Below are 242,955 nucleotides of genomic sequence, written 5' to 3' on the forward strand. Positions count from 1 at the left end.
TATTATATGCTTGATTTTATATACATGGAGTCGCAATCTTGAATTTTTTATACGGTTCATTTTAACTTGGAAAAGTCTTTGGCCAAAGTGTTGTCAAGTTAAAATAGTATAAAAAATTGTAAAGGGGTGGAAAGCCCAACTTAAATTACTAGCAAAGAAAACTCGATTCAACGTTTAGTACGACGCTAAATCTTGAATTCAATGAGGATCCAACTTTACTTAGTAATTTGGAGCACTAAATTAGCAAATCATCCCGAGGTTAGTGTCTAATATTGCAATGAAGGAGGTTGAAAATTTATTTCTTAATAGACTTTTGGAGGATGCTCATATTGCAAGAGTGATATTACATAAAGTCTACCTATATGAGTAAGAAGTTTGGCCGCTTCACCAAGTTAGGGGCTTAACTTGGAAAACTCATGAATGGATATGGACACCATGGCGTCAAAGGTGTAGAGGGTTAAAGGAATTTTTGTTAGTACTTTGTGTGTATTGTATCTTCGATAATTCGTAGTGATTGTTTGATTCAAAGCTTAGCTCTATCATAACAATTGGAGTTATCGTAAAGTATACATATACTAAGTAGGAATTAATCTTTGACATTTCTATTTATGCACAAGTATGTTGTTTTGTGAATAATTTTGTGCAAATCGTTAGCCATTTATATTATATAAATGGAGGAGGATTGTTGGAAACTTTTACATAAATGGACTTAAGTGTACAAGGCAATGAAACAACATTGGATACCTTGTGTTCTGTGATGCTCTTAGTTGATTTATGAGGGATGTTACTAGTCATTGATTTAGCATTAATCTTGATGGTTAAGTGTAGTATGTTACATGAGGTTTAATACTCATTAACATCTAATGAATTAGATTTTAATGAGTCTTCAATGGTGTTCTCATCACTCCTTTACAACTAATGGCATCCTAGGTTTGATGGCTATAAATAGGCCATTGTAGTTCACTTGTGAAAGAGATAGAAAAAAGTGTTAAGTGTTCTCTCCTCTAAAACACTTGCTTGCTCTTTGAATTTCTAGCTAATTTTCAATAGAGTGTAAATCACAATCCAAAACACAAAGTCCTTTAGAATTCACTTTGATTGATCATATAAGTGAATTACAACTCCATTGTATCTCATTAGTTATTTCGTGGTAACCCGGTGATCCTAGTGGGGCGAAATTAAACTAATAGGAAAGCGTAGATTCCGTTCCTTGGAGTGATATATCCGGTTCTCTCATTGATCACACCTAACAATTCCTAGATTTGCTTTTTTTTTTCTTTTGACTAGTTGACAGTACTTAGAAAAGTTGTAATCTTCTATTTGCTATATAATATCCAAAGGATGATAATAGGAATGTTGTTTAGTTTCCTACTCTCAATCAGTCACTTGCTCTAGGTTTTAGGTACTATGGACTTATGGAGTCTTATACAGAGTTTATAGCTCGGGGAGAAAGTCACTTGTATGAGTCATTGTATGAATTGTACCATAATTTTAAGGTAATGAAGTCCCTTATTAGTAGGGAGAAATTCAGAGATCCCTCTTGCAAGTAGTGAAAATTGATCGTAGGGTCTTTGGGGTCACAAGTGATGTCAACATCACTAGGTTATTACCTATTACTTTATTAATTGTATCATATGTGGTATAAGTAACTGGGATCATATTGCTTAAGTTGTATGATGTATTACTCTTCTTTGTTATAAGTAATATTGGTTTGGTGGGTTTTACTCTAGAAAGGGCTTTTTCACATTCAACATTGTTTGACCTATTTTCATTGATTTAATCTCGAGTATTGTTGTTGTTCCCATCATATGATGGTTGATCGACGTATGGAAGAATTTTCCCTCTTAACAACCACCTATTAATCTATTTCACCAAGGATGTCTTGACCTAGTGGTTAAGATTGAGGTGCTGTGAACGATAGGTCACATGTTCGAATCCCCCCTCCCCTTCTTTGTACTTTGTACTGCCTTCGTGGCTCATATGAATAAAAAAAAAACTATTAATCTATTTCCATATATAACCACTATTAACTAAATATATTAACATCTATTAGAATATTTATAGGTTTATAAAGTAATCATAGTCCAAACTGTGAGAGGTGTTGGATATGTATCATAAGTCTAACATCGAAGAGATAAAAAGAATTTGCCTAGTTTATAAGAGTTCACCAACTATATTAGTATGAGACATTTTGGGAAGGAGCCAAAAAAACAGATCCGTGCGGACTAGGCCCAAAGCGGACAATATCATACTAATTGTGGAGTTGTATGTGGACTTGTGGACCCTACAAATGGTATCAGAGTTGACGGTTCAGCTAGGAGAACGTGCATACAATGGTGGAGCCCATGATTGCTGGAGCACGCAGGTGCAAAGCGGTGGAGCGGAAACATGTCGGTTGCAGTCACAGCTTGGAGTCATAGTGCATGAGATCTAAGGAGATGTGAGAGTCTCTAAGGTTTTTTTTTGAGAAGGAGTCTAAAAACAAATCCATGTGAGTTAAGCCAAAAGCGGACAATATTATACTAATGGTGGAGTTGTAGGTGAACTCGTGGGCCTACAACAAGAAATCTAAATAAAATTTTTGTTTACAAAATTTCATAAAATATTGTACATTATCAGAAATACTTCAGTCTAATTATTCTCCAAAAATATTCACAATTAATTAGTTTGATATGATATTTTACAGTGGCAGTCTGGCAGAGTGAGAGAGTGGTATGATCGAATTGAAGTGCATGCCCGGCCCAACAGTCCAACACACCTCTTTTCGTGATAAATGCATATCTCCTTTCCGAAAGCACTACTAATGGTATTTAGAAGTAGAGAGTCAGCAAGCATGTCAAAAGTTGATTCCTATAATCTCCACAACTCCTTCGGTGGGAATGTGGGATTTGGATTATCAATTATGTGGAAGGGAAAGCACCAACTAGCATATTAATTCAACTTTAAATTGGATAGAGAAATGGTGTGCTTTCACAAATCACTATTTTATCAAAAGCATCCACCTTGTTTTCCTATTTGCCCACCTCATCCATCTCTACTACACCATTCTTCTCTCGCTAATTTGGAGATATGTATTTATTTTTTTTTCTTTTTTACAACGAAAAAATTTACATTAATTAAATATGAAATTAGACATTATAGATAGTACATCCATTCTAAAACCAAAGAAATAAAACTGAGCATTACATGTTCTTATATAACAAGTACAATAATGTAAATAACTTAGAGTTGAATAAAACGGCTCGATGGAGGTCTCTGAGGTTGGATAACTGTATTAAGCTCTTTTGCTGGTGGATGGCGGCGCTGAAAACCTGATGAAAGGATCCGAAGGGGTGGACTGAGTTCACAAACGGGGTAACACAAAAACAACGAGAAATAGGAACTTGCAACATGATCAAGTCATGTTCCTTTGTGACTCAATAACATATTGAATGAGTATTTCAAGCTTCTTCGTTGGGGAGAAACTCAAATGAGTTGACGCGCTATAAACCAATTAACAAATTGGGGAGCCGCCTCCAGATATCTTTTTGTCAAGGTAATGATTGATAAGGTTATTACCAAGCGAGATTGATATCTAACCATTGTTAGATCTCGAACAATCATTCGATCTTCAAAATCGGAGGAAACAAACCCCAACCATGAAACCTCTTGCCAAGCAAACCCGAACCAATCACACAAACATGACCCAACATCTTGAAGACACGGACTACCTCCAACAAGTAACAAAAGTATCAAGCAGATTGAGAAAACAAACAACAAACTCATATGAACACAACCAAGAACTAAACAACAGAACGCATGCGGAGAAATAACCAACTAGGGCCAACACTCGGGCGGCAGCAACGATAATAACGCGAACAGGGTACAAGGAAGGGGAAGCTGACGAACGCGAACGGGGGACATGAAAGGGGAGGCCCACAACTACCGTAACACTAAACAGGGGAGTGGGGAGGGGAAGTCCAAAATGACCGCAACTAACACTAAATAGGGGAGGGGAGACCCACAACTACCGTAACACTAAACAGGGGAAGGGGGATGGGAGGCCCACAACTACCACAACTAACACTAAACAGGGGAGGAGGAGGGGGGGAGATGGGGAGGGGGGAGGGGAAGCCCAAAATGACTGCAACTCACTAAACAGGGGAGGGGGATAGGAGGGCCACAACAACAATACTAAACAGGGAAGGGAGGAGGGGAAGCCCAAAACAAGACCGACTCAACTACTTGACGCGAGGACGGGGACTAGGGACGACGAAACATAGGGAAGGGGGTGGGTGAACGACGAGAACAGGGGAAATGATGAAAATGTGGGGAAGGAGAAACGCTTCCAACAGGAGGGCGAGGGGGAAAAGAAACTAGCGGCTAAATGGGGAGCTAGGCTCGCCGGCGACGAGGTTGTGATGCTTGCCCCCATCGAGCCTAGAAAGGTGATATGTATTTATCAAGAGTGTGTTTTCTTTATCTCAAAAATAATGTTTCAAAAGAAGGAAGTCCAAACAAGTTTTGATGTATTATGGTAACTAATTATGTTAGTTTTAATATGTTCAAATTTATAATAATTTTTCTTTACCAGAATTTCGCTAAAGCTAAACTTATGCAACTTATTAGAAATTACTAAAACTTCTTTAAACCTATTACTAAAGAATTAATCTTAAAGAAGTTTTTATAATTCATGAATAAACTTTAGGATCGGCTCGACCAAGTAAAAAAAGATGGTCTAGACTCGGTGCAACTCGTAGGTCGTTCCTAGTTAGCTCTGGATTATTGATGTCATTTTTACTTTTAATCAATTGTAAAACGATAGTAAATTATTAAATCAGAACTGGAAGTTTGGACTTTTTCAACGAGGTTAGTGATTTACCGAAACTATAAACCTATAAGTAAATTTATTTTTTACAACTTTGTAACCTGTCAAAAACTCAAAATATTATAAAACAACATATATAAAAGGACAGGTCATTTAGGCAGTTTCACAGGGTTGATCTGGGGTTCAGTACAAAAAGAATATAATCGGGAGGTTTACTTTAGAAGATGGGTCATATCTAGATGATAAGGTGGCAGAGGTGTCTTTATATGAAGCAAGAGGGTATTTCACTTTCTCTCTAGAGGTGAGAGGTGAATGCCCTATTGGGGAAGAAAGTCAATCTAAGCAATATGAGTTACCCATGGATACCAGTTTATAGCAAAGTTGCCTATTTTACAGAGAAGAGAAGAGGTAAGGAAATTCTTTTTGGGAAATATATATATGTTGATTCGTTGGATTCATATTTTAAAATTGAATTTTTTATAAAAGTGTAAAAGCCGACAAAGAAAATCACGCGGTCTAGCCGAAAATCAAAATTTCAAAAAAATCGTACAAGAAAACTGTTTATTTTTTCGGTCTGCACCTTAGGTTCGCCTTGGACCTTAGGATCGAAAAAATAGGTCGGCTTGCCCTTAGCCCTCTAGAATACTAATAATCTTATTTGGTTTAATCCCTCTGCCTTTTCTACTAAGCTATCTCATATTACTAGAGATTGCGGGTAATTATCTAATTAATTTTTTCTGCATCTGATATATTTCTTATGTTCGATATATATTTCCCCAATCCTCCCCCATGCAGATCAAGTTTATGGAAAGAGTAATGGGTCGGAATGGCTTGGCCCAGTGTTATATTTACTTGTGATCCATAATCGGGAGTTCCATCACCTCAGCCCAATGCTTTGTGGAGAGGCCCAGGCCAGTGTGTCGGAGAATGACCCTTCAACGATAAGAAATAAAGTGTTGAAGATAGGCTAGTCGTTGAGAAAGTTTTTCTTGGATTATTCGTGAGTTTGGGGTTTACTGGCTTTAGTGTTGGACTTGATATTGGAAATAACAACACAAATATGGTAAATATATTTTGAAAAAAAATTCAAATTTTTTGTTTCTATCATACTTTTTTTATTTTAAAATAAGTGAAACATTTCTCTCTTTTAATTATTTGAGAGTTTTTTTTAAAAATATATTACTCATTTCAGAACAAAGGAAATAAATAATTAAACCTCATTACACCTCAACATGGTCTATCCCACCCATATATATTTACTCATTTCTCTTTCTAATAAATCAAGAAGGATATTGAAAAATTGTTGGAACACTAAAAAGTACTCCCTCTGTATTTTTTTATCTTTCCTACTTTGACTTTGCACGTTTGCCAATGCACTTATTCTACGTTAAATATCTTTCATTACATATTAGTAAAAATTATAATAATTGAATATTAATAAAGTACTCATTGAGACGAATCAAACAAGACCCCACATGACTATATTTTTTCTTATATATCGAGAAAAATCTAAAAGATTCTCTCTACTTGTGAATAGTGTCAAGATTCTAAGTGAGAAAGATAAAAAAATACAGAGGGAGTACTGTATATGTACAACAATGAAAAAGTAAGGCAGGTGAGTGTAAATGACTAAATAAGTGTGACTTTCATTGTCAAAATTGGATGAATTAAAATAAGTACTCCCTCCGTTTCAAAATACTTTTTAAATTTTTTTTATTTGTTCTAAAAATACTCTCTACACTTCTATTTTGGAATTATCCACTATTATTTTAATCATTCTACCTTTTAGCTATTGACCCACACTATCACTCCTCCAAATAAAATAATACCACTCTTATTACCTATCGACTCTAACCATGGCTCACATTATCTCTCCTTAAAATAAATTAATACTACCTCTGTTTTTATTTAGTTGCAACATTCACCTTTTTGCACAAACTTTAAAAAATGAGAAAAGAGAGTATAATTGACCCAATTGCCCCTGTTACTAGTATTGTAATTAAATGGGGAAAGAGTAGATGAAGTAAGGGTAATATAGTCAAATTATCCCAAAAGCTTTCCTAAATATGGAAATGTTACAACTAATAAAAAACACCTAAAAGTATAAATTGTTGCAAGTAAATAAAAACAGAGGTAGTACTACTTTTACTAACTACTAACTCATTTTACATCTACTTTTCAATAAAATAACAATTGATAATCAAACAACAACTTATTATCTAAAACTAAGTGCCTTGATAAGTGTCAAGAGTATTATGGGATGGAGAGAGTAGTAATTCTTTTCAAAATGACTGAAAGATAAAAGTAAGTAAATCTTTGAAAGACGAATGGGGGTATTGTTGAGTAAAAATTTGTGAACTTTTTTTGTCCGAAATTCCAAATCTTATAAGCACTTCCTAAAATTCTCTTTAACTCACATCTAATAATAATAAAAAAAAGATAATTGAACTTACAATAACACAAAAGAAATAACACTTTAGTAGAAATAAAAATTATAATTGAAAGATTATCTAGTTGCATTGCAGTTGAAAATGAAAAAAAAAGATAATTATAATTTCCTTACTTTTGAATTCTCACTTTGGACTTTTAGAGTGGAAATGCTAAACAGTCCAAAATTTCTACAAAAATTAAGATTTTTTTTTATAAACATTATACATTATACTTCTTTTGTTTTAAAATAAGTGCAACATTTTCCATTTATGAAAATATCATAATAAATGCAACATAGCTCAAAATGAAAAGTTTTTACCCTTTTATTTACATAAATGCCATTACTTATTTTTCCTAACAACTTAATATGCTAAAATATTTTTGAAATGGATTGGACTCATCGAACTCCAAAACGATGAGTGCAAATCCAATTCGAAAATATCTAGACTCGAAACTTTAAATATAAATCTTGTTCGACAAGTTTGAACTAGAATATATTGTACTTTGGACTTTTCGCAGTCTACTTACATCCCTACATTGAGCTATTATACATAAAAAAAAATCCTATTCCATTTTGTTAACAAATCGATGATTTCTCTACCAAGCAGGACCCTTGTCCCTTGCCCCCTTGGGTCTAATGGTATGACTTCTTAATTCACACATGGACGACCAAGGTTCAAATTTTGGTGGAAACAAAATTTCAATATTGTTGGAAGGAGGAAGTTTGGGGATTGTTGGACCTTTAGGTGAGTGGCTTCGTGCGAGGGCAGTCTAGAGGAAATTCATCTTACTACGGATTTTCGAAAAAGCAAAAAAGAATCGATGATTTCTTAAAAAAACAAAAAAAGAAAAGAAAAAACAACTCGATGATATGAGTTGCCTTGACGGTTTGATCACACCATGTTGTGTCTTTGTTGTTGTTTGCACTATTCCACTTGAACAGATCTCACCGCAGAAATAGGCCAAAACTGTCACCCATCCACGGCTCCACCCCTTCAAAATTCTCCCTCTCTCTCTCCTCTGACTTTACACCAAAATGACCACCAACGACCAAGACTTCCAATTTGAAGAAGCAACAATCACAACCATTCATCAAGCCTTCTCCCAAAACACCTTGACCTGTACACAACTCGTTGACTACTACCTCAATCGAATCGAAACCTTAAACCCTATCCTACGCGCTGTCGTCGAGGTTAACCCTGACGCGCGTGCTCTAGCTAAACTCGCAGACGATGAACGAGACAATGCGCGTGGAAATGGCGCTGAATTAGGCGCGTTGCATGGAGTTCCAGTGTTGGTGAAGGATACTATTGGAACTAAAGATAAGATGGGTACTACTGCTGGTTCCTACGCGCTGGTGGGGTCAGTGGTGGCGCGTGATGCTACGGTTGTGGAGAAGTTGAGAAAATCTGGGGCAATTTTATTAGGGAAGGCAAGTTTGTCAGAGTGGTATAAAATAAGGTCCATTGATCATCTTCCTAATGGTTGGTGTGCTAGAGCTGGTCAAGGAGTGGTTAGTTTACTTCTCCTTTTCCAAACATTTCACTTTTTAATCTGATTCACCAATCATATTTAACTCTTAATATACTTTAAGGTGTTGTTTAGTTGACATTATTTAGCATAAGAAGTTGGAATTTGTAAGAATTGGAATTTCTTGGTGTTGTTTGATCGATAAATTTATGGGAAATAGAATCTCTTAGGAAATTTCACTTCCCCCAAAATGGAGGAAATTATTTACCTAGAGGGACCTAGATAAGTAAAACTTTCCGTGAAACTTTCACTTCCCATGAATCACTAAACAACATTTAGCAATTCCTAGAAAATATAATTACATGGGAAAAAAAATTTCAAGGAAGTTATCCCCTCCGTCTCAAAATATAGTTCTCATTTCCCTTTTTTTACGGTAATTTATGCAAGTAGAATGTAGGAGAGATAGTGAAGATTTTTTGTTTATTTAAATAAATGTTGTATGGAAAAAAATGATTTTACGAAAGAAAATGGAGAATAATTGGTGGAAGAGCATTAATTGTAATATTTTGATTGAATAAACAAAGGGAAAAACAAAATTCAAGAAGCAAATAAATAATGGGACACATTTTTTCCAAACAAATTACGGAAAAATGTGGAACTAAATATGAAAACAAAAACTATATTTTGGGACACCCAAAATGAAAATGGGAACTATATTTTGAAATGGAGGGAGTAGTTGACATCTGTGATGATAAATTCATTAGTCGTAAGGCTATAAATCATGCATCAATTAATGATCCTATATAAGAACGCTAACGAGCCAAACCAAGCTTATGTTTAAGCTTGAATTGTGTCTCGAGCTTTATATAGCTTAAAGGTTCAAGTTCAACTTACTTCAAGATTTCACCTGTTTGGAAATTATAATTAAGTTAATACATTTTAGACTTTAGTAAGTTTTTGTTGTTTCTTTTAAGCATATGGAGCATATTTTTACTATTAATTTCAAGGTAAAAATATTGGCCAATATTCCCGAATTTCTCTAGTTAAAGATAGATGTTCTGATTCTCGAATAATGAATAATTGGAGTTAAACTCGAATAGTTCTCGAGCTGCTTAGTGCTTAGGTTCATTATTAGCACCCAATTCTATACATGAAGAATGACCAAGAATGATTATGAAACATAGTGAAGAAATTCATAAACTGAATTTCATATTTTGCGGAAATGTAAAATACAGAAGAGAGAAATGTAGAGAGAGAAGGAGAGAAGAATTTTATTAATGTGTTTTGTAAGTAAGTGAATGAATACTTATACACATCAATATCAGCTTATATACAAGTAGCTGAATCTCTAAGCTATAGAATTAACTATATGCTTATACAAGATAGTTGTTATAACTAACTGTATGCTGAGCTGGCAGTTAGTTACAAACAGAATAACTAACTTTCTGATATCTTCAACAGCCCCCTCAAGCTAGGGAGGATCAGGATTAAACCTAGCTTGGAGCTCAGTTTGATATGTTGAGGAGAAGAAAGGGCTTTAGTGAATAAATCTGCAATCTGCTTTGTGTGGAATGTAAGAGAGTTCCAACAAGCCTTCCATCACCTTTTCTCGAGTGAAATGGCAATCTAATTCGATGTGTTTAGTTCTTTAATGCAGAACTGGATTCTTGCCAATATGTATAGCTGATTGGTTATCACATAGAAGCTTTACAGGTTGTAAATTAGAACACCAAACTCTTGTAAAAGCCTGACCAACCAAGTCACTTCTGCAGCAGCAGCTCGCAGCTGCATAGCTCGATATTCAGCTTCTGAGCTAGATTTAGACACAGTTGCTTGCTTTTTAGACTTCCAAAGAAACTGGAGAATTGCCTAGGAGCATAACATAACCAGTGACTGATCTTCTTGTGTTTGGACAGGAAGCCAATCTGAATCTGAATATGCCTTCAGTGTTAACTGATTACTAGCATTGAGCTGATTCCTTGTCCAACTGTCCAGCTAAGTACCTAGAACATGTATTAAAGCATCAAAATGCTGAGTTCTAGTGGTGCATATACTGGCTTAGAGTTTGTACTGCATAGGAAAGGTCAGTCTAGTATGAGTGAGGAAATTCAATTTCCCTACTGACTCCTATACAATGCTGGATCAGAATAGAACTCTCCTGAATCTGAGGTTAGCTTGAGATTAGCTGGAAGAGGAGCCTTAGCAATCTTTGACAAATCTAACCCACTTGAGAGCAATAACTCCTTGGTGAACTTCTTTTGTGTCATAATGAGCCCTTGGTGAACATGACTGATTTCCATTCCTAGGAAGTAATGTAGTTGTCCCAAGTCTTTGATACTAAAGACTTTATGAAGATGAGCTTTGAGATCTTGAATGGCTGAATCATCATTGCCTGTCAAGATGATATCATCTACATAGATGGCTGCAATCAACACTGATGTTTCACTTCTTTTAATGAACAAAGAATAATCATTTAATGACTGCACAAATCCTTGTTGTATCAATTCAGATGTAAGCTTTGCAAACCACTGTCTTGAAGCTTGCTTCAAGCCATAAAGAGATTTCTTTAACTTGCATACAAGATTTTGTGGGTTAGGCAGTCCTTCAGGCATCTTCATAATATCTCTTCAGTCAAATCCCCATGCAAAAATGCATTATTAATGTCTAGTTGAAACAGGTTCCACCTTTTACTTGCAGCAAGGGCTAAGAGACATCTCACAGTGGACATTTTCACCACTGGTGAGAATGTTTCTTCAAAATCTATCCCATATTGTTGTGTGTAACCCTTAGCAACCAGCCTTGCTTTGAGTCTTTCCAGGCTTCCATCAGCTTTAAGCTTGACCTTGAACACCCATTTACACCCTATGGCCTTTTTAGCAGGAGGAAGGGTAGTTAATTCCCAAGTACCATTAGTTTCCAGGGCATCAATTTCCTTTTTCATGGCTGTTACCCACCCTTCATGTTGGGAAGCTTCTAAATAGCTATTGGGTTCTGTAAGAGATGATGTTTGGGCTATGAGAGATTGAGAAGATGAAGGAAGATCTTGAAACTGAACTATGTTACACCAGTGAGAAGAGATACTGGTGGCAGCAACATAGTCATTTAGCCAAACAGGTGGTATATGATGTCTGGTAGAATGTCTGATAGGTGGTATTTGTGGTGGTACATTAAGAGTATTAGAAGATGAGGAAGAAAAAGAAGAAGAATCAGGATTGGATGTAGTAGATATATCAATCAAGAAGGGTTCAGGGAGATCATAAGAAAAAGCTGAATCTGGGATAGTATTTATAGGTAAGAAAATAGGTGAAGGATTAGGAGTGGAGTAATGGTAGGGAAGATGCTTCTCATGAAACTGAACATCTCTAGTAACAAAAACTCTTTTGGTTATAAGATCCATGACCTTATAAGCCTTCTGATCAGGAGGGTAACCAATCAAAATACAAGAAGTAGCTCTAGGATCCATCTTACTTCTGTTCACCTTCAATGTAGAAACAAAACACAAACAACCAAATACTCTTAAGTAGGATAGATCAGGTTTGTGGCCATAAATGGTTTCATAAGGAGAAGAAAAATTTATAGCACTGAGAGGCATCCTATTAATCAAATGTGTAGCTGTTAACAAACATTCACCCCAAAGATTAGGAGGAATATGGGATTGAAAATATAGAGCTCTTCCTGTTTCTAGAAGGTGTCTATGCTTTCTCTCCACAACACCATTTTGTTGTGGAGTATCTGGACAAGATCTCTGATGTTGAATACCATGCTGCTGATAAACACTCATAATAGCTCCTTCACAAAACTCTTTTGCATTATCAGATCTTATGCATTTGATGTGAGCATGAAATTGTGTTTGAAGATAAACAATAAAATGCTCAAGTATCTTAACTGCATCAGATTTATGCTTCATGAGAAAAATCCATGTAAACCTTGAAAAATCATCCACAACTGTAAGGAATTGATTGAATCCATCATGTGTACAAACCTTAAAAGGCCCCCAAGTATCTATATGAAGTAACTCAAAGCAAGCAGATGTGTAAGTAACACTAACAGGAAAAGGAACTCTAGTTTGCTTTGCCTTAGGACAAACTTGGCAAAGAAAATCACAAGACTCATTACAAGATATCCCTTCAACAACATGATGCATTTTATTATATGGCATATGACCTAGTCTGAGATGCCAGAGCTTCATAGCTTCCATACCAGCAACACAAGCTGTGTTATTAACATTCAAGGATTTCTTCAAAACCACAAATCCATCACTAGCAGCATATAATCCAGAGTCCAGCTCACCAAGAACCAGGGAACTGTTCTGAGAATGTTCCTGAAGGATGCACTTTTCACTTGTAAACACTATATCACAATTAAGATCTTTGCATAACTTGTGAGTGCTTATCAAATTGAAAGTAAAATCAGGAACATGGAGAACATTTTTAAGCTCAACACCATTTTGAAACTTCACATTGCCAACATGTTGCACTACAACATGTTTTCCATCAGCAATAGTAATAGTATTCTGAGTTTTATTGAACTGATCATATGACTCAAACATATCTAAATCAGAACAGATATGGTCAGTTGCTCCACTGTCAATTATCCACTTTGAACTAAGAGAGGAAATTAAACAAGTACCTGCTACATATGCAGAAGGTGAGTTAGAATGCACAAGATTCTGTGCATTCTGATTAGTGGTACTGTTGTTGGAAGAATCTTGTACCATCTGTACAAGTTTATGATATTGTTCTGAAGTGAGTTCAGCAGGTGTCTCATTGGAACCATTATCATCATCATCTCCATATACAATTGCTGCAATTCTTTTGCCTTTTCCTCCTTTGAAGGCTGAAGGATGACCATGAAGCTTATAACACCTATCAACAGTGTGTCCAGTCATCTTGCAATGATCACAAAATAAACTTCTTCTTGGATTATAAAAACTTCCATTGTATCCACCCTACTACCAGTATTACCAGAATTTCTATTCCAAGAATTAGGACCAGGAGGTTTATATACAGCATCTGGAGTCAACCTTCCTATCTTCAGCTGCAAATGCCATGACATGTGTCTCACTAGAAGTAGCAATACTTCTTTGCTTTTCTTCTTGAATTAATAACCGATATGCCATTGATACATTAGGTAGGGGCTGCATCATTAAGATGTTAGATCGGATATTGGCATACTTTGTATTCAGCTTCATCAACAACTGAACTAAGCGTTCTTCTTGCTGTTGCTTAACAATTCTTTGTGTAAGATTGCATGTACAGCCAGTACATGTACACACAGGTATTGGATTTATACCACTGAGTTGATCCCATAATGCTTTAATTTCTGTAAAAAATTCTGCCACAGCAATATTTCCTTGGGATAACTCATGTAGAGTTTGTTGTATAGAGTACAACTGTGCTCCTGAATTCTGAGAATACCTTTCTTCAAGATCCTTCCATATATCTCTAGCACTAGTGAAGTAGATCACACTCCTGGCTATAGTGGTGTCTAAAGAATGCAGAATGTAAGATGTAATCATGGCATTACATCTCTCCCAAGCAGCACAAGCAGGATCAGTAATTGGAGGTTTAGGAAGGGATCCATCAATGAATGAGATTTTATTTTTACAAGACAAAGCAATCATAATGCCTCTTTGCCATTCTGTGAAGTTGTCTCCATTGAATTTTACAGAAACGAGAGAATTGGCTGGATTCTCTGATGGATGAATGAAATAAACACTAGAAGGATTTTGTGTGAGAGGAATTTCAGTTGATGATTCAGGCATTTTGATAAAGAAATCAAGATTAAGATGCAGCAAAATTTGCACAAGAAACACTTTCTGAACTGATTACAAAGTGTTGAAAGAGAGGAAAATTCAATAGAATCAACTAGAGAATATCAATTTTGAAAAGAATGTCAAGTAATTTTCAATGAATCACAGAATTACAAACAACGAAACAAAGATTCTGGAAATCTAAAAAATTCAGATCAAACCTCAAATATTCAACTGATGATCTGAAAAATTTCTTCAAAGAATTCAAATCAATGAAGTTATGCAGAAAAAGAAACACGAAATCAGCAAGAAGAATCGCTCCCTTGCTCTGATACCATGAAGAAATTCATAAACTGAATTTCATATTTTGCGGAAATGTAAAATACAGAAGAGAGAAATGTAGAGAGAGAAGGAGAGTAGAATTTTATTAATGTGTTTTGTAAGTAAGTGAATGAATACTTATACACATCAATATCAGCTTATATACAAGTAGCTGAATCTCTAAGCTATAGAATTAACTATATGCTTATACAAGATAGTTAGTTATAACTAACTGTATGCTGAGCTGGCAGTTAGTTACAAACAGAATAACTAACTTTCTGATATCTTCAACACATAGAATTGTGCTAAAAGTAGGTCTGTAGGTGTGAGTATTGGCGGGTCTTTGGTAATCATTTGTTGTCTTCATCAGTTGAGCCCTTTATTTCGATGAAGAGATAGAGTTGTATGTAGCGTACATAATGTAGTTCAAGATGTCCCATCTTACATGTTAATTGCATAGAGAGGAAAATGTGAGGATCTAAAATTACAATCCGGTGTAGATGAAATTTAAAAATGATGTTAAGTTGATGAATATGGTAGTGATTTATGAAGTTATATGTGAAGGCAGATGACCGAAATTAGAGCTTGGTTAATCTGGTGTAGTCAGTTGAGTGTATATATCTTATATACTCCTATAATTCTGTTCTGTATAGTTATCATTTATATTCTCAAAGTATTGATCTCAATTCATGTAGAACCCATATGTAAAATCTGCTGATCCCTGTGGCTCAAGCAGTGGTTCAGCAATATCTGTAGCAGCGAACCTAGTGGCCGTATCACTTGGCACTGATACTCACAGCTCCATCATCTGCCCTTCTGATCATAATTCTGCTGTGGGCCTAAGGCCAACAGTCGGACTTGTTAGCCGAGCTGGTGTCATTCCCATTTCTTCCCGCCAAGACACTGTTGGGTAAGTAGCATTGAAACATCTGACAATAATCTAATTCTATCATCAGAGTAATATCACTTATGATGTGAATTTGCAGGCCTATATGTAGAACTGTTTCTGATTGTGTATATGTTCTGGATGCGATTGCTGGTCCAGATCCTAGAGATGAGGAAGCAACAACAAAATCTTCGAAATATATACCTCGAGGAGGATATAAACAATTCCTTAAAGTGGATGGAGTAAGAGGAAAGAGATTAGGCATTGTTAGACATCCGTTTGTTACCTCCTTACATGAATCCACTGTGGCTCAATCTTTTGAACATCACCTCGAAACCTTAAGGTAAAAGTGAAAGATATAAAACCCACTTTGGAAGAATCAGTCTCTATGAAAAAAGAGTTCGACTATTTGGCTGAATTTTAGTCCCGTAAGTCTAGTGGGGAATTCTTGTAAGAACTCTCATATATCTTGTGAAGCCACTAAAGTTTAGCCAAATAATGTTTCCTGAAATAAATATTTTCTTCTGCACTATCAAAATCATGTGCTTCAGTTGTAGTAAAACATATGATGGATTTGCAGGGAAAGAGGAGCAACATTAGTGGACAGCCTTGAGATATCACACATTGCTGAGATCCTTAATCCTCATGATAGTGGTGAAATAACAGCAATGATTGCTGATTTCAAGCACGCGATATCTAAATACCTCAACGAGCTTGAATCATCTCCTGTGAGGTCCCTAGCAGAGATAATTGCCTTCAATGAGAAAAATCCTGAACTGGTAATATGAGTGTTTGATTTCAGTTTTCTGTAGACAACGTGCACATAATTAGTTTAACTGTCTGAGACAACCTTGTGTAATACAGGAAAAGACTAATGAGTTCGGGCAAGATGGATTTGTAGAGGCAGAAAATATGCATGGAAATGGAGAGGAAATAGCTAAGATAATTGAGCATCTTGAACAGCTATGCAAGGAAGGTTTCGAGAAATTGATGAAAGAGAATGAATTAGACGCGATGGTGACTCCCGGGACAAAGGCTATCCCTGTGATGGCAATCGGAGGGTATCCTGGGATTACTATTCCTGCTGGTTATGATGAACATGGAATTCCATTTGGAATGTTATTCTCAGGATTGAAGGGAACTGAACCAAAGCTCATTGAAATTGGTTATGCGTTTGAACAAGCTACTTTGGCTAGGAAGCCACCCTTGTTTGACTCACCTGAATGGCATGAAGATTTGCACATACCATGATTCTTAATGTGGTAGTTGAAACATGTAGAAGAGAACAAGTTTGTTCTCACTTTCCACACTTTTATCATCTCATTAGAAGAAAGATCATCGTTTTCATTTTGTATTTTCTTCCTGTTTTTTTTAGTGTATGGTAATTGAGTATTTGTGGCAAAAAGGCTGAGTTATTTAGCATTGTTAGATACTCCCCGCCCCCAATTTGATTTTACTTACAACATTCTAATTTCACACTTTCCAATCATCTATAAATAAAAATGATGAAAAGATATGTTGAAACATAGATTGAGATTATAATTAGAGATCGCAATGGGTAGGATCTGGACAGGGTCCTCTAGGATCCAGATCCAGATTCATTTTATAGGCAAGGATCCAGATTCTATCCGGATTCATTGGATAATGAGAATGAGGATCCAGATCTACATCCATATGGACCCTAAGGATCCGAGTCCTAAACGGATCGAAAATGGATCTTTGCCTATTTTGTTCAAATTACCCTAATTTTTACAATAATTAAAGATTTTAAACAATAGAGTCATCTAATATCAACTAAAAATTATATTTAATTTCAGAAAAATAACAATTGCAACCATCTACAACTATTTAATTATCAAACTGTAGATTAATCAACTATTTATGAAAGATTAACAGTTATCAACCGATTTTTCGAACTCAACAATCCAGTAAATTCGTACATTAATTTGAAATTCAAGCAAAAATCTGTTATTACATGTAATAACAACTAATATTATAATATTATTATAAAAACGAGTAAACGGATCTGGATAATAATTAAGGACCCGGTTCAGATCCATTTTTTCAAGGGGATCCAGATCCTACCCGGATCCATAGGGTCCAAAATTTTAGGATCCAGATCCGTAGAAAATGGATCTGGATCCACGGATCCGAGTAGGGTCCATTACCCACTGCCATCTCTAATTATAACAACATATTTATCTTTTTTTTATATTAACAAACAATAGTATACTGTCAAAGTTAGTCAATAAATAATGCATAAATTTTGATGAAAACTTTTGAGTGTATATATATATATATATATATATACCGAGTTCATATGAGACTGAATACTTATATGAGAAATAAGAATGAATTTTATGCACTATAACTCTTATGGATAAGTGATATAACTCTAATGAAAAAGTGATGTCACTCCAAAAAAAGAATACTTGAAAAACAAAATTTTAAAAAAAATTTTTGGGCTCAAATTTTTTTAGGAGGGTATAACTCTAATGAACCAGTGTTGTAACTCTAATCCCATCGTGTGGTTGAGATTCATTCTCATTTCTCATGTAAGGAGCATTCTCATGTGATCTTGCCCCTATATATATATATATTTATTGTAATTAGAAGTAATTATGTTTTTTAAGTTGACATATATACAAATTGGACTCCTAATATATTAAGTGACCTATCAAGTAAATGAGTAATATATTAATATATCCTTGTGTTACAAGTTATATTACCTATTAAGTTTCCGTTTACCATAATAGTGATAACAAAATATCAAATCAACTTTGTTGCATTATAAAAACTTCTAATGGGCCTGCAAAATAAAAACACAGTTTTACCTATCTCAAAAAGAAATTTGAGAAAAATATATTGTAGTTGATTTCAATCATTTATCAGTAGTCTTTATGACTTGAAAAATGATATTACAAATTTTGTCGTCTCGAATCAACTATTTGAATGAACGATCCATTATATGATACGAGTTTATGCAGCAGATAACTATTTGTCTTAAATATATAGAGACTTATAAACTTATTAGACGTGATTTATTTAATACAAAAAGTTACCCTTTAGACCTGAGTAATCTTTTATCATAAATATGTCTCTTTTACTTATATACAAACGACTCATTTAAGGTAAACAAATTTTTTTTGTTTAAAAATGACTTATTTTGACTTAAAAGATGGCCCATTTTGCGAAAAATGAACGATATAACAATTAATCTATTATGAACCCGATACTAAATACTAATTGAAAGTTATGAAGTTCACGTGTAATCTAAATGTATACGTTGATATGGAGATATGCAATTCAATTAATTTCATTAAAAAATAATAAACGAATTATACGCAATGATCCGGGGCTTCGTCCGGAGAAACAACTAGTTCTTTATTCATAACTCAAAAGGATTATGACATTATGTCTAGCATTATTCTTCAGAAATTCTGAAACTTATGTTGGTGAAACTATAATGTACACAAAGAAGCAAAGGAAGAAACTATTACTCCTAAAATATACCAACGAGCCATAGTAATCAAATTTATTCACTTCTGTTCTTTTGATACTTAGACTTTGCACACATATTAAATACTTCACTATCAACTTTCTACAAGCATGTGTTTTGGGCTTGATACCTCGCAAGTTTTCGCCTAACATTGTTACTTAGACGATTCGGCCCAGGTTTGCCCATCTCTTACTGGAACCGTAGGTTGATATCTAAATCCAAAATCGCCTATTCTAACTGTCCTTTCTCCAAATAATGGCTTTACACTTTATTTGATAGTTTTGCTTTAACCAACTAAGATACTTGACATCTGCTATCTAATTATTATTATGTGATTACTTCTATTATTAACATCTCTATCAAGTGTGTATTATAGCCTTTAAAAATAGCTCGGTTCCTCACTTTTCACTCTAGTCCACCGAAATGCTTTGAAAAGGTCTCCCGTGGCTTCAACATTTATCCCAAGAGGTTTCCTTCCTGACCACTGGAAAGGACATAGAATCGTGTATACTATGGACTTTAAAATCGGCTATTTGTTATTTCTAAACCTTTTCTGAACCTTATAATGTTGTCCTTACGAGACCTTCACAAGGGCATGGGATGACTCTCGGGTGGTCGGAAACTCTATACAAATTGACTTAAAATCGGTTGTATACCTTATCTTATACTTCCTCTGTTCTATAAGTGACATTTCTCTCAAAAAGCTCTCACATAAAAGAGAGAAATGTCTCGCTTATATAACAACACATGAAGTATCTTTTTTCTGATAAAATAGAATGTTATGTGGATATACTTTCTAAATAGATTTATAATATAAATATTTTTCGTAACACAGTGAGGACTATCATTAGTTTGTACAACTATAAATCTTGATAGATGGAAATCACTCCGATTATGGAGTTTCACTAAATCAAACATTTTGGTTAACCTTGAAAAGGCTCCAAAGATCACCTCCATTATTCACCACCATATGCCCATTCTTAATCATGGTTATGATTTTAAATGGTCTTTTATGACCCTAAAATGCATCACATGTGGACTTAACCCAACCCCCAGAATGTAGGAAGGGTGACTTATAGACTTAAAATTCGTCAATTTTTGGCTTTAAATTTGGACTTTTCTTAACCTGGAAACTTTTTTTTTATCAAGGATATTACCATGGGCCTCGGGATTAAAATGTTATACCACTTGTTTATGATGGATAACATCCAAGTAAACGCGAATTTCCGTTTTGCGTCTTCACGCCCGATCGGGCGAGACGATGTTTCTCGTTCTCAAAGTTTTTCGCTCTCGGGCCCGATCGGGCGGCCTCCGACCGACCCGATCGGGCGAACGTTCTTTTACGCGGATTTTGGTTTCCGCGGTCTGTGGGACATCTTTTTTTTATTCTTTTATATAAATACCCCACCCCAAAAACCAAGACTCATTATTCTATTCTAAAATAAAACCTTAAACACAAACCTACCCTATTGTCTACAAGATTTGAGCACTTCTTGAGAAATATCAATCTTTGATCGAGGCGGGTGCACGGAATCAGAGATAGTTGTGTGAACCTTGAGGAAAAAACGCCATCGTGAATCCGCATCGGTGGTGGCAAATTCATTTCTAAGACAATCGCCATCATACCACTCGGTCCTCATAAAGTAATTAAATAATCCAAATGGAACAACATGATTCAATTATTATCTGATACCAACATAAATTTAATCCCTCATGTGAATTAATAAATAAAGGTCTCAAATCTCATGTGCTTGCATCAATCATCCATACAAATATAATATAATTATCATAATCAACATGTTTCGCACAACGGCATAAAACATGCAAATTTAATTGAATATAAATCACGTATGAACTAAAAAATATAGTTCCATATACATGATACATCATAAATCCCCCTTATTCTCTTTTCTCCTCATTTCCCTTTCTACTTCCTCACTTGATCATTGATTGATCATAGTGACATGCATTTTGCTAGATTTTCGATCTGTTTTAATCGAATTTCTAGTACATATGCTTTCACCATGTTTTCTCGTGTTTTCATTGCAGGTATAACCCTTTTCGGGGCCGAGTAATGCGAGATATGGCTTAAGCGGACGAGCTAGAGAAACCGAGGGAGCTTGAGGTGCGCTTGGATACATCCGTACACAATGGTGCACCCGCACATACAAGTGGTGCGCCCGCACTTCAGCAGTTTCAGAGAAAAAAAAGACAGACCACATTGGTGCACCCGCACCACATTGGTGCTCCCGTACCCTTACGAAGGTGCGCCCGCATCATTTGACGAGAGATGCAAAGTTTGAGGCAGATGAGTTAGGTGCGCCTGCACCTGATATTGGTGCGCCTGCACCTGATATTAGAGTAGATGGTGTAACCTATAAACATTGTGCTTATGTGACAATGTACGGGATAATTCTCCAATGGTTTCTTAACTATGTGTATGGGTAAAACGTTAATTTAATCTTATCTTGCTCCCTTCAAACAAATTAAAAAATAAAGTAAGAGGTAATTTACCATGCTCTCTTAGAATCAACGAAGATCCGAAAACAAAAGGGGGAAAAGAAAGGGGTCCGGGAAACGACAACGTCTCGTAGAGGTTGAGGAGGCAGCACGGTGGCGGCGACGTTTGTCAGAACTTAGAGCTCCGGCAGCAGCAAAAGTATTAGGAGGAGTAGCAAGGCACAACCAAGCAGAGGAGGCGCAAAGGATAAGAAAAGCAGCAAGAAAGATGAGAGAGAAAGGCAGGAGGTTGTGGCGGTTTGACGCGATAGGACTGGTGGTTTGAGCGAGTGCAACAGTGACGCAACGAGTATGAGCAGGGGTAAGGGAGGTCGCGTCGAGTGTGAGAAAAGGAGGAGAGAATCAAGGTGTTGCATGGAGCTGTATTGATGGAGAATGCAGCGCTGGAGGGGAGCTTTAGTGGTGGTGCGTCGGCGGTGCCCCTGTGGTGGTCTTGGTGATTTTGAGTAGACAAAGCTCTAAATGTTGTTGACTTTTGGTTGATTTTACGGTTTTTTCACCAAGTACCCCCGAGTTTTCAAAAAATTCACGTGGTACTTCCAACTTTTAAAAATACACGAGGTACCCCTAAGTTTAAATAATAATTCATGTGGTACCCTCAATGACTAACGACGTTAACCGTCATTAGTGATTAACCCTAATTTTCTATTTTAAATCCTAATTAACCCTATAACCCTAACATTAATTCTAATCCCTACCTCTAACCCTAATCCTAACCCACCACCCCTCCCCCACCCTCCCATCATGCCTGCCACCCCCACCTTAGCAACGAACCTCCCTCTCCCTCACCCCCCGCAGCCCCCACCCCCTCAGCCCCCGCAGCACGATTTCCCCTTCCCCTCCCTCATCGAAAATCAAAATTGAGCCTATAATTAGGTGAGGAAGGTGCCCAGAACCATGAGGTGCAGCAGCAGCAAGGACGACGAGGTAGGGGAGGCAGGCGTGAAGGAAGGAGGAGCGCTAGGGAAGGGGAAATCGAGTTGCGGGGGTGGGGGCTACGGGGGGTAGGGGAGGGGGAGGTTGCTGGGGTGGGGGATGTCAGGGGTGTTGGGAAAGTGGGTGGTAGGGTGGTGGGTTAGGGTTTGGATTAGGATTAGGATTAAGGTTAGCATTATAGGGTTAATTAGGGTTCAAAATAGAAAATTAGGGTTATTATTTGAGGGTAGCACATGAATTATTATTAAACTTAGGGGTACCCCGTGTATTTTGAAAAGTTGGGGGGTACCACGTGAATTTTTTGAAAACTTGGGAGTACGTGGTGAAAAAACCGGGGAGTACGTGGTGAAAAAACCGTTGATTTTAATGTTCAATTCATGGCTATTAATTTTATAGATGGGTTTAGGAGACAAAATGAAGGTGGCTTGAATGAGGATTGGTGGTTGTGTGCACCTTGGGAAGCAAGGTTAGAAGACAAGGAAGAAGAGAGCGAAGAAGAAGGCGGGCGGGCGGGTGGGTGGGTGGGGTGGAGGAGGGGGGAAGGGGTGCTGGTCGGGTTGTCGAGGGAGTTGAGTGCCGAACCAACATTCTTCATCCTTCTTTCTTTCATATTTTCTTGTTCTTATTTGCTTTTGGTGATTATATGTCAAACTTTGACCCATTAACAAGGGTTAGGTTTCGCTAGGTTTGGGCTTCAAACATCACCATTAGAGCTAGAAATCTTTAACTCAAAGATCACCATTGTGCTCGGGCATTGCTCCGAGTTGGTATTGTTTTCCGAACTTGATATGTATTTTTCCGATTTTCATTAAAATATATTAACGAAAACTCAACATTTAAAAGGTACAAATATAATAATGTGAATACTTAAAGCATGATTAAAAGTTGGTTGAAATGGTAATTGTGTCATGTATAATTACAAGAGGTTGCGAGTTCAAATCTTGTTCCAAGCTATTGTCACACCCATTTTTAATATATTTGTATAGATTTTTTGTTGTCTCTCACCATGTAGAGTTGAAATAGCAGAATGTTACAAAAGTTTATTATATGTAATATGATAATAGAGGGTCTTAAGTAGCTAAGGTCACTTTCTAGAATTTTGCAAAGATAATTTTAAACTTGACCACTCAACTTATTTTAATTTTCTTTTACAAAATGTGACAAATATTCAAGATATTCATGTAACTAAGTATTTCTCAAATATAGAGTAACATTTAACTATTTTACTACATAAGCTACAAGTTTGTTTTACCAAGAGAAGAAAGTCTGGTCAACATAATCGGCAAAGTAGTCAAGACTCAAGAGACATAAAATCAAGAGGAAATAAAGATTCTGTATTTTTCTGTGCACTCAAGGAAAGCTATCAGCTGAAAGAAATGCACATAAAACTAATAATCTTGCAAAAACATTTCATCTAATCCCATTTTACATTTTGATCTAAAGTATCACATTAATAAAAAAAAACCGAAGTATCACAAAGAAATAAAATAGCATAACAGTACAAAATAATAATAATACAAGTCGATCAGTTAAAATGAAAATTAGAAGAAAAAAAATGTTACGAGTTGTATTGAGTATGCCTTGCCCTAGCTACTCTCCTTTGAGAAAATGAAGTATATTTGTGATTTGATTAGCTCTAATTGGTCTTATAGACTCTATGGGAGTATTGCCAAAGAACTTTCTTATGCATCAAAAATAAATTAAAACAAAAGAAATCAAATAAAAAAAGGAAAAGAAAAATGCCCTCGATCTCTTTTTTTCTGGGCATCATCATCATCAAGTATATGAACCCCACCAACCTATGTGGATAACAAAAATAATCCACCTTTTTCTTTTTGGGTTGTTTTTTTATGATCAGTAAAATGAATTTATGTTAGAGCTGAAAATATTTAAGGGTATCATATTATAGTATAAGTAGTAAGTGTGAAGCTTCTTCTTGATCATAAGATCAATCTTCCAATGGTAGATTTATAGAAGTTCCTTGGGTAGAGCAAAGATCAAATATATCTTCAAACATTACTGCTCCTTTCATATATTCCTTGAATTTGTCACACCCCAAAGTTTCTTGATGATGATTTATAGGCTTCAATATTGTTGTCTCTGATAAATTCATTTGAGGGAAATCATCCATTGCCAATGGTGGCAAATTAAAGCAATTATTTGCCATTTGCATATCCTGGAAAAATGAGGAAAAAAAAAATTACTTTTCACAATAATAAGCATAAAATGAAGGGGATAAATTTATTATGGATCCTATTGAATTTCATTCAGAGGACGAAGCTTATAAAGATCGTATTGATTCTTATCAAATAAATACGGGTTTAACTGAAGCTGTTCAAACAGGTATAGGTCAACTAAACGGTATTCCTGTAGCAATTGGGGTTACAAATTTTCAGTTTATGGGAGATGGTATGGGATCTGTAATAGGGGAAAAAATCACCCGGATGATAAAACTTCTTATTATATATGCATCCTCACCCTAGTAGTTGATAGTGCGATTTGGTATACATGATTAACACAGGGATACAAAGAATGCATATATGGTGTTTAAATCACTAAGGTTGTCACGAGGTTTTAGTGTGTCAATACATATACGAGGTTAATTGACAAGTCTAATAATGCTTATATGATTTTACTCGATCATGATCGATGTCACACCATCATTTGATTGTGTAATGCATGACGTAGAAAATAAGTTGCTTTATAATTTATTATAATGTATGGTGTTTATTGTTAACCATAAGATAATAATTTAAACTATATACTAGCTAATGATGTCGTTTCTTATAAAGAATTATAATACTCATATATTTTAGTTTAATTAATATGATGTAGACAACCACTATAAAATCAATATGGGCACATAATATTTTCTACAACTATTGTAAAGTCTATGTATACAACTAAATTTTTTTGTACCAATGAAAAATAATAGAAGTATATTTATTTTTCAGATATCCCTAAAGCCTTACGGCCCGTTTTTCCATAAGTTATATGATAGTTGAATTATTACCATGTGATGCAATAGTTATGTGACAAATATGCTATTTTAAAATAAAATGTACTAATATATTAGTAAAATGGGGCCTATAAGGCTATAATGATAAAAGTGTCAAAGAAGGTATAGTACCAAATGTTTGGAAAGAAAAGAGGAAGATTTAACATCAAAACTATCTATTGTAGTTTTTTTTTTTTTTTTTTTGAGAAATGAGGAAAATGAGGGAGAAAAGTAGTAAAGATCTTTGTAGTGCAGTCAAAAGAAGTCATGGAAGTTGGTGAAGAAAGCTAAGTAGATGATATCTCCACTCTCCAGTCATATAACACAGTCAGTCCAAGCTAAGCTAATTTAAGCTAAGTGATGATAATTTAGAAGCAAATGAAGTAACTTTATGTAAAGAAGGAGGGACCCACCGAACCAGGGGAAGAACTAAGAACTATTAAGAAGTAAGTAGTAGCTTAAATCACTTGGGAACGAACCCTTTCTTACTTTTGTCTTTTTGGATCAAAAGAGATACTCAAAGGCCTTATCTTTGTTGGACCATTTCCAGACTATGAGAAACTTGTTCATCTACTTTACTTTTCATGCTAGCTATGTGAACAAATCATTAGTTTCTCTTGCAAATATACCTTTTCTCTGTTTTTTTTTTCCTTTTTTTTATTTTATAAAATAATTATTATAATGTAATGCTCATTGAGAATTTGAAATAAAATAAAGAATATGAGTTTATTTCCTTGGATGAATACATTTATTTCTTAAATATTTTTCAGGAACAGATAAAGTAAAAGGTGAAAATGTTGTTCATCTTTTAATTATCCTCATGGATGGCAAAATAGATAATAAATAAATATAAAAATTATGAAATATAGGAAGCATATATTTATACATAACATTACTAATATATTGAACAATACTTACTACATTATGTAATTAATTCTCTTTTAAAACATCTAAGCCTTTGATTTTGTGCAGGACCGTCTCATAAAATTAGGGGACCTGTGCTAAAATAAATTATAAAGATTTTTTTTTTAGTGAATGGGAAGAAACGGAAGAGTTATAAATGAGGTTTTTTTTTGAGAATAGGAGGAGAAGAAGAAAAATACCAAATAGAAATTAATCTCTTTAAATTTGTATCCAACATTACACTTGATAAAATTGGAAAAGAATAGTTTGTAATTAGATTTAGTTTTAAAAAAAAAAAACTAGAATTGGACTCTTATATTTTGGCCCTTATCGTGTGCACATGGCCTTAGCCGCCTCTTATTTTATGATGTATTTGAAGTAGGGTTCCATAATTTTTCTAAAATGACTGTTATTCCATTTTAGTATTTTGTTCGACATTATTTCATGAGGATATATATTACTGTTTCCTAGAGTTAAAAAAAAGAAACTTTGGAAGGTAAAAAATCTCTTGAATAAATTAGACGATACGAAAAACTACTTTCTTCATCAAAGAACACAAAATAAAGAACAAAGTAATACTTAGGGCCGCAATATCAAAGTAGATACTAACATGCTTAAAGCTTGAAAATATATGAGTTGAAATTTGACCTCATGGTTCCTAAAGCTATACAGTAATAATATGCATAAATACTCAAGTTTTAATACTTTGTAACTTTGTTATATAATCTTTCTAACCTTTTTATTAAAAAAATTACCTGGTAAAGATTTGATGAGTAATCAAAGCCAAATGGGTAGAAATTTGCTGAACTGTTAGCTTCATCTGCGGTAAATAATGGAGCTTGTAAATCATGATCAGTACTTAGTGCACTTCCTGTAGGTGTACCTTCTTGATTAGTGAGTTCTGAAGAAGCTTCTGAAGGAAACTTAGTAAATCCATCATGATTATCATGTTGTAACAAGTGTTCTTGATTTTGATTAACTTCCCTAATTCTTTGAGTTATTTCAATGCCGTTTGTTTGATCATATCCTTGTAGATCATCGTCTGCGCAATCATTATCTGGGATAACAAGATCTCCCATGGCTTCTTTTGTCCTTGGATTATTTTGGATTGTTTTCTTGAAAACTCGGCATAATGCATAAGATTCCTATATATCGAAAATCATTAGAAATATCATTAATTAACGGGTTGCGTAAGGGTCTGTTCTCTTCGGCATAAAATAGCTGAACTGAATTAAATTGAACTGAACTGAAATGTATAGTGATATGTGAGAGTAAAAGTATTGTCCAGAGCTGAATTGAACTGAATTGAACTGAACTGAAAATAAGTTGGGGAGAACATATCCTAAATCACATGTTATGAGTTAGATATACTCTCTCTGTAATTATTTTTCTAGAGATACGGTTTACATGGTCAAAGTTAGAAAATGTTGGCCAAATTTTATAATATATAAGAAAAACAAAAATTATTAAAAGAGACGGTCTAATTTTAATATAAAAGTAAAACTATTAACTAAATGGATTAAATTAGTCATTGAAAGAAATTAACCTGCTCATTATTGGACTAATCCTCTTTTTAATATCATTGTCTAATTTTAATTTAAAAGTAGGCGTCTCTTACAAGACAAACTCAAAAAAAAAATATAATCATTTATGATTTATCAGTTCGTTTCAGTATATATATTTTAAATATTAAATTTCATGAATACAATTAAAAATCAAGATATTCCTCGCTCCATGGTTATAGTTACACGAGATACTGTAAAAAACATATATGAAAAGGTCCATGGAGTCATGGAGAATACCATACATATTACATATAGTATGTAAAATGATGTATTATAAGATGTTCATATAATCTTCATTCTTCCAGAAAAAAGCTTGAGATGGAAAAAAAAATGTCCCTGAACTAAAAAGAGATATATATGTATTCCATCTCGTGTAGAAGGTGACATTTTTTTTTTGAAATAATGACTCATTTTCCCGTGCATGTTACAGTTTAGAGGACAATCTTCTCTTTATAAATTGAGCTTAATAAAAAGAAAAGATAATGCAGACAATTGTATTTGTATTCTAATATGGAATAAAAAGAAGTTTTTAAAATCTGATATCATGATTTTAATAGTATTATTTTAAGCTGGGGGTGAAAGGGTTTTTTGAAATTAGTCAAATTGATGTAATGTAACGTTGCATGAAAAGAAGGGTTTAAGAAAAAAGAAGATTAAGAATGATAATTTAAGAATGATAAAATGCAAATGGATCTAGGTTATGACGCGGTAATAGTAGAAAAAGAGTGATCGAGATGATGATTGCATGATTGTGTCGACTACGTTTGCTGGATCTCATGCACATAATCATGATTTTCTAAAGAATCTTGTCATGCAACGTTCCTTTCTTTTCTTTTCTGTTTGATTCCTTTTCTTTTAAATCTTCTCCTCGTGATTCTCAAACTACAAACCCTAGACTAGCTCGATCGAATTTCTCCCCTTATACTCCTGTTTTTTCACCCCTAGCTACTTTCTCTCTGTCTTTTTTTTAGCTACAAAATCATGATTTTTATTAAAATTTTCATAGTAAAGTATTTAATATCATATTTCTCTCCGTTTTTTATATATTTCCTTTACTCCTTTTTCAAAGTGTTTTGATCACACTGCAATCTAAAAAGAATCTTATACACTGCAATTTATAATATCCAGAGCGGTGCTTCTAGTTTGTTGTGACTTGTACGTAGTGCAAGCGTCAGGCTAGAAGCACCATTTTAAATACTCTCGATTACACTATATATCATATAAAGGAGAAATTGTTGCTAGGTATTCTATCTAATAATGTAGTAGTTTATAGATCAATAAGTAAAGTAGGGTGATGAAGGTATAGAGTACCTTAAGTGAAGGAGTAGAGCCAGAAAGAGACTCAAGGAGCCTATATTCATGCATAACCCAGTTAGTCCTAAGACCATGAGGAGCTCTTCCTTTGTAATACACCAACGTCTTCTTCATCCCGACCGCGGTTTTCTGTGAATGCACCGGTCTATCCTTCCCTGTAGCCTTCCAATAGCCTGCCCTTGTCGCTCGGTTTGTCCTTGATCCATTGGGATACTTCCTGTCCCTTGGACTAAAGAAGTACCACTCCAAGTCCTTTCCCGGCAAATATGACTTATCTGCATTTTATTCATATACAACAATAACCATATTTTTATTTACAAATGCTCTTCAATAAATCAATCCGTACAGACTAAATTCATGTAAATGATGTAATAGTAAAAGAAAGATCCAAATAAACAAGAAAGTTAAAAAAAAGAATCACAAGAGTACATAATTTAGTCTAAGCTACCCTACAAATTGAAATAAATTAAAAGTGTATGTTCGATTTCAATACAAAGGAATTATATAGTTGTGACTTCAATAGTCTGAAGTACATCATCAACATCATGACAACCGTTTTCAAATGAAAAGAGAATTTAAATTATAGACATATCTCATAAAAAATCAAACAAAATTCTAAAACAAGCTTGATAAATGCTAGTCCATATATAAAATTGAATTCATTAATATAAACCAACTTTTTTCTTTCATGAAACTCATTAGCTCTTTTAGTTTCAATTGATGTTACTCACTAATAACAATAATTTAATTTCATAATTGAATATTTGAAGTGGATGTCAATTAGCTTAGTTAAAGTCTTGATTAGACAGTAGTAGTACTCAAGACGACCTGGGATCAAATCTGGTTTACATTATTTACTCTTGTGACTATCACTACACCCAAAAACACTGAATATTTGAAAAACATGTTTGCATCCATAAATTAATACTTCATTACTTCTGTTTAAATGTAGTTGTCACATATATAATAGAGATAGATTAGATAATTCTATCAACATAACAATTGATTCCAAACAAAACAAAGAAATAATTTTGTAAACATACCCGGTAAATCCCAAGGTTCGCACTTGTAAAGATCGATTTCAGGGATGATTTCGAGCTCGATTTTACGACCAGTGATCTTCCTATCAAGGTAGTAAGCAACCAACTCTTCATCAGTAGGGTGGAACCTAAAACCTGGTGGTAGACTCACGGGTGCCATAGGAAAGTGATTAAGATGAAAGTGAAGGTTTTTGAGAGAATTGATGATCTGATGATGAATAATAGTATGTGTAGTAATGAAGAAGTTTATATGTTTTCTTCTTTTTTCCTTTTTTAGGAAAGGAAGAGTTGAACAGGAGAACTTAGGAGAGAGAACAAGGACAAGACAAGCTTCTAACAGATTGGAACTGAAATATATAGAAGCTACTGTTGGGATCGTAACTAAAGTGATGTTTTGAGGGTATTTTTTGAGATTATTACAAACTTTGCTATTAAAATTATTAATCTATAACATCTTCTCTGTCCTTTGTATATGCTTTTGCGGCCTTTGCCTTTGCTTTTTTTTTTTCTCTTTTTTTGCTCATCTGTGTAAATTGTTTGTGTACCAAAGTGAAAAGAATGACAACCACTTGAGAGAGAGAGAAAGAGAGAGAAGAGAGGTGTGCAAGCCAAGACAAAACTCTAAGTGAGAAAAATCCAAAAGGGTATGATCAATAAAGATGTATGGATAAAACATGGATCAATCTAACAAGATAGTAGGCTCCAATACTGATGTACTTTTGAACGATTTGGCCCCCCTCTCTCATTGAGAAAACCATCCAGGTTTATTTAGTGGAAAACTAAGAGATCTTTTTCTACCATTTCATTAGAAGTATACATGATGAGTGATAGGCGTGTCGCGCACCTAACAAAAATAAATAACCTAACTAATCCTCCTAACTATGTAGTAGGGTAAGTCAGAGTCGATCCCACAGAGAGAAAGTTGTTCTATGATTAGCCCTTAAATAATGGTAAGACTAAGGGAGATTAATATCAAGAATAATGGTGGAATTAAACTATACTAATCAATATAAAAATAAAAGACTCTACAGTTAAGTATCCCCACTAGCACGAAATAATACAAAATAATTTCTACCCCAAACTAATAAATTAAATGTTCACAAGGAAAAGTACACCCTATAAAGTACCATAAACCTCTCCCGAGTATCTATGGCTTCTCTAATATGCATTCAAGCCTACTCCCGTGGAATCATGCAAATTAAAGACATTAAACACGGCACTTCAACTTCCTAACAATCCATTCTACCTACTCCCGTGGAGAACTTCATGCCCTTAATTGAAATACTCAAATCCGTCAAAATCCAACTCCCGTTGTGATCAAGACAATGGAATCATAACAATACTAGTTATCCCTAATCTAGTATTGGAATATGCACAATCAATTAAGCAAGAACAATTAACAATTAATATGAGAATTTAAAGAAACAATCATGAATTAAATCATACTAGGGTTCAACTTAACCATAGATAAAAGAAACTACTCTATCACGAAATAAATAATGAAATCTAAAACTATAAAAGAAAGCATAATTAAAGAAATCAATGAAAGAAACTAATAGAACTCATGAATTAATGAAAAATAATAAAAGAGTTCGTATTGTGTCGGACTCGTCCGACACAATATTCTCGTCGGACGACTTCACTTGAGTTTCATGTAGTCTTCATTTTTTTTCAGGTAGTCTTCATTTTTTTTTAGGTAGTCTTCATTTTTTTCCAGTTAGTCTTAATTTGTTTTCAGTTAGTCTTCATTTTTTTCAGTTAGTCTAAATGAAAGTAAGTTACCTCCAAATGAAAGTAACTTAGGTCTAAATGTAGGTCTAAATGAAAGTAACTTACCTCTAAATGAAAGTAACTTACCTCTAAATGAAAGTAACTTAGGTCTAACTGAAAGTAAGTTAGGTCTAACTGAAAGTAACTTGGGTCTAACTGAAAGTAACTTGGGTCTAAATGAAAGTAACTTGGGTCTAAATGAAAGTAACTTACCTCTAAATGAAAGTAACTTACCTCTAAATGAAATTTTCATCATATCCATTTTTTTGCTGCTGCTTCTCCTCTTCTATCAAGACGACTAACAGATCTTCTATCAAGTTCGGGTCGCCAAGGACCACCACCTCCGATGGTAGAGAGCAGTTCAAGTTCATTGGAAAGACTCCTTGCTGGGTATAATAGTAGCACTAATTACCCTTTCAGAACTGCTGCTGCTTCTCCTTGCTGGGAACAGCTTGTTATCACCTCATACTACTACTAATGTTGTTGGGAATCATTTCCAAGATTTCACGGGGTCATCGGGAGTGATCCGATGTTCGTGTTTGAGTCGTCGATGCGAGCAGTGGCAGTGGTGGCGATAGTTGGAGAGGTGGAATAGGAGGAGGAACCAGAAGGATAGTTGCGGGTTGTTGTTGTCCGACCGAAAGTTTCGGTCGGACCGTCTGATACAATACTTTCACATAATAAAAACTAGGGTTTACACTAAAAACTAGAGAGAAAGAGAGGAGAGAAAACTAAACCCTAAAACCTAAAAAAGAAAATAACGTGAGAAGGAGGAGGAGAGAGAAAAAGAATGAAAACCTCTCTAAATAAATATTCAATCACCTAATATGACTTGGAAAGTAATTTACAAGATAAGGAAAGTCTTAAATAAATCATTAATAGGCGGATTAGTGATCCGCGCGTACATGTGGCAGATTCCAGCAGAAACAGTGCAATCTTCCGAAAGACATAACTCCTTGACTAGAAGTCTCCTCGGGGCGTGCCACCTATCGTTGGAAAGATATTCAAGTCTAGTTTCCAAATCTGATGAAATTACTCGATTTTAAGAAGCAGATCAAAAGTTATGATCAGAAGAGTAGACATGACTCCTTTTTCACATTTCTTCCAATGATTTTCCGCTTCGTTTTCGCTCAAATTCGTACTATAAAATATCTATGACGATCCTTATGCATTGTAGCTTCCTTCCAAGTGCTCCTAATCCTCAAGCTTAATTAATCATACTCCAAATATATCCTCAATGCCTGAAATTCATCAAAAACAAGAAAACATACCGAATAGGAGTAGAAAAATATAACTTAAGAATATAATGCATCAATGAACCTAAATATGAAACTAAATGCTCTAAAATGCAACATAAATGCAACTAAAAACTATATATAAATATGACTTATCAATGAGTTTATTATGTATATGGTACATATAATACTATTTTTTTTTACTAATTGCTTATTTATAAAAGATCAGGCCAAATGAGCAAATGAGTAGAATGGATGAGCTCAAATAATGAATGTATGAATCTATGAGTAATAAAAAAAATTGTCTTGCGTGTATCATGTGTATGGCCTTACACCCAGGTGAAGAATGATTGATTTACTAGTTTAAAGGGGTGAATTGCACTTTTACCTTATTTAGAACAATTTTTTTTATTGTTTCGAAAATAAAATGAAAATGTACTTTAAAGAAAGTGCAAGGGATATTGTTTGCATGATAAACTTCCATGGTCCAAGTAGAAAGGAAAAACAAAACATAGTATTTTATACTTTATTCCTTCTCGTTGATATTTAGTGTTTTATACGTCACAATAAAACGTGTAGTCATGCGAAATTTTGTTAGTTTTGTTTCAGCATGACCTTTTAGAAATTTTAATTTCTAATGATATGTAATTAAGTATATTAATAATCAAGATGTATGTTGGAGGTTGCAAAGACAAGCAAGATAAAAGAAAATGCATAAAGGAGCGAGGTTCATATACCCTTATAGTTGCACATCTAGTTCCACTCAATTCTTTTTGGGTATATGAGCAAAGTTATGACACCTTTTCTCTCAGAGACATATAATTAAAAGAACAACAAATTTATATAACGAAGGTTTTGTTGAAACATCCACGTCAATCGAGGCAGTAGAACTGTTGTGGGATTTTTTGATAGAAGATCCACTACTCGATTAACTTCCCAAAAAATATATGGTGTAGAATCTATACTGACGAAGCAGTTGCCGAATGTCATCAATGATGATTTGGATGGTCCAAGGGCAAGCATAATGTTGTTGCAGAATTCTTATAACTATTTGGTTATCTCCTCCAATATATAGATCTTTAATATAATAATGCTGATAAATGGCAAGATAAATCCACTTCTCAACTCCCAAGCTTCAGCAACGAGAGCTGAGGTTTGGCTAAAACGTTTATCTTTTGTGGCCACAATAAGGCCAACTGAGTTGCGAATGGCTACACTAGCAGGCAGCAGCGGCTGAGGAGCGAATAAGTGGATCATTGAAGTTTAGCGCTTGAAGTAACGGAAGGATCGAGGAGGCTGCCAACTAACTACAATGGAAGTATGGAACCTGCAACAAGTGAAGAGATCAAAAAGAAAAACCCATCAGAGTTCAAGTAGTCCATTTCAAATACAGATTTTAGGCTCTGTAGTAAATACGATTTAAATTAAGCATATTTTCACAAAGACAAATGAATTGCATTCGTTCCAAATACTATGCCAAATTTGTAACAAAACAATTGTAAGACCTGGCGGTAGGGATAGAGATATGTTAGGCATTGTACAAGATCTTAAGGCAATATATGACGGATTTTAGGTCGTATAGAATTTGATTTCAATATTGAAAAATTAGAGGACATGTTAAAAATAAATGACTAAGAGTCTCATTATCATATTTACAATGGGGGCAGACAACGTCATTAGTGATTTGACAGTAGGCTAAATTTAATTTCAATGGAAGACCATTTTGTAGACATTGTGTAATCTCCTGTAATTTTATGAATTTTATAAATGCATTTTAATATATATTATATATTTTTTAATATTTAAATGATTTATTTTTTAAAAGGTTGACTATTTTGAAAGTCAAAAAAATTATTTAATAATTTTAATTAAGTAAGCAATTATTTTATTTAGTTATACTTTGATAATTATTTAAATAGCTTAAAACATCTTTAGTAAAAAGGATTTTAAATTGGGTCAGAGGAACCCAACTATGCAAAACACCCAACCATTAAATATTATAAAAGCCCAAACACAATTTTCTAATCCTAAAAAGGGATATATAACTATATAAACCCAAAATAACGCCATACTCTTCCCCACTTATTTTCTCTCTCTTTCTCCTCCTCTTTCTTTCGGCCTCCAACCCGCCGACCACCGCCGCTCGCCGCCCCTTGTGCTGTTGTGTTTCTCCCTCTTCTCCTTTCTTTTTAGGGTTTTATGAGTTGGAAAATCATAGTATTATATTATAGTTTATAAAATTGAGTACTCTTATGATTATGATTGTGTTTAAGAATATTTTAAAGGGTTTTAAATACATTATAAGTTGCTGGAATTTTTTATTAGCATGCTTATTATGATGGAGTTTTACTGTCAAAGTATAGGTTTTTGAGGGTTTTTAATGACTATTATGCTAGAACTATATTAGGAAGTATTAATAGTTAAAGTTTTAATGATAAGAAATAAAGGTTGTCGTAAACACTTTTAAATAGGGTTTAAAGTATTTTTAAGTTGCTTGAAATTTATTAGAATATTGATTGGTGGTTATGCTGATATTTGATAGGCAGAAAATTCTTTTTATGCGACTTTTAAGCTTGTTAAGGTGGCCTCGAATTTTGTCTACACTAGGTACATACATACCTATTACTTCTACTCGTGACAAAAGATCAACCCCAAACAATACATTCTTTTGCATTACCAAATAACATGGGACATCACATGCGCACAACAACTAGTAAAACCTCCAAGCAAGTACTTCCTCCGTTCCATAATAAGTGAAACACTTCTCTCTTTTATGTGAGAGCTTTTTTAGAGAAGTGTTTCACTTATTATGGAACGGAGGAAGTATATGTTTTGGCAACATTTAGAGACTTCGCTTAATATCTTTCAGAATTAATCACCTTTTCTTAAATGGATTCAAAGTTCTCGCTTAACCCTAGGTTCATCAAACCCGATTTGGATTTCAATATCAAAATTGATGAGATTGGAATTGTGAACTATTAGTTCGAGGTAAAACAATGTACATGACAATTTAGACTTACTATTATTTTTTTTGCTTCTTTCCAAGCTATATGGACATACATATATGATATAATTTCGGGAAAAAAAAAATACATATATGATATAATGGGCAAATTTTTCAAATTAAATGAGACAATCTTATCAAAGATTGTATTATCATTTATTTATGTAAAATGGTATACTTTTTTATTTACGCTATTTTTTAAGTGACTTGTTTAGTTTATAGAGTAAGATAAGAATGTCTTTTTTAGACCAACTACATAGTGTATTTGCAATGTGAGAAAGGACTAGACATGCTTTTAACGAGTAGCTAGCTATTTGATGTGGGGAAAGTCACTACTTAAATCAGTTAATTATTCAAATAAAAAAAGCTATCAACGACTATTACGTGTAAATTCAAAATGATTAGTAAGCCATGACCCACAAAGACCTATACAATTTAAGCTCTAAATTTGGTAAGAATGGGAAAACATCTTTTTGAACGAATAGTGTTGCTTTTAAGTTGGCAGGAGACTGTTCAAAATCTTAATATATATAGGTTTATAGAGAAGTGATAAACAACTATCTAATAGATGTTTACAAACATCTATCAGGAATAAATTTGTCAATGTATATGGGAACATGTTGTCAGTCAAATAAAAAAGTGATCTCGAAAATTGCAAACAGTCAAACAAAAAAGTGATCTCGAAAATTGCGAGCTGGAAAATAGTGTTCATGCTACTACAACTAGTGTTCGTGTAACTACAAATAGTGTTTATGCAACTAACAAATAGTTCATGAAATATAAATAGTGTTTTATTCCTCTTCTATTTCTTGGGACCCACATCACCACCTTTTCAGCCTTTTATTATTTATCATTCCCTGATCTATCAGATAGATGTTTATCATTTCTCTAGGTTTATATGCCTAATAGTCTATGACAATCACTCTTATGGTGAGAATCATTTTTTTATGCTTATTTTACGAACTTTTTACTCATTTTAGATTGGATTGGTTTGGATTTGGATTGGAAAAGAAAAATCAATCCAAATTTTATTTGGATCGGATTGAATTAGGCCTAAAGCCAAACTGTACACCGAACTTTTATCCCTACTAGTTTACATATAGGAAAAGATTAACAAAAATAGGAAAATGATAAATACAATCCTAAGGGCTACACTTAAGAATCTAAAAGTGGAAATTCTAAATAATATTTAAACATTAATTACATTGATTGACGCGTGATTGTGACATAAATTCACAACTTAATATCATTTTAGGAAATGTATTTAATGATTATATACGCGGTAAGGGTTGTATGTATCATTACCCTTTTTTATTAAAAAAATCCACTGATTCCTTCTAATCCATATCCTCCAACCTTCACTAGTAGAAAAAGGACGATTTGCGTCCCCTGATTTGCGTCGCACTGACACGGAAGTGACGCAAAAAACCTATTTGCGTCGCACATGAAGAAGAGTGCGACGCACATCATGTGTAAACTAGCACCAGGATAAGCTATCTGCATCGCATCGACCAAAAGTGCGTTGCAAAAGCTCAATGTGTGTCGGACCACGTGGCCCATACGACGCAAATGAATTTCCCTATCTGCGTCGCATCGTATTTGAGTGCGTTGCAAAAGACCAAATTGCGTCGGACATCATGGCCCATCCAACACACATTTGCGGCCCAACCAAATTCAGCCCACCGCGCCCCTTAACATATCCCTTAACCTAACTCATCTCTCTCAATTTCTCACTCCTCTATACGCCGCTTCAGTACTCCTCTCAAATTCCCACTCTCTCTCACTCTATGCGCTGCTAAGCTGCTTCACTCCTCTCAAATTCTCCAACCTAAATTCTCCCTCCCTGAACCCTCCCTCAACCCTCCCTACCTTCAGCGAATTCCAACAAACAAATCAAAGTACAATCTTTCAAATTCAGCGAATACCTGGGAAACGAACGAATTCCAACGAACGCTTCACAACTCTCAAATTCTCCCCCTTTGCGAACGAACGAACGAATCATTTCCCAGGTATGATTCAACGTGAACGAACGAATCAGATTTGTTTCCCAGGTATGGTTCAACGCGAACGAACAAATCAAAGTACAATCTTGTTTGCCAGGTATGATTCAACGCGAATATTTGATTTTCTACTTTAGTTTTCAGATCTGAAAATTCGTTTTTTATTTTCAGATCTGAAAAATAAAAACTTAGTTCATGCAGATGAAAAATAAAATTTTAATCATTTCGTTTTTATTTTTATTTTTTGTATCTAATTTTTTTTGTTTATTTTTTTGGCATTTTATGTTTTATTTTCAGATCTGGAATTTGTCCTCGAAGTTGTCTCCCACAAACACATCGAAAAACGTCGCCATTACCATCTTCCTTTATTAGATTCAGTTTTAGTTTTACATTTTTATTACATATTTATAATGTAATTTGTTTTGTATATATTGTATATATTTTTTTACATTTATTTGTATTTAATATTTACATATTAATGCAAAGATTTGTTTGTATATAATATTTACATATCAATGCAAAAATATTGCGATTTTAAGTCATATTGTGGGAATATTATTTGTTTTGGAATCTTGTCTTGATTTACCAGAATGGTGAATGAAAATATACAATATGTGAGTTTGAGAGAGAGAAAAAAAAAAAGCTGAAAATGAAAAAAAAAATGCAAATTCAGTAATTTGCGTCGCACCTATTGCCACATGCGCCGCAAATTACTGACTGCTGGGCATTTGAGAATTTGTGCGTAACTTTGGCCTGATTTGCGTCGCACATCGCTGAAGGTGCGACACACAGCCTGATTTGCGTCGCACCCAGTGCTATGTGCGACGCAAATTCCCCTTCTACCTGGTGTTGGGGAGAGTCATCTGCGTCGCACCATATATTACGTGCGACGCAAATAGGTAAAGGATCTGCGTCGTTTTCGCATACGACGCAGATCAATTTAAGGTCATTTGCGTCGAGACCTATGTCGTCGGACCCAAGTCCGACGCAAATAGGCGTCTCAGGTCCGACGCAAATCGACATTTCTCTACTAGTGCTTGTATTCACTAATATCGCATTTATTTGTCTTAATTAATTTTACTCGAATTATTTTCTTAAAGCGAGCATAATAGAGCTTGTATTTATCTTTTTACAATTCGATCATAATTTCATCAAAGCAAGACACAAGGTGTTACATTTAGTTAGTCTTACTTAAAGTTTAGATGAAGTTCAATAAGAAATAATTTCAATTGAAACTTAACTAAATGAATTGTGACATATTTTACATAAGACAAATGGGGTAATTATTAAATTTTATTTAGTCTTGTCAATGCCAACTAGTAGTAATTTACTTGAAACATGCTACTCAATATTTAGGATGAATATCGTTTACTTCACTGATGAAGTGAAAGAATAATGAGGTACGAAGAAATCAGAGTAGTTGGCTATCTCATTAACATTTGTAAACCAAAATCAGGGATCAAATCTCATAAAGCTTATTCTGAAAGGGATATTCAATTCAAAGCTTATCCCCCTTTTTTTTTTTTTTTTGAATCGGATAGTCCTTCCTGATAGAAGTTTTTGACAGGTGCATGCGAAATATTAATGGATCAATTTTGTAATTTATGAATTTTCATTGATTAGAATAATTTGTTACAAACTTGGGGGAGATACATATGATATGTGATATGCAAGGTTTCATAAGAGAACTCTTGCTTATGAATGTGGGAGGAAGTACATAATATATGACTCCACACTCCTACGTACAATGCCAACACATATTTATAGGAATGATATATCTTAATCTACAATATTCTACACTAATCTTATATGATCTAATCATATATGATGCTAGATTATTCTAGATTCTTCATTCCTAGATTTTTCTATAATATGCCTTAGTTACAATAAATATTTTTTTTAAATAACTCTAGAATTCATCTTGATTTTCACACTAGATTTTTCTAGATTACTATTTCTAACACTCCCCCTTAATCTTGAAAAATCTGACTTTCATACTTGTAAATAATTTTGCTCAACTACCCCATAATTGTTTCCTTGTTGGGTCCTCCTTTAATGTCCTCTTTGAATTTGCAAAGCTCAAAAGTTGCGCACTTATTTGGTGTTCTTGATGTCCTTGTGACCTTGTTAATGCTCCCCGACCTTTATCTTCTTGTTTACTCCTCCATTTTTGCTTCCCTTGTATTCTTTGTGTATTTTTTATTTACTTGATTCATTTTTGGTGACCTCCATGCTCATTGTTTCCTTCCATTTTCAGCATTTTGATTGTTGATCCGACTTATGAGGTCTTCTTGCCTCAGTATATATGCATTTTGGATCTTTGTCAATCACATGCACTGTTGTTGGGTCTATTGCCCATATTGTGCTTGGGTCTTTCCCAGCTTATTGTATTATGGTCTAATGCCCTTTTATGCTTGAGTCTCTTTGCCCGACACATATTTGGGGTCTTTTTCTTTGCCCCTTGATGAATCAGGTTGACATTTTTTTCCAGTCACCCTTGAATGCATATGGCTAGCTTGTACTTGCCACCCATATGCTTGTATTGTTGTGGCTTTGTTTAGCCAACAACTTAATTTGGTTGGCATTTTAGCCACCATATGTATGTGCATATGAAATGTATAATTACATATTGAATAATGAAACATGCATATGCATGGAGTAATGATGAAAGAAACATGCATGATTTGGGAAGCATGCATATAATGACTTACCGTATTTTTGATGAAAAGTTGGAGGAGACAAAATCTTCCTGCTCTGATACCATGATAGAAGTTTTTGGCATGCGCATGCTGAAGGTTAATGGTCCAATTTTGTAATTTATGATTTTTTATTGATTGGAATAATTTGTTACAAACTTGGGGGAGATACATATGATATGTGATATACAAGGTTCCATAAAAGAACTCTTGCTTATGAATGTGGGAGAAAGTACATAATATGACTCCACACTACTACGTACAATGCTAACACATATTTCTAGGAATGATATATCTTAATCTACAATATTCTACGCTAAATTTATATGATCTAATAATTGAAGGTTACAAGTTATAACTTTATACATCACAAAATAACAAAAAAGATAAAATGATTTATTTACACCTAAATCTTTCAACTAATGCTTTCGAGAGGTCGAAAATTAGCCGTCAGACTTTCGCAAATTATAAGCATTCAGGGGCGGATCCAGCATTCTTAATTTGGTGGGGCACTGTTTTTGAGAACCATCTAAAATTTTGTCATTTTGACGCTCCTTTCATTTTTAACCAATAAAAATAACATTCATGTTTTCACATCTCCAGCCTGCACCTTTAACCATTAATATTAATTATTTGTACAAAAATTTATACAAAGTAATATATATATCTAATGTCATATATTGAGACAAATCCGACGCATCTCAGATAACAGTATTTGTTTCTATATAGAGTACTACTATTATTTCAAAAATCATTACTAAGAGAAAATACTCCATTTAAATAGCTTACAAAACCAAATATTGTAATTTTTTGTAAAAGAAGCGATACTTTTTTAAAAAAAAATTCATAGTTACAAATTTTGAATTTGATATAAAATTATAAAAGATGACAACTTTGACCATAGTGAAGTGAAAGAAAAAAACTAAAACTAAAAAAAGGAAAAAGAGAAGAATTCATGATGCAACATCTAAAAAATGAAAAGACAAACAATTAAAGAAGTTGCTGCTAGAATACAAATTCGAACACAGGACTTGAGTAACATAATTACTTTACCCAAACGCATCAACCACTGGAGCAGAGCTCAATTTGTAATAAAAAAGGACGCGAAATTTACTTTATCCAGAAATACGGTCAGACTTAGAAAAACAAAATTTTGATATTTTTGGTAGGGCAATGCCACCTAGGTCCTCACATAGATCCGCCTCTGTAAGCATTTCAACCCCTTTACATTGTATTGGTTTTTTTCCTTATAGTGATGTATTATCTCTTTTCATCCATAAGTATGAGTGTATGAGTAGACGTTATTTATGAGTAGGGAGCAGCTTAAGTCATTAATTCATAAGAGCAATGTTTTATAATCTAAACTCTCACAGTTTATTAGTTTGACATTTGTAAATTAGGTGTTTGTGTGTAGGAGAGAACTATAAAAAGAACCCTAAAATATTACACCTAACAAGATTCAAATCTGATACTTCTAAGTTCTAAGGTAAAAGTCTACTTGATAAGTAACCAAGAAGTAGATGGCTCGTGGCCGTAACACTGTAATTGTTGTTAGTTAAGTATAGGATATGTACATTGCTTTGTAAGATAGTTTCTGATCATGAGAGACAACTATTGCATTGGGAATGTTAAAACACTACTACTAAGATAGTAAGATATAGTAGATATGTATCAAAAATAATTGCTAGTATCTTGCCAGATCTTTGAACTTTATAGTAATAATCTTCCTAAAGAGAACTTTAGTTCTTTGTTGTTATGAAGTTTGTGATGCATGGCAATATGATATTAGTAAATGTGAATATACAGTTGTAAGAAACATATATAGACTAACAAGGTTGTTAATATTCAATTTAGTACTTGACCAAACTTTTAGGAACAAAATTAGAGATGAGGAGCATATATAACATGCCAGCCCAATAGTATTTACTTTGGCTTTTGTAGATTCTAATTATAGAGAGAGAAAGAGAGAGAAGAGAGAGAATGAGCCAAGAAGGGGTGGCATTGGGTGTGAAAACCCATAGGGAGGATAAGAAGGTTCCCTGCTTTTGTCTGCTCTCATACTAACAACAATTGGTGGGCCCCTTTAAAAGTTATTTATGTGGGCCACTCAACCGTCCTATTCCCTACAACACGCAATTCTAGGATAATCCTTTTAATTACTATAATCTCATAATCACGTTATATAGATTACAATCATATATTACATCCATTTTAATAATCTTACTATATGGTCTTGGAAGTATGAACTATGATAGAGTAGAGATGAAGTTCTTAATCTGTGTGACAAGGTGTGAAATTATTAATAGTATATCTATATGGTGACGTTATCATAGGACGACATAGATGAACATTAGCTGAAAAATCTTGTGATCTGATAATAGTATATGTTGTCTTGTTTTAGAAGTGCAGCTTTCTTTAGGGTAAAGAACTGATCATCTCAATCTCTCTGGTCCTAGATCCGCAGTTCTTATTTCTTAATTAAAGCACTCTCTTTAGTTATCTTATAGAAATTAAAGCATTCTTGTAATTAGTTGTTATGGCGGTTGTGTTATTACTTGTTACCTAGCTATAAGCTTACTAGCTAGTGGTATAGACTTTACTTTTGAAAGTTGGCTCATTTTTATGGAATGTTAGTATGGCACAAGGTTCCTTCATATTCACGGTGCTCAATCGTGTCTATAGTTGAGGGCAATGTGCATTATGTGTTTCGGTTACGAAATGGTGTTAGACCTAAGAGAAGTCCGTCAGTGACTTAGGGTTGTCAAGGAATAGTGAATTGCAAAATAACAAACATGAGATACCCTGGGGGGGCGAGGAAATCCCCTCCGACGCTCAAGTCAGCAAATGTCCAATAAGGATTAGAGAGAGAAAGTTAGAGAAAGAGATAGAGAGAGAGAAATACTACTTTTAGTATGTGCAAAAATAATACTATTGGGCTATTTATAAAAGTACCATTCATCTGACAGGATGAGTAATCCTTTCACACGTGTATGACTGCGATGAATCTGTCAGGAGGGAAGATTCCCCTATTTTGTCCTATTCGATGGCTGTGAAGGCCGTCTCGGCCCGGCCCGTTACCAAGGAAGACTTGCTCTGTTCTGATAAGTTCGCGTCCTAAGGCTTCTCTTATCAGACTCTATGGCATGTCCGACAGTAGACTTGGGTGTCACCCATACATTATGAGTTTATGATCAGCATAAGGTATTAATGCATTTACCGCTGATGACGGTGGTGTAGGTATGTGTGTGTGTGCGCATACGTGTATGTGTGTGTTTTCAAATTATGAAAATGCATTCAGGCTGTAGCAATGCTTATAGAAACTTGGGGAAATTTTGCCCTAATTAAATTAGGTCTTCTCGACTCGAATTCAAGTCAATTGGAGTCTACTAAATTTCTAGATAATTTGGTGATTTTTTAAAAGACAAAAAGTACAGTAAGAAAAAAGTAGATTAGCGTGGTCAATATATAATTAGGGTTATATATTCTCCTTACCATACTGTACTCTCATTTATGTAAAAAGAAAAAAGTTTCCTATAAGTCCAATTAATTAATTATAATGAATTCACATTAGTGAAATTTAGATAATAAAACACACCATAATGAAAGAAAGAAACTTGCTTAATATAGTAAGTTAAGTCTATTTCCATTAAGAAAATAGTTGATCGATACGACCGATTTAGCTTGTCGATTCTGTCGGTCTAACCCTAACTCCTTATATTATTGGCATGATCAACTACTACCTTATGCGCCCTCTGTCACAAGCGTTGAGACGCAAATAATCCTCATTATTAAAACAAATTTTGAGTCCATAAGTCGAAAATATATGAGAGATGAGATCAGCTGCGAATGGAAGGAGTATTAACGATCTTTTACATTTCTTGAAATGAGCAAAGCAGTCATATGTCATAGCCGCAAAAGATTGCTTTGAAACGCCCCTAAAACATGGCTTTTTAGTAAGTTTTACCATTCCATTGCAAAATGATAGGTTGACCACCTCAGTAAAAAGTTACTTACAACGTTGCTTTGAGAGTTTGAGTTGAATGATGATAAAAGTTGAATTTTGAAATGAGTGCAGTTGAATAGTTGATGCTAACAATCTTCTTATGAATATGAGCTTTATATCTTTCTTTGCCTGAAAAAAAAAATGAACATGAAGTATGACTAATGCAATATACTGAGCAACGCAACTCTACACGGTATTTTGATTTAGTGACTAGCTTAGTTTCTTTCAATGACTAGTTTAATTCATTTAGTGACTAGCTTAGTTTCTTTCAATGACTAGTTTAATTCATTTACTTTTAACTGCGTATTTACGTTTTTTTTATACGTAAGGATGGAAAAAAATTATTAGAAGCCCCTGCTCACGAGGGGAATTCCTAATGATACATTTATAGGATGGAATTTAAATTTGAGATATTATAAAGAATAACATCAAAAGTAGAGTTAATTAGATGTCCTATGTTAGCAATTTAATCCGCAACTGTATTTGCTTGTATATTGATCGATGCTCTAATTGGTGAAGGAGTTGAGGAGGATACGGATGTTTTTTCAAATATTGGCAATTTGCCAGGGGGAAGATGTCTTTGATTGCATTGATTACTAGGAGGTTGTCGCCTTCAATAACGAGGTGTTGGATGCCTTCGTTGATTGTCAAACGGATGCCATGATGTAGGGCAACAACTTCTGCTACGAAAACTTTAGTTGAACCTATGTTGAAAGCTCGGGACTTGATGACATCTCGAATAGAGTTGCGAATGATAACACCTGCTACTACTGAAGAAGCACAAACCGACACATTAGAAATTGAGTTTATAGAGGTTTTCAGGGGGGGCTTTCCAAGCCACTACTTGTGAGTATAATTGGTTGAGTGGGAGTGGGTGCCTTAAAGGGGGTACAAATTTCATGAAGGGGTCAATATTGGTTCGAGAGACCATTATGTATACAGAAACGGGTTCTATGCAAGAGTAGGTATTAAAGCTTCCATTATTGAAGATTACGTCATTTCTTTCTTTCCACGGGCACTCCAGAGCATGATCAAGATAAATTTATGTATGGAGCGTAAATTGGGTAGAAACTAGTTTTTAGGCACGGGCTATGTCCCGGGTAATTAAAATTTTCATTTACTAATATTTTACTATAAAACTATTACACCAAACATTACTTGGTTTAGTGGTTAAGACGTTAATATAGTAACTTGAAGTTATTAGATCAAATCTTATACCATTCAATTTCTAATTTTTTTTTATATGTGGAGTATATGAAGTAAACACTCTAAGGGATAGCGTCGGGTGTCATAGTTCCTTTTTAAGGAATGCCTTTTAATATATTAGTATAGATAGATGAGCAAGTGTAGTAACTTATAAATACACAACTCATACTAGAAATAGGAGGATAAAGTAGTTGGCAAGCTCTCCGACTTCCAAGCGTGAGGCCAAAGGTCAAATCTCATCAACCTCATTCTAGCTAGCTAGAAACGATTTTCTCTTGTTCTCCCTTCCTGAAATAGGCTTCTACTTATCAAGAAAAAAAAAGTACACAAGTGATCATACTCCTAGTGATGTGTTTTTGATGATTTTACAATTGGTACTCTTTCAATTTATTTTCTCTAAATATTTGTAGTTATCATATTGAGCATCCTCATTATATTTGAAATGGTTTTTTCACCATATACCTCTTACAATTTTTTTTTTTTGCACCAAATACCCTTGCAAGTTTCGAAACTCACCAAATGCTCTCCACTTTTCAAAAAATACACCCACTCGTCCTTAATGACTAACATCGTTAATCTCTGTTAGTCATTAAGCCTTAATCCCTCCCTAGCCCTAATTAAATCACTAAATCCCTCTATTCTTAATTCCTAATTGACCCGAACCACCCAATCACTACCCTCCACATACTGCTACCCCTTCCCCCACCTCCCCACACAACCCACTCCCCACCACCCTTTTCCTCCACCCCCGCAGCCCCCCTTCGCACCACTCCTTCGAATCCCGCAGCCCCTCCTTGCACCCCTTCAAATCCTGCAGCCCTCCACCTGTTTCCAATCCCGTTAATCAATCGTGCTCAGATCTAGCATAGTTTTTTCGAACCAAGAATTGGAATTTTGAATCAAGCTCAGATCTAACATAGGTTTTCCAAAAAGGGGGTGGGGGAGGGGATGCGGGATTCAAAGGGGTAAGGGAGGGGGTTGTGGGCTGGGGGTGATGGCAGGGGAGCTATGGGCTGGGGTCAGGTGGTGATGGTTGGGTGGTTAGGGTTAGGTTATTAGTTTAGGGGTTAGAATTAGGGTTAGAGAGGGTCAGGGATTAGGGGAGTTGATAAGGATTAGAAGGTGTAATTAGGGATTAATGACTAACGGTATTAGAATTTCATTAGTCATAAGGGTAGTTTGATGTATTTTTTAAAATTTCGAGGGTATATGGTGAATTTGAAAACTCACGAGTTTATATGGTGCAAAACAATTTGTCAGGGGTATATGGTTAAAAACCCGTATTTGAAAATTGCTTTGTATAACGATTGTGTAACAGTGTTTTTTCTCCTTTTCTTTCTCTTTCAAATATGGTACTTTTTGAAAATTCCATACTATTAAGAGTATAACTCACATGTGAGTTAGAAGATAGTTGTTCCACATTGAAGAATCAAAGAGAGAGAATAACTGATTAACATATAGATTGATGAGTTACTCACCTATCACCAATTGGTTTTAGGATGGAACCCTACCAACCTTGTATGTGGTCACTCTCCTTCCGGTGTGGGCTTGTGTATAGGCCCAATGAAGTTTATCATGGTATCAGAGTAGACGATCATGTCCCATTATGAAATGCAAGATGAAAGATATTGAAGATCTGTTTAGGGAAAGTAATAAGCATAACAAAAGTATTATCCATATTGTAAGATTAAAGTGGCTCACATGTGAGGGGAGTGTCATGAGTATAGTTTGATTTCTTGTTTAATATTACGCTCTTATCTTTGTGGTGTATATTCTTATGATATGCCTTTTTCATACTTGTAGCATCTGCATGACCTTGTTTCAAGAGTTTATATCAGTGTTTTTGAGTAAGAAGTCAAATTTTCGGCAAAATAGAAAAAATATAGAAGAAAATAGTTATAATTCAAAGGTGGTGTTGCTCATTGCATACAAGTCATACTTGGTGCCTATTACTAGGGCTAGCTTTGTCATATTAAAATGACAGAGATTTCTCGGCTTCGACGGCGGAATTTTGAGCCATGGATGTCATTTATGACATGCATTGCTCTCAGGCCAGTAGTTAGTGATGTTTTGATAATTAGTCAGAACGAAGTTGGTGGTGCTCCTTACACCCAAGCCATACTTGGTAGTATTGATGCTAATATTTTGCCAAAAAAAAGGGTACATAATCTAGTTTTGTGCATAGGATTTTATTTCGAATTCTGAGTATGTAAAAGAAAAAGTGTAGCCAACCTAAAGAAACAAACTAATAAAATAACTCTAATTTTTTGAGCTGAACCGAACTGACATTATATTTAAGAGAATCTGAGCTAAATCAAGAAGCATAACCAACTTAAAAGAACGAAGGGAGTACCTAAAAGTTGTTGTATGTGAAATATTATACTTGATATGACTTAGGTAAGTAGATTATATTAGTGTATGGATCACTGGTCCATGATATAATCTCTGAGCCTCATCAAGGGACAAGGAGCGTTCGTTGGATAGTGTTTGTGAAGTAGATGACTGATGAGAAGCGTGTAAATGGCATATGCGTTGGAATAAAGAGGATTGCGCGTATTTTATTAACGTAAAAAATTGTACTACAATATTCTTCGAAGAATACGAGTCATAAATCAATACATACGACCGACATTTATACAACGTAAGCCTTAATTAAAGACTGTCTTAAAGTGAAATAGTTAGCTACTATAGAAACACGTAGGGTACGTATCGTCTTCCTTTTTCTTTCCTCAGTAAATTGTAATGATGTCTGAATGGTACGTAGGAGCAGGGACTCCATTTTTATACTTCCCACTTTTGCAATTGTGGCTCGTGTTCAAACTCTAAAATCCTTGATTACTTAATACATGTAAATTATGTAATTATGTGAATATGTATTTAATCCTGTTCTCTTAATTTAATTTGGCCCACATAAAGTGGTCAGTTTAGTGTTTGAATGGGGGCCCAATGACTATAATCGCGTTATTCTATAGATTCGGCTGAAAAAGAATTTTCTTTTTTCTTTTCTTCTTTTTTATAGCACAAGGATGATTATAGTAGGAGAAACTAGAAAGTTTATACTACATGTATCATACACTACATAATTCATATGCCTGCTAAAAAAATACTACATATACTCTCCATGAGAATCATGATTGACCTAGTAGTTATTAGTACTTTTTGCACGCTATACATACTTGTCCGGTTAACTTTTTTGATTTTCTCAATTAGTTATTAGTATTATAAAAAAATTGATTTGTAAATATATTTATAATGATTATTAATTTTTTCACTATATTTTTCTTAAATTAATGCTTCATTGGTTTTTTTAGTTATTTATTCATCATTATTCAAACATATTATCGAGAGAAAGAAATATACAATAGAAGAAAGTTTGTGCTCAAATAAAGTGGAAAAATTTGTGTATCGGGTTCAATCGTCGAAAAGAGTTTGATTTACATAATAGAGATTACTGAAGAATAATCAACATTTAGGTTTTGAAATATTATGAGTATAATTATTAATATGAAATTCAAATTTTTATTTTTTCTTCTAATTGTGTCAATCAAGTTATATTGTCATTTTAATTTTTTAGTAGAGTTTTTCACACATAGGTAAGAAGAGGAAATTATTCTCCTTAATTTAATATTTAATTGAAATTTCAAATTCAATTTCGTTATTAACTTGTTCAATATATATGACAAGTAGGAGGAAAAAAAATTATTTAATATATTTGACAATTTAAATTCATGATTAAGGGTATATTAAACTTTTTAAGAGGGGACATCATCTTCCTCCCCACTTCACTTATATAATAGAGATAATACCTTTTTTTCATTTTTATGATACGTGTTCGATTTTCACCCCTTTTAAGAAGGATTCTCCCCCCCCCCCCTCCTTGTAAGGGAATTTTTCTTACCTTTTAAAAGTTTGATTTCGGTTATGTTTCAATGAATACATTACACTCTTTCTCCGTCCTCAAAATAATTTCCTATTTCTCCTTTTTGACGTTTGTCAATGCACGTGTTCCATCATTAATATCTTTGATTACATATTAGTTAAAATTATAAAAGCTTGATTTTCGTAATGTATTCATTGAGATGAATCAAATAAACAAGCTACATGATTATGTTTTTTCTTATATATTGGAAAAAAATTAGAAAATTATTTTTATTTGTAAGAAGTGCCAAGATTAGAAGTGAGAAATCCCTTGGGGGACTGAGGAAGTATATCAGTTCTTTTTAGAAAGTTGAATATATCTTACAAGTGGGGGGATTATTTGAGGAGATCTCACTTTGCAAGAGGTAAGAATTGAACTCTTATCACATGAGTAAGAAGGAGAGCCTCTAGCCAACTAGACCAATTTTAATTTTTAAGGGAGTATATATCATATATGTCCTCTATATCCTAGGATAATTTTAAGGATAAGATGTGTTTAAGAATTTTATGGTAAAACAATCATTTATATATTATTTTGTTGTTTTATATTAAATCATATACTTCATATATGTTATTAACATGATCTTTAATTCTTACTAAAGATAAAAGAATAGTTTTATAAACTAAAAATAATCATTTTATATGAAAAATAAAAAAAATAAAATAATTAATAAAAAGGTGTCATTGACCTATATATTGAGCCTAAATTGAACCGTGATCGGCTCATCCCGAAACTACACTTGACCCGCACTCAATTTGAACCATATCTGCGGAATTCGAAACCTACCCCACCCGACCTGTTGAATAGGTCTAGCTATGAGCCAACAACTATAAAAAAAGGTAAAACAAAAACACTAAAGTTTCGTTTGATTCAACTTATTTTGACTTATCTGAAATTATTTTATCTTATCTAAATTGATTTTATCTGAATTTATCTTATCTTAGTGTATCTGAAGTTCTGAACTTGTCTTATTTTATCTTATTAAAACTTTTTTTAAAAAATAAGTTAAAGTAAGTTGAACAAAACATTAGCGGTAGTACCTAATTTTGCTGAACTCTCTAACTGTGAGTTCAAAAAAGCGAACATGTATATGTAGCCATATATATTTGAGCGAATCTAAGTATCTAACAATTTACCAAGTAAAGTTTGGCCTACTAGTAAAGATTTGGTCTTATGAATTCAGCGTCATGGGATCACACCCCACTAGGAATTGTTTGGGGATAATGTTTCCCTTATCATCCCCTCATCCATATAAGGAGTTTGACCTGCAAACCTGGCTGGTTATACCTGCAAGATGTGTCAATTCAGTTGGATCATTCTAACAAAAAAAAAAAAAAACGGAGGAAGTATCTTACAAATTAGGTGGTGAATTGTTATATTTTTGTAATCATGGTCTCATACTGTCAAAGTAGTGTCAATCAGACAATCAGGTCACAAATATGACCAGTGACTAGGTATTATCCTCTCACATTCTCACTTGCTCATCTCACAAGTGTTTGGTGAGTAAGTTCATGATTGATAAATAATGTTGAATATAGATTGTATAGCAATCAAATGCACAAAAGCAAACCAATTAATACCAGAAAATAAAAGCATACAATATTATCAGCCATGTATATAGACACATACAAGAAACTGATGCTGCCGCCTAAAATCAAATCTCTACGCCATAAATTATTACAGAAAGTCTCGATATATAGTATGAAAGAAACGTACTATATGAGAGTACTAACGTATATATACGAATAAATAATACTTCACTAATAGCATGTTAAATATATCATCCTAAAAACATATCACCCTAAAATGATGATCATTTGCAAGATTGAAATTTGCAGGGAACATGACCATATCCAGTATTAGCCCTCTTGTACCTCAAGGCAGTAAGAAGAACGTTACGATTCGAGCCCGTTAACGCGGTGTTGAAGCTATGGAGGACCTCAAGCGCATTGTAAGGGAAATGGAAGCTGTTGTAGGAGTTAAGAAGTGCAGTTACACCTTCCCTTAAAAGGGTTTTGTAAGGATCACCCTTACCTTCAAGTCCTTTCCTTAATGTTAAGTCAGTTCCATATTTCTGTGCTGCTAAGGGACCGAATACTAGCCCTACTGGCATCTGTGGGTTCACTGCTCTCCAGTAACATTTGTATTGTGGCATCGTCCAGTATCTGCTCAATTCAAATTAAACTCAATCAGTAGCTTCGGAAATGTTCGGTATTACTGTAGTTTTCTGTTTTTTGGTTTTTTGATTTTCCAAGTCATATGATATATGTTCTATAATGAATTAAAAAATTAGTCAAATTTATTGGGAACATGATAATTTTGAAAACTGACAACTAAAAAGTGAAAATCACTTTTTCTGGTTTTCTGTTTTTGGTTTTTAGTTTTCAAAAAAAGAAAACTGAAAACAAAAAACGATAACGAACAAGTCCTTCGATTTTGGTTTTGGTTACCTTTAGAGTGTAGCTTGGTAAGTATCATAGATAAACTGTAAGAGGATGAAATTGACTTAAATTTAGGGCATGTTCTATTCGACATAAAACAACTAAACTGAATTGAATTGAATGTAATAAATATAATTATTGAATGTAATAAATATATAAATATAATGATAAGTAATAATAATAATAGTATTTTGGATATTTTTAAATGATAGTTATAAATAAATAATATTAATAATCATAAATTAATAATAATAATGATAATTAATAATAATTATTTTATATTATTTGTATTAATATATTAATACTTGATGATGATTATGTAATAACAATAATATCTAAGAAGTAAATTAATATTACTATTTTAATAATTATATTTAATAATATAATAATATTTAGTAATAAAAATAATGATTGGATCGGACCACGAAAATTACATCATAAACCGTTTTGACGCGATTTGATTAGTTTATGGGCAAAAAAACATGGATTTATTTGTGTTTTGACCTAAACGATGTTCCTTCTAATAATAATAGTAATAATAATGAGTACTATCTAAGGGTCTGTTCTACCCAACTTACTACACTTAATTTACACAAAAGTTTTGAAAATCATTCAAAGATTACCAATAAGAATTTAATGAGATGATCTGTTTAAAGGAAATGATGAAAATGAATGACCTATAGGCTATAAGTGAGGTAAATATAAGATCTAAAATGACAAACTTACTCGTGTGAGCATGCCGAATCTTGTAAGAAGGGCGCTGGTGGCATTGGTGTCAATGGAGGTATCCGAGGCATAGGTGGAAGCTTAAAAGTCGGAGTCGGACCTTTAGGCGGGGCCGAGGGAGACACCGGAGTGATAGGAGTACCAGAACCTATAGGGGGTGGCAATGTGACGGGACTAGGAGGTGCCGAAAATGTAGGGGGTGGCAATGAGACGGGACTAGGAGGTGACGAAGATGTAGGGGGTGGCAATGAGACGGGACTAGGAGGTGCTGAAGATGTTGAACAATAAGACATAGGTTGAGCAGGTTGTGAAATCAAAGGATCAACTGTAAACATTTCCATATCAAACATGCTAAACATTAGCCTAACTGATTTGGCTGGGCCTGGAGCAACCCCACACTTATCTGAGTCCGGCCCAATAGTATTATTGGGTGAAATTTGGGTAAAACAGCTACTTAAATCAGGGGTGCCATCAAAAGTTATGCCATAGTTGCCTAACATGTTTGTGGTATCTTCTCCAACCACTGTCATTTGTCCATCAGTCCCTGGACATACCATTGTCACCTTCATCCCTACAATTAATTGGAAAATATTTTAAGATTATTCAAGTGTAATATATGTAGGTGTTAGATAGTAATCCCTCTGTCTCAAAATATAGTTCTCATTCCCTTTTTTCACGGTAATTTATGCAAGTATAATATAGGAAGGATAGTAAAGATTTTTTGTTTATTTAAATAAATGTTGTATGGGAAAAGATGATTTTAGGAGAGGGATTGGCGAATAATTGGTGAAAGAGCATTAATCGTAACATTTTGGTTGAATAAACAAAGGAAAAACAAAATTCAAGAAGCAAATAAATAAAGGGACATGGTTTTTCTAGACAAATTACGAAAAAATGTTGAACTAAATATGAAAATGGAAACTATATTTTGGGACACCCAAAATAGAAATGAATGAATAATGATTGTACACAAAACTAAAATCGCTCAACTAAAAAAATACGGAGGAAGTATTATAATTTAGGTGAAGATAATGGACATTACTTGGCATTGATTGGTATCAATCAGAACAAAGACTATATATGAGTACAGAGCCCAATTATAATTAAACAAAGAGTAAGTTTGGAATGAGAAAATTAGTCAATGTGACTATGATTCATGATTTCTTCAACTTTCAGATCTACAGTCAATATTCTCTAAATGTTGTACAATGTATATATTTTGAGTATGGAAATGAAATTTTTGATCTAGAAAAAATTAAATGTAATACTCCAATTAAAATTCTTTTGTGGAGATCGGAAAAACATTATATATCTATCATTAGTGGTTGACATTTTCTTACTTTCAATTCCTATAATAAAACCAGAGTTATTATTTTGTAGGGAAACACTTCAACAATGTATAGTACCAAAGGATCATTTCCCTATCACCAAGATGTTAATGATCTCTACCTGCTACTAAAGTATTTTTGGTCGTAACAAATCACAAGAAATATCATAAATGTAAATAAATCTTAACTCTTATACATCATCCAAAACCTGTCATATACAAATGTACCTAATTGTATTCAAATTTTACTATAATTTCATGATTAACAGATTTGGAGAACATACTCACTAGCGAACAAGAGACAAAATTAAGCGTTGATCTCACTGCAAATGACTTAGCCTCACTCTAAGGGATCGTTTGGTTCATTACTATAATATTCACTAAACTAGCTAGTCAATATTCACATTATCATAATATTAAGAATTTTTACCTGATAGAGGATAATCAAAGATGGACACTTGGCCATCTTTACATTGGTCACAGAAAACAGTGCCAGTCACCATTGCATTACCTTGCACTCCATGAATTTCCGTAGCAACAAAGACAAAAACAACAAGCAGAAAGTTTAACAACTTGTTCATTGATAAGTTGAAACTACCACCTGTAACTTTGGGATTGGAGTACTAGACCTTAAAAATTTGGAAGTATGAAACTAGGAAATCAAAATTAGATGTGTGAAGTAGGAAAAAGGTTGAGTGATGTTTATATATGAGTAATTTCACATGAAGTAATTAATATTAGTAAGATACAGGCATACAGCACCAACTCTCAACCGTTAACATTTATGAAATGTTTGAAAATTAACAGTTACTACAAACGTTCATATTGTACTTTTTATTTTGGTTTGGTCTATGTAACATTTAAGAATATATGGTGCTTTTCACATTAGGTCCAACTTTGTGCATGGATGGGTAATGGGTTGGGTTCCAACTAAAAGCTAAGGCTCTTACTGTTGGTATTACAGGCTACAGCAACCAAATCATATACTCCATTTATCAATCACTGCTAAATTTAGTTATTAGAACTTAAAAGTGGAATAATATGGGTACTAATTTTTACTTTAATTTGTTACAAATTACCACTCAAAATGCTGGTGATGATTCCTCATAAGTCATAGATACACCAGGTCATATAAGTTATTTAAGGTCTTGTAAAGGACCAAATTATGCCAGGGCTGTAGATGGAAAAGTTTTATAAACGCGTAAGCTTTGTAGTGGCAAATAATTATTGTACTAATTAGATTGTAGATTGAATATTTCTTATTGTTTCGACTTTCGGGTGAAAAACTTGTGAGATGGGGGACTATTCAAGACTGATGGTCGAAGAATCAGGGTGACCAGATGTTCAAAGAGTTCTGCGAGATCTGCAAAGACCAGGGTTAGACTATCCCGAGGTGTTTTCGGGATTGTCTCTTCGACGCTCTAGCCAGTGAATGAATTAAATTAGCAGTTAATGATGAGTGGTTGATCTGGAATTGCGTACCTCAATAAATGGGAAATTGTCCCTATTTATAGGCATTGGGATGTGTGAAAGACATCTGCTAGGCTGAACCAAGGTTTGGCTTGGGCCAGAGCCTGCGGACTGGATGACCCTTTTGAGCATAGGGGGACAATTTTGTAATTTCATTATGGACTTGGGGCTCAGTGATATATTGGCCCAAACACCTGTATTAGTACATATTTAATAAATAATTTATTTTCAAAAGGTATTTTTTAAAACTTTTCCAATATAATACCTCAATCATTAGAATTTATTAGATATAAATTCTACTATATGAAACACTATTTTCATTTTCAATAAAATTTTAACTTGGTCAAACTTCGAAAACACCATTTAAAAGCATACTTGTCTAACAGACCCCTAATAAAATCTATATGAAGTAAGAGGGATTCTTAAGAGTTAAAACTAGAGATCTAATAGAATATAATTAAAATATAATAGGATAGAATTATATTTTGTGATGGCATGTCACAAAAACATGGTGTTGATTGTGATGAAACTTTTAGTACTGTTGTTCGTCCGGCCACTATTCGCACAGTTTTGGGATTGGCCATGGCTCCACAGTGGTCTATTCATCAGCTTGATGTTAAGAATGCATTCTTACATGGTGATCTGCAGGAAACAGTATTTATGCATCAACCTCCAGGTTTTGCTGACAAACGATTTCCTCATTATGTTTGTCGCTTGCAAGGCTTTAATTTGTATGGCCTTCAACAAACACCCCGTGCTTGGTATCAACGTTTTGCTAATTTTTTCCTGCATATTGGTTTTGTTTGTTAAAAGTGACACATCCTTGTTCACTTACAAGCAAGGTCATGACATGGCCTATCTTTTATTATACGTTGATGATATATTCTATGCGCTTCCTCTGATTCTCTACGAGATCGTCTGATTAGTACTCTTAAAACAGAGTTTCCCATGTCTGACTTGGGCCCACTTAGCTATTTCTTGGGAATCTCTATTACTCGTACTCCTTCATACATGCTTTTATCTCGACAGAAATATGCACAAGAAATATTGGAGCGTGCAAGCATGGGATCTTGTAAGCCTGTAGCGACTCTTATCCACACGAATGCTAAACTTAGTGCTAACTCGGGTCCTCCTGTTTTTGATCCTACTCACTATCGCAGTTTAGCCGGTGCCTTACAGTATCTTACATTTACTCGTCCTGATATTGCTTATGCAGTTTAGCAGGTTTGCCTCTTCATGTATGATCTGAGGGAATCACATTATAATGTTTTGAGACGATTCCTGTGCTATCTTCAGGGTATCATTGATCATGGGTTACATTTATATCCTACTACTCACTTGTGCCTGATCACTTATGATGCAGATTGGGATGGTTGTCCTAACAGTCACTACAAGAAAAGGGCCAGTCAACGACAGCTTAAAGCCGTCGCTGATTCTTCAAAAGCCGTCGCTAATATAAATACCGACGGCCAACGGTCGCTATCCAACTGACGTTGCAGTTTTGGTCGTTGAATTAGCAAATAGCGACCGTTTGGCCGTCGTTGATGGATCAGCGACGGTGTTCAACGACTGATTGGCTAGCCGTCGTTAAGAATTTAGCACCTACGGTTTGGAGCCGTCGGTGTATCAACGACGGTGTGGGACCGTCGGTGAGTAGACGACGTTTTGAAGCTGTCGTTGTTTCACCGACGGCTCTGAACCGTCGCTAACATCCTCAAGCCGTCGTTGCTTTGTTCTTTTTTGGCAGTCATTGCTCTCTTGTTCAACGACTGCTAAGCCGTCGTTGGTTCAAGTTTAGCCGTCGTGATTTTATTAATTATATTAAATAATTTAATAACGTTTCCAAAATTATACTCAAACCTGTACTGCACGCCAACATCGACATATACTACATTAAACATGTTCCTGCGTCGCCTCCATCGCATTATATATTTTAAACTAAAGAAATATGCAAATTAAAAATGAAATAGATTAGATTTATGTACACAAAATACATCCCAATGTCGGGAAAATTAGACACTAAATGTCTATAATTAAACAAACTACCTTAATACGCAAAATAAATCCCGGTGTCAGGAAATCGAGTAAAAGTGGAGTTCCAAAAAAATATACCGAGACACCTAAAAACAAAACTAGACATATGCCGATAAATATAGACACTAAGTGCATATATAAAATTAGACTAATTATGAACAAAATCTAAGTTAGTAATCTAGCTAGTTGTCAAAACCTAACAAACTACACTGTAGCTGGTGTCTGTGTAGCATTAGTGCCGCCACCACCAAACCCCGGGTCATCCTCTGGTCTGCGTTGTGGAGAGGGTCCTGTGTTGCAACCTGAGAACAAGTGACCAAAATTAGTCATGTTCCGCATCATTTCCTGCACGAGGGCCCGGTTTGACTCTTCCAGACGTGCTGCAACCTTTGCCTCCACTTCTACCATCCGTGCAGCGACCTTGGCCTCCACCTGCGCCTCTAGCTGAGAAAAAATCGATGGCTCATATGGTTGTGAAGAGCCAACTCCTCCTCGCCCAGATGAAGAGTTGTAATACAAATGATCTCCCTGACCTAACCCCTGCACTTTTCCTCTGTTCCTCCCACAACTGTCTCCCAATACAACAAATCAGGGTTTGGTTGTGACCCTTGAGTGCTACAATCATCCAGCTTCTTGTTGTACGTTCCTGCATTTGGTTAAATAATATACTCTTATGCACGCATATTCAAACAATATGGTCTAAAATGAGCAAAAACAACCTAAGTATATATAGCTATATTTGGTTCTAACTTGCCTATATTTTGTTATTTCATTAAAAACTACAACCTAACACATTTAATCAAGTATATATATATGTTTGAGGTGTTTATGATTCAAACTAAGTTAAAACTACTCAAGTTCATTCATTTTCAAGCAATAGGGCCTAAAATGAGCTAAATACCTATATTTGGTTCTAACTTGCCTATATTTTGTTATTTCAATAAAAACTACAACCTAACACATTTAATAAGTATATATATGATGTTTGAGGTGTTTATGATTCAAACTAAGTTAAAACTACTCAATTCATTCATTTTCAAGCAATAGGGCCTAAAATGAGCTAAATGACCTATATTTGGTTCTAACTTGCCTATATTTTGTATTTCAATAAAACTACAACTAACACATTTAACTAAGTATATATAGGATGTTTGAGGTGTTTATGATTCAAACTAATTAAAACTACTCAATTCATTCATTTTCGAGCAATAGGGCCTAAAATGAGCTAAATGACCTATATTTGGTTCTAACTTGCCTATATTTTGTAATTTCAATCAAAACTACAACCTAACACATTGAACTAAGTATATATATGATTTTTGAGGTGTTTATGATTCAAACTAACTTAAAACTACTCAAATTCATTCATTTTCAAGCAATAGGGCCTAAAATGAGCTAAATGCCTATATTTGGTTCTAACTTGCCTATATTTTGTATTTCAATAAAACTACAATCTAACACATTTAACTAAGTATATATAGGATGTTTGAGGTGTTTATGATTCAAACTAATTAAAACTACTCAATTCATTCATTTTCAAGCAATAGGGCCTAAAATGAGCTAAATGCCTATATTTGGTTCTAACTTGCCTATATTTTGTAATTTCAATAAAACTACAATCTAACACATTTAACTAAGTATATATAGGATGTTTGAGGTGTTTATGATTCAAACTAAACTAAAACTACTCAATTCATTCATTTTCAAGCAATAGGGCCTAAAATGAGCTAAATGCCTATATTTGGTCTAACTTGCCTATATTTTGTATTTCAATCAAACTACAATCTAACACATTTAACTAAGTATATATAGGATGTTTGAGGTGTTTATGATTCAAACTAACTTAAAACTACTCAACTTCATTCATTTTCAAGCAATAGGGCCTAAAATGAGCTAAATGGCCTATATTTGGTTCTAACTTGCCTATATTTTGTAATTTCAATCAAAACTACAACCTAACACATTTAATCAAGTATATATATGATGTTTGAGGTGTTTATGATTCAAACTAAGTTAAAACTACTCAACTTCATTCATTTTCAAGCAATAGGGCCTAAAATGAGCTAAATGCCTATATTTGGTTCTAACTTGCCTATATTTTGTAATTTCAATCAAAACTACAATCTAACACATTTAACTAAGTATATATGGATGTTTGAGGTGTTTATGATTCAAACTAACTTAAAACTACTCAACTTCATTCATTTTCAAGCAATAGGGCCTAAAAATGAGCTAAATGGCCTATATTTGGTTCTAACTTGCCTATATTTTGTAATTTCAATCAAAACTACAATCTAACACATTGAACTAAGTATATATAGATGTTTGAGGTGTTTATGATTCAAACTAACTTAAAACTACTCAACTTCATTCATTTTCAAGCAATAGGGCCTAAAATGAGCTAAATGGCCTATATTTGGTTCTAACTTGCCTATATTTTGTAATTTCAATCAAAACTACAATCTAACACATTTAACTAAGTATATATAGGATGTTTGAGGTGTTTATGATTCAAACTAACTTCATCCTCAGAAGCCTTTAATAGGTCAAGGAACACTTTTGCTTGAGGATTAGGCTCCTCGTCCATTCCACTAGGCTCTTCAACATTGGACGGTTCTGAGTTATTCCCAAGAGCATCGAAAATCATTTCACGTATGGATTAGATGGCTCATGTGCGGATCGAGGGAGCTCTTCACCATGAGAATACCAAATCGTAGTAAATCAGGTATGAATCCCTTTTTATACACATGCACTTTAACCGTGTCTGCGTCATGCATACGTCTGTTCTTGCATTTCGGACACGGGCATCTAACTTCATCCAACCCTGGGCTTTCAGGATTTGCTTTGCAAAATTCAATGAATTCATCAACCCCCCCTCAAGAACTCGGGCCTCAAGTTACGCCCATTGTCATATCTATCATACATCCACCAACGCTCCTTCCGTTTCATGGTCCCAACTCTACAATTCTAGGAAAATGATGATGCAAAATATTTATTTAAACACTCAAATTAAATGTATAACAAGTGTAGCAAGTCGTTACCCAAGTACATATTACACATGTCTTTGAGAAGCAGAAGAAAGAAATAATTGAAGTAGACAACATCACAAACAGACAAAAGATTACCTTATCAATCACCAATAAGACCATCGAAACGTCTACAACTAGTGTTCATACTATGACACATGGAGGGATAGACATTAATGAATCTCGTCTTAAGATTAAAGAAGCGAGGTCCAATAACCTTTGTTAAATAATTTCAAAGGTTGCAAATTGTACCGGTCGTTGCTAAATCGCTTCTAAGGTAGTGGTCATACCATGAAGCAGCTAGGTTCGGGTTTTGTGAAATGATTGATATTGAACTCTATGTTTTTTTGTGAATCTGGTTATAGTGTATTGATTTTCCAACTTTATTAATTTCTTGAGGTCCACACTTTCCCTCACAAGAATTAATAGCAATATATTTTCAAGTCAAATACAACAACAACAAAAACAAAGCAAAAATTAAACAAACAACAACAACAACAACAAAAACATTAACAACAACAACAAATAACATTAACAACAACAACAAATAACAACAATAACAACAAACAACAACAAAAAAATAACAATAACAATAACAACAAACAACAACAACAAACAAACGACAACAACAAATTACAGCAACAATAACAAATTAAAGCAACAACAAACGACAACAACAACAACAAACCACAACAACAACAAGTATTTTGAGGACAACAACAGCAGGTTTCTAACTTACAAACTGGAGAAACAGACAGAATTGCGCGGCGGCGGAAGGAGCGAATTGCGCAACAACAGCGGCGGCGGCGGAATGAATGGGTTGCGCGGTGACAGCGGCGGCGGCTGTAGTGAGTTCGCGGTGACAGCGGCGGCGGCTGTAGTGAGTTCGCGGCGCCGGCAGTTGATGGAATGGCTACCTACATTCCCAAAACCCAATTTTTAGGGTTTAATTTGTAACAAAAATTAAAAATAAAAAATAAACACAGAGTTTCAGAAATTACCGGCAAGGAGAAGCGTTTGGCGTGTCGCCGGTCGCCGGTCGCAGGTGAAGGAAGTTGAACTAAATTCTCTGTGAAGAAGACGACGGCACTGTTGTGTTTTGTTTCGTGGGTTATACTTGAGAATAGAGTTTGAGTGGGAGTAGTGGGTATTAAGTCGTTATACTCAACGACGGCTTTGGTATATATACCGACGGCTTAAAGCCGACGCAAAATATTAAAATTCTGAATTATAAACCGCAAATATTACCGACGGCATTTTCTACTATTACCGACTGCTTGAAGCCGACGCCTAATACAACAAATTCTAAAATATAAGCTCACAACATCAACGACGGTCCTGAAACGGTCGTCAGCGTCTAGCGTCGTTGAAGCCGTCGCTGTACGCGTTACAAGCCGTCGGTGCGGACGACGGTTTGAAACGGACGCTAATTTTGAAAACAACGACGGTTTTTCGAGCCGTCGCGGGGTAGCCGTCGGTAACTGGGCCTTTTCTTGTAGTGAGTCGTCGTTCTACTTTAGGTTATTCTTTATTTCTCAGTTATAACTTAATTCCCTGGCAGTCTAAGAGACAATCCACACTATCTCGAGCTAGTGCTGAAGGTGAGTACCTTGGCGTCACGAGTGTTGTTGCAGAAGCCTCCTAGTTACGTAATCTACTTTTGGAGTTGCATTGTCCTCTCCAACAGGTAACCATTGTTTATTGTGATAATGTCAGTGCTATTTATCTCTCTCGCAATCCAGTACAATACTAACGCACCAAGCATGCTGAGATGGACATACACTTTGTTCGGGAAAAGGTTGATATTGGTCATGTACGTGTTTTGCATGTTCATAATAGATATCAGTTTGCTGACATATTCACAAAAGGCCTTCCTCGACATTTATTTCTGGAGTTTAAGTCCAGTATTAGCGTTCGTCCTCGTCTCGCTATGACTGCGGGGGTGTGATAGAATATAAAATATAATAGAATAGAATTATATTTTGTATTTACACTTCTACTCTTATTAGGTTTCCTAATATTATCAGGAATCTACTTTATTATAACCTATATATTTGATCAATGGAATACCCCGAGTTTACCAAATCTAACAAGATCTTTTCCAAATGTCTAAACAAAAAAGACTACAAATTGAATTTCGTCTATTATTTATGTCATTGCACCCGTACGGGTTACTCCCTATCGGTGGAATAAGAGTTTGTATGAAAAAGAAAAGATAGAAGAGAAAAAATAAGATCAACACTTTACTTTAGAGATATGCAGCAGCAGTTCACAGTTGAGAGGATCATAATGGGCATCTGATAAAACAGCAAGGAGTCCATTTTCATCCTCCAAAAAGAATTGGACTTTTTGGTGCAAATCATCTGCTGATATTCTGCCAAGTGCACAAACTCTGAACTCATCTTAGCGCGTTGCTTGGGAGGCATTAGTTACTAGTTAGCCGTTATGGATTGTTGTTGGACGCATTGATGAGGTTCATTGTTTCAGATCAAATGCGAATATGACGAAGAAAAAGGATAAAAGTCAAAAGATATGCAACATTCACATTTGTGCGTATCTATATCAGTCCTTATATATGTTTTTTTATCCTTTATGAGACTCGAACGCAGTGCAGAGTACAAAAAAAAAGGAAGGAGGAATCAGAATATGTGATCTATCATTCACAGCACCTCAATCTTAACCATTAGGCCAAGACATTCTTGATTAATCCTTATATATGTTTGATTGCCTTTTATCTCAACTTTAAGAAGATCCAAGGGTATTACAACATGATGGCATGACTATTATATAAGCCTATAATCAACCACATAGAATATCTCATAATTAATGACATTCTTTTGGTTACTTATATAATCTACTTATCTATGCACATCCTAAACTACTTGGTATTTAGTAGTGGATCGAATTTGAACTGCATAAAATTAACACATTACTTCAAAGATCTTTCATTTTCTATTCAAATTGAAATAACATCCATCTAAAAACAAATTGTATTTGAGTGAAAGCTTTTTTTATTTTCATACCAACTTGTCAAAAATCTTTCATTTTCTATTCAATATGTCACTGTCATCAATCTGTAAAAAGACCTTTCTATGACAATTTCACCATCAACTATTAGATGGTTTGCCAAGTTCATTAGATCGATAGCTAGAGATTAGGAACTCATACGCTAAGTAGTAAGTACTAGGGTAGTCATACGAAGCCTATTATAGACTTGTAAGTAATTTGAACCTAGACATCTTTATATTTTGGGAGGAAAATATCTCCCAAGGCTAAAGTTATGGGCCTATGGCCGGCTATCAAAATTATCAATCTTTATAGTTATCGAGTTCATGCTTTGATTCCTAGTTTTACATTCTTCAATAGAAGAAGTAGCTGCCAATCGCTTAGTTCCGAGTTCATACTTTGATTCATTCTAGCTCTTAGGGATGGAATAAGATATAATAAAGAAATGGCGACTTTTTTATAAGGAACTCCTATGACCCGGTGTTTTAGCATTTTCTATCTTATACCCCTAATTGTCTTTTCTTCAAAGTTATACTCTTGAACTTTTTATGTGTTCTTTGTGGTATACTTTTATTGAGTCAGCGTTACGTTTTCCGTTCGTTTTCTTATTTTCAATTCTTTATACTTACATTATGATGGTAATTATCCCACAAAGACTTTATCATACTTCTCCATTTTGTCCAATCTTTTTGAAGCCGGATAATTTCACTCACTTCTAATGTAAGTCTAACGAGTTGGAAATGAGAAATAAATGATAGACTTTACATTGACTCAACGGATCAGTACAATATACAACATGAAAGAAAAAGAGCATTAGAGGTACGATATAGAAAATACATAAACGTAGAAAAAGAGCATTACAGGTACAAAGTAGAAAATACACACACATAGATACTCTATATAACCCCCCCCCCCAAAAAAAAAAAAAAATTGTAATTTCAAATTTTCTAATGTCAAATTTGTTTTTTACTTTGAAAGGATCTAATGTCAAATTTAAATAAGCATGATTAGTTTAAATGAGACCACTTCATTGTATCATAAGTATTGATTTTCAGAATTTTAAAACGAAAAGCTAGAGATTGTCAATGGTAGCCAACGACTTTAAAATGATTAATGCATAGCATAATATCGAACATCAATATTGTTGGGGGGAGGGGGAGGGGGAGGGTTGGAACTTGTTGGATCTTTGGGCGAGTAATCTTCTATGAAGACAACCCAAAGAGAAATTCATCTTATCACGAGTTCTCAAAAGGAGGCCGGAAAAGAAAGAGAAGAAATTTAACAATGAGATCCATAGATTGCGAAAGTTTCTTTTAACTCGTTAACTAATGATTGCACAAATATTTACACCTCTTCCTATTGTGCAAGCGACAATTAATTATGAGATTTTGTTAGAAGAGTGACAAATTATATGACAATCTACATGGTAATGACAATCTATACTAAAAGGTTGACCAGCCACAGGAACCAAGAAAAACCACCACAAATCAACCAGAATAATACTTAGAGATTAAGTAATAAACGTTGACACAGCAACAACCACCTTAGCCTGTTTATTGGCTTCCTTTTATAACAATAGCTCACTATTACACAAAAAAATAATTTTCTGGGCAGCCACATATACTTCCAAGCAAAAGCAACAAAACTGTAGTTAAATTGTAAGTTTAAACAAACATGAACACTTGAAGTTCAATAAGCTACCAAAAAAAAGACACCACTATTATGGCCTATCAGTTTAAGGCCCTAAAATGTACCTAGCTAAAATCAGACAGCTATCAAAATTTTAATCTCAATAGAACACAAATCATCTTCCCACTTTGCGATTCCATTGTTGTCACCTTCAATTCTCTTCTGAAACTTTCTCAGCGCTCTCAGCAATACTCTCAGTTGTGTTGGCGCTATTTTCTGTTGTATCCGCACTATATAAAACACACGAAGAAAAACATGAGCAATTATACTAGTCATAAGAGAAACAGCTTAAGTTTTATGCACCGATATACAAGTCCGTATAGGAAAAGATTCATATGATAAAGTCCAGAACAATTGCATACAATCTTTGGGAAACTAAGTTTGAAGCAGTTTGGGCTAATGAAGACCAACACCAACACTAATTATTTAGATGATGAAAGCGCGATTACCAACTAGGAAGAATTAACCAGCTCTTAAAATTTGTGGGATCAGGTTCAGCCAAGTGCCAACAAACAAAAACCACCACAGGATTTCAAAGATAGGATCTTAAACATACCGACAGTCCACAAAAGGAACATTGGATTTCCCTAATCTTATTTACTAAAACCACCACCTCTTTCAAACAAAAAAAAAGGAAAAAACAGAGCATTGCACAAATCTATCAAGTGGCCTTCAAACTTTCTTTGCTCCTTTACGTTGTCGGAGTGGCTATGGTAACCACAATCCCCTCCCCCGAAACCTTCCAACAAAAAACATAGATAAAAAGGGGAAAATAGGAAAGTAGTTCTAGATCTCACAATGAAATGATATAATATGTGAATTCACTTATCTCAATTATGAGGACCAACAATGGACAGACTCATACAACCAGCTTAAGTAGTCATATTGCACAATACAATACAATTTAGTATTGACCAGAAATACAAATATTAATAATTTCCTGCATATCAATTTCCATCAGATAACTTTGACAGTATTAAAGTTAGATGTGTCTCTCAATCTTCAAATTATGAGTTTTCTTTGCAACTCTTGGAACCCAAAATAAAATTCTCAACACTCACATCAAACTCAAGCATTCATCATAATTAAGGTGACCAAAAATTAGAAGCCTAGACAAAAACCAATCCCCCAAAAACATTGGTGCCTTCATAAGCCTCGCCAAACAAAAACCACTGAAACCAATGAGACAATTATAAAGTTCACTCTCAAATTCAACAAACGATTCCATCGATAATTAATCCTATACTTTGTAATTGTATTACCCTGACACAGAAATTGTAACATCTTCCAGTATTTTCAATCACCAAAACAGCAGATAATTTACTCTCTGTCACAACAAGAAACCAGCCAACCCCATCCCATTCAGATTAGAACTATTGCATTATTGTTGATTCAACTACAACTATATTGAATCAGTAACTAATCAGCTTCTGGAATGTCAAATTAATCTCCATTGCAGCAACTTATCTCAAATCTCCCTAATGATCATATCAAATGCAAATTGCAAATATTATAATTCAACTTAAATTGCAAGTCTACTACTAAATGATGCAATCTTCCATGAACACAATCACAAAAACAATAACAACACAACCAAGAAATATGAAAACAATAAACATAAATCCAATGACAACTCAAAGAAAACACAATCAAACCTAGAGCCAGATGGAGAAGATACAGCATCAGTCGATTCCGGCTTCCTCCAAGTCTTAACAGTCTTCTCCTCCCCAGTCCCAAAACCCCTTCTCCACCCTAAACCTTCACCCTTCTCACCACTACCCACCTCCTTAATCTTAACAGCCTCCAATTTCTCATCAATTTCCTTCCAATCCTTCCCTTTCTCCGCCAACACCTCCTCCCTAGGCCTCGCCTCCCCAAACGGATTCGCCCCTCTCGGCTTAGCTTCAATAGGGCTACTCTGCCCTCCATCATTACCACTCACAACAGGCAAAATCCTTGTCTCTGTAGGCCTCGCCTCGCCGAATGGATTCGCCCCTTTCGACTTCCCATCAGCAGCATTACTCTCCCCTCCATTATTACCACTCACAACAGGTAAAGTCCTAGGCTGCAAATTCAACCTCGGCCTTCCACTTCCACTTCCATTCCCATTACTCTCTCTCTTTCCCCATGTATCACCCTCAACACCACCACCATTACCACTTCTATCATCTCTCTTCCTGGACCAGGTATCCGAATCCGGGCCTGACCCATTAGAATAAGATTCAAAGCCCATTCTTCTCTCTCTTACTGGAGCAGCAACAAAGCTCTTATTAGAAGCCCAATTATCAACCTCATCAGCCCTACTAGAATTGAAAAACCCAACTTTCTCTCTCCTATCAGACGACGGCCCACCACCGAAAGAACTAAACTTCTTCTCTTTAGACCAATCATCAACATCATCGGCCCGTGAAGAGCCCATAAAACTTTCTCTATTAGAATTTCTATCAGAAACCCTAACCCTAGAATTATCACCCATTCCGCCGCCGTAATTTCTGAAGCCGCCGCCGAGCCGAGGACGCTCAAGCTCCTCAGCGGTTCTTTCACGTGGCCCAGTCGGAAGCATCAGAAGCTCATCTTGAGTTAGCCGTTTTGGGACTGAAGATGAAGCCGGCTTAGGAGTTGAGCCGTAAGTTGTGAACTCGGCTAAAGAAAGAGTTTGAGCCTTGTTCTTTTTCTTCGGCTTGGCTACTGATGCGGCGGCTAAAGAAGGGAAATCGGAAGCTGGTGGTTCGGGTTTTTGGGTTTGGGCCATGATGGGCTGGTTGAGTTCATCTTCGTGTTCTTCTGAATCTAAGGCCCAAGCTCCTGGCTTGGCCCAAACCGATGAAACAGTTGCCGCCATGATTTTCTCTCTCTTCAAGATTGTTGTTTTCTCTCTTCTGGAGTGTATGTGGTGGGGAGATAGAAGAAGTGAAGGAAGAGGATGAAGTTTTGGAAGGGTAAAAAAGAGAGAATAGTTGCGTGAGTTGGCAGCTAATAAGGGAAATTATACTTTTTTCTATTAAAAAAAAAAGGTAAGATTCAAAGGCAAGAAAACGAAGGGGATTTTTTTTGTGATTGTTTCCTGATATTGAGTTGATTAATGTTTTTATTAGTGGGTTGATTGGGTTTATATAGAGAGGTTTGATTTATTTTTTATCTAAGGTTATTAGGAATATAATTCCGATTTAGGTTTGTATAAGTATGAATTTAATCCAAACATTCCGAACTAAGTAAGAACAAAACTATTTTTTATCAAAAGGAATTGTGGAGCTTTTATTAAGTTGACAACTTGTCACTATCTCAAAAGTTTGGATTATTAAATGAAACATTTCCTCCGTTTCTAAATAAGTGCAACATTTGCATAGTGTTTACTATTCATAGTTTAAATTTTAATTAGCTTTGGTGATTTACATTTTAGGAAAAACATAGTCATGTGCGATCTTGTTAGATTCGTCTGAATGTGAATTTTTTTAATATCAACTTTTTATAATTTTTACTTATTGATAATTGAAGATATTAATGGTTAAAATAATGCATTGACAAACGTGAAAACAAGAAGTGTTCCACTTATTTAGAAACGGATGAAGTATTACATTTTAACATATCTCTATTATATAAGCCAAGGGAGGAGGTGTGGTGTCCTCTTTTGAAATACCTATTTTGCCCTCCTTCTCTTTCTAAATTACAAAAGGGATGTCAACATCAAAATTGACACTCAAATAAAACTACCAAAAATCAATTTATAACACTCACTCACAATTCACAAATCACTTAAAAGAAGAATCTTTACAAATCACTCATACAATTGAGAAAATTACGTTATAAAAATCACGCAAATCACTCAAATAATCAGGAAACTCTTTTAAAACTTAAAATTATCATACAAATTAAAACTAATAATCTAGAACGTCAATACATACAAAAACATTTACAAAAATTTACTTACAATTTACAAATCACTATTCTCAAGAACCATTCACAATTAATGGTGAGGCATGATAAAAAAATAGAGGTGTGTTAGTAGTGAAATCAGAATTTAGAAGTTAGACAAGGAAAAAATTATTTACTTTTTTTATAGTGTTTCCTATATATAATAAAACTTTTACATATATATGGACATATCTTTTTCTATTATATGATAGCGATTAGTTATCAAGGTAAAAGGGTTTATGTAAAATATCATTCAAGAATTAAAGTACAACATATCTCTATTATATAAGAGAAAGGGGGAGCTATGGTGTCCCTGAATGAAGAGACTATGATACCCCCTTCCCATTCTAAATTACAAATTCACTTACAAATCAAAGGGGGCTTCAAACAAAAATACCAAAAATATAATTATAACAATCACTCACAAACTACAACCTCTGAAAAAATTGATTTGAAATCGAAGTGTTCACTTTCTTTACAATTTATGAAGTACTGTACTTGATTCAAAAATCAACTAAAAAAATTATAATATTAGAAATCATAAATAAATTTAATAAAATTTCTATTTTGTTCATAGAATTTAACTTTGAAAAGTAAAAAAAAAAAAGAATGGTGAGAGATTTTAGTGACAGAAACTAAACCAATTAAATTTTGCAACTAAAACAATTATACTCCGTATGTCTAATGTTCAAATTTTGACTCTTATGCCAAAAAAAATCGAATTTCTATTTCGAAAAAAAATTCAAGCACGCATCGCTGCAAAACATTCTAGTTTGAAAAGAAGTAATCGACTACTCATTTTTAGGACTTGTTATCGTTGAAATTTAATTCTCTTCTAAAGTGTTATTTTATGGAAAGTAAATTTTTTTGTTTATTTCCTAAAGAGTGGCTTTGGGTGTTTGGTTGAGCATAAAAATTTGTAATTGACACAACAATTTTTAATCACCAAGGGCTAAGGGGGATTGGTGATTAATTTCCTACACTTCATAGGAATTTCCATTTCCTTGGAAATTCTATTTCTCATGAATTCTCTATTTTCTAGCGTACCAAACAACTACCCAATTTTGTACTTCGTAGAAAATCCAAATTCCAGTGGAATTTGAGGTGAACCAAACGACCTTTTAGTTGTTGGTTCGGGTGATTAACTTGATAATTTATCAAACACGTAAGAGAAGTGAGAAAAAACGACTTATAAGCATTGGATTGTGATTACAAATGATATTCTGATTCCTTTTAAAAAATTTATATAATAAATTATAATTATAATATAAATTATTTATCAATATACAACCCTCGGCTTTAAGAGGTACATGTTATTTTTCTTTTCTTTTTTAATATAAATAGAGTTCTAAATTGATTAAAATACAAATGAAGAGTTGAGTTCACAATGAAAAACTTAAATATAATAATTTGATCATAACTTTTAATAAATAGTTCGTAAAATTGCATTTTTTTTGCATCATTCGAAAGTGTTTAAAAAGTACTTTAAAATAAGATCGATTTATAATATATTTTAAATTTTATATTAAAGTAACATATAAAAGAAGATATTGACTATGCTAACGTATTAAAATAACCTAATGCAATTGGAATTAACGATTCAATTAGAATTAAGGTTAAACTAGGGGTGTTCATGGATGGTTAACCGCCCGAAACAACATTTCAATTCGCTAACTGAAAGTTTCAGTTTGCTCTGTTTGCAAACTATAACTGTAACCGTTTAGACCGGTTACCGCATAAGCGGTTAACTGGTCTTTCAACATGGTTTTCCGGTTAACCATTTAACCGTTATTTAAATTATACTATTATGTTTTACTTAATGTACATATATATTTTTAATTTTTTTGTGCATATATTTTATATAATATAAAATATATCCAAAAGTAGATAATAAATCTATTGAAAAACATAACTAACACTAAGAATTCACTACATTTCCTAATTGTAGTGTTTACATTAGTACTCGAATTTTCAAATAATCACATACTTTCTCTAATTATTGTAACTTATGACAAATATTAGAATTAATATAATTGTTTGAAAATATTTCACAATAATTATATAGAGAAAAGGATATTTCGATTATCCGTTTACTCAAAAATCATAACCGCAATTGTACCGTTTAACCGTTAATTTTATCGATTCAGGTTCCGTATCGTTAAAATATTTTTTTTATCGTCAAAGTTACCACCTATTTTAACCAATTTTTCGATATTTCGATACGGTATTTTAATTTCGTTTTTATGAACACCCCTACTTATACTTCCCTCATTCTTCAGTCAATTACCATTGAACATTGCACCACCACAGCCGACATCCACGACCACCAACACAGCTAAATTGCCTAACTTCGCTAATTATCGCCAACAAGTGTGTATTCTTAAGTCAACTATCAAGGATTAGACTCACCGTCAAAAACTTCACTCAACCATAGAGTTGTGCATTTTCGTCTTATGTCTCTAAACTACGTACATCTCAATTGTAAGATAACATCAAAGACTTGATCACCTAAAATGATCATGTATAGATTTTCATCAAAGAAAAGCACTTCCTTTTATATTTTATTACCACCTTCATTTTTTATTATTATATGCAACGATTTGACATAATATAAAGAAGAAAAATGTCTAATCGTTATAAATAATAGAAAACGGATGTAGTAATTCTTCAGTAAAAAACTTTTATCTTTTAGTGAAACTCTTTAGTTTTGTAAGTGACATATATTACATGATTATCTCTATTATAAAAAGTTATGATAGTAAGAAGATTATCCTACTTGATAGAAATCTCACATAATAAACTTGCTGCAGCTTTGCAAGCTAGGCCCATGAACGAGAGAAATGATAAGGCCATAAGGATTAAGGGTAATCTTAACTAATCTGCTAATCATTCAAGAACCCTAGTGACAGGTTTCAAAGTTGTGACTATCCTACCATTACTAGATCAAGCATCCTTTCTTTATTTATGTTGTAGAAAAATTGGCTCATATAAACAAGAAAGAACATCCTTTCTCAGTCGACCAAATAAAAAGCTAATTCTTTACCTCAAACAGGTAGGACTCTTCTTCTTCAATCTACTCTAGCAACGAAACCCAATTATCAAATGCAAAGTTTTTCTTTGCCCCCGACAATTATTTCTTCCCTTGATGAATATTATAGAAATTCTTTTGGAATAAAGTCTCAGATGGCAAATCTCCGAATTTGATCTGGTGGGACAAGATCTGTGTAAACCTAAAAAAATTAGAGGTTTCGAACTTATGAAAGGTAAGACTAACAATATTGCCCTTAGTTCAAGCTTCATTGGAAGATTTTTTATTCTCCTGAAAATTTATGGGTTAATTTTGTCAAGGAAAATGTTTAAAGGATGAGGGTTTATTTTCTTATAAAGTCAAAGCTAATGTTTCCTAGCAATGGAGAAAGCTAATGGAGTTAAAAAGTTCTTTTAAGAAGGTGTGAAAATGGAATGTTGGAGAGATGGTGAGAACATTTCCTTTTGGTTTGATAATTGGGTTTTTAACTATCCCATTGCGGATATATGTCCTGTTGTTAGTGGATCTGAAAGTATCAAAGTTAGTTTCTTCATCAATAATCAGGACTGTCAATGGGATAAATCTCTTTTGTCCCTCTAGATACATCTAATGTAGTGACTAATTTATTTATTCCTAGTAATCAAATTCCTGACAAAAGGTTTTGGGGTCTCTCCCTTGATGGAAATTATCCAGTTAAGTAATGTTGTTCTTAATCAAAGTCTAAACTCGTAGTTGTCTGAGCCTACAGTTTTTCAATGGATTTGGAAATTGAAAGTGCCCCCAATTATTAAATTGTCTATTTGAAAATTTGTCAGAATGGTCTTCCTACAAAGAAAAGGTTGGAATTAGGTCATGTTTTTCTTCCTACGAAGTGTGTATTTTGTAATTATCACTCTCAAGATTCCTCTCATCTCTTTACTAGTTGTCCTTTTGTTACAGATGTGTTTGAGAATCTTAATAGGCATATGATTGGAGTGCTCCTCCTGTTATTGTGAATCACTTGCCCTTTGTAGATCATTTGTTAAATCTAAAATCTTGTTTCTCGATTTCTCAAATTGAGGTTTTTTGCTATAACTTGGTGGTTCATTTGGTATAATTGTAATGGGGTGAATTTTCGTCATGAAAGTTGCTCTCTAGTTAAAGTTAGTGCAATGATTAGAGCTTATGTGCATAAGACTAGGATTCATGGAGCCAAAGTGGATGAAATTGATGCTAAGTTCTCTCTACATTCTACTCAAAAGAGTGGTGTATCTTCTAGCAAGTCTAAGATTCAGTATCAGGTTAGTTAGTGCCCTCCTCCTTCCAACTATTATAAAGTTAATTTTGATGATTCTAAACTTTCAAATGGTCAAGCCTCATTTGGGTTTGTCATTCGTGACTCGAAAGGAAAAGTTTTGTTATGTGGTGTTGGTGCTTTAGATTTGTCAAATTTTATTCTTGTTGCTGAAGCGAGGGGTTTAAGAGAAGGTATAAATTAGAAATTTTATTGTTGAAGGTGACAATCTGATTGTTGTCAACTCGATTAGAAATATTTGGAAGATTCATTGGACTATTAACGCTCTTATTTTAGATGCAGGTGAAGAACTGAAGTAGCTTGAGGATGTCCACATTTGTCATTCTTTTCGGGAGGCTAATGTCTGCGTTTTGGCTGGCTTATCTCGGTCACATGATGACTAACATTACTTATTGTTTTGATGTTCCTGATTTCCCTTTTACTGTAATCATCTACAAGGATGCTTTAGGGTGACCCAGTTCATGAGATCCACCCCAGTTGTTTCTTTTCTTTTTTAAAAAAGAAAAGAAAAGAAAGAACACTCCTAAGTGTATGTTGAGTCTATAGAGACATTGAACATATAATTATTATTTTTTTGAAAAATATATGTCTTAAAAAGCGATTTTAGTCCAATTTATCCTACATTTAATACAGATACTCTTACACAGTTACACTTGGTTATGAATATCCTACTTTAAGTTAAGAAATCATCTTATGCCAGTTACTATACAATTTTACAAACAAATGAAGAGAAATCAGAGAATTAATTAGGATCTTATATATCTTTGATGGTCCATTTTTTTTATATATACTTCCCATAATTATGAGTTTTCAATTTTCAGAGTATCATCTCTTCTTGTTCTTTGAAGTTTCCTCCTAATATGCAATTAATGAAACATAATTAATGATGTTAATGGCCAAAATCCTGCTCTGAAACAGTGTAAAAGGCAAGTTAATGATACGAAATTTTTGTCAAACGGCACATTTTCACCTCCTTTTCCTGCTTCTCAAGAAGTAATTTTCAAACATTATGATTTATGAGGATCATTTTGTACTGGCCTAGAACAAGTGGTCCAACCTGGATTCTTCCCAGAATTTGGAGACTTGCACGTTCTACTTGTATCTTCCAAATCTACATTTTTAAAAATCCAGCTTTTTTCTTCCCCTCAAATTTGCAAGCTGGATACAGTTGATACTTTTAACTTGATACTTCTGTTGACAATCATGACAGCACACCACAAATTTTATGATGCATTATAGTTTACATTGATAAACAAGAGATTCTTTGTGGCAAATAATATCCATTAAAAGTACCAATTCAGCAATATGTGGTGACAGTTAACAAATTGCTAAAAAGATACAAACATCAGGAAATCACAAATGGAACTTTTATAAGAAGGAATAGATCAACTCATAATCACAGAATAACCTCACAACTCCAATTTCCAGTAAAACAATGGACTATGTGCATATGAAGACTACGGGGAAGCCGAAGATATGTGATCAAGCTATCAATTGGTATGTGATCCATGAAGATCGAGTAATTCGAGCTCTCACTTGAATGCTTCTGCCATATGCTCACTTAAGTGCAGGAGTGCACTTACTTCCAGCACGATACAAATTCAATAGCAGTCAAGTCTTGAATTTTAGCTGGACTCACTGATTGTTGTTTTCCCTGATTGAAAGAAAACTAACTGTCTTCATATATCTCTAATCTTGTCAGTCAAAATAGTCTGTGTTGTGCAACGTGATGAGATGCTCGTCATCACCATATTTATGACTTTCCTTACTGGTGTACCGATTTGCAGGTCCTGCATTTACCCGCAAATCCGCTGTCATGATCAAAAATTTGAATGAGCAGAAGATAGAAACACTGGTAATACAACACTTCTATTATGACTCAAGACCTCGTATCAAACAGTGGTACTTCGTTAAAGTGTTGGACTCGTTCATGAAAATTGAGTTTTTTGGCCCAAAATGAAGTGTTGATAATACATGATGGTGTACAAGATTCGACATGGATACTTATAGAATCATGAACACACGGCCTTTATGAATTATGAGAATGATCATAGATAGCATGGAAACAAATCCTCAAACTTCCTTCAAATTGAGAGATTTCATCTTGAAAAGAAATGTTTTAAGACTATGCTGAGTTTAGGTCAGCAAAATATAGAAAAGATCAAGAATTGCATGTCAAGACAGATCCCAATCAAAACTGAGACCAATTTCACCTCAGATAAATCTTGTTCAGGTAATGCAAAAGAAATGCGATTCCCCAGTTGACTTTACGTTAGATAATATAATGACAGGAAGTATACACAAAAAATGAGAACAAAAAGAACCTACCTGAAGTGTTAGCTTGTTCGTGCTCTCTTGTGGCATGCAATATGATTGTTCCAGTAAGAACTGTAATAAAGCCACATATTTCAGAAGCTATGCTGCTTGCATCTTGACCTGACCAATCCTGAAACGACAAATACATACAGCAATAGTTCTTCCTACATGGAACAATCCTGACAAATCAGAAAGAGCAGCTCGATGATTAGCCAAACAACCTTACCTTGAACATTATTGCACTTGCAGCAATAGTCAGGGTTGTAAACATCACGTAATATATTGGAGATACAATTGCTGCATTAAAGGTATCAAGTGCCTGCAAGGAACACATCAGAGAAAATAGAGCTCAAAGTTGACAATGGTGGACTGAATTGTACCATTTGTAATTAGTAATAAAAACTTACGTCTCTTTTAAGCTCTTCAGATAGAAGAAGAAATTAAATTCAAGGAATACAGGACCAATTAGCAGACAATTTAGAGTAGTTTCTAAACTAATTCTGACTGGTCCGGGGTCACGTTGCAATACATCTTAACCTCTCTGGTCCTTGTCGGCAACGGGATCCACACCAGCTTAATACAAGTATCCTCAAATGCAAGAAAATGAAACTTGTCTGGACCTCCATGCAAGCTGACAACTCCAGAAATGAACCCTTTCCTTCCCCCCTTTATCTTTATCCAAAATAGATCTCTACAAGAATCTCGAGCTTCTCTGACACACCAACAATAATCTCAAGCAAAAACATTGTACAAATGGATACTAGATGAGCATGACCAAACATAGGTGTATTCCAGAAATTAGGCTCTTTCCCACCAACCTAACCTTCTTCCCCCTACCCCTTCTGTGTTCTATATGTTAAACAATTCTTGAGCAACAAGACTACTCCTACAGCTGCCCACCAGAAGCAAACCCAAAAAAGTTAAAGAGGTATATTGTAATCTTACAAGTATAAAACTCCACTTAAGGAGGAAATACTTATGAATGCTAGAGGGATCTACAAATCCATGGAATACCGGATAGATTTATGGGCTTATCACAAAAGGTGTGCTATATAATCTTGTCCATATCAAATGCAAATTTGGGACGACATGAAAGGTGTGCTATAGAATCTTGTGCATGTCAAATGCAAATTTGAGACGAGCACCTTCATCCCCCTCCCAAAATTCACTCAATGCTTCCGCTTTCCATTTCCCTAGAAATTAACAACAAAACATCTACCAGGGAATGAACGGGAAAGGAAGAAAGCGTGCAAAACAAGCTGGGAAAAGGCTGCCCTGAATCCACCATTAAATTTCCCAACAATTTCACTATTAAAAATTTATATCCAAAAATCTGAACCAGTTCTGCACTTGGCCTTTCCATGTACCAAGTTTAAAGTTTAAACCCATAAACAACATCCTTGTGCCTATTTTACCAAGCATCATTCACCACCTCCTGAGCTTAACGATCGTAACTCGTAAACACTATTTGCCTATTCTACAAAAGCTCTTTGTCCCAAATAGTTTGAACTTTATAGAAACACAATAGCAAGTCTGTATCATTTTATGAACCCTAGTGACTTGACTGGTAGACAGCGAGACAGAATTAAATGCAAGTGCTAGCTACTCAAGCTCAAAAATCACATGCACTGTAAAACTATTCCAATATACCAACCTAACTGATTGATATAAATTGTCCAACTACATAACAGATTGTATAGGATGATTTGCACCCAAATTGGAATAAAAAGGTAAAAAGAAAAGCAAGGACTTGATAACCCTACCATAATTTAGTAGCAACTAAAGCTTTTCCTTGTACCCTAGACACAAGCGCTTGTAAAATTCCAATTTTGAGAACCCACTTCACCCCAACTTTTTGCAACTTAATGATATTCATACTCTTATATCAATCTCTTATGAACCAGCCATCTACAGATAGCTCAAGAAACCATCAATAACCATGCGTATTAACATCTCAGCACTCAAGTAGTAGCAAAGAGGACGTTCAAAACTGGGGCCCCATCGTCCAAGGGAGAAAAAAGCAACAGCGTTGAAACAGGCCAGATGAGTAAATGAGTTGATGAATCACAACCGACAATTATAAGAATAGGTTTCTGCTAAGACAACTGCTATTCCAAGAAATGCGTTCTGATCCTTAAATGCGTTTGATACCTCAACTATTTGTCATGGTATTGGTCATATGTAAATATCCTTCAAACAGAAAACGGTAGCCAGGAATAGAGGACAGAAACCATTTTCATTAGAACAATATTACCTTGATGATACATAATGGTGTAAATCAAAATATATATCTCCACTGAAAAGTTCGTTTAGAAAATAGAGAAACTCAAGGAAAAGCTAAAGATGTGATGCAGTAAATTGAATAAACCATATCCTCTCCATACACAATAACTTTCTTACCAAGATAAACATCACCAACATTGCTAAGAAAAAAGGAACCAAAATACACACTAAAGCAGAAACCCCCCTCATCAAAAACATAGAAAAGGAGGGAAAGAGAAAGAAACAAGGATTGAAAAACATACAATAGAAGAATATGCAGACCTTGTTCAGGTAATTTAGCTGTGTAATGACACAGATAGCTCCCACAGTCATGAAAAACCAAGTCTCTGCATAGATAAGTTGGTTTGTCCCCTCCAGAGTAAGCTTAATAGCAATTCCAATAGCCTTAATGCTCACAACCTGTAGAAAACTGGCCATTATAACCCATAGCAAAAATTGTGGGGAAGAAAACATGATAGACAAGTCATGAAGTTCGAAGTATCAGCCGAACTTTATTACCGTCAGTGAACCCATCAAAGAACATATTCCTAAGTAAACCAGTATGTTTGACAGACCATAGCGTGGCTCCAAGTGCAAAATCAAAACGGCCACTATGGACAACGAAGCAGCCACATAAATCAAGAAATCTGGTCACGGAAGCAACATGAAAAATCATATAGCGTGATGATAATAGGTCTGCATAGGCCTGGATTTCCTAAGATAGTAAGATGTCAATGCAACTAACCTGGCTGAATGGCCAGATCCCAGATTTGTTGAACAGAAGTTGGTGTTTTCTCTTGTGGTGCATGAAGAACAATCATCACCGACCCCACTATACAAGACACACATCCGAGGATACCCAGCTTTGACAATCTTTCCTTAAGCATGAAGTGTGCCAAAACTGCACTGAATGAATGAGGCAAACAGTATCAGCCAAGCAGAAGCTCTCATCAACAATGTTTCAAGACATCAAATCCATTTTACCTGATTATGATACTTAATGCTCCAAGTGGCGTTACCAAAACAGCAGGTGCATAAGCATACGCCACAAAGTTTGCAGCCTCTCCAATACACACTTTATTTGAGAATTTCACCGAGAAAGATTTAAATGTAAATGATGAGTATAGCTACACAAGAATTTCAAGAAAAAAAAAAGGGGACAGGGAAACAGCTCGCAGTTTCACTCACTCAAAGTCATTCCTGCCCACCAAAGTGGCTCAAGCAAATAAGTGTAGCCTCCATTTCCTACATTTCAACACCAAAATGATTTCAAATACAAGAAAAGTAGGCTGATGGGAGTATAGTCATGGTAAAAGTCTGATGCCAGTATTATTTAAGGAAATTAATGAAATAAAATCTCATATAACCAAAACAAAGTAATTCACTAGGGTACTGTATCATGCGCAGAGGACCAAGGGCAATTTTTGTGCACTATAGACTGAAATATCTTTACCACGACAATGAAAAAATGCCGACGTTCATGGGCCTTCAATTATTAGTCAGATAGCAGAAAAGAAAAGGCAAACATTTATTCATTTGTCAAAACATACCTGACTATGGGTGAATTAGTTCATATCTATTGTGGGTTTAACAACCATTTTGAGAAATGACATCTAGCAGACCTACAATAAAACCAGATAAGAATTCTAGATTACTTCATGCTGATACAAAATTAACCTGGAGGAACTCCCATTTTCCAACTTGGTAAGCCTTAATAGGGAGAAGGGAATTTTTTTCTCACTTAGATAATTCTCACGAGGGGTTGGGCTCCATAAAGATATGACGAAAAGAACAATTATCATGTCCACACATAATTACCTACAATCAAGCTTGTTCCAAGAAACTTTTAGACAAGCTTAGACTTATTGCATAGAAAGAAAGCAACACCTAACCTGACAGAATATATCTTACTTAAGTGTCAAATGACTCCAATAATCTTTTTAATGCCTATGAAATACCAGTTTAGCAATCAATCCCTGGCCATCAGATGGAATACAGGACAAAGAGCAAAGTAGTTTCAAAGCCAGCCCACATTACATCCTAAGTCTAGAGCTTGTAACATACACTGCAGAAACATGTACTGGGTCTTTCATTACTCGTGCACTTTTGATAAAATATTCCTCAAAGGCACTCACTATTAGATTCTACTGATAGAGGTACAATTGGGTAGAACAAGACTGCATGCACCAATAATGGTGAATACATGTTGCTGCAAAACCACCAACACTACTAATCTTCTAAAAGGCAACAATTAGCAATTAGAGCACATGATTGATCACAGGAAGCAGCAATCATGGTCCGCCAATTCATTTAAGCAACATAATAAGTGAAAGAAGTAATTGAAAGGTGAAGAATCCCCTCCCAAACCTTCCCTAGACCCTAACTAACAAAGACATACTTGATAGTTACCCTGAAAACCGGAGGTGACCTCATATTTCTCATATAAGCAGGTTACAGTCTATCAATCCATATCAATAGCAACACAGACTGATTCATTAACCCTTTTTGAATCCTTGTGAATCAAGTTAATCGACAATCCGCCAAAATCATCTTAAACACTACTAGATAGAGGGAACCCACATAGAGTAAAAGACTTATAGCCAAAGTTAAATACCCAACAATATAAATTACAAATCAAAATAACAGATACTAGCTCAGTAAACATACCAACACTACAAATCTATGCAGCTCAACCCAGAGATGAGTATGCAATGAACAAAAGAAGGGTAATCCTAATTCAGGAAGCATACACCACTACACAACCAAAGTGTTACTTTATGTCATACCAACAAGAGCACACCACACATTGGATCATATGACAATTTAATCTATCTGAGACTACCAACAATTGCTAAGTAAGCACAAGATTATCCTTACCACTTAGCAGCTCACTTCACATCTTCATTTAAAGTTAAACATCATCAACAGCATAAAAAAAGGTCATAATTTTGAAACTACTTTATTCATCAAAAATGAAATTCACATAATCATACAACTCAAAATAAGACATGGGTAACAACCAATTTTTAATTTTTTTTTTTCTTTCAATCAAAACTTAAACGAACCTGCACGAGTGCCATTAGCAGCAGCACAACGAAGACCCTTCTTCTTTAAGATGAAACTTGTTCCAATAAACACACTTGAACTCACTGCTAATACCAATCCCCTTACATTATCTTCCGCCATTACCAACTAATTAATCCAACTTCACAAAATTCAATACTTCCCACCAAATTATTGATCCCCAAATAATAATAATAAATACCCAAAAAAGAATTATATTTCAAAAACTGATCAATCAAAAAAAAAAAAAAAAATCAAAACTTCCACTTTTTTTTTGTTCCCCCAAATTTCTCTTCTTTATTCAGAACTGAAAAAGATTCAAAATTGCAAGAAATTTCGACGTTTTTCTACTTTCTTTTTTCTCCTTTGTTTTGTATTAATGAGGAAGAAGACGACTTGATGACTGATGGCCGCAAATTTAGAGCAGATTTGGCCCTTGATAAATCCAAAAAATGGTAACTGACATCGACTAAAATTAAGACTGATTAGTGGTTGCTTTTTGTAATTATGTTGGTGCTACCAAATTTGTAATATTCTGAGGATTTTGATTTTGATTTTGATTTTGATTTTGATTTTGAACAGCTATGATGAACTGTGCCACTTGGAATGGTATATTTGCGCACTTTTTATTGGGACAGGTTCAATGAGAAATTATCAAAGAGATTAAATGAGTCAAGACGTGCTCGACTAATCATCTTATTTGTCAAAAGCTTAATTATTATTGTTTGGGCTAAGATTAAGATTGTTTTAGAACTTTATCCTCTATTATTTGGATGAAACAAGGTATGATATGAGTGATATGACTAGTCTTTGTATTTTTTTTTTTTTGACAATAAGTACAAACATATCCATATTATATGAGATTACCTAACCTGGCTGCTGTAGCTAATGCATGAGCAGGGGCCACTACATCTCTACCTGCATGATGAATCTTACAAGACAAAAATTTACTACGCAAAGCCTGTATATCATGTGCGATAGATGCAACTTCAAAGGGGTATTGACGTTTTTGAAGGGCTTGAACAAGAACTTTGTTATCTGAGAAAATATGAACTCGGTTAACTCCATGAGCGAATGCTTCCCGCAATCCTCGTAGAACTGCGTGAGCTTCCGTTTGCAGGGGAGACAAAGATATTACCACATCATTCCCTTCAAATATTTTTGAGTTGTCTAAGAGGGCTGACCATCCAATTCCCGCTCGTGGATTCTTTTGCTTATGTCTCTTCCATGCTCCATCAACCTTAACTATACATTCGTCAGAAGAAGAACCAAGCTGAGAGACGTGACATCCATCCAAACGTGAGTTGTCGATGTGGGAGAGTGGGTTGTTTCTATCCCGGAATTTGCTACTTTCTCTAACCTCCTTGAGTAGAGCTATTCTTAAGTTCATAATTGCGGCTGGATTCACCTCTTCACTCCTGAAAATGACATTATTCCTATGAATCCATATGGCCCATAGGGTTGCTATGAACTCTAATGCCCGTGTTGACTTGACTCCATCCTCCTTCCAGAATAGCTTGAGAAAGTTCTTGATCCAATCTTCGATGGAAATGACAGTCATGGGGCATATTCTAATTCCCAAGAGCGAGCTTGCCCATACATGCCTTGTTATATTACAATCTCTGAATAAGTGGTTCTCATTCTCTTTATCTTGCTTACATAGAGAGCACATCTCTTGTATCGGAATATTTCTTTTCCGGAGATTAGAGCTAGTAGCCAAAGCCATATTCAGTAGTCTCCATGTGAAGAACTTCCATTTAGGTATGAGATCGGAGGCCCAAAATTTGTTCCAGAATTGTCTGTTTTCCTTCGTGATATTCAATTCTCCTTTGTTGATCAGGTAGAAAGCATAAATATCATTGACCCTAGGTACACCCGATTTCGATTCGGTCCAAACAAATATGTCATTCAGTTCTTCTGCCGGTATATGAGTAGCTAATATCTTCATGGCAGTATCAGAGTTGAAACATTTCCAGATTAGCGAAGAATTCCATGTGTTTTGTTGTGTGTTCATAAGATCCTTCACCTGTCTAATTCCCATGTGAGCTAGATTAACCCCCGGTTTCACTTTGACTAGACCTTCCCTAATCCATTTATCACCTTCGATGCTTGTATTTGATCCATTACCAATCTGACTTGTGAAACCCGCGCGACAATCCTGAACCGCCCTACATAGTCCTCTCATTCCCCACGATACTCTGCCCATTTTCCTGTTCCGTAAAACAATATCTACTGGAGATGCTTTATATTTGGCTAACAGTACCTGTGAGATCAGAGACTGACGTGAATTATGGATTCTAACTGCCTGTTTCATTAGAAGTGCTTTATTGAAAAGGTGGACATTCCTTATCCCTAACCCTCCTCCTCCTTTCGGCATTTCGATGATTTTCCTGCTCTTCCAGAATATTGGCGATGGAGAGTTGGGATTGGCCCAGAGGAATCTAGCAAAGATTGCATTTATCTTATCGGCCGTGGATTTAGGAATGAGGAACACACTTAGAATGTTCAGACTTAGCATGGAGAGGATGCTATTAATGTATATGACTCTTCCCGCATGTGACAAAGTTAGATGTTGCCAGCTGGATACCTTCCTCTCTACTTTCTCTATCAGTGGTTGAAATTTCCTAGAACTTCTACCATCCACTTCAACGTTACATCCTAAGTATTTTCCTAAAGACTCTTCAGAGGGAGTGCCGACAATACTTCTCATGTATCTCTTAAACCTGAAGGGTGTGTTTGGGCTAAACATGATATGGGACTTGTTGTAATTGATTACTTCTCCCGACAATCTGCTAAATCGAGCAAGAATATCTTTTACACCTGCACAAGCTTCGGGGGTGGCTTTGAAGAAAATTAGAGAATCGTCTGCGAAAAAAAGGTGAGACAAAACCGGGCTAGATCGAGAAAGCTTGATTCCTTGAAATGAACCAGTGCTTACTCCATCTATCAACAATCTAGACAAACATCCATTATCAAATAAACAGGTAGAGGAAGAGGTACCGCCAACACGATGGTTTGAGAGGCTCACCATTCACAAGGATAGAATATGAGACAGTGGTGACACATTGCATAATCCATTGTCGATAAAATGGCGGGAATCCCATTTGCGTCAATAACCAAAATAGGAAGTCCCAATCCACTTTATCATATGCTTTAAACATGTCAATCTTGAGAGCGGCTAAGAAATGCGTACCCTTTTTCCGTTACTTGATGAGGTTGACCACTTCATGGGCAATGAGGCAGTTGTCTGAAATTAATCTTCCTGGAACGAACGCGTTCTGGAACGGGGTCACTATGCTCTTTAGTATTGGCTTTAGCCGGTTTGCGATGATCTTCGAAATAATTTTGTATATTACGTTGCACAGGCTAATGGGTCTGAATTGACACGCTTGCTCCGGGCGTTCAACCTTAGGAATTAAACAGATATTCGTCTGATTCCATTCCTGAAGAATAAATCCAGTGGTAAAAAAATGGGATACCGCTCTCCATATGTCCTCTCCGACAATTGACCAGTGTTTCTGGTAAAAGATGGCTGGAATACCATCCGGCCCCGGGGCTTTCAAGCTTCCCATTTGGAACACTACGTTCCTAACTTCTTCTCTTGTAACTGGCTTGATCAGATCTTCCCTTTGCATGAGATCGATTTGTGGAATCAGATGCCTAATCCCGTCCAATTCTTCCCAGTAATCCTGAGTGTGTTGTGATCCTTGAAAAATATTTGCAAAGTAACCAAGAAATTCCCCCTGGATGTCCTGCTTTGATGAAACCCATTTTCCTGCTGAATTTTTTGATTACCAAGATCTCATTTTTTTGCTTTCGTCGTTTTGCTTTTCGAAAGAACCATTTGGAATTGGTGTCCTCCCATGCCTTCCATTTGCTCTTTACTCTCTGTTGCCAGAATTTTAATTGAACTTCCAATTTACGAATGCTCTCATCTTTGATTTCTTCATCCAATCTTCCTCCACCACTGATAGACAAATTAGCTTGAATCTCACCGCACTTAGACAGAAATTCCTCCCAATTAATATTGTTCTCAGATTTGTAGTTTTTGCACCATTGAAATAGCTTGAATCTAACGCTTCTACATTTCTGAGCTACCTCGTACATCGGGGATCCACTATATGAAACTTTCCAGTGATTAGAAATTAGAATCTCTACTTCCTTGAAATCTAAACACCAGGATTCCATCTTAATTGGCGACTTCTTTTTTGAATAAATTGGTGAGGAAATGAGAAGAATTGGGCTGTGATCCGAGATAAGAATCGGCATATTTAATATCCTTACTTCTGAGTAACTATGCAGCCAATCTTCTGTAGCATAAGCCCTATCCAATCTTTCATAAACCCGTTCTGGTTCCGAGCGATTATTGCACCAGGTGAAGTTTTGTCCTTGAAAATTAATTTCAGAAAGTCCAAGTCGATCCCTCCATTTCGAAAAATTCTCCTTGCCTGGGATGTACACCGAACCTCCCATCTTTTGATTGAGGAACTCTATTTGATTGAAGTCTCCCATGATAACACTATCGAGAGGATTTCGACTTATATATTCAGCTATCCTCTCCCAAACCTCCCCTCTATTGTCTAAGTAAGGCGATCCATACAACAAAATAAGATTCCATATATATACATCCTCATCAACAAGATCGTTGATGTTACAAGCAAAATAGTTAGTAGAGCTAACTTTTAAATCTAAATTTACATCATTACTCCAAAATAAAGCTAGGCCACCCGCATTATTTATACTATCTACGGTGGCTACATTAGGAAAGCCTAAGTACATAGCTAGTTTGTTAATTATACTACTATCCGATTTAGTCTCCGATAGGAAAAGGATTTGAGGTAGACATTTGCGGACTAACCATCCCAAAAACGGAATCGTAGGGGAGTCCGCTGATCTAAGACCTCTACAATTCCATGCAAGAACTTTCATGGTGCCTCTGGAGACTGTTTCGGCCCAGTCTCCAAGCCTTCATCCCCAAAAAAAGCCCTGTATTTAAATTTCTTAAATTTTCTGAGAATTTTCTGCCTTTTTTCTGAAATCCATTTATGCAGATCAAGTGTGACTTCATTAATAAATTCATCCAGCAATGGTTCGAACTCCTCGAATTTCCTCTTTTTCTCACAAACTAAAGCTTGGACAATCACATGTTTGGGCCTTGGAGGTTTGCCCGTAACTTTCTTTTGACCACCTTCACATAAGGAGGCTTCCCTTGCTTCTTCAAATTGAAAAGGAAGCTTAGCTTTGATAAACTTACCTTCTGATGGGCTCGATTCCAATAGACTTTCACTGGTTCGTGTGGTCTTCGGCATTAAGTGCGGCGAAGACAAAAATGTAGGGCCTGCCTCTTTGATTTTCTCTGATCCTTCAGATGAATCATGAACCTTTAATTTCTTCATTTTCTCTTCGTGAGCCCTTTTCAAAGCCTCCTCCATATCCTCTGTTTTCCCTTCGACCGCACACACTTCATCCTGTAGATCCCCAAACTTGCGCTTACCCAGTGATGACTCCTCATAAATGTTCTGAGCCATAGTATTTGTGACTTGCGACCAGGTCGGAAAAATCCTCAACTCAGCAAATTCAGTAGCTGGGACCCCTGGGAATACTGAATGATATGAGCTTGATGAACCAGTTTGCAGGGATGAGTGTGAACCTGGGATTTGGAGAGGAGTCTGAGGAGAGTGGGTAGTAATATCCTCTGGAAACAAATTGTGAAATTCAGACCAGTCTAGCTGATCATTTAAAGGAAAGGAGTTAAATGGTGGGCCCCCCATTGCTATAGCATCATCCGGATTGAAGTACGACGACATACTGCTAGAGCCAAATAAATATTCCCATGAAACACGCATATCATCATTTATGATAAAAACCGAATCTTCCTGCTGATGGAAATTTTCAAATTGCCCTTCAAAAGGGACAGGAGATGCCAAAAAAGGAGGGATACTTTCATAAAGCTGTTGGTTAGGGGGAGACATTGGTAAATTTGGAGGTTGAGTGGATGAGTTGGATGAGTGGGGAGAGGAGTTATTTGATTCCATATTCTCTATTGATGTATCACGTGGGGATAACTGATTAGTTAAAGGTACATTTGAGGAAAGAGAAAGGGGATGGGTATTTATTGAAGGACTTTTTAGTGGTAAGGTAGGATCCGGGTGAGATATTTTTTCGGGAAAATGCTCAGGTATATGCAAATGGGTAAAAGAAGATTTTAGGTTGTGTAACCGGGTGGAATGGTATAAGAGATCTGAGTGGATTGCCTTTTCCGCCGCCTGACACGCTGAACCTGATGATGCAATGCTGGCTCCCACAGCTGTCATCCTCTTCCAGGATTTCGTATTTTTCGCTTTCTTGAAGGGATGCTTAGAGACTGAAAATACATTCTTACCCTTGCTTTTCTTGCTCCCTGCGGACCGGATTTTCGGGCTATTCGGATTATGCCCATACTCATATTGGTTACTGGGTCCACCTTTTTCGAAATTCTTTCCTTGAGTACCTTCATCCCTTGGTCTCTTCGACGGGCCGGAATGCGGACTATGACCATTGTTGAATCCGTCCCGAGTAAGAACCATGATCTGAGGATGCATTTTGCATTTCTTCATCTCTTGGTTGATTATGATCGTCATCATCATCATCATTGCTTGAACTGCTACTTGAAGATATTTGATCAGGAGGTTTTCTAGGCTCATTTAACTTGACCATTGTGGTCAAGAATTCAGGGGTATAAGGCAAACCTATGATCTTGTTTGTGTAAAGTGATGCATTTGGATTACCATACATCATAGGAGATTCCGGGTTGCACGCCCCTGTTATTATGGCTTCAATTTTCTCCTTTGCTTTTTCCCAAGATTGATCACATGAGGAGCTTTTATGACCAATCTTCCCACAACGCTTACAGAATACGAAAATTCCTTCATAGCGAAGATCCACCCATAACGTTCTATTTTCTTGGACTTCAATGTACATCCCTGGAACTAGAGGAGCTTTGATCTTGAGCCAAACCAGGGCCCTAAAGAATTTTTTTATTCCCGGACGTTCTGAATTTTCATCAAAAAGAAGAACTTTTCCTATACGGGAAAATAATTCATTAGCTATGGATTTCGAGTTAAATACCAGAGGGATTCCTTCCAGTCGCACCCATATAGCTGATTCGGAGAAGTTGAAGGATTTAAATGAATCCAACGGCTTCCATGGTTTGAGTACAAGCAACGCTCCTTTAAAGTTCATAGTATCATATAAGCCTAAAATGTCAAACCTATCTTGCACGTCACGACATTGAAAGAAAAAAAGATCCCCTTCCTTTGATACCTTTATCCTTCCTCTTGTGACCCATGAGTCTACCCAAGACTGAATGTGACGGACTGAAAACTCCCTTTTATCAAGAAACTTGCCTACAACTACTAAGGAAATGTCTATTGGAATGTTGCTGAACTGATCCATTGGAGTTTTGATAAGTGGCCCTTGCTTTCTGTGCCACACTACAAAATTGGAGGTTGATTGAGATTGTTCCATTTAGGTTTACCTCTCTAGCATACTCTCTCAAATTTACACTTCAAACTATGAGGATTAGGATAACTAGTCTTTGTATTTGATTTGGCCTATGTATCATGTATGGTGTATAAGTAATAAGTGTATACTCCTAGTCTCCCATTGGATTGTAGCATATATAAAAGACATCGATGGTAAATGGAGCTTGGTCTCTTGTTTACGAATTACGGGTACTATCTTTATATGAAATTTAATTCTGGGTCATAGTTTGTTGTTTGAGAGCATTTACATGTCTTAGAATTTTTTTTTTGGATAAATTGATTTTCCATTTCGTTCAAATAAACTTGGCGTAGTCATACTCAACTTAAGACCAGGTATTCTCCCATAGGAGAGGAAACTTTAATAGCGCAATGCACACCCATAAACGAGGAGTTCAACTATACTATGTGAAATTACAGATCCACTACCATACACATTCAATGACAACAATAAAAAAAAAAAACTTACATTCTGCTTATACTACTTGGGATAAACTACTTTCTGAAATTACGAAAACAAGCAGCAGGCAGTCCCTATCATAGCCATGCTATGAATTCTGACTGGCGATGCAATCCTTGCTTTGCTAGCGAGTCAGCGACAAAATTCGAGCTTCTTCCCTTGTGAGTTATTGAGATGTTTAAAGCATTCCTGCGAGCACTTCTTATGAAGTTTAATTGCTAATTCATATTCCATGGTCCTCCACTTTCACTATTGCACCACATCACGGCATTAGCCGAATCAGATTTAAGAAGGAGAATGGAATTTTTTGCAATCTCACAATTATGGAAAATTGAGATAGCTCTATGAATGGAAAGGATCTCAGCATAGTTAATCTCGATGAATGGGATCGGATGGGTGATGAGAAGAGGCACATAAATTCTCCTCGATGGTTTCGCAAAATGCCGCCAATAGCTGAGGTCGAATTGGCCTCCATTACGGAGGCGTCAACATTCCACTTGAGTACATTGGGGTTGGAAGGAGACCACGGCACATAAGGGGATTGATAAGAGACATATATACATGTGCCACCAATGTCGGCATTCCATTCTAAACAGTGTGGGTTCCTTTGTATATCTGTCGGAGAATAAGGGAATCCGACATCCCAACCACTTTGAGGCCAATTCGATAGAGGTGAAACAAAACAATTTTGATGTAATGCAAAAGGGTATCTTGAATTCTTAATTTATCTTGAGACCTTTAAAAAAAACTCTCGTAATAAATATTGCTAGACTCGAAAATAGCCCATCATAGCCCAATTTGAATGTTGTAATCCACGATTTTACACATCCTCAAGACTAACAAAGTAGAACCGATGTGATGCATGCAGAGGTCATGGGAGACTATTTGAAAGCATATGCATGCCTTATAACAAACGTATGCTGGCCTTTGTTGCTATTTTTGTTGAAGTTAAAAGATGCAAAATGAGCCATGAAGGGAACTTTGAGGCAATAGAGAAGGTCCCACCTAAAGTCACCTGAAAGGAATTGGGGGAAGCTCCTTAATTAAGAAAATGGCTCGCTCTAAGAAATCCGAAATAATATAGCCTAAAATAACCAAATTTAAATGCTATAATACATGTTTCGATATACTAATAGATTTTAGGCAACAAATCTCATGGGATGCATCTTGGGAAAATATAAGACCGTCTGAAAGCATATAGGGTCACATGGTGGTGTCGAGAGGCCTCAGGAGAGTATAAAGGAGGGCAGGTGCATGCTTGGGGAAAAGGTCATAAAGAAGTTTATTCGTATTAAGTTATAGTTATATAAGAGCCTACTCATATTGAGTTATAGTTATATTCAATTATTTATACATCGTGCATCGTAGTGCTTTGATATTTAACAATTACATATTCTATTAAGAAAGAGTTGATCATAACACAATTAATACATCTCAAGTCTCCTAAAAAGGAGATACATTCTCAAATTTTGACACATAAAATCTACTCTGTAAAACTATACATAACACATCAAAACTTTGGACGAGGAGACTCCTCAAACTAAAGCTAAACAACTCAGACGCAAAATGCCCCAATATATTATTAGAACGAGGATTCGAACCATGAACAATACTATAAAATTAAAGATGGTACTCCACTGATCTACCACATCTCACTCAGATACACTCGAACATATTATAACCTTAGTGTCTTTTATCTTTTGTTTTTCTTGTTATAAAAAATGGTACCTTGGAACCAAACGGTCCTACCTCGACGACTACATAACAACTTAACAAGTAGTACTAGTCACACATCATATGCTCCTAAGTCCTACCTCAGTTAAAGTTTCCACTCCAAATCTTACGTCGGCGTGTCTCTTTTCACAAAGTTCACACCTTTTCTCTCCCCTAAATATTCTCCATCTCTTTCTTTTCACTCCCTAAAAACTCCCCACTTCCTCCCTACAAACCACCACCAAACTCCTCCTAAAACCAAACATGGCACTAAGCAACAACTTAACCGCAATAGTAAACTTCATAGCACTCCTATGTTCAATCCCAATTATAGCCTCGGGCCTATGGCTTGCTTCCAAGCCCGACAATGAATGTGTCCACCTCTTCCGCTGGCCCGTTGTTGTGTTGGGCTTTAGCATCTTAGTCATCTCCTTAATGGGCTTTGTCGGGGCTTACTGGTACAAAGAAGGCCTTTTAGCTCTTTACCTTTGTTGTATGGCTATTCTCATCACTCTTTTACTTGTTCTTCTTATCTTTGCTTTTGTCGTTACCCGGCCCGATGGATCATACGGGGTTCCGGGCCGTGGGTCCAAGGAGTATCGTATTGATGGGTTTTCTAACTGGTTAAGAAACCATGTTACTAATGATGGTAATTGGTTTAAGATTAGGAATTGTTTGATTGACACCAATTTCTGTGCTAAGCTCAATACTCAATTTGTTGCTGCTCCTGACTTCTTTCTTGCTCATATCTCACCTCTGCAGGTACGTACTTACCTATGTGTTTAATTAATTTTCAGAATGGATAGTTCCACGTATATCATAATTCATATACATGGTACATCCGGATGTACAGTTACTAACTTAATGTGGTTGTGTTTGATGGTTTATCTATAGTGTGAAGGATTGATATGTGAGACATTTTTGTTTTTGTGTGTAATAAGTTGATTACAACATACTACCTCTGTTTTTTTATTATTTGCAACGATTTAACATAAAGTAGAGAGGAAAAATATCTAATCGTTGCAAATAATAGAAAATGAAGGTGGTATAATAAAGACATTTAAGGAACTACTCTTAGTAAATTTTGTAGGTTAAGTGGGGGTAGTATAATAATAATAATAATTATTATTATTATTCATTATCATCCTAATTGTATTAGTATATATTTTGTATTTACTTATGAATCCTAAAATGAGTTGCTAGTGGTGGGTATGAGTTAATTGGAAATGTGGGTGTAAAATTATTTGTATGGAAAAAATTGATATTATTAGGGGTGGTAGAAAGATGTCATTCTATTTCTATGTAGGGGTTGACTTGTGGTCTTGGTGAGTACAACTCAGTACATTATGCTGAATTGCTGATATATCCATAATGGAGAAAGCCTTGGTAACCAACTGTTTGAGTCCAAAAAAGACTCAAACACTCAAAAAGTTACACAATGGTACCATTATAACCTGGTATTGGTATCAAATTGTTATCAGGATTGGTACCAAGCAACCTTACTTTGGTATCAAAATTTTCGGACAATGGTACCAATCTAACCTAGCATTGGTACCAAACAACACGCGCGTGAAATTTTTAAGGCTTAAAATGACCAAATTGTCCCCGTTTGAGTCCCCTAAGAGACTCAAACGATTGGTTGCCTAGACAAACTCATCCATAATGACAGGCTTAAGCTATCAAATATTGAGATTATAGTTATGCAAATTAGGTCACATTATCCTCTGCTTCCCTGACACTCTCCTGCTTCGTACTCTACTTTGGAGGCTTATGATGTATTGTGGTACTTGTATGATCTAGAAAAACAGGTCTAGTATTTTCTTACTCCACTTTTTTAGACTCCAAGTATCTTATTGTATCTTGGACATGAACATGGTTTCCAAAAATTAAGGAGATAAAGTTTATATTATTGTATCTTGGACTTTAGATGAAGAAAATCAGAAATTACTTTACCTAAATTGTAAGCTTATCTCCCCAACTGATACCACTTTCATATTAGGGAAACGAGTCCGGATCCTCGAGAGTTTCAGTGAAACTCTACAAGGGAGATTACATTTTAAAATCAATGGTTCGTATTAGAGAGGGGAAAATTAGGAGGTGGATTTTGATGAGAAAAAAATAGGAGGGATTTTTTTTTTTTCATATTAAGGAAGCTCGTTTTTTTTGTAGATTAATTTACAACTCTAGAGGATCTAAACACTTGAAAGTAGTAATTCATCAATATGTTAAAATTTGACGCTAAAATGGTTGAGTTGTTAATTGGATGTAGCCATGTAGGTACTAGTTGAAATAATGAAATTATGGAAGTCAAAATTTTAATCATTGCTTATAAATTGTTTATTTCTATAATGATCTAGATCTGGAAGATAAAAAAAGCTGGTCCAAAATCCAAATAAAAGTTATATGATGGAATCATATGATTTGTTTTTGTTGCTAATCAGTGAGTATGGTACTATGGTCCACTAGTGGTTGCATTGTTTTATTAGCATGTGTTAGCGAAAGTCCTACCCAATTATTCTGTGCCCATTTTTCCTTAATAATTTGCTAATTGCTGATTGAATTAATATAAGGAAAATGATATATGTAGCCCTTAGGGCTATGTATAAGGTGTTTAAAATGGAAATAAAATATTGAATCAAGCATTTATTAACTATGTTGATGTGAAAATGTGTCTTGAATTCTTAAACTGTTTCCATTTAAAGAAATGTACTTAATGCTTATATGTAGCCATTTAAAGAAATGTATTTAATGCTTATTAACTATGTCTTGAATTCTTAAACTGTTTCCATTTAAAGAAATGTATTTAATGCTTAAATGATATATGTAAACATTCCCACCATATAATTTTCAAAAAGGTGTTCGATATTTTTGTATGAGAAACTTCTTTAAGTGTGTGGGGAATCCTCCAACTTTTAAAATTCAAAGAATCAATCTTTTTTATGACACCTAGAGAAAGTGCCCAACTATGAGCTAAAAAGCAAACAAGACTAGAAATTAGAATACTCTTAAAATGAGTATTGTCTTCATTGTAGCAGGTAGAAAAGCAATATCTTACAAACATTAAGTAAATAATTTAGTGGTTAGAGCTTTCCTCCCGATTTCAGGAGATTTCGAGATCGAATTTGTCAAGGTTTCTCCTTACCTTATTAAAAAAGTAACTAATTTAGTAGTTAATTGGTGCTTTCTGTGCCTCCTATTTCGGCTTGTAAATTGATTAATTTCCAGAATTTGCGTTATCTGTGAATTCTATTAGAACATTTGTGCATAGTATTGAACCTAAACTAGTGAATTGGGACAAAAAAATTTATATAATGATTGTTCCGAAGCAATTATAAAGAAAAGATTTATAGAAAAATTAGATATAGATTGTCATATAATATGAATTTCTAATTTCTAGACCGGAGTAATCATTAAAACTACATAGAATGAAAAATAGTTCGTGATAGGAAAGGCATCTCATGTTCTATAGTGATGATTTCATAGAATTAACGTCTCTCATCTACATTATTAGGTTGGTCAAATTGACATAAATATGATGAAGATTTCATAATTTTGGCTTTTCTCATTAACATTGCCAACTCTTCGTTTAATAACACTATTGGTTTACTTGAGGACTTTTTAGGATTTTGAGGCTCTGATACCATGAGAGAATAATTGGGCGAGATTGACTCACATATTTTCGAAGTCGATGTTCATTTATATAAGAGACTAATCATATTAATTACATATCTTTCACTAGTCCTTTGAAAGAATTGTTGAAACAACAAAGGACCTAAGTTTTGAATTATTTTCCATTTGTTGTTATAGTCAGGATGTTGTAAGCCTCCAGCAGCTTGTGGGTACCAGTATGTAAACCCGACGATGTGGATTAACCCAACAAACCCGGCAGCTGATCCGGATTGTACGTTGTGGAGCTCCGACCAAAGCCAACTATGCTACAATTGTAACTCATGCAAGGCTGGACTTCTTGGGAACCTAAGAAATGAATGGAGGAAAGCTAACATCATCCTCATTGTAACCGTGATTGTGCTCATCTTTGTTTATGTGATTGCTTGCAGTGCATTTAGGAATGCACAGACTGAGGACCTCTTTCGCAAGTATAAACAAGGTTGGGCTTAGCAAGTATTCAAAAATGGAAATGGATTAGCCTAATTACTTCCATCTTTAGTTTGTTTTTGTCAATTGAAAAAAGTTGTTGCAAGTACTACTTTTATTAGTAGTCAATTTTGTATATAAAAAGCACAACTTGTATGATCTAGCTTAGAAGTACTCAATTTGATAGGATAGATTCCCAACACCAAGCTTTTCTATTATTTGAAAGGATTAGATTCTACTCAATATAGATGCAATTGTAATTTTCCAATTCCTAGTGATCAATAACTTTGTAGTTGAAATCATTCTAAGTTTGATCAATGAGAGAAGCTCATATTTGATATGTGTTATAACCTCGTTTTACCCTAAGTATGATGATAAAGAGGGGCCTTGGAAGAACCTTCAAATTATATAATAGCACTTGTGAATTGTTGTATCACATTATTTCTAAGAAGTCTATGCAAACATGTAAATTTGTCTTTCAAGTTATTATTTATTTATATATGTCTATAAAAGGGTAGGTGTCTCCCTCTACGTTTCATGTTATATGGTTCTCAACCGAGATTGCTACATCTACCCATTGGGTAAACTACCTATTAGAAATGGACAATTAAAAAATAAATAATTCTGCTGAGTTGGACTCCATTTATTATTAATGGCTATTTCTAGTGGGTAGATTACCCAGTGGGTAGATAAAGTTTTTCCCATTATAAATCAGACGTCACATTCATGCTTAAAAAGTCACTAGACTCTAATTAAGCATACTTCGCAAGGTACTTTATTATACAAGCTATATCATTTGAATTTTAAATCCTAAAACTCAAAACTGAAAACTAGTAATGACAACGAATAGGACCTGAATCAATGGTGTAACTGTCAAAAGTTAAAATACTTTTTACGTTGGCGATTTTCACAAGTGAGCTGCTAACTCGATCAACAATACTATTTTTCTTGTAACGCTTAGCTCGATTAGCATTTTTAACTGAAGCAAGACAAATCAAAGATATTTTGACCTACTAGTTAAGATTGATGTGATGTGAACGATAGGTCACATATTTTAATCCTCCTTCCCCTATAAACGAAATTCGATTTCAAGTCTCAGGTACCACCAACTCTATAAATTTCGTAAAAGAAAGACTATATAAACTCGAGTACTCGACATCTATACTAATATACTAGTTTTAGGACCCGTGCATGATGCACGGGAGTATTAATTGCTTGATAGCATAACTAATGATCAATAAAAATAATCAAAATAACGAAAAATATTTAACTAATCATATATGAAGACATCAAATCGTTATTTACAGAAATGATTTTTTAACGCAATCTATATGTTTGAAAACACTTCCTTGTAAACTACGTTTGTTGTACTTGTACGCACTCCGTGTTCTTTGTCAAAAGGAAGTATCTTCAGACCTTTTTTGCTCGTAACTCTGGAAACAACAACATAAAATTGGCCGTGGCTAAAAACAGGTCTGGGAGATACAGGCCTACATGAGACAAAGATTGTCCTTGACTTTTATTTATAGTCATAGCAAAACAAACCATTAAAGGAAATTGACGTCTCTGAAATCTGATAGGAAACTTGGTGGAGTCCGACGGCGTCAATGTCATTCTTGGGATAAAAACTTTTGCACCCACATTACTTCCGGAAATAACAGTAGCTTCAATAACACGATTACCTAAATGATTGACGACTAACCTCGTGCCATTACATAATCCAGATGTTTGATCAATATTACGTAGAAGCATAACGGGCGCACCAACCTTTAATCGTATGCTATGATTTGGGAGACCAGAGCATTATTTGTATTTGAGGAATTCAGTGGAGTATATTTCGTGGACTCCAAAGTTTCCTTCCTCTTTGCTTATAGCATCCGAACTCAAATAGACTTTCTCTTCTCCTGGAATAGTAGATAGAACATTATCATTTACATCTCCACTATCTCATTTGTTGGGGCCAAAATAGCTCTTTCTTGGAAATATTTAGCTTCCCAAATATGTTCCTGTAGGTCTGGATACGTGCTTTCAACAATTGCTAAAATCGGATGTCCCCGGGATCTATAAGGATATCTTTTGCAATCTCGATGACGGCTTCACCATCATTAGGACCGCCAGCATTTCCATCTCCAACGCTTAGTATCCACTCTGAGAATTCTCGCAATTCATCAACAGAAGATTTTGAGGAACCTGATTGTAATCTCATATTGCGAGTAAGTCTAAGGACCTTACACGAATCCCATAAGTAAGACGAATTAACGGTGGCGAACACGATATCCTGCCTACTTCCCTTTGGTACAACTGGTAATATCTGCCTGAGATCACCACCGAATACTACCACTTTACCTCCAAATGGTCGATGCAAGTTATCCCTATCAACAGACCTCATTATGTCCCTCAAACTTCTATCAAGTGCTTCAAAACAATACTTATGCATCATCGGAGCTTCATCCCAAATGATAAGTTTTGTCTTAATGAGAAGATCAGCTAACTCCGACCCAGGGCGAATTCCGGCGCAAGTAGAATTTTCATTTACATTCAAAGGGATACCAAATCTAGAATGAGCTGTTCTTCCACGTGGAAGGAGGAGAGAAGCAATTCCACTCGAAGCTACTGGCAATACAATTTCGCCCTTCTTTCTTATTGCAGCACATAATTTTTCCAAACATATGTTTTACCCGTCCCTCCATAGCCGTAAACGAAAAATAGACCTCCTTCTTCACTCGAGACACATCCAATACTTCTCGATAAATCATCGACTGCTCATCAGTTAAACCTTTATACAATTTGTCGTGTTCCACGGTCATTTCCTCAATGTCATATGAAAGCTCATCTGCTATAAGCTTGTTTTGTCCTTCAAACATGATTAGTTCATCAGGAAACGGCATTTCACTGAATCTACGCAAGCTGCTACCATTACTTTGGAGCATGGTTTCAATCTCAGCCAATGCAAAAGATTCGATTTGATCATCGGTTAAATGCAGGTCTGTGAAACATATAAAAAAACAGTAACCTATATTAAGAATGCAAATTGCTAAAAAGTATGGTTTTTGACTCAAAAATCTTTTCGTAGTTATTTACCTTTATTTTTTTGAAGACAACGCTGCTTGTAAAGTATGTCATCAGATAATAACTGCCATGTCTTATGCCAAACTTCCTCCGGCTTCGACATGCTACCAGATAATAGTAACATAGAGAACAAATGTCTTAGATAATACCCTGATTCTCTAAAACTTGCTTCTGTTATTGCATCAACATATTCCTTGTCATCATCAAGTAACCCCCTTGCGTAGCAAGCTTCCTTGAATGTAGGATACACTAAACCATCAACCGTTCTAATGTCTTCGTAGCATGTCGCGCCTTTTACAAAATTCAATAAAGTTCTAAGGTAGAACTTCTCTCCAGATCCTGGTGAGACATGGTAGATTCGTCCTATTGTGACACCTTTAGATCTTGGTGTCCACTCTCTCTGTGCCTGTTTCCAAACAAATTTTGTAGGGAACTCCACATAAGTAAGCTCCCTAGCTTCTTCATATTTTTGGTTACATTGCATCCAAGCTAGGAATTTCGTATTGTCAATATGAGGTCTGTCTAGTACAGATTCCACATCCGCATGGTCGTTAAACAAAACGGTTTGTTCTCCTGGTAGATGAAAACTTAATCTTTCAACAGCAGGGGTTCGATAATGTATGCTGAATCCAAAAATCCTCCAAATTGCTTCACACGCCGAAATATATCGGCAATCATAGTACATCTTTATTTCATCTATTTCTTTAGCTTCACCTTCTTTCTGTTTATCTTGATAAGCCGCAGTTGTAACCCTATCATATCCCTTGTTTATATATTTGAACAAATATTTAATTGATCTAGATTGGTTACACCATTCAACGTTTATGTGTCCTTGATATTTACGAAGCAATTCAGCATTATACGGAACAACATACCGATTATCAAGGTGAACCCCACTCTTCTCAACTATAGATCCATTATCTCTTCGTCTGTACACTGGATATCCTTCATCATCTACCTTAGTTGCATCATTGAACCTCTTGGGAAAATGCTTACTGCATTGCTTGTCAATCATACACGGAGCATTTGTATTTGCTGAGCCACATGGACCGTGCATCATGTACTCGCTTACTGCTTGATATAGTTCTGGATCTTCAGATTTATCAGGCAACTCAGCACAAATAATCTTATCAATATCTGAAGCAACAGGGTATTTGTCTCCCTGATGCATGAACAACAAAATATGAGCGTGCGGCAAACCACGCTTTTGGAATTCAACTGTATAAACCACTGAAAATAAGCAGACAACAAAATAAGTTTTGATATTCAAGTTAAATAAATATAAACGATAGCAATCCAATTAAAATAACATATAATAATAATAATAATAAAATAATAATAATAATAATAATAATAATAATAATAATAATAATAAATAATAATAATGAAATAAGGACGATGTCTACATACCAGCCCTAACCCTGCCAAATATTTTGCGATCTTTCAGATCTTTCACCAACCGGTCTAGTTTCATCTTAAAAACTCGACATATGATGTCTGCCTATCCTCTGGCCTTAGGCCTCTTTTTTTTACAAATCTAGTAATCTCAGGCCACTTAGGATTACACGTAAATGTTATGAATAAATCTGGATAACCATACCATCTGCAAATAGCCATCGCATCTTGATAGTTTTCTCTCATATAACTATGTCCTCCTGTGAAGGAAGATGGCAATACTATACGACTTCCAGTCGAAGATCCCTCTGTTTCACCTCTTTCTACAGCACCTCTTAAATTTTTGACATTCGCAGCTCTCAAGCTTTGTTGGTTGTGTCTAAGAAAAGACAGCCTTTCAGCTTCAATCATTGTGTAAGCATCTACTAAGAATTGTTGTAACAACCTCCGAGATAATAGTATTGTTGCCGCGTCCAGAGCTCGGTCTTGTATTCTGTATGCAAAAAACTCACGCATTGTGAGTTTAAACCTCTTTCCTGTTGAACCGGCTGATGGAGTCTTATCCCTGTGCATAATATCTGTTCTAAATCCATCTTCTCCGTATGGAAATAATAGTGGATATTGCATAGCGAGGTAAGAAGGATGAAGCTCGGAAATTTGTTGTAGCTTTCCACCCTTCGTTTCGATAATTATATCTCTTTTGTCGGCACTATCAATATCTCCTACGATAAGTGCAGCTACTTCTGATGTTGTTGGCAAATTGTAAGTTCTTCCATCAGATCTTTTTGCCGATAAGTTTTAATTTCAAATTCTCACACGTGTTAGATGCAAACCTATCCCTAGCCATTCTAAAATTATGAGCTAAAGGGTTATTATGATCTAACATATCTTGTAATTCTGCGACTAAGCGATCTTCAAACTTGTGGGTTTGATGTACTGGTAAGACATAATGAATAATAAGTTAGGATTTGAAAAGAAATATATAAATTAAACAATTAAAGTTACAATGATACTTAAATCCATTTACTATGTTGTACCTTGCAGCTGTTTTCCTGTTCTTTATTTCATCCTCAGTATCATATATGTAAAGCTCAGAAAACTTTGGTCGTGCACCATCAGCAGGCAATAAAGTTCCTATTAAGTGATGATTTTGACCACCAATTTTGTAATTATATGGACCTCGACCTTTAGTTGTAGGTCCAATAATCCTTCCACCCATTGATGTAAACGAATACATCATATTATATCCTCTTATATTTTCAAGAAAATGGTTGCTTCTATTATGTTTCTTCTTCAATAGATCATAAATAATTTGAGGTGGATGTTTTAGCAGAGGTAGCTGAACCTTCCCTTGCATGCAACACAACGAAAACTTTGGCTTGATGTTTTTGGTTTTCTTGTTAACTCTCTCATTGAACCACATTTCCGCGCCACAAAACTCATATACATATGTTGGGTCTCCTAAATCTGAGTAGCTCTCTGTGAAAAAACAAAATCAGTAATAAATATGCGATTACCACTCCTGAATTCCGTAGTCTTGCTCAACCCCTCTCTTTTGTGATACAGTATCATTTAACCCATCTTATGCTTGCGTACACATCATTGACTGAACGTCGCGCATGTTATATAAAATAAAAGATATTTGTGACAATTAATTGTTGTTGAACTAACACTTATAGCTTTTGCAATCTTTGACACGTTTATCTATATAATACTATAAAGCAATAAGGATTTGCTTAGATGTCATGACTATGTTGAAATGTTGAGGTGTCAAGCTTTTGTATAAACTTCAAATTTTTAATATTGATAATGTGTCACATGCCTTTGGTAAACTACACTCATGTGTGGCTTACTAATACAATTATAGAAGATCCGCATTTACTAAATTAGACCAACAACTTTGATAAGAGTTGAAGATAAATAAGGAAGTTCAATCAAGCATAATCTGAATGAAGGCCAAAAATTAGGAGTCAAAATTAGGGTTTGACGTACTGGTAAGACATAATGAAAAATAAGAATTTGAAACGGAATATGTAAATTAAACAATTAAAGTTACAATGATACTTAAATCCATTTACTATGTTGTACCTTGCAGCTGCTTTCCTGTTCTTTATTTCATCCTCAGTATCATATATGTAAAGCTGAGAAAACTTTGGTCGTGCACCATTAACAGGCAATAAAGTACCTATTAAGTGACGATTTTGACCACCAATTTTGTAATTTATGGACCTCGACCTTTAGTTGTAGGTGCAATAATCCTTCCACCCATTGATGTAAACGGATACATTATATCCTCTTATATTCTCAAGAAAGTGGTTGCTTCTATTATGTTTCTTCTTCAATAGATCTTAAATAATTTGAGGTGGATGTTTTAGCAGAGGTAACTGAACCTTCCCTTGCATGCAACACAATGAAAACTTTGGCTTGATTTTTTTGGTTTTCTTGTTGACTCTCTCATCAAACCACATTTCCGCGCCACAAAACTCACAGACATATGTTGGGTCTCCTAAATCTGAGTAGCTCTTTGTGAAAAAACAAAATCAGTAATAAATATGCGATATAAACATAAATAAGAAGAAAACACAACAAATTATAATAATAAGTACGACGTTTCACATGATTTGCAATAGTTATCAAAAATTATATGCCAACTTGTAACGATATCCATATAATTGACGTCGTTGTCACTATCGTCTTCTGTAACACACTCATCTTGAACGGTAGTATTTGATTGGTCATGAGAACTTGATTCAATATTTTCATCTTTATATAACAATCATAAAAAATAATACATTTTAGATATGATGTGAAAAGTACTTCAAATATTACATACTTATGTTAAATAAGTAAATAATAAATTAATACCATTTATAATTCTCCGTGTAACTGATTTTAAGGATATTTGAACTTCGAACCACATGTCTCTTAGATCTAATATTACTATGAGATTGTGCGAATTCCAACATGTCTCCAGAAACCATAGAGCTGCCTATTAATTATTGCGTTTTAGTTAATATAAATAAATAAATCGATATAATTATCGAATACAATCACTTCATTGAAAATTAGAGAATGCATGCCTCGAGCTCTTTTTTCTAACATAATCAGTGTTATGTTACTTCTGGCAATATCAGAAGGAGATTGTGTGGCTAAAGTAAATGTCAAATAAATATCATCATGAGATTTTGCATATTAATTTTATTTAATCGTTTAATATAAATAATAATAATTAAATATCGGAATGTATGTAAAGCGTATACTGTTAATAACAATGGTGGTAGGATTATTGTTAGCAATAGTTGTGTTTAGCGGTGCCTCAAAAGACGACTTAGAAGATGATGATTGCAAATCTAGAAAAATAAAAATTTGTATATTAATTATCTTAATATCAACATTAAAATTTAATTACCATATAAAGGGAATCTATCATATATTTACCTATACGCCCCAATGGAGTAGTACAAATAATACTTGAATCATTAAATATTGTGCTTATTAACGGTGAATTAACAACGGATCCATCTGAATATAATACGAAAAGATAAAAATAAGTTTATACTTAACGTACGATAATATTTCGTATAATAATAGCCTCTATAATAGTACACATCTATACCGTTCAATGAACGACAAAAAACATTGGAATTAAATACGGATTGTTGCGTCCCTAAATTGACCGAAATGTTTTCACGTCTTTGTAATAATATTAGTTTTCTTTTTTGCCTTGCACATCGTTGTTCAATTTGTTTTGATACAACTTGATTTAGAGATCTTGAGGACGGATACTGCAAAAAAAATAAAAACTAACAATACAATACAAAAAGTGAAGTTATATAACGATAATATAATTGCGAAATGAAAACCAAACAAACGATAATTTGTCATTATACTAATTAATTAAATTTAAAATAATAATATTTTATTATGACTATATCTTAAGTACTCATAGTATCACAAATAAATTAATATTGAGAGGGTTAAAGATAATATGTTTACATATAAAGTCTTCTTAAAATTCATGTTTTTTGACATTAAAATAGAATGCTTTCATACAATTAACCTATATATTATTTGTTTTCTTTTAAAAACATAGAATAACATTTGTAACATACTATTTGACTATGTACAAAATATCAAATTATAAGCCAACATGTAGTGATTATATTTCGGTCAAAACAACATTTATAAGCAACATTTATTATTATATTTGTGATGATTCACATGCATTCCTCATTTACTTCATTTCATTTCTCAAACTCATGAAACAACTTCTTTTATTCTCTACTCTCTAACTTCTCTCTAGGATTCTTCAAAAATCTCTTCATCTACTCCTCCAAAAATTTCGAAATATTCTTCATTTCTCACGATTTTGTCCTACAAAATTTTTATTTTCGAAATCAAATACACAAATTCACCATCAAACATGAGAACACAAAAAAAATCAGATTTATTTGGTTCGAAATATCTCCGGTAGAAAATAATATGGAAATGTTACATATTTCCATTTTTTCGAAGTTTTAATTCGGAAATTTCTCAAATGTTGATTAGTTATGGACGAATTACTTGCAAAATGTAGTTGCATGTCATCATCTCAACATATTCAAGATGGAAATTAAAGTTTTTTGGTAAGTTTTAACATTCTTTTTTTTCGTTTTTGTTTATATAGTATCCGTTATATGGATATGTAGTGTTATATTTTTTTTGCTTTTGCTTATAAAAATATGAATAAATACAATAATGAATATTCGAAATTTGATTTGCATGTAAAAATTATGATGAATAATGGGTGAATTTAAGCTAAATAAGGTTAAACAGGAAGAGTGACAAAAATATTTCGTTTATAATTTTTTTTCTTCCGATAATAGTATACATGATGAATCTATAATTAAAATTTTTCTTTCATTAAAATTATTCATATTACTGGTTATTAATACAAATATGATTGAGTAGTTAGATTGCATGTTAATGTTTCTTGAAAATTAAATTTTTATCTTCAATATAATGAAAGTAAGAAACAAATATTTTTGGTAATTTTAACATGTTTTTTTCCGTTTATGTAGATATAGTTTGTCTTATATTTATATGCAGTTTTTAATTTTTCTTGATATTACTTAAAAAGATATGAATAACTACAATAAATTATATTGTTATATTGATTTGCATGTAAAAATTTGGTGAATTATGGGTCAATTTAAGATACATAAGTTTAATAGGAAGTGAAAAAAATATTTTGCATATACAATTTTTTTTCGTACGAACATATAATTATACATGGTGAATTTATAATTACAAATTTTTTTTCATTATAATTGTTAATATTATTAGTTAGTATTACAAATGTGATTGAGTATTTAGATTGCATGTTAATATTTCTTTAAAATTAAAATGTTATCTTCAACATAATGAAAATAAGAAATAAAGTCCTAATATTTTTTAAAATTATAATTTAAATGTAAAACAGTGTACTATTGAATAATAATATGATTTTATTGGTTTTAAATATATAGATGTTAGTGGAATATCAACAATAAGTTGGTATATTTTACAGTTCAACTGAATTGAATTTCAGGTAAAACTTTATATTTAACGTTTTTATTTCTGTACATCAATATATATTTAACCAAGGTTGATTATAATATTTATTTAAACGAATTTTACAATTATGCAGTTAAAATTAAAAACTGGGTTGCATGTCAGTATGTTGCAAAGGAGATTTAGTAGACTTCAAGAAAATACATTTTAAGGTATTAATTTCTTTACTTTTGTATTTTTATGCACAATATGTATAGTTTCTTGATTAAATTAAAATTGGAAAAAACTTAAATATGCACAATATAATCTAACATAAACATATTTTAATTTGAAGAAACAAATATTAGTGCAATACAAATAAAATCTAGATTTTTGTTAACCAAATTTCTGTGTTGTGCTTTGTAATTAGATTAACTTTAAGTTTCAAATGCAACCTTAAATTATGTGAATCAATTGTTAAGGATATGTATTAAAATGTTATTCCATACGACTAAACGAATATATGAAGCAAAATTAATTTTTTTATTTACAGTAAATTGATAAAAATGTTGTTTCTATTAGTTTTCAAACTAACGATAAATAAAACAAAAACAAATATGACATCTATTATTACTATAACATATTGTATGTCATCTATAATTACAAATAGAGTAGTATAAAAAAATAACAACATTCATGAGCTTTTAACTATTTTAACATTATAATGGGAATATTATGCAATAGAAATACAATTAGATATGTCGCATAAAGGAGTTCTTTGAGTAATACAACTTATGTGACTTCTTTGAGAATGAAAATGTAGTTCTTGTTCTTGACTAACATTATCTGTAAAAAAATCAAAAAAATGTTATATTTCACATAACCACAAATATTAAATGATATATTATAAGCAAATATGTATAGACAAATACAATGAACAATACATACCATGTAACATGTTATGATTCTTGTTACGCTTTTCATGTAATATATATTTCCTAGATTTCCCTTGCTAATTTGTACTTCTCAAACTCGACATATTCCCCCTTGCATATATGATTGGTGAATATGGATTTTCATTTGATTGCACTTGTGTTTCAAAGCTTGTCACAACTATTTATTTTAAAATTATCAAATATTAGAGGTGATCATGGGCCGGGCCGCGGCCAAAAAAATTTGCCCATTGGCCGGGCCGGGCCTAAATTCGGGCCGAATTTTTGTGTCCAAAGCCCGCTATTTCGGGCCGGGCTTGGCGGGCTTTTGCGGGCCAAAACGGGCCGGGCCAAAAAATAGACTAAAAAGTCATTTTTAGCTTGCCCAAAGCCCGCCCAAAAACAAAAAAAAAAAGACCGGGCCGGGCCCGGCCCGCGGGCCGAAAAATTCTGCCCAAAACCCGTCCCAAAAACGGGCCGGGCCGGGCCAAAATGATCACCTCTATCAAATATGTCACAACTATAAACATTCAAAAATGATGAAATTTAAATTATAAAATAATGATAAATATATTACCATTTGAAATATCGTTTAAATTAGAGCGTTGACTTGTAAAATTCTCTTCTACTCTTGGCGACAAAGTATGGGATTGGATTTCGAGTAAGTCTGCTAATCAAACATATAATTTAGTAGAAGGAATACTTGTATATATAATAAACGTACATATTGCCATGAAATAAAATATATATACATTAGATAGTGTTTGCTATTTCTGAAAGTTAACAACTTCATCAATTGTAATTAATAGTCTTAAATATAATGTTTTATTGAAATAATAATATTTTATTTATTTTGTTATTTTCATGTGGATATGCATTCGAATAACATGAGTATAATCAAACACTTTATAACACATCGCACAAGATATATGAAGAATTTAGGTGAGAATCCTAATACTTATATATTAGACTATTTATATATTATTTTTCTTTGCTTTAAAAAAAATGATTACTAAACCGTTTATAATTAGTTTTTATAAGAAATATTTGATATTCCATCAATATCGTGAAATGTTAAATGTAATAATTAGTTACTGTAATTTGTTTATAGTTTAATTGTAACTTAATAATTAGTTATATTGTATTTATTCGGAAGAAGATGGAATATCATATATTCATATATAAAACCTAACTATAAACGGTTAGATGAATACATACATGTATGATATGCATGTCGTTTTGAACCCCTTCCCTTCTTAACATGCCGATATTGTTTTGATGCATTTGGATCATCATTTTCATTATTCATTTCGAATTGGTGGATGAATTGAAATATTAAAAATGAATAATCATACTCTATCTTAATATATTATTTGAATGAATATTATAAACTATTAGAATTGATATACATACATAATATATATTATGTAATAGGAATACATATCTATGTATAGTTGACAAATATTTCAATCCTGATTTTAGCCTTAATTTTAGTTATCAAATATTACCTAGCTACAATTATGTTAAATTATCATGTAATATATATAGAAGGTTTACAACCTTAAATTTTTTTTTTTATTTGTCAACATCAGAATCATAATGGATATTATAAGATAATATTACCTTAAATTAGACATACTTCCTGTTAATACACACCATTTACAATTTTAAAATTTATTAAATAGATAATACTACTAACGTGTATATATATATATATATATATATATATATATATTAAGGTTGAAATAATTGAAATTAATCCTCAATATATTATATTAGTCGACTTTAAACATTATTTTATGATTAGTTCAAAGTTATATTGAAATAAGGGGTGAAAGGATATAACGTAAACTATGTAAAAACGTTTAAAATAACAAACATACTAATTTACAAAAACTACCAGTTAAATATTATCAACTTAATTTCCTTCGTAATTTGAACATCCCTTTGCTAATTTACCTGCTTCGACATCCTAATAATCTTCCTTCTTCGTAATCAGCACTAATAATACAAATTTAGACTTAATTTTCTTCAAAAGGTTCGTTGAAATATTACATGTATGTGATATCACTCACATCAGCATCAGTCTACCACTCTACCTCACCCAAATGAGTAGTTGCTATAATATCCATCGGCTTGCTTGCTTGGTTTTGTTGTTTGTCTTGATCAGATTCTAAAGTTAATTTGGTCACAATTTGCTCCGGTAAGTACTTAAAAAAGTTAAATTATGAACTTTTTAGATTCCTAGAGGCTACGTTTTTACTACTTCAGTTAAAATATACATGTCCCCTATAATTACCTTAGTTTGGATTGACAATATACTCACAAATTAGAAATAATTAAGGCATATAGACAAAACTAAAAAGGTTAATTCATGGAGTTTAAAGAACCGAAAAAAACTAACATATTATTCTACCTCTTTAATGAGATTATTACCAACATTCTTTCACATGTAACCACGTCTTCTATTGATAATCTATTTTATTTTGTGTCCAAATTGAGGTAAGTTATACAATGATGCAACAATTGTTATCTAACTATGTTGTATTTTTTGCGTGCAAATTTGTTTGTGATATTATGAATTAGATGTCTAATTATAAAAAAACAAAATATTAAAATTGCCTCATACATTATTTGTAGTAGACTAATTATATAGTATAATATAATTACAATGTGTGTAAATATTGAATGTATGATGTGTAATTGCGTTGGAATCTTAATAAAAAATGAAGAATTTGAAGTAATATGATTGTTTGAGTCTAGAATAACCTGTGTCTTTCAATTGGTGTATGATCACCAAAGTTCCTCGAGATCATATTGCTAGAAGATGCTTAGCTACTATGACTTTTTTTTTAGTCGAATAATATATTGAGACGATAATTATATAGTTTGTCTAAAAATTGAAGAGTAACTAAAAAATATAAAAAATAATAACAAACATATATTAAACACATATACATTAAGATAAACACACCATAATATCTTGCATAACGCACGGGCATATTACCAATTTGTATATATATGCTATATAGTTAGATAGATAGGTTGACACATGAATCATAAAAAGTGAAGTTTTCATGCTTTCAATTTACAAATTGGTCATTATTATGTTTCTTAAGCAACAAAACGTTAAGTCTTGTTACACTATTAATCCATTTAGCCATTTTATGGATGGCAAGCAAATAATTTATTACTGAAAGTTTAATTTTAAAAAATTGTATCACATCTTTCGTGTAAAGCATCATATTAAGATAATTTACTCAAGGTGGAACTTAAGAATTTTTTTTAATGTGTTATTGTTATTTTGTTCTAACGTCCAACTTTACATGTTTATTCTATAAGTCCTATGTGTTTATTTTCTCTCTTAGAAAATCGGAATTTTGCACTATTCACATACAAAGTAAATCTATCTAATTCTTTTATCGTGACCATGATAAATCTATATTTCAATATTATCATTACCTCGCCATTATATGCACAATGATGGTTATTAATGTCAATTACTTAAAGAATCGAATAGTTCTAGTATATAATGTTCAATTCATTATAAATAATCAATTCAATCGAAATCAACTCTAATAATTTTATTACAACTAAGTACATAGATAAAGGGCATAAAGATGTAAATCATCTTATTACAACTACATACTAAAAATAAATATGAAACAAAATAAATTAAAAACGTTATCGATAATAAAAATGTTATATGACAACTACATAGTGACTTTAATTACTACGTTTTAATCAATTGAAAGATAATCAACCAATATTATTTTGTTGTTAACGCCACAACATTCCGTATTGTTTAAATCAAATTCTTCAAAATACTCATCATCAATCTTGTAAGCTCTTGATGGAATGTTGTAGATCATATAACATCATGTTCGAAAAATCAAAATATGGACGATAACCATGTATTGTTGTCTTAACGTCTTCAACATAAGCCCATACTTCATTGCGTTTCTTAAAATGATATGTAAACATACTGGACACGTTGTGGAAATAAAGATACCCTCCACGAAAAATAGTTAAAACCATAGATTCAACATCTAAAAAATTCAAATATTCAACATTAACGGGCCATTTTTTGGATGGATTTTCTGTTTCTATTATGTTTGGAGGAGAACATAATATTGATGTAGAGATAGGGGAAGAAGTTGACATCAATATGCAAATTGAAAATCCGAAAATGAGTTGGGATGTTTGAAGAGAAAACGACACTATTTATACAAAAAAATGATACGTTTATTTTGCATATTTACGTTATTTAGGTAATTAGTATCTAAAATTATGGTTGATTAACAATCAGAATAACTATTGATTGATTGGTAACATAATTTCGGATAGTATCAATTTAAATTAACTGATTGATTGACAATTACCATTAAGGGAGGCAATAATTAAGATTGATTGATAATTTAAATTACTTCCCGTATTTAGTTGGTTAGTAAAATTTTCGTAATTACCCAATATGGCAATTAGAATTTTCGGACAACACCAATATTAATTTGAATTTTGAATTACGTAATTGTACCCATAATTAACATCAATCACATTAATTTATAAATGGAATGTGCTTGATTTCCGGAAATCTCATATGATATCATAATATTAATTGCCTAATTTAAAAAATCAATCAAACACAAATCACGATTTTTTTTTGCATTTTTCATATAATTTTCGGCCAAAATATTCTGCATTGCCACGTGGACACTGAGAGTTTAATTGTGAGAAGCTTTAGAATTGCCCGGTTAATGTGAGCTTGACACGTAGGATTTTGGATTTTACTTTAGATAATAGTATAGATAGAATGATAGATAGATTGTGCGTGATTGGTGTATGTTTCCTATAGCAATACCAAATAAAATTATGGCATGGCGATTGAATAATCACCAACTTTTTGTGGATCAAAATAACTTATCTTCAATCAAAGTTAGGTGGTCTTTCTAACTTATGCCTTCCTCCTCTATTATACTTTTATAATAATCTGTATTGGAATCTGCATCTAATCAATTGATTTGGCTGCAGTAGCTACATAGACTATTCATATGATTTTAAGACAATTAGTCAATTGCCTATTACATACTACATCAAACTTCAATAGGCTTGAATCATATATAACATCTAATAGGTAGGCTGTAGGCTTATATGCACAAATATGTTTTCATCAATCATAAAATAGTGCTACCTAATGTATAAATAAGTGTTACTTTACATCGCGAATGGAATTTAATTAAGTTAAAACATTCGACAGTACTATCTTACTATAGTTTGGATTGACAATATAATCACAAATTAGAAATAATTAAGGCATATAGACAAAACTAAAAAGGTTAATTCATGGAGTTTAAAGAACCGAAAAAAACTAACATATTATTCTACCTCTCTACTGAGATTATTACCAACATTCTTTCTCATGTAACCACGTCTTCTACTGATGATCTATTTTGTTTTGTGTCCAAATTGAGGTAAGTTATACAATGATGCAACTATTGTTATCTAACTATGTTGTATTTTTTGCGTGCAAGTTTGTTTGTGATATTATGAATGAGATGTCTAATTATAAGAAAATGAAATATTGAAATTGCCTCATACATTGTTTGTAGTTGACTAATTATATAGTATAATATAATTACAATGTGTGTAAATATTGAATGTATGATGTGTAATTGCGTTGGAATCTTAATAAAAATGAAGAATTTGAAGTAATATGATTGTTTGAGTCTAGAATAACCTTCAAATTGCATAAAGAACAACCAAAATGTATCAAACCATTAATCGAATTTGAATATAAATATGACAAAAGAATAAAAAGAAATGAATTTATTATTATTCAACAGGGATAAGGACGATTACATTTGATGAATTAACAAACAATAAAATACATAAAGAAATGATAACAAAATAAAAAACGGAATTTATAGGATGAATTAAAAAACAATTAATTAAAAAAAAAGTCTATTCCTATTATTAAATACTAAAAATTATACAAATAGATCGATGTACTTTCATAAAAAATACTCAAAATCTCGATTGTGATGTTTTATGATGATGATGATTATGAAATTTTCTTCCATCGCGTTTGGAGAATTCATCCATTATTTTTCGAATTCGGATAAATAAACGCATGTAACAATCTTCATTCATTCGAAATTAGTAAAATCATTCCATATTATTGAATGATTTCATTGAATGGAGCCATGTTTTCGTTTAGAAAGAGAAAGATTAAGAATGAGAGAGACCGGATTCAACTTTAGCGGGCCATTTTTTGGATGAATTTTGTTTCTATTATGTTTCGAGGAGAACATAATATTGACTTAGAGATAGGGGAAGAAGTTGACATCAATATGCAAATTGAAAATCCGAAAATGAGTTGGGATGTTTGAAGAGAAAACGACACTATTTATACTAAAAAATGATACGTTTATTTTGCATATTTACGTTATTTAGGTAATTAGTATCCAAAATTGGTTGATTGACAATCAGAATAACTATTGATTGATTGGTAATATAATTTCGGATAGTATCAATTTAAATTAACTGATTGATTGACAATTACCATTAAGGGAGGCAATAATTAAGATTGATTGATAATTTAAATTACTTCCCGTATTTAGTTGGTTAGTAAAATATTCGTAAAACCCAATATGGCAAAAAAATTTCGGCCAACACTAATGAAATTGAATTTTGAATTACAAATTGTACCCATAATTAACTCTCAATCACAATACTATATGAATGGAATATCCTTGATTTCCGGAAATCTCTTATGAGATCATGATATTAATTGCCTAATTAAAAAATGAATCATTTAATTTCCAAATTATTTGCATTTTTCATTAATTTTTCGGCCAAAAAAATATGCATTGCCACGTGGACACTCTCATTGAGCGTTTAATTGTGAGGAGCTCTAGAATTGCCCGGTTAATGTGAGCTTGACACGTCAGCTTTTGTCTTCTGCTTTAGATAATAGTATAGATTAAAAGGCGTTCCTAAACAAGGAACGATGCCACATGGCGCTCTCCCTAAGCGACTTCTACTCCATGTAATCCACATACAGTAAAAAAAAAAATTAGAAATTGTTTAGTATGAGGTTTGATCCCATGACTTTAAGGTTATATACTAACATCTTGACCACTAGACCAATTGTTATTTAGTGTTATCAATTTAATGTATAATATTAATAAATGAAAATTTTCTTTACCCGGGGCATAATCCGGGTTTAATAACTAGTTCAATAGTAAATCGTGAGTTTTACTATATTTTTGTTGACGTGAATGGACGGTGGACCACCGACTTATCAACTCGACACCGATGTTGTCTTACTGTTCTCTAAACTATCAAGTAATAAATTTTCCGGTTAAAAAAAGACTTGCGAACAAGCAAAATTACAAGAAACATCGACCTCAATAATGTAGTTCCAGCACATGGGATGTGCCCTTGTGGTTTTGACGCTTGTACGCACCTCAAAGGTATAAATTTTTTGGAAGCCACACTTTGCTTCATAAACTTCTACAGTTATAGTAACTTGAAATGTCTATAATTTTTTTTAGATACCATTTAACTATCACTTATGAGTTATGCCATCCACATGAGCAGTGTGGGTAAGGTCTACATTATTCCTTAATCTTTTCACATTCAAACCATATTATATCAACAGTCAACTGTCCCAAGTCTTTTTTTTTCTTTTTTTAAAGTAGGTAAGATGGAGAGTGTATTGAATTGACACGTCTTACAAGTATAACGACGTAAATTTGCATATCAAACTCATTGGTTGGGAGGGAAGGAAGAAGAATGATAAGGGAAACCTCACTTCCAAAGAACCCCTAATGGACTTTGATCCCATGACCTTAAAGTTATAAGGCCAAATTTTCACAACTAAGCCAAGCCTTACTTGAGACGACGTCCCAAGTCTATCTATAACATAAGTAGGGGTGTTAATGAGCCAGGGTGGCTCGCAAACTGTTCGAGCTCGGCTCGGTCAAAGCTCGGCTCGAGAGGGCTCGACTCGAGTTCGAGATCGGCTTCGCGACCTTAACAAGCCGAGCCAAGCCTAGTAGAGTTCGGCTCGAAAGCTCGCAAACATGTTCGAAAAATTTTAAAGTACAAATTTTTATACATTAATTTCTAACCCAACTTGAATTACAATTTGAAGTCCACTTAAAAATATATACCAAATTAAAATTTTTAGCCCAATTAAAAGATACAAACTAAGGGCTTTTTTCTCAACCCAATTAAAATTTTAAACAAACTTGAAACACCAAAAACAAAAAAAAAAAGCTAACACTTCAAGTCACGTTCATTCAGCACTGTGACCTGCTCCACTTCTTCAAGGGTTTTCGAAAACCCTAAAGGCCTAAATCCCCAATCTCCAGTAGTGTCTTCGGCGGCGAGCAGCGTCTTCGGCGGCGAGCAGCACTGCGTCGGCGAGCGACATCGTCTTCGACGGCGAGCAGGGTGACAGGTAATGTTAATAGTTTTCGTTTTTTTTTTCGATTCCTATAATGGCTATAAATTTAATCAACTAACAAGAAGATGTAAAAATCAAACTACTGTTAGTGAAAATAAAAAAAAATTCGAAATAACATCACCGAGATCTTGTTCTTCAACGGAAAAAATCGATTCCTATAATGGCTATAAATTAAAAGATTTTCGTATACACTTCCTATACTTTTCGTATGAGTATATGAGTAATCATTTCAATAGAACAAATAAAAAGATTTTTTAACTAAAATAATACGAACTTTTGGCCGTTAATTCTCTTGCAATAATACAAATTTTACATCAAAATTCTCCCAGTAGGTCGAAATCGGTTGGTAACTTGTTGAAGGAGGTAAACAAGCTGACATGACACTCATTAGGACACGTGTTATTATTTTATTTGCTTATTTTAAAATTTTTGATATAAAAAAACATTAAAAATATTTTTTTCTTTCTTCTCTCCTGCTCCCCCTTCCCCCTCTTTCTATTTTTTCTCTCCCCTGTGTGAGTTATTATGTGAAGAAATTAATATTAAAACAAATCAACAACAAAAGGAAAGAAAGTGGAGTTTTGGGGAAAAAAAGGGGGGGGGGGGGGGAATGAGATGGATTGATGTGGAATCTTTCGATAATTTTGAGCAGTTGGGAGGTAACGAGTGAAGGTGGAGAAGAAGGATTGAGAGAGGAGGACGTCGACGATTTTGTTAGGGCTTGATTTTGTAACAATGATGGATTGAGTTGCGCGGAAGCTAAGGAGAAGGGACAGGGAGAAGTGTTGGTAGAGACGAATAAGGAGGATAACAGAACCTCGGCTATTTTTGCCCGCCGCCGACTCACATACTCTTTTCCTCCTCGTTTATCCTCTCTCCTCTTCGCTTTGTCAGCAACTCCTCCTTGTTTGGTGGTTACCGATGTAGATGTGGGGAGCTTTGGCAGCGAAAAGAGGAGTTGTGTTTAGGTGAAGGACATTTCGTGGCTGGGAGGAAGGTTTCGTGGTGGGGGAGGGTTGGTAAGGGTGGACCGATGGTTTCATCCGGGGGGGGGAGGGGGAGGGGTGGGGATTATGTTGGTAGAGGGAGGGGAGGAGAGAGAAGGAGATTTTTGGGGGTTCTTTAAAAAAAATTTACTTGTTTTATAGGTTAAAGGTCACTTTTGATCTATTGGGAGAATTTTGATATAAAATTTGTATTATTAAATAATAATTAAAAGCTTGTATTATTGCGAAAGAACGGCCAAAAAATTGTATTATTATAGTTGAAAATTTCCAAATAAAATGTTTAGTTATATTATTACTTGTTGATTTCTTACACTTTCTTTTTGTATTGTTTCATATTGATGGTAGAGAGAGGTTTGCTAAACTTTTTTTTAGGGAAGGTTTGTTCTACTTTATATAGTGGAATCTATACAAATATATTAAAAAGCGTGCGTGACGATGTATACACGCCACGTGGTACCCTCAATCCGCCACTAGAATTTTGCCACGTGTCTTAACCAACAATAAGTCAGGTGATCATTATTTAAAAAGAATATACAACCCCTGACCTCCAGTAAGGATTTTTAAAGATTTACCATCTGATCTAACATCTTTTAGTGATTCATGTTTCCACAAAATTATAGATATGTGTTGTAATTAGTAATGTAGCAGTTAATGCTTACTTCTAGCCATAAAATTATTTTTTTTGATTTTTTTTTTTTGCAGTCGTCCCCGTGATCTCTCCTTTTGAAATTCACCATGATCATTAAAGTCCTCTACTTCGTAATTAATGGTGTGGGTAAATTATTCTTGATGCTAATCAAATCTTATTATTGTTGTTCGAGAATACGAATCAGCAAATGAAGTTCAAAGGAACGAATGACCTATTAATAAGAATTAATTTACATTTACCACTACACCAAATGACATATGGTGTAATCATTTTAAAATTAAATTATTAATATATGAAAAATATAAGTACCCGGAGCATTACTCGGGCCTAAAAACTAGGTCTCTTTTATAGCTTGTAATAGTTATGGAGCAGATAATAGACAATCCCGCATGCTGCCAAAAAAAAACAGAGAATAAAAGAACTATACAAATAAGAAATTAATCTAAAATATTGATCACTAAGATATAGTTTTCCAACAAAAAGTTCCAACTTATTTAGCAATAAGCCAAGTAAGGAGGATTAGTTATCCATATCTCTAATGTTCCATTTTATTAGCATAGAGGATGGTAGATATGATGAGTTTGCGCGTTTAGAAATTTGATTAAGAAACAGCAACACTCAAATCAAGAATTTCATAGACGATTTCGCAAGAAATCATAATTGATCACACATAATTACAGAGTTTGAAATTCATATACGAGTGATCGCACAAGAATCACAAACTTAAGTAACAAAAGACCACAAATATCACACAAAATAATCACAGAACTAAAACAGTGATCACAAAGATCAAGTCAAGAATAGGATCGATTTTAACAAATGAAATTGATAACAGGACATAGAAACCAAAGTTGAAAAGATGAAGTTAATAATAGATGTTTTACAAAGAACAAACACAAGAAATCAGTCAAAGCACTAATCAGCAAATAGTTGTTGCGTATAACTCCTCAGGAATTTCAATTGCGCTTATATTCATCACCGTAGGAATGGGGTTCAAGCTTTCCCCAGCCCCAACTCCTCAATGGACTCCTGACATATACGAAGGAGTGCGATTCGTTCGAGAAATTCCTACCTCTATCTATCTCTGAGATGTTTGGATTTTTCAAATATGATTCCATGTCGAAAAAATTCACAGCAAGTCAAGTAGACTTGAGTGAATAACAGAGAAAAATTAGAATCAAACGAGCTCAATGAAATTCAAACTTTGGGAATCCAGAAAAACCAATTAGTCCCACATCCAAAAGGAAAACCCAGATTCCATCAAGTAGTTTTTTGTTACACTGTTAGTCTAACATCGTAATGACGATAGAGCTCGAAGCTCCTAATTTATAACCACGATATACAAAAAACTTGATTAATTTTGGGGAAAATAAGAGGTAAGCTTTTAAATACTCCCCAAAATATCCCCTATTTTTGTCCGCCGAAACCCCTAAATTCCAGATTGTACAGATACTACAATCATACAGTGTTCAAGGAGTATACATCTTAATTCTTAACAATACATAGACTTTTAATTCTAGACCCTTTGTGTGAGCAACCAGCAACTCTTATTCAGAAAACCTTCTATCTTTCCCATTTGGAAGGTGAGAAAAAAGAAATGGTTAATGGCTTTCGACCGAGAAAAGTTAATCTAGGCTATTGGAATATGAGTTTTACTTGAGAGATGCCAATGCCAATGAGACATTTCGAGAGATTCTGTCATGAATTGGTATCTGCACAGAGATTAAAGATTTCAATTTTTGCCAAATTTTAAAAGCATACAAGACACTACTCAACAGAGTAAATTACCTCTGCATCTGGTATATCAAAGTTGGAACCTGTTATCGTCTCATAGAGAAATATATATCTGCAGTCAAATGCCACAACACAATTATTTAAGATCTGATGATGAACTCTATGTCTAAAAGCTGAAAAGAGACATCGGGCATACCGTGAAGCTAGCTCGCAAACAAGTTCTTTGGGAGCATCTGGAAGAACCTAAACATGCATGTGTATCAGGCTATCAGCATGGAGCTTAAATGTGAAAGATCCACAATCTTCATATGGGTTGCAAAAAATTGGAACAGCAAAAATTTCAAGAGGATATAAGGCTTACAGAGGCAGCTTACATAGACCTGCCATATAACTCACCTCGTCTTCATATGGGTTACAATGATCTTTGAACCACAATCTCAAAAACTCCTGAGAAACCAAGAATACATGCCAGTACATTAAATATATAGTGGAAGATGGATTGGTTACACTATCGTCACCCAAAAGAATAATGAAAGCTGCAAACGTTGATACCTTGTCAACATTTTCAGGTTCAAGACCGTCATGGAAACGTTCCTCATAAGAATGTGCAATCCAGTATCTACTTGAATCAGGTGTGTGCACCTATAATGAATAGGCAAAAGAAATTTGTATATCAATATTATTACCTTCAACTACAAGTGGATCAAAGGGGATTAAAGCTGGATGCTTCAATCACTAATAACTGACCTCGTCAACTAGAACAATTGTGCCATCGCTTGTTTTTCCAAATTCATACTTAGTATCCACCAAAATCAAACCATGTTCCCGAGCCACACGCTGGAATCATCAAGATGATAAATTTAAGAAAATCAAACTAATCACACTAGCCAGTTATTCAACCAAAAGGCCTGATATAGAAACTTCAAAGATTGAACTTCAAAACGAGCTTGGATTCTTAAAGTTGTAAAGTAAAACTAGCCAGTGCCTAGAATACTATGGATGAGCAGTCATCAATAAAAGTCGGAAAGTGGACTGACCTGTCCATACTCGAATAAACTCAGAGCTTTCCTGCTAACTTCATCAAAATCAGCTTTGGTCATTAGCCCACGTTCTATAATCTGCAAAATCAATATATTCGCACCTGAGCTATAATGAATATTAAGAGTTCAGAGACAAATTAAAATTCAACAAATACCATTTCATCGTATTTTAACCTCAAATAATGGTAGTTCAACAAGAAATATATTACAAAATATAAAAAACAAAGTACACGTCCTTTCACCAGATTAATCTTCAAAGCAATAATTTCAGGCTACAAAGTACAAAGTACACATGTCAGTTCACCAAATTAATCTTCAAAGCATCAATTGAAGGCTTCGAGCACTTGAAAACAACCAATATACTGGCTAGGATACATCGTATATACCATTTTAGTTGTTTAATGTCTCACAAAATCAGAAGACTGAAGACAAACAAGGGGTGAAAGAGCTGGACACATAGAAGTTAAAGGACCATAGAGCATAGATGAAAGGTCTACATATATAAAAATCCTAGCATTACGTCATTGATCAGGATAACTTGCGTTTCTACAAGCAGGTAATGACATATAAAGCAAACAACAATAGAATAAAACCTAGAAGATGTACTACCTCCTGTGGAGTAATAGGAACATCATGATCTGCCGCTTTAGTTGTTGGTGTAAGTATGTTTCTCTCTAGCCTCTGATTTTTTACCAGTCCTATCACAAATCAGCATAAGTTTCTAGAGAAACATGAACTTAATCTACTAATTCTACTCTAGTTTTAAAGTGGGTTTGCAAGCTAACCAACCATCTGACAGAGCATTGCCACAGTAATTCCGAACACCATTCTTGTAGACCGTCCACAATGATGTATCAGTGCTTCCGGTAACAAATCCTCTCACTATAAACAAGCATCATGAGTCAAGATTGAGAATAATCATAAATACACATATTAGAAACAGTGACAAGGTTTATATAGAGTAAACAACACAGAGAACTCACACTAAAGCATGAGCATCTGTAATTAATTCCAAGACTCAAAATGAATAACCTTATAAACAGATATATAACCAACTTACCAACAAATTCAACAGGAAAAATGGTACATTTTTTTGCTATTGTGACATTCTTATCCGGAGCTGAAATAACCGCATTTGAAGTAATATGACGAGTTTGGTCAAACCACCATAAACTTGTCTCATTCAATACCTGAAACAAGTAGAATAACCTCATATTACACCAGCTAACAGCCATTACACACATCAACTAAATATCAATACCTGTCCTTTGAATGGAATTGAAGCAAGAACTCTGTCAAATGCACTTTGTCTATCTGTAGTGACCAACACAAGAAAATCTCCACCATCATATATGTCTCTGACCTACAAATAGCTTATTCTGTCAGCATTTATTGACCATAGCCGAAAAAAGAAAACCTTCGATACCACTTACAACTGCTAGATGACATTAACTTGTCACCTCCGCAATTAACTTGTCACTTCCAAATCAAATACTTCCTCCGTTTCAATTTAGATGTTACACTTTTATAATCAAGAACTCCTAGACAATTTTTGGAGAGGAGGGAGATGGAGATAATAAAAATAAAAGGTTCCCATGTGATAGTAGAGAGAAGTTATTACCCAAAATGAAAGTGCAACATCTAATTTAAAACATCCTAAAATAGTAAGCGTAACATCTAAAGAGAAACGAAGGAATTATATTTAATCCTTATAACTCAGGAATTTAGAAGGATCCATTCATAGACCGTCCAAAAGCTACATGCACATCCTTCCACCAAATTTTCAGAAAATATGAGTACTGATTTAATATTATTGTGTTTATAATAAGAAGATATGGGAAAATATTCTAATTAAAATAAAAGTGTCATACCTTGCCTCGGGTTTTGGACTTGAGACCAGGAACTGTGAGATGAAGGTTGGTCTCTGAAAGGCAATTGGATAGAGACTTTTCAATTGCTTGGAAAATCTCTGGATTGCGATTGCCCTGATTCAAAACATCTATTGAAGATGTAGGTCCAGGATGGTTTGGTGTTGACATTGTTGAAGAAGCATATAATCCTTGGAATTTGCTCCTCAACTTGAATCCATGTTTGTAGTAACAGCAATGAGCACTACCATTTGAAAAAGTAAGGGGTGAAAAGAGCTTTTCTTTAATTAGGGTTTTTGAAGGGTTAAAGCATCCAACACAATCTGCCATTATCTATTTCTCTGTATCTCCTGTAATGACGATGATGAAGGAGGTAGTGATTCAGAAAGAAATCAAAACGATAGGCAAAAGACGAGAATATGCTGAAATCAAAATTCTCTTTGTGTCCTCCTATAGTATAGTCCTTTCACATAAATTCCTAATTCATAAACCTGATTAATTCATACTTTATCAATACCTAAATTTTCAATTCAATAATTCATACATTCAAATGCTTCAACAAAGCTTTAGAAACCTAAATCATTCATACTTTTATCAATAACTAAATTTTAAATTCAATAATTCATACATTCAAATGCTTGGACAAAACAATTAGAAACCTGATTAATTCATAATTCATACATTGAAATTACATCAAAACAATCACAACAATGTATTCATCAAAAAAACAAATTCACCAAAAACAGAAAGAATCACTAATCTTAACTACTGGCAACTGCTTTAAGTTTTACTGCAATAGGAGTTCTAAGAGTTAAACACAACGCTTCCATAAAATTTAACACCTTATAGAATTTATTGAAAATAAACCAGTAACATTAGGATTTAGGTGTTTAGGTTAAAACTAAAATTACCTATATTGAAATTTTGGAGTTGGCTATGGTGGCTGGTGCGAGACTCTCAGTCTGATGGTGAGAAATTGCGCGGCCTGCTGAGAAGAATAAACCTCTTACACTTTTGTTTTGCAAGACATATCACATAACCTTACCTTAGGCCCATTCTCTTCGACATAAGACATAAAACAGCTAAACTGAACTAAAATGAATAGTGAAGTAAAAGTATTGTACTGAACTGAACTGAAAATAAGTTGAGGAGAACAGGTCCTTAGCCTATTTTCAAACGTTGATCCATTTAGATTTCTCATGTATCAAGTAACTTTAAGTGGGTTATGTGTGAGGAGAAAATGGCGGAATGTGTTACGAAAGAGAGGGACGTGTTCATCACATAATAGATTTAGGTGAGTAAACATCTCAAGATAGGTTAAGGTTAACAACCCTCTGTATTTTTTTATCTTTCTCATTTAGAATCTTGACACTATTCGCAATTAGAGAGAATCTTTTAGATTTTTCTCAATATATAAGAAAAAATATAATCATGTAGGGTCTTGTTTGATTTGTATCAACGAGTACTTTATTAATATTATCTTGTTAAGAAAAGATTTTTAAGGTCTTAAGTACCCAAAAATAAATTATAAATAATTTCTTCCAGCAAAAATAAGTGATATATAAGAAGTTTATTTATGCAAATTTACGCTTTTATTTTTAGTTTTATCTGTAGGTTATCCCTGTGTTTCAGGTATGCATAGAATTAAAATCTAAATATGCAGTGGCGTATCCAAGAATTACGAGATGGGGTTACGGATGAGAAAAAATCAAATAAAACAAAATACAATACTTGAGTTGATTTTACGACTAAAAATTCAAATCAAAATACAATGCCAATTTTCATCTTCCAAATCTAGTATAAACAAACATATTATTAGATATTAATACCAAAGTTCCTTGTTTCAAATTACATTTCACAACATCTAATTCCAAATTCAACTAATTTCAATTCACAACCTCTATTTCAATTTAACAATTTCTAATCTCTAATTTCAATTCAAATAATTTCAATTCAATTAATCTCAATTTCAATTCAAGTAATCTCTAATTTCAATTCAAGTAATCTCTAATTTCAATTCAAGTAATCTCAATTCTATATTTCACAATTGCACAACATCTAAATTTCATTTTCATACTTTCTTATTTCAATTTAAAATACTTCCTCCGTTTCAAAATAAGTGTAACACTTCTTATTTGTCAATGTATTATTTTAACGATTAATATCTTCAATTATTAATAAGTAAAAATCATAAAAAGTTGATATTAAAAAAAATTAGACGAATCTAACAAAAAATACCACATGACTATGTTTTTCCTGTAAATTAACAAAGCTAATTAAAGTTTAAACCGTGAATAGTAAACACTATGCAAATGTTGTATTTATTTAGAAACGGAGGAAGTATCAATTCACAATTCACATCAAAATGGGAAGTCTATCATTTATAAATTAGCGAAAAAAAAAATTAAGAAAAAGGAAAGTGGCGACCTACTGCAGCACTGTCGAACCCCGGTCTGCCGCTACTGGTTCTGGATTTGGCCGCTGGCGTTCTGGGCTTCTGGCGACTGGCGAGTGTCGGAGTGTATCCGGTGGCGTCGTGGTGACAAGAACTCCGGGCTCAGGCAAAGTGGCGAAAAAAAAAAGAAAGAGAGAAAAGAAAAGGTATGAGGGAGAAAAAAGAAGCGTTATACCAAGTGACCAGAGGAGAGAGAAAGAAGGGGAGTAGGGGACGCTTGAGGAGAGTCTCTGACTATGTGGCTATGTTCAGTTCACCTTATTTTTGCTTATTTTAAATCTAATTAATTCAGATTAGATTAAATGAAAAAATAAGTTCAGATCAAATCAGTTCAGATCATGCTTATATTTAAAAATCATTATATCTTTCATTACATATTAGTAAAAATTATAATAATTGAATATTAATAAAGTACTCATGAGACGAATCAAACAAGACCCCACATGACTATATTTTTTCTTATATATTGGAGAAAAATCTAAAAGATAAGATCTTTTAATCAGATCAGATCAGATCAGAAAAAATAAGTTCAGATCAGATCAGATAAGTTCAAATCAGAAAATTTCAGGTGAACTAAACATAGCCTTAGTCTTGAGCAGCTTTTTTTTTTTTAACTAGTTATTAGGCCCGGGTTTTGCCTCGGGTAAGAAAAAATTTCATTTATTACTATAATATAATAATATCAAATACAACTTAGCGTAGTGATTAGAATTTTAGTATATGTACTTGAGGTCTCGGGATCAGGTCCTTGAAATTAAGTTTTTTTCCAAGAGATTGTCGTCTTCTATTATGTCTTGTGTTAACTATAAAGCAACATCATCAATAATTATACCTCTTAAAATCTCTCTTAATTTATATGTTCATTTGTCCTTAATAATTTTTTATATAAACTTTTTCATTTTCATAACAATATCTAATAATATACATATCACCGTATAACTTGCTACTTAACTACATGTCTCATGTTTATTTCATACTAGGACTACTAGGCGGTTAAGATTATTAGCCATACTTCATATAGACCTTAATATCTAAGTATATGTGGTATGATCAAGGCATCTTCTACAGACGTGATGTTAACATATGAAAAAGAATCGACAAGTTAAGGAGACAACCTAGAAATACCAGCATAAATATTTATATAACTCAGCTTATCCTACAAAATATCAATTACAGAAGTTCAGAGAATCTCCTTATTTTCTACAGTATGCATATTGCATACTACAGATACTACACTGATAAATGATAATACACATAAACAGGCTGTAAGTGAAGATGCCAAGATTCAGTTATTAGTTGAGATCCTCGTTAAACCTGCGCTGTTGATACTTTCCTGGAATACACAATGTACATCGGGTCTGAACGACCAGGGTTTGGAGATATGTCCACAGCCTGTAACAACAGAACAGAAAAAAATAGGTTACACACACGAAGTGAGCGAAGAGAAGTGAAGTTAATTACCTTAAATAAATTTCTATTTTAGCAAAGGACATGATGTGAGTCATTTCAGCTGATCATATACCAGGTAAGGCCAAATTCAATACCATTCAGCCATGGGTATGAGCCGAACAGGGCATTAGACAAAAAGTGGTGTGAGGAAAACCATTCGGGACAGCCACAATTCGGACTGGAAAATGGCAGCCTACACATCAGGTCCAAATCTTGATCATCTCTAGGTCAAATACAAGAGGGTAGTTTTCCACACATTAGAATTAAAATTCATAATATTTAACAAGATACATATGTTGCACAATATAATGTTCGCAAAATTACACAAGTAAAAACTACAAAAACTACGGCGTATGAATTAAAGAGTTCCATACACCTGATCATCAGATGTATCACAATGAACACAAATTTTGTTCTCCATAACGGGCAGAGGGGGGATGCTCTGCTCATTCCTGAAGAAGTTCTCTGGGTCAACCTTTGTCTTAATCTTCACTAGCCTGTTGAAATTGTCCTTATAGTACATGGCGCCCCATGCACTTGCCTGTATAAAATTAGTGTTGCCATCTTTGCTCATACCCAAATCGAGATCCCTGTAATTCACATACGCTTCCCTAGGAAACATTGACACATAAGGCGTCATGTAGTTATATAGCTTCCTAACCCATTCCATATGTCTACTTTTACTAGTTTCTCCATCTTGCCATGATACCACATACTGGATCATGAATATCGTCCCGTTTCTGTGAGGAAATGGGATCTGAGACTCCGGTATCTTACTCATCATCCCACCATAAGGGGTCCAGATCATTAGAGCACCCTCATCTTCCATAATTCGTTTCCATAAACCGTTAAGTCCACTTTCTGGAATAGGTGTCCTAACATAGTCTGATTTTGCCTTGAAGTAGTTTAAGAATGTTGGCTTTGCTTCAAGTAGAATTTCAGGTTTCGTGCCGGAAGGGTAGTTAGCAATATAAACAACTGATTCTATCCAACTAATCTCAGAAGTATCTTTCTTTTGCAATCCTAATTCGGGAAAATCACGTTGCATAACTTTGAGAAGCTGATCAGCTCGTCCAAGGAACAAGGCCTGGAACAAACCTATGACAGTGTTGTTACCCTTTGGGGTTTTGGAGTTTTGCATAATGACTCTGATGAAGAGATTTTCATCTAATTTATCAACAACTTGTTGCCATTTAGATGAGATCTTTGTTAAGCCTTGCTCCAAGGTCTTCGCAACAGTGAAAACTGTCACTTTTTCTGGTACCGCGACTAATCGAATTTTCCATGCTAAGATGATCCCGAAGTTCCCACCCCCACCCCCTCTAATGGCCCAAAACAAATCCTCCCCCATAGACTCACGATCAAGCACCTCACCATTGGCATCGACCATCCGAACATCAATGGCATTGTCGGCTCCAAGGCCATACTTTCTCATCAATGGACCATATGCTCCCCCAGTGATGTGCCCTCCCACACCCAAGCTGTTACACAGCCCGGCAGGAAATCCATGGACCTTGCTCTCCACCGATATCCTGTAGTAAAGCTCGCCTATGGTGGCACCAGCCTGCACCCATGCACTCTTATCTTCAATGCTAACTGTTACCATTCGAAGTTTGGCCATGTCAAGGATAACAAAGGGATCCTCCATCTCAGATGCATACGAGGCCGCTTCATAGTCGTGGCCTCCACTACGAACTCTCACCTGAACCCCAAGCTTTTTAGCACATATAACAGCGGCTTGGATATGGGATTCGTCGGTTGGCATTATAATTAGTTCAGGTTTTTTAACAGAAGGAAACAGGTACCTGAGGTTCTGAGCTGTGGATTGAAGGATAGCTGAGAAAGAAGAGTTTGTCGGGCTATAACATGACGGGGGAAGTGGAGTATTGGATTCTGCGTTTCTGTGAAAGCATTTGAGGAAATTCTGTTGGATTGAAGAATCTGCTGACGCCCAGGAGCCATATATTGTCACAACCAGAAGAGCTGATAGAAATTTTGAGGTGCCTGAAGGCATTGTCATACTGGGTTTTTTCCGGTATAAAAGCTTCAAGGGAGATACTACCTTTGGCTTTTGCTATGATGCTTTGGCTTTTGCTATGATACTTGAGGATTTATAGAAGCTGGTAATGATAGACTTGACATGATGCATATGTCATGATTATGGTTGAAGCCATGAATGTTGACTATGAGATTCTAGAAAATTTTACATTGGTGGCTTTCCGCTTTTTCTGCAACTCCTCTGAACTAGTTGCTGATTTCCCACCACAGACAGTGGAGACTGTTCAATCAACTATAAAGTTGTATATTGTTGCATAATCTGGATTAAATGTGTATTACTTGATAAAAAAGTTATGAGCAAAGAAAGTTGGCTTTATGTCACATCACTATGATAAATTTAGAAATCTGTTTCTTTAAGTCTAAAATAGCTGCAAAGATCATCTTCTCACATGATCTAGCTTGTAGCTTCAATTTCTGTCAAATGTTTCTTTGAAGGCTAGTTATTTCATAGCTGAAATTTGCACTCTTAAATGTGGTCTAAACTTGCAGTCTCAGTAAGGTTTGTCCAATTAACAACTTGACTACTTACTTGTAGGTACTATATGAGGCCACAAAAAAGAATCATACATGCAAAAATCCTAAGTCAATTTCTCTATCTTATGCTTGTAAACTAATATCTTTGAAGATGGGGGACCTATTTCTTTCAATAATATAAGGTTCACTCAATCATGTCCATCTGAACTGGAACTCTGGAAGATAACATAAGTGATAGACATACTAGGAAGACAGAATAAGTTGGAAAACAGAAGGCAAGATAAATATGAGGAAGAAAGATGAAAGACTCGATAACCACTTAGAGAAAATGTGATTTCAACAATATTGCCTCTATTCGTGATCTTTCAACCAAATTATAATTAAAATTACTAAGAACGTAATTTACCTTTGGAGGATCAAAACCTCCAGCATAATGGAAATACGATCCAACAATCATAACATGATCCACATCACTCGTTGATGTCCATATTGAGATAGCTTTCGTCCAAAAGCACCGATTAGAGAAGCTGGGCATTTATATGAAACACAAGATTACAGACCAGTACACTGAAAGGATTGCTTTTGGGTTGGGTGGGGGTGGGGGTGGGGGTGGGGGTGGGGGGGGGGATAAGTAAGCTGTTGCAGAAGTCCGCATTCATCTTTCAAGATAAAGAAGTCAGAAAACATTTCTCAATTCTATCTTTTGATATGAGGTTGGACACAAAGAGTCTGTTTTGATAAGCATTAAAAATTCAGTTACATTCTAAATTAATGGAAGAAACAGCATCATTTTTTTTTTTTAATGTAAATCATGACTAACAAAAGAAGCAATTGTTTTCATTGTAAGAAATGTTGACACCTACATCGAAGAAGAAGAACATAACTATAAATAATATTTGAAGCTTTTTTGAAAAGAGACCGAGGTTAGATGGAGGGTTAATGAAAAAAGAAGACCTTTATAGTGCATTAGTTTCTCACAACCAGCACAAAATCTAGCAACATAGAACTATCTAAGGGCTAAAACTCGAAAGAGACATTGCATTAGCACCTCATTATAGCCAAACCACCAGGCTTCATAATTCGTTGCATTTCCTTGAAAACCTCAAGTGGTTTGGTCAGATAGTCAACACTTACCTGCACATTAAAACTAAATAGGAGTCAATAAAATACTGGAGGAATATATACCTAGCATCTAATCCCGTAATCGTATAAGTACTAAATAAGGTATGTCCTCTTATTTGAATAAACCATGCATATGTTATTTTACAATAATTATATAAGATCAGCTAGAGGGGGGAGGGCACTTATTCAGATCTGCCATTGGCGAAAGATGTGCATACCACATTAGTGATAACATCAAAAGAGCTATCGTCAAATGGAAGCTTAGGATTAACATTCAAGTCTTGCACAACATATTCTGTAAGGACCTGCAAAAAGAAACTGGTAAGACTTCGCTCAGGTTCAGACAATTCTTCACCTCCACATACAACAAAGACGATCACAGAAAGCAAAAGTATCAGGGTTCAATGTCGAGCTTTATTAGTTGCTAATTTAGTGTTTTCTATAACTGGAACTTATAATATTTTGCTATTAAATATGTAAGAGAATAACAAGAGCCAAGATCAGATATTCCAGTAGATGGAGGTTTCTCTCCAGGAACTAAATAATAAACATCTGTTTGCTGTAATTATTTTAATAATCTGGCAGGTGACTTTGCATAATCCTACAAGTGCCTATGATAAGACGTAACTTATTGCACCTTCAAGGATTGTTTTGCGTAAAAAAATACAAACCCAAATATGATAACCATTTAGAGGTACATTGTATATAAACAGAGGACGGGTCTTACTGGATTCCTCTTGAGTTCCTCCTCATTCATTCCCATTCCCACTATCCTTTCTTGCTTGTACCCTTTTGGAAAATGACTAACCTAGAGAAAGAATTGAATGCATAAAAATACATTTGTGTAAATTAAACATTATCTGAAGTAACGACAACTTGATTTGAATGACTCACCCAACTGCTACACATGTCCAAAATACTGACTCCTGGAGTGTTGCTTGGAGGGAATACCTCTGAGTAATACTTCGTAAGTGCAGCAATAGCATAATCATCAATGTGAGTTACAAAACGCGGTGAATCATAGAACATTGTATCATTTGACCTGCAAAATACATCTATTGTAATCCATATGAGGACGCAAAATTTGCTAAGAAAATTTATGAAAAAACAAGTAATGCTGGAGGCTCATATGACAAGTAGAATCCTCCAGCACGCACTTCGTAAAGATGGGATCAGACTCGTACATGGATTTTCTATGCATGACTAGGAGTCAAAAATAACTATACCCTCTACTGGCAACTGGCAAGTGGCTGCTATTTGCTTGATAAACAATAAACATATATCAATTGTATCGCTTCTAAAGCAAAATAACTTTTAGGAAGAATTAGTTAGAGAAATGTAGTCAAGATTTACCAATGCTACAAAGAAGACTAGATAGAAGCTATTATGAACAGAAAAAGTATAAAGATTGGAAGTTTGTCTGCATAGATTACAGTGGTGCCTTCACGTTGATTAGTATTCACAGACAAATGTAAACTGTTCCCCTCTTCTCACGATAATTCAAATGTAAACTAAATCGTCTCAACTCAAGACATAGTCCATTATATATGCCATCAGGCCTCAGTACAGGATTAAGACAACAAATTATATCTCCATTGGAGTAAGTACATCAGCCAAAAATTGTCTCATTTCTCAAGTCTCAACGTCAAAAAGTCCGTCTTCCGGAAAAACTATAAATCAATGTAAAAAGGAGGACAAAAAGAATAGGGCAGATTATAGCTTCACAAGCAACACAAAATGACAAGTTATTTCACGACAAAATGTACACAATAAAAGATGAAGACTGCATCAAGTCAACAAAGTTCTCCCTTCTTAAGAGTAGGTCTCTAACAGGTCGCCATATGTACTAAGTCATAACTAATACTCCTGTCGTGATACTTGACACCAATTTCCATTTTTGATATCTCAAAGAACTTTGGTAGCCTTTTTCTCTCTACATTTTCTCTACAGTTTGGGTCTCACACTCACCCAATAACTTTTATCTCTCTCCTTTTCCACTCCTATTAAAAGTGTGCCAACTTGGCAACTTGCTATGGAGCAAGTAATGTGAGAGTGGAAGTTAGAAGTGTTTGAGATGGATATTTGAAGCAGAGCAATTTGTTAGAACCTTACTCATCATATCGCTGAAAATCTTCATCCTTGAATGGAAACTGCTCCGGCCATTCAACATTCTTCAAAACCTTTATGATGAAATCCAAACACAATCAATAAATCACTCAAGAAGACTTCCAGCTATAACTTACTTTGATTAAGCCTATACTTCAAACAAATGTAGGATTCAGCAATCAAGAAGTAGTTTTCTCTACCCCAATTCTTCCATCTAAGCTTCACTAGCTTTCAACATTTAGGTATTAAAATTGTCGACAACAAAAACACTCTTATATTATGTTAGTTGTTACAACCATAGTGAAAATCTAGCATGGACCTAATAACAGGTGAGTAGCATTAACAAATTTCTATAAGATCAACATCATAACAAGGTCCAAGGAGGTTTAGATATATGATACCTTAACTAGTTGAGACTAAGTGATTGTTTGGTTGAACTTATAAAAATAACAATTCCTAGAAAGTTATTATTCCCTGTAGTTCAATTTCCTAAGAAATGAAAAAGGTTGTTCGGTAGATCATGAGAAATAGAACTTCCCATAGGAAGCAACTTCCTGCATTTTTGTTAATCAAACAACTCCACAGTTTTCAACTTTCCCAACAACGGTCACTTTCCATCGTTACTAATGATAACCTAGGTTCCACATAGACGGATACGAGTACGGGTTCAGATTCGGGTATAGGGACGGAACACGGCGAGATTTCAAAATTTTAGGAATTGTACGCGTACCCATACCATATATGTATCGTATCGGGTACGAGTATGTAACCTAGAAGAAGTACCCGTACATAGATGATAACTAATAGTGAGATTGTTTGCTGAATTTTTCCATATCACGTTTTACAAATAGGACAGGACTGAATTTCTAATCAGTATTAAACAATTTATCCACCAATTGCAACTACACTATTGCATTACTATGATACATAACATACATTGCACAATTATCAAAACAAAAGGTAATAAAGCACAAAGCAAAAGAGAATACCAGGCAGAATACCCACAAAATTTCACAAAAACAAGCCAAATTAGCATGAATTGCCAAAAAAAACACAGACCCATTAACTGAAATCACACAAAAAAGAAAACCCAGAAGCAGAATTCAAGAAATTTAAGAAAAATTCACCTCCTCAGCAGCACTTTTCTGCCTAGCAGAAGCCAAGAAAGAATTCCCCTTTTGTAAGCCAAACATATTCATAAATTGAGTCCAAGAACAAGTTACTCCAAACCCCAAAATAAGGCGACGATTTGTTCTGTTCTTATTGTTGATACAATTCTTAAGTCCAGCATTCAATTTGTAAGGGTGAGAAAAAGAAAGTTTACCCAGAAAACTAGATACTGAGGAAATTGAAGTTATAGAAGGGTTAGTAGTACCCGCGCAAAATGGTTTTAGACAGTTAGCCATTTGGTGGGTTTGTTATCTTCAATCTTCTTCACTTTCTGACTTCTGGAGGATTAAATTATCATTATTCATATTCATATATTTGTGATTTTTATGTAGGACACGAGTTTGTTAATGGTTGATGGAACAATGATGATGATGTGGCTATTTCTCAATCCATAATAGTGATTTTTTTTGGTGGGGATAAAAGTCAAATTTGCTTGGAATATGCAAGAGTGAGATGAAAATTACTTGGGGTAGTTTTCATTTATATTTTTTTTTTACAAATTGTTAGAATAATTTCAAAACTCAAACTTATATTCTCTTAACAAATCTATTTCATCTCACTCTAACCTAACCGTATCTTTGAACATCTCACACTAACTTAGTCATTCGACCTTCTCAACTCCTTCCTAGAGCGGGCAATTATATATAGGTGAGTAAATTACCCTCCAGCCTCGAATAAATAAGTGAAAACCCGCAGTGAAACGGATGGAGGGAATGTGATGGGCGGATCGGATGGTGGGTCGTGGTTGGATATAGATATCTTTTGGACCCATCACTCGCTCCATCAATCAACCCATTAATTATATAGAGAGACTATGATTATTTTTTCATATATTAATTTATTTAATTGTTAAGTCTAAAAAATAGTTTTTTTTTTAATTATCACTCGTTTTCCACCGGCAATTGATAGGTTGAGCAGATATGGGTGAAGTTCTTGGAGGGTGATGGATGGTGTGGATGTAGATTTGGGTCGTGGGTGATGGGACGGATGGAGGTCCACCCGACCCATTGTCATCCCTACTCATTCCTTTGTTTCCCTTTCAATCTCGAACTACAACAGACAATTTTATAATACAACCCAACAGTTTTACCCAATGAATCAAAATAATCACTAAGTGGTTGTTTGGTATATAGGAAATTGTGTAGACAATACAAATTCCCTCCCATGATTTTTTTAACTGGTTAGTTGTTTGGTTGACAGAAAGTGGGGAAAATGGGGCAATGAAAATTTTCGTAGTATTGAAACTCCCGCAAGACATGGGATTATTCACCTAGCCCTCCTTGGTCATTCAAAATTCCCACATCAATTCATGGGAATTACAAAAAAAAATTAATGTCAACCAAACACGAATTGAATCAAAAACAGTTCTTGAATGAGGTATTCATCTCCAGGGATGAATTAAAAAGGCAATCTTTATTGGTTCTATCTATTAATTAGTCAATTTCTTAGGAATTACTAAAGGGAAATAACTTCCTATAAAATGAAACTTTTCATGGGAATTATAAATTCCCATGTATACCAAACAACCACTAAATTTATTAAAGAATATGATATTTTTTTCTGATAAGGAAACAAACACTAGGTCTGACCCCGAATATGATACCAGCCTACAACATACAAATGGATGATAGAAGAAAACAAAACATCGAAATAGGAGAACTAATAAAGCAGAGAGGCCGCCTCATGGTCTCCATGAGTCATAAAATCTGCAACTTGATTACCCTCCCTGATACAATGGACAATAGAGACCTCTTACAGACGCTTCAGATCTTCTCGAGTATCCATAATCAGCGAGTTAATCTCCCAAGAAATTTTCCAGCTATGACGAAGAGAGTTGATCACCACCAGATTGTCACCTGCAATTATAAGAGATTGATGTTGAGGAACAGTGTCGCCTTGATACCTTCTCGCAAACCTCATGCCCATGTTTCAACTTTGAGAATAGAATAATCCACCGAGAGAGCATTGGCCCCAGCAAGACAAAGGTGACCAAGATGATTATGAATTGTAAAACCAAAAGAAGGTAAGCTTTACCATTCTCAAGTTTTGACCCATCAAATTTTAACTTCAATTCACTATATATGGGGAAGGGAGGATCAGGAGATCGACTGAGCTTTGGGAGAAAGGAGACATCAACCGAAGGAGATGGATCAATTCGACAATCATCTTGTTGGGATTTAATCTAATTTAGAGGTGATCATAAGCCGGGCCGCGCTTTGGTAAAAAAAAGTGGCTCGTTTCGGGCCAAAGCCGCGAGTCGGGCTGGGCCAAAAAAAACTGCGCCAAAGCCCGATATTTCGGGGATTGCAAGCTTTTCGGGTCGAAATTTTGGCCTGTTTTTCCAAATCTAGGTTGCCCGTAACCCGAATAATTTGCCCAATAAATCAGGCCAGGTCGAAAAAATGTGCCCAAAATTGGGCCGAGCTAATCTTGATCACCTCCAAGCCAATTCTTGAAAAAGTTACTAAAGAATATAATTATTGAATGGATTAAACTGGTTTCTAAATAAATTAAACTAGTCACTCAATAGATTAAACTAGTCACTATATTCGAAAAGCTGGTTCATTCTCTTCTTAATATTGGGCTTATGCCATTGCCTAATTTTTAATTAAATATACAGTCTCTTGACTAACTATTCCAATTTTTCGATATTAAAATTAATTATTGATTATCAAATTAAGTTGTTTCAATATAAATTAGCTTGTAATCCGTCTTTGAATAATCTAAACATTTTTCTTTTAGGTTTGCATCAAATTAGTTTTACCACTTCTGTTCTTGACACGCTCCCATTATCAATATCTCTATTATATAAGGGAAGGGAGGAGCAATGGTGTCCCCTTTTGAAATGCCTATTTTGCCCCCCTTCCCTTTCTAAATTACAAAAGAAATGTCAAAATTTAAATTGACACTCAAAGAAAACTACCAAAAATTAATTTACAACACTCACTCACAAATCACTTAAAAGAAGAAACTTTACAAATCACTCATACAATTGAGAAAATCACGTTATAAAAATCACGCAAATCGCTCAAATAATCAGGAAACTCTATTAAAACTAATTAAAATTAACATACAAACTAAAATTATAACGTCACATACAAAACCATTTACAAAAATTTACTTACAAATCACTATTCTCAAGAATCATTCACAATTAATGGTGGGCCATGATAAAAAAATAGAGGTGTATTTGTAGTGAAATCAGTTAGAAGTTAGACAAGGAAAAAAATAGAGGCGCTTGAATTTTTTTTCGAAACAGAAACTCAATTTTCTTCGGCTTAAAAGTTGAAAAATTAGACATACAAAGTATAATTGTTTTTAGTTGCAAAATTTGATTGGTTTAGTTTCTGTCACTTAAGTCTCTCACCATTCTTTTTGTTTTTTTTTTCCTTTTGAAAGTTAATCTATATGAACAAAATAAAAAATTTATTGAATTTATTTATGATTTCTAATATTATAATTTTTTAGAAGAATTTTTGAATTAAGTACAGTACTTCATAAATTGTAAAAAGTGAGAACTTTGATTTCAAGTCAATTTTTTCATAGGTTGTAGTTTGTGAGTGATTGTTATAATTATATTTTTGGTATTTTTGTTTGATGCCCCTTTGATTTGTAAGTAAATTTGTAATTTAGAATGGGAGGGGGGTAACATAGTATCTTCATTCGGGACACCATAGCTCCCCCCTTCCTTATATAATAGAGATATGTTGTACTTTAATTCTTGAATGATATTTTACATAAACCTTTTTACCTTGATAATTAATCGCTAGTATATAATAGAAAAAGATAGGTCCAAATATATGTAAAAGTTTTATTATATATAGGAAACACTATAAAAAAAGTAAATAATTTTTTTCCTTGTCTAACTTCTAACTGATTTCACTACAAATACACCTCTTATTTTTTATCATGGCACCTTAATTGTGAATGATTCTTAGAATAGTGATTTGTAAGTAAATTTTTGTAAATGTTTTTGTATGTATTGACGTTCTAGGTTAGTAGTTTTAGTTTGTATGTTAATTTTAATTAGTTTTAATAAAGTTTCCTGATTATTTGAGTGATTTGCGTGATTTTTATAACGTGATTTTCTCAATTGTATGAGTGATTTGTAAAGTTTCTTCTTTTAAGTGATTTGTGAGTGAGTGTTGTAAATTAATTTTGGGTTTTCTTTGAGTGTCGATTTTAATTTTGACATTCCTTTTGTAATTTAGAAAGGGAAGGGGAGCAAAATAGGCATTTCAAAAGAGGACACTATTGCTCCCCCCTTTCCTTATATAATAGAAATACAAGTACAAATCATTCCTCTTACAACAATAAAATATTTAGATAAATTAAAATAAGTCAAGTTAATTTCGCAAACGTCAAATTGAGTTAGATTTTTGCTTGGAAAAAAAATCGATTTCACACATCCTTAGAAGGAATTTTTTTAGGGTTATAACTTGTACCTAATGCAAGATGGAACTGCAATCATCTACATAATTATCTTTTGGACACTTTTAAACAAATTTTTTTTATATATGGGTTTTGCTATTTGACGCCCTATAATTTCCTACTAACGTCTTAAATACAGTATATTTATACAATATACGTATACCTCCATTTTCTTTTTCTTTTTCTCTTTCTCCATTCCCCTTCCTTTTTCCCTACCACCAGAACCACTAAAGCTGCACCAACACCGCCGCCACCACCACCACCAACAATCCAACGCAAATGACGCCCCACCACCATCATCTAAACCTTCTCTCCACTACCACCATCTTCTTCTCTCCTCTGTTTTTTCTTCATTTTTTAAAAAAGACAGTGAAGTTAATGACGTTCATTTTTTTAGATGCTTTTCTCCACTGCCTTTTCTTCCCTCCACTACCACCATGGACGCAAATGACCACCACTACCACCATCTTCTTCTCTTCTCTGTTTTTTCTTCATTTTAAATTTTTTTTTTTAAAAAGGGGGGCGCCCACCAAGGACGCCCACCACCGGTGGAGGCGACCTTGGCAGCCGCTCCACCACATGGTGAGGCGCCTGCCAAGGACGCATCCACCGGTGTTGGGGAGTCCTTGGTGGGCGCCCCCTTTTTTCTGATTTTTTTAAAAAAGAATTAGGTCGACGTCCACCATGGACGCCCCACCGGTGGAGGCGTCCATGGCAGGCGCCTCACCATGTGGTGGAGCGCCTGGCATGGACGCCTCCACCGGTGGTGGGGCGTCCATGGTGGACGCCTGCCTTTTTTTTAAAAAAAAAAAATTCAGAAAAAATGAATAAAACAGAGGAGAGAAGGAGGGTGTGGGGGTACAACGATGGTGGTGTAGCAGCGGCGGTGGTGTTGCATCCCCTTCTAATGGATGGTGGTAGTGGTGGTGGTGGTGGGGGCGGGGGTGAGGGTGATGGTGGTGTGGAAGAAGAAGGAGAAGTGAGGAAAGAGGAGAAAGTGAAAAAAAGAAATGAAAAATACAAAAATACAGTATTTTATACATATACAGGACGTTAGTAGGAAATTTTAGGGCGTGATTTAGCAAACCAGTTATATATTTACGCGGTATCCCCTACTTCAACATTATCGCTCACCAAAGCACGTTTATGGCAATCTATCTTAAGCCTTTTTTAGATTATGAAAAATCACATACTTCATAAATATATAAAATCAATAAACTCTGTAGCGAATCGTTCCTCCATAAATTCAAATTTGTTCTCCAAAATGCTTGTACATTTCCTCAATTATTCTCCCTATGAATGACACATAATACTATCCATTTGATAATTCGTGAAACACAAGAGATGGAGGGGAGAAAATCATTAATACAACTTTCTTTTTTTTAGTTTTTCTAAACGCTTTATCTCTCTTTTGAAAGTCTCATCTAATTTTTTTCTATATCGTTAATGATAGAAAATAATTATTCTACCGTTAATGATACAATTTGATGCGGCCATTTTTTAAAACAGCATTAGATTCTTATCATACTGATGCGGTTTTGGACCGCATCAGTTTTTTTGTTAGCTATTGCAGGTCCATCTGATGCGGACCAAAATCGCATCCGTAAGCTGGATTTTGACCGCATCAGATGAGATTTTTTTCACTAGTGAAAATGAGAGATTTCAAGGCCACTACGGTTGGCCTTAGCACCATGTATCAACTTCTCTTGAACCTTACTCTGAATCATTTTAGAGAAAACATCAACAATAAAAATGAATAAATACAGAGAAAGGGGGCCACCTTGACGGAGACCTCTAGTAGGAGTAAGAGAGCCATAGACACCTCCATCATAATGAAGGAATAATAGTATTACTTTATGGTGGGCCAAGTACCCCAAATAAGGAAAATGTAGCAATTAAAAAGAAACAACCATTTAGGAAAATGTAGCAATTAAAAAAAACAGAGGGAGTAATAGTTAGTGGGCACCTTTGCCCACTGATAGGAGTAAAATATGGTATGAGGCATTGATTTGCGTGTAAAAGTACAATGGTAGTGATTTGTCAATTAAAAGTATGTGATATCTACCATAAAGTAAAAATTTGTATTGATTTGCGTTTTTCATTCACTCCCCCCCCTCCCCGAAGTACAATTGGCTATTTATAAGAATCCCTAATTGTGTATTCAAAACCCTAATTATTCATAAACCAACCCCTCTTTGTAAAATTTAGACCTATGTTATTGTTATATCAACACATGCTTGTGTATATAAATATGTTGAAATGACAACATTGTTCTTATTATTAATAGTAGGAAGGGTCTGTTCTCTCCAACTTATTTTCAGTTTAGTTTAGTACAGATCAATTTTGTTCAGTTCAGTTCAGCTCTGGACAATACTTTTACTCTCACATATCGCTATTTATTTCAGTTTAGTTCAATTCAATTCAGTTCAGTTGTTTTATGCCGAAAAAACAGGCCCAAACTTACATAATTACTTTCGTTAACAGGCAAACATATCCACTAAGACTCTGTTTGGGGAAGCATTTCAGGTGAGTTAAATGATAAGGTGCTACAATTTTAAGTCACCTTATATGATTAGTGGTGTTTGGTGGAGGAACTTAAATAAAATTGAAGTCCAAAATCTGTCTGAAATTGAGTTGGAGTAAAATATAACTTCTAAGATCAGGTGCTGAAATTTTATTGTTATTATTATTTTCTTTTTATCTTTTTAAGCCTAAAAAGATATTTTCTTTTTAATGTTTTTAAGTCTAAAAAAATATTTCAGCTACAGTCACAAATAATATTACCAAACAGATTATGCAATCAGCTAGCTTATCAGTTTCAGCATCTTAACAGTTTCAGCTGCTACCTAATCAGTTTTAGCCACCTTATCAGTTTCAGCTCCATTTCAGTCAGTTTTGCCAAACATAGCCTAATAATTAGCTTATCACCCCTCCTTTCACGTTTATATCACTCACTAGTTCTTCGACAGGACTGAAAAAAGGCAATATATGAAGAAACAAAAAATCTGAAACTCATGAGTCATGACATATAAACAATGACATCATAATTTAAAAGCTCGTTATGTCAATTGGCAAATTCATCATATAAACAAATTTCTTGATAGTTTTTTTTTATAATTTTTCCAAACTAGAAGTCGATGAATAACTACCATAAACTATTTTATTATTTATTTATTTTATTTACACCAAAAGTTCGGCGCTGTTGCGCCACATCTCCAACATCATTTGTCCACCACATGCTTTTTTATGTACCTTTGAATTATTCGTACTCTTTTGACCACACAACCATCACAATTCGACGAAGAAGAGAAAATCAAATTGTAAATTTCTGAAAGAGAAATAATAAAAATTTCTATTCTTTTTATAGGGAGAAAATCTCTATTTTTGAAAATTTGATATAAAGATGCTAATAGTTAGAGATGGCAACGGGTGGGATTTGGGTCGGGTGAGTCATCACCCGCATCCATCACCCGATTAGATTGACTCTTATCCATCCATCTGTCACCCGCTTTACTCATCACCCGAAATCCATCCATCCATCACAACCGGGTGATTAACGGGTGGAAAATCTAAATATCAAATTTAGATTATAACTACTAAAAAAATAATGTACCCAGCTTCCAACTACACTTTCCGAAATCATAAATAAATACACCCGATGTTTTTAGCATAAAGAAAAGGTGACGTCACACCATACAAGTTTTAGGAAGTCTTCACAATAATAAAGTCTCGTCAATAATACTTCAACAATCGGGTTCCAACAATACGAGTTTTAACAATAAAAATTAAACGTTCAATCATTCATAATACTTCAACAAAAAGTGTTTTGGGAGGCTAGAGTTTGTAAGAGAATCAAAGGTTAGGTTTAGAGTTTTTAGTTTTTATATTTAGTATCTTAATTTAAAATTTATTATAAAAAATTTAAACGGATGGATAATGGATCGGGTGCTTAACCGGGTGGTGGATCTGGTGATGTGTGAGAAATGGTCACCCGCATCCTACCCGAATCTTTCAACCGCCGGTTCACCCGTCACTCTGTCTTTATCCGTTTATTACGATTTTTCGGCCTTTTATTTAAACAAGATGAAGCAGGTTACTGGATATCCACTAGATATTGCCATCCCTACTAATAGTTCGAAATCATAAAAAGAAAAATTCTAATAGTTGATATGTGTACCATCTAATTTAATGATATACATACTAAAACCTAATTATACTTGTCACAATACAATAATAAAAACGGACACAATAATAAAAACGAGTCCGTTTTTGGAGAGGCGGACTCACATTTGTGTTAATGTGAGACCACTGATGTCATGTTGGCATCACACATGTGCATCAAACCGACAGTAGAATTAGTTAAGTGCTTGCACCTATTAGGTGTGCTGTCTTAAACAGTTTTTGGACGAATTAGTTAAGCGCTGAAGTATATTAGTTAAACGCTGGAGTATATTAGCCAAGCGCTGGAATATATTAGTTAACGCTGAAGTATATTAGTTGAGCGCTGAAGTATATATTAGTTATATCATATAAATCAAATTATAATGCATTTTATTGGACATAACTTCAATATCACACATAAATAATTATGTCTTTCTCATAAAAACTAATGCACTAATTCACTCTTTCTTAAATAACTATCGCATTTTTGCAATAGTTATGCCGACCTCAAATAATTAATGCAAAAACAATGTTTACTAATGCATACAATAAATAAAACTAATGACCTCAAAATCATAACTATTGACCTTCAGTACTATCAATCTTCAAAGTATAATCGTTAACGACATATCAAAATTATAACCATAAAACCGTGCATCATTATTACTCATGAAAGTAATAAATAATTATTCATATGCTATAATTATAATCTTTCAGTTGTTTTTTAGACTAAAACTATTAGGCATAAAACTGAAACAAAAAAAACTAATGTAAAAAACAATAATAACTAAATACCTAAATATCATAACTTTTTATCAAAAAAACAATAACTAATAGCCAGAATCACAACTATCAACCATAAAACCATAATTAAAGACCGAGGTTGAGAATTGGAGGAAAAACAGACTCGTTTGACGTTAACACTAACGTGAGACGATCTTTTATAAGACTTTGCAAATAAAATAAAACAAGCAATAGATAAGGTAAATATGGAATTTGATATTAAATCTAAGACGTCAAATCACGAAAAAAACTCAATAAACTACTACCAACAATTACCTTAAAAAAACACTATCAAGTACCAAAAATTAAAGTATCACAAATTTTCGAATGTAAACCATAATTTATGGGTAACAACTATTTGTTTTGTAAAAAGAACTCAAATGACATGAAATAAGAATAACATATGATTCATGTTATTATTTATATAGTACATTTCATTCTGATTGGAGTTTATGTTATTATACATGCTACGCAATAAGTAATTGGTGTGACATAAGATACACTCATAAATTATATTAAAAAATCATTAAAATTTTTTTCTCCCTTTATTTTTTAGAGCAATCATCATTTTATGCACCTCTTCACATACATTCTCCTCCACGAGTACTTTGCACATGAGTACACAAATGAGAATGTAAAAGGGTGCACTTTACACCCGGGTATTGAGTATTGACCACTATATAGTGAGTGTGTACTAGCTGATAACCACTCCCTCCGTCACATATTAATTGATATACTTCATCCGTTTTTTATTAGATGTTACACTTTCCTTAAACGACATGTTGCAAATTAGATGTTACATTTTTTTTTCCCCTAAATTAGTAAGTTTTGCCTTGTAAAATGACCAACTTACCCTTACTTATAACAATTAATCAAAATTAAACCTATTTAATTTAATTAAATTTAACCTAAATTAACAATTAAAAACTAACCACCCTCCCTCTTCCACCCACCCTAACATCCCAACCCCCTCCCCACCAGTGCAGCTACCCCCCTCACCACCACTGCAACAACCCCTGTCCCCACCACCGCACCCCACCCAACCCCATTACACCCGTCGGAAACCCCAATACACCCGCCGGATCCCCACCCACCCATCGAAAACCCCACCCCACACATCAAAAACCCCACCTCAGCCTCGAAAACACAACCCCTACCGCCAAAAACCCCACCAACCCCTCGAGAACCCCACCCCACCCGCCGAAAACCCAGTCATGCGACTGCAAGGGAGGAGAAGGGAGGGGGGGTTGCCCGTTCAGCAGGGGAAGGGGAGGGAGAGGGTGTCAGCGGTCGATCTGGTGACGTCGGTGGTTGCGGCGGTGGCGCACTAGTGTGCCCCCCTGGTGGCGGTGGCTCAATTGTGTTCCCCACTTCCTTTATTCCCCACCCTTACTTTCTCTTAATCACTCATTAAATTTTTGCCTAGGTGACCGAATTTTTCAAAAATGTATGTAACATCTAAAAAAAACGGATGAAGTATGTTGGTTGTTAAAGTTTTCTACATTTTATTTGATTTTTTATTTTATTGTTGATTTTTTTTTAATTGTAGTTAGTGAATTGAGAGTCCTTAACTTTATGAAAGGTGAGTAAAAAATAGTATTGGTTGGGTCCCTCATAAAGAAATAAAAATAATAAATGAACAGTGGAATTTGTCAATTAAATAAGAAGTATGAAGTGTATTAGTTAATATGCGACTGAAGAAAATGAAAATTGTATCGATTAATAAGGGAAAGAAGGAAGGAAGGATTATATAATAAAAGAGTAGACAATAACAAACTTATTTCTATAATGAATATAGTTAGATTACATTAAACTTTCATGACAATCTAATCAATTTTTGAGAACTATTATTCCCTCCGTCCCAAAACATAGTTCCTGTTTCTTTTTGCACAACCTTTAAGACGTATCTTTGACCTATGATATTTTTTATTTCGTCTTAGTAAAAAATATTAAAAATTATTATAAATATATATACATTGTGACGAATCTAACAAGACCCCACATGGATATGTTATTTTATACAACATATTAGTGAGAGTATTTGGTCAAAAATTTTAAAACTTGACTTCCAAAATAGAAAAATAAACTATATTTTGGGACGGAGAGAGTAACAATCAATCTTTAAAAACTTCATCCTTAAAATGTAATTTTTTTTTTTAATTTGTTTATTGAGATGTGCTTTCTTACTTCATGAAAAATTAATCAATTGTGCCTTTTATTTATTTATTTTTTTTTTTTTGGGGGGGGGATCAAGTCATATAACAGATACTAATGACTTTGAAAAGAAAAATAAAAGGTCACAAGTTCTGTTTGACCCTTTAATGGACCTTCGACTAACACTTTGGCATCTTCAGTTGAAGAAAGCTACTTGTTTCTTTGCTAGCCCTCTCTTTAGATGCCAATATTAAGTGGATGAAATGAATTTTGCTATATGTTTTTTATAAGAAAAGAGAACTTGTATAGAATCAATACTTCTTTTATATCTTTTTGACTAAAAGTTCCCACTAATAGATATGCCAAATTCTAAAGCTGTGATTATTGTCATGCCACTACAACCCATTTTACATGAACCATAAATCAACATCCCTTGAAAGAATGAACTTAACCTTTGACAAGCCATAAACAACAATTATACAATACAATCAATTCTTTTTTCTTTTTGTTTAGAACACAATACAATCGTATCTTAATTATGAGCAAGTGAAGTGATTGATTGATCTTGTATGATCTTAAAGACTCACTATATGGTATGTCGTTGAAACCTCTTGTGATGTCTAACTAATTAGAGTAGTTTTGCAATATATGCTAGGAATGGCAACGGGCGGACTTGGATCAGATTATGCATAATCCGACTCCGACCCTACAGGAAGTCGGATTTTAAATCTGAGTTCGACTCCGACCCGACTTAAAACCCGAACACCCGACTTCGAATCCGACCCGAATTAAAATCCGAACATCCGACTTAAAATCCGAACATCCGACTCCGAACCCGATCCAACTTTTTTTTTTGCCAATTTTTTATAATAGAATAGTCTTCTATAATACACTAATTTAATCTAATCATCATATGAAAATCTTATATAGTACAAATAATCTAAAAATATTACTATTATTTTTAACAATTATTTCTTTAACGGAAAAATTCTATGTAATACAATTGGCTGAACGTCGAAGTCAGATTATACATAAATAAAACATTACATAAATAAGAAAAAAGGATTGATTGACTCAAAGTTGGAGTCGGATTCGGATGTCAGATTATTTTATGAGATCCGACTCCGACCCTCCTCCGACTCGGAGTCGGATTTTTTAAATGGAGTCGGAGTCGGATTACTTTTTTGTCGGAGTGGAGTCGGATTTTTTCCTTCGGAGCGGACTAGAGTCGGATTCGGACTGGATTGCCATCCCTAAATATATCATTATATCAATACGACACTTAGAACCGTTTGTTAATGTTAAAGTGATGCAATTAGCTCCTACTTGGACATAGTTTTACAATCCAACTAGTATTTTGATCTGGCGGTGTCCCGTGCAAGTTTCAATTATTAAATATATATTTCTTTATAAATTTCTTACTTTATTTTATTATCTTTTCGTAATATTTTATCTAGTACGAAATTGAAAAATAAACATTATGCCATGATAAATGGTTGATTTTCTCAAGCTTCTTACTTGATTATTTTATTATCTTTTCGTACTTTACATGGTATTTATTGGAAACTTTTAGATGGACAAGGTTTTTATAAACACGATTTTTAATAACAACCGTAATTCATAACTTAAATGCGAGTTAAACATAAATACATGACTTAACATTTGGTATTTTTCATCTTTAAGGACTTCTCACTTTTTCTTTCACCTTTAAGGACCTAGAGTTAAATCTCAAGTCATTTAACTCACCTGAGATCAGCGAAAAATTAAAGTCATTTTAAAAAAAGTTAAGTCCTTCATTGCATTAATTACATAAAAAACTTAGGTCTTTTTTTTATGTATTCCTACTAAAATGTATATTATTATTAAAAAAAAAATACAAACTCACAATCGTTTGAACCTATTTTGTTGTTCAATGATATTTGAATTTACATAATACATAGATGATCGAAAGAATATATTTCAAATTTAATTTTATTACATGGTAGGGATGAAAATAAAGCATTATTTTTCTACAAACAAATTAAATAATTGAAAACGGCAAGAAAATTTAATAGAAATCAATAGTAGAAAAATGGTGAAGATGAAGCTAATATATGAATAATCTGAAGGAAAAATTACAATAGTTTTTTTTTATTTCCAACAAAAAATCCATACAAATCTAAACAAAGAAAATTTCATAAAACAGATTTTTTTAAACACAGATAAAGAATAAATTATTAAAAATAAAATTATATGTCGAATCATTGTAAGTTCGTAATATTCTTAGTAACAATTTACATTTTAGTAGTAACAAATACACCAATGTATGTGTCTCCACGGTCCGTTTGGTAGTCGTTAATAAATTGCGGTAATGAGAATAAATTTTAAGTGTAACTTTATTAGAGAATCACCCTTAAAATCTCCATGAAGAGACATTTTTCTTCCTATGGGCAAACAATCTTACTCCTAAACTTGTGTTTTTGTCTTAAAGGGGAATCAATTTTCATTTCCACTCATTACCACTTACAAGGTGGTATTGTATGAGAATGAAAATTCAAGAAGAAAAATAAGCACTTATACGATATATTAGCATTATCACAAAATTGGACAATAATATTCTTAACAAATTTATTTCCATCGCCATTATTTATAACCAACTATCAAACGAACCGTGACTATATAAGTACCCTTTGGCCTTTGCGAACCAGTCCACCAGATACATATACCGGGTTACACTATAAAAAGGGCAACTACCCAAACCCAAACCCAAATCCCCGTACCATAAAGGCTTAACAGAAACAGCCAAATAGTACCGCAGATCAAATGCTCAGTAATTCGTGTCAAAACGTGAGATAATCACGTGACCCCTCCATAAATATCTTTATCTTTATCTTATCCGCTCACTCCACTCCACACTTCACTCTTTACTTGTCAGTTGGTAAACCTTCACCATCTCCCCTTTTTCTTCTTTTTACTACCTTCTACATTTATTTTTAAATTAATTATTAAATCCGAGCTATATTTCGACTAAAAAAAATTTCCTTTATCAATATAATACTTTATGATAATAAGCATAATAATTAAAATTTTAGTACATGTAGTTATGTACTTGAAATCAAACATGCAATTACATGAACTAAAACTCCCTAGAAGAACGCTACTTGACACAATTCCTTATTTTCACACGCCTTTTAATGTACTTGTATAGATACTTCGTTCCATTTCAAATTTTAAATACTTCATTCATCCCATTTCAGATAGAATATTATGTATGAAATATAAAATATTCATTTACCGCATTTAAAATGAAACAAAAAAGTATAACAAATATAACACTTATAATTTTAATTTAAATTTATAATTTATACATAATAAACAACATAATCAAATTAAACCTGTTTAACTATAACTTTTTTATTCAATGAATTTGACTGTGACTTTATGGTGTCACCTACTTTTTTTTTCCCAACTTTTTAATTATTTATGGTTAGTAATTTTACATTAAAAAAAGGAGTATTCTTTTTTAATTTTCTCCCGATTTTCTCTCTCCTCGTAACTTTTGTCGTCTTCACTAATTTCCAACGGTTAGATCCACATCCCTCGCCCTTTCTCTCTCATCTGACACTAAATACTTTTCGTACCACTGATATTTCCTTTATTTTTTTTTATTTTCTGGATTCTAACTTTGAATCTTCCACCAAAATTACCCAGATTTTATACAAACAAATAACAGAATTAATCATAAAAACAATTAACAGAATTTATCATCAACAATAAAAATAACACAATTAATCATCAAAAATAACACAATTAAAGTAAAAAAAAAAAACACAGAAATGAGATTAAAAATAGCATTTCCATTATTTTCCAATGTCCCAAGAGAAGCATCATGATCATCAGACCACCATTAAACAACACCAACACAACTCACTAAAACAAAAAAAAAAAACGAAACAAAAAAAACACAGATTGATTAACAGAGACTGAATTTCTAAACCATAATCTCTTCTCTTCCACTCATTGTTCTTCCTAAAACCCCTAAAAACAACCAAATTAAATAGATAGATAAAGATCACATAAGATCTAACATCATCATAGATATTATTATGATCATAATAAGAGAGAATATTCAATAATTCTCTCAAAGTTGACCACAATCAGCAACAACAACTTTCTGAGAAGTTCTACCACCACTTGAACCAACTTTCTCAATAGCCTTAACAACATCAAGACCTTCAACAACCTGTCCAAAAACACAGTGTTTACCATCAAGCCACTCAGTTTTAGCAGTGCAGATGAAAAACTGAGATCCATTAGTGTTAGGTCCAGCATTAGCCATGGAAAGAATACCAGCACCAGTATGCTTCTTCACGAAGTTTTCATCGGCGAATTTATCGCCGTAAATTGATTCACCACCGGTACCATTTCCAGCGGTGAAATCACCTCCTTGGCACATGAAACCAGGAATCACACGGTGGAAACATGAGCCTTTGTAGTGAAGAGGTTTACCTTTTTTACCGGTACCTTTTTCGCCGGTGCAAAGTGCACGGAAATTCTCGGCGGTTTTGGGGACGCAATCGGCGAAGAGTTCCATCACGATTCTTCCGGCAGGTTGGTTGCCGACTTCCATGTCGAAGAAAACTCTAGGGTTTGACATTTTTGAGATTTGGGGATTTGGGAATTTGTTTTTGTTTGAATTAATTTAGGGTTTGTTGGGTTTAGAGATGGTGGGGAGAAGAGAAGGGAGAGAAGGGGATTATATATAGAGAGGTTTTAAAGGGTGAGTTTGGGATTTTGATTGTGGGTTAATCTTGGACGTTGAAGGTGGACAGGTGGTTGGAGTTTGAAAGGGGTTGATTAACTATGGTTAAGGAGGGGACCTTGAGTTGGTTAGGATAATTGATGGATATCCGGTATGCTTTTATAATCAGTTTTGGGCCTTGGTTATTGGCTTACTGGTGTGTGAGTTCTTGTTTTCCGCTTCTTTTATGTGGTTTTACTGGCTTTGAAACTTTCAGATTTGTCCCCCTAAAAAAGAAAAAATTTAGATTTATAGTTTTTACTTCTTCCCTAATAAAATAGATATTATACTTTTTAAATATGATTTTGTAACAAAGTAAGTGTTTTTGTTAAAAAAAAAACAATATAGATGTTGTTGTAAAACAAAATAGATGTTACGATTTTGTAGGCAATAATTTCTCTATCTCTCTCTTATATGAGTCTTTTTTCATTGACTCTATCTCTTTCCCTTTTAGAAAGGTGTGTTTTTGAACATGTAACATATGCAGGAATTGGAGGAATTCTGTCCGGCATGGATCTATGGTAAGCTAGCAACCAGAGGATTTGAGCTGAACTACGAGCATTTCTATACTTATTCATTCAGCTTCTTTCTTCACTTGACTTAGCAGGATCAAAATTGGACAGAAAGCTGCCAACGATTGATCATTTTTTATGTTGTCACGGAGAAATTGTTTTTGTTTTATTTTTTTTTTCTAATGAGGGGGATTCGAGATATTGTTGTAACTTCCTTTAGGATGATGAATTGCGTAATTAAGTATGGTACACAAACACATTATTGAAATATTGAGATCATAGGTTTGAATCTTAAGAGTCCATAAGGGTGAATAATCTCTTATCTTTCTCCCTGGTCTCACTTTCATGTGTCTGACCTAAAGTTGGACTAGATTTTATCCATATTAGATCATATGAAGAAAATTTCTTAATTCATTAATTCGGAAGACTGTACTTATTAGACGTAATCATGTGCTAAATGATACAAGAGCATGTTAAAATTTACAAAAACAATGACACAAGAGTATGTATTTTAAGATTAGAGCATGTACTCGGTACTCCCTTCCCTAACCTAATTAATCACACTTATGTTATCAGACTCAGAAATAAGCTAAATTATCAATGTCACAATATAACAAAAGATTCATAAGAGTCGCGTATCTCTAACCCATCATTATTCTTGATATGCACTCCAACGAAAAGGATAAAGTGTGAAAGACAAAAGAGATGCTTCGTTTTGCTGGATATTGACATAAAATAGAGAAAGTAAAACGCTTGATTTGTACAGACAAAAGTGAAACAATGTAATACTGGAGTCGTAAACAATGAAACCTAAACATCATTAGTTTTGCCCTGTCAAATATTCCTCATCTCTTTTTGGATGGAAAAAGTATTATTTGTTGAAGGTATCCTCCACAGTGGGAACATCAACATTTTGATGACCCTCAATTATCTCCACCACCCCTTTGGAATCGCAATAGTGTCCAGGTATTAAAAATGTCTAAAGATACATAAGAACTAATACAATATTCTGTACAAGTTAGACAGAACTCTATCTCACTATTGTGCAATTTACAAAATGCCTTCATTTTGTAATAAACCTGGATACACGAATGACACGATTTGCTTCAAATGCTTCATTGAAGATTTCGAAAAACTTTGTCCTTCGGTAGCTGCAACCAAAAGAATAAAGTAAAACTTAAAACATTGAGAAAGCGACTAAGCATTTTTCTGAAACAATGCACAAAAATATATACCTCTGACCAAATATCTCATTTGTTTAGAGAAGTCTTCGACACGTCCCAGCACAGGTCTTATTCCGCAGATTTGGGAGACGCAGTGTTCCAGGTACAAAGCCATTTCTACTATATTAAGCAATAAAAGGCAGACGGATTGAGTATCTGGTTGAATCTGTTTTGATTTATTGGTTTCACAAACTTCAGTAACAATAGCAATGGTCTGATCCTGCATTTCAACAAAGGCGAGAAAGATTTCAAACATCAGAAACCAGGCTTTGTGAGGGATGCATGGTGAGGACTGAGATAACGCATTTGCCAATGGATGTAAAATGTATACAACAGGATAAATGTATTACCTGTAAGCAATGTAATATTTCTGGATCTGGAAGCTCTGGGAAATTTGATAGATCGATGAAGCCCAGTTCTTCCGCCCGTCCAGCCGCTTCTTTAGCTTGTAGGAACAGAAATTTCAATATAAGAAATGTGATTCTATATATCTCTACAGCAACAGTATCTGAAAAGTACGTAGATTTCCCAGATTCCGCATTTCCGTTTGTTTTGTTCTTGACCACAATAGCAGTTTGTGGATATTCATCCGTTATACTGCCAATTGGTACACACCCAAGAGCAGCAGCAGCAAACCATCCGATACTGCTATTTATAAATGAAGGTTTTGTGCAATAATCGTTTTCCTCTTTAGATGAAGGAGCACATAAAAGAGTCGAAGGCCGACCAGATGAATCTCCGAGACGGTGACCTCTCCTACTAATGAAAGCCAAAAGATGGATAATCCTTCCACGAAGCTCAGAACCCGTTTCTCTGGTGGCCTTCATCCATGAGTTTCTATGCTTAGCTAGGATGCATATCAGCATAAGAGTATGTTCCGTCTCTCTAAAAGCAGATAACGAGGTCTGCCTCCTCTGAGCCCGTGCTCGTTTCTTGTCATGGTCATCAGAGGGGAATTCTGGTGCACTAAGGTGATAAGCTATTAGAAAAGCTTTCTCAGAGAAGAAGTAAGATATCATGCTATCCACGACTTCATTACAAAGTGAAGTTTCTCCTAGAGAACAAATTGTTTCTGTAAGGACAGCCAAGCCTAGCCCCCAGATGAACTGAGGCTTCTCAATTTCGGCTTCACGTGTCGCAGACTTCTCTGATTTAACCCAGTTGGCCACACAAACATTTGATATTTCTCCAAACAAAACTCTTAGAGATGGCAGGAACCCAGAAGCAATTATCATCTCAGCACCTCCTCTCACACTGGCAAGGGTCAAAAGGAACTTCATTATTACTGGAAGAGATTCAAAGCATTTCTTATCATGAAGCTTAAGAATGAGCTGATGCAACTGAAGATGTTGCTGCAGGATGGGGAGCCATGTGGTCGGTGTCAGTATCCTCTTGACAATCAGGTCAATAGTAGCAAGGGAGATGATACATTGATCAGGATTGCCAGTGCAGCTGCAAAGTATTGGCAATATGCCCAAGCAACTATTAGCCACTTCAGTTGAGGCTTCAGATTCACTGTCAGTTTTGCTGGACGAAGAGATACAGTCAGAGCTCATTTCCACCACCAAATGAAGCAGCATCAGTAAGAACTTTATCGCATGTTGAACCTCAGAACCCAAAAGCCTCAAATCACGCAATCTTTTCACGCCAAAACTGCAGGTTTTTAGTATGACCAAACAAGTAGGTGAAGAAATACCATTGTCGACATGTCTAACAAGACATAGAAGCAATTCCACCTGCGCAGCTATATAATTGAGAACTTCCACAGGAGCAACTGAAGCTGCTGTCAATAATCCCAAGGTGGCTTGTAACTCTTTGCATTCGTGGTCTATGCATGAAAGAAGTTTGTCCATAGAAATTCTCTTCAATATACTCCCGTGTCTGTTCATTGACTGAAATACATAACACACATAGGCCAGAAAAATCAGATAAGTGAACAATGATTACCGTCCTCTGGTGTGCATTTAAAACCACCATAGCATCAACACAGAATGACAAGTTACAAAAGTCAACAGGAGACAAGCTCCATCTTCCCAAACTATTACCAGGAACTAATGGATAGACACTAGCAAAACTGAGGGACGTGATATATAGACATTTAGAAATATTTGATGGACATCTGGACATAGATGCAACATCTGTTCTCACGCACTTAATGACCTGTTTGGTAAGCGGTCATAAATGATGCCACTGAATTTATAGGTAATCTTATTAAGTCATGGGCAAATGTCCATGGAACGCATACCCATCGGAAGTAGCTCTTTTTTTTTTTTTTTTATGAACTTCCATTATAATCCATTACAGCTTAAGAGGTGGTTAATTCCGTTATAAGATACATACAAATTCATTGATATTACCACCATTTATGGTCCGCTACCAAATGAGTCGTAACCCGAAAGAATAAGGTAAATTACCTCCTTGCATTGTATTATACAAAGCTTATATTTGCTGAAAGGAAAAGTCACTGATGAAGTGTGACGTTTGAAAAAAACTTGACTGATTGCCAAAAACACAATGGATTGAGAAGCTTTCTAAAAATGTTAAAAAAGGTCAAACAACCATCTCATAATTGAAGCCATATGGCTTGTTCTACATTCTATATGCAGTAACCACAGAATAGGCAATAAGCAACCGAAATGACCAATTGGAAATAGAGAAGCCAACCTATTGGAAAAAGAAATGCGGATTAATCTTAATATGTTAAAAAACTGGCAGCATGCAAGTACACCATAAAACTGCAATAAGCTACCAAAAGTACCAACTACAGTCTACAAATATAAAAGAAAATTGTTCCAGCAGGTAGAGCTAGCATGAGACAAAAGAGTAAGCACGAGTCTGTTTCAGACAGTTTTCCCCAGGAACTACCCTAGAGAGCTATTCAGAAGTATTTTAAGAATATGCAGAACTAGTTACACAAAGTTCAAGCACAAGACAGCATAAAGCAGGAAAAAAGAGGAAAGCTAACAACTTACGTCCCCCATATTGAGATTTAGAAGTGTTATAAGAGCACGCAATGCTGGGAGTCTTGAACCAAGGATCAACAACATGGAATTGGCATGTCGTAGGTAAGGCAGCGTAGTCTCCACTATCTGTTTTGATGCTTTCCATTCTGAGTATTCCCAAATATCAAAGCCAATGTCATGTTGTAGACGCAGAACATCAAACACTTCAGCATTTTTGGCTCCTAATAACGCATGGACAGACTTTTTCTGATAAGCTTGCAGAAGATTTGACCCTAATAAGAACTGGGAAAGTTCTTTAAATGGGCCCTGTTCAATGTTACGTCCTTCCAACTCTCCTTGCAGATGATAATACAGATCATTGAGTACCAAATTCTTTATCTGGATTCCTTCACTGAATAAGACGACGCAAAGGCATTAAGCAAATAGCCACAGTATTTGTGTCACAAAGATCCAATCAGAGTAAACTGATGTAGCTCCATTCACATACACACCAAGTCATTTGGCAAATACCCCCTCCGTTTTTTTTAGATGTAACATTGGACTTTTCACATTTGTCGAGGCACAACTTTGACCGATAATATCTCCAATTGTATAAAAGTAAAAATTGTAAAAAATATATATTTGGAAAGTGTATACCGTGACGAATCAAACAAGATCCCACATGACTATATTTTTTCTTATGTATAAATAACAATTAGTGGTCAAAGTGTATTGGATGAATAGTTCCCAAAGTCAATATATTACATCTAAAAAAAAACGGAGGATACAGAAGACATTAGCGATTTAGCGCATTAGCATAAAATCATGGTACACAATAGTAAAAGAAAAAAATATTCCCACAAACTGAACTTAAGTATGTTCCTATCTGTGAACATAGTAGCTAAATAGTCCCAATGTGTCACGTAAAGAAGATGTTGTATAATCGTAAAAGAAAAAAAATATTCCCACAACCGAACTTAAGTATGTTCCATCTATTAAAGCTTTTAGAGTGATGCTTTACAGCAACAAGTTCAATTCGCAACTAAACTAGATTTTACAAGCAACATCCATGTTTCATCAAAAAGAAATTCTTACCTGTAACCGTGCTGGGCATATTGGATGCACAACTCAGAAAACGCAGGTAGATTGATTAACTGCAGAATGTAACCATGAGAAATTAGTTGATTGCCACATCAAAAGGAGAAACAAGGTGAATGAAAAGTGTCAGTATGTACATATACTTGCAAGGGATGGAAATACATCGTTGATTGCCACATCAAAAGGAGAAACAAGGTGAATGAAAAGTGTCAGTATGTACATATACTTGCAAGGGATGGAAATACATCGTGTTCTATAGTACATTACTCCTTATTGTATTTGCAGCTGAGATTTCACACTTTTCAAGAACTATATATTTGGCCATTATTCATTGCTCAAGATCTGAAAAGTTATTGAATAATATAATTTCTAGGATGTAAAATTCACATATTTTTCATTGGATATGTGGTCAAAGTTACAAAAGGACTATAAAAAGTTTACTTTACTGCAAAAAAGGGTATCTTCACAGTTCACACGATGAATGTCATACTTGGAAAAAGACGACATAAACAAATCATTCCCAACTTTGATATAATCACATTTTTAAAAAAAACAATTCCCATGCACAGCTGGGAAAAGGAAAACAGAAAAAAGAAACAATATTTAATAACTTTCAACTGAGAAAATGGTCCAATTGACTCCCGTCGCAATTTTGATATAAAAGTGAGAATAGGTTTGTTGTTTTTTAACAATCAGTTGCCAACAATTATTTATAGTGGCAATGACTTGCATTCTTTTTACCAAATTGGCTAATTGGCGATGTAAGGAACTTAATTGTGAAAGAAAAGAAAAATCGTAAGATTTTTATAAGCTGATGCACCATGAAGAACACAAAAGAGATGAAATCATGGAAAAATCCACATCTTAACAAAAACAGCTGCTAAAACCATCCTATATTCCCATTTGATTTTCTGACCAGTCAGAACAGATTCTTTACATTTAAATGCTTTAAAAATAATGTTGACACCCTCTTGCTCTTTTCACCCTTTTCTCCTTTTCTTTATATGGGGGCGGGCAGGCGACAAAAGAAAAAAACTACCAGAACCCCTTCTAGTTATTCTCTAGGTCCATTACATATTTACATGGACAAGGTTAGGACATCTCCGTTTCCCTCAACATTATATTATGTTCTCAAATACAGAATAAAACACTTCCCTTAACATGCAAGATGGACAAACATACATTGGAATTTGTAAATCATACATTCACAATAAACTGCCATACATCTTTTGATCTACAGAACATGTGTTAATTAGTGGAGAGAAAAGGTTTCAGTTGAACAGATATCAATTAGTGTACAGCACTAGAGAACTCTGACAAGATGTAGACATGTAATTGAAGGTTAATAGAGTTAATAACTTAATAATTTCCAAGATACATGAACATAACTGTGAAGGAGATAGGAAAAAAGGGTATGTTCTTTTCACCTTATTTGTAGCCTTTATCAGAACAAAGAAGTTCAAATAGGTGTAATAACTTCAGTAAGCAAAAATAAAGTTTGAGACACTCACAAATAAGTTCTGCTATGGTGACAATAAGTTAAGATGAGGTCTAATAAGTTTGGATAAACAAATATAAGTTGAAAAGAACCGACCTACAACATATAATGCATTAGAACTTTCAAATAAAAGGAAAACAAATTGACCTTTGTAGACAGTGTTGTCACTTCTTCTATAAAAGATAAAGACAGGCTGCCAGTATCACCTGTGACCAGCTTCCCAATTATGTGCGCCATGAGCAAACTAAAAGCAATCTGCAAGGATAGCATATGAAATGTCGCTTGAATAAAGGAATAAATAACATAGAATACAATTTGAGTTCACTATAAATATATTTAGAACCTGGTTCCTAACTAAATATCATTCTTCGTGACAGCTGAAGTTACTAAATGCACCCAATTTGAAAAGTTTGAATTGTCCAATAATAGTTTGTGGTATCAACTAGCATGCGCTCGAAGGAATTGACAAGCAACAAGAAAAGCTCGAGATTTTTGAAGTTACTGATTTTTTAGCAGGAAATCCTTCTCCTTCGAGTGTGTATGTACTCATCTTTTTCACCCAGATACCCAATGTTGTAAAGATTCACTGATCATTTGCCATGGAGTCAAAGAATCACTGCACATTACAGAGTCTGCGCTTCTTGCTCATTATGACGCAGCCCACGGTTGTTGCGTATGGTGTCAACAATTTTTTTGGTAGGCATTAAATGGTAATAGTTGGCGGAAACGGTTATGAAGTACAATAATTTTTGTAAAGGAAGTCCCAAGCAAAATCTCCATGTCAACAGAAATTTATGACCCAAACATGTATTTTGCTTCATAAAGTTCAATAACCATTCAATACCACCTCTAAAGTAGTAATGGAGATCTACAAGAAAAGAAAAGATATTTAGGGGTGGACAAACATACCATGGACATAGGTATGGAATATCCACACATTATTATATATATGTTGTATTAGCCTGACTACCATTAAATGCCCCTACCAAACAAGCGATAATAGGGGTCGATTGTAAAATATCTCAATGACTACATGGGTGAGGGTAAACACACCATTCCCCTCACCTACCCTGCCAAGGGAGGGAGCTTCTTAGATAAACTGGGTCATATTTCTGTTTGAATAAAAAATGAAGGGATAGGTACATACTACACAGTATTTCAAACAACTTTCCAACAAGCAACCCAAGAAAAGAAGACAAATAAATTACAGAAGTTGCATGTTCTGCACATTTTCACAGTTTTCAAAGTATTAACTAGGCAGCAGTACGGCAAGCTGATACAACAAACTAACCTTTGCTTGAAAATAAACATCAGTATCATACATGCACACTGCAGATGACTTCAGAAGGATGCTCAAAGAAGAGCTATCGGACCAAGAAATCAGAATATCCTCAAGCTGTTCTGAATTTGCAGATACTTGTGCTTTGGTCCCAACAGCACCAACACCCCCTTTCAATAGTTGATCAGCTTGTCTCACCAGTGACTCAAGGTGTAATAATTTCTTCTGCAGGAATGTTTCTAGAGCCATAATGTCTAATGCAGCAGACTGACATTGATATTCATAAGCAAATTTCTGTGAATCAGTTTCAGGAAGATCTATTGGCAAGGGAGCTTCCTTACAGCTGATGAGTAACATAGATTCAGACAACTGTTTCCAGAACTTCTTAGATTTTCTAATGGTCTCCAGCATATCAATAAACTGAGCCGCTCCTTGCCACAGTGCTTTCATAAAATTCAGTATACTCAAAAGAACTCTGGGATTTCTGGATTGAAGAAGTAAAAGAAGAAGAAATGAAACCTTGAATTCTGTTCTTTTGTTGTTGCGGGATGGGGTAAAACTTTAGCAATACACATTAGCATGAAAAATAAACCAAGTATCACTCTGAGAATTCAACACAAGAGATGGTACCTCTTCATAAGCGTATCAGATCTTTCAACATAAAGCACAAGCATATCCACTAGACGTATTGCATTGTCAGATTTCAAAGCCTGGGAAGTTGAATCACTTCCCTGTTCATTTGAATCACCACTGTTCCGTGAATAGTCAGCCCTAATGTCTTCACCAGAAACTAGAGCAGCAAGAAACGCAGGCTGCACAAATAAAAAGTAAAGCATGTGAATCCACACCATAGCTGCACGTTAGAAGGTAGAATGCTACCAGTTGTGTGGCAACATAAAATTCAACATGTTGCTTTTAGTTATCATGTGCAGTAGTCTGAGAAGGGGAAAAACATTAATACCAAACAAACTGAAGCTACATAGAGTACTGCACTACAAACAAACAGGCAAACAGCTGTCATAGCTGCTTATACACATTGGTTAGTATAACATGGGACATCATGACAGGAATAAGTGAATAATGAATTACATGCAGAAGAGCTAAAGGTATTTGAGTTCAGCATCATCGATAGCTGACAATCTCAAAAGGCAATCATACTTAAGATCATGCTTGGCTTAAGCTTAATATAATCTAAGTGGGATTCGCCTCCAACCATGTGTCCACAAAGCCCTAGCTCTCAAATGTTTGGCTCAGCTCACTTGCAAAAGTTCAGAATTTTTGATTTGTTTTTTTCAATACTAAGAGATCCCCCAGTCAGACTAGACAGCAAGTACCTAACATCATCACAGTCCATTAAGAGTCACCTTCAAGAGATAGAGCTACAAACGAACCATGTGTAGGATTCACTTCCCTTCTGATATAGTTTTGGACTATTTACTATTTAAAAATGAACCTCCTCGACTAGAAGTAGAAGAAGACGTCAACAGTGGCAGTTAGCGTAGGATTCACTTCCCTTCTGATATTGATTGGAACAGCTTTAAATGTGTATTTTAATAAATCACCATCTTTCTGCATTTTGTTAATCCACATATATCTTATCATAGGATTGGTTTGGCATACAAACATCAAGGCATCTCCAAGCTTTTATCAAGAAATCCCCCCCCCCCCCCCGCCCTGATTTTCATCTTCCAAACATTACACTTGACATCTAACCATGTGATCTGTGGATAAAATTGCAGTTGCAAATGCAGTGAACAGCTCTCCCAAGACACTGACTGACTGACATCACAATTGTCATCTAATGACAGAAAGATTATTTATCTTTTATATTTCACAGCAATCAATGAAATGCAAAAATACTAAGATATACTCCGGCATCATTACAGTTTCATATACTGAAGTAAGGAAGCACAACAAACCTGGTGAATTGCTGCAGAAGTAAGAAGCTCAATAACAGCCACAAAGAGGGCTTCATTTCTTTCAGATTGTTCACGGATAATACTTTCAATAGTATGCCTTAGTTGCATAACCTAAGACAAAATAAATTCAGAATCACCTCCTCTAGTTCTTAAGGAAAACAAATTCATTTGGATACATCAGGACCAACAGATCAACATGAATTTGTGCCATAAAGTATGGTACATGGTAGACGATACAATCTAAATAATAAAGGAGAAACTTTTCGAGAGCATAAAAGCATTCCACCTCAGCATGCCATGTCACAATTTATAAAAGCTTAAGGGAAAAAGAGTAAAGGGATAAAATACACAAAAAGAGTTTTGGATAATTGAAAATTTAAGTTTGCCATTAAATAAATAGCCCAATATTTCTTTTTTCTTTTCTTTTGGGTTAAGGAGAACTGCCCTACCAAAACAAAACCTTCAACAGCCAAGTTTCCTTTGAGAGTTGGGGGGGATCCCTCCACCCCTAAGTGGCCTTCGCAGGGTTTGCTCTCAATCCAGATGCAAACATTACCACTAGACCAAACTTTGCTTGGTAACAACCTAAGAATATTATATTATGTAAATTGAGTATCACTTTTGCAACATAATTCAAAATATTATAATTTTCATATCATTGAAGAGTGATCCAAATTGCTTCATATATAAAATATATTCATCATATAAGTACTCAGCCTATAAAAAAAATATATTGACATATTAAGATTTTTACACCATTTGAAAGTGTTGGATATATCCTTTGATATAAAGATATACATATACCATATATTTCTACAACCTTAGAACAAAAAATAAAAAATTGTAGATAAAAATAAAGTGATGTTCATTCTTTATTTTAAATTTGTGCATAAGAGCATATAGCAATAAAGACATTATAAAGGACTAGGACTATAATATTAATCCCTGCAGTTTCTATTACTTCAAAGTTTACTCACTTTCCTTTTGGGTTGTCATTTATTAGTTTACTCCTTTTTTTTCTGATTTTCGAATGGTCCTACCAATTTTATTTCGGTATCTTTCCTTTTTCACTCTACTTCTCTTGGTCCACAACATTAACTTAAATACAAGATGCAATAAATTAATGACTTGTCTTCCCTTCTATGACCCACATACCTATTTCTCCTAAAACTATGTGCCCAAAGGAGCGTGTAAACTAATAGAAAACGAGTGAGTAAAAGAACTATGAATTACAGCAAGAATAGGAGTAAAAGTATAATATTATAGCAATAACGTATTACAGTTGTTCCATTTTTAGCCCATGCAAACTAGTTTCTGTTTATTTAGAATATCCAGATACATGAAATATCATTGAAAAAATAATATTGAGGAAATAAAGTTCAACCTGTTTAGCACCTAGACCAAAGGTTGCATTGCCAGATAGATAAGGTTTCGAGCGATCAGCAGTTTTGCAGAGCATAGAAAGTGCTGCAGTAGCTCCCACTTGTATAGCCTGCATGTCCTCCAAAATGGTGAGAAGCTGAATAGCTTAAGATTCATAATTCTCAAACAGAGTTCATGAAGACCATTATGAAAGTCAAGAGAAGGAAGACAGAAACAAACAAGATGGAATTTAGTACTATACAGAAGTTATTGTGACCAAATTTCCTAGTTATCTTTTCTCTGGTAATGCTCACACCTCCTCACCTTCTAATGTGTGGGGGAATATGAGATGAAGATAACATGCCATTCAAATGCAATGTGCATCAATTGTTCATGGAGGTCAAATAACAGTAGAGAATAAGCACAAGTGATAATTTGGGCTAATTCTACAAAACTACCGTTGTCCAGAAATGTGCAACGATTTCCTCCCATCCTAACCAGAAATGAATCTCACATTTCCAATTTTGCATTTACTTTTCCCTTTCTCTCTCCATTCCCTCAATTTCTGAGATTACTTGCCAATCCCAATTCTCATGTGGGATATAAGTGATATAACTACCAAATTGACTAAACCCCTTGCAAACTGCAATCCAAAAATGCCGAATAGATACATGAAGGTACTTTTTTTTTGGCTAAATTTACAAAACTAGGTGGTAAATTTAGATCTCTTATACTACAATGATATGAAACCACAAAAAAATATTATTAGTTCAGTATTATCTAGTAAGCTGATTTCCAAAAATATTAAAACATTAGACTTGGCAACAAAGAGGGAAGCCAAGTGTCCAAACAAGAAAAAGACTTGGCTATAGTATTCTAGATCATGCATAATTAGTTAGAATCAGATCAGATGATAAAGAGAACATGAATTTATATTCATACAACTAAGAAACAACATCAGCACAGTTGACCAGGACGGGAACCAGACATCAACGTATTAAATCAGGAAAAATAATCTGAAGCTCATCAAAAACCAATATAAAACATGGCATACAGGATTTCGAAAATACGAGATCAACGATGCGAGGGCCTCAGCAACAGGAATCGGCTTAGTAGAGTTGGACAACAATGCTTGGTGGAAAACTGGCAAGCCAGAGAAATCATCCTGCAAAAAAGTAAACAAAAGTGGTATGTACATAAGACACAAAGATCAAGGTGCACCACGAAATGAATTGACAATATAAATTATGCTATAAAAAAGAATAATACAACCATAATCCAAACGATCAACGGAATAAGATATATATGAGCTGTACCGGCTAGGAAGGAACGCCAATATTATTCATTGAACAAAGCCCTTTAGCAGATCTACTTACGTCATACTTAACCTAGGAATAAGCTTCGGTATGCCTTTTCCCCTCCCTTTCTTGTAATACTCTGTATTTTTTGAGTTAATTCTTTATAATTAAGAAAATATAAAGAATATAGTTAAAAGATATTTTAGTATTATTTACAGAATAATAATAATAGAATAATAATAATATGGTTCGGTTTAGTTAATTTCGGAATTTTAAAAGATTAAACCGAGTTTAGTTAGACCTAAATATGCCACACTATAAGTAGAAGACATAGAATAAAAAAAATCAGAAAAAAATTTAGAAACCCTAAGTCCTCTCTCCTTCTCAGCCGTCACATCCTTTCAATCTCTCAATCTCTCTTTCTCTCGGCCTTTCCCTTTGATTCTTCTTTTTATCTCTTTCTTCTTCACCATCCTCTGTGCATGGGTGTGCGGTGCTCGAGCAGTGCTACTGTGACGAGCGACGAGGGTTGGTCGAAGGTGTGAGCGAGGGAGCAGCGAGGGTTCTGTGCGACTGTTCGTGGGTTCGAGCGTGCGGTGCGAGCCAACAATGTTCGAGTTCGAGCGTGGTTGCAAGGCTGGTACGAGGGTGCGTGCTGTTGTGCGCGTTCGAAGGTTGGGCGAGCGAACAATTTGTTCGACAGTTCGAAGGGAGTGCGAAGTGTTGTGTGACGATTCGAAGGGTGTGCGACGAGAGTTGCGCGAGGCTGCTGCTGCTGTGTGTTGGCGTGCGCGAGGGTCGGTTGTGCGAAGTCGTGGTTGCGCCGTTGCCGGAAGTCGGTCGCCGGAACTCGGTTGCTGGCGCGCTTAGCGGTATTAAAACCTAATATGTATTTATATTAGTTTAATATTATATTCTGTTTTTATAATTATGTTAAGTTGTAATTAATTAATTTGTGATTCGAGTTAATTAGTAACTAATTAAGATGTATAATTAGTTTAAATTATGAATCTGATTTAAGTTGTGAATCTGGTTTTAGGATTGTAATTAAGTAAGGTAGGAAGTAAAGAAATTATATTATTGTTATTGGTTAGAATATAACCTTGTTATGCGGACTTGATTTTGGATATTGGACATAAGACTTGGTTGGACATAAGACTTGATTGGACATATGACTTGATTGGATTTAGTAAAGATAGTGGACCATTACACGAACTAAAACCAGTTTGCTAACTAACTTTGACTCCTAAAAGACGCTAAACTTTAGAATAGAAAAGAAAAGGAAGTTCATGAACAATGAGTTTAGCTATCGTTTATATTTCGAATTACTAAGTCGTTATAGTTAGTTATGTATTAGTTGATAATATTATCAAGGACGTAGCACTAAAGTATTTACTTAATCGTTTAGGTCGCAATTTCATAAGCGGCACATTTGGTTAATACAGCGAAAATTCTCCGTTACAAGGTACGTACATGTACCAGTTTAGTTGAAGTACTAGTATCATGATTAGGTTGCGATTTATTCTATTCGAACCTAGAATCATGATAGGGAACGTTGTGATTGTGAGATTGTTTGGTAACATGTTTATGATTGGAAGTCGATATGTTGCATTGGAATGCGTAATTCTACCTAAGAGTGTAACCAGAGTCTCACAAGAGAAGATTTGAGTACAACTAAGAGAACATGTTAAATGATTATGTGTGGTTGTGATATGAATGGACAATACTAAAAGGGAACTATGGTAATAAACTTGTAGTTGGACGGCCTACAAGTGATGAACAATGGGGTGAGTGTGGGACTTGTCCTAAACTCTTACACAGGCCTACTGTGACGACAGTAGTGTCCTTATAATTTTGATAACTCAAGTAGGCGGAAGGTTCGATCTTGGGGTATGCATACAAAGGTGATGGGTGTGAGACGGAACGAAACCGTATTTGCATTTTATCTAATAAACCAAGTTGTCTATTAAGAATTAAGTAGCTCGTATGATTCTAGTAAGATGACAGTGCCCGTTCGCTGCCAACTAAATAAAGAATAAAGGATGTAACATATTGTAGTATCATGCTTAGGATCGTTTAGTATTGCTTTGTTTATGTTTATATGCATTCAATGGTTCATTATGTACTCGACATATGTGTGTTATTATGTGTTTGTTGACATGTGATGAACCATTGATGCTAGACTAGGTGTACTGGTGCAGTGCATGATATCGAGCATACGGGGGATAGTCATTAGTATTTGAATTTAAAGCATTTTAATTAAGTACTATAAAATTACTATGATTTACGTATTGGTTTGTGGTTTGAATAAAAAGGGTCGTTGATGATTCCCGAGTTGTAGTTACATTTTTATTTCCGCTGCATTTCAGTTTTCAAGACAATGATTTGAGTTAACGTTCTTTCTTATTATGCCTTGCGTTTCATCGCGGTAATAACACTCCCAAAGTCGATGCGACGTAGTCGTAGACGTGTATGGATTTTGGGGGTGTTACATTTCTGGTGAGGGTGGACTATGCACAAAGAGGAATCTACTCATCATTTAAAATGCAAACATATATGTATATTGCAACGTGAGAAGTACCTCTGGGAAATTGGAGAAAATGCTCACTAAGATTTCCAACATGGAGCATATTGCATGTTGTAACCCATCGATCTCCCTCCAATCATAGAGTCTGCTGATGTAGAGGTTCTGAGCAGAGAAGGGAACAACATATGAATCCATTTTGTAAAAGAACAAAACTAGAATAAATGATCACTGTAACCTTTTTATAAGTAATATTACCTCTAATACTGGTGAAGTTGTACAAAGAATTCGAAACATCATGCTATGGATGGAAGAATCAGAAAGCATGATATCTCTGATACTCCCACCAAGTTTTACAAAGTAAGGGATACATAATATGCTTGTCTTCAGCACTCCAAGCACCTATGCCAAATGAAGAGACAGTAACACAAGAAGAATTAGGAAATCCTTCTCTTTTTTAGAAAGTTCAACTATGTAGATTATAGGAAAGAACCATTTAACGTCCATAGGCTCCTAGCGTCGATTTCTGGCAGTTGAAAAAGTCTGAAAACATTGAAGATGTGGCTCTAATCCCACAGCTCTCTCGCTCAGATATGTATGAGACATACATATCACACATATGAATAAGGAGATGGACAGAAGCCACAAAAGTACGATGGTTTTAGATAACGTATCAAAATATGTTTGTTACTGAACATTCTATTGTATTCAGAAGACCAAAATACCAACACCGACATTCATGAGACATTTAGCCATGGCCCATGTGCATGCCTCAGAAAAGGCAAAACAAAACACGACAGAAAGTTCATGGATCCTGAATATTCCTGATATCCGCTACATTTCAGATGGACTTGAGTGAACATTATATAAGAGAAGTATGTCCAGAATGATTAAGCATATGGACCACTTGGGAGGATGATATTATCTGAAGGCCACATCTATATCCATCATTAAGTTTTTTTTTTGATAAAAATCCATCATTAAGTATTGGAGCCAATATTGGCAACAACTAACTCAAGTGAAAACAAAATATTTGCCTTCTTAGAGCAGAAAGAACATTGGCAGGGACTATAAAGAAAAATAGAGTCACAATTAAGCACTTTAAAAACAGAAAGACAAAAAGTACATACTTTTAGTGTTACATTCCATCGATCTTGTTTCACCTTGTATTTCCAGAACTCGTGATTAACAAAGACATACTGAAGACAGAACATGACAAGAGCATGGACAAAATCATTCTCTACTCCAGCTCCAAGAAGCTGCATGGTAAAATCCAGAACTGCAAGGTTACACAAATTAATATCAAATTGATGTTATATTTTATGGTAGTAACAACTAACAAGTGTAACTTAGAAGAAAAAAAAAACTAAGAGCAAGCAAAATAATACTAAAAATAAAAGCATAAGAGCATGTCATGTGGTACATGTTCTCGTATGTTACGTCCCAAACACAATCTCTACAGAACAGTTTAACACTTCAACTAAAGAGACAAAGTGGAGGAGTAAGAGGAGACACGAACCTACAAGATTGAAAGCACGAGGAAATAAGATGCATAGCACATTGTCTAGATAAGTCTATTTTAACTTTATAACTACAATTAGCAGGACTCACGAGAAAAGGCACACTAACACAATGAAACTATGAGATGATTATGGAGGCAGTGAATCAAAAATTAACTGTTAACAAAAAAAACATGAGCCAGAGCACGGGAACGGAAACAAGAAAACATCAAACACCTAACTCATTGTAAGAAAAAAAATTCGCTGCTAAATTGACCAAGATGATATCTGTCTTGCCAGAAATAGATGAATCTACTATAACTACAACTTATATCAACACTCAAAAAGATAAAAGTAAAAGCAAAGGCATGACAGAATTTTTTTATTTCAGTATAGAAATAGATGCCTCATTTTAGCAATGAGATAAGATGTTCCAGCGCATTCTTCTACCTTGTTCATGACCCTGTGAAACTTCTCCGATATTATGTATGTGTATGTGTGTGTGTGTGTGTGTGTGTGTGTGTGTGTTGTGTGTGTGTGTGTGTGTGTGTGGTGTGTGTGTGTGTGTGTGTGTGTGTGTGTGTGTGTGTGTGTGTGTGTTTGTTGTGTGTGTGTGTGTGTGTATGTGTGTGTGTGTGTGTGTGTGTGTTCAACTGCCGGTCATAGATGTGCATTTGGTGAAAAGTCACAAGCTCGGAGCCCGTCAAGGGTTTTAAGAGTTACAAATGGAATTAGAGCAACATCTGATTATGTACTGAGCTTCTGTTGAGACTTGAGAGTGCCCTAGTTTAGCCGCCTAGCTTGTAGCAACTAGCAAGGGAGGTTTCTAGGGCTAAATTGGAGGTTATAAGGACGTGAGTTCAGTAAGTCGCAGGCACAACGGGATCATTGCGTTTTGTGGGGCTGTATGTAATACCAAGATTTGCTTAAGTAGTTAATTGAGTTTATTAAATTACATATACCAATAAGGTGCACCTTCCTTTTGTTAAACTCATATGCTAAGATACTCAAGAGTTATGCTAGCTTGATTGTGAATGGTCTTAGGATCAATGACCTCCTTTAAAGTTTGCCAAGGTGCATCTGAGAGTGACAAAAGGCACTGTCGTGCTGGAATGGCAGGTGTTGGTTTGTCAGGGCCCATTATCGGTGCTAGATGCGGATAGCTTGCAGCCCTTAGGGTGTTACAACCATTACTCCCTCTGTCCCGATTTCTTTGCCTCGTTTTCTTTTTTGGTTCTCCTGAACTATTATTTTCTATATATCTGTTTGGTCAGCTTTTTCTCTGTACTTTTTTTCTACAGTTGGACCACATCCGCTTCTTCTCTCTACTTTTTTTCGTTAGGCTGAAAATAATTGCACAAAGTGTCTGCCAAATAATTTGGGACGGAGGAAGTGAAAGGAAAAGTGACCTTCAAGGTAATAAAGCTATGGTAGTAGCTAATGACAGGAAATGTTTGCATTTAGACACTATGTTCTCATATCTAGCCATTTGAAGCAGAAAACGCATGTGAACAACATGCTCAGCCGTACATATTTGATAAATGTCATAGCAATATTTACAGAGAACAGCCGCAAGCGAAAGTATGGTAAAGTACAACTGTGTGTGTGCGTGTGTTAAAGAGAAAGAGACAGAAACAGAGCACTGGCGTAACAAGGGTGACCAAAATTGATTTTGATACCTGACATAGTCAAGGGACAGCCACCATTGTGCTCACAATCAATCAAAAGCATTTTTGCAAGTCTTCCAGAAAGTAACCATGAACCACTGGATTAGAAAGAGAAAGCGTCACGCATGAAGTTATACAGCTCAATTTGTCATTCATAATTCATCAGAAAAAAAAACCTGTCTAAGTAGTAAATAGTAATGCAGCAATTTCACTTTACAAAACATAAGTTCCTGAAAATTACCAGGAAACAGACATAATGAAAAAAAATTATCAACTTATGTACTTATGTTCAGTAAAAGAACTCCCCACAGGAAGAATTTGAGGAGAACATACCAAGCCTTATCTCTAACCAGGCATATATTATACTATCTCCTTTTCACAATACATGCACCATTTCTCATTTTGGATACTATTCATCAACGAAACTTTGACAATCTTCCTCTCACCGTTATGGCCTAAAACAAGCTTCGAGGCAATGGTATCGCAACTTTGACTCCTTTAAGGGGAAGCAATGCCACAAGAAGACTTCTTGCGATCATAGTGTTTTCTACAAAAGCTCAGAAAAACTAAGATATGTTCTCAAAAAATAAGTTGAATAGAACATAACCTGAGTGATTCACCCAAAAAAAGTGATTTAAGGAACACATCCAAATTCCAACCTCGTCCACATATAATTATACTTCAGTAAAACCAAAACAAAAAATAGGAGAACCTCTAAGCCAGTAACCCAAAGAGAACTTGGAGTAGCTACAAGCAGGGGAAAAAAGAGGGGGGAATAATACAAGATAATCCTAACCTTATGATGTTTTTTCAGAGTAACCTTCAAACATAGAAAATTACCAAAATAACCTCAAATAACCCATATAGACCTTTTAAATAAAAGGATTTTTTAACTAGAATAATACAAACTTTGGCCGTTTCTCCAACAATAATACAAACTTTCGATTATTATTTAATAATTCAAACTCTGTAACAAAATTCCTTGAGTAGGTCAAAACCTGATGCAACCTGATAAACCGGTAAAATTTAACATGTGTCATTGTTTCATTGGTTGGGTTTTAAATTTTTATTCAAATAAAAAAAAAACACTTTTTTCCTTTTTTTTCTCTCCTTCACCTTCACTAAACCAATATCCACACTTTCTCCCCATAATTGGCGGTCAACACCAAACCACCAGATCACCACCTTCTCTATTGACCGTCAGACCACCACCTTCTCTATTGATCGTCAGACCACCACCTTCTCTATTGATCGTCAGACCACCCCCTCCCCCTCCCCCACCCCGAAACCACTTCAGCCCCTCCGACAACCACCCCCACCACTTCAGCCCCTCCCCCACCCCGAAACCACTTCAGCCCCTCCAACGACCACCCCCACCCCTGGCTCCTTCCAAACCTACAAAATCCCGAAACCACTCCGCCACCCCGAAACCACCCCTCCTCCAATCAACTAAAACCCCCACCTTACCCCAACCCTCCCCCTCCCCTACCCCCCACAGACGAAAATCAAAACCAGTGAGCGCGTGGGCAGAAGAAAGGAGATCAGAGTAGCGTATGACTGCGGATTGAAAGAGAGAGAGGATATGTTCGTGCGTGAAAGATGGCGTTAACTCTGAAGGTGAGGTTAAGGTTTGGCGGCGGAAAGAGAGGAGGAGGAGTTGGGTTTGGATTGGGATTGGTGGTTTTCGGGGGTGGGGTGGCTGGGTTTGGTGTATTTCGGAGGTGAGGGAGTGGAGGGGGTGGTTTCCAAGGCTGGAGTGGCTGGGATTGGCAGTTTCGTGGTGGGGGAGGGGGTGGTGAGGGTGGACTAGTGGTTTGGCCCGTGGGGGGAGGGGGTGAGGGTGGGGGCAGGGGTGGGGTTTCAGTTGGCATGAGAGAGGAGGGGAGAAGAGGAGAGAGAAAGAGATTTTGGATTTTTTAAAATTCTTTTACCTGTTTAACAGGTTAAAGGTCACATTACCCTACTGGAGGGAGGAATTTTTTACAAAAGTTTGTATTATTGCGAGAGAACAGGCAAAAGTTTTGTATTATTGTAGTTAAAAAATCCTAAATAAAAATCATTTGTCAATCGTTTTTCTGAAAATATATCCAATAACCAAATCATGATTCGCAATAGTCCATGGTTATTTTGGGAAGCACCAAGTGTTCGGGGTTGCCATATATAACTTCCGAAGAAAAAAAAACATTTTCAAAAGCAAGTAACAAGCCTGCACATGTGTTATAACGAAAAATAGATAATAGTATGAGCAAAAGATAAGCACTGACCTCGATAAACTATTGTTTTGATCACCAAATATACTAGACTTCAGGGACATATCAAATATGTTCATCTTCAAAACAACAGCACTCACATGTGACGGGGAACTGCATTAGAAAGACGACGAAAAGCAGTTAAATCTTAAAGAAAACAAAATACAAACAGGTTTGAACATGGAAGTCATTCACATGCTGATTTAGCTTGTTCACGGAATCCCACCAAAAAAAAGAAACACAAAGATGAATACAAAGAACAATTGAGAGATTTACCACTTCATCATCTTTGCCAGAACAGTAACACTCATTGCCATAGCTTTGACACTGCCATTATAAGGCGACAGATTCCTCACAAGGTTGCACAAGACCTCAACCATGTCGATCCTGCAATCAAAATGGAATTTGGCCAGTAACATTATAGAAAATAAATAACCATCAAACATTGAAACCAACAGCAAGATAAAACTTGAGCTAAAAGGTACCATATAGCACCCTCAATCTGCCCATCGCCATAGTTTGTGTGAAGATGAAGTGACTTGCCAATATTCATCATAGAAAAACATACAGCCTTCAAAATTTTCAGCACAACAGTGAGAAAGATTATTGCAGGTAAAAAGATAAGCAGTGCAATAATATATGTTAAGCTTGGTCCCTACTGCATATAGATTAAATATATTTTTGTATGTGGCAGGTAGCCTAAACGACCAACCAATAATGAAAAAAAGAAAAATTAACAAAAATAAATGGGCTACTTAATGCTCCTTAGCAGTTTTCCCTGAGTCCAGATTATATGATGCGGGCTTCCTGAGAGAGGCACTACTCTCCGTGGTTTCACAACAGACAGCGTTGTATAATTGTAAAGAAAGCATCTCCGTTTCTTGCAAAAAAGGAGAATATTACCCCCCCCCCCCCAATCTCTAATTGATCATCTCAAATTCAATTTTTCAAAGTTTGTGGTCAATTATGGAACTTTTAACAACCACCTGATCTATTAGCTAAAAGATTAGTTTTCAAAAAATTTAATAACGGCAAGCAGCAAACATGTCCAGAATTGCATTTTATACACAAAACTAACAAGTATAGTTCCACGCTTAAGACCGGGATAAGTTTTAGATTACTTTTTGTAACAATTATAAATAATAAATAAATAATATCAAACAGATACCAAGCATACAAGGTCCAAGCCCTCAAGCTATATAGTGGACCACTTTATCTACAAAATCAGGAAAAGCCCGGTGAAGCAAAGAGATCAAAACTTGATTGCGCCTATCCAGAAGCCTTGAAAATGTAACTCAATCTACACGAGTAACCCTCGTAAATGCGTTGATTTTTTTTCTTTCCAGGTGCACCACCAAATCGCCAACTGAATATTCTCAACCACGGCAAGCCAAAAATTTTACGTCCTTCATTTCCATGCAACAAGAACATCTTTGCAAACAGAAGTTTTAAATTAATATAGGCCAAAGTTTTAAAACTCATAATTTCAACTTCATTCTAAAAGATTTGAGACAGAGGGATATGAGTTTATTGCATATACTACTTTGGGTTACTATAAAAATAAAAAACAGCTTTGGGTCAGCCAAGACTCTCTTTACATTAGACCAGTAATGCTGCTTCCATTTGCACATCACAGCCCAAACCACCAATTGCAGGGCCACAGGGGCATTTGCCAATACTACTTTAGAGTCACTAGAAAATACCCAAACAATAACTCTGTAGGCAAAGTCTTCTTCGCAATTGTATGTGTTAGCCATATAGCTGAAACACTGTCATGCATTACACCAGTAATGTTGCATTTATTAGAGCCTCCCACCCCATCCCACCAAATGCGGGGCACTGGTAAAGGAATTGAAGACATGATGTGGTAGCATACTGGAAGCAGATTGACACTACGATTATCTGATCCCACACGTTTAAATATCCAAGCATACTGTGCCTGATACAGTTCTGGTCATTAGAAGAACGTCAACAGTACTGATGGCATGAGTACTACCGGATAAGCAGCGAAGTTGGAGAGAATTAAGATTTAATTTTTGTGACATAAAAAGGTTTTACTAGCAACATATATACATATATAAAGACTGCAACTGCACGACTACATGTATGGCTTAGAATTTTACACTGCATTGAGCAATAGAAAATTAGAGTCCCATCTAAGACTTCCACTACAAACTGGCCAATCAAAGAGTTCAGGCCCTGAAATGCATTTAAAAATTTGCAAGCCAACATAACTCTCAAAAAGATGTTTACCATATTGAAGGATACAACTCGACTGAAAAGGTCAAGGACCACATGAACCTCTTCATTGGCATCTAACTCCAGCACCTGAGCTAAACGCAGAAGCAAGACAACCATCCCAGACTGCTTGTACTGCAAGTCAATGATGAATTTGTCAGTGCCCTAGAGAAGAATCTCCAAATCAAACTAAAAAATTTTAAGCACCAAACCACATAAGAATATAAGCTGGCAAAAGAACTCAATTGAGTATTAATCTTAATGAAAAGAAGATTTTACTACAAGAACAAAAGGTGTCCTACTCCTAGATATTACACCGATTCTCATATTTCAGCATATCAAGCTTCCATTTACTGGCTGAAAAAAATTTTAAATAAAGAGGGATAAACTATGTTAGATTACCTCCCATCGCACAAGTGCAGTTTTGGAATCAATCATTCTTAGAACACGACCACGAGTCTTACTTGGAATAAGTAAGCTTTCAACAGTAGGAACACGCAATGGCAGTTGTGTCTCAATTATCTGAGATGCCCCACCAGCCAACAAATCAGTATCAATCTCAAGCAAAGACGAGATTCCGACAGATTTGTCCATAAAATTGTACCTGTTGACATGAATCAATTCTATCTCAAAGTGATAGGAAATGACATGATAGACCAAGTTTGACAGTAATTTTCTTTCAACCTAATATATGACACAAGGAAATTCAAATCCACAAGCATATCTCATAGGGGGGCAATCTGGTGAAAACAGTTCTTACAGAAAGTAAATGAAATTTTCATTCAAAAGGTTGAACCCTCCAGAAAAAAAAAATGAGCTTAAGATTTTGAAATAAATGAACCTTCAGTACAAAATAGAAGAGCCTTGAGTTCAAAAAAAAATGATGAACCACAATCTACATATATATATATATATATATATATATATATATATATATATATATATATATATATATATATATATATATATATATATATATATATATATATAGAACTAATAGAAGTGAGTTCATATGAGAATGCATACTTATATGAGAAATGAGAATGAATTTTACACGCTATAACTCTTATGAATAAGTTATGTAACTCTAATGAAAAAGTGATGTAACTCCAAAAAAAAAAAAGTATATTAGAAACAAAAATTCAAAATTCAAACTTTTATTTTGGCTCTAAATTTTTTTTAGGTGGGTATAACTCTAATGAACAAGTATTGTAACTCTAAACCAATCGTGTGGTTGAGATTCATTCTCATTCAAGGAGCATTCTCATATGAACTCACTTCTATATATATATCACTTATTCTCATATGAACTCTAAACCAATCGTGTGGTTACATCACTTATTCATAAGAGTTATAGCATGTAAAATTTATTCTCATTTCTCATATAAGTATGCATTCTCATATGAACTCACTTCTATATATATATATATATATATATATATATATATATATATATATACACACACAATACTTACACACACTCTGCAGGCCAGCACCCCTCAGAGACTGCTGATAGAAAGCGAGTCAGCTCAATAGTTCTGTAAGGAAATTCACCCTCCAAGTTCCAAAGAAGACAACGGATAGGTCCGTCAACAATGCTGCCCTTGTCCCAAAATTGAGCACAAAGAGACTCCTACAACATTATTTAAAGCAAATTACTGATAAGTGATAACAGCACTTGTATGCCAATATTAGGATAGTCAAACAATATATTTGCTACCGTCAACTTTTCGAATGCTAAATTATAGCTACAAATTATGAAGTTACCAGCACGAAAAATGACCCCTCTAAGGTTGTGCCTTTTAATTCAAAACCAAAAATCTTACGCTTCTGGAATTCTATATAAAATTCTCATTTGAGAGGATCCACTAAACATCTGTCAACGATTTCGAATATGATGCTGCTTAGATGTTATTTATCAAGTTTGACAACCAGCATGCTCCTTTAAACGAATATTTAAGTAAACTATGCAGCATGCTGTAATGCCAAAATACATGAATGTTCAATGTAGACAAGACTGAGACGAACACAAACCTCTCCTCGATAGATTTCACAAAGGATAGTTAATATCAGTCTAGAGGTATCATCTTCCAGCTGTAAAATGAACAAAAATTGGATGAAGTCAACACAACTAAATTCACTTTAACTCTTGCACTACATGCCGCCAACACCCGCTGATCCACACCACCACCCCTTTTATAAAAAGAATAATCACCTGGATATTAATTTCGTAAGATGCGATAAATGCAGAAATGAATGTTCTCAATATGCTCCGGTATCCAGCGACAGGTCCCTTAAGCAAAACACATTCAAAAACGATCAGATACAAAATAATAGCGGCATACATATATTACAGGTAAACCATAAATTCTCTGCACACTAGTTGGTATGGTCGCGGTAAGAAAGAAGAAGCGACAAATACAAGATAACAAGAGGAAAAGGATCGCTGACAACATATAATAAACAAAGAGATGGCTATCCGAAGGTATAACTTACATCAGAATCCTTCAACACATCACTTCGAAGAATATCCAGAAAAAGGCTCAATGAAGCAGAATCAAAGGCTTGACGGACATAACCAACATGGTCAATTTCCTGCTTAAGTCATATAAAATTTGTTTAACCATATGACATGTCAGAAAAGACAATTAATCAGATAAACTTACCATTAGCTCATTTTGTTCCTCTTTTCCGGGAAGAGATGTAATCAGGCAAAGAAAAACAGCCCAGGCAAGAATCAGAGGCCCAGCTTCTTTTCGCTCATAAATATCAATACTGGAGATCACAGAATCCATCTCTAGGATATCACTTGAAGAGAACACACAAGAGCTATCCCTGTTAAATGGTCAAAGCACAAAGTTGTTGTTCAAATTTGTACATACTTCAAAAGAAAGACAAACCAAGAGAAGCTCTGTAGTCATACAAGAAACTTAAGACTAATTTACAGCAGCTATGTATATAAGAAAGCGGAAAGCATGATTTAAATTTAGCATCCAACTTTAGTAGACTTTAGATAAAGAGAATGACGGCAGGTAACTTTTCAACTCCATAAAACATACCATTCTTCATTTCACCAAAAAAAGTGTATACTTGACTAAAGATAGGTGCAACCAACATATTGCTATTTATCCCCAAAATAGTTTGAAGGCAAGGCATACATTTGGGACTTGCCAAAACCTGCCAATTATGTGGACCTGCACTGGTTATGTACAGTGGACCTGATTCAACATACCCCTTTGATTTTCTTAAAAATCAGATTCTTCTTTATCTAGAACAACACTGCTCCATTACCCAAAGTTAATGAGTCTACCTAAAATGTAAATGTTCGTTTACCCAGATTCATAGTGTCAATGTGGAATCTGCTTGGAAATAATCCTAAACCACCACTGATATTTACATATGCTTAACGTTGGGAGCAAGGGTGACAAGGGGAAATACCTCATTGGTGGTTACAGAAAGTGAGAGCAGGGTGCAAAGGGAGATGACAAATTGTTAATAGATGAATTGGAGAAAAAGCAGCTCAGTATGAAGTAACAGAGAGGAGGGGAACTAGAGATAATCATCTTAAAAATTTAGTGCTGAGTTTGATCACTCTAACTCTCACTGTAATCATATCCTTTTAATCTACTATATCTCTTCTTATTTTGCTCCTTAATTTTATTATTTATAGCATACTCTTAGCAGCACCATGCATGTCAAAGAACCGACTTTGGTTTTTCTCGTTTGCAAGATTGGTTAAAACTCTTACAAACACATAGCTTAATGCCTGATAAAGGGTGAATAGATCCTGAAAAATTCAGGAAGCACCTTAAAATATTCCATGTTTTAAGGGAGCACCTTTGTAATTTTTTTTTTTGAGAAAGCACCTAAAACGATTCATCTTTAGTAAGATGGTAGGAAACACCAAAGCTTCTTTCCCATCCACTTCCTTCTTCTATTCTAGTATAATTATGATCTCTCATCTTCTAACCTGGTTCTTCTTCTGAAATTCTTCTTTCTCCTTTTCTCTTCAATCTCTTCCCATCAGAGAAAGAAAAGAATATCTAAACTAAACAAGACTACTAATCCTTAACCACTCCCCAACCCATCCTATAATATTATGGATGAGAAACTTTGCACTTAAATGAATATGAACAAAATGCATAATCGAAAAAGAAACCTCGATATAAAACTCTCTGCTTGACGAAAACACCTACTTTTCGAACCCATGATTTACATATATCCACATTATGTAATACTCTGACTAACAACAAAATCGAAATCTCAAACACCACACACCATTTCCTAAATAAATCTAGCAATGGGAAGAAAGAGATGTATGTGAACTAAGGTAAAAAGGAAAAAAGTCGGTGGGTCAGTCACGCTCCACAGAGTAAGGAATAAAAGAACGAAATAATAGATCGACCATCGGAACTTTGACTTTTGAGGCGAAAAGTCTGGTTCTTTGTGCCATCTCACAACAATAACTTTTTACGAGGTATATATATACAGTAACAATTTGAAGCATTTGAAAAAAGCTTCACAGCAGATCTTTTCTATCCTCAGAAGTGTACACCCAGTACGAACAATAGAGGAAATCAATCTTTTGTCGCACTTTCTCTTTATCCATGAAAGCTTTTCACCATCCTTGTTTTCCCTTAGCTATGGAGCCATTAATTACAATTTACCAGATACCTAAGCACAGGCCCTAAAAAGTATGTTCATATGGCACATATCTTTACTAATGTGGTGTACAGCTATGCTGCTCTCCTAGATTAATTGCACTTCATCTCTTCCTATTTTGGAATGTTAGTCACAGTAGAATGGACTTCTTATTGTTGCTATACTGTGCAGGACACTTTGTACCCACAGGATAAAAAAAAGCAGCAGTTCCAAGAAGGACAAGGGAGACCATGGAGGATTATGGCAAGATCCTCACAAGCAGCGACACACATTTGCATAATGTCTCAGGACAGACAGACCCGCCAATAACAAACATTAAAGCCCAAATATTTTACTTAAATTTGTTTGCAGCAATTACTGATAGCATCAGCACCATACTATGCTTCACAGGAGCAATAAAAGATGACAAGTCCATTGTGCTATCTTATCTCTGAGGCAAAAAGCAACATCGCAATTGAGTTGTGTACTCGGATCGAATTTCAATACTTGCCTAAATGGAATTTCATCATGTATCAACTGAAGCAGACTCTCAAAGTCCAAGGTCTCTATAAGGATCAATAGCATCTGAATCCTAGCACGATAACAATATTTACACGCTTCGGCAGACACCCCAAGCTTAACAAAGTTTGAAGATCCAGCTGTCATATCCTGAAAATCAAATCTTAAGGTAAGTGAGAAAGTGACGACGTAGACTCCACATTATACTGACGACCAACAGAAGGGCTAAGAAAAATAATACCTTATACAGCAGACATAAGTCCTTCCACTTAGTAGCACTGCAATTAGAGATTGACTCATAATATACAAGAAACAGAATGTCCAAAACCAAGTTATCTTCAATCAGCATCTCTTCAGCCCACAAAATGAGAAGATCAACATCCTAGATGCATTGCCATCATAGAACCAACAATGATTAGATCCTAGCAATAAACAGATGATAATATTGTAATTTAACATCTGAAAACTATATTCCCAGTCTCACAGTTATTTATCATCTCCTTTTACTCTTGACCAAATTCTTAGTTCTCCTATTAACCAAGACGCCTCTGCGTCTGCATATCAAATTCTGAGTTATTTTTTGTTGGACAAAGGATTTCCCTCGGCCTAGGATCATAGCTAAAAAAAAGCCAGTCGCTATCTGAATGACCAAACATTCTCGTTGGAAAGATAGCAGCACAGAGGAGGGGAATTTCGAAGAATGAAAGTCAAGGGTACTGGTCGGAACAGAGGCATGTATATATCCAAATTGTCAGATTGTAAGCCAAACTCTATACCTTCCATCAACCAATCTAGAGCTTACTGCCTATTCCGAAGAAAGGGTCCTGAATTCTTTCATAAATGATAAGTATTATTTTAGATACGGTGCCTCCACTATCAACTGCTTAATCAATCCTTTGTATCCAATAACCCTACACACTATTGGTCAGTATATCCTGCTTTAGTTCTGAAATCTGATTACAGAAGATGAAATCTAGAAATTTCAGTAATACAATATCAAAAACAGCACACTTGATCATAGCAAAAAAAAAAAACGAAGCAATTTCGGATGTTTACGATAAATGGACAGTTGTTGGGTTAAAATAAAGTATAAGCACCCTCTAGAAACCTACTTATCTAATATCAATCTCACAGCTAAACGTATCACTCTTTAAATCCTTCTAAAAACTATATGAGTATATTATACATAATAAAGTTACAGTGATACACGACAATGCCGTAAATAAACAAATTGATTATCATGCTGCAACATACCATGTGCTGAGGATAAGAGGATGACAGATGTTTTCTCAGAATAGACATCAACTTTCCCTCTAAACCATCAGAAATGAGCTTGGACACCCCATCCCAAATGATTTGTCTTTCTTCACCAGCTGATCCAACATTCACTGAACCAGGATCCAGAAGAAAGTTATTTGAGGATTACATATTTACTCTACTAAATTTGAGACGAGAAAAAAAAAGGAGATATAATATGATAAAGCCAGGTAAGAAAACATGATAGCAGTTAACCATCAGCATGGATATCAAGGAAGGAGGACCAGATTAGGATGGGAAAACGAAGGAGAAAGAATGAAACACCATCAATGATGAATCATACGTACTAAAAGTTTCATAACAGAGGATTATCTAGAGAATGTAAACTCACATGTATGAATAATTATATGGCGAGAACATTTCAGCAAGCACTGCCTTTCAGTATAATATTGCAGCACTATCTTCAAAAGAGAAAATAAGATAAGAGTGGTCAGCTGATATGCTTTACTGTAACCATTAGGGTCATGCATACCATTTTCGCATTGGCAACCCAAAATATTGCACCAACTTTTTACCAGTAGGAACTTTCATGGAATTTACAAAGAAATAGAAAAATGCATAATCCACGAAACCAGAATATGATACCAAAACACAAAGGTAATAGATTGTGAAATAGCCAGCAAACTGCAGCTTCGTCAAATAAAAAAAAGGTCAAATGGTTGCAATTTTAAAAAAATAGGAGGATGTATATAATCTTTATACAGCCTATACCAAAAAAGATATGTTTATACAACTTACTAAAAAACAAGTCATATTTTTATTGAACTGGTAAAAAAAGGATATGTTAAACGAGAACAGTAATTCACATATGTATACTAGTTTTTCATTATTTTAGATCATACATAAAAAAGACAGAAATGTCAAGTTGCTCAGACTCGGGTACCCATGTCCGACACGGGTACGTGTCCAAGTGTCAGACTAGGCTATTTTTTGGATTTTTTTTCTTTTTATTTAGCCCAAAACAAAGTGTCCAAGTGTCCCACCCATGTCCGAGTGTCGAGGATCCGACACGGGTACTTGAGATGAAATGAAGAGTCCGAGCAACATAGACAAGGAGCATGTAGTGTGTCATATATAATAATCAACTTCATCAAATTATGGATTTGAAAATTTTTCCTCATCAACAAGTTTAAAAGAAAACTTACAGCCTAACCTAATCAGGAAAAATCAACTTAAATTAAAATATGAAGTAGATTACTAATTAACAACCTAACATAATTAAGAATCTTAACATCCCAAATTGTACTCTTAATCTTTTAATGCATACATTAAAGCAAGAATTGCAATGGCATGTACTATGTAAAAAGCAATTGGAACGTCAACTATTATCCATCCAAATTTAACCAATCAAGTAGTGTTGAGTTCAAAACTACACACTTAACAAGATGTCCTTAGAATCTCTAACCGAAGGTATTATAACATAGTACTTTTACAAGAGCTGAATAAGGAATGATGTTACTAAGATCATGTCACAATTTCGTTTGGGCTCAAGTAATGAATATAAATGCTCAAGGACACCTGGACTGTCACCCACAACACAGGAGAGTTTGTCGAAAATACATCCTAGCATATCTCTTGAAGCAAAGTAGACTAAATTCCGTATTCTATGCTACTCTTTTCACCAAACAAAAATAAGTTAAACAGAAAATAAATCTGATAAGCTCATATAACTTCGCTATCCTAGCGCTCCAAGGTTGAATTCACAATTATAGCAAGTCCATAGAAGTACTAATAAGTTCATTTAGGTTTAATAACTTCAAATAACAAGTCAAAAAAAAAGTTCCAAAAATTTATAATAAGTTTTGATAAGTGAATTTTAGGTGAAATAACACAACATAAGTCCAGCAACTACTCAACACCAAATTCTAGATTAAGCAATACATTTAAAAAAAATTGATAAAGGAACTGGAAGATTACAGACCTCGTGAAGAAAACCTTGAATGACGCCATCAACAAAAACACTTTTCTGATCCATGGACCTTTCAACAAGGATGTACGATTGTACCTCATCTAAACCCTGCATGGAATAAGGCGTGTTTGACTATATCTCATCTCATAAAGAAATAAAGGATATATATCTTTCAACAAATGACATAGCATAAAAAAAACTATCATCATCTCAGAATACTGCTCAGTTGACACACACAAAAATCAAGAAAGCATTTCACTTTTAATGTGTAATAGAACCATAACGCTTTATCTTGTCATAAACCAGTTAACTGTAAAAGTGAAGACGTGCAAGTAAAAAAAAAATCAATTTACAACCAATAGAATTAAAATCACTAAACCAATAATTCAATGCACACAAGATGATGCAATATTAAAGTAGATGCTAACCAAGAACACATTAACTGGAGTCAGCTACATATGCTATTAACCATCAAGCTAAAAAAAGTTGAGAACCAACATAGAAGAGGCCATCATCTAAGTTTTATATTGGCTAGCTGATTGTATACAGTGTGTCAGGTATACACTTTTGTCCATCCCTAATTATACACTTCTAAGTGACTATTATTTCCCAACAAAGGGGGTAACAATTAGTTCGGATAGAATATGAAAGAAAAAGAAACTAAGACTTATGAGGTCTTCCATAAGGAACACCGAACACACATCTCCTCCAATATCTTTCATGATAAAACTGTCGTTGCTACAATTAACATCTAGAGTAACAACATCTCCATCTCTGTCTCCGTCTCATTAGCAAGAAATAAAATATTTTATCAAATTATATCAAATGACATCCAGATGCTCAATAACCTCTCTTCTCACTCACAATCCTTTTGTCTAACTCTAAGCTTTAATCATATATTTCCTCCGTTCTGTTTTAAATGAAACGTTTGCTTTTTCACGCAACCCAATGCGCTTTTTTAATCATTTATATCTTTAGTTGTGTACACGTAAAAAATATAAAAAAGTTATAATTTGATAGTATGTATCGAGACGAATCTAACAAGATCCCACTTGACTATGTTTTTCTAATGGCGATAAATTGGAGTCAAAATTGATCGATGAATAGTCTAAGCCTGTAAGGCGATAAATTGGAGTCAAAATTGATCGATGAATAGTGTAAGGCGATAAATTGGAGTCAAAATTGATCAATGAATAGTGTCATTTCACCCAATGAAATGAAACAGAACGTAGGAAGTATTTGGTTTTCAAACATGACATAAATTTCAAAAATACGGACCAATTACGGCATTTTTGCCAGCGGAAAAAGCTACAAGCGAAACGAATCATCACACCTTTAAGTCTATCTATGTAAAAATGAGTACCAGCAGAGTCAAACAAGTCTAAAATTAACCAAGCTTGGAAGTGCACTAACCTAACGCAAATCAATAGCCCTAGAAGCAAAGGTATAGCAAAGGTAAAAAAAAAAAAAGCAGCATTGAAATTCGAAAGCAATTAATTACAATACATGAAATAAAGCATGCAAAATTTTGAAAAAACATACCACAGTGGAGCTAAGCTTTAAAGCCAAATCCCTAAATTTAGGTTTAATACTCAATTTATGCGAACCGACGTTCACTTGTTCAGAATTCAACGCCTCTTTTGACGATTCACTCGGAGGTTTGAACTGAGTAACGGTGTTCAAAAACCAGGCATGATTTTCCTTCAACTTCTCGACCTACACAGAAGAAGAATCAGCCATTGTTAGGGCACAAAATTCGAGGAAGTTTTCAGAAATGTGAGAGCGAGGAGAGAGAAATATAGAGTACCAGAGAAGGAGGAAGGTCGGAAGAAAGAGGGAGGTTTTCGAGGTCAGTGAGGAGGAGAGAGAATGAGTCGAACCAGAGAGAAGAGTCGACGGACTTTGTTGTAGTAGCGGCGATTCGAGTACTGGAAGCCGCCATTAGAGAGCTGTGAAGAAGCTGTGAAGTTAGGGCTCAGTTGTTCTGTTTTGCAGCAGTGTTTCTGAGCCCGCGCTTTTGATGCTTCGAAGTGTAGAGAGAGAAGAGGAAAGAAGAAATGCAAAAACGAAGACCAAGTGAATTATCGTTCTCAGCACATCAATCTTAACCACTAGACCAACACATTCTTACTCAAGACTTTAGCTTACTAACTCTTTGTATTTGACAAATTTTTTTATTGGTAGAATCAAAGAACTGTAACTTAATTAAATGAAATTTTTTTTATTGTAATGATGATGATAACCATTTTTGTTGAACGTGTACCATTTTGAATTGAATTTTGATATAGTTTTGAAATAAATCTTTTAATAATTATCTAGATTGTAGACGAGAATTGAGAACCGATTGCAAATTTACATTGCTATCTGTTATAGAATTGTATTCAAACTTTGGGAGAAATGATCAAACCTCCAAACTCCAACCGTGCCACGAGAGGAGAGAAATAACTCAATAATTAAGTGAAAAAACTCTTTAAAGAATAGAGAGAAATGAGGAGTATTAATAATGGATACAAAGTAACTAGTAGAAATAAGTGAAAATTATTCTTAAATCCCAACTTCAATTGTTTGATCCAACAGAGTGAAATGATTGTACCACATCGTAAAATGATACTATATTTCGTACTGATAACAAGAGAGAGAGAAAGGTCAATTGGTCATGGTTTGGCTACCTTTTTTAATCGAGTTGTGAAAGGTCACGTAAATGGGTTGTTTGACCGGTACCTCCCTCTTAAGAATATTTGCAAGTAGATGGGGTGTTTTATTGATCGTTGTTAATACTATAAAGTATAACCCCATTATTCAACGATTTAAATTTAAAGAAATAATAATCAACCTACAAGAAAAAGTGATATACAATTTTTGAGACTAAAATTTTGTTGTCTCCACTTTTGTAAAAAGGCAAAATATAAAAAAAAATTACTTGTAATAACCATTTTTTTTCAAAAAGCTACCTTTTAATTTTGTTCTTCAAAAAACTACCTTATATAATAAATTTCTTTCAATATACTACCATTTTAGTTTATAGTTAATAGTAATCATTAAATGATTGCCACCTTAAGGGTTGCTACCGGTAGGGTAGCGAGGAAAGACGTGGGAAACGAGAGGGAGGAGAGAAAAACATTTTGTGATGATCACATTATTAGTGGTTAAACTTCATTAACGATCAAATGATAGTATATTGAAAGAATTTTGTTATATAACTAATATAAGGTAGTTTTTTGAAAGAAAATTTTTGAAATGTAGTTTTTTTTTAAAAAAAGTTGAATACAAAAGATAGTTTTATTATATTTTTCCTTTAAAAAATAGGTTTCAAGTTCAATAGTTGATGGTTGAGCGTTAGCTGGAAAATTTCATAATAAGAGATATGGGTGTCGAACCCTACTAATTTGTGTCTATATTAGTGGTTTATAACTTTTTAGGCTTAATTGTTGTAGATTTAGGGGACGTTTGATATGATCAATGGAAACGGAATGGAAAGAATTTGATAAGGAGGGGAAATGAAAATCTCTATTATAAAAGCCAAGGGGGACTGGGGGAGCTATGGTGTCCCCCTTGAAAAAACTTATATACCCTTAATCTCACAAAAATAATAGAGAAAAGATTTTCTTAATTCTTTCCTCATTTATAAATATGGGTAATAAGGAAAGTTCTACATTACCAAAAATAAATACATAAAAATGTGTAAAAAGAGGAAGCTAACAATTGAAAATAAATTGATGAAAAAGTCAACTTTAAAAAAAATTATAAAAGCAAAGACTTACATATATTCTTACTATCTAAACTCTCGGTTGCAATAACAAATTCAAATAACATGCATTAACAAACCATAAAAGAATTATGGAACTTAGAGAAAATTCATTTTTAAAAAATTTTTGGGGTATCACAATCAATTGGAATAATAAATAATTAAAGAAATAAACATAAAGCATCAGATAATATCAATTTATAATTTTTTTATTGGAACACTACTCATCATAGTATGCCTAAAAACCTCAAGTACCCACTGAAATTAAATTTTTCTACTACTTATAAAATACGCCTATAAAATATATGTATTTTTGAATAAATAAAAAAATATAACCTAGATCATTGTTTAAAAGGAGAGTTGTTGAATTATCTACCAGATACAAGATAACATATCCTACCTCGACATAGTCCTTTATGGAAAACATTACTATCTCTATTATATAAGGGAAGGGGGGAGCAATAGTGTCCTCTTTTGAAATGCCAATTTTGCCCCCCTTCTCTTTCTAAATTACAAAATAGTGTTTGTATTTTTGACTTTGCTAAATTTAAGAGCTGCCTATATTTGGCAAACTGTATTCCTCCTTTTTTTCTCCCTCAAAAAGATATTACCAGTTATCCAGTTCCCACAACCACAGTTAAGAAAAAAAATATTTTGTGCCATATATCATACAGGTTGCGCGGATTCGATTATGGGTATATAACTATACAATACTACGATCTAATAAATTTTTGATAACTCATAAGAGAAGCTCCAAACAAAGGAGGGAAAAAACTAAAATAAATTTAAAACGCTAATAACTTAATAGGTCATGATTAGATTAACAATATTCGCGTATTTCCAAAATATTATTATGTTCGCAATGACATTTTCTGAAATTTTCAATGATATATAATTTTTTTTTCTAAATATTCAAGTAAGATAATATATATTCAAGTAAGATTATATATTATATAAGGAAGGGGGAGCTATGGTGTCCCCAATAAATTTACATAACTACCTCTTAATAAATCAACTACTCTACCAAAATCAGATGAAAGAAAATCAAACTCAAATATAGCATAAAAAATTAACAAAGGAAATTATATCAATCAAATATTTGATCAATCAATAAACAATCAAGTAGTAAATCAAAAAGGAAAATACAATGATTTAATTAAAAAAAATACTTTGTTGATAAAAATATAAGAAATTCTTAATAAATCTACGTAACATTCTTTTATCGCTCATCAGTTTTAATTTTAAAAATCTTAAAGAAAGTATAAATAAATCAACAAAATTAGCTCTCAAAAAACATGTCTAATGTTCAAATTTTACCTTTAGTTATGTCCAGAAAAGTTATAAATTATGTTATAAAAATTGTGAGGCACGCATCGCGTGCATAAATTGCTAGTTTACACTAGAGCAATGCAGCTAAAAAATCACAACGCTCTTCAATATTCACCATAAATACTACGTACGTCATTAAGTTAGTTTTTCAACAGATGTTAGTATTAACATTAATATATCACCGCACGCTTCGCGTGCATATTGTGTTAGTAATAATTGTTACTTTTAGTAGTTGTTTGGTATCCTTGTGGAATGAAAATAATTGAGAGATTTATGATTGGGGAAGGAAACGTGATTTGTTTCGACTAGTTTGATAAGGGTAACAAATGGGGGAATTGTATTTCCTTTCGGAAACTGTATTTGTTACTTAACACTCATACCAAACAATTAGAAATAGAAACACTTATTTGAATTTATGGTCGTATGGGGTTGGAAGTTGATACTTGATTTCATGTGTTTGGATTTATCTTGGAATAAATTTTTCCTTTTTATTTTTATACATGAAGGTTTGGTATGAGTCACACCCACCTTCCTCCTTGGATTTCTAAACCCCATATCTTATGGGTTTGAGGTAAGGATTTAAAAATGTAAAATTTTGCAAACAAACACTAGGTATAGGTTTTAGTTATTCTAAGCCCATACCTCATAATTTTTCTCAACCAAACACCCTTTAGTGAAACGTTGTCTTGCTTGGTGAGTGTGATTATGTTGGCGATGGTTGCTTTATGGGAATCTTTATAGTAAACCCGGGTGTACCATACTCATGGTACACCCAAGGCTATTTCCGCCAAATGAGCAAAATGGGAAATGAGCAAATGAGCAAATGAGAAAAATGAGCAAATGATCAAATGAGCAAATGAGTAAAATGAGTAGATGAGTAAGTATTTCTACTCATTTAAGAAAATGAGCAAAACTTGAATGAGCACAAATACTCATTTAAGAAAAGGAGCAAACTTGAATGACACAAATACTCATTTAAGAAAATGAGCAAACTTGTATGAGCACAAATTATGTAAATGAACACTGTTGCACACCACCACCACCATGAATAAGCTACTTTCTCTCTCCTCAACAACTAGTATTCTAATAACATGCAAATCAAATTATCAATATAGGAAGAAAAGAGAGAAAATTACAATCTCATATTCATCAAATCCTATAACTTGCAACTTGTGAAACAATTTCGAATCATTTGGAAACACCTAAAATTTCATAATCACACAAAACTCCATTATCAATCTCTTGACAAAAACAAAGAAAATTACAACAATCAACTTAAAGACAAATTCATTTGAGTTATTTCTGAACTGAAATTGACAGCGAATCAAGCAATTCATTCCCATTTTGTTCAACTCTTTTGCTCTCAAATTTTCTCCATTGGTTGATTGCAAAAGTGCATATCACTGAAACCACAAAATCACATAATCACCATTAAAACACAATTAACTTAACCTAATCTAGAGAGAGAATGACAAAAAAGGATGAATACCTCCGGCAGCCATGAAAGACAGATCTGGAAACCTCTCGGCGAGCGTATCGGCCTTTTTATTGATCTTTCGCGAACTTCAGATCTGGAAATTGAAGTTTTGATTTCGAAATTTCAGATCTGGAAGTTTTGATTTCGTGATTCCGACGAGAAAGAAGAGCGAGAAAGAAACCGCCATCGTTTTCGCCGGAAGAAGACGACTCCTTATCAACGGAAATGAACAGCAACAAAGCTGGAAAAAATGGCAGCGAAGCACGCGGAAGAGGAGGAGGTTGAGGAGATAGAGTACTTGAAATTACCAGCGTGTCCTTAGAGTTCCAATTAATTACGAAAATACCTGGGTGTACCATGAGCATGGTACACCCGGGTGTACCATGAGTGGACTCGTTGCTTTATTGTTTTTACATTGAAGAGTTGGTTGGAGCCTTGGACACTTGCTTGTTAGTTGCTTTGCCATAAATTATTGAAATCTATCTCTATTATATAAGCCAAAGGAGGAGGTGTGGTGTCCTCTTTTGAAGTGACTAAAATACCCTTAATGATCTAATTAATGGAATGAAAAAAATTACAAAAGCAAATCATTTAAAAATTTTCATTCCAACTTGTCATTTAAAACAAGTTTAAAATGGTATATGCATCAAATACTTCAATCAAAAATTAAATGGACAAAATATTTATACATTATAAAAAAAGATGGCATACATAACATGCACATGAAAAGTCTGAACATTCACTACCTTTGATACTCTTTAATTTAGTTAAACCAACTCATTATTTTTGTTCTTTCTGTTCAATTTTCATTCACAAAAAATTAATGCACGCATCGCGTGCATATGAAGGCTAGTACTAATATATTAAAAGGCGTGCGCAAACGAGGAACAGTGCCACGTGGCGCTCTCCCTAGGGAGTTTTAGTTCATGTAATCCATGTACAATAAAAAAAATTAGAAATTGCATAGTAATGTAGTGTTATCATATCAAAATACAATATTAATAAATGAAAATTTTTCTTACCCGGAGCATAGCCTGGGCCTAATAACTAGTTGATATGTTCATAACAATGCTTGTATGTTTATATTTGGAAATTATTTAACGCAAATAGTGACGAGATTTGATTTGATTGCTCTTTAATGCAAGATTAATGAGATGGAATTGCCATCAGAGCCATACGACTATATGAGTGGTACCTCAGGCGCCATGGCACTGATCAACATTTTGAATTTCGGTCTGAGATTTCACATATTGCTTCTTTTTGCTACTGGAATTGATAACATTAAAATTATAATACGTCTCCCATGATAAATTGCATTCCGGAGTGTGATCCTAATTACAATGGTTTAAAAGCCTAAATAGTGTATAATTGAGAATCCGACATAGCTACTTGAGAATAAAGAGAGTCATGAGCAACATACACGGCATATGCTTCGTTCTTTGTTCATAATTGGTTAATTAATATACATATAGGTTATAACACACTTCACATGCCAAGTGTTTTCTGTGGGGATGTCTTGCTACAAAAGTACAATACATAGATTATTAGAATCATTTCTCAAGAATTCTTTGCTTAGAGATAAGAATGAATCTGAAGTTTCATTCAATCGAGAATTTTACTTTGAACCTGAAAAATTCATTGGCAAATTAAAACAGACAGAAGGTATACATATACACATACTAGAAAACAGTAAAACAATAGTGAATTATATATTCTCCGATCCACTTAAGGATGGTACTACTTGATACTTCAGCCTGCATCTTTTTTTGAAAGCATAAACTAAACCAGCCGTACACTATCTCTTACAAACTTTACTACTGAACAAAGAACACAATATAATTATATCGTACATCAATCTTGTACCTTGACATAAACAATATAAATGAAGCTACAAATAATTCATCACTCAAGGATGAGCAGGGAATGGTGGCAAGAAAGGCTTTTTAAACTTGGGATGCACATAAAACTTTGGAGGAAACTTATGGTGGTGTGGGAACTTAAAAGGAGGGAGCTTAGGAATACTAATAGGAGGACATGGCTTTTTAGGGAATGGAGGGAACTTTGGTATAGGAGGCAGAGGCTTTGGCTTATATACTGGGATGTCTGGCTTCTTAAATATAGGAGGACATGGCTTTTTAGGGAATGGAGGGAACTTTGGAATAGGAGGCAAAGGCTTTGGCTTATATACTGGAATGTATGGCTTCTTAAATATAGGAGGACATGGCTTCTTGTATACTGGCACGGGTGGTGGAAGCGGCTTCTCATATACTGGCACAGGTGGTGGAAGTGGCTTCTCATATACTGGCACAGGTGGTGGGAGTGGCTTCTCATATACTGGCACAGGTGGCGGGAGTGGCTTTACATATATTGGCACTGGTGGTGGGAGTGGCTTCTTGTACACTGGAACAGGTGGTGGGCATGGCTTCTTGTATATTGGCACAGGTGGTGGGAGTGGCTTTACATATATTGGCACTGGGGGTGGGAGTGGCTTTTTGTACACTGGCACAGGTGGTGGGCACGGCTTCTTGTATATTGGCACGGGTGGTGGAAGTGGCTTCTCATATACTGGCACGGGTGGTGGAAGTGGCTTCTCATACACTGGCACGGGTGGTGGAAGCGGCTTTTCATACACTGGCACAGGTGGTGGAAGTGGCTTTTCATAAACTGGCACTGGTGGGAGTGGCTTCTTATATATGGGGAAATGAGGAAATTCAATCTTGTATTTAGGGATGGAGAAATATGGTTTCTTGAAAAATGGCTTTTTAAAGAATGGTGGACAAGGGAAAGGCCACTTTGGGAAGGACTTCTTGTGAAGAGGTGGGTACTTGAAGTGAGGCCACAAAAAGGCAGATGTGCAAGTTACTGGTGAAAACTTCAATTTTCCAACAGGGCTAAATGTATGTTTTCCATCAGTTTCAGATACAAAGGCTAATTTTGAAGTTTCAATCCCATTATAAGCTGGACATGGTATATCTGATGCACTGTGAAGTTGGGCATAACATTCTTCCTTCAGTTTCTTTCCATTTTCCACAAGTTCATGTGGAAAATCTACTCTAAATTTTCCCTCTTCATCAAGCTTCCCTTCTCCTCTTGTTTTCACCTCTCCATTTGCCAGTTTGCAGTCAATGGTAACTCTAAGTCCTGCATATGGAATCAAAAGGTAGGTAAAACAAAAGTCTGCATACAAATTACTCCCTAATTTATACTAACTATGATATGCAAATCACAGATTCATAGCTGCAGTTTTTTTAAAATGGATTTCTGCACAAAATTAGGTGAGTATATTATGCAATGTAGTTTATCTCCAAACTTACCCCAAATTCTGTTTTTTATTTGTTGCAAACCAAAATTTTCAAACTACTAGTTATATAGTATATTATTTGCATATCAAAGTTATAAACTAGGATCTCTTAAGACATGAGCGTTCAACTTATACTACCTCCGTTTTCTTTAAGTTCAACTCAATTGTCTTTTCCGAGTTAAGTTAGAAAACCTTGGCCATATCTACTAACTGCAGTTCTGTTAGATTCAATTTTATGTTTATTCAAAATATAATTTTTTTTCAATTTTTTTACTAATAAGCACTCACTCAATTTTTTTATTATAACTTTGACCGTTTCTATCTTTAATAATCTACAATATGTTCTAAACCATTATTATTTAGAATATATTAAGTCAAATCATATAATACTTGAAGTATAAGTGGAACATGTGAATAGTCCATTGAGCAAATATAGGGCTGGCAATCAGGTCGGGTTGGGTCAATTTCAAGTTGACCTGATTTATATTTCAGATCACTTACCCCTAACCAAACCCGACCTGAATCCTGATTCTAATTTCAGGTCGAAAATCATAACCCAAACCTGACCTTACCGATTTCGAGTTGACCCGAAACCAACCCAAAATGACTTGAAATGAAATTCAACTATACATGCTAAGTTATGAAAGTATGGTTAATGACATGATAATAAAGTTTAGGTGATCCAAGAAATGTGCTTGGCCCAATACAAATAAGAATAACAAAAGATAGGTTGTATAAGTTATAAAAGTCTGGAATAATTTCAAGTTGACCCGACCTGAAAATAATCCAACTTCTAAATCAGGTTATTTTCAGATTCAAAAAATCAACCCGAACCTAACCCATTATATTTTCAGGTCAGATTGAGTCGATCCAATTTTTATTTCAGGTCGAAAATCTCAATCCAAACCCGAAAATTTCAAGTCATCAGTTTCAGATCGGATTATCGGATTGGGTCAACTTTTGCCAACCCTAACTAAATATAATAAGTTATAGTACTTCATTATACCACTACATGTCTAATATTACCTTTAAGAGCATGGTTGTGGTTAATATTGTTCTGGTGACAATCAGCACATTCACCAATCCCAACAACCTCTACCTTATTTTGATCACCATAACAGAAGCTTGCAGCAATCAATAGTGTCAAAATGACCGAGATTGTCTTATGACAAAGGGGTAATGATATCCGCATGAGGAACTCTCTTAACTTAACACACTCCCAAAACAGCAACACTGATGAACAAACAAATGCAGAAGTTATATATAACTCCACTAAAGAAGAAAAAAACAAGGTAACAAGTACAAAGGTTTTGGTATACTTGAACAAAAATGTAAGGCTTAATGAGTGAATTTATATGGCTGAATGTGGGATTATAAGGCTTATACAACTAACCCTCATAAAAGAGTTCACATGATATTTAGGCCCCTCAAAAATTTTGCATATATGTTAGATGTATCATCACCGTTAAAGTAGATGTTCTTCACTATCAATCGCACATGTACAAAGAGTTTGTGGTTTTATTTGCACACCTACTTATTTGCTCTCATCAATATTGCTATGATTTTTCTTCAACAAGAAATTTGGCTAATAATTTCAGTTTTTAGTACACATAAGCAAGATTTTATATTTGACCCAAAGCAATGTCGTGGATTGATTATGTACATGAGCTTTGCCCAATTCCTTCAATGGGAGGAATACGAAATTGCTTATATCATGATTAAAATTCAACCATTTTTATACAATATTTATAATTTTTTATACAAGATTTATCATTTTTATGCAATATATATAAGGTAGGGAGAAACCTTGACAAGTTGGGGGAATAATGGTCTAATGGGAACCCCAACTTGGTAAGGGTGAGAATCGATCCCATGACCTCCTGGAACCGGAAGGGAAGCTCTAACCACTAAGCTATCACCTCACTCTCATTTTTATGCAATATATGTAGTTTGTACACAACATTCGACCTTTATTATACAACACTACTATTTCTAAAATACAACATAAAGATTATTTCTTTTTATCTATAAAAAAACTTACTTCTTTTATTTACAAAAATTACATAGAAGGAATATTATTGGTTTCTCCTTAATAGGATTTAGGTCTTTCTTTGATGTACATATCTCTCCCATCCTGAAAATTATTTGTCAATCTGATACAAAATTATTATTATTTCATACATATACCATAAAATCAACACACAAACTAAAAAGTCGCACATGTGTCATGTTCAAGAATATGAGCTTAACTTAAAATTGGGGTTGGCTCAAGTAGTGAGGTTTTCCATCTCCCCTGTCGAAGTTTAGGATTCAATTCCTACTCTAAGCAATTTGCTTGAGATTTACTCAATTTAGGGACGGGTTTTGGAGGGTGTCTGGATTGTAATGGACCTCTTGACTCGATACTTTAACGAGTTGAGTCGAGCATAGGTCAGCTCGTGACTGATATGCATAATAAGCACCCCTTGTGTCATTAATTTTGATTAGGAAAATAAGCAATAACATAGAAAGACTAATTAAATAAACGAGTTTTTTGTTGAGAGAATTTCGGGGTAAAAAGACAGGTTTGAGATGAATAGAGAAGGTTGACTAGTCCAAACCTCTAATTGGAGTGTTTGATTGAGAGAGGATTGGAAGAAAGGTTCGAGTCCAAAAATTTAATTTTGAGAAAGCTACGAGTATGAACCTTTTAGAAGAGAGGTCTATGACTTTAGTTGTGTAATGACTATTATATCCTAAAGTTGGTATAATTTACATCTCTTTACCAAAAAAGCTCCACCAATAAGTTATTTAATATCCTTATTTAAATAAGGAGTTTAGTTCAGTTAGTTTAGTAGTAATGTTGTTAGGATTCTAGTTCAGTATGGTTTCCTAATATTAGGTTGTATATATATTCTACAGTTTAGAGTGGCTCTGATAACATGCTAATATTTAGAATATAGGAAAACTCATCAACCCTTCTCATTAAAAGGTAAAGTATATATATACAACCTAATATTAAGAAACCATACTGAACTAGACCTCCTAACAACATTACTACTGAACTAAACTCCTTATTAATATAATATTCCAATAGAGACCTCGTATAACCATTGAATCAACCACATCATTTGAACTTCTACCCTTATGAACGATAACCATGTGTAGCTAATATTTCCTATCATTTTGGATAAAGTTTAGGATGCAATTGAGATTCCAAGGGCCACCACAATACTCATTGCACTATTTCATCGCGTTTGTAGAGTCGTAAGCAAAAATGAATCGTTGGGTTCGGACAGACTCATTTCGTGGTATTTTTAATGGCACGATGACTGGAAAAAATCTCAACTGAATTTATTTCCATGAGAGGAATATTGTTGAAGAGGGTTTTGCGCGTAAAGATATTATGTGTTGTTGATGCCATTTTATACTATATTTCTCTTTTCGCTATTTTGCACATGCCTATAATTTTAGTGAAAATAACCATCCTAGTTTTTGGCTCACCCAATACAAAAATCTAAATACACCACAGCTGGAGTACTTAATGATGCATTCAGCGAGATAACTACAATTTGAGCATTAAATCCATTGAAGTTGATGTTTGTGTTATTATGAACGCATATAAGTTTTAGCTCAAAATATCAAAATGTTTTTAGTTTGGATTGAGATGCTTATGAGGCATCTATCACGATGTCAATTTTACGTCGACATTATCAATGCTACATTTATGTAAAATTACTAAAAAAGCAAAAGGGAGTTACTAAATTAATATTTTACAGTCTTATAAAAGTATTTCAAAAGATAGATACTAAACAAACAGTTGCCAAATGCTACCAATAAGGCTTGTTCGGTCACCGTCAGTTTTCAGTTTTTGATTTTATGAATGTAGAAGTCATACTACCTCTGTTTTTATTTAGTTGCAACATTTTGACTTTCACGCTTGCCAATGTACAATTTTAAATCGTTTTATCTCTAATTGTATGTAAGTAAAAATTATAAAAATTTGATATTATGAAAGCTTACATCGAAACGAATCAAACAAGACCCCACATGACTATATTTTGTTTAACATATAAATCAATAAATGTGGTCAAATAAGAGAACATGAATAGTGCAATTTGTCAAACGTTGCAACTAAAAGAGAACGGAGGTAGTATAATATAAGGGGTATAATAAACTTAAAATTAGTCATAATTATACCAAACATGTCAAGTTTGAAAACTAACAACAAAAATTTTGGAACTACTTTTTCTGATTTCCATATTTTTGTTTTTGGTTTTCAAAAAAACTGAAAAATGAAAACAAAAAACGATAAAGAACAAGCCCTGAGCAAGTGATATTATTTTTTTTATAACTTTTTATAGATTTATGATATGAGTAGTGGTGAATGGGTGATAATGAGGGATAATGAGCCTCGTTGCTTGTAAATTACTAAGCTTGGCCAAATTTTATAAGTCGAGCACCGATATACTCAAGTTCAAGAGATTCGTAGAGAGACTCAAAAAATTTCTAACTATATCAACAATATACAATATTTGCAAGAATCTTGTTTTTTTTTTTTCTTTTGACAAGTATGAGAATATTTTAATTATTAAAAAAAATTAACATATAGAGTTATGTTTTTAAAACAATATAAACTTGTATACAAATTCCGAATTTAAGTTTTAACTTGAACAACCCCAAATCCCTACGGTTTGTTATAGCGTACATAATTACGATTAAGGCTATGTTTAGAAATATAAGTTGAAACATAGTTAAAACTCATAAGGTAGTTGAAAGGAGTTGAATTGCATGATAAAGCAGCTGAAAATTTCAGCAATTTAAATTGAGATTATATTTGATAGCAACTCAATTTCAGTCGTGTTTTGAGCTTAAATTTTCTTTACACTCTTACTCCAAACACTACTATTTATCTTAGGTAACTTAAATTCTTAACACCTACCCATTTAAGGTAACTTAAATGTGTTGCCAAACATAGCTTAACTATCATAAGTAATGACAATGACTCAAAAGAATTTAACTAGAAATAAGGAACTCTTGTTAATTAACGTATACACACATGTGACATGTCTTACGCTAAAAGAACGATGGAGTAGTTAACAGCCAAGTATGAATCATAGCTCCAAATCTTGTGTCCTTTTTAGTTTGAGTTAATTGGCTAAAACAACACGAACTATAGCTCAATTGCACTAAGCAACACAATCTTTGACTAGTGCAGTCCGTAACACGAGCTTTAACTCAAGGTGCAATGCACATCATAAATGTGATTGGAGGTTGGAGATTCCCTTGAAAATCTAGAATCTAGAATTTTATTCTTTTTTTACCCCTTATATTCACTCCTCTATTCTTTCTCCTCCCCTAGCTACTTCAAACCCTTACCATATATCCTCCCCTCCTTCAAACCCTGCCTCCTGTCTCCTCTTCTACGTTGGTGCAATGGTGTAATATTTTACAAATCTCTCAATGCGAAACAAGAGCAATCATCCTCATTATAGATCTCATCGCAATCACACCCAATAGTGTCAAAATCAAATTGGCGATTATAGGAGGGGCCCCCAAAATTGAAGGAGGAATTGTTGGAGGCAAGAAGGTAGGAACTTTTATCTTGTCATTTCCATGCTTGTTACTTTTCGAGATCGAGATGAGTAAATTGATTCAAAAAAACTAAACCTTTTCTCAACAAATGACAACGGATGTTGAGAGAGAAGTAGAAAAAAAAGGAAGAAAAAGAAGAGGGAATAAAAGGGAAATTTTTTAAATATTCAAGATTCTAAAACTCCGTCAGAATCTCCAACCTTCGATCATATTTATGCTATGCATTGCACCTCGACTTAAAGCTCGTGCTACGGACTGCACTTGTCAAAAGTTGTGCTGCTCAATGCACTTGAGTTATAGTTCGTGCTGCTCTAGCCAATTAACCCTTTTAGTTTTTAATGCTATAAACTTCAAAGAAAAACTGAGTTATTACATAACTTCCAATTTAGCTAATGAGTACCATAAAAGGTGTAATAGTGTACTACACTACGATGCGCAGCAATAAGTTATGAGCTGTTTGAGCCCCACAACTAAAAGTAAAGGCACCAAAGAAATCCTTCATCTAATTATCCCACCATTGTGAAAACTATGAAATTGTATTTTGATTTTCTTTCTCTTGGATTTTCCTTTTCCAACTTGCTAATGATCATGCATGGATTGTGACCATTGTGTATATGTGTATGTTGCAAAAGTCTTATGAACTACTCATGTAATAAGTTCCAGTTTCAGGTCTATCATCCCTACAAGGGTACAACCTTCATGCCAACCAAATTTATACTCAGAAAATACAAGTATCCAAACAACAATTCAGTAAGCCAAAAAAAATAATCATAGCACTAATCTTTTTCACGAGAAATTAGCATTAACAACTAAATTATGACAATCTAAATGCTATTTGGAAAAAAAATAAAATTCCATCCTGTTTCAAAAGTGTTAAGATTTGTATGACAAGTAAATGATGGGAGAGTTAAAGAAAATTTCATTATCACCTAAACTCCCAAGTAAAAACACAGTTCTTACCTTGCACATTCTACACTAGAAAAGTAGTCTCCTCCGCTCTAACAAAAAAAAATTGCCGAGTTTGAGTTACATGAGTCTATGATAAATAACAGTTCTGTACCCACGCCAGACTACTTCACTTCTTCTTCTTATTTTTGTTGGCCTGTGATTGGGTGTATGCGGTACCCTGGATTCGCCAAGAAAAGCAAATAGACATAAATTAGCAGCCATTCATGCAAATCCGTGAATTAGTTTCTTACATTTCCAATACTACTATCACAAATGAAAATGGTCAATAATTAGGCAGTAAATAACGTACCTGGAGCCATTCATCTAATGACGCGTCAGTTGAACGAGTTCCGACTTCCACCTTAGGTGTCCTCTTAGATTTCTGTGCCAAAAGCCCATAATCATCATTAAGATTCTAAGCAAGTTCAATACTAAAAGAATGTAGGAAAAGAAGACATACACAGATGGACTTGAAAAAGCAAAACAAGTACATACTTCACTAAAAGATTACTACAAAAACATCAAATCAAAAAGAAAATAGTTCAATAGGAGGAACGCATGGAGAAAAAATGTACCTTTGAAAAGCGTTGTAATTGACCACGTATCCATAAACCAAGAGCAGCAAGAAGGGCAATTGCAAGTGTAACCAGGAAAACGGTCTCAATGGTCAAGGAGCCACTAGCCTCAAGAACTTCAATGGTGCCATTGTAGAAAGTACTCTGGAATGGAGTCTTGTCAACCTCATAGACGATAGAGCCAACAAGATCAAAAGTCCCAGGCTGCAAAGAATGTTTTACATTAATTTCGCAAGCAGAATCGTAGACCTCTTTTCCACTATGAAGATTTTCCAAGCAGCAGTCTTAAATAAAATGTAGGATGAACCTTATAATCAGTATTTCCATAAAGCATAAATACCTGCAAGTATTTGCTGACAGCAAATATGTAGGGGAAAGTGGCTTGAGCAGATGGAGGAACTGTGGCATTGTTAAATACCTAAAATTGTGGAAAAAGATGTCAATAAACACAACTTGGGAACAACCAGACCAACAGAAGATGGATATTTCTTAGCTAAACAAAACCAGGTACAAGACAATAGATTATGCAATCAATGTAGAAAGAGTCATATCGGGAAGCTTTACACAGTAGGCATGACGCATGACATTATAGCTGGTTTGCTCAACCCTCACGTGTATCAAACTAATTACCAAGTACAATCTCCAAATAATTATAGAACAAAAACCACTGCGGTATAGGTCAGCGTTTCCACAGATAATTGAAAGATTCACAGACTAAATCTAGGATATTGGTATACTGCGACAGTGCAACCAGACACAAATAATGACAAACATACACACATTCAATCCCATAAGCTGAAAAACTGTCTAGCTCACTTTCAGCCGTCGAGAGCTACAGTGACACGTGTCCCCTTGAATTACTGCCACATGTACCCCTGGACAGTGTCAAGCCACCTAGAATGAGCTCTGACAAACGGAGGCTTTCATAAATATGTAACTAGCAGTCTTTTTAGAATAGGCGGATAATATCATACTCCCATCTCACAATATTGTCTTACTTTTTACTCTTCTTTTCCGCTGCCCCGAACTGATTGTTATATACGCTATGCCACAAACGATTGTAGCGAAGTAAATAATGGGACTGAGATAGCACTCATCATCCACACAATTAATGGGAAAGAACAGGTATTGCAACTCAGATAGTCAATCTTTTCAAATTTTGTCTATTCTGATTTGGAACCCATTCTTCTAATTCATAAGAATACTTGCTAAAATGAGGTTGTGAGGAAGCATTAATGCATCAACTCCATAACATTTTAGCTTTGCCACTCAACGGAGCATCTAAACAAACTCCGTTCAGCTAACTATTCTCACAAATATTCAAAAGCATCAAGAAAAACATAATACAAATCATAATCTGCTCATAGATATCTCCCGTCCATCTGCTTCAACTTTTTTACTATATTTTTTAAAGCGATTTGAATGCTGATGGTTGCTGTTTGTGACCCATGATGTAATCTCATTACCCATCCATTTTCCCAACACACACAAGTAAAATAAATAATAACTAATTAAATGTCTAAATCAGTTAAGAGAAATCATGGGCAGATGGGATAAACTCAAAATATGATTATGTGGTCAACTGTGATACAGACAATATAATGTATAAAAAGTTGTTCTAAGATAAGAAAAGAGGTATCAGCATGACAGAAGAATCAACTTGAAAGAACCTCATTACAGCATATGATCTCACAACGAATTTTCAAGAGCAAACCAGATAATGATTTAGCTCCTAACTCATAATATATAGGCTAGCTCTCAGCTCACATCATGAAAGGCTAGCTCCTAATTTATATCATGGAAGGCAGTCTAACAAACCAGATATGACAAACAATGCTTCCTATGCTTCTACCTCAGGGAACAGCCAAATAGGTATGATGTGCTTTAAACACATTATTGATCACCAATTCAATAAAGACGGCAAAAGTGCAATGCCTCAAGTAACGTCAATAATCATCACATCACAAACCAGTTTCTTAAATAATCTCACTGTTCCAGAAACCAACACATACAGACATGACAGGGTAAGAGTGTGTATGAATCATCATTCAAGTGACATAGGGGTCATATGTACAAAAAAATAAAAGAGCCTCATCTACCTGTGCAGTAAGATTCTGGACGAGCATACGATGATCAAATGGGAGATGTACGCTAGCCTGAATTGCAACGACATTAATACTTGCCTCCCCTGTAAAATAAATCATAGTCAGTTAACATTTAAATGCCTTCACATTCAAAAGTTAAAAATTAAACCTGCAACTAGGCTAAAAGCCTAAAACATCATGCTTAGCACAACTTTCAACCATAACCAACCCCAAGTATTAATGTCACAATCATTACACACTCATGATAATAGTATTCTCTTGAGTCTTGGTAATAAATTTAATTACTTTCCTTCCCAATGTGATGAACAAACACATACATTCAACGTCACATGCAACTAATACAAATAAACCCACAAAAGCTAGTACTCTACCCAATCAACTATCATCTCCTTCACAAAATCATGTACCAAACAATCCAACCTACAACAACCACACTAATGCACAACCACGAAAACGACGAAAGTTCATAAAATACCTTCATATTTGATCCCAATAAGCACCTCCGTCTCTTCCCCAGCTAGTACAACTGCAAAACAAACCACATCACATTTAGTCAACCATCCAAAAACCACAATTTACAATCATATAACACTAAGAGCTGAAATTCAATCAATTGACAGCAGATCGAGCATCATCATACATACCTTTACCACTATTTTTAGGGAAAACACAAACTGTCTCAACCCCAGGTGCCGAACTTAAGCTCTCATCCCCATAAATAGGGGTATCATCATTAACAATTCCAAGATCACTGTTTTCTTCTGTGTAAGAATCCGCAACAGTTTCGTCTGTTGTCGACTCCGATTGACACTTTGCAACTAATCAGACCACCAAACAAATAAAATCAGATACAAATTCAAGAAATTTAACAAAGTAGCACCAAAATTGCTGATTTTCTTCAATAATTCTAACACATGCAGATCTAACTTGAAGGTATTAAATAATCGTACAGCATTGAATTGAAATTTTGGATCTTTAATCATGCAAAAACAAAACCCTAGAATTCAAAGAATAGAGATTAATGCATGCAAGAAAATAATGGTAAGTAAAAGAGCTGAAACGAATTGAAGTAGAAGAATTTGATATAGAGCAGATTAAGTTATAGATCTGATGAAGAAGAGAGTAGAACCTTGAAGAAAGGGAGATGCGAGTAGGAGTAAAGCGAGGAAGAAAACCCTAATCGCCATTGTTGAAGAGAGATGGAGGATGAGAGAGAAAGTGATGAGTAAAATGAAGGGGGAAGGAGAGTTTATGAAGGAAGGAAAGTCAAGGTTGGGTAGGAAGAGGACTTTGTTTTATATGGATTGATGGACATTATAGACTTGTTTTTTTTTTTTTTTTCAATTTAGCTATCTAGTTTTTTTAAAAGAGAAACAATATAGAAGTAAGACAATAAGAAAAAAGAATTTTTGGGTGGAAATTTAGATGATGAAATTAAGTAGATATTGTAGTGAGAGAAAAGAGAAGGTGATGGTGTTATAGAAAGAGAAATTAGTTGTTGTCCCGGACAATACGTCCCAGATTATTTATTAATGTGTATTTGAAGTCTTTAAAAATAGAAATCATATTTCATCTTTAGATGATTTTTTTTCTCCCATAAAGACTAACATGAGTATTGTAATTGGTTAGTTCATTAGCATATCAAAAGAAGACCAATGGATTCAAATTTTAAAACACTTTGTCAGGGTTGCCCTCTCCTCTATATAGCATAGGTTGTTGTTGCTTCCATCGTCATCATTAGATTATTGTTGCTTCTTTATTTGATCTTGGATCATCAAGTTATCATACTATCCTTCACCGTTTGATGAATGTTTCAGATTCAATCTGAGCGTCCAACTTTCTCCCACTCCGACTGTAGGGGTGTGATAGAAAATATACACAGATTATTCTCGACCTAAATTTAGGAGATATATTTTTGTGAAATATTTTTATCTTCACAAAAATTGTTACTTTTTCTAATATGATTAATACTATCATTGTAACCCTATAAATATTGATCAATGAAATATAATAACGGGGGAGTTCACATTATCCAACACTTTTAAAGAAAAAAAAATTTGAAGAGTTTAAATATGTGATTAGTGTTAGTAAAAAGGAAAAACTAAGACGATTTGTTAGACAATCAGTTGCTGGTTTTTTATCAGTTTAGGAGTCTAGGTTGTTCGATGCAAAAGTTAGCAATTTAGTATTACCAATCTATAAAATGTTTAGCAAATTGGTTATTAATTATACAAATTACAAAGTAGATAATTTTGGGCTAAAGTGAATGACAATAGATTAATTTTTAAAAAATTCATTTTCACTCAAAAGTCAGCTTTTCAACTAACTAAAAATTCAATCATCATACATAGCGGTATTTTGTTGAAGCACGTGAAAAAAACTGAAATTCGACGGAAGAAAATAATCCACCATTCAAGGCATATGTCTTTAATAGCCACCAATTGACAAATTTGTCTCTCAAACGTGTAAAAAATCCAATTATTAGTGAAGAGATTGATTGTGGTGATATTGAGATAGATATGATAGTATCTCATATAATTATGATTGTATTATGTCACAATTTTTGAATGATATCGTTAATGAAAATTCATTGGATTTTGTTGTAAATGAAGTGAAGTCAGAAAAAAAGCAACTCTAAATAGTTTTTGTGAACGTATATCACATCTTTAATGACGATAATACTGATTTCGGCTAACTATAAGTTCCACATTTTTGGTCCATTCTTTTAAGCTTATTTTTGTAATATTAACTAATCTTTTTGTTTTAGGAAAATATTAACTTATCTTAACTTACTTGAACTTATATTAACTTATATGAATTTAATGATTCTTATTGAACCTCATCTAAAGTTGTATAAATTTGTCTAAACTAAACTAAATTTATTTCTTGAAAGTTTTAATCCTTATCTTTATTGAATTAAACTTATTTGAAATCATTACACCTTATCTAAACCTATTTCACCTTATCTAAACTTAATTTTGTCTTACAAGGATTGAAAATAAAGTAAACCGAGCAGACCAATCTTGTAAATATAATGCAACCACTAAAATTCCTAATGAAGAAACATATATGTATTTGGGGCACCAATTTGCAAGAATTTATAATTGAAGTCTAGACTTTGCTGGAATAATTAGGATAGTTGCAAGAACATTGTGCAAAGGTCAATGATCATGTATTCATTCATGTACAATATAGCAAAGGTGTATAACTTTTCTTTCAAAATGAAATAAAAAATAATTGAGGTGCGCATTACATGCATAGCATGTCTTGGCAACTAAAGGAATCAAAATTGTTAGTTTGAGTGATATCATAGTGTCACCATTTGTCCTCCAACTAACAGGATACACACAAGATCCTCAACAAAGTGGCTGGATCAAGTATTTTTCACAATCCATATCAGGAAAAAGAATGGTAAAAAAACACATTTTAATTCGACATTGCAACATTTTAATCTTGATATTTTGTTTTTTATAATTTTTTTAGAGAGCCAATAATTTAGCTATTCACTAAATTACAACAAATAGGGAAAGAGAAATAATCAAACTTCAAAACTATGTCCCTTCCTCTAAAAGCAAATGCTTTGATACAAAAATTACACTGAAAAATAGCAAGAACTCTATCTCTATTACGGGTTGATCTTTGTCTTGGGTCAATCAATCTCCATGGATTGTGTAACGTTCCCATTTCCTTGTTGGATCATATATCTGTACATGAAACGACAGAGAGATCCATGAATGTCGATCAGAAAAGTAGAGAACAGGGGTTTTCCTAGTTCGTTATTCAAACGAGAAAATCAATGTATGCTTCTAGGTGATTTACACTTTACAGGCAAGAATGCAACTATTTTCTGTGCTTGGAAATAATTGTGTGTGTAAACAGCAATAGTGTAGAGAAGGGGAGAGGAGAAAAAGTGAAAGAAGAGTAAGGGAGGGGATGGGGATGGGGATGGGGATGGGAAGAAGTGGCCAACATTTTCCTTCAAAATCTTTCCAACATAAAAGGTTTTGACTCATATCTTGTTTGCTAATATAAGGAATTCAATTTTTGGTTGATTTAGTATAATACACCTTCCTTTCCTCCCAAGAAAGGGAATGGAAAAAAAACAAATGCTGAGAGCTTTTTAATAGTATTTTCTCTCAAATTCCTCTGATATTGAGAGAAAAGGAAAAAAAAAAAAAGATTTAATTCACTTCTTTCTCCTTCCATAAGATCTAAGAACCAAAAAATGGGAAAGTCATTAAATTGTTTTCCTTTCATTTGTAACCATCCATATCCTCCCAACCAAACAAGATCTTAGAGAAGGAGAAGAAAAAAAGAATCCCTCCACTTTCGTTCCCTTTCCCTATCTACTATTGCTCGAACTCTTCATTTCACCTTAAGTACCTGTGTTAGATCCTCAACACTCGGAAATGAGAGGGATACTTGGACACTTGGGCCAAAATATTGAAAAAATTTCCACAAAATAGCCAAGTCAGACACTTGGACACGTAGCCGTGTCGGGCATGGTTACCCGAATCCGAGCAACATAGCCTATCTATATCCAAATAAGGGAACATGAACACTTTGCTCCTCTCCTTTGTCTTCTCCTCAAGATTCCCTCACCCAAACACACTGTATCTTGGCAATAACACGAAGCAGTAGAGTGAAACTAAACATATACAAGCTAGCAAATAAAAGAATTTTCTCTTTTTTTTGTTTTCACCCAAACTTCAAAAGGAGAAGACGGATAGGAGGGAAGTGACGCTGCAAGAAGCGTGAATCTGTTTGTGCATAAATAAGTACTGATATTAAGGGCTCAGAGTCCACAAAAAAGCAGATATATTGATTTTTATGAGCTAGATGGAAATTTTCACAGGCACGATACAGGGATACAGCTCGACCACATCTTTAAGCAGAGAACCAATGGTAAGAGTAGGTACCTCCCATCTTGATGCAGGGAAAATGTGTTTATTCTTTTCATACCAGTGTCTTTCTACAACTTTCCCCGCGTGTGACTGCAAAGAAATAGTTCAGAACGAAAAAATATTAAGTAAACTAATTCACTCCACACTCCACAGTGACATAGAACCAAATCCTATTGATATACTGAAGCAGAAATACAGAAGTGAGAACAAACATAGGCCAGTTGACTGTACTTAAATCATTCTAATCAAGGAAAGGTCCGTACAGCAATATCACAACATACAGAACACAAGCATGTAATCAACCCAAACCTAAGAATGAACTTGCATGTAAGAAGTCATCACAAAAGTAAGCGACAAAATTATTATCGATTGTCAGTATGCACTATGGAAAGTTTACAGGACAACCGAGGTCGGGACCGTGGTCATCCGTCTCCGGTTTGCCGGCCAGGAAATACATGGAATAAAAAACCCTTACTTATTCCCAAGAACGGAATCTAACTCAAAAAAGACTGAATTCGTCTTGCATACATCTTGATCAAAACCTCAGCTTGATCTTTCTCCATACCAGTACCATCTATATTCATTCGTCATCCCAGAAAGCTTTATAAATTAATTTTGTTCTTATATTAAATAATTGGTTATTCGTGTTGTCAGGAACAATTTTGGTAGCATGGTTAAGAAATTCAAGTGACTAAATCAAAACACAGGACAATAAAAGCACAAAGATTGAACTCCAGCGCTATCAAATAACCACCACAAATTAGCTATTAGCTCCAACCTCCCAATGTAGTTCTCTCACACCTCTGCTGCTACAGCTAAACAGTTGGCATAATGCGACTACCCATTTACCGATGGAGAGAGGGAAGAAAAATATATAGTATCAGCTTCATCAAAATTGGTAAGCAGCAGTAAATTGTGATCGAAACGACAAGAGTGCAGGTCAATGAGAAATATACCTCATCTTTTTCAACTGTTGCATCAGCAATTGTCCGCACATCCTCATGTACATCAAAATGAAAGAGCTGTAGGGAACAGGGGGGGTAAAAGCATCAGTGAAAAGAAACAATAGATCAACACTAAAAGATTACATCCCTAAAGTATCAAAAGTCGAACGAACATTGATATGACAACCCATTCTTATTCTCACTGAGGAAAGGACTTGGGAGGTCCAAATGAATGTAACCAGAAAGAAGGGCTCACATCGTAAGCAAAGGAATAAACGGAGAATAACTGGAGAAACATCAGAATTCAAAATAGTTTACTGATAGTCTGATACTAGAAATATGTAAATCCAACCAGCTACAATTTTCAATTCTTCTCACTCAACAGACTAGTGACCATGGAAACATAAACTATAAGATCAACATGCAAGTCATCAGGATCCAAAAAAGAAGCTAATCAATCAGACAAGGGTTAGCAGCACATAGGATCATGAGAATCCGATCTGCAAGAGTCATTGCCACATGAAGAAAGAGGCATTATGGAAGATATATAAGTATATAGCCCTAGAGGTCCAAATTATGCCTGCGCATGGTAAATCATCCATCACACTTCAAAACCCTTCTGGTAATCTAGCATGCAAAGTAATTTCACCATCTCTATTTATCCGCCTTAGACAGGACTAAAGTTAATACCATCATAAAGGCACAACTAAAGCAACTTAGTTATTACTGCTACTCATACTTCCATCCCCTCTGTTTCCTTTACAATTTTGTCAGCTAAGCAAAGAAAGATGATGAACGAAGTAATTTTCACCGCAAGCAAAGGAACATCAGACAAGGAAAATTACCGGTCCACTTTTGCCTCTGGCCTTGTTTATAATTAGCTCATAGAAACTATGTTGCTGTAGAATAAAAAAAATCAGAGATAAGAGAGACATATTCATGGGCTGGGGCAAAAACGGGAACGGGTTAAAAGGGGAATTATGACATAAGAAATGAGACCAAAAAGAATTTACATGTGGAATGATTAGATCCTCTTTTACATAAAGAAGATTTTCAACAGAAGCAGTTCGGACTTCACGGAATTCAGGAGCAAGCTGCTGCTGGATTGCCCTTAGGAAAGCCCCGATAGTATCACCTTTGCGCACCTGAACAAGCCAAGTTATGTTCAGAAAAACCTAAAAACGCAGCATCAATCGTAAACTTAATGAGAAGGAAAAAAATTTCACTAGCCTGGATTGCGCGTCTATGACCTGTTCCATCCCAGTAACTGTAAGTAATTTGAAGAGGCTCATCTGTAATTCAAAAACAAAAGGCAGAAAAGCAATGAGTAAAGGATATAGGTGTATTAGATGGAAAGCCATTTTTAAAGGCACATAAGTACTTTTGATCATTTCCTGCTCACGGAACCATTGACTTTTAAGCCTCTCTCTTTCTGCTTGTTCCTCTGCCTCTCTCTCACTAAAAAGCACCGCAAACTCGTTAGTTCTAGATTCAACCCAAAGACATACACAATATGGAAGATATAAAGGAAAATGCAAGACCTGTCCGGCAAAAAGCTAGTTTCAACAGTAGGATCCTTGCCTAGTTTACCACATCTCGATTTAGCAGGTTCCTGATTTTCTGCCACAGGTAACCAGCAGCATCAGTAATGATATGTCAAACACTCAAATGTATTCACTATCGTTAAGCGTAGAAACTGCTTAAACAATCTATTACAAGAATTCTTTCCACCAACTAAACAATTGGAAGTGTTCTCTGAGCTTCATAGTAAAAGTAATCCCGAAAAAAAAGCTAAATTTTCTATATTATTCTTAACATTGAATGTATGATAAGGACATCAATTGCAGGGAAAGCACCCTACAGATGGCATAACCTTTTAACGACATCCCTCAGAATCAAAAAAAAGAGCAGACTTATATATGAACAAAGAAAATATATCAAGAAGCACTATAATCAATAAGCTGACAGTGCTAAGTCCAATTAAGGAAATTTTCTCACTACCTTCTTCGTCTTGTTCTTCTTCAGTTCCATCGTCAAAATCTTCAGCAAAGGATAATCGAGCATTCACTTTCCTCTTCCTCTTTTGACGCTTTTCTAGTTGAAGCTTTTCTTCCCTTCATGACAGGACAAAAACGAGGGCAAGATGCACAACTATAAGGAAGAAAAACCACAAAGGGTATTTAAGTACCAACATAACCTTAAATTTAACTCACTCTTCTTGTAACTTCTGCAGTTTCTCTTTCTCTTCCTCCTCGATCTTATTCTTTATGTTCACCCTCTACGAAACAATTCATATGACATGATTAGACAAGGTGAACTTCTCAAGCCTGAAGAGATGGAATAAATCTTTAAAGCGACAGCCTACAAGGCTCAATACCTTCTCAACATATTCCTCCCTCGTAACAAGACCAACAGTTTCTTTCTTGAATGCAGTCTCGAGAATCTGCAGCATTTATTCAGAAGATGATTAGGTATATCTACACATAACACTAGCTCTCCCGCTTAGCTTTAGCAAGGCAAGAAAACCTAGAATAATCAAATTTATCTTCATGTGTTGTAAACCTAAACGCTTAAATTTGTGGGGTTTTGCTTATATCAGAATTTAGATGAATGTAACAAATACCCGATTCCATACTCCAAAATCAAACGTACCCAAGAAGCAAAGCACCCTTAACCAATCAGGTCGGATGTAAGCACGCTTCAAAAGCGAGTTTGCAGGGTAAACACTATCATAATCCGAGGTTGTATCTAGAATTGATTCTCAATGTGCATGAAATGCAATTCCTAGGTTTAGTGTTTAAGCTCAATATAAGTTCTGCATCATATTTCATAAAGTACGAATTCAGCCACTACATGAGTTCATAATGCACCAAATTATTCTACAATTCATAACTTAAGATACACATCATATCATCCAAAATGTATACATATATACTTCTTCCATTCTTAAATAAACTACACTTATCATTTAAGGCCGTTTCTAAGTAAATGAAACGTTGCTAACTTGCTATCTTTGGTACTTGCACTTCTCTCCATCTCTTCTTCGTCAAATGGGTCCTCTTTTTCTCTCAATTTATCTCTCTCTTCTCCTACATCCCCGTGCCACGGCCCTACGTTTCATTTAAGATAAGGGTGGGAGGAAGTATATGATTGTATTTTAACTTCTATATGCAACAAAAACTCAAAATCACAGAAAATTTACAACTTGATAAACACAACCCCTTAGTTAATAACAACCCTAATACCAAAAAGTTCCAAATTCAACCATTCCAGAAACCCTAAAAACCTATAATTTCATCAAATTGAAATCAAAGTACCCTTCAATTACATCAGAGAAGTGATTCTCACCCCCAAAAACACAGAAAAAATGAGGAAAGAGAAAGACCTCAGAAGTACCGGACCCGAATTGAAGAAGACCGGGTTGGCCTTGAGTGGAAGCTGTTTTGTTCTTGAGCTCCTCAATTTTGCGACGCTCAGCATCTCTTTGTTTCTCGAGTCTCCTTATTCTCACGGCGTCTTGGGAAGTACCCACATACCCATCTCCCATTCCCGCCATTGTTGTCCCTCCTTTACTTCAATAGTCAAATAACTAATAAGCCCGATATTTGGAAATTGGAAGGGATGTTTTACAGAGAGAAGACGAAGAAGTTGCTGCTTTTGGTAGGGCACGAACTGACGAACACAATACTATGATTCTCTAGGAGTACTTCTTTTGATTCATCCCAATTTCGATTACAATTTACCGCGAGTTCTCGGCGATGGGATACCAATTGAGATGGCTTCCTTCGTTTTTTTAGTTGACCCGTTTCGACCTTAACGCAATTTATATACCTAAATAGTTTTTTGTCCGAGCGATGTCTCGGATAAGTTAAAATAAACAAATATGTTATTGTTTTTAAATTTCATAATCTATTTTGCTACTTTTCGTATTTTTTATCCATTAAAAAAAATGAAAAATTCACCTAATATGATATCAATATTCTCTTGTAAGTTACGTAATAAGAGTGTTAAAGATGTATATACTTGTTTAAGTCTTTTTAGTTAGTTATAATTATTAGAATACCTCATCATATTTTATTTGAAACATTAGACAACAAAATCAAGGTATATTGATGGTTAAGCTTTTATTTTCCATTTTAAATGTCATGTGTTCGATACCTTCCACTTACACATTTTTTTAAAAGTGAGAAGTACACATAGACATAAAACATTTGCATTAGAAATGTGAGGAGAGTGCCACGTGGCACATAGGCTTTCTTTCGCACGCTTTTTAATTTATTTGTATAGATTTATCTTTCAGTACCTTTTGTTATTTGTATCTCTTTCTCGTTTAGGAAAAACGAAATTCAGAGATTTTATTTCTCACATTGAGTCAATACATGCATACCGTCAACGATAATGCATCTTGGGAAGAATATGGATGAATCAACAAATATTCGTTCCACCTTGTTAGCGAGAGTTATTTTAACAATTAATTAGGAATCAATCTTTCTAACACGCTTAACATGAAAGGAAAAAGGATATATTGCAGATACAATCCATGAGGGGAATCGAAGAGGCCATCTCGTGGAAGATAAACAATTTTTGACGAGGTTGAGATCATCATATTCCAGCTCGATTTTAGTATAATCGAGTTGATGAACCAACAAGATATCGATCAAACCCATTGTCTCAATAAAATTTGCAAATTGCTCCATTATATGTCGCCTAACCAACACAAGCACTACTTTCCTATTGTCATCCCCTAGCACCACACTTGAACTAACCCCAACACCGATTAGCCATTAAACTCGCATTGGTATTGACATATCAATATTGTTGCAAGCAAACACTATTTGCGTACATAGCTGAAAATATTTAGCAAGATTCACAAAATTCAAAACCAATGACCTCCACATTCTTCCATGGCTCCTAAAATAAAATTGAATTTCGAAACTCAAGGGGTTAATTAACATTAACAATAATATTAACAATAACAATAACAATGACAAGAACAATAAAATCAATAATAATAATAATAACAACAACAACAATAATAATCCAGTTGGAACGAAATTGAACAGAATTGAGCCGAACATAGCACCGGAATAGAAAATTAAATTGAGGTGAGCTAAACTGAACATAGCTAACTTGAACTAAATTGAATTGAACTAAACAGTATGAAAAGATCAGCCCTCACGTCTCAACATTGTGTTTCGAGTAATTCTTCCCAGTAGCTCTTTTCAAAGTTTGTCCATGGCGGTGGTGCGATCATTTTATTAGACCACCGCAATTTATCTCTTTTATATCTTCGCGTCATCGACCATTGTTTCCGTCCTCGAGTAGCCGCTGTTTCTTCTCAAACGCCAGCTACATTCTCATCAACTTTCCAGGTTTTTCTGCAACCATTTAAACATATATTTTTACCCTAATGTTGCTGTAAATTTGCACTAATTTCACGTCCTTCTACTTTTAAACTACAAATTTTGATTTCCTTTAGCTTTGAATTTCGTCAGATTACTTGCAAATTGCAACATTTCTAGAATTATACTTAGTTTGCAACTGATTATACGAGGGTATTCGAGTGATGGAAGGAACTGAGAATTCAGAAGAAGCTGTCTCAACTGTAAGTGCATGATAATCCAGTTTCGATTCGCAATATTTAGCTAATTTGGATTTAGGTTCTTAGTTTTTCATTACCGTTTCTTTTTGCATTCTTATATTTAATTGTGTGAGACTGTGAGCTTTTGAGGTCGAATGTTATGTGGTTCTTTTTGCAAGTTGCTATATTGTTCTTATGCAATTGAGTTTTAAGAGCAATTTTGCTACCATGTTTACGAACAAGTCCAATCGAACATCACACAAGCGGCCTATTGAAACTAGATCATTGGTTACAGCTAATTTAATATCAAGTGGTTCTTCTATTTTCCTCACATTATCGAAGAATCAATTAGGGTTTTGAAACTTTGACTTTAGTTTAGAATTTTTATGTCAATCTCTAAAATCATAATTTTCTAGGTTGTATACACTTGAGTAGATATCCAGCTTCTCTTATGCTTGAGAAGTCAAAAGAAACTTTGGGATTGTTGAACTATAGACGAAAATCCCTTAATTTGATATTTCAATAAATGATTATTCGATTCTTTTTAGATCAAAAATTCCTTGATTCTTACGCTTCGATGAAATCGGAATAGCTCCTATACTACTACATGTCATTTGTATGAATTTGAACGGGATTCCACTATTTCTTATTGATTCTTAAAAAGGAGCAATTTGTTTGGGTATTTGCAATAATTGGGATGAATAGCAGTATAAGTAACTTCTGTGATGAATATGATAGATATTGATGACATTTGTGTCTTGTTAAGAGATTCCCAAGATATTTATGCTGATTTACATTTTTGTGGTCAAATTAGGAACTTGCTAATGGGTCTTGAACTATTTGCTTAACGAATTGTGCAGGGTCTTTTTCGTCTAATTAGTTTCATCTTGTTTCTGAACCCTTTGGGGAAGGAGGGTCGCGTTGTTCGTAAATTTGCAGCTCGTGTTTTGTTTCTGTGACATAGTTTCTGGTTAATTTAGGGAATTCCGAAATTAGATGGGACTGTTAATTGGGGAACAGCGACTGTCATGGGGATATTTGCAGGAATGTTATATGGAGGCAGCAAGGAAGCAGCTGCGTCTGCTGTAAGTCTTTCAATTGCAATGCCCTATCAAATTTTGTTGTCTCCTCTTTCTAACCTTGTATCAATTGAGGTCTTATTGACATTTTTCCAGAGCAAGGATGCTGAAGTGACATTGAAGCTTGGGAGTACCCCAGACAAGCGTGAACAATATCGATTGATGAGAGATGCAATGGAAAAGAGGTTTTACAGAGTCACTCGTGGGTCTCTAGTTGGGGGAGTGCGCCTCGGGATGTTCACTGCTGCATTTTATGGTCTACAGAATTTGCTCGCGGAGAAACGAGGAGTTCACGATGTGTATAATGTTGCTGCGGCTGGTTCAGCCACTGCTGCAACATTTGGTCTGATAAGTAAGATATGACACACTTAGTAATTTGAAGTACATCACAGTAGTGGTCTTGTTATGAATTAGCTTATTATAGCTTTTATCTCTATACCTTTGTCAAAGTATTGATTTTGATATCTATGCACAAAATGTTGAACTCTACCTGCGAACATCGTCCTTGTCAGTATTTCACCGAGTTTTATGTTTTTACTGAATTTATAATTAATTTCCAGCTGTGTTTGTAGAACATATACTTGAATGGTGGATTTCAATAACTTGTGTTTGCTTGCTTTAGCTTATGGTCATTGGCACCTTTGCTTTGTCTTATAATTGTCAATAACCTATATCTAAAACTTCAGTGCCAGGATCTCTTCTTTGGCGTGCCAGGAATGTCATGATGGGTTCAATACTAGGAGCGGTGTTTTGTTTCCCTCTTGGTAAACCTGTCCTTCAGAAAATTCTATTGTTTTTATGATCTGAAGCTCATTGCGTTGCATTGCATAGTGATTGACAAACGCACTTTGACATAGGTTGGGCGCATTTAAAGCTAGTCGAAAAGGCAAACGAGGGAAAATTCACTGCTCCTCCTGAACTGAATGAGAAGGGTGAAGTCAAGAGTGGCGTTGAAGCCACCATTGAAAGACTCAAAGGTAGTATGAGCAAGTAAAGTTTTCAGGTTCTGATACTTGGCTAACATCACAGCTCATGATTATATAAGATGAGGGAAGATTCTATTGTCCAAGCGTTTGAAGGAAATTATACCTATTCAAGCTGGATGCTACAGATTTTGTTTCAATTGTGAATTATCTCAGTTTTGACCTGCTAGTATAGGCTTTTCAGCAAGAAGTGTAGAAATAATGAATTTTGTAAGCTTTTGTCTGAATTTGCAAGTATCGAGTCAATTTAGGGTGTAAACCTGTGCTATTAGAATAGCTTAGCTTGAATAGCGGAAACACGTGACCAAGCCAAAAAGACAGGGGAAAACGTCTTCATGCTAATTCCACTCTATTTGCTGAAGCACAAGTCTACAGTGCGCATGAAACCAGGGCAGCAGGGCTGCAGTCTACAGATGCATATCGTACAAACTGACTCAGAGTTCCTCGTCCGATATCTGCACTACACACTGGAACAAGTACAACGAACACATGACCTAGCACATTTTTACGTATTAATTGCATTCCTTTTTGGCAGAACTTAGTTTCTTGTACGTTTTCGATATCAAAAATAAAATAAGTACAATGGATTGTAGTGACTAGTGAGGCACAAGAGCTTATCAGAAATATACTATTTTTACTTTCTTTGTGACATTTTTGCATTATCTTCCAGGATCCCTGGAAGAACAATGATACGATATCATAAGTACACGAATCATGAAACTTGCCTTACTTCTTTCAAGTCATGTCAGAGGGAGAAAATTTATGAGATATATGGTCGTATAGAGTTAAAAAAATGTCAGCTTATACATGTGATTAAAATAACTAAGAAAGGATGATCTATGAATACATTCCTGGAGTATGACCCCCCAAAAAAACAAAATCCTCCAAAATTAAGCACGAAGCTTTTGACAAAAATGATTTATAGTCCATGAATTTCTACTCTTGTACAGCTGAAACGCTAGGGTTGTGGCTTCAGTTAGTTGAGAAATGCCATCAATTCATGTCTGGCAAGTTTGATGGACTGTTGAGACATGTCCACATCTTAATGGACGACATCTTCAACTTTGAGTAAAATTACTGCTCTTTGCCTGCACAATTGATAAGAGAGTCAGTGATATTTTCCTATAAGCTTTCATTCTCAGTTGAAAAATACTGCTCCAATTCACAAAATAGAGGGTACCTTCCGTAAGAGTTTCTGTTGGTTTCTCAGGTACTCGAATTGCTACTTTTTTTGCATTTATAGCTGAAAAATGTGCAAAAATCCAAGTGAGGAATTGCATGTTAACATGTTATTGAAATACACCACACATGTATAAAAAAACCCGCATATGTAATATGTTGTTCAATTTACCTTTAAACTTCCTCTTCTTCTTGGCTCTCCTCTTCTTCCTGTCGTCTTTTGTCAACTCATTTTCCTCTTTGATATCTCCTTTACCGGCAAACACTTCCTCAGGGGCAAGCATAGCTGCATCTGACTTAGCTATGGGCGCTATCTGCTCGAGAAAAAAATAAGAAATTCAGACAACAGTAAGGGCAAAAAGAAATGCAACTCACTGTTTTGTTTCACAAAAATCCTAAAAGGATGTGGCAGGTAGCAAGCCCCTACCTCTTCCATGGCTAAAGCAGGAACATTTGTTTGAATAGACATGTCCTCCACAACCTGTTCAGCCAATATATTTAGTATAGGTTTATGTTTTAAAGAAAAAAAGAAGAAGAATAGAAGAATTTATCAATGGCAGTAAATGGAATACAGGCAAAGGGAACACACCGGCTTAGGAGCAAAGTGAAAGTGGGAAAGTGCATCCAGCTTTAGGCACAATCTTTTGAATAGATCGCTTGCCTGGTAAAGGAGTAAAAATTAGTTTACATCCACTTAAAATATCAACTCAGAAGCGCATTACAGAAAGGTGAACACACAAAATAGAGAAAGAGAAGCAAATACCTAATAACAAACACTTGGTTGGAGTGACAGTATATTATCTACATCTTATCATTTTTCTTAACCTAAGGACACTGTCTCCTTCCCTGCTTTCTACCAATCTCCCTCGCAAAATATCCCGACCAAAGAAAAGCTTATAAAATACTTCTTGTTACTAAGAACAGACGAGAAGAAGCTGAAGTACAGACTGCAGACTATATTTACCTAGACAACCTAGACAAAAAGGCTGGAACAACAGACACAGTCTCTCTCTCTCTCTCTCTCTCTCTCTCTCTTAGTGACACACAAATGTACAGATAAATACTCCCTCTGTCTCATGACTCATGAGTCATGAGCAATTAGTGCCAACATCATAATAGAGTACGAGTGTCAGATAAAAGTAGACCTCTGAGTGTTGACTCAAGCCCAAAATTAGGACATAGGTGCAAAACACATCATCTAAATTTTATAATAGAGTTTATCAAGATCATCCAAATATTAAAACATTAAACTAATTTTATGAGGAAGATAGTGTCCCTCTTAACATTCTAGATAGCGGCATGAAGTGCCTGATTGCAAGGTTGAGTTTCGGGTGCATAATACACATATCCTAGCATATTGTGTTTACAAGGGTGCAGCAGCAAAGAAGCCAAATCAAGTAACATAGTTAGTAGGACTTGACAATAGATGACCAATCTTTCCATACTTTAGATTTATGTACAAATTACCAAATATACAGTTACAGAACTTCAAAATCATTTCTCTCAACATATAGGAATAGGACATGATATCACCTGATGAATCAAGCCTGTACCAAGTCGCGTGCTTGCTTGCTAGGTAGAAAGGGCAAAAAAAATTGTTCCAAATGAAGCTAAGAAAGAAAATTATATTTATATTGCCTAAATAACTAAGCTCATCCCACAACCCATAAGCAAATATTAAACAGCTAATTATACCAATAAGAAATAGATTATATATTATACATACCTCCTTTTTCAATTCATCATTAAATGATAAGGACGCAGAGTCAAAGCCAGTCTGTTGAGCATATTCGTCCTGCAATATTTTATTACAATTGAGTCATATCTGTTGAATCTCTTTATAATGGTCCCGAAAAAAAAAACTCGTACTGTAATAGCTTGATCAAACAGTATATATAATGAAGTATATTGGGAAATAATGCATTCCTGAAAGTGACCTGACCTCATAAATTTCAGCAAGGCCTTTCTTGCTCTTTTTATCATCCTGCACAGGTGAAATAAAAGTATGCATCTCGGTCCCATGGCCTTAAAAAATAAGTAATAGCTAAAACCAAATCCAGGACATCAATAGAAAGGAGAACAAACCAGCTCTTTAGTTTCCTTAGGTGCTGCAGATGGCAGTTTAGGAGCCCTTTGAACATCGTCGAAATGTCCCTGAAAGCATGAAATTTCAGCACACAAGACAGTTCCACGAGTATGCATCGTCCAAAATGAGAAATGTAACAGTGAGCATATGAGGAAAAAAAATATCATGGCATGTTGAGCACACTAGCAAATTTCATATTTCTATAAACAAATCAAGTCAAAAATCATCCCACAAACAAGAAGAGTTAAGGAAACAAAACAAAAAAAAAAACGATTATATCATCGGGCGCATGGTCTTATCTGCAATCTTATTCAATTCTCCATTTAGAAATCTTAGCTTGAGAAAGAAAAGAGAATCTATTCAGATATAAGGGTGTTTGGCTATCCAAATAGTTCCATTGAAACCAATAATAGCCACTCTCTGAGAGGAAGTGATAGTCGTAGCAGCATACTAGTATTACTTGCGTAATCGGTGCTATTCAATGGGGTCTTTTTTTCCAAAAAAAAAAAATTGGGTCTTTCTCCAGAATTTCTGTATTTTAATAGGTGTGGTTAGCATGCAGTCCCAATTCCTCCGACTTCAACATTGGTGTTTGACTTAGGTAACTGTATTATTTTGAGAAAGTGCTTCTCTAAAATGAGGTGTCAACGTAGGAGTGTCATATCTGATGCTAGGAAACATAAAATACAGCAGCAATGATCTTCACATATTTTATAGAACTCCTCGTTCTATCCTTCTTTGATAGAGATCCTTAATCATTATAAATATATTTTTTAATGAAGTTAAAAGATTTAAAACAGATATTTAAGGAACTCTCGTAAACACCCTGGAAACATGTTGCCAATTGCTCTACAGAAGTCTAAGCAAATAAATCTTTGGTTATTCGAGCATCTAACTAATGTAACCAACGACTTGATAAGGTAACCTAGCAAGGAATATCAAATAAGAAGATTTAAAATAAACAAATTTGACAATATATGTACCAATACGGCAACAAGTATTACCTCAAGTATTCTTTTCTTTATAATTTCTTCAAGAGATGCTGTCACCTCTTCTGTTATAACAGGAGGAGGTCTTACATTGTGCTCAAAATCCAGGTCTACTTCCAATGCACTATCTATTGGCCTCTTGGATGCAGATACCTATCGGAGTAACCAAAGAGGGATGAGTACTTAGTATGAGCATAAATCTTAGCATAGAAAAATGAGGCAGACTCTTATGCAAGACACCTATATGTAGATAATATTTGGAATTCAAAAAACCACCTCTCCCTGCATAGTCCAATCTTTTGGAGCCATGTTTTCTGCTTCCATCTGTTCTATTTTGGCTTGTATTTTTTCACGCTCCTTCTCGTAAGTAGACAGATTTCCCTTTTTCTGCAAAATGAAAAGTAAGCCAAGCACATTACTAACAGTAAAGATAAAACATGCCAAATTTCACAGAAACTAAATATTTCAGCTACCTGCTTCTCATTATCATCTTTCAATTCTGAATTATCAGAATCATCATCTTCTTCCTCCATCTCTGAATCATCAGAATCATCAACAGTTACATCCTCCATCTCTGAGTCATCTGATTTGTCTACTCGTTTTTGTTTACTTTGTGGCAATTTCTTCTTAGGAACAAAGAAGTCTTGATATCTAAAAGTTGCACACAGCACAGTGAGCAAAGCAACATACATGTTAAAGCTACATAAAGCACGTAGATTAGAGCAACAAAGTACGCCTACACAGAAATATGAAAATTGCCTTCTCCCAACCAACTATCTTATGCTCAGGAACATCCAGCAAGAATGGGAAGAAACGGAATATATGATGCACTTTCGGAACAAAAATCATCTTCATCTTTTGTTTTTTGGTGGACACAACTTAAGTAGTACTATCACTTAAGCAAAAGTATGTACAAGTAAACATTTGCAGAAAATCAGCAACCATTACTATATTGCTACCTACGCATGAGTAAAAAAAATGTGTGTAACACATGCCATGCATCTAGTGGCATCTACACTAGTTGTTGGCTTGTTGCTGTCATAACTTGGTTCTTAAACGATTGGGATGCAAATATCTCCTTCGACGGGTACCCAAGTTTTCATCAAATTTATCGAATTAAAAGGTCCAAGGACAATTCTAACTAACTGTAGACTGATGTCACCATATTTCCAGTGAGCAGCGCAAATAAGCTTACTCTCTATTTCGATAGCAATCATGGAGGGAAAGGTAAGGGAGGGATCAAGGATAAAGAAAGGATAGGAAGGGAAGAGTAATATTGGCTTTTCCTTCAAAGGTTCCACCATGAAAATATCTGATTTCTTCAAGAGAAAGGAAAAAGAACTCCTCCAATTCCTTTTTCTTCCCATCTCCCATGTCCTATCCAAACAAGGAATAAGAGTTCCTACCTTTTCCTCAAAAAAAATATATCCTAACACACTCTTCATATGTCAATAAAAGACAAAAGTTTATTAAATTCTCAACCATATACAAGTTCATCAACACCCAATGAACTTGTAAGAGCAGAAAGTATCACTCTATGATACATACAAGCAATTTCATGGATCTCTAGACGATTTTAATAGAACTCCTTTCTCAAAAAAACCAGTAAGCTACTGTTTTGGTTAAACCTTAATACTCAACTCCACAATTAAGCAGTACCTATGGCACATTCCAAATATCAGGCAAATCAATATTTTCCAAATATCAGGTGCAAATAATTCTCTTCTTTTTCCATATATCTTACAGAAACACACAAAATAAAGGATAGACAAGCACCTGATGTTATCGTCTGACTCATCACCGCCATCTCCGCCATACATGAGAAGCTATACAGAATTGAACAGCCAGACACATAAGCAGTAAATGAGATATACACTGGCAAATTTTTAATTATCATTATCATAAAAATTAACATCTCAATGAAAACAAACATGTTAAAGAGTTAAGACCCTCATTACCTCATCATCATTTTCCTCTCCATCCTCATCCTCTTCATCTTCATCATCAACATTAGCATCCCCTTTTTTCTGCTTCTTGTTCTTCTTACTCTTCTTCTCCGCCGACCCGTATTCTCTTTCCTCCTCCTTCACCAAATACTTCTCCAAATCCTTAATCTTCAAAAAATCATCTTCAACCTCTGGCACCCCATCACCATCATCTTCCAACTCCTCATCCTCATCCTCCTCACTTTCATCGTCCTCGTCTTCTTCTTCCTCAAACTCCCCATTTTCTCTCTCCTCATCTTCATCTTCGTCTTCATCCTCATCCTCATCACTCAACCCTTCAAATTCCTCACTATCTTCCCCCAAACCCACCTCCCCATTTTCCTTAATTCCTCTCTCTAACACCCCATTGGCCTCAGAAACCCCAAAAAGATTCAAAAGTTGGTCTGGGTTTTTCTCAAATCGCTTAATTTCTCGTTTGAGAGAGGTAATCAGAGGTTGAGACTGGAGGTCAATTTGCTGCCAAATTTGCTCGGCATCAAAACCATCTGTAAAAAGCTTGTCAAAAGGTGATTTGAGAGAGTATGGTTTAATGGAAGCAAAGAGATGTTTCAAGGCTATGCGGGAGGAGAGAGAAAGGTCGGAATTTGGTGCGAGAAATAATGGTGGGTCTGTTGCTTTAAGCTTGTTTATGGCTTCCACACCTGATATATCGTCGTCTTGGTTAGCCATTGTTGATGATTTTGGGTTTAATTCAAGTCTTCTTATTTTCTTTTCGGGTATTTGAGGTTTTGGTGTATGAAAAAAATGGAGGTTTAGGGTTTATGCTGGCAGTTGAAGATGCAGCTCCCACGCGCGATTACTAGGGTGGTTTTTTTTTTTTTAAGGGAGAAATTTGATGAATGGAGTCAAACGACACCTACAATTAATATTAAAGAAAAATAAAATACACTGAAACAAGGTTAAATCAAATTCGTATTTGAAAAAAATTCAATGAATCAGATCGAGCACTATATTGCAATCTCCTTGTATTTGTTGAATCAAACTGATTTTGAGTAAGACCCTATTCTTTTGGATTTATTTTCATTTCAGTTTAGTTTTTACGTGGTTAAGTTCAACTTCAGCCAAATAAGTTCAGTTCGGTCAAAATAAGTTCGGTTCAGTCTTGTCTAATGTTATAATTGTAATTTTTCTTTTCAATATTACTACTAATATTGTTATTATTAATAATACTAGTTTTGAAGCCCGTGCGTTGCACGGGTTGTTTTTTATATACATTTTTTGTAATTTTTTGTTAACATTATTGATTTTGTGTTACTGTAAAATGAGATTTTTCAACACGATTTTATTTACATACTTCATCTGTTAACTATCTATTTAGATCAATCAACTTTTAGTAAAAAAAAAAATATAATTGTCAATATTACCTTTACTTTATGTTAATAAAATCATCATTAATTATTCATCAAATTGCCTCATAAAGTTGCGCTTACTTTAGTAAAGATTTACTTATCCCCTACACTTGTTAATTAAAGGAGTACCTCTATGCTAAACTACACTTTTTTTTTTTTCTTAAAAATCATGCCCAAGCCCATTATTATAGTAGAAAAAGAATTGATAAAATATTTGTCATTATACCCTTATTTTTAAATTATCTTTAATATCTTTAATTATCTATTAATAAAGTTTATAAAAAGTTGATATAAAGTTAGTACTGCAATGGTTGTTTCCATCTCTAAATAAGTGAAGGCATGTTGACCGGTATTGTCAACTAACATATCAGTATATCACTCTGATAAAAGTTTAAAAATAAAATAAAGTAGATATTGAGTGGCCACAAATGCAAAGAAGCTATCACTGAAAATGTTGGCTACTTTAGTAGATTTGCAGCAGTTCATTAGATTTTTTTTTTTGACAGGAAGCAGTTCATTAGATGTTATCGTATGGTTTAGGCAAATCTCAAGAATCAAGTTATTTATTTTATTTTGTGATTTTATATGTGAATCATAGTCGTAGAGTGAATATACATTATATATAGTAGTACTTATAATAGATTCCTAGTTATAATAGATCCCTAAACGATAATATTTTTTGGTTTTTGTCATAGCCGTAGAGTGAATAAACTCTTATCTCTCAAACTCAAAATTTTATTATCATAGCCGTAGAGTGAATAAACTCTATCTCTCAAACTCTAAATTTTATTATCTCTAAATTAATAAGATGATGTGGCAATTCTAGGTGGCGCGCTCTATGCTCCCGAAAAGATTGATTATAATCAAAATTACGATGAATTTATTTATTTGTTTTTTTGTTGATTTTCTTTATTTTTAATTATTGTTTTTTTAATATTATTATTATTAATAATATTTATTATTATTATTATTATTTATAATTAAATTATTTATTCTTTATTATTTATTCTTTATTATCTATATATTTATTATTACTATATTATTTATTATTATTTTAACACTATTATCATTCTATTTATATATTATAATTGTTATTATTTATTATTTATTATTATTTATTATTTATTATTTATTATTTATCATTTATTATTATTTATTATTTATTATTTATTATTTATTATTTATTATTTATTATTTATTATTTATTATTTATTATTTATTATTTATTATTTATTATTTATTATTTATTATTTATTATTTATTTATTATTTATTTATTATTATTTATTATTTATTATTTATTATTTATTATTTATTATTTATTATTTATTATTTATTATTTATTATTTATTATTTATTATTTATTATTTATTATTTACTATTTACTATTTACTATATACTATTTATTATTTACTATTTACTATTTACTATTTACTATTTACTATTTACTATTTACTATTTACTATTTACTATTTACTATTTACTACTTACTATTTATTATTTACTATTTATTATTTATCATTTATCATTTATCATTTATCATTTATCATTTATCATTTATCATTCATTTATCATTTATCATTTGGAGTATCATTTATCATTTATCATTTATCATTTATTATTACTTATTACTTAATATTTATTACTTATTATTTACTCCCTCTGTTTTTTTGTATCATTCCTACTTTTCTGTGCGCGTCTTCCAATGCACGTTTTAAAACTTAAATATCTTTCATTATATATTAGTAAAAATTATAACGATTGAATATTAATAAAGTACTAATTGAGACGAATCAAACAAGACCCCACATGACTATGTTTTTTCTTATAAATTTAGAACATTTGAGAAGATTCTCTCTATGCATGAATAGTGTCAAGAATCCAAGTGAGAAAGATAAAAAAAAAACAGAGGGAGTATTACTTATTATTTATTACTTATTATTTATTACTTAATATTTATTACTTATTACTTATTACTTATTACTTATTACTTATTACTTATTACTTATTACTTATTACTTATTACTTATTATTTATTATTTATTATTTATTATTTATTATTTATTATTTATTATTTATTATTTATTATTTATTATTTATTATTTATTATTTATTATTTATTATTTATTATTTATTATTTATTATTTATTATTTATTATTTATTATTTATTATTTATTATTTATTATTTACTTCCTCCGTTTCTAAATAAGTGCAACATTTGCATAGTGTTTACTATTCACGGTTTAAACTTTAATTAGTTTTGGTGATTTACATTTTAAGAAAAACATAGTCATGTGGGATCTTGTTAGATTCGTCTGAATGTGAGTTTTTTTAATATCAACTTTTTATAATTTTTACTTATTGATAATTGAAGATATTAATGGTTAAAATAATGCATTGGCAAACGTGAAAACAAGAAATGTTGCACTTATTTAGAAACGGAGGAAGTATTATTTATTATTTATTATTTATTATTTATTATTTATTATTTATTATTTATTATTTATTATTTATTATTTATTATTTATTATTTATTATTTATCATTTATCATTTATTATTTATTATTTATTATTTATTATTTATTATTTATTATTTATTATTTATTATTTATTATTTATTATTTATTATTTATTATTTATTATTTATTATTTATTATTTATTATTTATTATTTATTATTTATTATTTTTTTTTTATTATTTTATTATTTTTTTTTTTATTATTTATTATTTATTATTTATTATTTATTATTTATTATTTATTATTTATTATTTATTTTATTATTATTATTTATATTATATTTATTATTTATTATATTTATTATTTATTATTTATTATTTATTATTTATTATTTATTATTATTATGTATTATATTATTATTATTTATTATTTATTATTTATTATTTATTATTTATTATTTATATTATTATTATTATTTATTATTATTATTTATTATTTATTATATTATTTATTATTTTATTATTTTGTTATTTATTATTTATTATTTATTATTTATTATTTATTATTTATTATTTATTATTTATTATTTATTTTTTATTATTTATTATTTATTATTATTATTATTTATTATTTATTATTTATTATTTATTATTTATTATTTATTATTTATTATTTATTATTTATTATTTATTATTTATTATTTATTATTTATTATTTATTATTTATTATTTATTATTTATTATTTATTATTTATTATTTATTAAGTACTTATTAGTAATAATATAAAAATAAATAATAATAATAATAATAATAATAATAATAATAATAATAATAATAATAATAATAATAATAATAATAATAATAATAATAATAATAATAATAATAATAATAATAATAATAATAATATAAGAGTAAGAGTAATTAGTAAAATATGAATTTGAGAGTTACTAGCACGTCTGTGTAAAGGACCATTACCCACTAGAATATGAATTTAAGACAATAAAGTATGAAAAATAGGGTGACATTTTATTTTTTGGGTTTTTATTTTTTTTAAAAGGTAAGAATAATTTCACTACGCTATTCTCGCACAAGGTTCTCCACCCACGGGCCTATTACAAGCCATACACCCCAACCCCTCTCCCCCAAATCTCAAGCAAATGCTTGGGGTAGGAATTGAACTTTAGACTTTGTTAGAAAGATGGAAAAACTCACCACTTGAGCCAAGTTGCTAAATGATGCCTTGTTTTTTACTTACTAACACCATGTATATATATTTGTCCCCACCCCTATGTATTTACACTCTTACACCCATTCCCTCACTCTCTCTCTCTTTCCCACTCTCATACCTCCTCACTCTTCCACTCTCATACTTCCTCACACACTCTTACTCATCAATCAAGGACTTCTCCAACCAATTCCTTGGCCATTTTTCAGCCACTCCCTTTCTCATTACACATTGAAGGAGGATGAATGTTATCATCACCACACCATTTCTACGGCAACATCTCTAGCAACATTTGTAACACCCCCGACAATTCTCTATTTCCCAAAATACATCTTTAATATAAAACTTAGAGAATTATTAAAATATTATCGCCCGTGTGATAACGTAACAACTTATTCAGAATTTTGCAGTGGGAATAATCATAAATAATTTTGAAAGTAAAACTTAGTCAACCAAAAATCAACTCCAAAAGTCAAACCAACATAAAGGCAAAATTAAGCTCAAAAGTAAAAGTCAACCACCAAAAGTAAAAGTCAACTAGAAAATATAAGTAAAGTCAACTATATATAAAATGATAAAAGTGAACACAAGCTATCTAAATTCCCGAACCCATGATGCATTATCTTCAAAGTTGTATACGACGATGCTCTATTGATCCCGAATGATTGCTCACCAATTGGGTCATCACAAAATCAACGGTTTTTTCACCAAATACTCCTGACAAAAAAATTTATTCACCAAATACCCCAACTTTTTTCAAAATTCACCAGATACCCCTAACTTTTAAAAAAATTCACCAGATACCCCAAATTTTGAAAAAAATGACAAATAATGCCCTTAATGACTAACGGCGGTTAACTCCGTTAGTCTTTTTTTTTTTTTTTTGACGAGGAAACACCAAACCATTTTATTAAGAAATTGAGTTAATGTCTGCAATTACAGCAGCATGGACTTCAGGAGGATATTCCTCCAACCACACTCTACCTTCAACAAAACTTTGACTCAACTTAGCTAGTTCATGGGCAACCCCATTTCCTTCCCTTTTAACAAAGCTAAAAACTACAGAAACACACTCACTAGCAAGCTTATAAATATCATTCAAGATGCTACCCAATTCAGTAGGTTCTCTGCACCCCTTCTTCAGCTTTGAGCACACGGTAAGATTATCCGTTTCTAGCACCAGATTTCTAAAACCTGCTTCCATAGATATCTTCATCGCGTGCCGCATTGCCATGGCTTCCGCCACCTCCACTTCGATCTCTCCTGGCAGAAAACAACATGTTGCGACCACCACCTCACCCATACTATCCCTTGTGACTCCTCCAAGACCCACCCCCTTTCCTCGAAAAGTGGCTGCATCCGAATTGGTTTTATAGCCATTCTCGTCCGGTGCCTTCCACACCTTGTTGAGTTGTGGCTGTGTCATCCCCCCAACCCTCACCTCATTAGCTTTTTCGTATTCTCCCACCATCCCAATCGCCTTATGAATAAGCTCATCATTCAACCACTTTCTACCATCGAAAATCCACTTATTGCGCTTCAACCAAATTCCCCAGCATAGGCTCCAGAAGAGACTCCACCATCTTGGGTCCGTATGAACACTTCGAAGGGAGACACACCATTCTCTAAAGGACTTAGTCTCATTTCCATGGAATTCTAGTCTCAAAGGAGAGAGATACCATATATTACGAGCTTCCCGGCACATGACAAGGGCATGAGAGACTGATTCATTATGCTCCCCACACATTACACACCTCATGTCTATCTCCATGCCTCGTTTTCCCAATTGTTCACGAACTGCCAGCGCTTCTTTTACGGCCCGCCATGCAAAGTGTTTTATTTTTGGTGGCACCTCTGCATTCCACACTACAGGCCACGCAAACCTTCCTGCGCTAGATGAAGAACCTGCTCTCTCACTCGCATTTTCTTGTAGCAGCATATAGTATGCACTCCGCACACTAAACATACCATTTCGAGTATAATGCCAAGCCCATCTATCTACGTCATCAAACAACGGCACTTGTATATGTTGAATTGCTTCAGCCTCACCTTGTGAAAAAAGCTCCTGCAGCAGCTCAACATTCCACTTTCGGTCCACCCACAACTCTTTCACCTTTACTGGAGCATCATCACGCACACTCGGATCAGATGCCACTCTAAACTTTGGAAGTTTTGCCACCCAAGGATCACTCCATATGTTAGTGGTTGCCCCATTGCCGATTATTCGCCTAGCTCCTTTTTCAATCACCTCTCTTGCTCCCAAAATAGAACGCCATGTGAAGCTCATATTCGAGCTTGGTTTCGCTTCCCAGAACGAACATTTTGGATAGTATTTTCCTTTTAAAACACGGGCCATGAGTGAATCTTCATTGTTCAGTACCCTCCACGCTTGTTTGGCTAACATGGCTTTATTAAATATTTGCATATTTCGAAACCCCATGCCTCCATCTTTCTTCGAGCCGTACATATTCTCCCAAGCAACCCAACAAGTTTTCCTTTCCTCATTTTTTTGCCCCCAAAAGAAATGTCTACACAATTTTTCCACGTCCTTTAAAATGCTTATAGGGATAGAGAAGCATTGCATTGCATAGGTAGGTATCGCTTGAGCTATGGATTTAATGAGAATTTCCCTGCCCGCTTGTGATAAGTATCTCTCCTTCCAACCTTTAAGCTTTTTCCAGATACGATCCTGAATAACTTGGAACACTTGTTTCTTAGAGCTTCCTATGTATGTCGGAAGTCCAAGATACTTTTCATGTTCATTAACAGCCTTAAAAGATAACTTCATCTGAAGCGTATTTTTCTTCTCAAGTTCAATGTTTCGACTAAAGGACACCTCCGATTTGTCCATATTCAGTTTCTGACCTGAAGCAGCTTCATAAATTGAAAGAATATCGAGCACAGTTTCCACCTCAACTTCACTAGCCCTCACAAACAGGAGACTATCATCAGCAAAAAATAGGTGAGATATTGGATCCACCCTTCTGGCAATTTTTAGACCATGAATGTGGCCTTTCCTCTCTGAATCCCGCAAAAGGGCGGATAACCCCTCCGCACACATAATAAACAGGAATGGAGACAACGGATCCCCTTGTCTGAGCCCTCTACTTGGCTTAAAATCACGTGACGGTTGTCCATTTACAAGGACTCTAAAGGAAGCAGAATTCACACATTTCATGATATTTTTAATATAAGAACCCGGGAAACCAAACTTTACCATCATCTTCTCCAAAAACTCCCACTCCACACGGTCATACGCTTTGCTCATGTCCAACTTTAGGCCCAAAAAACCTTTTTTTCCTTTTCTCTTTTTCCTTAGAAAATGGAAACATTCATATGCAACCAACACATTGTCTGTAATCAATCTTCCCGGCACAAAACCACTCTGAGACTCATGGATAATATTAGGGAGGATTAATTTTAGTCTGTTAGCCAGCACTTTTGACACCATTTTATACAACACATTACATAAGCTAATTGGTCGAAAATCAACAGGAGACTCACAATGTTTCTTTTTCGGGATGAGCACTATATGAGTCTGATTTAACGAACCAATATCACCAGCATTATTCAAAATGTCTAAAACTTTTTCAATCACATCATGGCCCACAATATTCCAAAATTTCTGAAAAAAGATTGCAGACATACCATCCGGTCCAGGTGCTTTTGTTGGATGCATTTGACTTAGAGCTTCATACACTTCTTCCCCCGTGTAGGGTGCGTTCAACAACTCATATTGATCATCTGAAATTCGAGCTTCCACTTTATCAATTACCTCCGCTGCCTCTATAGGCCCACCAGACGTGAATAGATTCTCAAAGAAACCGACCATCACTTCCATAACTTCCTCTTCTTCCTTAAACACGTTCCCTGCCTCATCCTTGATACTCGTTATCTGATTCCGGTGCCTTCTCTGCTTGGCCTTCGTATGAAAAAAAGATGTGTTTTTGTCCCCGTTTTTTAACCAATCTTGTCTACTTCTCTGTTTCCAGTACAACTCCTCTCTATTCTCCAGCTCATCCATTCGGTCATCAAGGGCTCGCATTTGTGCAATGATTTCGTAAGTCTGCGTTTCTTTAATAAGCTGCTCCATTTTCATTCTACAATCCTTCATTTCTTTCATAAAATCACCAAATTTGTTTCGTCCCCATGCACTCAAGTTCCTAGAAGTGTGAGCAATTTTTGAGCATAGATCACCCCCCGTTACCCATGCATTCCCTATGATGTCTGCACAATTTTCATCCCGAAGCCACATTTCTTCAAAGCGGAACAATCTAGCCTTCCTTTTCTTTTTAGGCACTTCAACATTACCTTTCAAGCATAAAAGAATAGGAAGATGGTCGGACTTCCGTTTTGATAAGTGAGTGACAAAAGAGCCCGGAAAATGGTGCCTCCACTGAGGAGTAGCGAAAAAGCGATCTAACCTCTCTTGAATATTGTGCTCGCCCCCCCTATTGTTTGTCCAAGTAAAGTCATGCCCAACATAGCCCAAATCTTCAAAGTTGCATGCTCTGGTAGCTTCTCTTAGAATTTCTGCCTCCTCCATACAGAAATCATTACCTCCTTGTTTCTCACTAGAGAGCATCATCAAGTTAAAATCCCCCCCGCATAGCCACGGAGTATGATCATCTTCACGTAAATGGGCCAGCAATTGACCGGTTCTGAATTTTTGCCCCTCTTCCGGGAAGCCGTAGACTCCAGTGAATCTCCACCGTTCGTTTTCCATTGTGGCCACCCATGCATCAATATAATTATTGGAGTAGGATTTTATGCTAACCTCCAAAATCTCATTCCAAAACAAAGCTACACCTCCTTTTCTCCTACGACCATCTCCCACACAATCTACTGCCATCATATTCTTCATTTTTATTTTCTGCTTTACTTTTTCCATCTCACTAGCTTTTAGACGTGTTTCCGATAAAAACACCATCTGGGGATGTTCAAGAAAAACAATGCGTTTTAGCGCATTTACTGCAGGGACATTCCCCAAGCCCCTACAGTTCCAAGAGAGGATGTAAATCATTGTTCACCGAGAGCCCAAGGAGTGGGGCCCGCCACTTGTTCAACAGCAACTTCCACAATTCTTTTCTTCGAAGATATTATGGTATCCACCTCCATGCACGTAGCCATCTCCTCATCCACTTCACTCTCCTTTCTTTTTCCACAAGCCCTCTCTGTAAATCTATTGCTACTGCCATCTTTACCCCTTTCAATTTTTTTCCACTTCTTCTGCTTAGTCACAGAAACATCCCTAGAGGTCATATGGTCTCCATGTGGAGACAAAAGTTGACTCCTATCACCAGCACACTTTTCTTCACCTTGTGGAGCCAAAGGTTGACTTCTAATACCTTCTGCCATCCTCTCGTTAACCCCTTGCTCCTTACCCTTTGTATTTTCACATTCTTGATTTCCTCCTTCCTTCGACAACTCCCCTGCAATCCCCAGATCCACCTCACCCATTTTATTTGTCACTTCTCCCATGGCCACCACATCCCTCACTTTCCCCTCACATTTTTTAGGTTTAGTTATGAACAGGGCCTTCGCACACTTACTATCCCCACTGTTGTTCCCCATGTCCATCGCACCTCTCCCACTCTTCCATGGTGAAGCTTTGAGCCAAGCCCCATAATTATTGGTTGGTTCCTCCATCTCTTTACACCCTTCACAATCCTTTACTCCATGTCCCATCCTACCACAAAAGTAACAGTATAGGGGAGGCCTCTCATATTTGACATCAAACACCTCCTCCATTCCCCCCCTCATCTTCACTTTCACCACTTTTTGAAGGGGTTTTCTCACGTCCACCTTAACTCTAACTCTTATTGATTTATCGATCCCTAATGATCCTGAGTTGTCCATCTTCACAAACGTACCAATTTTATTTCCTATCTTCTCCACATTAGCCATGTTCAACCTTCCCTTCACGGGTAGGTTATAGATTCGCGCCCACATCGGGAGATCATGCATATGTGTTTCGGACGGTTTTACCTCCGGGTCCACTTCACTAAAGAGCACGGCATGACGATCAAAGTGCCATGGCTGTTCGTCTAAAACCCTCTGCTTATCTCTCCAATGATGAAATTGAAACATATACATGTTTTTAGCAATGTTACTTATTTCAACACCATGCTTAGGGTTCCACACATTCGTCATAGTGTTAATGAACGCGTTAGCATTTATATTTCGATCGGTCCACACTTTCCCCACCAAGCTTAATTCAATCCGTGCCTCTTCATCCTCTTCCCCGTCATCCTCCCATTCAATCGCTTGTTCAGGTATCTCATTGTTTAACAGTAACGTATCATCTGTTTTCCTTAGAGCAAAAGAATTCTCTTTTTCGTGAATCTGACCCTCTCTTTGATCGGAGATTGTCAGCGTCGACTCCATTGTGTCCCCGAGTTCTCAACCGCGGCTGAGAACTACCCCTTCCAGCGAAGGAAACCCTAGCCCAGCGGCTAGAACAAAAACCCCTCCCAAGGAAACCTAGAGAAACCTAGAGGGAACACTCTAAAAAACCCTAAAAAACCTAACTAATCTAACCCCTCTCTCTCCCCTAACCCACCCCCCACCCAGCCCCCCTCCCCCACGCCGGCAACCCCCCCACCCAGCCCCCCTCCCCCTCGCCGGCAACCCCCCTCCCCCTCGCGCCAAGTTTTCCGGCAGCCCCCCTCCCTCACTCTCTTCGCGCCTCCCTCCCCTCCTTCCTTCGCGCTCCTCTTTCCGGCAGCCCCCTCCCCCTCCCTCGCTCACTCTCGTCGCGCGCGCCTCCCTCCCCCTTCGTCGCGCCTCCCTCCCCCTCCCTCGCTCTCGTCGCGCCTCCCCTCCCCCTCCCTCCCTCTCCCCCTCCCTCACTCTCGCTGGCCGCCGCTGCTGCTGTTGAATTCGCTGCCGGAAAGTGAACCGCGAAGGAAGGAGGGAGGGGGAGGGGAGGCGCGACGAGAGTGAGGGAGGGGGAGGGGACAAGCCGGAAAGGCGGCGTGAGGGAGGGGCCGGCGAGGGGAGGGGAGGGGGAGGGGTGTGGCTGGGTTGGGTGGTGGGTCTAGGGTTTGGGGGTTGGGGTTGGGTTAGTTAGGTTAATTAGATTAATTAGGTTAATTAGGGCTTAATTAAGGCTAATTAGATTGACTTAGGGCTAATTAAATTGACTAATGGCAAACTTGTAAATATAAGATAACGGAGCACTAACGTCCGTTAATAGTAAGGGTATCTGGTGAATTTTTTTAAAAGTTAGGGGTATCTGGTGAATTTTGAAAAAAGTTGGGGTATTTGGTGAATAAATTTTTTTGTCAGGGGTATTTGGTGAAAAAACCGCAAAATCAATAAGGCATAGTCATGATCAACACATACACACAAAGCACGTAATCAGCAAAGCTGAGTACTACATAGTAAATAAATATAAAACTTAGTATGATACTAGTAAACAGTAAGCGTTAATAAATAATAATTAATATAATAATATAGCAAACTACTTTTACTGAAGTAACCTCCACAACTAATAAGTTAATTAATTTAGATAGAATAGTCAATGGAACGAGTTGTCAAAACCAAAACCAATTTTCAATCTAGAAGACGAAGTACGAGCACGACTCCGTAGTCCCCTGACCTATAATATCGAAAAACCTTAAAAATAAAAATAGGACACAGTGATTAATCCGATCCAAGAAAAGCCATGGTCTACCACCATTTATGCATTTACTCCAACTTATACTAGTCCAACACTTTAGACGTGCACAACTCTAAAGTTATTGTTGTTCACGTTTCATTTTACATGATTAATATTTAATTCACTTGTTATGACTCACAATTAGGACAAATAATATAATCATCAAAGATATATAAACTTTCATTTTTATCTAGGATTAGATAAAGTGATCATCAACTTAACAACCCAAGATTAATTCCAACATTAAATCCATAACCTTTATTTATTTGGTGAACCAAGTCAACAACCAACCAACCTTTCATAGATGAATAACCAACTTACCAAATACGACCCTCGATCCTCATAAAGTAATTAAAAAACCCAAAGGAAATAACATGATTCAACCATGATCGAATACCAACATAAATATTAACCCCTCATGTGAATTAATAAAATAAAGTTTCCAAATCCCACATGTTTGTATCAATCATCCATACAAATATAATATAATCATCATGATCAACATGCTTCACACAACGGCATAAACACATGCATATTCAATTGAATATAAATCACATATGAATTAAAAATAGTTCCAAATACATGATACTACATAAATCCCATCCTTAGGGTATGATATTAATCCAACCAATACATAGGTATGTACGTACCTTGTATAGACAAAGTTCGAACCCCACTTTAACAAGCTTAAAAGTCGCCTAAACAGAATTCTTTGCCTAACAATAATCAAAATGATCACAAATCAATTCTCAAAAATTCCAGCAATATTAAAATCTTTTAAACCCTTAAAAACTTTTCTATCAATAAGACCTCATTTATTAATACTCCCTAGTATAGTACTACTATACTATTCATTAAAAACCACTAAAAACTCATACTTTGATCATGAAAACTCCATTGCATAGTTATAAAACTTTCAGCAACTTATAATATAATAAAATCCCTTTTAAACATAATTAAAATCATAAAAATGCTTAATTTAATAAACTATAATATACTAATATGATTTTCCAACTTAATAAACCCTAAAAGTCCATGCTTTGATAACTATAATCTTAATTCAAACATAATCAATAAATATGAAATTTAGTTAGTTCATTGTATAAACTACATAAACTTGGATTTATATTTAAATCATCAAACTATAACTTTAAACATAAACATATTAAACAATCCTTAAAAATATAAATTTTGCATTAAATAAAAATTGAGGAGGAAAAAATAATCAAAGAAAAGGAGGAAAGAAAGGGACGCCGACGTGGAGAGGCGATGCGGCACGATGGCGGTGGCGTTGGCTGCCGTCAGCTGTCGACGGAAGAAGGAGGAAGGACCGAGAGAAGAGAGAGAAGAAAAAGAGAGAAAAAGAAAGAGGAGGGCCGAAAGATTAGGGGAGAGGAAGAGAGAGAAAATAAGTGTGTAGGAATTTTTTTCGGGGTTCATATAGTTATCCCCTTTTGGGCTTAGGAAAAGATGTTTGAGCTTAGAAAAAGGTGTTTGGGCTTTAATAATATTTAATGGTTCGGTGATTTGTGTAGTTAGGTTCTTGTAACCCAATTTAAAATTCGTTTTTGCTAAATCAAAATGTATTTTAAGGTATTTAAATAATTTTCAAAGTATGATTAAATAAAATATTTGATTACTTTAAATCATTAAATAATTATTTTGACTTTCAAATAGTCAACCTTTCAAGAAATAAATCATTTAAATACTAAAATATACTTATATATATATATATATATATTATATATATATATATATATATATATATATATACACACACTGAAATATATTTATAAAATTCATAAAATTATGGGGGATTACAACCTTTCCGGTCAAATTATGTGCAACTTTTCTGGCCACAACATTGCATTTTTAATACTAATGAAATTTTATGCTTCATTTATTTGAAGAAATAGAATGACTTGAAATTGCCGAAAAAGCGTCCAGATATCTATCATAGATGCATGAACCTGTGGTTGGACGCCTATAATAGGCGCCTGACCACAGTTGGACACCTATAATAGGCGGCTGACCACAGTTGGGCGCTTTTTCGACGATTTCAAGCCAGCTTCCGGTAAATTTTACTCTAGTATGAGATGTTCTAATTAAGTTAAAAAAATTGGCCGAAATAGGGACCCTCGTGCTAGGTTTTTCAAAGCGTCAGGTCCAAGACATTTCATCAGTATTATATCAATTTTTTTTAATAACATTAGCATTTTCTAGCGATATGACGAGATGGTCAAAAAACTTGAAATCGTTGGAAAATGTAGCTTGTTGGAATTTTTTGAGATCTTGTAGTCCTTTTTTTTAAAAAAAAGTTGAGATATTGTAGTCCTTTTAATGGAGAAAATGAAACAAGAGGAAAGGAATGAGAGAGATAATGAGAGATGAGAGGGAATGGAGGAGGTGAGGAGGAATGGAAAGGGAGTGAATGAGGGAATGTGAAATGAAGGGGAAAGAGAAGGAAAGACTTTTGTATTTTTATACTTCATCTGTTATGAAATAAGAGAAACGAAATGGAAGAAGAGGAATGGGATGAGAAAGAGAATGAGAGATGAGAGGAAATGGAAGAGGTGAGGAGGAATGGAAGGGGAATAAATAAGGGAATAGAGAATAGAGGGGAAAGAAAAGAAAAGACAAATGTATTTTTATACTTCATTTATTCTGAAATAAGTGAAATATTTCTCTCTTTTATTTGAGATTTTTTGAGAGAAGTGTTTCAATTAGAAATACAAGGTGTAAATAGGAAAACCAGGGTGTTATTTAGCAAAATTCGTTATTAAGGACTTTTTGATCTAATGGTATCGCTACCTATCTCCCACATGAGAGACCAATCTTGGTGGAAGTATAATTTCAATGTCGTGGACCGTGGTAGGGGATCAGGGTGCTATTGGGTCTCTAGGTAAGTGTCCGTGCGAGGACAATACTGAGGAAATTCTTCTTACCATGGAGTAACGCATTTTGTACCTTATGTGGAAGCTCCGCGGCAAATTGAGGAGTAGCTGCAGGCAGCAGCACAAGCCAAAAAAGAAAAGAGAATCCCAGGGGGTTTAAAACGGCGGCAGATTGGACTTTTTCCTTATATCCTATCTCACTATCTGCTGCTAATTCAATAAACCAGACATACGCACACAGAAAATACATCAAAAACTACTATTAATTCAAATTAATTGTTCTTCATTCTTCAGGTCAATTTCATCACTTTCTCTTTTCTGCATATGTTCTTTTCAATTATTTTTAAGTGCAATTTTCATTTAATTTCAGGAATCCTATGTTCATTGCATAGAATCTTTACTTTATGTAAACTTCAAGTATTGTACTAGAGAATCATTTATGAAATTTTCGCATACCTGTTTTTTTTTTCATTTTAGGATGAAGTTTTTGATGGAACTTATCGTATAATATAGATTCTGAAGATGTAATTCATATGAGTTGTGTGTAATCTGGCTGAAATTGCATGTCAATTAGAATTGTGTTTTACAGAAAATTGAGATTGGTGTGATTGATGTGCGTTAAATTTTAATTAGACGGAATTGAGAATTCTGGAAAACCTAACTAGCTTCTCAATTTTGTCATTCTAAATTGGAATTAAAAAAATGTGTTTTTCATTAATTTCTTTTCTTTTTAGTTTTATTTGAAGATCAATTTGGAAATGAAGTGACTGTATGAGCAATGAAGCTCATAATGCTTTCAAGTCATGTGAGAATGTTATTGGTTGAGTTTTAAGTTTTATGAGGCGCAATGTTTTTCGAGTTCTATTAGATTATTTAGAAGTATCGATGTATCTGTGATGAATTTTGTATAGTTTTTGTGGAATCTTCTAATATTAGTGTTTGTTCTTCCTATTCCATATGAATGTCATATTGTCATGTAGTCCTATGTATAATGAGTTCATCACCTGATTTAATTTTCTGCTGTTGTGTCGTGTTAAATGCAGTTTTTTGTATTGAACAAATAGTGAGATGGAATCTGGGGATCCTTCTGCTGCAAAAAAGCTTCAGAAGGCTGGCCGTGAGAAGCAACGGAGGTGTCGGCTAAATGAGCAGTTCATTGAGTTGGGAAAAACACTTGGTAAATTAAACCCCCTCTCGTATGATGTCTCTTTCCACTTTTGAATCTATCTACTAGAACTTTTAAATAGTTTTTGTTATTACTCATATTTGCTAGAAATTGCTAGTAGAGAAGGAAGTACAATAGGTCTTGTATATATTGGGTGTATAGTATATTAGTATACAACAAGCTTAGTCACTGACTCACTGTAAGCCACATGTATGTTAAATTTGTACAAGAGTGATTTATACTTATATATCTCTGTAATTCATGGTGACTAAATCATGTTGTATGCACCACACCCATTGTGTACAAGTTTTGTGAGGAAAGTATTATTGATTATTTACTATTGAACAATCATCAAATTGAGTACCAGCTTGACCAGGGGCTTATTTATCAAGTTGAAATTGCTTTTATAGAAGAAAAAGCCGTAATGCCTTGTTCATGATCCTTTACTGGATAGTATTATTGTATTGAGATTATATGAGAGATGAAACTATTTTGTGCTGTTTCATGGTATCCAGCAAGATGCTTTGTATCAACTATATATTCTTAGTCAACGTTTAGAACTGTATACCTTCTCTGTGGAGAGAGACTACTGAGCAGCTGGTGACACAGGGAGGCTGGTGGTCCTTGGCTAATAAATAGTGTACATCTCCACTGTGTTAGGGAAGTCCTTTAATGACGCCGTGTGGAAACTTGTGATGGGAGAGAATGAGGGGTATGTAACTCTCTTAGGTGTATGACATTTCAATTTTTCAGGGAGGAGGATGAGTGACTGCTTAAGGCTTAAGCCTTTAGTTTATTCTGTTGAAGTTTGAAATGACAGAGGACTAGAAGTTAGAGATGACAACTCGTCAGTCAGACGTTGCAATATCTGACTGCGACCTTTCGGACCCCCATTCCAAACTCTGTCTCCCACTCCAATTGTGAATCGGACTTCTTTTTTTCTCCTCAAATAACTTTACTTTTTGCTTCAAATTGGATTTTATCCGGACTGAATTGTCATCCCTACGAGTAATAGGTATTTATCTTTGGAGTCTAGAATAAGAGTCATCTACTTTGGTAATTGGTGATACATGTCTACCAGACAATATTAATGAAACTACTTTCACTGCTTACACATTGTAGTGCTGTATAAATTGAAAATATATGCTCCCACTATAACTATATTACATATGGATTCATGCTGTTAAATTAATTGTTGGGTGTTAATGATCGAATTCAGATGCTGATAGGCCAAAGAATGATAAGGCAACCATTATAAGCGATACAATTCAATTGCTCAAAGATTTGACTGCTGAAGTCGACAAACTTAAAGCTGAACATACCTCTTTGAGCGAAGAATCTCGTGAGGTGGTGCTTTTCTCTCTTTTGCTAGTGATAATAATAATATTGTGATAACATGGAAGCATCTCTCGTGAAAGATCTCTGAACTTCTCTTTCTCAACAGTTGACACAAGAGAAAAATGATCTTAGAGAAGAGAAGACAACCTTAAAATCAGACATCGAAAGGCTTAATGGACAATGTCAGCAGAGACTTGGTTCTGCTTATCCGTGGGTCGGTATGGATTCAGTTCTTCAACATCCACCTTCTTATCCATATCCCATGTCGATTCCTGTTCCTTCAGCACCAATCCCTATGCATCTATCTATGCAGCCATACCCATATTTTGGTAGTCCAAACCCTGCTATGTTCGCCAACCCGTGCTCTACTTTCATGCCATACATGGCCCCAAATCCTCCTGCTGAGCAGCCATCAGCCGATGTTTCTCCGTCCATGCAGCCAGGTAGTAGAACCCAAGTTTACGCCAAACAAGGTATTGGAAGTTCATCAGATAAGCAAGAAAAACGAATCAACCAAAATGAAGATTCAAGTGATGTCCCAACCAACCTGGAGCTGAAAACACCAGGATCAACTACTGATGAGGTAACGAGTAATGACTAGCTGTTTCACAAAATTTCCACTTTTTTATTGCTTCCTTCAATCTACAACAAGTGTTTCTTTAAAATTTTCCAAATTAGTTGAAGGAATTTTCACAATGTTTAATTCTGACTCATATAACTTATATACCACTCAAAATCTCAATCAAACTCATTAGCTTCTCTCAAGTTTCAACTCACTCGCTCTCACTCACATTTTTTGAGATTGTTTCCTGTTAGTAAATGCTCATTGTATTTCCGTTTGTGGTGCAGGATAAATCATTAGAAAAAAAGAACCGTCAGAAAAGAATTGCAGCAGAGGGGAGTTCTACAAGTAGATGTTCATCTCATAGTGTACAGGATAGCTCATCAAGTAGCATAGTTGGTGGTGGCAAGGGTAATGATTAACAGATAGTCAGCTACTACTACTAACTACTAACGGAAAAAACTTTATCTACCCAGTGGGTCAACAACCCACTACTAATAGAAACAAATAAATAATGGAATCCAACTCATCACTTCTAATAGTTTTTTAATACTCTATTTCTAGTGGGTTAATTATCCACCGGATAGATGTAGCATTGCCTAGTACTAACTGCTTGATATACAAACACCTAGGTCGATCTCTTACCTCTATAGGGCTCTTCTTCCACACTCGATACGCGCATCTCAGTCTGGCTAACGCACGAGCATATAAGCAATTTGATTTCTTATTCGTCAATTCACTTCTGGACTGTTGATGGCAGTTATACTTCGAGTAAGCTAACTTGCTGACATAATGTACACTTAATTTATTGTTTTTGTATATTTATTTTGAACATAAATTTTGTAGTTTTTGTAATTAGTTTTAGATATTTTTGGTGAAGGAGAAAGATTCTATTGGATTCAAACTTCACTCAGATTAAATACGATCTACCTCTGAAAAAAAAAAGACAATGACCTTAAAAATTAGTTTATTAGTTTTTACTTTTTAGTTTTAAGATTTAAATAGTCATGATTAGATCTGGTTATTGGGCTAGTCGGGTTATAAGAGGCTCGCCTCATGAAGGGTTGTAGTGGGTTGGGCCAATGGATAGTGGGTCGATAGTGGGTTGATAATGGACGGGCCGGCAAACGAGCAAGAAAAACAAGGAACAAAAAGAGCCAAAAGTGAGTTTTAATGAATGTGAATCTGAATATGTTGTAATTGTTTCTACATAACTTATTTTATTTTTCAAAATTATTGGGTTTCTTTATTGGCCTTATAATGGCTCTGTCCAATAATGACCTTATAATAGCTCTGTCCAATAATGACCTTATCCAATAAAAACCTGTCCAATAAAAGTCTTGTAAATTTGACACTAACCCTTTGTCATTGGGCTATCCTGTCCAATAATCAGGTCTAGTCATGATATATGTTGTATGTAAATATCTATACTAATATATTAAAAGGCGTTCCTAAACAAGGAACGGTGCCACGTGGCGCTCTCCCTAAGTTCATTTTACTCCATGTAATTCACATACAACAAAAAAATAGAAATTACATAGTGTCAGATTTGATCCCATGACTTCAAGTTTATATACTAAAGTTTTAACCACTAGACCAAGTGATATTTAGTGTTATGATTTCAAAGTATAATATTAATAAATGAAAATTTCTCTTACCCGGAGCATAGCCCGGGCCTAATAACTAGTTTTTTGTGATAAGGAGAGCAAACTTAGACCAAAGTCCTAATTTAAGGGTCAACTTAAAACATTATTTCGGATGATAAGGGAGAAAGTATAAGTCTTATTATAAGACCGTCTTACCATGATTTATGGTAAGATATGGGTAACTTGTTATTCTAAAGGGTCACTTATGGTACAAGTGACTCCTTTAAGACAACGGGTGAATGGGCGATCTATTATCTAAAAGTGACTCCTTTATGTCATAGGTAATCTTTTTAACTTACAAAATACTTCTTTTGGGGAACAAAGTGAGTTAGACTTGCTCTAAGTTTATGTTAATTTGGTCTTACATAAGACTTACTAAATGAGGAAACCAATACAAAAACATTGGATAAGAGTGAGCCTTATAAGCCATAAAGTTTGACGATCTATTCGCCTTACAGAAGTTGTGGAAAATTCGACATTATTCAAACAACAACAAAATAATACTTTGCACCATTTATAATATTATTAATTTTCCAACGAGTTTTCCAAGAATTTTTAACGAATGCAAAGATTATCCCCTCAAAAAATGAGGTTTGAAATATTAAGAGAAAGGTTCCCTTCATTCCTTCTCTAAAGCCTTAAGCCCAAGCTTGTAGAATGGAGATATTGGAGCCAATCATGATATATGTTATGTAGTGATCTTGAAATTAGTTATACTTGTTCTAATTATATTTTATTTAGAAGTAGTAATCAAAACTGGAATTTAAGTTTGATTTTCATGTTTTAGTTTCAAATAGTGGATTGAAAACGAAAAAGGTGTAGCAAACAAGCCATTTATTGACTTGACAATGGCTTGGAGTGATCTTATCCATATATGTAGGTTATATGTGAGCCAAGATATATTATGACCAAGGGAATATGATTTAAATTAGTTTTCTTCCTTTGTTTTCTGTACAAGTATAGTCAGAGAGAAAGGAAGAAAATGAGAATTGAGGAAAGAAAAAGAGATAGGTAAGTAATAATTTGGGGCTCAACCTCTAGTGGGGTATTTTCAGTCAAATCAGCTACCTGGCTAGCGCATGAACTCCCGCCTAAACCTCCTTGGCCCTTTCGCTGGATTTGGAAATTGGATATCCTCCCCAAGCTTCTAACCTTTACCTGCCAAATTTGTCATAATAGTTTGCCAGTTCGAGACACCTTGTTTTCTCGGGATATCATCCCTCTCTCTAATTTCCCTCGTTGTGATACAGGAATCGAAGATATAGATCATTTATTTTTAACGTTCACTTTTCAAGGGACTTATGGGGCCTACCGCAAGTTATTCATTGGTGCGATCCTCTCCGGTGCTCCAATTCTACTCTTCAGAATCTCCAAAATGCCACGAACCCTTCACACTTGCCAAAAATCATTTTCCTTCTATGGAGTATTTGGAAGGAAAGAAATCCTATTCTATTTAATAATGAACACTGGTGCACGTCTCGTGTCTTTCATCGAGCTAACTTCGCTTTTCATGAATGGCAGACTCGTCTGTAACTTGACTTGTGCCAAACTACTGGCTCTCTTTTTACAGGGACAACACCCCCTACCCATTCCCCCCCCCCCCTCACATTCTATTCAACTAGCTTGGGAACCTCCTCCCCTAGCTACGTTCAAAATCAATTTTGATGGTTCTGTTCGGGGGTCAGCAGCTGCAGCAGGCTTCATCATCCGCAATCATCAGGGACAGCTGATTCAAGCCCAAACGTTCAACCTAGGACATACGACGATACCTATTGCTGAGGCTACGACACTGCACCACGGTCTAAAGGCGGCCTCGCAACTGGGTCTCCAACACATCCTGCTCGAAGGTGATAATCTCCTCATTATCAATGCTCTAAACAATATCTGGTCAGTGCCTTGGAAAATTGCTTCCATAATTGAAGATTCCAAGCTCCTCCTCACCAAGTTCCAATCCTTTAGTGTTTGTCATGTATTCCGCGAAGCTAATCGAGCAGCCGACTAGGTGGCTAATGTTGGGCATCTAGTTTCTTCTTCTTATGACATCTCATATTGTAACTCTCCTTCTCTTTCATCCATTCTTGTATCCGACGCATTAGGTGTTACCCTCGAGAGGAGGGTAGCCTAATGTTTTTTTTATCTTACCTTTATAAAAAAAAAGTAGAAATTAATAAGAAGATATGACATATCTTTATGTAGAAAGAAAAATTATATCCTATTTTAAGAAAATTATACTTCGCTTTAACAAATAAACGAACACTCTGACTTGTGTGGACCCAGTTCACATTAATATTAGCGTGCACCAAGCCAAAAGCATGTTATTATTTTTAAACAATCTACTATATCATTCATAAACCCATTATATCATACAAAATCCCATTATATTATACAGAAACTCACTATAATATACTATATCATGCAGAAACTACATTATTTCTAAACAATCCACTACATAATTCAGAAACTACATCATTTCTAAACAATCCACTATATAATTCGGAAACCCATTATATCATGAAGAAAGTCACTATATCATTCAGAAACATACTATATCATTCAGAAATATACTATATCATACATTATTTATGAATAATACACTGTATCATTCAGATACTCACTATATATTATGCAAAAACTCACTATATCGTTTAGAAATTCACTATATCATGCAAAAATTACATCTTTCTATATGTTAAAGCAAGTGTCATGATATATACTACATAACTTACATCTTTCTACATGTTAAAACATTAAATTAAAATTAAATCCTCTATTTTCCATTGATAAAAAAATCCACTATGTTGTATATACGTACACTATATCTCTATAAAACTCACTATATGAAGTATGCACCAGATCCATTTAAATTTGAATTTGAGAAATAATAAATTAGTATGCATCAAATCCATTTAAATTTGAGAAATAATAGAAAACTACTATCTTATTTGGATAATTAATTTTTCTATCGAATCCTAGTCTAAAAAAAAAAATCTATCGAATGAAACACTCTTGTAATGTGAGCATATCCTTGAGTATCAAGATGGCCACATGGTCTTAAATTGACGAGATCTAAACCGAACTATGACCTCTAAGTTTATGTGCAAGTATGTAAAAATGATGAGGTTAGAGGTTAGAGGTTAGAGGTTAGAGGTTAGAGGTTAGAGGTTAGAGTAGTGATATCGTTTCTCATCTCATATTTCTAAGGTTTAGGGATTAAATTTTATGTGACTCATTTGAGGATTTTCCTTTATTCCTTCATCTTATCTTTTAAAAAAAGTACGTAAAAATGATGTTAAATTATAAATATACTTTTTTTTTTAAAAGATTAACATTTTACAATATTTACTATAAAATAATTAAAGATATGGTTAACAAACCTAAAACTCAAACTATAGTACTTTTAAATATGGAGAAGATGCACTTAGCTGCATACCCTCTCTCTATATCAAGTCCTAGCCTCCCCTACCCCTTCTTCATCAGTTAGTCGTTGTCATGGATAGGGATGCAAATGGATTATATACTATTGTGAAGATTTATGATTATCTATCTCCTTCTCTTCAAATGTTTCTTAAAAATAGACAATATTGTCATTTTGCTAAATATTAGGCATATAGGTTAAATATTTGCATACCCTAATATCGGCTGATGTTCATATATCATAATGATCGGTTCCAAATACGGTTT

General features: G+C 34.6%; 18 protein-coding genes and 1 long non-coding RNA gene across 39 annotated transcripts; 5 read left to right on the forward strand and 14 right to left on the reverse strand.

The window, feature by feature from the left end:
- The first annotated feature begins 8,083 nt into the window (after positions 1 to 8,083).
- On the forward strand, positions 8,084 to 17,085 carry LOC104903964 (probable amidase At4g34880). Its single transcript, XM_010692114.4, has 5 exons — positions 8,084 to 8,750; positions 15,476 to 15,690; positions 15,767 to 16,009; positions 16,247 to 16,445; positions 16,531 to 17,085. The coding sequence occupies exons 1-5, from the start codon at positions 8,274 to 8,276 to the stop codon at positions 16,915 to 16,917; spliced, it is 1,521 nt and encodes a 506-aa protein (XP_010690416.2). The 5' UTR covers positions 8,084 to 8,273; the 3' UTR covers positions 16,918 to 17,085.
- A 6,916-nt stretch (positions 17,086 to 24,001) lies between these two features.
- On the reverse strand, positions 24,002 to 31,261 carry LOC104903965 (NAC domain-containing protein 86). Its single transcript, XM_010692115.3, has 4 exons — positions 30,445 to 31,261; positions 29,399 to 29,676; positions 27,278 to 27,667; positions 24,002 to 24,797 (listed from the first exon to the last, which is right to left on the reverse strand). Exons 1-4 carry the CDS (start codon positions 30,599 to 30,601, stop codon positions 24,570 to 24,572), a joined length of 1,053 nt encoding a protein of 350 aa, XP_010690417.2. The 5' UTR covers positions 30,602 to 31,261; the 3' UTR covers positions 24,002 to 24,569.
- Positions 31,262 to 38,124: 6,863 nt separating this feature from the next.
- On the forward strand, positions 38,125 to 38,992 carry LOC125493228 (uncharacterized). The gene is made up of 2 exons (XR_007269742.1): positions 38,125 to 38,550; positions 38,748 to 38,992. It is a non-coding gene; the product is annotated as an uncharacterized LOC125493228 (long non-coding RNA).
- A 12,859-nt stretch (positions 38,993 to 51,851) lies between these two features.
- Positions 51,852 to 55,456, reverse strand: LOC104903966 (hypothetical protein). 2 transcript variants are annotated; one of them, XM_057392033.1, is made up of 4 exons: positions 55,199 to 55,456; positions 53,665 to 54,012; positions 53,442 to 53,622; positions 51,852 to 52,439 (listed from the first exon to the last, which is right to left on the reverse strand). In XM_057392033.1, exons 1-4 carry the CDS (start codon positions 55,347 to 55,349, stop codon positions 52,088 to 52,090), a joined length of 1,032 nt encoding a protein of 343 aa, XP_057248016.1. In that variant the 5' UTR covers positions 55,350 to 55,456; the 3' UTR covers positions 51,852 to 52,087. The 2 variants fall into 2 exon arrangements, with proteins under 2 accessions (XP_057248016.1, XP_010690419.2); XM_010692117.4 differs by having other exon boundaries at positions 53,442 to 54,012.
- A 10,335-nt stretch (positions 55,457 to 65,791) lies between these two features.
- On the reverse strand, positions 65,792 to 69,050 carry LOC104903967 (hypothetical protein). The gene is made up of 2 exons (XM_010692118.3): positions 67,649 to 69,050; positions 65,792 to 66,223 (listed from the first exon to the last, which is right to left on the reverse strand). The coding sequence occupies exons 1-2, from the start codon at positions 68,833 to 68,835 to the stop codon at positions 66,145 to 66,147; spliced, it is 1,266 nt and encodes a 421-aa protein (XP_010690420.2). The 5' UTR covers positions 68,836 to 69,050; the 3' UTR covers positions 65,792 to 66,144.
- A 6,522-nt stretch (positions 69,051 to 75,572) lies between these two features.
- LOC104903968 (probable magnesium transporter NIPA6) lies at positions 75,573 to 82,587 on the reverse strand. 6 transcript variants are annotated; one of them, XM_010692121.4, is made up of 10 exons: positions 81,871 to 82,570; positions 80,356 to 80,427; positions 79,994 to 80,050; positions 79,790 to 79,880; positions 79,551 to 79,711; positions 79,325 to 79,452; positions 79,088 to 79,225; positions 76,770 to 76,862; positions 76,556 to 76,673; positions 75,573 to 76,038 (listed from the first exon to the last, which is right to left on the reverse strand). In XM_010692121.4, exons 3-10 carry the CDS (start codon positions 80,001 to 80,003, stop codon positions 75,926 to 75,928), a joined length of 852 nt encoding a protein of 283 aa, XP_010690423.2. In that variant the 5' UTR covers positions 80,004 to 80,050; positions 80,356 to 80,427; positions 81,871 to 82,570; the 3' UTR covers positions 75,573 to 75,925. The 6 variants fall into 6 exon arrangements, 4 of the variants coding, with proteins under 4 accessions (XP_010690423.2, XP_010690422.2, XP_010690421.2 ...); XM_010692120.4 differs by lacking the exon at positions 80,356 to 80,427 and having other exon boundaries at positions 75,573 to 76,017; positions 81,871 to 82,582; XM_010692119.4 differs by lacking the exon at positions 80,356 to 80,427 and having other exon boundaries at positions 81,871 to 82,574.
- A 134-nt stretch (positions 82,588 to 82,721) lies between these two features.
- LOC104907635 (uncharacterized) lies at positions 82,722 to 84,899 on the reverse strand. Its single transcript, XM_048637178.2, has one exon. The coding sequence runs from the start codon at positions 84,897 to 84,899 to the stop codon at positions 82,722 to 82,724; it is 2,178 nt and encodes a 725-aa protein (XP_048493135.2).
- A 6,744-nt stretch (positions 84,900 to 91,643) lies between these two features.
- Positions 91,644 to 95,996, forward strand: LOC104903970 (tetraspanin-2). The gene is made up of 2 exons (XM_010692122.4): positions 91,644 to 92,323; positions 95,369 to 95,996. The coding sequence occupies exons 1-2, from the start codon at positions 91,826 to 91,828 to the stop codon at positions 95,678 to 95,680; spliced, it is 810 nt and encodes a 269-aa protein (XP_010690424.2). The 5' UTR covers positions 91,644 to 91,825; the 3' UTR covers positions 95,681 to 95,996.
- A 1,698-nt stretch (positions 95,997 to 97,694) lies between these two features.
- LOC125493694 (uncharacterized) lies at positions 97,695 to 101,339 on the reverse strand. The gene is made up of 6 exons (XM_057392279.1): positions 101,158 to 101,339; positions 100,291 to 100,901; positions 99,255 to 99,955; positions 98,738 to 99,131; positions 98,519 to 98,642; positions 97,695 to 98,295 (listed from the first exon to the last, which is right to left on the reverse strand). Exons 1-6 carry the CDS (start codon positions 101,337 to 101,339, stop codon positions 97,695 to 97,697), a joined length of 2,613 nt encoding a protein of 870 aa, XP_057248262.1.
- Positions 101,340 to 117,860: 16,521 nt separating this feature from the next.
- LOC104903971 (phosphoribosylaminoimidazole-succinocarboxamide synthase, chloroplastic) lies at positions 117,861 to 123,999 on the reverse strand. 7 transcript variants are annotated; one of them, XM_057392066.1, is made up of 14 exons: positions 123,759 to 123,999; positions 122,243 to 122,316; positions 121,335 to 121,681; positions 120,725 to 120,826; positions 120,524 to 120,653; positions 120,253 to 120,345; positions 120,073 to 120,161; positions 119,461 to 119,541; positions 119,171 to 119,260; positions 118,976 to 119,065; positions 118,820 to 118,870; positions 118,620 to 118,666; positions 118,478 to 118,506; positions 117,861 to 118,401 (listed from the first exon to the last, which is right to left on the reverse strand). In XM_057392066.1, exons 3-13 carry the CDS (start codon positions 121,659 to 121,661, stop codon positions 118,494 to 118,496), a joined length of 1,113 nt encoding a protein of 370 aa, XP_057248049.1. In that variant the 5' UTR covers positions 121,662 to 121,681; positions 122,243 to 122,316; positions 123,759 to 123,999; the 3' UTR covers positions 117,861 to 118,401; positions 118,478 to 118,493. The 7 variants fall into 7 exon arrangements, with proteins under 7 accessions (XP_057248049.1, XP_010690426.2, XP_010690427.2 ...); XM_010692124.4 differs by having other exon boundaries at positions 118,478 to 118,535; positions 123,763 to 123,997; XM_010692125.4 differs by having other exon boundaries at positions 118,478 to 118,535; positions 122,243 to 122,319; positions 123,763 to 123,997.
- A 909-nt stretch (positions 124,000 to 124,908) lies between these two features.
- On the reverse strand, positions 124,909 to 132,512 carry LOC104903974 (hypothetical protein). 5 transcript variants are annotated; one of them, XM_010692130.4, is made up of 8 exons: positions 132,123 to 132,506; positions 131,002 to 131,069; positions 129,784 to 129,931; positions 129,617 to 129,697; positions 129,108 to 129,194; positions 128,816 to 128,901; positions 128,174 to 128,294; positions 124,909 to 125,178 (listed from the first exon to the last, which is right to left on the reverse strand). In XM_010692130.4, exons 1-8 carry the CDS (start codon positions 132,399 to 132,401, stop codon positions 125,095 to 125,097), a joined length of 954 nt encoding a protein of 317 aa, XP_010690432.1. In that variant the 5' UTR covers positions 132,402 to 132,506; the 3' UTR covers positions 124,909 to 125,094. The 5 variants fall into 5 exon arrangements, 4 of the variants coding, with proteins under 4 accessions (XP_010690432.1, XP_048492119.1, XP_057248047.1 ...); XM_048636162.2 differs by lacking the exon at positions 129,617 to 129,697 and having other exon boundaries at positions 132,123 to 132,512; XM_057392064.1 differs by lacking the exon at positions 129,108 to 129,194 and having other exon boundaries at positions 132,123 to 132,511.
- Positions 132,513 to 147,510: 14,998 nt separating this feature from the next.
- LOC104903975 (peptidyl-prolyl cis-trans isomerase) lies at positions 147,511 to 148,413 on the reverse strand. The gene has a single exon (XM_010692131.4). The coding sequence runs from the start codon at positions 148,328 to 148,330 to the stop codon at positions 147,815 to 147,817; it is 516 nt and encodes a 171-aa protein (XP_010690433.1). The 5' UTR covers positions 148,331 to 148,413; the 3' UTR covers positions 147,511 to 147,814.
- A 1,370-nt stretch (positions 148,414 to 149,783) lies between these two features.
- Positions 149,784 to 182,225, reverse strand: LOC104903976 (hypothetical protein). Of its 4 annotated transcripts, XM_010692133.4 has the most exons (32): positions 181,976 to 182,225; positions 181,711 to 181,884; positions 180,181 to 180,276; positions 178,591 to 178,660; positions 178,197 to 178,330; positions 177,184 to 177,324; positions 176,935 to 177,092; positions 174,449 to 174,617; positions 174,279 to 174,377; positions 173,998 to 174,075; positions 173,817 to 173,876; positions 173,258 to 173,415; positions 172,185 to 172,386; positions 171,798 to 171,917; positions 170,030 to 170,115; positions 169,821 to 169,931; positions 169,560 to 169,658; positions 167,308 to 167,393; positions 165,260 to 165,408; positions 164,388 to 164,531; positions 164,187 to 164,294; positions 161,362 to 161,472; positions 160,330 to 160,437; positions 158,946 to 159,056; positions 157,657 to 157,838; positions 157,039 to 157,510; positions 155,895 to 156,002; positions 154,247 to 154,305; positions 153,182 to 153,563; positions 150,560 to 152,101; positions 150,222 to 150,429; positions 149,784 to 150,137 (listed from the first exon to the last, which is right to left on the reverse strand). In XM_010692133.4, exons 1-32 carry the CDS (start codon positions 182,108 to 182,110, stop codon positions 150,037 to 150,039), a joined length of 5,961 nt encoding a protein of 1,986 aa, XP_010690435.1. In that variant the 5' UTR covers positions 182,111 to 182,225; the 3' UTR covers positions 149,784 to 150,036. The 4 variants fall into 4 exon arrangements, with proteins under 4 accessions (XP_010690435.1, XP_057247690.1, XP_048491890.1 ...); XM_057391707.1 differs by lacking the exons at positions 181,711 to 181,884; positions 181,976 to 182,225 and having other exon boundaries at positions 178,591 to 178,656; positions 180,181 to 180,274; XM_048635933.2 differs by lacking the exons at positions 181,711 to 181,884; positions 181,976 to 182,225 and having other exon boundaries at positions 176,935 to 177,105; positions 178,591 to 178,656; positions 180,181 to 180,274.
- A 6,159-nt stretch (positions 182,226 to 188,384) lies between these two features.
- LOC104903977 (proline-rich protein 4) lies at positions 188,385 to 191,364 on the reverse strand. The gene is made up of 2 exons (XM_010692134.4): positions 191,047 to 191,364; positions 188,385 to 189,860 (listed from the first exon to the last, which is right to left on the reverse strand). Exons 1-2 carry the CDS (start codon positions 191,210 to 191,212, stop codon positions 188,626 to 188,628), a joined length of 1,401 nt encoding a protein of 466 aa, XP_010690436.1. The 5' UTR covers positions 191,213 to 191,364; the 3' UTR covers positions 188,385 to 188,625.
- A 4,981-nt stretch (positions 191,365 to 196,345) lies between these two features.
- LOC104903978 (translocon-associated protein subunit alpha) lies at positions 196,346 to 200,513 on the reverse strand. Its single transcript, XM_010692135.4, has 8 exons — positions 200,352 to 200,513; positions 199,867 to 200,040; positions 199,698 to 199,748; positions 199,217 to 199,305; positions 197,458 to 197,535; positions 197,118 to 197,321; positions 196,853 to 196,924; positions 196,346 to 196,720 (listed from the first exon to the last, which is right to left on the reverse strand). Exons 1-8 carry the CDS (start codon positions 200,407 to 200,409, stop codon positions 196,670 to 196,672), a joined length of 777 nt encoding a protein of 258 aa, XP_010690437.3. The 5' UTR covers positions 200,410 to 200,513; the 3' UTR covers positions 196,346 to 196,669.
- Positions 200,514 to 202,659: 2,146 nt separating this feature from the next.
- Positions 202,660 to 208,876, reverse strand: LOC104903979 (protein XAP5 CIRCADIAN TIMEKEEPER). 2 transcript variants are annotated; one of them, XM_010692136.4, is made up of 12 exons: positions 208,456 to 208,875; positions 207,448 to 207,513; positions 207,284 to 207,348; positions 207,072 to 207,184; positions 206,612 to 206,690; positions 206,452 to 206,528; positions 206,301 to 206,362; positions 206,084 to 206,215; positions 205,916 to 205,969; positions 205,083 to 205,148; positions 204,142 to 204,216; positions 202,660 to 202,926 (listed from the first exon to the last, which is right to left on the reverse strand). In XM_010692136.4, exons 1-12 carry the CDS (start codon positions 208,624 to 208,626, stop codon positions 202,876 to 202,878), a joined length of 1,011 nt encoding a protein of 336 aa, XP_010690438.1. In that variant the 5' UTR covers positions 208,627 to 208,875; the 3' UTR covers positions 202,660 to 202,875. The 2 variants fall into 2 exon arrangements, with proteins under 2 accessions (XP_010690438.1, XP_048492251.1); XM_048636294.2 differs by lacking the exons at positions 206,452 to 206,528; positions 206,612 to 206,690 and having other exon boundaries at positions 208,456 to 208,876.
- A 1,377-nt stretch (positions 208,877 to 210,253) lies between these two features.
- LOC104903981 (hypothetical protein) lies at positions 210,254 to 213,362 on the forward strand. The gene is made up of 6 exons (XM_010692137.3): positions 210,254 to 210,442; positions 210,566 to 210,675; positions 211,632 to 211,736; positions 211,827 to 212,082; positions 212,417 to 212,494; positions 212,588 to 213,362. Exons 2-6 carry the CDS (start codon positions 210,637 to 210,639, stop codon positions 212,722 to 212,724), a joined length of 615 nt encoding a protein of 204 aa, XP_010690439.1. The 5' UTR covers positions 210,254 to 210,442; positions 210,566 to 210,636; the 3' UTR covers positions 212,725 to 213,362.
- A 96-nt stretch (positions 213,363 to 213,458) lies between these two features.
- On the reverse strand, positions 213,459 to 219,799 carry LOC104903982 (M phase phosphoprotein 10). The gene is made up of 13 exons (XM_010692139.4): positions 218,926 to 219,799; positions 218,744 to 218,793; positions 217,441 to 217,618; positions 217,244 to 217,354; positions 216,983 to 217,120; positions 215,978 to 216,046; positions 215,835 to 215,876; positions 215,619 to 215,687; positions 214,482 to 214,553; positions 214,320 to 214,373; positions 214,065 to 214,206; positions 213,894 to 213,956; positions 213,459 to 213,801 (listed from the first exon to the last, which is right to left on the reverse strand). The coding sequence occupies exons 1-13, from the start codon at positions 219,640 to 219,642 to the stop codon at positions 213,788 to 213,790; spliced, it is 1,719 nt and encodes a 572-aa protein (XP_010690441.1). The 5' UTR covers positions 219,643 to 219,799; the 3' UTR covers positions 213,459 to 213,787.
- Positions 219,800 to 234,667: 14,868 nt separating this feature from the next.
- LOC104903983 (transcription factor bHLH121) lies at positions 234,668 to 238,535 on the forward strand. The gene is made up of 5 exons (XM_010692142.4): positions 234,668 to 234,857; positions 235,607 to 235,740; positions 236,948 to 237,075; positions 237,173 to 237,649; positions 237,916 to 238,535. Exons 2-5 carry the CDS (start codon positions 235,632 to 235,634, stop codon positions 238,048 to 238,050), a joined length of 849 nt encoding a protein of 282 aa, XP_010690444.1. The 5' UTR covers positions 234,668 to 234,857; positions 235,607 to 235,631; the 3' UTR covers positions 238,051 to 238,535.
- The last annotated feature ends 4,420 nt before the right edge of the window (positions 238,536 to 242,955 follow it).

The sequence above is a fragment of the Beta vulgaris genome, chromosome 9, assembly GCF_026745355.1.
Source record: "Beta vulgaris subsp. vulgaris cultivar EL10 chromosome 9, EL10.2, whole genome shotgun sequence".
NCBI lineage: Eukaryota > Viridiplantae > Streptophyta > Magnoliopsida > Caryophyllales > Amaranthaceae > Beta > Beta vulgaris.

What these genes read in the sequence shown, in the direction of transcription:
- LOC104903977 (XM_010692134.4), bottom strand. Translation starts at nt 191,212, where the DNA reads ATGCGGATATCATTACCCCTTTGTCATAAGACAATCTCGGTCATTTTG. An exon ending in CCACAACCATGCTCTTAAAG is followed by an intron (nt 189,861 to 191,046) that starts GTAATATTAGAC and finishes TTCCATATGCAG; the next exon opens with GACTTAGAGTTACCATTGAC.
- LOC104903974 (XM_048636161.2), bottom strand. Translation starts at nt 127,255, where the DNA reads ATGACAATGCCTTCAGGCACCTCAAAATTTCTATCAGCTCTTCTGGTT. An exon ending in GTGATACATCTGATGATCAG is followed by an intron (nt 125,179 to 125,611) that starts GTGTATGGAACT and finishes CTGTTGTTACAG; the next exon opens with GCTGTGGACATATCTCCAAA.
- LOC104903976 (XM_010692133.4), bottom strand. Translation starts at nt 182,110, where the DNA reads ATGGCGGCTTCCAGTACTCGAATCGCCGCTACTACAACAAAGTCCGTC. An exon ending in TGCTGGCCTGCAGAGTGTGT is followed by an intron (nt 172,387 to 173,257) that starts GTAAGTATTGTG and finishes TCATGTCAACAG; the next exon opens with GTACAATTTTATGGACAAAT. An exon ending in AATGAGATATTTGGTCAGAG is followed by an intron (nt 150,138 to 150,221) that starts GTATATATTTTT and finishes TTTTGGTTGCAG; the next exon opens with CTACCGAAGGACAAAGTTTT.
- LOC104907635 (XM_048637178.2), bottom strand. Translation starts at nt 84,899, where the DNA reads ATGGTGAGCCTCTCAAACCATCGTGTTGGCGGTACCTCTTCCTCTACC.
- LOC104903965 (XM_010692115.3), bottom strand. Translation starts at nt 30,601, where the DNA reads ATGGCACCCGTGAGTCTACCACCAGGTTTTAGGTTCCACCCTACTGAT. An exon ending in GCTCTACTCCTTCACTTAAG is followed by an intron (nt 27,668 to 29,398) that starts GTACTCTATACC and finishes TTCGATATATAG; the next exon opens with GAATCTTATGCATTATGCCG. An exon ending in ACTCATCAAATCTTTACCAG is followed by an intron (nt 24,798 to 27,277) that starts GTAATTTTTTTA and finishes TCATTTTTCCAG; the next exon opens with GATATGCAAATGGCAAATAA.
- LOC125493694 (XM_057392279.1), bottom strand. Translation starts at nt 101,339, where the DNA reads ATGGGTGGAAGGATTATTGGACCTACAACTAAAGGTCGAGGTCCATAT. An exon ending in AACAGGAAAACAGCTGCAAG is followed by an intron (nt 100,902 to 101,157) that starts GTACAACATAGT and finishes ATCGGCAAAAAG; the next exon opens with ATCTGATGGAAGAACTTACA. An exon ending in TTTCCTGATGAACTAATCAT is followed by an intron (nt 98,296 to 98,518) that starts GTTTGAAGGACA and finishes TGCTGCAATAAG; the next exon opens with AAAGAAGGGCGAAATTGTAT.
- LOC104903978 (XM_010692135.4), bottom strand. Translation starts at nt 200,409, where the DNA reads ATGGCGATTAGGGTTTTCTTCCTCGCTTTACTCCTACTCGCATCTCCC. An exon ending in AATTACAACGCTTTTCAAAG is followed by an intron (nt 196,925 to 197,117) that starts GTACATTTTTTC and finishes CTTTTGGCACAG; the next exon opens with AAATCTAAGAGGACACCTAA. An exon ending in CATTAGATGAATGGCTCCAG is followed by an intron (nt 196,721 to 196,852) that starts GTACGTTATTTA and finishes TGGCGAATCCAG; the next exon opens with GGTACCGCATACACCCAATC.
- LOC104903967 (XM_010692118.3), bottom strand. Translation starts at nt 68,835, where the DNA reads ATGGCGGCAACTGTTTCATCGGTTTGGGCCAAGCCAGGAGCTTGGGCC. An exon ending in TCTTCTCCATCTGGCTCTAG is followed by an intron (nt 66,224 to 67,648) that starts GTTTGATTGTGT and finishes TGTTTTATATAG; the next exon opens with TGCGGATACAACAGAAAATA.
- LOC104903982 (XM_010692139.4), bottom strand. Translation starts at nt 219,642, where the DNA reads ATGGCTAACCAAGACGACGATATATCAGGTGTGGAAGCCATAAACAAG. An exon ending in CTGCTTTAGCCATGGAAGAG is followed by an intron (nt 214,207 to 214,319) that starts GTAGGGGCTTGC and finishes TTTCTCGAGCAG; the next exon opens with ATAGCGCCCATAGCTAAGTC. An exon ending in GAAGAAGAGGAAGTTTAAAG is followed by an intron (nt 213,957 to 214,064) that starts GTAAATTGAACA and finishes CACATTTTTCAG; the next exon opens with CTATAAATGCAAAAAAAGTA.
- LOC104903983 (XM_010692142.4), top strand. Translation starts at nt 235,632, where the DNA reads ATGGAATCTGGGGATCCTTCTGCTGCAAAAAAGCTTCAGAAGGCTGGC. An exon ending in TGAGCGAAGAATCTCGTGAG is followed by an intron (nt 237,076 to 237,172) that starts GTGGTGCTTTTC and finishes CTTTCTCAACAG; the next exon opens with TTGACACAAGAGAAAAATGA. An exon ending in CAGGATCAACTACTGATGAG is followed by an intron (nt 237,650 to 237,915) that starts GTAACGAGTAAT and finishes TTTGTGGTGCAG; the next exon opens with GATAAATCATTAGAAAAAAA.
- LOC104903979 (XM_010692136.4), bottom strand. Translation starts at nt 208,626, where the DNA reads ATGGCGGGAATGGGAGATGGGTATGTGGGTACTTCCCAAGACGCCGTG. An exon ending in CTGCAGAAGTTACAAGAAGA is followed by an intron (nt 207,185 to 207,283) that starts GTGAGTTAAATT and finishes CCTGTCATGAAG; the next exon opens with GGAAGAAAAGCTTCAACTAG. An exon ending in AGGATCTAATCATTCCACAT is followed by an intron (nt 205,970 to 206,083) that starts GTAAATTCTTTT and finishes TTTATTCTACAG; the next exon opens with CAACATAGTTTCTATGAGCT.
- LOC104903975 (XM_010692131.4), bottom strand. Translation starts at nt 148,330, where the DNA reads ATGTCAAACCCTAGAGTTTTCTTCGACATGGAAGTCGGCAACCAACCT.
- LOC104903981 (XM_010692137.3), top strand. Translation starts at nt 210,637, where the DNA reads ATGGAAGGAACTGAGAATTCAGAAGAAGCTGTCTCAACT. An exon ending in CAGAAGAAGCTGTCTCAACT is followed by an intron (nt 210,676 to 211,631) that starts GTAAGTGCATGA and finishes TGGTTAATTTAG; the next exon opens with GGAATTCCGAAATTAGATGG. An exon ending in TGCAACATTTGGTCTGATAA is followed by an intron (nt 212,083 to 212,416) that starts GTAAGATATGAC and finishes CTAAAACTTCAG; the next exon opens with TGCCAGGATCTCTTCTTTGG.
- LOC104903964 (XM_010692114.4), top strand. Translation starts at nt 8,274, where the DNA reads ATGACCACCAACGACCAAGACTTCCAATTTGAAGAAGCAACAATCACA. An exon ending in CTAGAGCTGGTCAAGGAGTG is followed by an intron (nt 8,751 to 15,475) that starts GTTAGTTTACTT and finishes CAATTCATGTAG; the next exon opens with AACCCATATGTAAAATCTGC. An exon ending in CATCACCTCGAAACCTTAAG is followed by an intron (nt 16,010 to 16,246) that starts GTAAAAGTGAAA and finishes ATGGATTTGCAG; the next exon opens with GGAAAGAGGAGCAACATTAG.
- LOC104903966 (XM_010692117.4), bottom strand. Translation starts at nt 55,349, where the DNA reads ATGAACAAGTTGTTAAACTTTCTGCTTGTTGTTTTTGTCTTTGTTGCT. An exon ending in CTTTGATTATCCTCTATCAG is followed by an intron (nt 54,013 to 55,198) that starts GTAAAAATTCTT and finishes AATTAATTGTAG; the next exon opens with GGATGAAGGTGACAATGGTA. An exon ending in GATTCGGCATGCTCACACGA is followed by an intron (nt 52,440 to 53,441) that starts GTAAGTTTGTCA and finishes TGAATTGAGCAG; the next exon opens with ATACTGGACGATGCCACAAT.
- LOC104903971 (XM_048636249.2), bottom strand. Translation starts at nt 121,661, where the DNA reads ATGGCAGATTGTGTTGGATGCTTTAACCCTTCAAAAACCCTAATTAAA. An exon ending in AGTCCAAAACCCGAGGCAAG is followed by an intron (nt 120,827 to 121,334) that starts GTATGACACTTT and finishes AGCTATTTGTAG; the next exon opens with GTCAGAGACATATATGATGG. An exon ending in TGGCAATGCTCTGTCAGATG is followed by an intron (nt 120,162 to 120,252) that starts GTTGGTTAGCTT and finishes GATTTGTGATAG; the next exon opens with GACTGGTAAAAAATCAGAGG.
- LOC104903968 (XM_010692119.4), bottom strand. Translation starts at nt 81,991, where the DNA reads ATGGCGGAAGATAATGTAAGGGGATTGGTATTAGCAGTGAGTTCAAGT. An exon ending in GTGGGCAGGAATGACTTTGA is followed by an intron (nt 79,881 to 79,993) that starts GTGAGTGAAACT and finishes TCTCAAATAAAG; the next exon opens with TGTGTATTGGAGAGGCTGCA. An exon ending in CGAACAAGCTAACACTTCAG is followed by an intron (nt 76,039 to 76,555) that starts GTAGGTTCTTTT and finishes TGATCATGACAG; the next exon opens with CGGATTTGCGGGTAAATGCA.
- LOC104903970 (XM_010692122.4), top strand. Translation starts at nt 91,826, where the DNA reads ATGGCACTAAGCAACAACTTAACCGCAATAGTAAACTTCATAGCACTC. An exon ending in CTCATATCTCACCTCTGCAG is followed by an intron (nt 92,324 to 95,368) that starts GTACGTACTTAC and finishes TTGTTGTTATAG; the next exon opens with TCAGGATGTTGTAAGCCTCC.